General features: G+C 42.7%; 13 protein-coding genes, 8 non-coding genes and 1 pseudogene across 26 annotated transcripts; 12 read left to right on the top strand and 10 right to left on the bottom strand.

The window, feature by feature from the left end:
* Positions 1-1125: 1125 nt before the first annotated feature.
* On the top strand, positions 1126-22255 carry capn5a (calpain 5a). 2 transcript variants are annotated; one of them, XM_069712971.1, is made up of 13 exons: positions 1126-1340; positions 6107-6267; positions 9975-10106; positions 16927-17135; positions 17866-18058; positions 18155-18348; positions 19177-19254; positions 19397-19592; positions 19742-19864; positions 20494-20690; positions 21037-21158; positions 21582-21718; positions 21822-22255. In XM_069712971.1, exons 2-13 carry the CDS (start codon positions 6112-6114, stop codon positions 21996-21998), a joined length of 1914 nt encoding a protein of 637 aa, XP_069569072.1. In that variant the 5' UTR covers positions 1126-1340; positions 6107-6111; the 3' UTR covers positions 21999-22255. The 2 variants fall into 2 exon arrangements, with proteins under 2 accessions (XP_069569072.1, XP_069569073.1); XM_069712972.1 differs by lacking the exon at positions 1126-1340 and adding an exon at positions 2593-2798.
* ompa (olfactory marker protein a) lies at positions 13122-15523 on the bottom strand. The gene is made up of 2 exons (XM_069712974.1): positions 15418-15523; positions 13122-14288 (listed from the first exon to the last, which is right to left on the bottom strand). The coding sequence occupies exons 1-2, from the start codon at positions 15484-15486 to the stop codon at positions 13857-13859; spliced, it is 501 nt and encodes a 166-aa protein (XP_069569075.1). The 5' UTR covers positions 15487-15523; the 3' UTR covers positions 13122-13856.
* Positions 22256-23035: 780 nt separating the features above from the next.
* On the bottom strand, positions 23036-37927 carry rsf1a (remodeling and spacing factor 1a). Of its 2 annotated transcripts, none has more exons than XM_069712970.1 (18): positions 37702-37927; positions 34586-34677; positions 34378-34470; positions 34045-34250; positions 33763-33881; positions 33059-33166; positions 31169-32591; positions 30797-31010; positions 30484-30702; positions 29972-30076; positions 29701-29780; positions 29524-29572; positions 29026-29132; positions 28715-28779; positions 28381-28555; positions 28064-28293; positions 27763-27960; positions 23036-27303 (listed from the first exon to the last, which is right to left on the bottom strand). In XM_069712970.1, the coding sequence occupies exons 1-18, from the start codon at positions 37853-37855 to the stop codon at positions 26468-26470; spliced, it is 4473 nt and encodes a 1490-aa protein (XP_069569071.1). In that variant the 5' UTR covers positions 37856-37927; the 3' UTR covers positions 23036-26467. The 2 variants fall into 2 exon arrangements, with proteins under 2 accessions (XP_069569071.1, XP_069569070.1); XM_069712969.1 differs by having other exon boundaries at positions 30797-31034; positions 37702-37926.
* A 2881-nt stretch (positions 37928-40808) lies between these two features.
* On the top strand, positions 40809-52130 carry LOC138629331 (pannexin-1-like). Its single transcript, XM_069712952.1, has 8 exons — positions 40809-40960; positions 43566-43765; positions 44156-44271; positions 45395-45582; positions 46486-46764; positions 47016-47238; positions 48503-48722; positions 49742-52130. Exons 2-8 carry the CDS (start codon positions 43585-43587, stop codon positions 49825-49827), a joined length of 1293 nt encoding a protein of 430 aa, XP_069569053.1. The 5' UTR covers positions 40809-40960; positions 43566-43584; the 3' UTR covers positions 49828-52130.
* On the bottom strand, positions 52094-52284 carry LOC138629371 (U2 spliceosomal RNA). Its single transcript, XR_011311543.1, has one exon. It is a non-coding gene; the product is annotated as a U2 spliceosomal RNA (small nuclear RNA).
* A 2003-nt stretch (positions 52285-54287) lies between these two features.
* Positions 54288-54451, top strand: LOC138629373 (U1 spliceosomal RNA). Its single transcript, XR_011311545.1, has one exon. It is a non-coding gene; the product is annotated as a U1 spliceosomal RNA (small nuclear RNA).
* A 1679-nt stretch (positions 54452-56130) lies between these two features.
* Positions 56131-56321, top strand: LOC138629369 (U2 spliceosomal RNA). The gene has a single exon (XR_011311542.1). It is a non-coding gene; the product is annotated as a U2 spliceosomal RNA (small nuclear RNA).
* Positions 56322-57331: 1010 nt separating this feature from the next.
* On the top strand, positions 57332-57495 carry LOC138629368 (U1 spliceosomal RNA). The gene has a single exon (XR_011311541.1). It is a non-coding gene; the product is annotated as a U1 spliceosomal RNA (small nuclear RNA).
* Positions 57496-58647: 1152 nt separating this feature from the next.
* On the bottom strand, positions 58648-58838 carry LOC138629376 (U2 spliceosomal RNA). Its single transcript, XR_011311548.1, has one exon. It is a non-coding gene; the product is annotated as a U2 spliceosomal RNA (small nuclear RNA).
* A 15164-nt stretch (positions 58839-74002) lies between these two features.
* LOC138629374 (U1 spliceosomal RNA) lies at positions 74003-74166 on the bottom strand. The gene has a single exon (XR_011311546.1). It is a non-coding gene; the product is annotated as a U1 spliceosomal RNA (small nuclear RNA).
* Positions 74167-75173: 1007 nt separating this feature from the next.
* On the bottom strand, positions 75174-75364 carry LOC138629375 (U2 spliceosomal RNA). The gene has a single exon (XR_011311547.1). It is a non-coding gene; the product is annotated as a U2 spliceosomal RNA (small nuclear RNA).
* A 1196-nt stretch (positions 75365-76560) lies between these two features.
* Positions 76561-76739, bottom strand: LOC138629372 (U2 spliceosomal RNA). The gene has a single exon (XR_011311544.1). It is a non-coding gene; the product is annotated as a U2 spliceosomal RNA (small nuclear RNA).
* Positions 76740-77935: 1196 nt separating this feature from the next.
* LOC138629328 (V-set and transmembrane domain-containing protein 5) lies at positions 77936-81823 on the top strand. Its single transcript, XM_069712949.1, has 4 exons — positions 77936-78262; positions 79262-79588; positions 80455-80598; positions 81066-81823. Exons 1-4 carry the CDS (start codon positions 78187-78189, stop codon positions 81095-81097), a joined length of 579 nt encoding a protein of 192 aa, XP_069569050.1. The 5' UTR covers positions 77936-78186; the 3' UTR covers positions 81098-81823.
* Positions 81824-81843: 20 nt separating this feature from the next.
* On the bottom strand, positions 81844-87920 carry med17 (mediator complex subunit 17). Its single transcript, XM_069712948.1, has 13 exons — positions 87800-87920; positions 87235-87480; positions 86979-87142; positions 86614-86833; positions 86389-86525; positions 86067-86148; positions 85699-85851; positions 85285-85415; positions 84441-84625; positions 83936-84073; positions 83692-83809; positions 83314-83473; positions 81844-82443 (listed from the first exon to the last, which is right to left on the bottom strand). The coding sequence occupies exons 2-13, from the start codon at positions 87467-87469 to the stop codon at positions 82235-82237; spliced, it is 1932 nt and encodes a 643-aa protein (XP_069569049.1). The 5' UTR covers positions 87470-87480; positions 87800-87920; the 3' UTR covers positions 81844-82234.
* A 232-nt stretch (positions 87921-88152) lies between these two features.
* cep295 (centrosomal protein 295) lies at positions 88153-102882 on the top strand. The gene is made up of 29 exons (XM_069713005.1): positions 88153-88533; positions 88981-89181; positions 89515-89639; positions 89734-89827; positions 90047-90160; positions 90251-90391; positions 90723-90906; positions 91171-91314; positions 91543-91764; positions 92197-92294; positions 93231-93434; positions 93554-93630; positions 93909-94695; positions 94888-95062; positions 96036-96218; positions 96325-96561; positions 96663-96760; positions 97631-97727; positions 98132-98311; positions 98522-98667; positions 98885-99326; positions 99813-99992; positions 100236-100765; positions 100958-101128; positions 101229-101286; positions 101471-101803; positions 102210-102306; positions 102527-102626; positions 102771-102882. The coding sequence occupies exons 1-29, from the start codon at positions 88435-88437 to the stop codon at positions 102807-102809; spliced, it is 5556 nt and encodes a 1851-aa protein (XP_069569106.1). The 5' UTR covers positions 88153-88434; the 3' UTR covers positions 102810-102882.
* Positions 102883-102974: 92 nt separating this feature from the next.
* On the bottom strand, positions 102975-109026 carry ech1 (enoyl CoA hydratase 1, peroxisomal). 3 transcript variants are annotated; one of them, XM_069713006.1, is made up of 11 exons: positions 108840-109026; positions 108635-108721; positions 107206-107371; positions 106443-106531; positions 106233-106357; positions 106075-106123; positions 105757-105821; positions 104730-104800; positions 104365-104436; positions 103692-103842; positions 102975-103550 (listed from the first exon to the last, which is right to left on the bottom strand). In XM_069713006.1, exons 2-11 carry the CDS (start codon positions 108669-108671, stop codon positions 103446-103448), a joined length of 930 nt encoding a protein of 309 aa, XP_069569107.1. In that variant the 5' UTR covers positions 108672-108721; positions 108840-109026; the 3' UTR covers positions 102975-103445. The 3 variants fall into 3 exon arrangements, with proteins under 3 accessions (XP_069569107.1, XP_069569108.1, XP_069569109.1); XM_069713007.1 differs by lacking the exon at positions 108635-108721 and having other exon boundaries at positions 108751-109026; XM_069713008.1 differs by lacking the exon at positions 108635-108721 and having other exon boundaries at positions 108775-109026.
* Positions 109027-110786: 1760 nt separating this feature from the next.
* On the bottom strand, positions 110787-129480 carry LOC138629366 (mediator of RNA polymerase II transcription subunit 13-like). The gene is made up of 30 exons (XM_069713009.1): positions 129045-129480; positions 127998-128232; positions 126900-127068; positions 123997-124142; positions 123690-123887; positions 123024-123218; positions 122737-122893; positions 122520-122627; positions 121701-122417; positions 121384-121600; positions 120054-120084; positions 119816-119937; positions 119561-119651; positions 119268-119464; positions 118918-119117; positions 117778-118667; positions 117494-117661; positions 117176-117399; positions 116850-117045; positions 116368-116752; positions 115299-115515; positions 114133-114324; positions 113786-114009; positions 113563-113705; positions 113307-113465; positions 113026-113208; positions 112787-112932; positions 112262-112426; positions 111811-111911; positions 110787-111714 (listed from the first exon to the last, which is right to left on the bottom strand). Exons 1-30 carry the CDS (start codon positions 129108-129110, stop codon positions 111582-111584), a joined length of 6375 nt encoding a protein of 2124 aa, XP_069569110.1. The 5' UTR covers positions 129111-129480; the 3' UTR covers positions 110787-111581.
* Positions 129481-129483: 3 nt separating this feature from the next.
* c18h3orf33 (c18h3orf33 homolog (H. sapiens)) lies at positions 129484-135294 on the top strand. The gene is made up of 6 exons (XM_069713010.1): positions 129484-130047; positions 130840-131020; positions 131366-131425; positions 131653-131812; positions 133092-133252; positions 133363-135294. The coding sequence occupies exons 1-6, from the start codon at positions 130037-130039 to the stop codon at positions 133618-133620; spliced, it is 831 nt and encodes a 276-aa protein (XP_069569111.1). The 5' UTR covers positions 129484-130036; the 3' UTR covers positions 133621-135294.
* A 10368-nt stretch (positions 135295-145662) lies between these two features.
* plch1 (phospholipase C, eta 1) lies at positions 145663-195194 on the top strand. Of its 2 annotated transcripts, XM_069712925.1 has the most exons (23): positions 145663-146089; positions 159332-159478; positions 162542-162785; positions 163104-163233; positions 167153-167323; positions 167830-167923; positions 170328-170531; positions 172867-172987; positions 175295-175466; positions 177733-177840; positions 180247-180402; positions 181153-181215; positions 183599-183693; positions 185633-185730; positions 185836-186015; positions 186911-187018; positions 187325-187449; positions 187643-187727; positions 188591-188737; positions 189154-189233; positions 189394-189453; positions 189992-190379; positions 191282-195194. In XM_069712925.1, the coding sequence occupies exons 1-23, from the start codon at positions 146047-146049 to the stop codon at positions 194020-194022; spliced, it is 5760 nt and encodes a 1919-aa protein (XP_069569026.1). In that variant the 5' UTR covers positions 145663-146046; the 3' UTR covers positions 194023-195194. The 2 variants fall into 2 exon arrangements, with proteins under 2 accessions (XP_069569026.1, XP_069569027.1); XM_069712926.1 differs by lacking the exon at positions 189394-189453.
* A 1321-nt stretch (positions 195195-196515) lies between these two features.
* On the top strand, positions 196516-200872 carry LOC138629325 (extracellular calcium-sensing receptor-like). Its single transcript, XM_069712945.1, has 11 exons — positions 196516-196732; positions 196878-197116; positions 197225-197316; positions 197465-197644; positions 197753-197941; positions 198020-198562; positions 198706-198915; positions 199012-199135; positions 199214-199407; positions 199493-199774; positions 200084-200872. Exons 1-11 carry the CDS (start codon positions 196572-196574, stop codon positions 200504-200506), a joined length of 2637 nt encoding a protein of 878 aa, XP_069569046.1. The 5' UTR covers positions 196516-196571; the 3' UTR covers positions 200507-200872.
* A 3215-nt stretch (positions 200873-204087) lies between these two features.
* Positions 204088-208174, top strand: LOC138629342 (extracellular calcium-sensing receptor-like). Its single transcript, XM_069712963.1, has 12 exons — positions 204088-204095; positions 204443-204621; positions 204816-204907; positions 205141-205320; positions 205447-205635; positions 205728-205938; positions 206035-206231; positions 206435-206644; positions 206751-206874; positions 207046-207239; positions 207372-207653; positions 207752-208174. The coding sequence occupies exons 1-12, from the start codon at positions 204088-204090 to the stop codon at positions 208172-208174; spliced, it is 2289 nt and encodes a 762-aa protein (XP_069569064.1).
* Positions 208175-209070: 896 nt separating this feature from the next.
* LOC138629341 (vomeronasal type-2 receptor 26-like) lies at positions 209071-209722 on the top strand (annotated as a pseudogene).
* The last annotated feature ends 860 nt before the right edge of the window (positions 209723-210582 follow it).

Here is a 210582-nt window from a genome sequence, read left to right as displayed (position 1 = left end):
CGAAATAGTTTTTTCCTGTAATTTCTGCAGCACCCACCAGAGGGAAGTGTGTATCAAAAGCCCTGAGAGGCTCTGTGTGTGAGTGGGCATGTATTGCTATGTTGTGTGGACCAATTTCGTTTAAAAAAAAAAAATAAAAAACATTTATGAGGGTAAACACAGTTTGTGAGGACATTCAGGCCGGTCCTCACAACTTTAAAGTGCAATTTGAGGGTTAAAACCCGTTTTTTTTTAGAGTTAGGGTTGCGGATAGGGTTAGGTTAAGGTTAGGCACTTAGTTGTGATGGTTAGGGTAAGGTGCTACGGAAGGCATTATGTCAATGTGTCCTCACAAGTATAGACAAACGTGTGTGTTAGTTTTAAAAATCTGAATCTGATCCATCTTTGTTGATCAAGTATGTTGACACTATCTGGAATATGTAACTAAATAAAAATAGATGGCAGAAATCTACAAAAATAAATGATGCTGTTCTGAAAAAAGTGGATATGAGAACTATGGAGCTCTTAAAGTCCCAAAAGGTGATACTTTTATTTTTTATTTGTTTTACCTTATGCAAACAACTTGTTCCCACAAAATAATTCCTGCAAAAATAACTTGTTTCATAAGATAATTAATTCTTGCTCGTTACTCTTACCTAAGTACTCGTTTCTTAAAGATGAACTCATTTCCACAGGATTCATAACTTGTGTAATTTGTTCTAACAAATTAATAACTTGTTCTCTCAAGATTAAGATCATGTTCCCACAAGTTCATAATTTATTTCCCACAAAATGAATAACTTGTTCCCAAAATATTAATAACTCCCTCCCATAAGATATCTAGATTTAAAAAAATAAAATAAAAAAAAAATTTTGCACACAAGGCACTTTGTCTGTGTAGAAAACACACCAATGCACTTTTCTGATGCAGTAGGGAACAAAAATTGTTTACTGCAAGATAATTAAAAGGTATTTAAAAGGTAAACTGTGTATGAAGGGCATTGCCAGAATAATACACGTGAACGGCCCTGTGTAAATGATAGTGTTGAGTCATTTAGGGTTCAATGCGCTAATGTTGGTAATTTGTTTGTCCGTGCGGCACTTGAAGGCATCACCTCATCCGCCTCCAGCCCTCGGATGAGTGAAGGCGGGCCGGTGGGTTTGAGGCTGAGTTCCGAAGCAGCTCCGGAGCTCCTCCTGTCCGGCAGTGTGGTTTCATTTGCAGAGTCGTGAAGAAGAAACCACACTCCGGATTAAGGACGTCGTACATCACCGGGGGGCGGGAGGGGGGAAACACCGAAACCGTCCCGGGAGAAGACAACCGCTCCACGCAGCCGACGAAAAAAAAAACTAATTTCCAGGTAAAGAAAAAAAATTAATTAATTTTAAAATTTAAATTGAAACCCAGTGGCTCTCCATCTCGAAGGGGGAATCTCACTTCCGACCGTCATTAAAGGGTTTTCATGTTTTACCGCTGCAGAGTTCACTTTTATTCACGTTAAATTTAACACGTTGAAACGTTAAAATGATGGGCGTTAAGATAAATAAAATGACGTGTCTGTATAAAATTGGCCAGAACAGAGGACAAATGTTGTAATTTGGGGTGTCATTTGCTCACCGTTTCGCTTTTTTTCGCCTTCAAACCTGATTTTTTTTTTTTTTTTAAATTCGTAAAAACTTCCACAAACGGGAAACTTCATAATTCAAGCTGTTCTTATACAAACACACATCCGGTACCCACCTTCAACATAAAATGTATCATTAAAACTCAAGAAGGGAAAAGAGTTCTTGACTCATGCCATAAAGCGAAGTAGCCAAGTTAAAGGTAAAGCAAACATGCTCGTGTAAAACACAAGATTTAATTTTCTTTAGTAGGCCAAGTGGGTGACTGATGTAGAAACTTTTGTTTCATCTTTAATAATGAAAAAAATTAAAGTCACGTCTTGTAATACCCGTTTGCTTGTTAGGGGGCGATAGTGAGTCACTAACGTCCAGTTTGCCCTCAGCCTGGCTGGAGCAATAGTAAAGCACTATTCGACTTGTTTGCTCAAATATTGCACACTCTTACTCTGCTGTCAATCGTAGTTGGCTTTGTGTACGTACGCATACCGACAAGCTGTCAACAACATGACACAACTTCTAAATGTTTTAAACAAAAACAAAAATCTTTCAGTGTCCATCTCTAATGGTCAGGTAGACATTGGGTGATTTATACCCTGAGTGAGTGATTGATTGATTAGAAGCAGTTTTGAGTTTCATATATGCACATACGGAATTACGGGTTTTATTTTGAAGGCACATTTTCCTGATTTCCGGCTAGATTTTTCACTCTGGGTGGCTTCACGAAGCAGGCTGAAAAAAACGCATTAAGTCTTCAACAAAATGAGTTAATTTTGTCAGAAGGAGGCAGGTGGACTTTGTTTGACAGAGATGCGAGCAGACCTGTTCACGCTGTACCTACCACACAAATTAAAACGCCAACATGTGATATTTCAACATCTGCGCTGGACTGTTGTTCAGTTGTCAGTTGTCAGATTTGCTGTTTTCTTTGGTGACCACATGAAGCCACACCCATGTTTGACTGGTTTTCCTCTAATCTTTCTTGCACCACAGTCCTGTGTCTGTCGATAACACTGGTGCAGTTTAATTTAAAGTTATTTCACATCAAGAAACGGTGTATTCAAATGTGAAATGATAAAAAAAAAGGAGCTTTGTGGGATATTAAATACTTCTCAACAGTGGTGGTCAATGTGTTAATGCTGCAGACAGCGAGGAAGAGGAGCGAACGGCAGCTGTTGACAGCAGACTGATGTAAACAGGTGACAACATGTTTTAAAGTCTGTTTTATTTTTTTACTTATTGAACTGTCTATAATTTTCTATAATGTTCTAAGGTTCTTTTGTGAAGGCTTGATGATGTTAAGTGTCGGAGATGACTTTGTGGTTTGGCCCTATGTAAATGCAATTTAATTTAATTCTTCTTAATTAGGTGTCTGTGTATTATTAAATATGATTAAAATTGTACTATAGGCTTCTAATAGTGGCATAAATTGAACAGAAGTTATTTCAATATTAATCACAGAATTTATCATCATAAAAAATGTCCTGGGCGTGATTCAGCAGATTGATGACCGTGTGCTGCTGCAACTGCTGCTTTTTGACACTATTAGATGACTATAACATACATTTTAACATCAGGTATATAAAAAAAAAAACTTTCTCTGTTCACTAAATTAACATCACATGAAATCACAGTAAACTTGATTGTCTGCCTGAGTCATGTGAAAGACTTCAGGCTTCAGGCAAATCCTCTGAAACCAGAACTAATGTTGTGTTTTTGAATACATCACTTTAATTTTTAGGAACAATAGTACGAACAATTCGACCGCCAGGAGTACAAGCAGTACAGAAAATAGATTAGTGGTTGATTTTGTTTTTGTTTTTTCACTTTCTATATGCAATTGAACTGTTTTTGTATTATATATGGGAAAAGACACAAACTAAGTGAGCAGCAGTCTGGTGTTAATGGTGTCAGTAATTTACCGCGACACATGGGGAAATGCTTGTGAATGTGAGAATGAGTGTGCAGCTTTGTTTAACATGTGATTGCATGCACTTATAAACAAAAACAGGAGAAAAAAAAAAAAAACATGCTGCCCCTCCCCCCCCATCCGGTGATGACTCACGTCCCAGTCATGCTGGTTGTCTGCAGAGGGGAAGGTCGGCTCAGTTTCTTCTAACCACTTCGGGGTTGCCATGATTTCGTTCAGAAATGTCTCATGACTGTGCACTTTTACTCTGTCGTCAGTTTGGAGCGTTATTTCACCTGCATTACAAAGAGATATATGAACATTTTATATTTTTTAATTAGGCAATTTAATTAGTTTATAAATATTTTTGTTAGAAACTTTTCCAGTCATCTTTATTAAATCACCTGGATGAAACTAACAGAAATGTCAGATTTCCTCATCGTTTTCCCCATTTGAGGTTTGACGTCGTCTCTTTGAACCTGCTTCTTCTTCTTCTTCTTCTTCTTCGAGAATTAGCGCCACCAACTGTTCATCTTAAGGTGCTTAACATCTAAATATTCGGCAAATCATTATTGATTAGCATCCATAACATCCTGGATTTAATTGCAAACTTATATATATTTAATAGAATTTGCTGAGGAAAACACAGACACACACACTCACGGCTCTGCTCAGTATCATCTCTGTGTTTACTGCCTTTAAGTGACACTGATGTAATTAGTGACCAGCCTGATGAGTCCTATGGGCAGTCTCCATGGGAACCAAATCTGATGATTGTTTGATTCATTTTCACCCACATAAGATCTGTACAATCAGCAGAGTTTCGATGTGGACAGCCAAGATTAATGTCACACGTTCAGTATCGGATCTTTACGGCATAGCGTTCACGAGAACTAAAACAGACATGAAGTCACAGCGACCTCTGACCTCCAAGATCTTTTCAGTTCATCTTTTAGTCCAAGTGAACATTTGTGCCTAATTTAAAGAAATTCTCTCTCAAGGAGTTCCTGAGATATCGTGTTCACAAGAATTGGACATGAGGCCACTGGGACATTGACCTTTGACACCGCCCCCCCCCCCCACCACCCACACACACACACACCTCTAATTAGTTCATTCTAGAGACCAAGTGAACGTTTGTGCCAAATTTGAAGAAATTCCCTAAAGTTGTTCTTGAGATATTGCGTTGACGAGAGCAGGACGGACACCCTAAAAACATGATGCCTCCTGCTGCCGTCGTCATGGAAACATAAAACCGCTTCATACTGAATGTGTTGGTTTCAGTCGTGTGTTTTTATCTGTTGTTCAGGATGTACAGCAGCTTTTAATGAATGCTGAATATTTCATGAACATTTCAGCAGCAAATTAAGCTGCTACTTAAGTGCTTAAGTAGATTAAGTACTTTCAACTCAATCATACCTTTTGAATATCTTTCTCACACACACCCTCACACACACAAAGTCACTGCTTTCTCTTTTTGTAATTGTCTCATTATTTGGCCGACAGGAAGCTGCTGGTTGGACTCCACTCCCCAGATCAGACACTTAATGCTGAAAGAAAGACACACACACACACACACACTTTAACACGCACACAAATGCACATAACTTTCATGTGTTTACTTTGCTGGTGATTCCTGGTCAAACACGATTGTCCCAAGTTTCTGTTTGTAATCCTGTCACATGACGAGGGGGTCGTTTTTGTTACGTAAACTTAAAAATGTGACTTTCGGTTGTGTGTGTGTGTGTGTGTATTTTGAGAGCATTTTTAGTGTAATCCTTGTCCACACTATAATGTGTGCTAGAGGCGAAGCTGCAGTTCTTCTGCTCTTTAATCTGGAGTTTAAACAGTGTCAGGAGGAGCAGGTGTTCGCTCTGATCCAATTATCCACCAAAATCCGCTTCTTATTTTATATTTGTAACTCTTTACCAGAATAACAAACAGTGTTTCAGTCTCAACATCGCCTTTATTTCCCGTTTCACTGCAGTGCAATGTATGTAATATATCCGAACCGTCCTTTTGATATATTTTTTATTAAAACAATATTGTCATTGTGCTGTTACAGCAAGTGGAATTATATTAATTTAGGTTTTTATGGTAAATATAACAGATGATTCAGTTTTTTTTATCTTTTACAGGTGACACACTGTGTAGCTTTAAAACTTGGAAATTAACTTTTGTTCCACTGAATCTTATTTTGAGTTTAACTTATTTATTATTGTCAATAAAGTCTGTAAACCTGTGACAAATGTTGTCATTCTGCAGCTTCTTAAAATGTATTTTCTTTGTGTAATTAAATGCTAATCGTGCTTCCATTGGTTTTGACCTAAAACTATGCTTATTAGTTGTCTCCGATGCATCAACAACATTATTGAAAGGCTGCATTTTGCTTTTATTGAAAGATAAGTGTTGACCATTGCTTGCCAGCAGAAATTCTGTAGAACAGAAGCCTCTTCAAGCTCTTCTGTAGATTTCCCTCCAAATTCAGCCTGAAATTTTGATATATTGACATTAAAATGCCTCAGGAATAGTGATGAATATGCTAAAAAAAAAAAAAAAGGCCTGGTGTTGTTCTGAACCCTGAGTTCCTGTCTGCAGGGAGGATGGCGGTTCCATACGAGGGCCAGTCTTTCTCTGCACTGAGGAGGCAGTGCCAGCAGAATGGATGTCTGTTCGAAGACCCCGTGTTCCTGACGACCGACCAGTCTCTGTTCTACCAGAGCAACCACATCGGCCACGTCATCTGGAAAAGGCCCAAGGTGAGATAAAGGAAGCAAGACTTCCACTTGTTTTTCAGCCCGAGAGAAGTTTATAAACCTTCAGTGAAGCGATCAGCTGATTCACAGCGGAGTGGACAGTAGGAGGGGAACGAGGGTGGTGGTCATGAGACCATTGTGAATATAAAGAGAGGAGGTCTGAAGAGGAATTTATGGAATTTCACTTCACTGAAGTCCCATTTCAACAGTATTGTATTATTAATTTGTCTTCATGTGTGTGTAAATGTCGTGTTTACTCTATGAACAAGTATTTGAGCAAATATTGAACCGCACGTTGAGATGTCTCCAGGTAACCAGCGAAAGGAAATTCGTTTGTGGTTAAGTTGCGACTTCAGAGAATGTGGTGCCATTTCACCAAGCCAGGTGTTTACCTGTCATCCCTCCAACAGAGCTGCATCTGTTGATCATAATTTATAAAAACCAGTAGTTCTGACCCAGAGATCTGATTGGTCAACTGAACATTTGGAAGGTGCTGAAATCATCATGACATCACACCCCGCTCGTCACTAGAAATATCACTCCGCCTCCGAGTTTGGGAATATAGAATAAGAATAGAATTTCATATAATATGTAATATAATGTGTTTTTTACGTGTTATATTAATTGAGACCCATTTGGTGAAATCGAGTCTCTTTCGGTCCTTTTTGGTCGCTCCGAGCACCCGTACCGTAACACCACGGATAGTCACGCACTTACAATCCTAGCGGCGGCCAGCTGGACCGGTTTGGTTTTAACACATGACATGGTGCTAAAATCTGAAAAACACACGAGTCCATGGATATCTTTGTCCATCAGATATCTTTGTCCATCAGATATCTTTGTCCGTCAGATATCTTTGTCCGTCAGATATCTTTGTCCGTCAGATATCTTTGTCCATCAGATATCTTTGTCCATCAGATATCTTTGTTCCAACCAGACTGAGCTCGCTGAGCAGTTTAGTGTTTCTGTATTTATTCAGTTTGAGAAACCATCTCTAGAAAGCAATAAAACAGACAAGATCTCGTCTCTGTTGCTAGGTCGTTAGTAGAAGTAAACATTACATACATTACATTAGAGTCTACTGATGTGATTGATTGTTTTCCGGTTGTTAGTCATACCCCATCTATTGCCATGGAAACAGAGCTTACACTAGCAAAAAGTTTTATACTTTGAGAGCTAATTACCACAAGATATGAATACATTTGAATTACATATTTTATTTAGATGGTAACTTGTTGTATGATCGCAATATTCCACTCGAGGGTGTGTTTTAACGTCATTACTGGCACTTCAGTAATGCTAATGGACCGGATCACTGTCGTGCCAATAATGACGTCAAAACACTCTCGAGTGGAATATTGCTTACGTAAAATATGACTCACAGAAAGTGTTTTGATCCCATGATGTTTGGCTGAAACAGATTCCCTGTAAAAGTGAATTTATTTTTAAAGATAACAGCGCTGAATGCACCATCTTACCATACCAACATGGTGGAATTATTTTCTGCAAAGACCAGAAGTAACTGCATAAATTAAGCTTATCTACTGTTTAGTAGTTGTTATCTTCATGCAGTTGCTTCACAAGGATAAAAAAAAAAAAAAAAAAAAGGCAGGACAACCTAATGACACACTCCTTGAACTTGTGTGTGCAGCAGCAGCAAAAGGTTATCAGTCGTCACACAAACACACCTGAGCAGTATTATTATTAACGTTTTCTACTTGACTTTTTTCCAAGTACATCTAAATTTAAGACTTGGTTATAAAAACCAATGGCTAAATAAATAGAAATGTTGCTGAGGGACCTGAAACGAGCAGTTCATGTGAGGAAACCCACCAAAACCCCAAATTTGAAACTCTGGGATGAAGTTCCTCGAAGCTGATGCGCAATAGTTGCTGGAAAGTTTCACATACTTTTACCACTCACAGATATGTAATGTTGGATCATTATCCTCATAAATGGCCCAGTGATATATATTAATCTCTTTATTTACTCTTGGGACTTGGATGATATTCCCTGCATCACTGTAATACTCTTTCATTGTCAATCATTGATGGTCTGAGCTAAATAATTAAACAGGAATCCTAAAGCACTCCAGTTGATCAATGTTATTGCTTTGCACAGGGAGTGGTGAGAGGAAAATATTACAGACGTTACACCCTGAACTTAATCTCTGAGACCTCAGCATGAATCCACGTTTCACAACAGCGTAAAAGCACGAAGTTACAAGATGAGTGAGAGACGTCACGCTGTTTTACAATCAGTATATCACAACTTTTTACATCTTATATCACCTAAATCAGTTATAGAATAAAAGCTCTATGTTTTTGAGGACATAAAGAGGAGGATGAAGGTGAGCGTGGAGAGGAGACCCCGCCCTGAATATTCTTTGTGGTTGGACATATAAGTACATGTGTGGTACTACTGAGTGGGCATGTACAGTACGTGCACTTGAAATAGTGGCTTCTAACTTTTGAGACTCGGAGAAGGGGAGTATTTAAGATTCTCTCTGCTCTCTTTATTTACATCAGTCGGTTTGAAATACTCTTCAAACGTACTGAGAAAAGTGACTTTTAGCTTTCTGCTGGAGAGGCCAGCGTCTGTAGTTCCTTGACATTATATATTATGTCCTTAACATAATATGTCTTGTCTTTAACTCACTCCAAATGAGACGTAACATGGTCAGAAGTCAGTAAGCCGTGTATAGGTCTGTCTCCACACAGCTCCTGGTCCTGCTGGGTGTGTGTGCCACTGGTTTGTCCCGCCTCTTATCATTTGGCTGCCGTCCCGTCTCATAAGCTCGGTGGTCTGTTTGGCTTTGAACCCTTTAGAAGCGACTTCTACTTAATGGCAGTGTTTTAACCCTGTGTTCACCTTTATAGTGGTTGACTGAGTGCTCCGGCTAACGCCCTGCTTCACATTCATCCAGTACCGACCCATTAGCTACTGTCTACTGCAGATTGCTGAATACACTGATCCCAAGCACCCACCAACAGTTCAGATTCTGTCCGCCGCCATCTTGCTTGTTCGGAGCGGTTTGGAGCAGGAAGTGACCATATTTGGACCAGCTGGGGGAGGAGCCAGCGGTGGGTCTGACTGATCTGATTGGAAACCTGACAATACTACGTCCCGCCCACCGATAGCTGTAACCTGACTGCACCACAGGCCTGTCAATCAAACAGACACGCCCCCAAAAACTAATCTTTTTGATTTTCTAATTAATGAGGGATTATTTACCAGATGGACCTCCAGAAAACTTATAAGGAGTGACTTTAGCTAACAACACCGAGATAACTGCTGGAGACATTTTTATTAACTTAGAATTTTAGGAGACCAGTTGAATGGGAGTCTCTAGTGGCACTCGGTGGTATTGCAGCTTAAAACACTTCCACATCGGCCTCATTTTCAGACGTCCACTTTTATATGCAGTCCATGGCTGACCCAAGAGATGCCGAAAGATTAATATACAGTAGAAAAAGGCTCAAAGTGGACTGGATGATGATACATTTACAAAGCCTCTTACCTTGTTCATTTCATGTTTCTATCCTAAGAAAGTCTCCAGCTGTAAATGATCTGTTTCTTATCATTTGTTGAACTTGTTATTTCCAAAGGCGGCTGAAGTTTCTCTCTTGTCTCTCTGTTCTGATACTCCTGATACTTCAGGAGAGGAAGGCGAAGGTCAACACTGATTGCAGTTATCTTTATCCCTTTAGGAGTTGAGCAGCGACCCCCACCTGTTTGTGGATGGCATCAGCGCCCACGACCTGCACCAAGGCCAGCTGGGAAACTGCTGGTTCATAGCCGCTTGCTCCAGTCTGGCCTCCAGAGAAGCGCTGTGGCAGAAGGTGAGACACCAACGAAGTGTGGAACTTTTTTTTTTAGACAAAAGGAGAAAAAATCTTCATAGTAAAACCGTCACGGTCCTCTACAGTATTTTATTTATATTGCTGTGCAATGTTTCGATCAATTTTTCAAGGAAAAAGTCATTTCCTGATCTTACTCTTTGTGAGTGTGTGTGTGTGTGTGTGTGTGTGTGTGTGTGTGTGTGTGTGTGTGTGTGTGTGTGTGTGTGTGTGTGTGTGTGTGTGTGTGTGTGTATAATTAAATAATTAACTTCATTAAAATGATTAAATAAATTAATAATGAAATAAAAGAAATTGATAACTAAGTACATTGAATACAAAAAATAAAATAAATAAATTTTTAAAACGTTTTTTTTTATTGGTTTATTTATTGATCTTAACAATTATTTCATCTGTTCACCTTAAATTAGACTGTAGTAATTCCATTTTGTAATTTTTTTATTGACCTGAGCTGAACAGACAGAGAGAGTCATAATTGTCCTTACCGGGTTGTGACTGTGACTGTGTGTGTGTGTGTGTGTGTGTGTGTGTGTGTGTGTGTGTGTGTGTGTGTGTGTGTGTGTGTGTGTGTGTGTGTGTGTGTGTGTGTGTGTGTGTGTGTGTGTGTGTGTGTGTGTGTGTGTATGATAGATGGAGTGGAATTATGCGACGTCTTTATCACAACTGTTTTACAGTATTGATCTTGTACACGCACACTGACAGCTGTGTTACCCTGCAGAGTCTGAGCCTCAGCCAGTGCATGGTTGCAGGTAAGTGCTACTAAAGTTCTAGTGATCAAGGTAAAGTCGGAAGAGATGTGTTTTTAGTTTGCGGCGGAAGATGTACAGAGTACAGAGAGTAGTAGTACTTACCAGTACCTGACTACTACCTTTGACAACTCTGTGTTATCCCCGACCTAAATTCACTCCCACTCCTCCTCCTCCGCTCCCTTCACTGGTTACCAGTAGCTGCCCGCATCCGTTTCAAAACATTGGTACTTGCGTACCGTGCTGCGAACAGATCGGGTGCAGTCTACATCCAGGACATGGTCAAACCTTACACCCCAGCCCGCTCCCTCCGCTCTGCTTCTACCAATCGGCTTGTTGCTCCCTCACTGAGCTAACCACTCTACAAAATCACGACTGTTTGCTGTCCTGGCTCCTAAATGGTGGAATGAGCTCCCCACCGACATCAGGACAGCGGAAACTCTGTACATCTTCCGGCGCAAACTAAAAACACACCTCTTCAGACTTTACCTTGAACAGTTGAACTTTAGTAGCACTTAAAATGGCACTTACTGATAGCACTTTGTAGTTTGGCTTTCTGGAAGAAACTGTATTTTCTTGATTCCTGTTGTTCTGGGTTTTGTACCCTCATGGTTGAAATGCACTTATTGTAAGTCGCTTTGGATAAAAGCGTCAGCTAAATGAAATGTAATGTAATGTAATGGTTGATGATGATGGGTCTCAGCGCTTATAAATGATCATTTTACTCTCTGAAATGGGTTTTAACACAGCATTTGCCCCGACAAAGTGACGAGTGAACTACAGTGTTGGACTTATTTCACAGCTGCTTTCTAAGAAACTTAAAACAACACTCTGAATTAATATGATTTCATTACAAACCACAGCAAGCTCAATGCTGCAGCAACATGGAAGTAAGGCCTGTTGTCCACTAGGTGGCGCCAGATACCACCACAAACGCTGTTCGGACATGATTTCCTGTCGGATGGTTTACAATATTCAACAGTCAATTAACTGCACATTTAATGGCTTACAGCTGATCTAAAGGTATTTTTATGAGGCTACTTTGGCTCTTTTTGCATTAAACATTTATTATATACATGATAAAAAAAATATTGAAGTCATGTGTGTGTCTGTGCATTGTGTGTTTCCTCAGTGTTTTTTCCACTGTTGCCTCATTTCTCCTCTCGGGTCTCGAAGGTCCTCGCCAACCTTCAGTTTTTCCGTCAGCTGGAGGAAAACTAAAGTCTGTTTTGGGTGTTGTTGCCTCTGTGGAGCAGCTGGTTGTCTAGACAGCCTTCAACGGGCCAAAACAAACACTGGTTGTTAAACACGTAATATACCTCCGGTGTGATGAAAGCAAACTACACAGGAAGTGTCTGCTCAGACCACATTCGGAGGGGGTCCGGGACTCATTGTTGGGGAAAAAAATAAATGGAAGGATCCTCTAACTCACCACAACTTTTATTGCTCTCCTGTTGTTGTAAACGGTGCACAAAGATGAACACAGGAGTGAGAGTTGTTTCCAAGTCAATGATAATCAGGATTTATGGAGCGCTTCGATAAATCTGGTACAATTTAATGAAGATTGGACAATCTACCGTGCAAACTTAAACTGAATCACATACTTTTTCTTTTTACTTAAGTACGTACTGCAGCTACCCTCATAAAGTACTGTATGTACCGTCGCATGTTGTATGTGTACAATTGGGACAAAGTACTTCATCATAAAAATGCGCTGTAAACTTTGTCATATGCGTTGTGATCCGTAGAGCGACATTTGAAGTAAAAGGGGAAAAAGATGCGATTTGGAACGAGTATGCTTCCCTTTAATGCTTCTTCTTCGTCTTCGTCTTCGTCTTCTTCCTTTTGCAAGTTGCAACTGAACGGAGCATCAGCGCCACCAACTTTATTGGCAGCTCAGTCGATGTGACGCACTTTTCCGGAAGTCGGAGTGGCATGCTGACCTGCAGACTGCATAGCACGACCGGATGCTGTAGAACATCCTGGTACTTTTGACAAACTGCATTTCACGTATATTAGGACATACTAAACCTTTTTCTGGCATCGATTCAATTTTCCGTAAATGCATCCGGATAGAGTGACAGTCAAAATAATTGTCGATTGATTTCCCAAAGATCGACTGCAGATGCATCGCCTCCTCCCTCCAACCACAACCACAAACACCGATAATAATCAGCACGAGAACACAGTCATCTTTCAGTGGATATTTTAATTGATGTCACTCCATTGAGCTCTTGTGTTCTGTCAGGGTAACAGTCATGCAATGTGATTATGTGATACTCCATTCACTGCTACTGGGTTTGCATCTAACCGTCGAAAGAATTCAGAAACAACAACAGCAAAGATGCAAAAAAAACAAAAACAAAAAAAACAAAGTCTGTCATTACACATATTATCACTATGTACTGCTGATCAGTAAAGGTGTGTTTTATTTACAAGAGGAATCTTTCACAAAAGATTTTTTTATCAGTTTTAAGCCATAAAAATTCAAAGTTTCAACAACATCATCAAATAATATTGCGTAAATAATAATTATTATGAATGCTCACGTTTCTTGGTGAATTTGAAATACATTGATTTTTTTTGTTGATGATACATTGATCTTTTAAATAGCCCCAGGAAATGTGCAACCTTCTTTAAAGTGCATTCATATTTTGACTTGTCATATTATTCATTCCATGTTTTTTACGAAATATGTAGCTTTTGTTTTGTGAAAAATATCCTTTTAAAGCCTGTTTGCAGGACGTACTTATAAAAATTAGACTTTTGTGTTTGCGTTAAAACCGGAAGGAGTCGTGTGCGTTAAGAGGTGGAGGTGTGACTGTACAATAATAAGTCAATCAGTGCAAGAGTTTGAGGGACAATATATAAGATGATGGATTTCTTTGATGGCTTGAAAAGGAGCTGCTCTAATGTCTACGAGGACACGAAATATCGAAGTGCTATCTGTTGCTCTAACGGGACTCTACTGGCAGAAAGTGAAAGGTCATTCCTCCGGTGTGAACTCCACCGAGCAGCTCAGATTTGCCGCCTCGGCTCCTTCCTTTAAAGCAAGCAGGAAGTACATGACCTTCCTGACTTTGGCCAGCTCGGCGATCCTTTCACCGAACTCCTGCATGTCCGCCTCCAGCCACTTGAGCGGCGAGTCCATCGGGTCGTCGGCGTTACGCCAAAACGTTCCGATCGGTTCGAGCAGCTGCCGGGTCATCAGGTTGGTGAGGTCAGGCGTCCAGTGCTGGGAAATACCGGTGATGGTGACACGACCGTGGCCGGAGAGGGAGAAGTACCAGCGGGAGAAGTTCAGCTCCTGGTTGTCAAAGTCCAGCCGGTACACGGCCTCGTAGGGGAGAAGCAGACGCTCGCCGTCCTGACGCTTCTGCCCCGACCGCTGCAGGGACGACACACGACGGCGCATCATCTGCGCGGGAGACAAACACGGATACACATGAAATGGAAACGAGGAAGACTTGGAGACAAATCTTCTTTAATATTGTTCATTCACTTGAATGTTCCTGTTGATCAAACCCCAGCGTGCCACTAGAGGTTAGCTCCAAATAGACTCCGGCTCCAAAGACTCATACGGTGTCTCTATTTAGATATCAGGGCTCAAATCACTGCATTTTTGGGGTAGTGTGTGTTTGATTGACAGGCCTGTGGTGCAGTCAGGTTTCTACTGTAGGTGCTTTGTCTTTAGGTTCCCAATCAGTTCCACCTTTCGCTTCTCCCCAACTGGTCCAAATATGGCCACTTCCCTGGAACCAGGGAGTGTCTGAAAAATGACTGCCGTTTTTGTAACGGTTTAATTGACAATTACTTATTTTTTTCTATTATTTAGGGGGGTGGATGTTGTGAGGGAGCTTTGGTAGAGTGTCACGGACCTCTAGGGGTCCAGGGACCCTACTTTGAGAACCATTCCTCTAAACCACCGTTGCACATTCACATTCAACCTCAGTCACAAACGCCTCCGGAGCTGCCGACCTCCTCTGTGGTTGCCGGACGGTCGGTTTCATCACCCTCAGTGACCCCAGACAGACAGAAAGTTGTTGTGGAGGCAGAGTGCCAGCGCAGACCTATCGATCGCTACGCCGGGGACCCTGAAGGCATCGGACTCACTGCAGAAAACCTTTTCAACTAATGTCATGTGTGTCAGTTAAAACAGGGAGAAATGTTTGAATATACATGGGAGTCCTGTAGATATGGGAAGTTACTGAAAAGTACTGTAGAGAACAAAACAAAAAAGCTAATTTGATTTTTTTTTTATGATAGTCCGGATACATTAGATTACTATAAAAGGTTTTATACAAGTATTTCTTATCGGTATCAAAAGTCACAGTTCATTGAACATTTCATCAGCACTAAAACAATAACATTTTTGGGATGTCCAAAACCTTTCAACGTACAAAAAAACACAGAAAATACCATTCAGGTTTCATCTTTTTGACAAAAAAAAACAGTAATTTCATCTGCAGATATTTGGATGCCGGACTTTGTGGTCGCTGTCGGGTATCTGGAGGTGAGAAGTTTTGATTTAAGAGTGTGGACCTCACCTCTGTCAGAGCCCGGTCTTCCTTAAACTCCAGCACCAACATGTTGGAGGGAGATCTGTCGTTGTCCATGTCCGTCTTGGAGGTTGTAGTCCTGGTTTGAGGAGAGGACGGATGCTGCTATAGATGGAGCTCTGCTAGACTTTCTGATCTCTCCTCTCTCCCTCTCTTCTCTCAGTGCTCATACGTCGCCTCTCTCCTCCCCTCCCCTTCCCAACTGTTTCCATCAACACTGGACCAGTTTCTCGCTTTTATCCACAGCCCAATCCTCCCCTCTCCCTCCTGCCCACGGGGCGGTTTGATTGGGACACATTGATCGGCGCTGGGAGATGAGATCAATGCAAAAAGCTAATTATTCTGCGAGTTTCAACCACACGGATTCGTTGTTTTTCTGCGTTTTCAACCCTGCTGTGATCGTTTCACCCCTTTAAAGCTCGATGTGACATTTCTGCAGCAAATACAACAACAAAACTTTGCAGTAAAAATGTAATATGAGCCTTTAAACTGTCACGAGGGAGCTCTGAACATCCCTGAAAGCAGGAACAGTGTTAATCTGAACCATTCCATATGTTTAAAAGGTGTAAACTCTTATCCGCGCCCACATTGGCTTAATTAACTTGAAACACTCTGAGAAAGGATTAAAATGTCTGAATATGAAATGAAAATACTCTCAAAGGTTGTTTTTTTTTCAAACGTTAAGCAGGTGGGTGATGTGTGAGGGTGCTAGGCAACAGGAAGTAACGATGACGTACAAGAGGGAACGTTGGGAGTTTCCTGGGGGCTGCTGGGAGTTTGTCTCATCCTGGCTCACCGGATCACTTATTTATTTATATCACTCACATCACTGTGGAGTGTGTGTGTGTGTGTGTGTGTGTGTGTGTGTGTGTGTGTGTGTGTGTGTGTGTGTGTGTGTGTGTGTGTGTGTGATATGTCAGTGTTACTTAATGTGCCGTCAGTAGGGATTTCATCACAGGATATGGTTGGATGGCATTCCCTCGTTAAAAACTTCGTAGATCCTCAGATGCTCGCACTAATTATAGATGCTGAAGGTTAATGAGGGGAAACAAGTGGCAATAATGATGTTTTTTAAACTTTTTATGAGCTAACACACAGACTGCTGTATATTTATATTTATGAGTTTATCTGGAAGAGTATGTACATTTTCAGAGGTAAAAGTCTGTGAATTAACATCTGTTTTCTCTGTTTATTTATCATAACTGCATACTTTTTTAAAGCATGTGACGGTGGTATTAACCTGCATATGTTGCCTCTAGAAAAAGAAGAAAGGAAAAAATAAATTTAAAATGATTTATATTCATCATCTCACAGAGGATCATCTTTTAGTGGAATTTGAAACTTCTAAATCTCCTGATTCTGTTGAACTTCTGTTAACCTAGTATTTATTCTCATGGTAGACTTTGAACTCTAAAACAGTGAAGAGGGAGTGAATTATCTAACTTTATGTATTAAACTGAATCCTGAGCTTTGACCACCTGTTTGTTTTCGTCGCAGGTGATTCCCGACTGGAAGGACCAAGAGTGGGACAAAGAGAAACCGGAGTCCTACGCCGGGATCTTCCACTTCCGGTTCTGGCGGTTCGGTGAGTGGGTGGACGTGGTGATCGACGACCGGCTGCCCACGGTGAACGGAGAGCTGGTGTACTGCCACTCCAACGACAAGAACGAGTTCTGGAGCGCGCTGGTGGAGAAGGCCTACGCCAAGTAAGCAACGCCTCTGTAACGTGTGTGCTGAATACTGTAACAAGGTCAGTTTGAGTTGGTTAGTTTTAGAGAAATGGGTGTTTGGCCCATCATTTGCTGTAGCGGACACCTCTGGACTCGTTTCCAAGCCTCCGGTCGGACATTTTGGCCATCGGCATTTTGTAGGGGGAGCCAGAAGTGACCACCGTATTTGGAGGAGTTGGGGGCGGAGCAAAGGTTGGATCCATCTACTGTATATAAAAAGGGGTGTCGCTCCCGGGACTGAAAAATCAAGCTAATGCAGAAGTGCCTTAAACTGCAATACCACTGAGGGCCACTAGGGGTTGGTCCCAAAAGTACACTCATTTTTAAACTTCTTGCATGAAATACAAAGTCAATACAATTTTTCCACAAGTTCTTATGGTGTCATTTGCTTAAGTTCCTCCTTCTTACTAGTTCTCTGCTGGTCCGGAAAATAATCCGTCATTATTTGAGTTTAGGTTCATTCACTTTATACCCTGCAGTAATGTTAATTTAACGATGTAAATTATAAAGGATTAAAATGTAAATCAGATTTGGAATTAGCTTCAGATAACAAGCCAACTACATAAGAGGAAATAAAATCCCTGACACCTATGTGTTAATGTCGACGTATTGTCAATGTTTTCACCTCAACGGAATCGTTATCAATAAAAGGCATTAAACTGTTGCGACGTGACAAATACAGCGTCTGTATGTCGGTGCTCTCCAGGATGTGCTGCTGCTACGAAGCTCTGGACGGCGGCAACACGGCCGACGCGCTCGTGGATTTCACCGGAGGCGTGTCGGAGCCGATGGAGCTGACGGGGAACGGGTACAAAGAGGACGAGGAGAAACGGAGCGAGCTGTTCGAGAGAGTCCTGAAAGTGCACGACAGAGGAGGCCTCATCAGCTGCTCCATCCGGGTCAGGAGACGACCAGCAAACACGGACACGCGGAAGTAAGAAGGACTTGGAAAAACGAACGGATTTAAGACTTTCTGTTCCGCCGTGTCGTTCCAGGCGAACACCGCAGAGGACATGGAGGCCCGGCTGGCCTGCGGCCTGGTGAAGGGCCACGCCTACGCCGTGACGGACGTCCGCAGGGTGAGGCTGGGCCACGGCCTGCTGGCCTACTTCAAGTCCGACAAGCTCACCATGATCCGCATGAGGAACCCCTGGGGCCAGAGGGAGTGGAACGGGTCCTGGAGCGACAGGTGAGGAAGAGGAGGCGTGGAGCACGGGGAGGAAGACTATTGAGTGATAGCTTCTTGTTTGTTTGGTTTTTTTTGTTTGTTTTTTGGAGTCCACCTTAAAACAATAACATGATTTGTAGCTGTGTCTTCTAAAAGAAGAAACAGGAAAGGACGACAGACCCAGAAAGTTTTGGCCGCAACGAAACGTTTGGCTCGAGCTCGTGACCTCCATGTGCGATGTCTTCTTTGCATGTTGAAGACGAGCAAACAAAATATGAAAAAAAAAATACTAAGCGTCTGGAGACTGGCCAAAAAGAACAAAACGAGAGCAATGGGCTGAAGGACCCGGAGCTTCCTCCCGAAACGCACCGAAACGGATAAACTGAACTAATAGATACATTTTTTTTTTTTCTTTTAAACGCCGCTGCTAAGAAAAACATGAATGAAGGCAAATCACCGGTTGTTTTGTTTTGTTTTAATGGCTTATTTTATGTGAAGCACTTTGTAACTCAAGTTTAGAAAAGTGCTGTACAAACAAAGTTTATTATTATTATTATATTATTCCAGTGTTGGACAGGTACATGCAGAATAAAAGCAGCGTTCTCTTCACATCTCCAGCAGAAGTCCACTGATAATAATTTCCTTTGATATAATTGTTTTGTCCGATGACGCCTGTGTTTTGTTTTGAATTGATTAAACTTGTCGTGCGTTTCCTGTACATGGAAGTGATAATCGGACACGGTGGACATGTTCACCTTTTTACAGGCTAATGATGCGTTCGCTGACTCGGCGGCGGGTGTGATTTGACATGTACGTGAACATTACCTGCGTGTTTCTGGCTGTTTGCAGCTCTGACGAGTGGCAGAAGGTCAGTAGCAGCGAGAGGGAGCGCATGGGCGTCACCGTAGAGGACGACGGGGAGTTCTGGTGAGTTGTAGCGCGACGCTGACGCCCGTTTCCTGAAGCGAGGTGACCTGCAATCATCCTCAGTCATCGGTTGCGCTCCCGCTTGTTCGACCTGCATCTCTCTGAGATTTAAACGATGATCCGAGTACTTCTTCTTCTGCAGGATGACCTTCGACGACTTCATCGCGAACTTCACAGACCTCATCCTGTGTCGCCTCATCAACACGTCCTACCTGAGTTTCCACAAGACCTGGGAGGAGGCCGTGGTCCGGGGCTGCTGGCGTCGCCACGACGACCCGCTTCTCAACCGAGCCGGCGGCTGCACCAACAACAAGCACTCCTTCCTCCAGAACCCGCAGGTGCTCGTTCTCACGTCTGGTTTTTAGTCTGCGTTCTTCTGCGTCGGTGATGAAGAATGAACTCAAACAGTAAGTGTGTGTGTGTGTGTGTGTGTGTGTGTGTGTGTGTGTGTGTGCGCGTGTGTGCGTGTGGTTTCTCGGTGTTGCAGTGCGTGTTTGACGTGAAGAAGCTGGAGGACGAGGTGCTGATCTGTCTGCAGCAGAAAGACCGCAGAGCCGGGCTGAGAGAGGGACGAGGGGAAAACCTGGCCATCGGCTTCGATGTGCACAGAGTAAGTTCAAGACATTCATCGATCGTTACAGCATCTCCAGGTCAAAGGTCAAATCAAAGGTCAAAGGTTTAAAACCGAGATTTGAATTTCAACAGGGTGCATCTGATAACGTTTTTTCCAGACATGGACAGTCAGTGGATTCTGTCATATTTTGGGCCAAATCATGGAGTTTAGTTTGCAGCATGTTTAATGTTAATGTTGCCATTTATCAAAATGTAATCATTTCTATGATTTTTTTTTCTGTTTTTCTATAATGTTATTGAACTTGTTTCCTCAGCGGTTTTATCTCCTTCCTACTCGTCAACAATCACTTCAGCCAGCCTGCTTTTTCCTGTCGCGACGTTTCGCCATCAAAACCACGACTAAATGAAAAATAGATATAAAAGAAAAGTTAAAAGAAGCTTTTTTTGTTGTTGTTTGTTTTATACTGAAAATGCCTGTGAACTAATATTTAAAAAAAATAAAAATAAAAAAAAAACGCACACACTGCTGGGAATGAAATAATGTGGCTGCACTTTGTTTGTTTATTATCGGAGAAATTCAACATTTAATTCCATGAAAATGTGAGAATTTGACCCTCGACTTGAGGGAAGCCTGCTGATGGAAGCTGCTGCCGTCTGTGTGTCCAGGTGGAGTTGAACAGGACGTATCGTATGCACGTCAAACAGCAGAAGGTCGGCGGGAGCGTCTTCATCAACTCCAGGTCCGTGTTCCTGCGCATCGAGCTGCCACAGGGGCGCTACGTCATCCTCCCCACGACCTTCGACCCCGGCCTGGAGGGAGACTTCCTGCTGCGCATCTTCAGCGACGTGGCGGCCGACTGCAGGTAGAAACACGCTGGTTCAGTTTGACTTCATTTTCAGCGGCGCCGCCGCACCTTGAAATCTACTTTGAAAAGAGTTTGCAGAAGAAACTGCTGATTATTATTTCATGAATGAGAAATATAATATTCATCACTAGACAATGACGGTCACTTCAGAGAAGTAGGAAGTATTTACCTCCTAAGGTTTTGGGAACTTTAAAGCCCAGTTATCGTCATGACAACAGCTGATTCCCTTTGTGTGTGTGTGTGTGTGTGTGTGTGTGTGTGTGTGTGTGTGTGTGTGTGTGTGTGTGTGTGTGTGTGTGTGTGTGTGTGTGTGTGTGTGTGTGTGTGTGTGCGTGTGTTGCAGGGAGCTGACTCTAGACGAGCCTCCAGAGACCTGCTGGTCCGGCCTGTGTGGTCACCCGTCTCTGGTCACTCAGGTCCACGTCCTGCAGGCCGACGGACTCGCGGGACAAGACTCGGGCGGAGGTACGTGTTGATCTTTGTTTTATGAGCCATCATAAAAAATTACCAGCTCAAAGTTTCAACACTTTAATCACATCAAATTAAACCTTAAAACGACTAAAACGCTGTACTTATTTTTTTTTTTTTTATTCAAATTGTTTTTTGGAACAGAACTGAAACATTACCTTGTGAAACATGTTTACATGATGTTCCCACTTTAAAACGGGTGAAAAGGGAAAAGAATAAAGTAAAATGACTTAAAAGTACACTGTGTAAATAATACATATAAAAAAAAATTAGTATTCAGCTTTAAAGCCGTGAAAAGAACTCGTGTGTGTGTGTGTGTGTGTGTGTGTGTGTGTGTGTGTGTGTGTGTGTGTGTGTGTGTGTGTGTGTGTGTGTGTGTGTGTGTGTGTGTGTGTGTGTGTGTCTCTCTCTCTCTCTCAGTGTCCGACCCGTACGTCATCATTCATTGTGAAGGAGAGAAAGTTCGCTCTCCGGTCTATAAAAACACGCGGAGCCCCGCCTTCGACACCAAGGGGCTCTTCTACCGGAAGAAAGCCAACCGGCCAATCACCATTGAGGTTTGTGTGTCTGTTAGTATGTAGACAGAAAGTCTGTGTGTGTGTGTGTGTGTTGTTGTTGTTGCCTCGTGTAACGCCCCCCTCTCGCCAACGTGTGTCTCAGATCTACAACCACAACGTGTTGGTGGACTCCTTCCTGGGTCAGGTGACGCTGCTCGCCGAGCAGGGCGAACTGCAGAAGACGCTCCACCTGAAGGCCAAGGGCGATCGCCGCGACAACGACCTTCCCGGTACCCTCACTATTGCCGTAGTGACCAGCTCGGTGCTCACCAGCATCTGAGCTCGGGACTCGTCGTCTCTGTCAAGGTTTTACTGGATCACCGCGGCTTTGTTCGAAGGACTGACTTTACTCCGAAGAAGACTGAACAAGATCACGATGAACCATTTCTAACGAATTTATCTACATTGTTTACAGATCTTCAGGTGTTCTCTGATGCTTTTGTGTATCAGCAGCTACTCTGTATAAGTTTTATTCTGCCTTTTAATCACTTATTCTACTTGACCTTCTTTTTTTTTACTTTCAATTACACTTCTTAAATCCTATTTGAGTCTCTTTTTTATTTTTCCCTTCCACTTAGCGAGGCCCTTTTGTACGGAGACGCCACTCCAGATTTCTCCACACTGTTTAATACATGTAATAATCACAGACTGGATATAAAAGTGTTCGTAGCTTCCGGGTATGAAAAATGAGGACGATGCCTTGAGCTGCAATACCACCGAGTGCCACTAGAGGTTGGCTCCAAAAACCTCCGGCTCCGTTGGCAGGCCTGTGGTGCAAGTCAGGTTTCCACTGTAGGTGGGCGGGGCATAGTGTCTTCGGGTTCCCAATCAGATCCAGTCAGATCCACCGCTGGCTCCTCCCACAGCTGGTCCAAATATGGTCACTTCTGGCTCCAAAATATAAAGATGGCGACGGTTGAAAATGCTAAACAAAAACAGACGCTGTTGTGTTTTTGAGGAGATGCCTGGGATGTCGGTTTTTAATAACTTAGAAAACATTTATGTTACAGCAGTACTACAGTAACAGTACAACAGAGAAATGGAAGGAGCCGCATTCACATCCACTGGTGCCAGTCTGAACACTTGAAAGCCAACAGATTGTGCCACAGAGGCGAGAGAGAGAGAGCCCATCGATCTGCCCTCAAACAGACGGGGAGCTTCATCTTTCTTTAAAAAGGACACGGAGTCAGATTTCATTCTTGTTTTAAAAGTAAAACCTCAAATTGAATGATCCAAAAAAAAAAAATCACTGCAGGATTTTCCTGAACTCCCTTTTTAAACACATGGTCAGAAGTAGAAACGGGTGCTCAGAGGAGCTTTTTTTTTTTTAATTTTTTTAATTTTTTTTATCTGTAACTGGTGTTTATTTTCCCACAACACCTGAACGACCGCAGGAAAAGTACCTGGAACATTTCAAACTCCAGCCAGGCAGAGATCCCCCACTCTGCTTAACAGTTCAATCTTTTAACAATTTTAAAATATTTTATCTTCAAAAAACTTTATCTAGATCTCACTTTAATGCAAAAAAAAAAAAAAAAAAAATCAGCTGGTTTTGATCATTTTCCTGATTTATAGACTCATTTTTTTGAATCATTACAACACGTTCTTTAAGATGATTATACAGGATATAGTCAAAGAACATCGGTGCTTCCGTCAGGGTTCGGACTGCGATCTAATGAATCATTTTAATGGAGAACTCTCCCGGCTGCTGGGTTTTTTTTTTTTTTGAAAGTTTTTTTTTTTACGGATCATCGCCTCTTCAGACGCTCGGTACGTACAGGTGACTTAAATTCACCTCAATTTTAAAATGGAACAAAAGAAGAAGAAAAATAAACTCTTGCGTGTCACGTGACAGTTTGGCTTCTTGTGCGTCTTCACTTTTGCTTTTTATGGGAATATATGAGAGCAAAGGTTTGTTAAAAAGCAGAATTACTGGCTGTGTTAGTGTTGAGATCAGATAGACAACAATCCTCTCTGGCTGTTGCACCGCTGGACCGCGAAGTTTGTTAAAACAAAATGGATTTCTTGCAGCTTCAAACCAAATTCAGGAGGAACCTCACGCCAATAAGAAAACGGTAAACTTGGCTTTTACCTCGGACGGAGGCCAATTCAAATAAAGAAATCTTCCACTTTCATAGGACTTAAAGATAAAAATTATTCAGCGAATTTCTGAGGCAATTTTCAATTTCAAAGAAACGTTGGTTAATATCAGATTCTTGCGATCAGTCATGATGAACAAGATACATAATAAATGTTGTATTAACTTTGTTTGCACTTCGTACTTAATTCTTTTTCTGACGTAAAATCACCAGCTTTTCTTTATCTGCCTCATTTTGTTAGCGTTTCTATTTCAGCCAATTATTTCATCCCTGACTATATATTTATAATATAAATGATACATTATTGTTTTTTTTGCAGAACCAGATGTTACTGACTAAAATGAATGAAGAATATAGCAGACGTACATTAATGTACAAACAGGTGATCGCTTGAATGTTGCTCGTGTCTGTAGAAGAAAACTAGTTGATAAAACTTGTTCCATTTCTCATATTCAGTCAACTTTTTTTTTTTTTTTTTTACTCCTAATTTGGCTTATTAGAGCTCAGATGTAGTTGAGTTTGATAAATACAGGCCTGAAGTTGAATCACCATCTATTTCATCTTAAAATGCTGATTTTAAAAAGTTAAAATGAAGCTCTCGAGGCCAGCGGTTTAAACAAAATTCAAAGAGAAGTGGAGCCTGTGAACAGCAGGAGCGAACTCGTTTAAAGCCTCAACAGTGATCCGACTGTGTGGAGTTACGGGAATTACGAGCGCAAGTTCCCACCAGTGATCCAGAAGCTGAGAAACAACTGTTTGATTGGTTTTCTTCCCCCTGAGCCTCGATCATAAAATAAAGCTTTGTTCTCTCTGAAAACCTCCCGGCGCCCCGACTCGGGGACGCCGAATGTCAAAAACCTTCAAGCACACGTCAGCAGTGTTCGGCTCCGTGTGACATTTTCACTCGTGAACGGGCTCCACGCTGGTCTCATTTCACACAAATCGACGGCCGCGAGAATCTCAAAACAAAACAAACAAACCGCTGATGGACTCGCAGCTGAGAGCCGATCGATCGGTCGATCGATCGATCGATCGTTCGATGGACGCGTCGCTCGCAGCAGCAGCATCTCTCCTCCTCTCGATGCTTCATATAGAAAATATAACACTATATTTTACAAGAGGACTAAGAGAACAGGACATCTATTATCTTACAAGGGACAGCGTACAGGCAAAAATATGTACAGCAAACGTGAGCCCGCCGGCCCGAGGGAGGGAGAGGGGGGCGGGGGGGGGGGGGGACGAACCGAGCGAGCGGCGATAGCGAACACTTTGGCCGTCGGAGAGACATCGGTCCTCGAGGAGGACTTAAAGACCAAATACTTCTAAAACTGAACCGCTGAACTTCCATAAACCAGGAAGACTCCGTGACTTCATTCTGGTTTCAGCCGACAACTTTTCTACGTTGTTGTTTTTTTTTTTTTTTTGGCCCATTTTTGGGTTCAGTTGTTCCTCGAGAATAAAGTCACCGCACGGTGGAGATGAACGAGGCCGGAGAGCAGCGCGGGAATGCACACGGAGCAGGAGGAGCTGCAACTCTTCACAAGCACGTTTTCTAAGTTCGTCCCCCAGCGTCAGGCACCGAGTCCTACCGGGACCTCCTGAGGCGTCTGAGGGGGGAAAAAAAAACCCACCTGAACTGTGGCGCCATGGCAACAAGGTTCTCCAGCATCACAACACGCCGCTCGCAAACCACGGGACTTGACTCACTGCGACTTCTTTCTGTGCCCCAAAAATCGGGACCAGAAATCTGATGTTTCTCTGCTCCAGTTTCGGGCGAAATCCCAAACGTTCAGGCACCAGCGGTCCCGTGAACGTGTCGAATCCACAGATGTATCCTGAATACGTCCACGTGAAGGTCGCGGCCTCCCGCTGCTCCGTGTGCGTCGCTGCTGCGCTACGTTTGAGGGAAACGGGAAGTTTTGGAACGTTTTGATCGCACCTCATAATCATCGGAGCTTGGACTAATTATTTTCATCGTCAATCAATCTGCCGACTACTATGATGAATACTTTAGTCTATAAAACATCAGAAAATAGTGATCGGTCACAATTTCCTGAAGCCCATTTTCTTTTTTGTTCGGCCGGGTTTAAAAACTTCAAATACTGCGTTTGGTCTCTCCGAGCAGCAGAGTTCGGTCCGACGCCGACGCCCTCCTCGGCGGCGGGTTATTAGCTGCTAAGAGAATGATGAAGTGATTTTTAGAATGAGGTACACTACAAACAAACTCCTGTGTCCGACTCGGGATGAATCCACCGTTGTGGTGCGGCGCAGTCCCGTCGGAGAGGAGCCGGTGTGACTCGGGGACGTGAAGCGTTTGGTCCGGCCGGCTGCGAGTGTCAAGAGGGAACCACGAGTCTCTGCTGCGACACACAGCCTGCGAAGGTGGATAGCATCTACCACAATACAACAGCGACGAAGAGGAGCAAAGACGGGGGGAGTGAGAGGAGGTGGTGTGTGTGCGTGCGTGCGTGTGTGTGTGTGCACGTGTGTGTGTGTGTGTGTGTGTGTGTGTGTGTGTGTGTGTGTGTGTGTGTGTGTGTGTGTGTGTGTGTGTGTGTGTGTGTGTGTGTGTGTGTCCAGTTTGAATGGTGGTCTGTGGGTGACGGTTAAAAGAAAACAAAGAAGCGAGCGTTGTTCACCCAGACAGCCATCATGACTGTACGCTGTTCTGGACAGAGTTTAATGAGTCTGTCTGACCTTCGTCCTCCTCCTCCTCTTCATCCTCTTCATCCTCCTCTTCTTCTTCTTCTTCTTCTTCTTCTTCTTTCTCCTCCTCTGGATGTAAAGGGCCGTTGTGCCTCCCCTGCCTGCCTGACCCTGCACTGTCCCTGGGCACGGAGGGACTTCCGTCCCCCGGCTTGGGGCCTCTGGAGGTCCGGTGTCCGTTAGACGGAGACAGGCTGCGGCCCCGCCCCTTTTCCTTTTCCTGAGCGTCGCTGTCGTGTCTGCTGTCGGCACTCCTCTCCACCGCTGAAGACTTTTTGGTCATCAACTTCTGCCTCCCGCCCTCTTCCTCCTCGTCTTCCTCCTCGTCGTCGTCGGAGTCGATGCGGTTGAGTCTTTTGCGGATGGGACGATCTTCCTCCGAAGACGACTCGGAGTCGGAGGACTCGGAGTCGTCCGACTCGTCAGTCGACGGCCGCCGTTTCTTCAGCATCTGAGCGAGTCTCTTGCGCCTCTGCTGCAACAGGATCTCTCTCCTCCTCCCCCGGCCCATTTTCTCCGGGTTCTCCTCGTCTCGGTCTGTCCTCTTTAGTCTCCTCCGCTTGTCTCGGTCCTCACCCTCCTCCAGCCGTCTCCTCTTCAGCCGCCTCCCTCTCTGTCCGTCCTCGTCCTCGTCTCCGCACCTCCTCCGCTTTTCTCTCGTCCTCTTTCTCCGGAGTTCCTCCTCCTCTCTTCTCTTCCTGCTCGCTCTCCTTCTCTGGTCATCTTCCTCCTCGTCTTCGTAATCGTCCTCCTCCTCTGAGTCTCTGGAAGACGGCGACGCTGAAGGAAAAAGAAAAAGACAAATTCAGCTCCTGACTTGAAAACAAGAAGAGAACGTGAATGAAGAAAGAAGAAATCACGGCTGAATTATCGACTTCACACAAAAACTCAAAACAAAGAACAAATAACGTTCCTGAACTGAAACCAGACAATAATTTTGTTGGATGACAAAACGAGACAGAAGAAAGATTCCCTTCACTATTACCGAATGAAAATCATCATGAACTGCAAAACTAACGGAAAACAAATTCCCATGAATGCAGCGGTTTTAATAATCTAATAGAAAAATGTGCTTCAGCAGTTAGCGGGTTACAAATGACAACTTTTAAACCTACTGTTTCTAAATATTTGATGGATTTGATTTCTTCCATTTGAGCGTCGGCTGGTTTTTCTGCGTGACATCGTATTTACCGGCCGGCCGAACACGTGACCTGCGCGAGTTCCTCTGAGTTCACTGACCGTCGCTGTAGTCGCTCGACAGACGCTCCTTGCGAGGTCGTCCGCGGGGTCTCGGCTTCTTCCTGTCGGGGGAGGCCCGCGAGTTCTCCGACGACTCCGACGTCTCGCGGTAGTTCACCTGCTGCCGCTGGCCCCGCCTCAGGCCCCGCCTCTTTTTTTCCGCGTCGCTGTCGGTCATGTTGCTGAACTGGTCGGAGTCTGGGGGGAGCAGACGGAGAGACGGCGGGTGACAACGACGAGGTTTCAAAAGGAGCACCAACACGCTCGCGAGCGGTGAAATCCAATCGAGTCGCGCACTCACCCATCTCTTCCTCGCTCTCCTCCTCCTCTTCCTCCGAGGAGCGTCTCCGCCGCCGTCTCAGCCGTTTCCGGCCCCGGCGTTGGGTCCTGCTGGGTTTGTGTTTCGGCGTCCCTTTCTGCGCCCGTTTGGAGCGGCTGCCTCCGTCCCAGCAGGCCACGTCGCTGCCCGCCTCTTCCTCCTCCTCCTCGTCGTCGTCCGCCCCGGACGCGGCAAAATCCTCGTCCTCTGAGCTGTGGGAGGAGGAAAAGGAGGAGGAGGAATGAGCCAGAACACCAGACAGAAGAGAGGACGGAGACCTCTGAAGAAACGCTTGTTACCTGTTGCTGAGCATGAATTCGTCTTCGCTCTCGGCCGCCGTGCTGTCGCTCTCCAGGTCGTTCAGTCGCCGCCTCTTCCTGTTCCTGGCAGCACGAGTCTGGCTTCTGATTGGCCGCTGGCCCTCCTTCCCGTCCTCCGACAGGATGGCGGTGATCTCGTTGCCCCGTCCTGCTCCTGAGGGACAGCGGTTCAGTTTAGGTTCTGGGTCAAAGTCATGTCGTTTAAAATTGTATCGACAACCTGCAGAAACTCACGTTAACCAGCAGCTGGACGAAACAAACATTTTAAAAACACAAACAAAGCAGTTCACGGACCTTTGAACGGAGCACTCACCTCCACAGAGGTCCCGGATGTCCTCCTCGATAGCCTCGTCGATGGCGTCGTCAAAGTCATCAAACCTGCAACGCAACAGATGATCACAGCTTCTGATCTCAGTTATCATTCAGTTATTGATCGTAGTTTCTCTTTTGGTTGTCGGAGGGCAGATAGTCATTATTAAGAAGCTGTCCAACATGAATGTAAACGATGGTTTACTCACTCTACAGCTTTCTTACGCCTCGGAGGATTCGCACAGTGTGTTATTGTTGGTAACCCCCCCACCCCCACCCCTTGTCACCTTTGACCCCCTGCCAGGCCACACCCACCTGTAGCTGATGTGCTTCCTGGTCCTGGTCGATCTCCTCCCCAGATTTTTGCTCTTTTTGGGATCCTTCTTCTTTGTGGTCTTCTCCTCTTCCTCCTCGTCTCCCTCCTGAGACGGCAGAGACAAAAATATGAGCCAATGTTGGCTTCACAACAAACACACGCTCTAGAGGATTAGAATTATCTTGAAGATTAACAACTTTTAAAATACTCTCAATTCATTCTCACTGTTGATACTGAAACTGATAATTATTCCAAAGTGTTGTCTCAACACTGATGTGGCACAATGACAAAAAATTATGAATGATAATAATAAGAAGAAGAAACTGTAGTTGTTTAGCAGCTTTCATTAAATAATTGCAGCTCAAAGTGCTTTACAGGAAGAAAATTACACAAAAACAGATTTAAAGGAGCATAAAAACATGTTAAAATGTAATTTAAAAGAAAAGACAATGAAATAAAATGCATTTAAAACATAACAACTTAAAGACGTCACTCACAGGAATGATGTTCTCCACACTGATGCCGACGTACACCAGCCGCTCCCTCCTGACAGGAGAGACAATGAAGAGCTTGTCTTTTTTTTGCCTGATCGTAGTGTGTGTGTGTGTGTGTGTGTGTGTGTGTGTGTGTGTGTGTGTGTGTGTGTGTGTGTGTGTGCGCGCGCGCGCGTGTACCTCCTCTCTGCTCGCTCTCTTTTCTTCAGAGCGCTGTCCAGATTCTGCAGCTGCTCCTCCAGTTTCTCACACAGCAGCTTCTGAAGGAGAGAAAAACCAAAACAGTCTGTGAATGATGTCGCCGGTTTATTCTCGGACCTGACGGTTCTTCTCGTGCGGCAGCACGTTTGTGTTTAAGTAGCATTTTGGGACTTTAAGCATGTTTGGTGTCTGACAGCAGCGCTTAGCTCACTGAGTAACTGTCGGGTTTTAAATATGAATAGCGGCTCACGTGTTGGCAGGGCGGGCAGAACCACTCTCCGTCGGGGATCAGCATGAGCGGCGGGCGCAGACAGGCGGTGTGGTATCCGCTGTCACAGGAGTCGCACAGCAGGATCTGAGGACGCGCACGCACACACACAAACACACACACACACACACACACCGATGATGATGGTTACCTGCACACAGCCTTTAAATGGCTTCAGTATTTTCTGGTTGTTGTTGTTTGTTTTTTTTACTTTGATGACAGATTTGTTGTTTCAGTCAGAAAACATCGTCAGACTTTTGCTGGTTTTGGCTTCTAAATCTGACAATTTGCTTCATTTCCTGCCAATATAATTGTAATTTAAGTGCTGAGATGGCTTCTTATTGCGCAATGATCATTATTGTTGACACTTTATGAGGTGCGATCAAGACGTTCAGAGACCGCTTCTGTTGCCAACAAACACGGAGCGGTGCGCTGCTGCTCGGAAACGCTCTCTGAACTGTCTGATGGCGTCTCACGCACTCTCCCCCTCTCACCAGTTCGGGGTGGTTGGGCAGGCCGCAGTGAGTGCAGGCGTCCTCACTGGGAAGCTCCTCTGATTTACATGAACCTTCCTCCGAGTCGCTGCCTCCCTCGCTCTCCTCGTCCTCCTCGCCTCGCTTCCTCCCCCGCTCCTCCGCCTCCCCTCCCTCGTTCAGTTTGCGTCTCTTTGTGCGGATGTTGGACCAGCGGGGGCGTCGGTGCCTCCGTTTACCCTGAAGATGCACCAGGAGAGACGGTCACACGGATAGTAATGGATAAAGAAGATGACGTGTTCATTCTCACAGGACACAGACGGAAACTGGTTACCCTTCGTTTCCTAATTTGCCCAACGGCTTCGGTTTTTCTGTCTTTCTTTGTGGCTGAGCTCGGGTCCTCTTCATCATCTTCCTCCTCCTCTTCCTCCTCTTCTTCCTCATCCTCCTCTTCCTCCTCCTCCTCCCCTTCGTCCCTTGTTCTGGCAGGTTGTGCCTGTTTTTTTTGTGGTTTCTTTTTCTGGCTGTCGGCCGCCTTTGAGCTCGGCCTGCAGGTTGGCAAAGCAGATGATCTTCAAGAAAAAAGGTGTAGATGGGATGAATGTATGATCAGAATCGAATCGGCCCAAGATGATATTACAAACATGGAGACAAACATGATGTTTATTCTCTGATCTACCAATTACATGAATTTTATTACACACACCTGCAAATCCTGGCAGATCTCCTCAGCTGCCTCCCTTCCTCTTGCACCTCCTGCTCTCTCTCTTTCTCTTTCTCCTCCTCCTTCCCGCCTTTTCCCCTCAGCTTGTTCCTCCGGTGGGGAGGAATCTTGATCTTCAGCCTGATTCCTTCTTTCTGGAGCTCAGACGATGCTTCCTCCAGAGGAACCTGCCTCTGCTCTGCTCCAAGCCCGATGTCTTTGAGCCTGACCTGGGCCGCCAGCCTGCCGTTGATCCCTCCCCCCTGGTGGATCTTCTTGTCCCGCTGGTCTGCTCTGAGGAGTGAAGCAGCGCCGCCTGACTCGGCCTCCTCCTTCGCTACAGTGCTCGGGCTCTTTTCGTGGTCACTTTTCCTCAACACTACGGCCACGTGGCACTCCGACACCTCCCCTCTCCTCTCCTCCTTCTCGTCCGGGTTGTCATCCGTCTGTTGGCGACTGCTGCTCTCAGTTTTCTGCTCCTCTGTTGTTTTTCCACCCTTGTCTTCTGCCGTTTGTCTCCCGGGTTCCTCTGAGGACTGAGACGTCGAGCAAACGGCGACAGGATCCTCTTTTCTGTCCACGACTTCGGGGAGCTGATCGGGTTTTAAGGACGCCGCCGGTGGTTGTCTCTGTGTCTGAGCCTCGGTCGCTGCGTGAGGAGGAAGCGTGGTGGCTGCCGGGGCCGTCTCCCCTTCGGTCGGCCCCTTCCTCACCAGCACCGACTGCCGGCTCACTTCCCTCATCTCCTCCGCAGCTCTGGAGCCCCGGAGGTCTAAACTGGGCCCGTTTTGTTCCTGCTGCTCGGCACCGGGGGCCCTGTGACGCTCAGATGGGCTCCGGATGACCCCTACGTGACCTAAAACGCTGACTTGACCTATGACCCCTATGACGCCATTTTGTCCCTCTTTGTGTGATGGCAGGAGAGACGCCCTCCCGTTGGTCAGTTCTTGCCTCGATGCTGTGACCACGAGCTGCTGCTGCTGCTGTGGAGCAGCCGGACCACCAGGGGGTGCTAACGAGTTGGACATCTTCCCCTCCCGACTGTGACTGTCCTTGGTCTGGATCACTGAAGGGTTACAAACAATAATACTACTGCTGTTACTGTTGTTCAGGTGGTTGCTGTGGAAGCTCTCTGCGAGCTTCAGCTCCCTCTTCTTCAGTGGTATCTTGGCCTGCTGGTTGCTCCTGACGACTGCCCGCTCTGCCTCCTCTTCCTTGTTTATTTCCTGTTTGGTCACACCGGGTGCCATGACGACTGACACGGCGTTTCTGGGGGCGTCTGCGTCCCGGGATTCTGATTTGATGACGGTGGTGATGGTGCTGACGCGGTTATCGAACACTGACGGTCTGCAGTCCGTCTTCTCTTCTTTCACCTCAGCGTCAGAGTTTTCCTGCTTGATTGGCGCCGTCTGCTCCAGCTTCACCACTGCAAAACCAAAATAACAACCATTCAATCTGACCATCGGGTTATTCTGCTGTTTTTGTGCTCAGTTTGTTTCTCATATGAGTCCTTTTGCTCTATTTGTGGTCGTGTTATGCCTCATATTGATGGTTTTGAGTTCCTTTCTGGAGTATATTTTGCATAATATAATAATAATAATAATAATCAAGTCTGAACTAGTTGGACTTCAATCCATTCAAAAAAATCTGTCCAACAGGTAAACTGTTGTGTGTCCTGGTGCCCTGTGAGTTTAAGAAGCTGTGTGTTTGCACAACATCTGTAATTTGAGTCTGGATAAGGACAGTTTTTTTCCTATTTGTTGATCAGATTGTTTCATCAGATTTGAAGTTGATTTACAGATTTTATTAAAGCATCGTTAGTCTTTATTCCAGCGAGCCTTTCTCATGAAACACAATGTAAACGTAGGAGAACAGTTTCTTTCATCTCCATACCTTCTCCCGTGGGTTTCTCCTCCTGAACAGGGTCGACCATCTTGCTGTCCGTGTGTCCTTCTGCAGTTTTGGAGGCTTCTGTGTTGGTGCTTCCAACAGCCTCATCTCCTGCATCATTAAAACACACACACACACACACACACACACACACACACACACACACACACACACACACACACACACACACACACACACACACACACACGAAACTCAATAAATGATTGGCTACAAAAACTAAACTCAGTGCCTTTCAAACAAACAATCTTGGCCTATTGAAGTTTTCCCCCTCTGGTTCCTCCTGTCGGGTCACACTTACAACAAGTGAGAAAATATTGACATGTTGGACTTTTCGATACTTTTTGGTTGTTTAACTTTAGATTATTCGACGAGCACTTTTCTCTTTGATGATAGAAATCACATTGTTTTGTGCTGCATCTCTGTTCTAACCACAGTTTTGTGATTTAGTTAATTTTCAATTATATCAGTTTATTATGTATTAACTTTTCTTGGTAATTGTTTCGAGTTATTTTTGCCATTTTAGAAGTCGTTCTGTTTTAGCTCTTAGTTGCATCTCGTATGGACATTCAGTCAAAACCTTAAACTAATGTAAATGTGAAAAGATGACATGAACCTTTAAATGTTTTTTTTGTCTGTTAAAATGTTATTAAACCCTTCAATCCAGGCTCCTCATTAGCCGGACATACCTGCATCTTTAGCCACGGGGCTGGCGCTCCTGGATCCAGTCTGGTTCTGGTCCTGATTGAGGCTTGGCTCAACCTGGGCCTTCAGTAGCTCCAGAGCCTCTGCCAGGTCGTTACGAGTCCTGAGAAGACAGATTTTGAATTAGGCTGAAGAGCAGAAAGTGGTGAACCGATGAGACCCCGCAGCCTCTGATGCAACAAACGATTCAACCACCAGAAGAAAAACTGAGAGGAGAGTTTAATGGCATCATGTTAATTTGCAATTTACTTGGACAGCTGTACTACCTGACGATGCACTTCCAGGTGGACCCGTCCAGGTCGTCCTGCTCCTCCGTGTACAGCCGGATGTTCTGCTCCTGGTCCAGCTGCAGCCAGTACATCAAGCCCTGCCGGTCCCGGCCGATAGGCTGTAGACGCATCTTCTCTGGGTCCTCGTCGTTGACCACCATCTTGAACTTCAGGTTGTCATCAAACTGACACTCGCAGAGATACTGACGGGTCAGGATGTCAGGAAAGAATAGGAGCAGGGGGAGAGACATGACAGGTACATGTAGTAGTTGCACTCACTAAATATATGTTCAGCCTGTTATATAATGAAGAAAATGCACTGTGTCATACTTTCAGGATGCTTGACTTGCACTCCATGGACATCTCCTGGTAGCCCTTCTGCTCCAGCTCCCATGCCCAGGTACTGTTCAACTCCTGGCAGACCTGCAGGAGACAAGGATTAGATGAACTCAGAAAAGGTCAGAGTTTTCTGAATAAATACACATATCCATATCACCTAACGCCTCCGCAAAAACCAAAGCACTGAGCAGCAACTCACCTTGGCCAGGTATTTCTCCCAGCGGTCCGTCGTCACAGACCTCCCCAGTTTCCGGAGCAGCTTCACATGGAGCTCCACAAGAGGTTTAGGGACTAAAAAAAACAAAAAAAAAAACCACACACACACGGTGATGAGAAACGTTGACACTGTTCTTGTTAACTTTTCGTAAGTCACCTCAACTCCAACGTCAACAAACATTTGCCTGACTGAAGTGCCCTGGAGCACAACTTTAAAGCCATCTGCAGTGTTGTTGTTCTTACAGCAGGACCAGAACTTATTTCTCTTCCAGAATCTCGGGAATTTCACCCCAGTGTTTTGTGACATCATTGATCTAATCATGTCACAAAACACTGGGGTGAAATTTACATTTACATGTTACACTGTTCATGTTATTATTTATTCATAAGGGGCCGTGGGCAATAATAAACATGAATGTTTCTATTTTATATCTTATAAAAGAGTCGGCATAAAGCTAATTTTCAGCAGGTTGCAACTAAAAAGATGCACAGCGACACGGCAGCACTGAATGTGTGTTAGATCAATTAAAAGCAGGATATATATTTAGTTTTGTCCAGTTTTAGATTTTTCTTTTGGGGCATATTTAATGAAAACAACTGACTTCCTAACTGTAACAAATTTTAAATTACACATTTAACTGGCTGCAACATATGCAGAAATTATATATTCTTTTAAAAAACATCTCTAGAAGGATGATGATGGATGATATTTTTTTTTATCTGAAAAAAATGTAGTCAGATCTGTAAACTGTACAGAACTGTTCTGTTAGAGTTCTGTAATAACACCTTTCAACCTAAACAAAGCACTTGCTTTTATTTTTAAGTCACATTTCTACCCACAGCTGGTGGAAACTGCCGACCACTGCTGAATGCATAAATAAAATTACATTTATGATTTGACCTGTAAATGTAAACTGTGATCATACAGGCACAAACAGCTTACTGCCAATAACGCATTTGGTATGACGTGTAGCACCTTAAATTCTGGGGGCTCACGAGTGAGTTTATCGGTGCAGTTTAAAGACCAGCGATGAAAACAGACGGCTTAGTTTGAGGCTTAGAATATGCAAAATGTTTTCTGCAATAAAAAATCTCTGCACAGGAAGTATTATTAACATTGTTTATGATGTGCTAAGTTATCCATATTTTACATTGCTCACTCAGTGTTGGGTAAATAGACGTTTGCTCTGTCAGTGGTTCACAAAATTAGGGGCCAGCTATCTCAGTTAAATGTAAAATTTTCAGAAAACCTTTCAAGACTTTTTCCATTTTAATGTTAGTCCAGTTGATCAGAAGTTCTCTGTGATGCCCCGTGTTCACTGTAAGCAGCTGTGTAAATGTAAACACACTCGTACAGTCGCCGGACCTCTATTAAAATCTCCGATATTTATCTCAATATGGGTTTGTAGTCATTTGTATTAAGGTTATCAGAATACAATGTGCTATTATACTGTTATAAATCTATATTCTGCTTTAAAAAAAAATACATATTTAAATGTGTAACAACAATTTTGACAAAAATAAACAGCCTTAAAACATGTGAATAATAAAATAAAGTAAAACACATTTTACAAGTTCTCTCTGTGTGGTCCAACGTGATGCTGTTACGGAACCCTTGAATTTACAGGAAATTCCAGTTTTCTCTTGTGGTTAACATTAAACTAACATTTTTCTACGTTCTCACATTATCAGCTCAGACTAAATCCCAGCCGCGTAGACGCAGTGAACCATGTCCGAAAAACGCCAAAGAAATAACCCGAGCTGTCTGCAGCAGAGATGTTGATAATGTTGAACTTTATTCGGTGGGCTAATTGTGCGCCGTGGAAGCTAACGGTCACTGACGCTCAGCTAGCTAATCAAGCGAGACAGTCCGACGCGGTTTGCAAAGTACCTTTTACGACAGATAATGACTCTGAGACATTTGTTTACAGCGACCCATAAAGTGGTAAATTAACTGTTGGTCTCCGAGTTGTGCTTTGATTAAAAGCAGACGGAATCCTCGAAGCTAATTAGTTAGCCAACTGCTAAAGTCTCTACCGCGCCTGCGCAGATTTGACAGCCACTATCTCCACACAGAAAATAACATCCAGTGTTGTTGTTGTTGTTGTTGTTGTTTTTTTTTAATTATTCAACACCGCTCGCTCAGTTTTTGACAGCTGCATAAATTATAGATCGAAGCAAAAAACAACAACAACAACAACAAAAAACTACAGAAACCGTGGACCAAACATGATCGATCCATTTAAAGGAGAGGACGCTGTTGTCATCCCTCTGCCCGGCCGCCTGCGAGGCAAGGCCGGGGAAAAATTACACCTGACAGCCCTCCGGAGCCTCGCTGGTCGGCGGCGTGTGGTCACCTCGGCGGTGCCGCATCACGGCTCCCGCTTCAAGTTTTACCCGTGAACAGATCAATACCGGCCTCGGCAGCATGATCGACGGACCTGTCACTTGACGCTAAACTAAAAAAAATAAAAAAATAAAAAAAATTTTTTTTTTTAAAAAAACAACCACGCGGGATCCCGTACCGAAACGGTGTAGTCCCGTCTGTATCCGTCCCCCTTAAAGTTCAACACCAAAACACACACAAAGTGAGTTAAATGAGAAGGTGGGGGTGGTGGTGGTGGTGGGTGGAGGGGAGAGAGAGGGGGTTGGTGGTGGTGTTGGTGTTGGTGGTGGTGGTGGAGGGGGAGGGGGGCTGTAGCTTCGTGTTAGCGCGCCTGCTCTCTCCCCCCCTCCGCACGAGCGCTTCTCCACAAACTTGGGACTAAAACTGAGTCTCTCTTTTCTGTGGAAAACTGACCAACCCGGAACAAAAAAAACATCCACCCCCCCACCACCACCCGTTGTACGGTGAAGCCCATCGCCTCACCTCCGCTGCTTCACCGGACCACACACACACACACACACACACACACGCACGCACACACACAACACTTTTCGTCACCACCACCACCATCATCATCATCGATGATGATGATGGTGGTGGTGGTGGTGGTGGTGGTGTTTGGCCCCCTTCTCCTCCGGTTTCAAGTGTCGCAGCTTTCCACCACTTCTTCGCCCCCACCGCCAACGAACCCTTAACCCGCCGATCCCTCTCACCTGTCGTCGTGTCCCGCAGATACCGCTCCATCTGCGGGAAGGTCATCTCGGGCAGGTCCAGCGCCGGTCCGTAGCGCTCCAGGAACGAGCAGACCTCCGCGAAGCTCGGGCAGAGCGGCGGGCCGGAGCTTCTCACCACCACCGGAGCAGCCATCTTTCCAGGCGGAGAGAAACAGGAGGGGAGGAGGGCTCGCTGCTCGGATGCGACTGAAAATGAATGGAGAGAGCGAAGCATCTACCGGTGTCGAGTTTAACGCAGCGCGAGGGCGGGCGGCTTCCGGCAGAGATTTTCAAATTAAAACCGCTCGGAGTGCGCGTCCTGCGCTCCTCGCGTAAAGATCCCCCAGCAGAGGACGTGAATGACCACCTTCAGTACCGCGAGCTACCTCAAAACATCTTCAAATCCGTTAAACGGTGTGATTTTCACACGATCCTATTTATTCCCTCGCAATAAAGATTTTTACACCTTTATTTTTTTAATACGAAATCTTCACACTTCCGGCGTGTTTGTGATTATTTTAGTTGTAACTTTATGCAGCTGTGTGAAGTTTGGGAGGACCAAGGAGGGCAGAGCGAGAATGCCCAGAATTCATCGCGATAGACCCACATCAACAACAATCCAAAATGGTTTTGGTTTTTATTCCACCAGTGTTTCCAGAACTAACCCAGTAAGCGTCCTGATTAATCAACACTTCCACGAGTCTCGCACAAAAGCTCGACGGCTTACGTGCTGAGGTGTGGACGACGTATCCAAACTCACACCACATCTATTACTCACCATTATTTTATTTTTTTTCAGTTTAGTTTGAGGTGCAGCTTATTTTTTTTTTTTTCTTTAAGCACATGGATCCACCGCGCTGCTGCATGCTGCGCAGATAGTCACGCTACCCAGGAGGATGATGCCTTTACGGAGTGTTGGAAAAAAAACACATCATGTGAGAAAGAAGTCCCAATTTACCTTACAAATATTTTACAGGGCAGCTTGTTTACCCAGGCTACTCAAAGAGTTGAGGGGTTTGCCGTCGTCAGCACTTCCGCATCTTGATTTGGACTTTACAGAAAACCTAATTAGAAAAACAAAAAAAACATTTAGTAGAATTACATCACCTATTATTACACGAATCATATCGATAATATAAAAAAATATATATAAATGTCATCTTTCCATCTCAGATTTTTTTTTTCACATGTAACTAATAATTTTGGAGCCATAATTAATGTGTAATAAAGGAAAGTATCCTGTAAATGACTCAGGAAACCTTCACATTTTCGCACAGGTCCATATCCCAGGTGGGAACTGCTGCTTTTGAATATTGGTAACACACATCGCACTCAGTGGCTGTTCATTTAAACTCTGGTGATTATTTGAGGTGATCAACGACGGAGTGAGGGACCTGTAATAAGAGATTTATAAAAGTTTGATCACAACTCTTTGTGGTTAATTGACTGCAACCATAAGTAACGAATGTGATGTTCTTTCTGCTTTGCTCGACTTGTTTGCCACAAATATATAGATTATAAAAGGTTTTCATATAATAGATAGATAGATAGATAGATAGATAGATAGATAGATAGATAGATAGATAATAGGTAGGTAGGTAGGTAGGTAGGTAGGTAGGTAGATAGATAGATAGATAGATAGATAGATAGATAGATAGATAGATAGATAGATAGATAGATAGATAGATAGGATAGATAGGAAGAGGGAGAGATAAATAGATAAGACAAAAATAACAAGAGAAAAAAGTGTAATAAGAACAAATGTGCAAAAAAATAAGACATAAATCCAGTGTCAACAACAGATAATGGCATCAGTAATTGAAGATCTCCTGCAGGCATGTTTGAAAATGAATCAAAATACTCTAATTTGATGAAGATGAAGATTTTGTCACATGCAAAAATAAATAAAAAATTAAAAACATGTTCTGGCCTATTTTTGCACACTGAATCCAAATCTGAAAAAATTACAGAAAATTGGCACCAAAGAAAGTGGAACCACTCTACGTTGGCACACTTCTACATTTCAGGAGTAAGTTTATACATATTTTAAGTGTAATAACAGATTTATTTATGAATAAGTCAAACACACACTGTCACTTCAAAACCGTCAGATAAGATAAGATCGGATAAGATAAAATAAGATTGGATAAGATACAATAAGATTAGATTAGATTAATCCCAGTGGAGAAATGAAGTCGCCACGGCAGCCGAAGATACAGGTAGAAAAGATGAGTACAACAAATGCAATATATGCCCATACAATACAAAACGGTAAACAAAATAAAGACTTATGTATAAATACACACAAAAAACACACTGAATACACCATTTATCCAGCCTGTAAAATGTTTCTATGAATATTTCCACATGAATAAACAGAGTATTATTGCATGTAGCACAAAGTTTATTGTATATTGCACATGATATTTCACATTAGTGATATGGTTTTACTGTATTAGTATATAAAAGTAATGTTATATATATATAAAATGTATGAGATATATAATATTTTATAGATAGTATGCAGCATGCGTATAAGTAATGAGATATGCTTTTAAATAGGATATGAAATCAATAATGATATTAATATGTATATAATATTACTATAAGTAGGCTCCCACGGATCAGAAACAAAACATAGTGCACAGAAGTTGTTATGTTAGAACAGTTTGTGGAGCATAAAACAATAAAATAAAATCAAAGCTTTTTTTTTTTACCTTGTGTTATTTGTGTTTTAAAAAGTTAAATTATCTTTAAATGAAAACGACTCCTCCTACACAAAAAAACAAACAAACAAGAAGCTATGAGTATGGAACAGTTTAACTACTGGATGCAGGTTTCCACATTAAATGCGTAAGTTGTCCAACAAAACTCACTTATTAACTAAACTTCCTCCCCAGAGACGCAGCCGTGACGAAAACACAATTTTTAAGTGGCGTTTAATACCGTCTACTTCACTTATATATCTCGTCTCTACGAGGAAATGAAAAACTCCAGACTTGCATTTGAACGCAGCATCAGAGCTTGAAAGTCTGAGCTGTCCGTGAAGGCATCTGTTGTTTAAGACGGCGGAAGGAGTTTTGCGTCTTACAGGAAGAAGATTGATTTCGAAAGTTGTATTGTGCGGAGATACTCCATCTGCTGAATGTCTCCGCTGCTGGAAAACACCAACGACTCATTTCTACCTCGGCCAGAGCAGTTTCAACAAAGACATGACAGTTTAACAGATACATTACACTAAGCAGGAGCAGCTCGGTTGGTAAGTTCAAGTTAATCTTTCCGTTTTACAGCAAGCTATGACGAGATAACGTTATTAATAATGACGGAGCGGTGATTTCCTGCGAGTCCTCGGTCTGTTTCAATTCATTTAATGACTTTTAGGTGAAGTCAACGTTTCGTAAAGGTGATGTTGAAGTCGGTTTATGTCGCTTCTTCTTCATTAGTCACACAAAGCTATAACGCACGCAGAGTTAACTCATCCTGTCGTATCCATTCAATTATTATGTTCTTTTCTTAAAGAACATAATAAAGTAGTAGTAAACATAGTAGTACATAGTAGTAAATTCCTGTGAAAATAAAAGGAAACTGCGACTATCTATTGCAAAAACAGTTCCAGCTGAACAAAGGAGCCCGTTGATGTTGCAGGACGATCACGAGTTGTTTTCAGCCTCGGTTTAACACATCTGGACACATGTTTCACCACTTTAACCTCGAGAGATGATGAGAAAACAAACAACCCTGCCGGAGTTGTATCGAAGTGGTAAACACTCAAATGGTGACAACTGCTGATTCATGGTGTCAGATGTTTTCCCCTGAAGCCCTCCTCCCTTCTGGTACACTAAATAACATGTTGTTGGCCCAACTTAACTCCACCAACTACTGCAGCTTACAGCTTTAATTACTAGATGTTTTAAAGAGGAAACTAATAAAGGAAGCGAATAAAAGTTACTTTCACCCTGTAATTGGATCAGAAATATTTAAATCAGTTCAGGGAGGTCTGAAGAGGGGTTTTGACACTTATTGGTTTAGTATGAAGTCATTTACGGCCCAAACTTTCAGCGGCTCTTCGGGAACACAACAGCAGCTCCGGGTCGGGTCTCACGTCCATGAAGATGTTGGAAACCTTCCTCTGAGATTCTGCTCCAGGTCGACATGATTCCTCCAGTCGTTTCTGCAGATATGTCAACACATCTCTGCCCTGCTCACCCCATCCCAGAGGTGTTCCCCACCGATGTCCTCCGAACTCTCAAACCAGTTTGACTGAGTAGCTTTTGCTGCGAGGAGCCATAAGAAGATGGCAAACAGAGGCCGTGAAGGGACGCACATGGTCACTCACACCATGGTTGTTGGTATCAAGGGGCCCAAAATGTCCAAGAAAACACGTCTCGCAGCATCACACCAGCAGCTGCGGCCTGGACGGTCGATAGCTGGCAGGTTGGCTCCGTAGACTAATGCTGTTGATTCTGACCGACAATCTGCAGCCTCAGCAGATCATGCCACGTTGGTCCATCTTCTTCTGTCCAGCTGTGGTGAGCCAATAGAAGCCGACGTGTTCTTCTTCTGCTGCTGCAGATCATCCACCTCGAGGTCGCTGTGAGTCGGAGTTGAGTGGTCGAGTCGTTATAGCCTTTGATAGATAGATATAGATAGTTAGTTAGTTACTTACTTTATTAATCCCCAAGGGCAATTTTTTTTTCACTACAGCAGCATTTATAGATACAGGAAAGCAATAAAATAACAGTAAAAAATATTAAATATAAAAATAGTCTTCCTATTTTCCCTTAGTGCGCTAACAAATGCTTTGTATCTTGGCTACGGAGCAGAAAAGGAGGGACCACCAACCCGAGATATTTTTAGACAGCAGCGGTGGAAGAAGCTGCAGCTGTTGCAGAACACCTCATAAAAGAGTTTATTTTTCACTGCTGCTGCTGGACAGAAGAATCAGTGTGTTTATTAAGATTAGTAAACAGAAACCACAAGAACGTGTGAAATTCTGGTTAAAATAATTAAAGCTGCAGATATTTTGGAGGGTGATGTGTTCACATGATGAGGTCATTTCCTGTCAGTGCAGAACAGCAGTGTGCGGTTTGAAACAACACTACACAACAAGAGTCCTGACATGTAGGAGCACTAATTGTTAGTGTACTGAGGGAAGGATGTCATTTTGAACACCGCATCAGTTTTTGGACCGTTTTGAGTGCATCATCCAGTGTGCACACACTCATGCACTCAAACTAGTGTCAGCTGCAGCCACTCTGACCTCTGACCTCTGTCATCAACGTGACGCCTGTCTGCAGAACTGCTGCTCACTGGATGATTTTGGTTTGTCACCGTTCAGAGTGACTTGGCAGACTGAAGAATACAGGAGAATCACCAGCCTGTCTGACGCCCACAATCAAAGTTTGATGTGAACTTTAACTGAAGCTCCTGACCTGCACTGCTGCCACATGACTGGCTGATAGCAGGTGTGCAGGTGTGCAGGTGTTCCTAATAAAGTGGTCTCTGTGTGTACAGAGTGCCGTAAACTGTATATATATATATATAAAAAAAATAAAAAAAAGGAAATGTTGCTGTTAATGAGGAAAACCTCATCAGGGAACTTCTTACTGAAAGTCACAAAAGATGGAGGTTTGTTTACACGATGTGATTTTTACTTTACGGATATTATTTTTGTGGAAGTCATGTAGGATGGACTTTATGAAGCCGGCACACTTTCCCTGCTGTAACCGGACTCTGTTTACCGGACTAGTTGTTTTGCATGCTTCCAATTCAAATTTGCCTGACAAAGACATCGCGGGAACAAATGAAAGAAGCGATCTGAGTATCTGAGACGTGACGGCAGAGGTGTTCCTCCCTGTGTGCAGGTCGGACCAGAGCGCAGACATGGCCATCGCCAACGTGGCCACAGAGTACGTGTTCAGCGATTTCCTGCTGAAGGATCCGAACCAGGCTCAGTACCGCAGCGTCCGCACGGAGCTGGCTGTGGACAAGATGGTGACCTGCGTGGCTGTGGGGCTGCCCCTCCTCCTCATCTCTCTGGCCTTCGCTCAGGAGGTCTCCGTGGGTGAGTGTGAGCATGGAGCCCGGACCACCATGTGTGTGTTCAGGGACCGGATCTGGTTCTACAAATGATCCGGATAGACTTCCAGGAAGAAAGCTAGACTGTAGAGTCGGATTCAAACCATTTCAGCAGATATAATCCGGCTGAAGTATTTTAATGTCTTTCATTATGTCCCGTTGTTTATTTTGTCTTTAATCTTCATAGGTTTATGTCATCGTTTTAATTCCGACTGATGTTGTGCAGCACTGTCATCAACTTTTGTTTTATTTAAATGTGATATAATAAATAAAACAAACCTGACAACGAAAATAGAAACTAAATCCATCATAGCATGATATTTTAATGTTTTACACAAACTTCCGAGACCACCATGGGTTGTTTTCTGTCTCTAAGGTACTCAGATCAGCTGTTTTGCTCCCTCTAACTTCTCCTGGAGGCAGGCGGTTTACGTGGACTCGTACTGCTGGGCGGCCGTGCACACACACACTCTACCTCTGTGGCTGCACAAGGTACACACACACACACACACACACACACACACACACACACACACACACACACACACACACACACACACACACAGGGTTACAGATATGAAACTATTCAAACGTGTAATTAAACACACGCACGACATGGAAGCTGCTTTGTGATACGCGTATCACAACACCTGCTATTAGTAATAATCATACAGGTAGAAATTAAAGTGAAGCATGGAAACCATAATAATAATAATAATAATAATTTTTAAGAGTTTTTTTCTGCAGGATTTTTCACACAGCAGTGTGTTGATTAAATAAACTGTACGTTGTCCTCTGGATATTCTGCGCATTTAATTATAATTTCAGTTATTCACAGGCAGCTTTTGTTTTGGGGTTTTAAGTTGTGGTGGAAAGTATTTGCAGTAAGAATGCTGGAGGCTTGGGCGTCCCTTTACATTCCTTCATAGATTTGTCTGTAATGACACTTGCAACACTTGCACCAGAAATTTAACATTTGAAATATCTGATAGTCCAGGAAAGCGTTTATTTTTTTAAGTGACAAAAGATTATTCACAGCTACACCCTTTAGTTTTCTACTTTCAAATCATTATATCATCCTTTAAAGGTTGTTTTCTTTCCTCTATTTTAATCACACAGGTTGTTTTGCTGGATCCCTTCATGTTTGAAATTGAAGTGAGGTCATTGATATGAACGATACACTCACATCAGACTGTTTACTCTCTCCAGTGTTTTTATTATGTCACTCAGTTTGTAGTAGCTCTTATTTCTGTGCAAAGTCCAGCTGAGTGGTGATACTGCAACCTCAGCTTCTGTAAAATCCAGAGAGGAGCCGTGATGTTTTCTGAAGCAGAAACACATATAAGGACGACAAAGCTGCATGTAAATGCGTTTAGACCGCTGCAGCACCTCCTCATGACTTATAACTGTTAATGGAACTTGAATTGATGTGAGCAGCGAGACAAATACACACATTTTAATGCCTCATTGTTTTTTGGCACATTTGTAAAACTAGTTTAAAACAAATCAACAACAAACAGCCAGTGTGTCCGCTAACAAAGACTCTGACTCTTTTATCAAACACTGAATCGGTAGAAATGTTATTTCCTGCTATGATTTGTTGCCCCCTGTCCAGTTCTTTCCCTACATCCTGCTGTTGGTGTCCGTGATGATGTACGCCCCGGCGTTGTTCTGGAGGTTTTCGGCGGCGCCCCTCCTGCAGTCCGACCTCGGCTTCATCATGGAGGAGCTGGACCGCTGCTACAACCGCGCCGTCACGCTGGCCAAACGCATGGCGAGCTCGGGACTGTTCACCGCGGACAGGTACAGCAAGGCCAGGGCAAAACAATACACAAATATTTACAGAATACAAACGAAACAAGTGATGAAAACTATAAAAGCAAAGTATAATGAATAATAAACACGGGTATCAAATTAAGGCAGTGTGAAACCAGTGGAGAGGCCATTGCAGTACTCAAGCCTGCTTGAGATGAAAGCATGTGCCAGTCCCAGTTGAAGGGCCAACACTGGATTTTCCTGTTGAATCTTATATTAGAACGATTCATTTGACACCATTGAAACCAGTTAGGCCACACAAAAGTTGCGTTCACTGCAGAAGGCATTTAGGGAACGTCTGTGTGATTGTAGATACAGAAATTGTCCTTTTATTCTGCCGTATCGTACTTTGAATGGCTCGAATCTCATTTCATGAAGCTTTATGAAATGAGACAGTTTGAGGTGCCGGAAATCTCTGAATCCTCATTTGTGACTTCATATTGTGCCCGTTAAGATTTCATCCTGACCTTTGATCAAATGAGGAAATTATTAATCTGCCTGCAACACGTTAGTTAGTTAGTTAGTTAGTTAGTTAGTTAGTTAGTTAGTTAGTTAGTTAGTTAGTTAGTTAGTTAGTTAGTTAGTTAGTTACGCCCCGGATGGGAACTGCAGATCAGGTGATAAATGTGTGAATGACTTGCAGAGAAAGTGACTTCTGAGGAGGATGAAATATTGACTTTGCCTCAGTATAAAGACGCTGCGTGTAAAAGTCCTGCTTTATGCCTGGTGATGTCTTTCATCTTGTCTCAGCCATTCAGCCAATCAAGGAAATCACCGCTGATCTTTGCCTCAGTGTTTTCCAGGAGCAGTTTTGTCCACCTCCACACGAAGAACCGACACGCGATCACATTTCCGTCCGTGAATAACTCTTCTCTCTCCCTCTCGGACCAGCGACCCCACCGAGGGCTGTTTCAACTACCCGCTGGTGGAGAAGTTTCTGATGACCAAGCGTTGCTCGAGGGCGCTGCTGGTTTACTACCTGCTGTGCCGCGGCCTGACTCTGATCACCCTGGTGTGTGCCTGCATCTACCTGGGTTACTACCTCCGCCTGGCCTCCGTCACGGACGAGTTCGGCTGCAGTCTGCGCGTCGGCCTGCTCGCCTCCGACCCCTCCGTCCCCGACAAGGTGCAGTGCAAACTCATCGCCGTGGGAGTCTTCTCTCTGCTCAGGTACGTTTCTGTTCTGTTAGGTCATGACAGAAAACACACTGATCAAATATAATAAGGATCTTCATTGATAGAGGACTTTATAAAACTCCAGTTTACAATAAATTTTAATAAAAGTTAAAAGGGGCTAAAAACCTAAATACAAGTCAGATGAATTCTAATAAAATGAATAAAGATGTATAAAATAGACTGTCTGTTGTGTGGTGAAAATTTGAATGACTTCCTGACACCATCTGTGGTCTCACTCTTTGCAGCCTCGTCAATTTGGTCGTGTTCATCGCACTGATTCCTGTCGTGATCTACGCCAGCATCCGGCCCCTCTTCTGCCACGGATACGCCCGCTTCCTGGAAACCTACCAATCGCTGCCCACTGTGAGCGTCCTGCCCACTCCCGCCGGCCAAAGGGACGACCTCTCTCTGTATCTGCTCTTCCTGGAGGAGAACATCAGCGAGCTGAAGTCCTACAAGTATATCAAGGTGTGTGAGGGCGTATTGTGTGTCTGCATCCCAGATCGATCCCTTTCTGTTTTATAGTGCATTCAATATTTTGTCTGCAGTTTTATTTGAATGTGAAACTTGTGTTATTTATAGTGCCGTCAAAAAACCCACGTTGGAACAAAATGTGCTGGCAATCCCACAATAGCACGTCACATAATTAACAGTTGTGCGTCTCTCAGGTGTGTCTGAGTGTCTTTTTATACACACAAAGAATGGGTGTCGCCTCCGTGACGTCACCCACAGGTTTCCTGTAAAGCGGTTTTGGAGCTCAGTTCAGGGTGTCTCTGGCCGTCTGCAGCTTGGCAGGTCCTGACTTAACTCCACTCCTGATCCAAAAACAGGCAAAGATTTGGTGCGTGGGTGGAGCTGATGCGGGCCCAACGAAGTCTGGCTGACAGCTGGCCAACCGTGACGACACCCACCTGTCACTCAAAGCAGCCTTTTAAGCCTAAATCCAATAGAAACGTCTAATTTGTGCTGTAAAGTTGGCCCTTGTGACATGAGGCTCTGTGGGCATCGACTCGCTTTTGGAGCCTCAAGTGGCCATTTGAGGAACTGTAGTTTTTTTTGGCACTTGTGAGGTGGTCATATCTCTGATCACGTCATTGATCAGATACAAACTAATTCAAATACCGAGAACTATCAGAGCAATAAAAACCCACAATTATTTTTGTATGAGGCAATAATACACAACAGCAGTGTAACTATTGAAGCAGTGTCTTCATATGCGGGACAGTTTGTCACCACTTTAAAACTGTGACGTCTCGCTTTGGTGTCTTCCACCGAGTCTTTGGTACATTTGTGTTTTATGCTGCTACTCTGAACAAACTCCCATCAAACCTTTGTGAACTCATTTCACAGAATCTTCCGATCACGTCCTCCAATCTCACACACAGCATCCCGTCTGCGAAGGGGAGAGAAAGCCATCACGTTCTCCGCTGCAGACACTTTGAACAGTTTACTGAACGTCTTACTGTCCAAAACTCAATTTAAAGCCGTTTAAAACTCTTAAAAACAATTCTTTTAACGGTTGTCTTCGTTTTAAGCTGAATTTAGCTTTTGTTTTAATTGTAAGGGTTTTATAAACTCCCTTTAAACCTGCTTCCTTCCTTCTGGGTCTCCAGTGAAAAGGAGGCCGCTACCCTCAGTGGGCTGTGAAACTACAACGTATGGTGTCTGTACAGAACGAATCACAGCTCCTCTTGTTTTCTTTTGTCCGATCCCGCATGTTTTCTGGCCGCAGGTGTTGGAGATGCTGAGGCGGCGAGGTGAGTGCTGCGGAGAAAACTTTGACGCCCTGGGTCTGCTGCAGACTCTGTGCCTGGTGAAGATGGACGGCGTGGACGGGAACAAACCTGCCGCTGCCGCAGGAAAACAGGATCAGACGAAGCCCAACGCAGCGGAGAAGAAGAGCCCGAACTCAGCCGTAGAAAACAACAGCAGGATGGAAACCGAGATGACAGGTGAGTGCCGAGAGGCGCACGTCTACAGTTTTCATTCATAATGTTGAGTTTAAATGGGGTTTTACGGAGTTGAATGTCTCATTTCTATTGTTCAGTGCAGCTTTGACTTGATATCTATGATATTTTACTCCGGTATCACATTAGCAATTATTAAGTCACTAAGAGAATCAGACGAGACACAAATTTGTCAAAACATAGATTTGTTTGACTTTTTACTATCATGTAATTCAAACTATTGCTTGACTTTGATTTGACTGATATAAAACAAACTAAGATTTACTGTTTTAGTCATTCTGGTCAGTTCATCCGGCCTTAATGCCACTTTTCAAGAGCTTATATCCGTCTTTAGTTTGTTACCTGTTAAAAACCCAGAATGAGCCCTCGACATGAGTCTTGCACTCATTTTGTGTCCCTGGATAATGTTACCTTGTAATTCCAAGGAAGTGTGGAGGGAAGGATGAGAAGTGACAGGAATCAGAGAGTTAAAGGTGGAGTGAGAGTTTCCAGGGATATAAAGTGAAATGTGTGACAGAACATTATGAAATGAAATTGAGCTTCACTCCCAGTGTTTCACTTTTAGCTTTTTGTTCCAGTAAGGACTGAAGATAATTTGAAGAAACTGCCGTTATATTTACATTTGTTTGTTTACGTCCTGTATTTTTATTGTTACTCTTGTTGTGTTATGTAGCAGGTGGTATTGTTCCAGCTAATTTGGGAGACACGTGTACTTGTTTCCTGACCTAGATGAAAAGATCAATATCCATCTTGCATTATAAGTATAAAAAAGACTATACTGAATTTTAAACAGATTTAACGAACAAAATACAGCGTGTTGAATTACTGATTTTTAAACGGATGCTGTCACTACCGGATAGAGCCAGGCTAGCCGTCCTTATGCTAAGCTAACCAACAGTTAGCACTTAATAACTGCGATTTTAGGGTGCATAAATACACTTAAATAAGGCTCAACACAAAAGCCCAAATAATAATTGACTAGCATGGTTAATGTCCGTTTTCAGAGGTCATTTCGTTGCTGCCAGGAGGCAGCGATGTAACAGGCTGCAGAGACGGTGAGGGAGGGAACGTCCGGCAGCGAGTGATGTGACCGGCTGCCATGGAGCCAGAGGTCGTGACCTTTTCTGTCCTGACGGAGGGATAAAGATGAAGTGAGAGAGAGCAGCTCCGTCTCATCTTGTGGATTCATCAATGTGAAACTGGAAAACTCCGACTTCAAAGTGGAGGCAGGATTTTGTTGTTATTTTAATTTTTTTTGGACTGGCACCGCAAGCCAGATGTCAGAAGATTCAAACTCATGTTGGTGCAGATCATTTTTGAGATCGTCTTTAAAACGCTACAATGCCGAAAGATGCGGCAGGTTGGCTTTATGAATTATTGTATTAGATGTCATCAGACTGACTGCCTGCAGCAGGACTAAAGGAGAAAACTCTTGAAGCGTCAGGATGGGATGCATTCTGTAACTATCTGCAGCTTTATATACAGAGCTCAGCAGGCACAACCATCACTGCAGACACACACACACACAACCGCTGACCGCTCGTCAGAGAGAGCTAATGAATCAGCTCCTCAGCGGTGCCTGAGCAGACACAGCTGAGGGTGCACTAACCCACGCTCTGATCCCAACCAGCAGCGGTCCACTATAATACACAATACTGCCTCAAAATACAGTCAGAGGAAATGCAAAACTTGTTGTTAGGGGAGGGGGGAGGGGAGGGGGACACAAAATTAATCCAGCAAAAGTGCCCCTCCCTGACCACCAGAGGGCCTCGTACCATACAATTACAACACAAAGAGAGTTTATCCTTTTCATACTTCCTGTTACTTTACATCCATGATTATTTTGTGGTTTGTGTTTTAAAGTGAAAAGCAATATAACCGTTTGCTTGCTGCCTAAACCAGCAGGAAATTTTAGGGTGAGGAGCGTCGGTGTTTTCAGGTTGTAGTCAGAAGGAAAAGGTACGTAATCTGTGGAGGAAGAAAAGCATTGACTGAAAGTAAAATGACGCTTATTTACAATTTAGATTCAAGTTATTGTAAGAAATTGTAAAAGTTGCTGTTATGTGGTTTTCATTTGCATTTTCTCTGTGGGAGAATGTATTTTCTAATGAGATTGTCAGTCACATTTTTAAACCGTTTATTCTGGGGTTTAGGAAGTGAAACAACGAGGCAACTAAAAAATTAACCTGGTTTAACTGTTCAGCTCTCTGGTGCTAATAAATGAATAGTTTCTCCTGCTGAGAACTGGACGAGTCTCTGTTAACTGTTCTTTTACGTGCCAAACTACAATCACCAAATGTACAAATCCTTGCATTTTTTTTGTTTTGTTGTTGTTTCCTAAGGTAACCCTGAAGTTATGTTAAACAAAAAGTGTTAACGCTCTAAAATGTTAGCAGTTAATAAGCAAAAATAAATCGCAAATCACGTGTAAATACGCCAGTAAAATCCCATCTGGTGGCTTTAAGATCAATCGTTCTGCTACAGTTTATAAAAAGCTTTCTTGAATTCAACTCGTGCTTTCAGGGAAATCTCAGGGATAAAAACATCTCACTACATCGCAGGTAGTTGTCAGTGTTTCCACTGTTTTCATCAGATTTGATGTGCTTTGAGTCTCTTCTTCTGCCTGTGGAACATTTTAGCAAGCGGTCATGAATCTGCTGTGGTGCGATCTTTACTTCGTGTTTTACGATATTCTGTGTTTTTCTTCATACGGTAGCGAAGTTTTGTTGGGATCCCATTTCTGTGCAATGTGTTAAGAGAAACTGACGTCAACTTTTCTAGTGTTGCTGAATTTTATCTGAATGTTTTATGGCTTAAATATTACATGTGTAGAATTATCTTCAGTAGTAAAAATGAAAATGATGTTAAAAAATATATCGTATTATTGTATGTGGGGGATTTTTTTTTTTTTTTTTACAGATGGATGGCTTTTTATATATGTATGTCTTAAATTTCATAAAAATGTCTCGGCATAGCAAAATGATCATATGTTGTGTTATGTGTGAACAGAGGAGGATCCAAGAAACACAGGAGCGGGAATAATTAATAAAACCCCTTTTTTTAAATTTTTTTTTTATTGAATTTAATGAAGTAGTGGAGTTGTTGGGGTCTGGGGAGAATGAGTTGGTTGTGTGTGTGTGTGTGTAGGTAGAGTTCAGGTTGTGTAATCATTGAGGGGAGTATTGTCCAAACTGAAAAAAAAACTTAAATGAATGTCATCCAATATGTAAAAAAAAAGTCACGTAAAAACGTAATTATATATCATGTCTGGACAACTACTATATATACAATAAGATTTCTTCAGTGGTCACGTACCAAATTCATTTAGTTTGCTGTTTTATTATTAACATGTATTGGGGGGGTGCACCGTTCCTGGAGGTACTGCAATACCAGGTCGATGCGTGGAGTGGACGGAGCAAGCCCCTATTCCATCTCCCTGCTCCAAAAATCAATTTAATATATGGTCCCCGGGTAGGGGACGTATCAGATATTAAACTGATAAGAACAGATACTACACTTGATCTTAGCCAAAAGGCCGAGAAGCGATACTGTTAATACGGCAGAGACAACGAGGTCATTCTCCACACTGTCCATCTCACTTCAGGTTTGAGAGGTCAACAAACTTTTTTGGGGGTCATCGTACAATTATGTAACGATGTGAAGTTAATGTTGATGGTGCTGATAAGACGAGCAGGTTTGTATAAAAGACAGAAAAAGATTGTTTTTCTTGAAAAAAGGGAAGTTGTTCCGTTTTCCCATAATGCAATGCTCCGCCCACTCCACGCATCGACCTGGTATTGCAGTACCTCCAGGAACGGTGCACCCCCCTAATACATGTCAATAATAAAACAGTTAACTTACTGAACTATCACAGTATCTCTGACGTTTTCTCATGAGTGCCCGAGCACCAATCAACGGTGCGAGAGCTTTATTGTTTTTCGTAAAAAATGTTCTTAGTCGTTCTTGGACGTTTTTATTTTTACGTAAAGTGATTTGCCTTTTTGGAGTCTTTATCATATTATCTCTGCTTCGTCTTAAATATCCCCTCGGTTTGTTTTGTTCTCCACTAGATGGTTCTGGAGCTCTGCATGTTGTTGTGTAGTGTTAACAGACAGGTAAATAATATATTATAGTAATACGATATTCTCATTGTTTTTAGTGCAAGTACAAGTTGGGACGTTAAATAAAGTAGTTTTGTTTGGCCTTCGTCTCCTCAGTTTTTGTCGAGGCTTTTAAGCCGGTCGTGACATTGTAGTTTTTTTTTTTTTCACCTTTTGTTTTTTAAACCTTGTAAATATTTTTTAATTTTTTTTTATCAATATTACTTTTTAATCCTACTGAATGATGTTTTCTAGACTGTGGTGCTGTTCATCATCTCATACACTCTTAAATAAGGTGGTCAGTGCTCCAGTAACCAAGAGTTGTGGAATGTCAGTTAATAAATGCATCAACAGAAAAACTTTTTTTTAGATATTTTAGACGACATGCTATAGTTTGACTTCTTTTTCATAATTTAGACGACGAAAGACTTCATTTTTCCAATGAATATAAAAAAATTCTTTTTTAAAAAACATGACATTTTCAAACTGGAATTGAACCAATGACCATTGAGAGGAACCAGCACTAACCATTAGTGCCTGTGATACTACAGCTTTCCTGTATGAATTTGACGACATTCTTATAGTATGACTTTTGTTTCATAATTTGGACGTCATGCTGAATTATTTCATATTGCTTTTATTTATTTGTGTTTGAGAGCTTAGTTTGTGCTTTGGAGCAGAGCATGATGTGCCTCCAACGTTTCTATAAATGGGGACATAAATTACCTTTGATACGTTTATCAATGTAGCATCGGTTATGTACTGTGCTGTTTCTTGTTTTTTGTTTTACTATTGACTGCGTTTTAAGAAGCTGAAGTTGGTTTCCAGTTGGGCACTTAACAGGGACATTCAGCTCAGAGCGATCGATTCTCCATATTTTGCACATTTTAATGATTTAAAAGTTTGTTCATACGTTTCAGATGAAAGGACTTTCACTTTTCACGTTTCACAATTTATTCTACTTGTGAAAATGCCAAAGGTGCTGCTGTTCACACTCCAGACCAGCAGATGGCAGATGTGGATGTTTCCCGCCACAAGCAAACAAAGAAATGGGAAGTGATCATAGTGCAGAAAACATGATTTGTGTGTTTTTACTCTCTTTTTTTTTTAATGATGTGAATCTAACTCTTTTGCCTGCAGTATAATTTAGTTTTGGTTCAGTTGAACGTCTGTTTGGCTTTCTGTCATTTGTAGTAAGTTAAAATCGGTGATTTTTAAATTCGCTTTTGATATGTAAATACCGCATTGCATCACGGGATAGGGTAAGCAGTATTTTGTATTAAAATATAAGGTGAATAATGATTGTGGACTTCGGTACAAACCTTCTTCATCTACACTGGCATCGTGTAGAGTCGTAGCCTGCGGTTTTGGTTCATTTGTAGACGGTCAGCACCAGCAGTCTGCCCGGTTTGTGTGTGAAAGACTTCCCCGTCGGTGATGTGTACAACTCATACTTACCTGGCAGGGGAGATACCATGATCATGAAGGTGGTTCACCCAGGGCGAGGCTCAGCCATTGCACTCCGGTTGTGCTGACCCCTGCGAATTCCCCAAATGTGGGAATCTCGACTGCATAATTTCTGGTAGTGGGGGACTGCGTTCGCGCTCTCCCCTGATAACTTGGTGAAAATAAAACAACTCATTCAAACAACAGATGTAATAACCAGGTTTTCAGTCTTATGTTTTTATCATTTAAAAATATTGTAGAGCTGTGTTCCTAACTTTACTTCTGTTATTATTATTATTATTATTAAAAAAAGATTATTTTTTTTTACTCTGGTTAGTCAACAAAGTAAAAACAAAAGTTGGTTTACATGATTTTATTCTTTTTTCTGAATATCAGATGTGGATGCAGTTTCATTTTGCTTTTTTTCATCTGAACTTCCTGTTGAGTTGATCGTTATTTGTAGGAGGATGAATAAATACAATTGGTGATTTTAGGTTATCTTTTGATATGTATGACAGCAATGAATTATGGGAAAACGAGCTATATTTTTTTTGTATGTAAATCATCTTTTTCAACCTTTTATACAAACTTGCTTGTCTTATTGCAGTACCTCCAGGAACGGTGCACCCACATCTACGTGTTAATAATAAATTAAAGAAACCGTTAATAATAGTCTATGGTGCAGTATTTAGTAGGCATCATCTTTAAGATTCAACGTGTGTAATAACCATAGAATAATCACACTTTTAGTTTGAGTTGTATATATTTCTGACCTCTTATTACTCTGGTTATTTATAAGTGCCTTGAGTGTTTCTTTTTCGTTACAAATTCTTTTTTTTTTTTTGAATAATTACCATTTAAAAAAAAAAAATATTCAGAACAGTGTTAGATTTATGTTTTAAATATCACAAAATATTTTTTCTCTTGTTAGATTTCATTGCTTTCTGGCTCATTCCCCAAAAGTAAAAAGATCGACTGTGTAGTTCCTCTTATGTGGTTTTACAGTCTTAAAAACTCTTCGTATATGCGGTGAATTGATTTTATTAATAAAAAAAACAATGTCTTGCTGTTAACCATTTTCAGAGAAGCATATAATATTTGTAGATGTGCAATCTGTGCAGATGTGAAGTTATTTAGGTACATCTATCTAAAACTAATTCAGTCTAATATAAAAGTCCTGCAATAAACCATTCATTCACAGAGGTTATTATTGATCCAGTTTTGTTGAAACCGTTTTATAAAGGCTCTGTGATCGTGCTGCCTGCGGTTGGTGGTGTTGAACTGTATTGTTTTATCCTCCACTGCAGATTACGATCCTGCTCTAAAACAACCAGAGTTGTTCAAACTCCAGACCAGTAGGTGGCAGCAGAAGGACTGGATGTTAGATTTCTGCCCCCAGTTAACAAAGGAACAGGAAGTGACTGTAGTGTTAGCTGAAAGATGAGATTTGTGTTTGTATTCTTTTTTCTGAAAGTCAGATGTGGATCAAACTCTTTTTTTTTTTTTTTTTGCTGCAGTTTGATTTTGCTTTGGTTCAGCTGAAGTTTCTGTTGAGTTGATCGTTCTTATTGGGAGCATAAATAAATCAAATTGGCGAATTTCGGTTAGCTTTTGAAGTGACAGCACCGCATTGCATTGTGGGACAACGGAACAACTTCCTTTTTTCAACGAAAACAATCTTTTTCTGTCTTTTATACAAACCTGCTCGTCTTATCAACACCATCAACATTAACTTCACATCGATACATAATTGTACGATGACCCCCTAAAAGTTTGTTTACCTCTCAAACCTGAAGTGAGATGGACAGTGTGGAGAATGACCTCGTTGTCTCTGCCGTGTTAACAGTATCGCTTCTCGGCCTTTTGGCTAAGATCAAGTGTAGTATCTGTTCTTATCAGTTTAATATCTGATACGTCCCCTACCCGGGGACCATATATTAAATTGATTTTTGGAGCAGGGAGATGGAATAGGGGCTTGCTCCGTCCACTCCACGCATCGACCTGGTATTGCAGTACCTCCAGGAACGGTGCACCCCCCTAATACATGTCAAGAATAAAACAGGTCGTAGATTAACATTATATGTGTTCTACATGACAGATTAAAATCTTATGTTCCGTTGTAACGCGGAAGCCTGCAGTTGTTATCTCTGTGGTCCTGTAGGTGGCGATAGAGATTCGCAAATTGTGATTTATGTCACTGGACTGAACATTTACTATATTCTCCAGAGATTTTCATTGATTACTTTTAGCATTTTAACAATTTGACACGTTAGGGATGAAACTATGTTTTTTTTTATTATCGATATATCTGGCAAATATTATTTCCACATTCCTTTTTTAGTCTTTAAAATGTCAGAATTGTAAAAAGAAAAATAATGTTGACTATTGTTTCGCAGCCTAACATTTCTGTCTGTCTTAATCAACAGTCCACTGTGTGGAGGTTTTGTTGTTCCAGGATTGTTGAAACTGTTTCAGAAAGGCTGTGTGAGAGTTTAGGAGGCTGCAGTTTGTGGTGTTGAACTGTGTTTTAAACTGCATTAAGTCCTATTCTGAAACAACCAGTGTTGTTCACACTCCAGACCAGTAGGTGGCAGCAGTGGAAGATGATGTTAGTTTCCCGCCACCACTGAACAACGAAACAGGAAGTTGCTGGTGTGTGAGCAGAAATCATCTGATCTGTGTTTTTAGTTTTCTCTGAATGTGAGATTTGAATCAAATGTTTTTTACTTGCAGTCTGATTTATCTTTTATTCAGCTGAACACCCTGCTGAGCTGTTTGTCCTTTGTTGGAGGATGACTGGATAGAAATGAAGATTTTAGGTGATCTTTGATGTGTAAACACAGCATTGCATTATGGGATACGGGAGCAGTTTGAAATACAGTGTTAATAATGTCAGTCAGCCTTTGTACACATGTGCTTCCTCTGTATTGACATCGTGTGGAGTTGCAGCCCTCTGCAGCCTCTGGTTGTGAGTTTGTAAAGTGTCAGCACCGACATTCAACACAGTTTGTGTGTGAAAGACTTCCCCGTCGGTGATGTGTACAACTCATACTTACCTGGCAGGGGAGATACCATGATCATGAAGGTGGTTCACCCAGGGCGAGGCTCAGCCATTGCACTCCGGTTGTGCTGACCCCTGCGAATTCCCCAAATGTGGGAATCTCGACTGCATAATTTCTGGTAGTGGGGGACTGCGTTCGCGCTCTCCCCTGATAACTTGGTGAAAATAAAACAACTCATTCAAACAACAGATGTAATAACCTGTTTTTCAGTTTTATGTTTTTATCATTTAAAAACATTGTAGAGCTGTGTTTCTAACTTTACTTGTTATTGTTATTATTCTTAAAAAAATTTTTTTACTCTTGTCAGTCAACAAATCAACAAAGTAAAATCAAAAGTTGGTTTACATGATTTTATTATTTTTTCTGAATATCAGATGTGGATCAAACTGTTTGGTTGCAGTTTCATTTTGCTTTTGTTCATCTGAACTTCCTGTTGAGTTGATCGTTATTTGTAGGAGGATGAATAAACTAACGGTGCACCCCCCTAATACATGTCAATAATAAAAAAGTTAACTTATTGAGGTATCATTATATCTCTGACGTTTTCTCAGTAGTGCCTGAGCAAGTGATTTGCCTTTTTGGAGTCTTTATCATATGTCTGTGGTAATTTTGGAGGCATTCAAATGAATATTTGTGGATGGTGGAGTTATAGTTTGCAGTGAGCCAAAGATTTGTCACAATGCTGTCTTAACTCCTGGGAAGATTGGTGGTTAGCACTGCTGTCTCAGCCAGAAGGTTTGGGGTAAAAAAAAATAAAAAAAAAAAAAGAAGTAATTTTTGACTTTGAAAATGCCGTTTATTTTTTGAACATGCCACAGCATGACTTTTGGGTCACTTTTGGACGCCACGCCACGGGCACACCGATCGACGAAAACTAAATGTTTCGGATGACATATGAAGTTTGACCTTTCTTTCAATATTTAGGATGACTTTTCATGACTTTTTGGAGTATGACCTTTTTTCTGAACTGACATGCATGCCTCAAGTTACTTCTCAGTAAGGCAACTGCCCTAACTAGATGTAGATCATACTATGTCATGTCCGAACATTTCATCTCCCAGGTGTTAAGATAAGACAGAAAATTTCAGGTCGGTGCTTCAAAATCTGTCGGGAGTTCGTTAAAATAAACCTAAAATCTTCGGTGCTCTGGCCTTAATAAAATAATCAATGAAATTTTTTAAGATGTAACTAAGTAGGTAAAACAATTTCGCAACAATACTCGGTGCTCGGGCACTACTGAGAAAACGACAGAGATATAATGATACCTCAATAAGTTCACTGTTTTATTCTTGACATGTATTAGGGGGGTGCACCGTTCCTGGAGGTACTGCAATACCAGGTCGATGCGTGGAGTGGACGGAGCAAGCCCCTATTCCATCTCCCTGCTCCAAAAATCAATTTAATATATGGTCCCCGGGTAGGGGACGTATCAGATATTAAACTGATAAGAACAGATACTACACTTGATCTTAGCCAAAAGGCCGAGAAGCGATACTGTTAACACGGCAGAGACAACGAGGTCATTCTCCACACTGTCCATCTCACTTCAGGTTTGAGAGGTCAACAAACTTTTTTAGGGTCATCGTACAATTATGTATCGATGTGAAGTTAATGTTGATGGTGTTGATAAGACGAGCAGGTTTGTATAAAAGACAGAAAAAGATTGTTTTCGTTGAAAAAAGGAAGTTGTTCCGTTGTCCCACAATGCAATGCGGTTTAGTCACTTCAAAAGCTAACCGAAATTCGCCAATTTGATTTATTTATGCTCCCAATAAGAACGATCAACTCAACAGAAACTTCAGTTGAACCAAAGCAAAATCAAACTGCAGTAAAAAAAAAAGAGTTTGATCCACATCTGACTTTCAGAAAAAAGAATACAAACACAAATCTCATCTTTCAAGCTAAGATGGCGCCGCGCTAGCTGCAGCCTGTTGCAGCAGCTCCCCTCCTTGAGTGTGTTGTTATTGGTATTTTTTAAGCCTTTCTCCTCTTCGGAGTTGTTTTTTTCTTTCTCTCGTGTGTTAAGTGAACAGTCAGACAATGGACCGTAATTTTTCCACGTTTCTGGCTGGGGGCACTGTTATTGTTTACTCTTGTGATCAGCTGATCGCGCTGAGTAGACCTCTACTGCTGCTGCCCGGAGCGAGGCCTGAGATCCCCGATGAACTTCGGAGAAGACGGCGGGGTTGCAGAGCTGGAGCTCAGCTGAAGGCGGAAAGGAGGAAATACAAACCAGCGGTACCTGCGATCTTAATGGGGAACGTGAGGTCGTTGGCCAACAAGAGGGACGAGCTCGGCGCGCTGGTCAAGACCCAGAGAGAGTACCGGGAGGGCAGCATCAAGTGTTTCACCGAGACGTGGCTGCACTGTTGGACTTGGGCTCCTGCTAGTACAAAGCCAACATGTGTCAGCCCCCAGTCCTGGTGTTCTTTAATGAGGCAATAGGAGAAGATGTCAGGCTTCAAGATATTTATTTAACAGCAACAGAATAACCAGTTTACAGAGCTCTGGGTCCAGACTATGTTTCCCTGACCGCAACAGAGTATGTGTCAGTTCAGGAAGTCTGATCTCCTGACTTTCCCTCACCCAGTCTTATAGTACAGATACCAAAAAGTCACGTGTATTGATGTGTCCTTTGTTGGTTGGTGGAGGTGGTGGTTGTCTTCCTTCACCCCCTGGAGTCCTCCAGACAGCCATCTGTTCCTGTTAATGCCTCAAAGAACAACAGTATGTGACCCCACAGGTTGCAGACCTCCTCCTGTGACCTTTTGGTTTGGCCCAGCAGTATCACTCTCATTTACATACACAGCCTTTTGTCTACACCTTAGGATTAGTAGTTGTGTTACGAACTTCTTCACGGACAGAGATAACACGGTTACGACGCTCTTATTTTGAAACTTTATTTTGACGCCGCGAACTGTTTCCGCTTCCGGTTGCGCTAATCGTATATGCTACGCAGGACCGACAGTTTAGTCAGATCGAGTCATTGATGATGTAAGTCAGAGTCCTGTAACTTTGGATTTACGTAGTAAAACGGTTCTGTTTATAGCTGCACTTATGTTCTTAAGTGCATTTAGTGTTAGTAAGTGTTTTTATTGTACAATTAGCCGTTCGAATAATAGCCCAACGTTGAGCTAAGTGGCTAATCTGGCTAGCGAGCCGGTATTCCTGTGAATGTGTGTATTAATGCTTAGTTAAGGTTAACTGTTGGTGATAATTCAGTTCTGTAATTCACTTTCTGTATTTATTTCAGAAACTCCATCTGTCGATACATCTATCTGTCAATCTGTCTCCAAGTTAAAATACTGTACGCCAAACTCAATACAGTAACGTGTGGATCAATCAGATGTCTGTGTTCTCTGACCGGAGCCCTGCAGTGGTCAATACTCATCTTTACACCGGTCTCTCAGGGGTCGAATCCCCAACAAATGGTCCTTCGAGCCGGATTAATTGACTACTACAGAAGATGGCATCTGAAGATAGATTTACCCAACAGCCTCATTTCGAAGATCAACAGCGTCATGTGAGACATCATCGCGTCCCCAAACATCTTGAGGCCTACAATCCACAGCGACCTGCCCTTCCCTCCCACACTACAGAGGAGCAGAGAGGAGCAGCGGCCGCAGCAGGGGGTAGCCGAGCGGATGCAGCCTCTTATCTGGACAGACGTACAGCCTCACACAGCCCGAGCGCCGATGATCTGCTGAACACCACTTCACTTAAACGACTCATCGAATCCATCTCGAAGAATGAGAAGGAAGAGGACGCTGAAGTAGTTCAACTAACACACAAACTCTGGCAGTATGAAACCAGACGTCGCCGTCGTCGTCAGGAGCTGCTGGAGCACATCACTTCCTTCCTGATGGAAGAAGAGATGGACAAGGGTCATGACACCAGGAAGAGCACCACCCCAGTGCTTCCAGCCTCATCAGAGCGTTCGGGCTCCTCATGTTCTGTAATGTCATCAGACATGATGACACCTACTCTGGTCCAGCAGTACCCTACCAGGCCAGACCCATTGCAGCCTCATGCCTCAGGGCTGCCTCGCTCCTGTTGTGATACAGGACAAGTACGTGGACAGTTGATTGCTACTGCTCCGGTCCATGAGCCTATAGCAGTCTCTTACAGCTATCCAGCCGCACAGCATTACCACTCACCACAAGTGATGCCTCACACCTCTTCCAACTATGGCCCAACTCACTATGCTACAGTGCCTTCATCAACACCAGCACTCGAGCAGACTCTACCTGTCCCCAGAGGTAATTCATCTACAGTTCATCAGATGCAGCTGCCATCAGGTCAGACTGTGACCCCACACAGCCCTGGTCTGCCACACCGCTCTGCATACGGTGTGCCAATACCCAAAATCCCAGACTTCTCCACTGACAGCGAAAAGGAGTTTGCTAACCTGAAGCTGGCTGTAGATAACCTGCTTGAGCCTCATACAGAACTGTCTGAGAAGTACAAATATCACGTGCTACTCGAACATCTTAAGCTGCCCGAGGCGCAGATGATTGGTCAGTCTTGCCGTCGCCATCCAAACCCATACTCAGCAACTATGCAGGCCTTGCAGCTACAGTACGGTCAGCCACACCAGCTGGCACAAAGTGAGATAGCAGCCATTCTGACCACCTCAGACGTGAAGCCTGGTGATGCCCACACTTTCCAGAGTTTCGCCCTACGAGTCCACCTCCTAGTGAGTATAGTGCTCTCCTTAGAGGGACCCAAAGGTATGGAGCTAAACTGCTGCTCTCATGTCGACCGCTTACTCAGTCAACTACCCAAGTACCACAGAGATGGGTTTATTGAGTATCTACAGGTGCAGGGAAAGCTGAATAGCACTAGTCTCAACCCCTACAATCTACAAGATCTTAATGGATGGCTACAAGGTAAAGCTCAACAGCAGCGCCTGTCCAGCAGATTGGTGCAGTGCTACCAAACCGGACAACCCCAAGTTAATGGAAGGGAGAAGATCACGTTGAAAGGCAAAGGTCAAGGTGTCTCTGTGTATCACAGTACAGGGCCCCCTCCGCAGAGCCCCTCCAGCAACCACACACAAGCAAAGAAACCATTCAAAATACAATGCCTCTTCTGTGACAGCAAAGAACATTATATCAGTCGCTGTCGTAGTATCACAGAGCAGTCAGCAGTTGATCTGGACAACTGGATAACAGAGGGAAGGCGCTGTTGGAAATGTGCACGAACACATGCTCCGGAGTCGTGCAACCTCAAGAAACCGTGCAGCGACTGCAATGGTATTCACCTCCAAGTCCTCCACGGCGTAGCACAGCGTCGTTCCATCAACTCAGTCAGAGACCACAGAAAGCAGAGTCACCAGCATTACATCAAGCAAAGTACTGCTGAAAGTGGTCCCCGTCCTGCTACACAGCAAGACCAAGTCTATGGAGACCTTTGCTATCCTGGATGATGGGGCACAGAGGACTATCATCCTACCACAGGCCGTCCAACAGCTCCAGTTGATCGGTGAGTCCGAGACTCTTGCCCTGCGCACAGTGCGGACAGAGCTTACACAGCTACAAGGGTCAAAGGTCGACTTTGAAATCTCCCCCAAAGATAACCCACAGAAGCGCTACAAAGTACAGGGAGCATTTACAGCTGCAGGTCTAGACCTGGTAGAGCAGACCTATCCAGTACAAACACTCCAAAAACGACAGTCACCTGCGCGGGATCCCACTGAAGACATTCTTTAATGCCAGTCGAATGGTGTTGCTTGGATCAGATCACGTACAACTGATTACTGCCACTAAGCCGGTGCGTAGAGGAGCTAACAGTGGACCTGTTGCCATCCACACTGCCCTCGGATGGGCTTTGCAAGGTGCTGAAAGGTGTGTATCCCAGCCAACTGCAGTGCAGTCGCGATAGGTCCTGCTCCAGGGATCCCTTTAGCCACCTCTGCGAAAGAGCGACCCCGGTTCGGGCACGCCCTGTAAAGGTGCCCCAGCCCTCCACACCCATGGCATTTCTTCGGCCCATGGCAGTCCCTTGCCTCGTGGTCGGTGCTGCCGCAAAAACGGCACCCACCGCCCTTACAGTTCTCTTGCGCATGCCCGGACTTCCTGCACCGCTTGCAAAAATCGGGTTGCCTGGCGTAATGGAGGAAACCCCTGTCCGCCCCCAGCTGGAAGAGAGCAGGGGGGTGTGCACAGGAATCCTGACCCTCTGGATCCTGGTTTAGGAGAACCTGGAACTGCCGGCGGCCTGTCCAAAACCCCATTGGGTCTTTAACATACCTGGCTGCCGAGACCACCTCTGCATATTGTCCCAAAAACTCTGCCAGCGCATGGTCGGTGACATAGGGGTTGTAGGTTTGCACCGTAATGACCCTGAAGTTCGGTCTATCCAAACTCACAACGTTGAAGTCCTTCAGCGGGCCCTCCTCCGCTGGTTCCCGGCATGCAGTCACAACCTTGCGGCATTTTTCTTCCGTCACCATTGTGACATCATACGCCCGGGCCTGCGGGTTCCACTGCAAACAATACACATCCTCCACCTTCAGCTGGAGCTGACCACGAACGACTTTTACACAGAAGTCCTGCCTCACCATTGGGATCTCCTTCTCTTCCTTCCACTGGAACCTCACTGTGTTTCTCAGCCCGACCTTTGGAATCGGCTGGATAGTACCCACGGCAGCCATGGCTCCGTCCTAAGGCTTGAGCTCCTTACACCGCTCAGCTCCAAAACCATAAACCGATACTACACTTGATCTTAGCCAAAAGGTCGAGAAGCGATACTGTTAATACATCAGAGACAACGAGGTCATTCTCCACACTGTCAAATCTCACTTCAGGTTTGAGAGACAAACAAACTTTTCGGGGGTCATCGTACAATTATGTAACGATGTGAAGTTAATGATGATAGTGCTGTTAGAAAAAGCAGGAATGTATAAAAGATTGAAAAAGATTATTTGCATCCTAAAAAATATAGCTCATTTTTTCCATAATGCAATGCTGTCATACGTATCAAAAGATAACCTAAAATCACCAATTGTATTTATTCATCCTCCTACAAATAACGATCAACTCAACAGGAAGTTCAGATGAACCAAAGCAAAATCAAACTGCAACCAAAAAGAGTTTGCTATTTTTGTCTCGATTCCTGTCTCCAGCAGGAGGCGCTGGCGAGCCGTTTGGCCACGCCCACTCGCAAAACACATATCAGATGTATCGTCTCGCCATGCGGGATGTATGTCGCACGTTTCGTGAGGTTTCAAGCATCCCTTGACCTCAAACATCAACTTCCTGTGTCACGGCGAGACATCCAACTTTGCCACATCGTCACGGCGACACCCAATGACAAAGTCGAACGAATGTCTCCATATATCATCAACTACATGTTTAGGTTATTGTGACCCGACTTTACGTTCATGTGATCAACTAGCTCGACGTAGAATGTGAAAGTAGGAAAAGTGTCATTTCCAGTGGCCAACAGGGGGCGCTATGACTATGAGTGAATTTTACCACACAGGGGTCTTCAGGGCGGGCTGTTATCATACCTGTGATGTTTGGAGAAGGTTGGGTCCATGTACATAAGATTTAAAGCAACTCGTAGTTTCATGGCGAGACGCTCAAAATGGCTGCCTCTTACGGGCACACACATCAACGAAAATGAATTATTTCAAGATTTAATCCCAAACATGTTATCTATCCATAGAATGTAAATTCAAGTCAGTTGGACACAATCCCTCGGAGGAGTTCGACAAAGCACAACACGTCAGAATCACCCAAAATGGCGACTAAATTCAAAATGGTGGACTTCCTGTTGAGTTGATGTAATGGTGCAATGTAACTTTTGTGCTTCTAGGTGTGATAGACGTGTCAACCGGATTTCGTGAATTTATGTAAATGTGGCCGCTGGGGCATCTCTTTTTAGGGGGCGCTCTAGAGCCGTTTGGTCACGCCCACTCGCAAAATACATCAGATGTATCATCTCACGATGCAGGATGTACAGTGGTGTGAAAAAGTGTTTGTCCCACTTCCTGATTTCCAATTTTTTTGCACGTCTGTCACATTTAAATGTTTCAGATCATCAAACAAATTTAAAAATTGGTCAAACATAACACAAGTAAACACAAAATGCAGTTTTTAAAGTAAGGTTTTTATTATTAAGGGAGAAAAAAAAATCAAAACCCACATGGCCCTGTGTGAAAAAGTGTTTCCGTCCTGTTTAAACATAACTTAACTGTGGTTTATCACACCTGAGTTCAATGTCTCTAGCCACACCCAGGCCTGATTACTGTCACACCTGTTCTCAATCAAGAAATCACTTAAATAGGACCTGCCTGACAAAGTGAAGCAGACCAAAAGATCCTCGAAAGCTAGACATCATGCCGAGATCCAAAGAAATTCAGGAACAAATGAGAAAGAAAGTAATTGAGATCTATCAGTCTGGAAAAGGTTCTAAAGCCATTTCTAAAGCTTTGAGACTCCAGCGAACCACAGTGAGAGCCATTATCCACAAATGGAGAAAACATGGAACAGTGGTGAACCTTCCCAGGAGTGGACGGCCGACCAAAATTACCCCAAGAGCGCAGCGACGACTCATCCGAGAGATCACAAAAGACCCCACGACAATATCCAAAGAACTGCAGGCCTCACTTGCCTCAGTGTTCATGACTCCACCATAAGAAAGAGACTGGGCAAAAATGACCTGCATGGCAGAGTTCCAAGACGAAATCCACTGCTGAGCAAAAAGAACATCTAAGGCTCGTCTAAATTTTGCCAGAAAACATCTTGATGATCCCCAAGATTTTTTTTTGCATGTCTGTCACACTTAAATGTTTCAGATCATCAAACAAATTTAAATATTAGTCAAAAATAACACAAGTAAACACAAAATGCAGTTTTTAAATGAAGGTTTTTATTATTATTATTATTATTAAGGGAGAGAAAAAAAAAAATCCAAACCCACATGGCCCTGTGTGAAAGTGTTTCCCTCCTGTTAAAACATAACTTAACTGTGGTTTGCCACACCCAGGCCTGATTACTGTCACACCTGTTCTCAATCAAGAAATCACTTAAATAGGACCTGCCTGACAAAGTGAAGCAGACCAAAAGATCCTCGAAAGCTAGACATCATGCCGAGATCCAAAGAAATTCAGGAACAAATGAGAAAGAAAGTAATTGAGATCTATCAGTCTGGAAAAGGTTATAAAGCCATTTCTAAAGTTTTGGGACTCCAGCGAACCACAGTGAGAGCCATTATCCACAAATGGAGAAAACATGGAACAGTGGTGAACCTTCCCAGGAGTGGCCGGCCGACCAAAATTACCCCAAGAGCGCAGCGACGACTCATCCGAGAGATCACAAAAGACCCCACAACAATATCCAAAGAACTGCAGGCCTCACTTGCCTCAGTGTTCATGACTCGACCATAAGAAAGAGACTGGGCAGAAATGACCTGCATGGCAGAGTTCCAAGACGAAAACCACCGCTGAGCAAAAAGAACATTTTAAGGCTCGTCTAAGTTTTGCCAGAAAACATCTTGATGATCCCCAAGACTTTTGGGAAAATACTAGTGATGGTGAGATGAAGCCTCATGAGGCATCTAACCACTTCAGCCAATTGGTTCGAGAAAGGGTTCATTTCTCGAAGCTTCATGTGCACACGAAACTACCTACTGGCCAAGTGTATAATCACAGGCAGCTGTATCTGAACCACATAATGTGATGCATTGAATTTTTGTGTCTGTTATGGCTGTTGGGAATGACTATGAATTACAAAAATGTATGACCAAATAATTTCTGTACATAAATTATCACATATGTGCATAATAACATATTTTTTTAATGTATTCTGTGTGTAAATTTTCCCAAAATGGTAGTATCATATGATATTGCAGGTTGTGTAATAATGTTTTTCTGTCACTTTAGGAAAATGGCATGGGCTTAAGCAGGCAGAGGACAGTGGAAGTGCTTGTGGAACTAGGAAGAGGGGACTGAATATGCTTGTGGAACTTGGACAATGATGTACAGGACAGGGGACATTTTATTCAGAAATAACAGTTTCTCAACAGTTTTTGGTTTTAAACGATTCCTTTTTTTTGACACAACCTCTCCGGCCTTTGAAAACACCCTTTCACAGGGTACAGAAGATGCTGGCGTGCACAAAAACGCAAGAGCAAGTCTATATAAATTTGGATACAGTAATTTTTGCCTCTCCCAGTACTCCAGAGGGTTTTCCAGCCTGCTTATATTTGGCTCTGAAAGGTAGCGCTGGACCTCCACAGGGCATCTGCTGTTACATTTTGAGTCTTCCGTGCCTCCATGACGCTGGTGTCTAAATGATGCCACAGTTTGCTACCTAAGAGGAAACCACAGATCATGTTACCAAGTGTTCTCAGGAATAATTGATCTCAAAATGTAAAATAATAGATTACCTCCTGTGACATCATGAGAGGTGGAAGCCTGGGGGATTTCCTCTCTGCTTTGTTTTGACCGTATAATGGTGGCACACTCGGAGGTCAGTCGTTTGATGGCTTCGGTGGCTTTTGTTTGGCTGAAAAATCCTATTACTTTAAATCGGGGGTCCAGGAGGGTAGCAAGAGACATGATGCTCATCGACTGCAAAGTGTACAGCTTCTCCCGGAGTTGCCTGATGAGCTGGTCTCCCATTTCCAATGCTGCTGCAGGTGCCGGCTTTGTTATTTCCTCCTGAAGGGTGGGATCCAGCATCTTCACGAGGGGGACAACTTTGGAGACAGACACATTTTCCTCTGCCGACAGCTCTACAGTGGCATCATAGAAGGGAGACAGCAAAGAAAGGCACCCCCAGCAATGTTGAACTCTTCTGATGTTAGGAAGGGGATGTCATGTTGTAACCCAGCTAACGCTGCTCCTACTGGCTCCCTTTGCTCCACCAAACGTTGCAGCATCAAATATGTGCTGTTCCATCTGGTCTCCACTTCTTGCATTAGCTTCATGTTTGCCATCCCCAGATGAAGTTGCACTTGTGTAAGCTTCTCCTTTTAAAGATACAGATGAGTAGGCCATCAAATCACTGCAGTAGGAACACAGACAAACTATTAGCGTTATTAGAAATTGGAATAAAGGGAATGAGCATACCTTAGCAGTGGTGCTGCTTCTAAAGAAGCCAACCAGCTTCCGTGCTTTGGCCCGGATGCCAGAGAGCACAGGCTGCTGGTCAAGTGCCTTCTTCACTATCAGATTCAGTGTGTGTGCAATGCAAACATGGTGCCGAAGCTTCAGCTCTGTCACAGGCAACCATATTGGGAGCACCATCAGAGACCATACATGTCACCTTATTAGCGATTCCCCATTCCTCCATCAGGGAGGCTTTCACACGAGCTATATTTTCAGCAGTGTGTGATTGGGGGAATGCCTGCACTCCTAACAGCACTGAACTGAGTGTGGTTTTCTCACCCACAAAATGGCATGTTACAGCCAGGTAGGCATCCATATTGATGGATGTCCACATGTCAGAAGTAAGGCTAACAGCAGCCACCTTTTCCACTTTAGCCTTAGCCTTCTCCTTAGCTGATTGGCCTCCACCATGGCCTTCAGAGCCTAAAGGAAAAAATATATAGTGCCGAACTGAGACACAATAAAGTACTCATTTGTTTCATGCATGCGCCCATACATACCTGCCTTGTAGGGAGAACATAATTAGGATCCAATTTGGACACAAATGCCCTGAATCCAACATCATCCACAATACTGAAGGGCTGTGTGTCCTTCACTATCATGGAGACGAGGGCTTCATCCAGCTCTTGTTTTCTGGTGGCTGGTTAAAAGAGAATAAATACAGTGTCTGTTACCTGTCTTTATTTGCACAATAAACAAACGTGAACAGGGAAAAAGTGTGATGGTGCATTTGTAATATTGTAATGACTTGCCTTGGCTGGGTGAAGCTCCAGTTTCCTCCTTATTCTCATGCAAGGCACGGTAATGCCTTAGCATGGATGAGGTGTTGTTATTGTACCCCAACTCCTTGGAGCACAATAAACACCTCACCTTTGAATAAAATAAGAAACTGTGAAAAATACAGTTCTTGATAAGCAAACCTAATGTGTCTGAAATAGAGTTAGATTTAGCTTACCTTATTAGGAGTTATCAAATCAAAGTGTTCCCACACAGGGGAAATCCTCCTCTTCCTAGCTGGCTCCATCTTATCACCTATCCTTCTCTCCTAAATCTCCAAACTATCTCTCTCTCTCTCTCTCTCTAAACTCTCCAAACTCTCAACTGACCGCAACGCTCCACCAACAACCCACATTTTGAATAGAGCCTGAGGGGTTTATATTGCTGTCAAACCTCCCGGCAAAATCTGAACCACTTCCTGAAGCAGTCACGTGGTGCAGCGAGGCTTCAGAGGTCATCATTTTTGGCTCCTACCCTAAATGAAGCAAGCCTCTACACGCGCTTCGAGGAAACACCCCCTCCATTACTTGACACACGCTTCGAATCACGTCTCGTAACATCACTAGTGCATTGTAACTTTTTTGTGCGTCTAGGTGTGATACACGTGTCCACCGGAGTTTGTGAATTTAGGTAAATGTGGCCGCCTGGGTATATATCTTTTTTTGATAACAGATTTTTTTTTTTTTTGTAAAAATACTTTATTCTTTGCACAAAATGTACATCACATTATCAACACAACGTAATGCATTTTAACAAACATCATCCATATCTCCCAAGGCAACGTTTGAACGCTTCGTCAACCATGAAAAAAAGAGGGTGAAACAAGAAACTCCCTCCAACCCTGCCCACAGAAAACCCTCCCTTTTATATCAACCCCAGTTCCCCTTTCCACCTTTCCTTCAAGGCATGGTGCATTAGAGAATCAAAATCGGCATGTACATGGAACTTTTCAGAGAAGAGTCCCTACCTTAGCGTTACACAGAGTTTTAAAAGAGAATGTGTTTCTATCTGATTGGTCATAACAAGGTGGGGAGGCCATGGTTTAGACTTAGCTCTCCCTTCATTGGTGCGTAGGCTGGTCTCGTTTCCACTAGTCACAGGAAACAGTGCCCTAAAGGGGAGGAACCCCTACACTGTCTCGTGCTGCTCCTGTTTACTGCAAGGTTCCTTTTATCTGTTCAGTAGCCATAACTTTATCAGAGAGCGGTACCGAATGTTCATGTCATGGTGTTCTCCTTGAGCGTGCACCTGGTGTGACAGACAACAATATGTCTTGAGAAACAGTAGGACAATGCCTTAATTTGTGCAAGCAATAAACTGTGTGCATCAGTAGTTTCTTTGTAATAAGTAAACCCTTGGCTCATTGGTTTGTATAAAAGTAAAAATAAACAGATCTAACAGCCGTCATACGCATCTCCCCCAGAGGGGGAAGACAACCTCGAGACTAGGTGGTAGGTCGAAATCCAGCCCAAAGTCCACAGACTCCACCGTTCCCTGAGAGCGTTGTGGGAACGACACGAGGTTGTCCTGTCCCGCTCCCTGTATTTGTGCGATCCCTGCGACATCCGCTTCCGCAGCGGGTCCCATTGTGACCATTGTCCGCCCTCCGACGAGGTTCGGTATGGAGGCCACACCAAGATCTTGCTCCCCCTGCTCTCCTCCATCTCCCCTAGCCTTCTTTGATGTCACCGCTCCCCCCTCAAAAACTTGTGAGCCCTTCCAGACCCTCTCCTTCCCAGCTGCCGTGACCGTCCCACCAGATGGACCCAGATCCACCCCGACCTGAGTCTTGGGCCCTGCTGTTTGCTCCGCCGTCATCCCTCTGCTGCCCTGCTGCTCTCCGGGTCCTTGCCTCATCCTCGGTCGCCTCCACCTCCTGCAGCTTCCGCATTGCGTCCTCAATCGGCCCTAATGACCCAGCGCTGCGGCGCAGTTCAGACCGGCCCTCCGTCCTCACGATAGGTCCTGCTCCAGGGATCCCTTTAGCCACCTCTGCGAATGAGCGACCCCGTTTCGGGCACGCCCTGTAAAGGTGCCCCAGTCCTCCACACCCATGGCATTTCTTCGGCCCATGGCAGTCACTTGCCTCGTGTTCGGTGCTGCCGCAGAAACGGCACCCACCGCCCTCACAGTTCTCTTCCGCGTGCCCGGACTTCCTGCAACACTTACAAAAATCGGGTTGCCTGGCGTAATGGAGGAAACCCCTGTCCGCCCCCAGCTGAAAGAGAGCAGGGGGATGTGCACATAAATCCTGACCCTCCAGATCCTGGTGTAGGAGAACCTGGAACTGCCGGCGGCCTGACCAAAACCCTATTGGGTCTTTGACATACCTGGCGGCCGATACCACCTCTGCGTATTGTCCCAAAAACTCTGCCAGCGCATGGTCAGTGACATAGGGGTTGTAGGTTTGCACCGTAATGACCCTGAAGTTTGGCCTATCCAAACTCACAACGTTGAAATCCTTTAGCGGGCCCTCCTCCGCTGGTTCGCGGCATGCAGCCAAATCAAACTTTATTCAACTCAGTTGTAACAACAAATACCGGTACAGAAAAATACACTCACTTATTGATTCATTCCTCTTCCACAAATCCATCGAATTCTTCATCTTCAGTGTCTGAGTGAAACAGCTGTGCGATTTCGGCATCAAGAATGCCCGAATCCCTCTCGTCATTTTCCAAGTCAGTCTTGTTGCTGTTATCGGTACTTGGCTGTTCAGTGATGAGTCCAGTTTTCGTGAAAGCTCGGACGACGGTTGCGACCGACACCTCAGCCCACGCATCAGCAATCCATTAGCAGATAGTGGCGTAACTAGCCCGGCGTTGCCTCCCTGTCTTAGTAAAGGTGTGTTCCCCTTCTGTCATCCAATGCTCCCACGCGGTTCGCAATTTTGCTTTGAACGCCCTGTTGACACCAATATCTAGCGGTTGGAGTTCTTTGGTTAATCCTACCGGAATGACGGCAAGCTCCGAATTAGTTTGCGTCACTTGTTTTTTGACAGTGTCGGTGAGATGGGCGCGCATGGAGTCGTAAACCAACAGGGACGGTGATGTGTGAAAAAAGCCATCCGGTCTCTTGACGTAAACTTCTCTCAGCCACTCTCTCATTTTCTCCTCGTCCATCCAGCCCTTTGGGTTAGCCTTGATGATGACTCCGGCTGGAAATTTTTCTTTTGGCAAAGTTTTCCTCTTGAAAATGACCATGGGTGGTAGTTTCTGGCCACTAGCCTAGAAACCGAGAACCACAGTGAAGGATGCCTTCTTGTTCCCTGTGGTGCGTATAGATACTGTACTGGTCCCCGTTTTCTCGACAGTACGGTTCACGGGGATGTCAAAAGTGAGGGGGACTTCGTCCATGTTGGTGATGTGGTCTGGATTGATCTTCTTTTCAGTAATTTTGTTCTTGCAGTAAGTGCGGAAGATGGCCAACGTTTCTTTGTAATCCTTTGGCAGTTGCTGCGAGACGGTAGTTCTCGTGCGGATGGAGAGATGACGCCGTTTCATAAAACACCAAGTACAGCACCAAGAAGGATCTCCACGAAAGTCGTCGATCTTCATGTGCTATCGCTGTTGCCTTGAGTCGAATGGAGACTGTAGAGACGCTTCTTCCTGCTGTTCTCTGTTCAATAGTCCACTGTTTAATTTTGTCCTCTAACTGTGGCCATCTCGCTTCGTTCGGTCTTCTTTACTTGGTGCAATTGATTTTCTTGCTTCCTCCACTTCCGTACCATCGATTCATTGATGTTGAATTCTTTCGCGGCTGCTCTATTCCCATGTTCTGCTGCGTAGCTAATTGCTTGGAGTTTGAAACCCGCTTCGTAAGCATGCCTCTTAACAGGTGCCATTTTTGGAGTCCTTTTACGTACACACAAATGTACTGTAATATAATGTTGAATCACAGTAAGTATTACTTATAAAAAAGTGGAGGGGGTAAGCGTACTAAATACTGTTCTCTGATTGGTTTATTGTAGCTAACGCATACTCCGGGCGCAGGCTGCCTCGCATGAATGCACTTTTAGTTTAGACATTACATTCCTGCCATGGGCCGATCAGGTAGTAACACAGCCTACCGTAATGCTTCGAATATCCATTGAGCAGAGCGGCTTCGTTGCTTACCAAAGTCGTACTTACACATTTCGGCAGATTTTTGAGCGCATTGTACCACATAAAATCGATCAATAAGCACAACAAGTAACGATACATAAGGCCCGCTGTCAATTTTGAGAAAATTTAAGGATTTTAAGTGCGCCTTATAGTTCGAAAAATACGGTACACTTGATCTTAGCCAAAACACGAGAAACAATACTGTTAATATGTCAGACAAGGATGTGATTCTCCACACTGTCAATCTCACTTCAGGTTTGAGAGATAAACAAACTTTTTAGGGGTCATCCTACAATTATGTAACGATGTGAAGTTAATGTATAAAAAATTGAAAAAGATTATTTACATCCTAAAAAAAATATAGCTCATTTTTTTCCATAATGCAAATATCAAAAGATAACCTAAAATCACCAATTGTATTTATTCATCCTCCTACAAATAACAATCAACTCAACAGGAAGTTAAGATGAACCAAAGCAAAATGAAACCAAAAATAGTTTGATCCACATCTGATATTCAGAAAAAAAAGAATAAAAACAACTTTTTGTTTTTACTTTTGTTGACTGACTACAGCAAAAAATAATAATAAAAGTAAAGTTAGAAACACTGCTCCTACATTGTAAACAGTATTTAATCTGTTGTTTTATTTTCACCAAGTTATCAGGGGAGAGCGCGAACGCAGTCCCCCACTACCAGAAATTATGCAGTCGAGATTCCCACATTTGAGGAATTCGCAGGGGTCAGCACAACCGGAGTGCAATGGCTGAGCCTCGCCCTGGGTGAACCACCTTCATGATCATGGTATCTCCCCTGCCAGGTAAGTATGAGTTGTACACATCACCGACGGGGAAGTCTTTCACACACAAACTGTGTTGAATGTCGGTGCTGACACTTTACAAACTCACAACCAGAGGCTGCAGAGGGCTGCAACTCCACACGATGTCAATACAGAGGAAGCACATGTGTACAAAGACTGACTGACATTATTAACACTGTATTTCAAACTGCTCCCGTATCCCATAATGCAATGCTGTGTTTACACATCAAAGATCACCTAAAATCTTCATTTCTATCCAGTCATCCTCCAACAAAGGACAAACAGCTCAGCAGGGTGTTCAGCTGAATAAAACATAAATCAGACTGCAAGTAAAAAATATTTGATTCAAATCTCATTCTGAGAAAACTAAAAACACAGATCAGATGATTTCTGCTCACACACCAGCAACTTCCTGTTTCGTTGTTCAGTGGTGGCGGGAAACTAACATCATCTTCCACTGCTGCCACCTACTGGTCTGGAGTGTGAACAACACTGGTTGTTTCAGAATAGGACTTGATGCAGAGTTTAAAACACAGTTCAACACCACAAACTGCAGCCTCCTAAACTCTCACACAGCCTTTCTGAAACAGTTTCAACAATCCTGGAACAACAAAACCTCCACACAGTGGACTGTTGATTAAGACAGACAGAAATGTTAGGCTGCGAAACAATAGTCAACATTATTTTTCTTTTTACAATTTTCTGACATTTTAAAGACTAAAAAAAGGATGTGGAAATAATATTTGCCAGATATATCGATGATAAAAAAAAAACATAGTTTCATCCCTAATGTGGCAAACTGTTAAAAGTAATAAAGTAATCAATGAAAATCTCTACAGTAAATGTTCAGTCCAGTGACATAAATCACAATTTGCGAATCTCTATCGCCACCTACAGGACCACAGAGATAATAACTGCAGGCTTCCGCGTTACAACGGAACATAAGACTTTAATCTGTCATGTAGAACACATATAATGTTAATCTACGACCTGTTTTATTCTTGACATGTATTAGGGGGGGTGCACCGTTCCTGGAGGTACTGCAATACCAGGTCGATGCGTGGAGTGGACGGAGCAAGCCCCTATTCCATCTCCCTGCTCCAAAAATCAATTTAATATATGGTCCCCGGGTAGGGGACGTATCAGATATTAAACTGATAAGAACAGATACTACACTTGATCTTAGCCAAAAGGCCGAGAAGCGATACTGTTACTACGGCAGAGACAACGAGGTCATTCTCCACACTGTCCATCTCACTTCAGGTTTGAGAGGTAAACAAACTTTTTGGGGGTCATCGTACAATTATGTAACGATGTGAAGTTAATGTTGATGGTGTTGATAAGACGAGCAGGTTTGTATAAAAGACAGAAAAAGATTGTTTTCGTTGAAAAAAGGGAGTTGTTCCGTTGTCCCACAATGCAATGCGGTTTAGTCACAGCAAAAGCTAACCGAAATTCGCCAATTTGATTTATTTATGCTCCCAATAAGAACGATCAACTCAACAGAAACTTCAGCTGAACCAAAGCAAAATCAAACTGCAGTAAAAAAAAAAGAGTTTGATCCACATCTGACTTTCAGAAAAAAGAATACAAACACAAATCTCATCTTTCAGCTAACACTACAGCCACTTCCTGTTCCTTTGTTAACTGGGGGCAGAAATCTAACATCCAGTCCTTCTGCTGCCACCTACTGGTCTGGAGTTTGAACAACTCTGGTTGTTTTAGAGCAGGATCGTAATCTGCAGTGGAGGATAAAACAATACAGTTCAACACCACCAACCGCAGCCAGCACGATCACAGAGCCTTTATAAAACTGTTTCAACAAAACTGGATCAATAATAACCTCTGTGAATGAATGGTTTATTGCAGGACTTTTATATTAGACTGAATTAGTTTTAGATAGATGTACCTAAATAACTTCACATCTGCACAGGTTGCACGCTTCTCTGAAAATGGTTAACAGCAAGACATTGTTTTTTTTATTAATAAAATCAATTCACCGCATATACAAAGTATTTTTAAGACCGTAAAACCACATAAGAGGAACTACACAGTCGATCTTTTTACTTTTGGGGAATGCGCCAGAAAGCAATGAAATCTAACAAGAGAAAAAATATTTTGTGATATTTAAAACATAAATCTAACACTGTTCTGAATATTTATTTTTTTTAAATGGTAATTATTCAAAACAAAACAAAAAAAAGTATTTGTAATGAAAAAGAAACACTCAAGACACTTATAAATAACCAGAGTAATAAGAGGTCAGAAATATATACAACTCAAACTAAAAGTGTGATTATTCTATGGTTATTACACACATTGAATCTTAAAGATGATGCCTACTAAATACTGCACCATAGACTATTATTAACGGGTTCTTTAATTTATTATTAACACGTAGATGTGGGTGCACCGTTCCTGGAGGTACTGCAATACCAGGTCGATGCGTGGAGTGGACGGAGCAAGCCCCTATTCCATCTCCCTGCTCCAAAAATCAATTTAATATATGGTCCCCGGGTAGGGGACGTATCAGATATTAAACTGATAAGAACAGATTTTTTTTTTTTTTTTTAAATACTTTATTCTTTGCACAACAACATACATCATATCACATTATCAAACAAACGGAATGCATTTGTACACATATCACCCATATCTTCCCAAGACAACATTTGTGCGCTTCATCCACCCTGAAAAGTACAAAGGGGTAAAACAATAAACCCCCTGCAACCCCGCCACAGAAAACCCCTCCCTTTTATATCAACCCCAGCCCCCCTTTCCACCTTTCCTTCAAGGCATGATGCCCCCACTTCTCCACTTCCCACTTCATCCTCCCTCTCAGATCTCCTTCCACCCTTCGCACCAGACCCTCTACGCCAGCATCCCTCTGGTTTGAGATCAGGTCCTGCCTGGCCACCCACAAACCCCTCTTGATCAGCCTCACTATTAGCCAGAGCAGCTACCAGAGATTTTTACAGCCATCAAAAATACAGAACATAAATTAACAAATATATATATATAAAAAATGCGTTTAAAAAATGACTGAAACAACTTAAACTTTACTTGAGACATCACATTTGATAAGAACATTTTATGAAATATAATAATAAAATAATTAGAAAATATTCCTGTATACCGTTTGTTGAGTGTGTTGTGGTTGACGGTAATTAAGGTTTGTTTACATAGCATTTTTCAAGTGATAAAATGCTAATGTTAAAACAAAGTTAGCAATTATACAATATCTTTGAAGTAGAAATAACTATATAATAACAACAACATCAATGCCTACTAATAAATACAAATACATAAACGTTTAGGAGGGATTTAGTTGAAGGTCAGTTTGTATGGTTATGCTTATATTTGACTTTTGAATGTAGTTAAAACATTTATTTGCACAATTTAATATTAAAATCTCTTTGTCTCTTTGGTGCATACGTGTGAATACACACTTCTTGTTTGACACGTTTTACCAGGTGTGTCACAGCATGAATACTGGGTGATTCAACCCGTCATGTTTTCATTTTGTGATAGTGTGCCTGCATATGGAGCGGTGAGTATTTGCTGTGGGGTGTCACTAAGTACATTTAGCAGGATATACTCTGTTTTTGCTTTCTAGTTTTCTTCCCTCAGGTGTAGGTGTAGGTGTGTGTGGGAGGGGGGGTGTGTGTGTGTGAGATCACACAAACGCTCAGTACGTGTTTGCTTTGTAATCTCTGGCTGAACCTGTCTGATAGGTGTGGGCTGGCTGGCACCGACTTGCGCAGGTATGAAGAGAATAAACAGCACAGTCAGTCCTGAGAGAGGAAGGGAACTTCAGCACCTGAGTGACAAACACTCTCCGATCTCTCACACAAATCACAGAAGGACAAGTGACCCACACGCAGAAAGACCTGTAAACAGGAGGGAGGACGAGGACACTGCAAACCAGGAAACAGTGTTGTGGAAGGACAAAGACAGAATGCTGCAGAATGTGAAGTAACCTGGAGGGGATTCTTCAACGTGGGTCGACAAATGGGTCTTGGATTCTAATGTGGCATTTCAGGCTCTGGGATGTACAAGATGTTGCTGTGTTTCTCAGCATCACGTTATATATGTGTCACCTAGGTAAGCTTTGCAACACATTTCAAACTTTATCTGTCTTCATGTGTTTTACTGTGGTCTTTCACAAGACGCCCGATACGACGATCCTATATTTGTTCAGCGCTGGGTACGTCCATATGTATAAAAACTCAAACTGACTTATTGGCAGGATTGTAAAGTGGGAGGTAAAACTTTTCTGAGGTTATGTGTCCTTACTGGTTTACCAGGGTGAAGTAGGTCAACACAGTGTGTACGCAGGTCTGTGTGTATGTGACCATCAGATTGTAACAGCACTTAAGTTACAAGTACACCTGAGAAAAGTTGAATCCCAAAGAAACTAAAATGGAATTGGCAAAGAGCAGCAACGCAACAACTGGAAGTCAAGCTGCACTTCTTTGGTGATGTTTATGAACAAAAAGGAACATCATAGATTTGACTGGGTCATATATTCTGTCATACAAAAACATGATGAGAATTTATGGAGGTTTATTGCTTAATGATAATTTTAAGTGACTAAAGAGACAGGCTCTTTTGCTACGCAGTCTGGCTTTTTAGTCAGCACTGGTATTCTCATTTGGCATTTTTTACCTGTGCTTCATTAAGCAAACACACCACCAGCAGAACCAGATCTCCCACCGATACCCGTGTGAAAATATTTATTGAGGGGTGGCCAAAACAGACGTGAGACCAGAACTTGTGTCATTAACATTGATCCTTCTCAGCGAGTTTGACTAGTTACATTCCTCCAGGCAGAAGGTTATAATTTAAAGGAGAAACTATGGAAGAATAGCACATTCATGGCTTTTCTGGAATTTAAGACAAATGAGTTCATGTTTGTTAGCAACAGTGATCACCTGTCACGGTTAAATATTTTCCTTTTATGGCACTCTGTTGCGTCATAAACTGGAGGAGGGTTGAACAATACCTGTGGTGTCTATCTATGTGTCTGTCTGTCTGTCTGTCTATCTATGGATCTATCGTTCTATTGTTACTCACATCTCTTCATCCTTTTTACCTTGCAAGCCGGAGCCATCTCCATCCATTCTCCCCAGAGGAGCTTCACCAGATCAGTGCAGGAGGATGTGTTCTTCTCGGTGGATGTTAATTGCAGTAGGAACCCCACCATACAATGGACCTTCATGTCAGCAGCGGTGAGCCGCTCTATAGGGACTTGGCAGCCGGGGATGTACACCAACATAACAGTGGATTACAGCAGCAGAGTGCAGCCTTACGACAACGGGTCAATGAGCCTGTCGGACCTGCGGCTGCAGGATGGTGGGTTCTACGTGGTCACCGTCATGGAAACAGCCGGAAGCAGCAAGGATGTTGGGTTTGTCCTGAAAGTGAAAGGTGAGTGGGGCTGGCGCTCTGCTTACGTCAGTCCTAAAGTAAATAGAGTGCTTTGTTTTGGAAAACATTATTTAAATTCAAATGCCCTCATTTCTTTTTACATTTGACTCGCTGAAGAATACCTGTTGACTAATTCCAGCAGCAGCAAATCAGACGAGAAAAAGCACAGCAAGAACTTAACAAGGAATTCCTTAACATGATTTAACAAGTATGGATGGTCCTAATTGAAGGATGAAATAACAGCCCCATGTCTTAAGCCTCACTGAGTCTAACTGCCAATGTGTCCGTGGTAACCAGTGTGATTTTCGGGGTGTAAGCACGACGGGTGCCCTGCCCAAGTTTCCCAAACCTGTCTTAGGATAATAGAAGCAAGTTTATGACTGTTTGATCCACCAGTACTAAGTTATAAATGTGGCCAGCAAAGGTTAACTCAGAAAGCAGTAGTGCACAGAGCCATGGCTAAGAGGAAGTACCTGCCGGGGCTTATTGTTTGAGAAAATACAAAAGAACAGTTCAACATTTAGTTAAAACAGTGTCGCAAATTACAGCAGGAACCTTTATTAGTGTGTGTGCATGACTGAGTTTGGGACATTTCCATTTCACGAAAACATTTCTGACGGTCTGGTATCTGTAATGGAAGTGAAAGTTGTAACAGCCAGTATACTTCACTTGTGGCTTTCAGATCTTTGAGATTGTCAAAGTAATGCATCAGTAAACAACCTGAGAATATATCTAATAATATATAATATATTTATCTATCTTTGATACATATAACAGCCTGATGTGGGATTCTGGTGTTTAAAGGATGGCACGCAAATTAGCTTGGAAAGTCAATATGATTTGGCTGCTGTGTTTCTGTCCTCCAGAGGTGCTGTATGAGGATCTTCAGTACCTGTCTGTCTCTGCCTTAGTACTGGCCTGTTTCGCTGGCCTTCTCATGCTGGCCATGTGGCTACTAGACAAGGCCTACAGGAAGATAGTGGCATGGAGACGCAGGAAGCAGATGCCAGGTAAAGGAATGTGAACCATACGTTTCTGAAGTGCATGCATATTTATGAACAATGGTATCAATCTGAGTAATATCTTAATGATTAACCCGTCACTAATAATTCAACTCTCTCAAGATAAACTTAGTCTCACTATTTGATGGTAGAAATAAAAAGGTAGCAGAGAATGCGGCTGACCGTACTGCTACCTTTTTAAATAATGTTTTTAAAAAGACATATATGATATAAGCATGTTTATGAGTCGTTTGTTTGCTCTGAAATTCATAGGCTTCACAGGCTTTTTTTCTTATTCCTGCCTCATTGTGTGAAATGTATGAATATGACTTGATGGGTGTGAATATGGGTTGAAGTTATCTATTGTCCTCAAGTAAGGATGTGTTTCAGTACAAAAGTCAGACAAGTTCTATTGTGAGTTTGTTGTGTTAATGTTAGTTTCTGTACTGACGAAATTCACTCTTCCCTTTGTGCAGAAAATGATGCAACAGAGCTGCAGCCTCTTTGATGGACGCTTCGTAGTGGCTTCATGAAAACACATCTGGGACTGTTCATCAAACATGCCAGTGCTGCAACAGGAAGACCTATTTTCTGTTTATATTTTTTAGGATGATGATTTTTTTTTTTAAGATAGGAGGAGTAGAGACAGACAGGAAGTGTGTGGAGAGAGACCAGAGGAATGACGTGCAGTAAAAGTCTGGTCGGCTGGGAATCAAACCAGGGACTCCAAACAGGGACTCCTTGCATGGCATGTCATGTCGTTTGCACCCTAATCACGAAGCCATCGGGTCACCCCAGGATCTTTTAAGTTGAGATGTTGGGTACATAAACTAACTTTTTTTAAATTGAAATAACTTGCAGCCAGGAGGACAACGGCTGGTTTGTTCTTAAAACTGGTTCCGTGTTTACATTCTGTATTGGATACACCTCCAGTTACAGTTCACTGCAGATGACACTGGAATTATTGTAAACATATCACTGATGACACTGGAAATCAATACATACTGTATTTATTGTGTAAGCGAATGCATTATGTGATTTTCTTTCACCTGGAAAAACATTGATGCAGCAGGGGTCTGTATCAGACTTTAGCTGCAGTCATAATAGACCTGTGAGCTGGTAGAGGTCAAATCTGTCCAATTTTTAAAACTGATGGTTCAGAGTAAAAGTCATTTCTACCTAAATGCTGTTGCTCAAATTAGTGATAAAGATTAAACAAGAATCCAGAAAGGTCTTTCTTTCAAAAAAATGTTGTTTGTCAGTCTGAAAAAAAATTCCTTTATTTTTGTGACAAAAGGACAAATACATACAGACTTGTATGGTAGTTTGTATCAAACTGTTTGAGGTATACACACACTTTACATCTTAGATAATCATAAACAGAGCAGGCAGCAGACACTACTGTAGATGGAAGAGACTTTGGCGGTCCACGAGTTCGATTTAAAAAAAAAAAAAGTGACAAGCGAGCCTCTATCATGGCTGTAAAACCTATGAGCAGTTATCTATTTCAAATTTGATGCTGAAAATCTCTAGAAAAAGTAGATTCTATGTATTAGCTGCTCGTAGTCCTGTTTGCTGCACTTCATTTGTATATAAACCATGGCTTTGTGTGTGTGGGAGAGGAGTCAGCAGACAGAGGCTGTACCTAAGGACATGGAGTCAGCGCAGCCATGAGGAGCTCCATCTTGTAGACAAAGTTTCGTCCCTCCATCTTGCTCCAGTGGACCTCTTTGGACGGCCCTCTGAGGTGGCTCCACTTGCCGTCCTGGATGACGTCGCTCTTCGGCAGCTCTTTGGTCTGGCTGCGGGGGAACTGCACCAAAACTTTGCACCCGCTTTCCGGGCCGTTGCGCACTGAAGAGAAACAGACACACAGACACTATATCAGTGACTACAGTCTGCTTATGTTAATTCTCAATTCTACATAATTTAAGGTTACGAAGATCTTCAGTATTACTTTGTCAAAGGGCTTTAGGAAACCAGCTTATAACGTAGACATGATGCATTCAGGAAGTTATATTGTGGTGAAGTTTCTTAATGATCCCTCTGCTTGCGTAAACCTGGCTCTGTATTCCTGAATGATTTCCCTCTTCTCTCTATTTGAGTAGGAGACGGGGTGTGGCCAGCTGTACTTACCTCTACTAGTTGTTGGCTGCAAGTTGCTAGCTATACGTATCTCTAACAGGAAGAGTGACAGCAATGCAAAAGCTGCTACTTTTGTTTGAGGAAAAGGGGAAGCTGAGGCCATTAACATATAATGCAACAGGTCTTATTGCTGCTGCATTGCATTCTGATTCATTAAGTCTAAAGCTGATATAGAAAATGGTTTTAATCACAGTTTCCTGATGCATTTCTTTCCCCGGTTGAATGTTAGTCTGAAAGCGATCAACAGGGTTCAGTGAGTTTTCCTGTCGCACCACACCATACTGTTTATGGAGCAGAAAGTGTAGGCCAGGGCAATAACGCAATGAACCTGGAGAGGTGCTCTGAGTGGCATTCACGTTGGAAGAGGGGCCGAACGTTACTGTCTTGGACCGAAGAAGGAGTGTCAGGTCTAGAGGGCAAACAAGAGCAGGCTGCCTGTCTGGATCTTTAAAACACGTATTCTTCTTTTGTGAGTATACATTGGTACGATTGTGGCAGCACATAAGTGTAATAGTATTAAAAACAAACACAGGGGCTTAGTAAGCATTTTCACCTCAGAACCAATGTCAGCAGCCTCACCTGAGATGGCGTACTCGCCGTTGGGAGAGGCAACAGTGACAGCGGAGGCGTTTCCAATGCTCTCCACTGGGCCCAGGCCCACATGATTACTGAAGCTGAGGACATGCCAGCCCATCACTTTGGCCAGCTGCTGAACTGCGTGCACCTGATGCTGCGACATCTGTAAATAAGGAGGCTTTAAAAAAAAGTGGCACACGACGGCAAAAAGAAGTTGTGCTTATAACTGGTCTGGACAACAACTAACAAATCACTCGTGCCGCACATGTTGTGTTTTGAGCTCCAATCGAACTGATGTAAAGTCATACACACTGTTTCCAGTAATATTAAGCCTCCTCTAAAAACCCAAATGTTAACCATGTGGGAAGGCAACTGTGATACCTGCGAGAGGAGAAAGTCCTGCAGCTCCTGTTCCTGGTGGGACAGTGTGACGACACGTCCATCTCTGTGCACCACCCTGATCTGCTCAACACCGATGTTCAGCTGCAGCTGGATGGATCTAAACACACAAATCATGGTGAGCATTGTCTGAGAGATGACGTGTCAGTGAAGCGTGACGAGAACAACCGTGTGCCAGGAAGGAATTACATGGTGATTACCTTCCGCCATTAATTCCACCACTTACTTGCAGATCTGCTCGTAGCCTTGCGAGGTGATGAGCACCTTCACACTGGACTCGTACACATCGTTGATGTTGGACCAGTGAGCCTGGATCTGGGGGTCTTCAATTCTGCTGGCCAGGCTGTCGATGGTCCGCGCCGTCCTGGTGACCCACAAACACAGTGATATTCACGCAGGGCTCTAATAAGTATTAAACAGTCAACTCTGCCCTTACAAAGCACTTGATGGCTTTTCTGTTTATAGATGAATTTCCCCGAGATCAAACTGGGATGAACAAAGACAAAGCCAAGACGCCTGCTGGTCGAATGCGGCACTGCAAACAGCGCATAATGACCTGGCTCTTCCACCTGGATTTTCAGTATTTCTGGTGGTAATACATAGATGTATCGTTGAATGTCTTTTGGGCTGCTAACATTACTGTAAATTAAAATGTTGTGATACAATGCAAAGACTACCGCTGGCAACTGTTTTTGTACTCAAGACAATCAAACCTAGTAAATTAAAATCACCTGCTGCGTAGGAAGATGTGTTTGGCCTGTTTTATGATCTTCTCCAGCAGCCCTTCATTGTGCTGCAGGCTGGAGATCTCAGCCTTGTCGTAGGCCATTGGCCCCGCGAGGCGCAGTCGTTTGTGGCCAAAGGGGGCGCTGGCAGGATGAGGCATCACCACAGAACTCAGCTGCTGCTTGTGGAACTACAAAAGAAACAAAGTGGTTTAATGAACGGAGGATTGATGAAAATGAGATTGTCATGAATGAAGTGAAATACTTGTACCGCTGGAAGTTTAGTAGTTTTCAGGTTGAAACGTGGCGATGTGTCAGCAGTAACTGATGGATAATTCTTCAGATCAATCAGCTCTGCTTTGTCTCTTTTTGTCATGTCCCAAGCAGGACAACAAAGACTGAAACACTTTTCCTTTAATCAGCCTCTTATATCACTTATGTAGTCAAATACTAACTAAAGTCACAGTGATCGTTTTGATATTTCATGTGTTCTGACCTTAATTATTGTTTCTCTCTTAAATTATCTTGAGAACAAGCTGAGCTCAGAAAACTTATCAAAAACAAAAAGCCTTTCCAGACAATGTTGCCGAACCGAGACAACAGATTTTGATATGAAAGGCTGATGTGAATTTTTGTGACACAACCCATAAAAAAATGATTTTTATTTTTTTTGGATACGGCTCGCTCCATAACTGCAAATCATAACTCCTGTGCTTCATTTTTTGTGATTTATGTCAGATAAGCTGATAACAATACACTGTATATGTGATGAGCTGATATATTGACCGTTCATATGTTGGGGTCTTCCAGACAGAAGCTTTGGATGACATGCAGTGACTTCACGTCTCACCTCTCTCATCATTTGATGCAGATTGTGTTCCAGTACATAAAGGTGGTCGTCTGGTTTGGGTTTCTCCGGAGACGCCCGAGTGTTCTTCTTCTCTCCCGTGGAGTGGCACAGTGAGATGGACAGCTGCAGACCTACAAAATGGAACCACGGGAACAAACTGAGTGTGTTTGCTTTCGGCCTCCACACAGAAAAAGACGACCGCTGGGCCGCGATGATGAAATAAAAGCAAAGGAATGTTTCATTCACAATATTTAATCAGTTAACAAAGTTAAGCCTTTTTCCAAACAATTCAAGTGCAAACATGATTACAAACATCTATACGTGAGGACCAACTGAACTTTAAAAAAGAAAAATTTAACAAGCATAAAAAACAATCTCTCTTTCCCACATTGATATTGCCATGAGATTTCGGACCTGGAAATGGCTGCGAGATGATCTGATTCTTCACAACGATGTGAGGGATCTGGGATTTAATCTGGACAGCTTCCCTGGACAACTGGGCGAAGATCTCCTTACAGAGCAACACATTCTGAGCCGCCTCGAGCTTCACATGCCACAGCTGAGTACCTGAGCAGAGAGGAAAGACGAGACAACAAAGTAGAGCAGAGAAGATGACAGGATGAAGAGAGTTTGGATGAGGAGAATAGGAAGAGATAGAGGATGATTAAAAATATGGGATATGGAGGAAAAGAGAGTAAGAACATTTAATCTGCTGATACAGGCAGTTAATGAACCAGTTTTAAAAGTTTTCCAATTTCCAGTGTTTGAGTGTTGAACTTTACCAGCTTTGGTTTTTTGTGGTCTCCTGAACAGGTTGACGGTTCCCAGATCACCGATGTCTGGAGCTTGTTTCTGAATGGACACCTAAGGATATAAACAGTACTGGAATATTACAACTACATATTTCTAAAATTGTGTCAAATCAATGGGTGAATGCAGTATGGATATTGTTAAAAAAAATATAATGAAAAGAGCAATATTCACCAGTGCCGTAAGACGATTAGTCATTTCTTTTTTTTGCCCACACTTACGTAAAAGACTGTATTTCAATAGAAGATGCCACTGCAGAAATACATTTTTATCCACATGGTATTTTCCTCTAACCTTGATATAGGCTGATCCCTCCAAGTCACTGGGGATCTGGACATCAAGGGGACAGTAGTCCTCCGGGAGCTTTTTGTCCAGATCAATGTCTGTGTTTTTGATCACCTCAAATGTGCCATGATGAGGAAAAAGGGAACCTGTGAGGGGCAATGTGAGAGCTTAGAGTTAGACAACAATGTCCACGAACCATGACAACACATTTGACAGAGTGAGAGGCCTTATCACCTGCGCTCCGGTAGCTGAGGTCTCCCAGGATCTTGTCTCCGACTTTGCGTAGTTTCCACTGTGAACGGAGTCGCAGCAGCTCAGAGTTAAAGTCCCTCTGCCTCCTGTTCTCCTGGTTCTCTGCGACAGACTTATTCAGCTTCTCTGCTCCCTTCAAGAGGAGCTGCGCCGCTGTGCCCAATGATTTCTTTTTACTGATCAGCTGGAACACCTGGGGCGTCTGCAGTGCAGGAAGGCCGGGAAGTTTTTTTTTTTTTTTTTTTTTAATGAATAGCAGATAAACCAGACTAAGAAATTTAATTCAACGTTTCCTCTCCTGTAGACATTTTTGAGGGAAATAATAGTGATATTCTTTAACAATTTACCTTGCCGGCTGTTGGATCCTGAGACACCGGGTCTAAGGCCATGTACTTCTTCTCCTTCACCACGCTGAGCACATCATTCAGAACACACATCTCTGTCAGGGCACTGCGGAGGTTGTTACGGACGGAGTCCCAGGGCCAAAGAGACGGCTGAAACTTTACTGTGCCTGTGTAAGAAAAGCGTAGGTCAAGATTTTAATGCAACGGAAAAAATAGAATCCATATGACTTGGTCGCATAATTAAAGTTCACTCATTTACCTTCTTCTTCCTCTGGCTCCTGTTTGCCCCACTCTCGGTCCCTGGGTTCACCCTCCACCCCGTCCTCTTCTGAGTCGGATCCCTGACTGAAGTCAATCCTTTGTGCCAACTTAGCCAAGTTCTGGGACATGGACAGAGGGGGGACGTATGTCTCCGTCCCATCCAGGGCCACTTCCTGCACCTGCTTCTCACATGTGGATTCAATGCTGACCCTCACTGCTGGACCGCCAGACATGATGGCAGGGGCTGAGATGAGGAGGACAGCAGAGTCATCAAAACCGTCGGAGCCACATCAGAGCATTTAAACTAAACTAAGCGCAAACTAAACATTCTATCTTTTAAAGTTTAAATAATAGTGTGCTCAATGCATGAATAAATAAACTATTACTTGTTATTACTAACGATGGCTGCACAGGCAGCATTGTGATTGTGTTGCTACGTATCGCTAGAAATACTAGCTTTCGTTAGCCCTTTGCTAATCTCACTGGATAAATGAATATACTGTACTGGAGCCCGAAAGAACAGTTCAAATGACAACGTAATCTTGTATTCGTGTAGGTCTTACCTCCGATAGTCACAAGAGTCACGGGTATAAAGAGTTATTCACTGAAGTTGTGGTAAATGTCCCAGTAAGGCTGTAAGTGGCTCATTCTTTGCTCCCAGAACAAGTGCTCTCTACCGCCTCCTAGCCGGATGTTCACGCACCTGAAGCTGGTTGCAGTTTTCAGTGTTTTCAGGTTATTTCATGTTATTTATTTTTGTAGATGAGAAACTATTTTTTTTATTTTTTTTTTTTAAGTTTCATGTAATTTAGATAGTGAACGTCATCGGACGCAAATAATATGAGGGGGAACCTTTAAACCCGTGGTAGGAACCAAAATACGGACGGATACGGCGGGCAGTTTAAACCACCGGATATGACGTTTTGGACTAATTAACGTTTTCTTTTTTCAAGGTTGGCATGGTTTTTTTGGGTGATAAACAAAGCTTTGGGTGTCGATTAAGTCTCCTTTCGGTACTCTATATGGTCGCAGCATAATTAATATACATCTGTTTTAGGTTTTAAATGTCTCACTGGCTAAATAGATCGTGATGATCCTGAAAAAAAGTGGCTCTAGACAACATTAGCCGTCACGGCTAACGGTGGTGCTACCTTGCCTTTCGTTTTTGCGAAATGTCTACCAGCATATTTGGGGGAAAATGAAGAGAAAAGTTTCCAGATTAAGACTGAGCCCCAACGAAGAGGCTCGGATAATACGAGAGGAGCATGAAAGGAGGAGAAAACTGCGAATACAGCAGGTAATGCCAGGAGGTGATGACACAAGTTCCTTTGAAGCGTGTCACAGATTTTCTGCGCTGTTTTCTTCTGTTTGTCTGAGATCATCTTTCATCTACAACAAAAGCCTGTTAAGTTTACTTCTGTTGTGTTGATGACAGTGGATTAACTCATTGTTTTGCTGTTTTATTTTACTCGCCAAATCACGTGTTCAGTGAGTCCTGCTTATTTTCTCTACGATCAACTGATTCATGATTTGTGCTCGAGCTCTCAGATATTTGTTTTAAAGTAATGAATGAACAGTTGTTAAACCTGTCTGGACTGCTTCTTGATAAGCATTGATTTGGCGTTATGAATTAAACATTGATCTGGGCTTTTTTTTTTTTTTGAGTCACCTCCATGAAAAACATCCATTCTGGATAGTTTTACAAGCTTGGCTGATATTTTAAGTATTTTTCATGGACATCCAGGTGCGGGAACAGCAGCGGCACATTGCACAGCAGATCCGCCGAGCCGTTGAGGAGAGACGGCGGCATGAGCTGCAACAGCTGGAGGAAGAGCTGAGGACGGACTGGGAGAGACAACAGAGGCAGAAACTCCACACGCTGCAGAGGTTTTACCAAGAGAGCCTCCAGCTGCTCGGTCAGAGCCACAGGAGCGCAAAAGAAAATGTAAGTTAAGACTGGTGTAAAACAAGAAAGACAGAATCTTCATCATTATTGTTTTCTGTGGTCACAGCTTCTCCTCCAGAATGAAGGTGCTGCACTTGTAAAGGAAGCTGTCACATCTTTTAGAGTCGTTTAGTCCCTGTTGAGGGTAGTTTCTCAGTGCAGACAAGATGCAAGAGGAATTTGGACACTAACACTGAAATAAATAAAGACAATACCAAAGAGAATATGTTAAACCAAAATGTCAACAAAACCACTTGATAGTACTCTTTCTGAAATAGAACACATTGTCCAAATTAATGGTTTGTCGTTAATTTTGATTTCTTTTTCCACAAGGAACCCGACCTGGCAGCCATAGCTCAGAGGGAGGAGGAAAATCACGTCAAAGCAGAGGAGCGTTATCGAGAAGCCCTGAAGGAGCTCAAATCTCAGAGGCTCAAAAACCACGAGAGGCAAAACCAGTGAGCAGCATCCCAAACGTTTCACTTGAATTTCACACATGTAAACATCTTTCATCAGAACGAACAGAACAGTGAATTTACTCCTTTTCTGCAGATCCATCAATGCCAGGAAGAAGGCGCTACAGACAGAAAAAGAAAGATCATCAAAAATTGCCAGCCTCCCTCCGCCTCCTCCAGACCCCATTCAGGTGATTTGGCTAAAAAGTAATAGTTATGTATGTTGTATAATAGTATTTTAAGTTGATCTTTGAAGCCTTTTGGGTGTGCTGGCTCACATTTGAGTGTTCTCACAAAGATTTCAGAGAGTTTTGTCTCAGTAGTGTTTGTTATGCATTTGTGATCTGACTTTCCAAGTTGCCCAGTTTTAATAATTGGTAGAGTCACTTGTTTTTTCTTGTTTTATGCAGAACATTGATCTCAAGAAGTCACATGTAGTAAAGAAGTCTGATGTGAGCGCCTTTGCTGCCACACATTACCACATGCCTGAGAGCATAGTGGACAGACGGGTCGACACAGAACAGGTAAGCCCTCTGGTTCTTGGAGTCACCCCACTCTGTGCTTTGTATTTCCATCTTCTGTCAGAGTTGTCTAAAGTGTAGAAGTGTCTACAGCCTTGTGCCCGAGAGGAAGCCGAGCTGGAGGCGAGGAGACTGCAGGACATTGAGAGAGAAGAAAAGAGGAGGAGAGAGGAGCAGCTGGAGAAGGCTCGTATCAGGGGGAGGCAGGCTCTGAGGAAGGAACAGCTTGTGCAGGTACAACTTACCTGTTACCCAGCAGACCCCAAAGCGGTTGACGTTTAGTTGATCTGCTCCCGTTGCGTACTATCACTGTTGCAAACACCGTTGAAGTAAGAAGACTGACACTTTATGCAATAAGAAGACGGGAGTATCGCTGGATGTTTTTTTGTGTCTAATAGATTCAGAATTTGAGTTGGCAGGCCTTCAAAAGAAAAGGAGTAAATACTCTTAACATGTTCACTAGTTTTGTATCACAATGCCAATCTGCTATGTAACCTGTAAAAAGAGAAAAGAAATGTTTAGTGAAGCTTTTTGTACCTGATGACTTTTCGATGGGCTCCTTCAGGACCGTGAGCGTTTGCTGGTAGAACTGGAGCACATGCAGCAGACAGACCTGCTGAGGAGGAGACAGCAGGTGTCACAGATGCCCGCTCAGATCTTCCAGCCTCTCTACAAGAGACAAGAGACGAGGGAGGACTGCCAGAGGGAGATGGAGTTTGCCTTTGAGGACATGTACACCGGAGAAAGGAGTAAGGATTGTTCATTAGTGTGTGGGATTTTTTTTAAATTTTTTACTGTGAATGTGTTTTGTAACTAATACTCAAAATAAATGTCACTGCTTTTCACTACTTATCTTAGCTTTTAAAGCAGGCAAATCATTTTGAAGTAGCCAGAAGATGTGACTGTTAATGCAGTTTCTCAGATCGTCTTTGTATTGAGCCTTTTTGTGTTTTTGAAAAGCAAAATCACTGTTTTAATGAAGACTCTTGAAACTTCACTGTGTCTGGTCGCAGGGGTTAAAGGTGACCTGGTGGTCCGATTGGTACCGGAGCCTCTTCCGGCTCTGTCCACAGGCAGCCAGGACCAAGAGCTGGATGTCACACAGGATGAAACCCAAAACATACACCATGACACGGAGCCAGAAACATCTACTGAAGGTGAAGAGAAGCACCAGATTTGAAACCTGAAATTATTAGTTTGTTATAAAAAAATAAATAAAAAAAAATCAATATGCAGATATTAGGTGACCTTCGTACAGTATATTGTATGAATTATTTAAATTCTTCAGTTTAGGAAAACATGCTGTCGTGATCATTCCTCACTACGGTCTGCAGACTGTCATGTGCTGTAATCACTAAGCCACATGCGTTTGTCCTGACCTGCAGTGGGACCGTCCAAACCTAGACGAGCCTTAAAGAGACTCCTGGATCGTATCAGGAACCAGCGGACTAACCACAGCAGTCGAGTCCCTGCAGCTGACTCACAAACCATCTTCACGGATCAGATCCCAGAGCGGGACACAAGCATTGAAACAGGCTCTCTGACCAGCGAGGAGAGAGACAAACGGACGTCCGCAGAGCTCCGTGAACCCGCCATCTCTCCACCAGGTGAAGTCAACCACCTGCGCACACATTTGTTTGAATGTTGTTTGTCTTTTATGTAATGTGCATATTGCTTGTATATAGTGTACTGTCTGGAAATGTACATTGCCTATATTGCTTGAGAGTCATCAACTGCTGCAACCAGAGTCCTTGTGTTTGTCAACATATTTATCCAATAACCCATAATTTAATTTTTTTTTTTCCATAAATGTATAAATCTTCTTTGTATTTTCATCTATTTAAAAAAACCCATCTCTTATGTTCAACTTGATGATAGCAGGCGTTACAAACCTTCAGCTGTGGGAGTTCAATTTAAGTTTTCCAAATGTTTCTGTTTTGTTTTCCACATTTACATCCCTTAGTAAAAAAGTTTTTACGTTTAGTTTTTTTTTTAAACGATAGTAATTTGGGATTTTTCTTGTGTTTGACTTCAACAAGGACTGGAGACAACACAGTCGTCTGCTGCAGCAGATACTCGACTTCCTGATGTACTCGCCAGCAGAATCCGAGGATTTGAAGAAGAACGAAAGAGAAGGGTACATACGGATTCCTGCTTATAGGACACAGAGCAAGAACAGTGTTTTTACAGTGTTCACATAAATGTAGGAAAGAGCAGTGAAAACTGTGATGACTGTTAGATTACGTTGTAAGAAAATACTGTGGAGACACATAAGAGTAGGTTTGACATGTTTCCTCGAAACGCTGTGTAAAATTGTTCAGCGGGCTTTGAGGTGTATTATCTTGCTCGTGGTAGGCGTGTCAGAGGTGTTGCCCTATCAGCAACGACATGCATACGAACCCTGCGCTATTAAAAAGGCTTTGCATTTGCGTAACAGGGAGTTCAAGATACCACCGTCTCTGTTTAAATACAGGTTTTACTACGTTTAGTCGAGGCTCGATGAGCTCCTGGTTTCATTGTTACCTAATACCATCACGCATTTAATGTGATTGGTCAGAATTTACTGAACCAGGTGCTCCTCATTACTTAATTAGTTCAGCCTTTACCTGAAGCAGGAGCGCTTCGGGCAGTGTGGTCATGTCTTTTCAGAGGAGGCTTCACATCTCTATCTTCATTTCTTTTCTGCTTTGAAAATGCTTGCACAACAGAGTAATGTCACACTTTTGGCTTTATGAATTGTTTTGGAGCCAAAAAGGATTTTCTCTGAAGTTGATCATGATAGGGGCAGAAATGTTGCATCTACGTCTGGCAGAGAAACACAGGAGCCTCATTCCGGCCTCACTAATTCTTCCTGCTAGAAGGGTGATCCTTCGAAGACCGCATTTCACAGGAGGAGGTGCACGTTGAACCGGCTCCTCCAGGAATTCATCTCAAACTGCATTATAATTAAGACAGCTAAAGTAGCTAACAAATGAAAACTGGTTTCATGATCAGTCTGATCGGTAATGAGTGAAAGTTGGCGGCGCTCACTGTTCAACCCTTCTTCTTTTTTTCTTTTTTTTTGTTGTCCCAGGATGAAGAGCTTGAAAGGGAGAAGCAGCAGCAGATGTTTTTGCTGCAGGAGCTGGAAGAACAGAAGGTCAAATTGGAGCAGATGCTGCTGGAGGCTCAGCAGGAGAAAGAATATCTGAAGGCTGCTTTCACCCAGGAGATACCCACTAACCAAGCAGAAGTACCTGTCTATGACCAGGAAGTCACCTCTGTCACCTCCACTGAGGTTGGCCCCTGGCTGACTTTCACACTTAATCCTAGTTTTCTTTTAAAATTCCATGATACCACGTGTAAAGTATTCAGCGTAGTATCACTAATTGCTACCTCTGTCTGTGCACTCTACAGCTGTTACCTCCTGCGAGTGAAGAGAACCACACCAGAAGGGTTCGAGAACACCAGCAGCGGCTGCTGGATCAAAACAGGTGTGTTTTAAGCCTGAAGACAAACGGATCTTTTTTTTTTTATGATCAACCAGCATATCTCACCATTTTTCCTGCAGATCTCAACAGAGTAGTTAACCCCTCATAAATATCTGTTACTTTTACTGGATATATTCCTAAAAAAAAAAATAAAGTAGTTGTACAGGGGAGAGGATGGAGCTCGTAAAGCTCCTTGAGACATTTGTGACACTGGTCTGTATAAATACAAATAAAATGAGGACTTTTTTTTTTTTTTCCTTGGACCACCTTTTTGACGTTAGAACTCATCAGAGATCAGTGGAAGTGGCTCGCCAGCGCCTGGAGGAGTACCAGCGAGCTCTTCGAATTCGTTACAACATGACCGCCACGTCGCCGCCTGCTGTCGTGCCCCCAGGCCTCGTCCTCCCACCTCGGCACAGCACTCGCTCTGTACATCTCCCAGCTCCTCCACAACTCCCTACGGCTGCTGCTGCAGTGCCCGCACACATTCATGAGGAACCACAAACCTACCAGGAAATCACAACAAGAGCTTCTGACATAATGGGCTCGTGGAGTGTTGGCTCCGATCTGCTACCAGATGACATTGAATGTGCTTTGTACAGTCCCAGCAACCAGAGAGCCGAGGCCACCACCTGGCTGACTGACAACATCATGGAGAGAGTAACAGAGCACCTCCCAGAGAGACTGAGAGTCTCCCCAGTCACCAAAGAGCCAGTACCTTACAAACCGTTCACAACACATCTCTCAACCGGCATCGCACCACAGTCATCCTCGGACGCCATCAGCCCGAGCACGGCAGACCGCGCACCTCCAGGTGAGCGTGGCACCTTGTTGCAGGGCTCCCTGCGGACCGCGTCCCTGAGCTCCAGAGATGATGACATCACCTCGCCATTGGAGAGGCAGAGACGAGAGCTGCTGGAAGTCCAGAGACGGATGCTCGAGCAGAGGGAGGCAGTGATGCTGCAGCGAAGGCAACAAGAAGAGGAGAGGTGGAGACAAGAGGTGGAGATGGAGCAAATGAGGAGACAAAAGCAGATGTTGCAGGCTCTGATTAATACTGACGCACGAGTAAGTGAGAGTACCGCTACTCACCGTTGTATTTCTGTCACTGTACAGTAGACAAATCGTAGTTTTCTTTAGATTTAGATTTGTGTTCAAACAGAAAATGATGAACAAGCAGTACAAACAGGTCAGAAAGATCAACTCCTAACCAAGCAGGACTTGGAATAACAACCCTCCGGTGTATTATCTCGCCCACAGCCTGTTTCAAAGACCGCTGGTGAAGAGTTGGTTTCAGGGAAAGTTGATCAAAACCGCCTCCAGTTACTTGCATCCCTGCTGAGAGCTATCGAGGAGTCGAACAGAGGAACTTTATCACGCCTACAGGACGCTCCGCAGGAAGATGGCTCCCCTCAACATGTGCCGTCTACCACTGGTGAGACAGGTTTGACTCTTTCCACTTATTTTTAGAGTGGCTATTTAATCCAGCACTGACTATTGGTATTAATATCATGAGTTTACACATTTCCTATTGAACTCAAACCCAGGTATTGTAATGCTATTATCTTGGTTTTATGCTTCATTGGCAGTAAAAAACAATATGGTGCTGAAATTCTGAAACAAATGATTTTTTTTTTTTTATTTTTTTTACATTAACTGTAGAATATGTGTGTGCGTGTGTGTGTAAAAAGAGCGATGATGTGAAATTACTGAAACTGAAGTGTATTTAATGAAAATACATGTTATGATGGTTTCTACACTTGAACTGAGCTCAGTGAGTCTGTGTGCACATACATGTTAGAACCAAACACAAAGTAAAGTCAGACTACAGACAGATGAAGTAACTTACCAAATGTTAACAGAAAAAAACAATTAAAATTGGTCTCTAAAATTTCTTCAACACATTTTAATGTCTGCAGTTAAGGCTGCTTAGATAAACAATACAGGTATCATTCTGCATGGCTGTTTAATCCAGCACTGGCTATCAGTATTTATTACATGAGTTTATACATTTTCTATTTAACTCCAACCCAGGTATTGTAAAGGTTTTTAGCTTAGTTTCATGCTCTATAAACTTTCAAATGTGCTGAAATTCTGTAACACATTTTTTTTTTACATTTAACTTTAGAGCGTGTGTGTGTGTGTGTGTGTGTGTGTGTGTGTAAACGGAGCGATGATGTGAAATAACTGAAACGGAAGTGTATTTAATGAAAATACACATTATGATGGTTTCTACACTTGAACTGAGCTCAGTGAGTCTGTGTGCACTCGGGTATTTGCTGGATTTAATGCTCTTTAAACATTGAAATGCGATATGGTGCGGAAATTCATATTTACACTTTATCACCACAAAACACTTCAGTTTTATAAACATTGTAGAGTATATTTTTCATTTGAATCTTTTCCAGCTGCTGTATCTCAGAGTAATGTTCCTGTCACACCCGCCCCAGTGTCGGTCCTCCTCCATCCTCCCCGAGCAGCGAAGCCTCCGGTAACGCGTGTCAGGTTGGGCTTCATGGGGATGACTGAACAACATGAGCTCAGTGCTATTCAGGAGGCAGAGATTCCAGTCGACAGCAGCCAAGTCACAGGTCCGCTCAGCCTCTACAGCGCATCAACGCCACTGTTTTCATCACATGGCCAAACCACACACGGGAATATGAGTTGATTGGTTTTGTCATTGTTTCTTGTCTGTAGGCCCGGAGCACAGTGTGACGGTTCCTTCACGCACCGCAGCCTGGCATGCGGAGGAGGAATCCGAATCAACTGTGGCCTCTGACGGGACTCTTCAGACATCCTCTGTGTCCAGCAGTGGACCGCAGACCGCTAAAAGACCAGCCAGCTCGGGGAGGAGCTCGGGGAGATCCAGTCATCTCATCTGGAGAGAGAGGCTACTGGCGGGGGCAGGAACATCTCCAGAATCTTCCGACTCTGGTATGTAGAGGGCAGGTGAAGAGCGAGGAGATAAAAGAATATTGAAAACATAGAGAGCGAGAATAAAGCTATTTCACATTGCTTGTAATGTTATTTTCCAGATTCAGTCCTGAGAATAATCTCACCGTTTTCTTCTGACTCTGGGAGAGGAGCTGACTTCTCTGGTCCTGCGATAACCAGCTACGGATCCCCCACTGAGGTAACTAGGACCGTGACCATGTACACAACTTGGCACTACTCTGTCCTTCCCTGGGAACATGTCATCAACCCCTGTGGCTGATTACTAAGTGGCAAGAGACGGAACAGTTTTGGTTCACATGCAGTGATAAAGCATCTGTCTTTCTGCTTTTCTTGTCTTGTTGCAAGTTGGTGTTTTCTCCGGTGCAGTTGCATTTATGCCCACATTGTAACGGCACAACAGCGATGATGGATGACATGAATTTCACTGCATATCGGCACAGCGTTTTCTGTATTTCTAACATTCTCTGAGGTTCACATCTTGTGGATCAATGATGAAAATTAGCCAAATCTGAGAGCTCGGGCAACATCTACCTCAGCCGATGATTACGCTTGAGAAGCTTTTGTGTGTGTGTGTGTGTGTGTGTGTGTGTGCGTGCGTGTGTGTGCGTGCGCGTACTGAGCAATGATGTGAAAGTACTGAACCTGAAGTGTACTTATTGAAAATACATTTCATGATGGTTTCTACACTTGAACTGAGCTCAGCGAGTCTCTTTGCATGTACATGTTATAAAACAAATGCAAATTTAAGTCCTCACACTATAGAAGGCTAAAGTGCTTTATACCAAATGTTAACAGTTTGAGTATCCACCTGTTGAGAATTTAAAATGGTAAAAATTTCAGATTAGAATTGTAGTCTAAAATTTCTTCAACCCCTTTGAATGACTCCAGTTAGGTTTGCGTATATAAACAACGTGACCCTTACACGATGAGCACGCTGCTTTGATTTCTGTAAATAGTTGAAATACTGTGTTCAACAGCAGCTAGAAGACATACATGTATGTTTCATGATTCGGGTCTTTATCTCTATGACACTTGTACTTCGTGGCAGTGTCCACGTCGGCCTCCTGAGTCGGACTACCGCTCCTCCACCACCATCTCCACCGGCAGCTACAACACCACAGACCACGAGCAAAACAACAACACCGGTGAGTGACAGCAGTCTCAGAGGACACGGTGCTTTTGTTCAGCTTCTCACCACGTGGCTGACTGTGCTCGAGTCTTCATTAGGGATAAAAACATTTAAAAAAAAAAATGAATAGCCTGTGTATCTTCAAGTCAGACCATCTACTAGAAACTGAAACAAAAGCTGTTTCTTCATTATTAAACGGGGAATGTCATGATGTGGTCCAACATGGTAAGAATTACGGACGCTGGCGGCTGCACATAAGTGTTCCTTGTTATGTCTGTGAATCTTTAAGGTGATAACATGAGACTGTACACAGGACCCATACTGTGTACACACAAGACAACAGGAGCATTGTGTTTCTAACTTTGCGCTATCGTAAATGTGCCGACCTCTTTCTTTCTTCGCCCCTGAACCGACGTGAAGAACAAGGAAGTGGCGTCTCCTCTCCATCCGGTCGAAGCCGCAGTGTTGAAGAAAGCCCAGCTGCTGGTCCTCCCGGTCTGGCTGTAGACTCGCTGTTTAATGACAGCAGCATCCAGCACATCATAGACAGATACACGCGAGAGCTCAACATCTCCCTCAGCACTGCTGGGAAAACCACAGGTACACACCGCACACAGTGAAGTTAGTTGGATGGTAGAAGAGGAATCTTCAGATCAGTCTGGGATGTGTTTGGCAGGTGGTTTCAGACTTATTCTCTTTGATTGAGGCGTAATTATCATTTAAACGTTGCGGACATCAAGAGATATCCAGATGTTTAGAATCCCGTCTCGTGCCAGTACAGCGTCTGACTTCCTCTCTGTGGGTCTGCAGACAGTGAAGGCTCTCACACGGAGGAGCTCAGCTCTTCAGAGTCTCCGCAGTCTTTGGTTCGGGTCTCGCAGAGGAGAGGAGACGACGATCGCTCTGCAAGCCGCGAGTCTCTTCACTCCGACGCAGCAGCACAGAGCAGTGGCCCGGTCAGTGACTCGCCTTTTCACATGTTCTTTGAACCACACGGGGGAAATATTTTCACTTGTTAAGAAGAAACGACAACGCACCTAAAGTCTGAATCGAAGGCATAAACCTGTAGTTTGTCTCAGGTTTGTATGCAACTTTAACAAGTGTGTAAATTGAACTAAACCTGTAATTGTCTTGTAAATGTTTTTTTTTCAATTGATGTTGTTTTTGCTGCAGGAATGGGACACTGCAGCCAATCCCATCCCGAGGCATTTCCCAGGCGAGGGGCCGTCACTGGCCGAAGACCAGGAGCACGACTCTTTCCGACCTCTGATCGGTCAGCTGGCAGACCAGTCATCCTGTCTCGCTGCCGAACAGAGGGACTCGGCCCTGGAGCATCTAGTCGGTCAACCGTCGGCTCACTCGTCAATGATCGCTCACCCGCCGGATCAAGACGGATGGGATTCCACTCTGAATCGGATGATCGGTCACCTCTCCCATCAGTCCAGCTCTCATTGGCTGAGTGGCAGGCAGGACATTTATGCAGGTCAGCTGATGGGTCAGATGGCGTCGGAGCCGTCGACCACGTGGTTGAATGAAGCTCCAGAGGAGGAGTACCAGATGAGGCCGCTGGTCGGCGAGCTGGATGAGTCTGCTGGGCAGCAAAGTGGAAGCTCAGGTAAATGGATCGTACAGGGAAAGTGAGACATGCAGTGAGGTTTGAGATTACTGGTAGACAAAAGAGCAACTCCAACCTCCCGCTGGTTACCTACAATAATCTGATTATGGCCGTCTGTCACTTTTTTGGGGCAAAAAAAAAAAAAAAGGTGAATCAAAATGCAATCCTAATCTAGGGTAATATATAATACAAATAATGGACTTTCAATACAACTATGAAACACTGATCGTTAATGAGATGATGAGGTTAGAAAGTCGATTTTTACCTTGCAGTGCTTCTCTTTGTTCTGGTGGTTCGGAGGGAAAAGGGCTTTGCAGGCCAGACGGATGGGTTACTTAACATCCTGAGCGTGACTAGCAGGATGACACACTCAGAACAAACTAAGCAGGACAGAGTCAGGTGTGGTGATTCCAGGTATTCAGAACAGGTAATTGAACAATGTCCTCTACATTCAGGTTTTGTCATCACCCCGTCTGCCGTTTGCAGGTGAAAGGAGCGATGTGGCTCTCGGAGTCTCAACTGAAGCCAGCGTACTGTCGTCCCAGAGGTTGTCTACTGAAGCCTGGTCAAACAGTCCCTCTGTCTCGAGTGTGACTCCACATTCACAGGACCAGACACAGCAGAGCCGAACCAGTCCAATGGACCTGGACTCCGAAAGGGCTGAAGGTGCGCTATAAAATATTCGAGGAGTTCCAAAATGACCCAAAATTATGGAGGAGTTTGTCCTCATGTATGTACAGTTGATCTGATGTGTGTTTGTAACTAAAGCAAAATAAAAGTTGGGTTTGGTGAACTTGAAGGTGAAAAGAAGTCAGATTTGATCATTCTTTTACAATGTATTTTTTAACCTAGTTAGAAACCTAACTTTGTCACCAATTTGTTTTTGTTCTTTTTGTTTTTTATTTCCAGGCTCAGATTCATTCCAGCCACTCATGGTGGAAGTCACCCACAATATAACCGCAGACCCCTCCATGACCTTTCACCTGCCTGAACACAGCGAGCCTCCCTCTCCTGAAGGTCATCCAGCCAGCGAGGAGCGCAGCGTCTCCACACCTTCTTTCGAGTTTGAAACTCACACTGATGCTTCTGTTGGTTCTGAACCGTCACCGGAGCGCCTTCGAGCAGAGGAGTCGAACCGACGCACGACGGCTTCCCCCGCCTTCCACGAGTCCTTCTCCCAGCTCATTACCACCGAGTGCCGTCCCCATGAGTCTGTCCTCCTGCTGTCTCCCACCACGGGGACAGATGTGGAGCAGACGGTTCGGATTCTGTCAAATTTAACCGTGTCTGAACTTGCTGTGGAGGTGTGGCAGCCAGAGGCCAGCATTTCTAAAAGGAATGGAGACTCTGTCCCATTCACTGATCTGTGCGCCAAAGACCAGAAGTGTGAGCAGGGTTCAGACCAGAGGAATGATGGTCCTCTCGCGGATAAGATATTGGTACGAATACGTTCCCGTTCACCTTTTGTAACATTTGAAAAAGCAAGATTTTTTTTCAAACATGAACTCACCATTTTGGTGCCGAAATAGCCCCTACAATGTTCTGTTGTGCTACAAAGGCTGATTCCTGTTGTCCAATATTACTTACGGTTACGTCATTGGCTGAGTTTTGTACTTGTCATTGTCTATCAGGAAGCTGCCAAAGAGACGGGGATCCTGGAGCAGTCGGAGATCTCACTCGTTAGTCTGACGGACACCACACTGCAGGACCAGGAGACGGCCGTCATGGAGGAAGAGGGAGTTCAGGAAATACAACATCCAGGCGGCATGAGTGTTGACGGACAAGACGGCCAAGAGACAGAGGTAACGACACGATTTCTGTGACCGACATCGATACATTTTCACTTTTTGACTTCTGCTGCCGGCCTCTTTCTGATCTCTGAACACACACCTTGTCTTCTAGTCAGAATCTACGTTGTTAGCAGAGGAGACTCCAGAGGACGGCAGCCAAACACATCCAGGTACAATCCCAACATCACAGACTTGTGTACCTGAAATAACAGTTGGGAGTGAAGTGGTTCCATTTTGGGGGGGGGGGATAAAGTTTTAAATGTCCGAGAGCAATAAAAGGGTCAATTAATTGCGTCTCAAAATCCTTTCTTTGTCATTGCACTGAGCCTGTCCCCTCTCTCTTCTTATGTCCAGTGACAGTCCTGGAGTTTCAGTGGGGCCCCAGCAGAGACCTGCAGCAAGTCTACCAGAAGAAGCGCAGAGCTTTGCTCCAGAGATCCAACCGCAGGGTGGAGGAAGTCAAGGCCAAAGGGGCTCTAGCCAAGATTCAACTTGAGACCCGAACTCCATCTGAAGCCAGAGAGCAGTGTAAAGCTAAAGAAGCTCCACCAGACACCTGTAGGACAAACACCAAGTCAGAGCCGCCACACAAGACTGATACCAAGCCAAAGGGAGGACAGGCTGCACACCAAACCACCAAGAAGTCCACATTCATCAAGCAGAAGAAGCCTCAGCTTCAGCCTCCAGGTAGCTACGCTTCGGTTGAAGTACCACGAGCTCGACATTTGTATTGCGGCTGGAAAATAATGAAGAAACTCAAAGAAGCTGTCATGTTTGAGCCTTTTTGTTGGCGTCATCAGAAGAAACGATTTTCTTTGTTGTTGTTTTTTTGGACATTGGGGAGTTAGAGCTGTGTATTACATAATAATATAGTTAATGAGCTTTAACTTGTTTATAGCTACTAAATACTGCATCAAGTAATTTTGTGAAAGAATTACAAATTTTTTTTTAAACGCCAGATGCATAATTTAGAAACTTTACAAGATTTCCCCTGAAACATTTCCAGCTTTACGACCCTTTGTTCTGCACTACATGTACTTTCTTGTGTCAAGCCTCGTTAAATCTGTGCAACCATTTTCCTTTTCTCCCTCAGTGAGTGATCCCCGGCTGAAAAAGGTGGAGGAGGTGAAGATCTGCACACCCGAGCAGAGGAAACATGATGTTGCCGAGATGCACCAGAGAACTCGAAGGTGCTGCGAGAATACTATTAATAATACTCCTAATAACTTCTACACTGTCTACTGAGAGTAAATATTGTTCCTACACTTATATTTGAACCCTTTTCCGAAGTGCAAAAGTCCTTTTTTTTTTTTAGACATATTAGGCTGAAAATGAAAGTGATGTTGACTAAATCTAAATGATACGGCATTCACAGCGGAAGTGTATTTGTGACGTCGTGTGTCTGTGCAGACTGTATGAGCAGCTGGAGGAGGTGAAGCATCAGAAAGCTGCCAGGAGCAGACAGGACGATTACGCAAAAAACAGACTGAAGGCCAAGGAGTTCCACAAGGTCATTATTAAATGAATTATGAGCGTTTTTAAAGACTGTGTGCTTGTTGGAGAGCTGCAGGCACCAAACTGTTTTTTTTTTTTTTTTTTTAATTATTTTGAGTCACTTCATTAAAAAATATCTTTCTGCCTCATCTCTTCACAGAAAACCTTACAGAAGCTCCGTACCAAGAAGACTCCGTGACTTTGAACGCGTTATAGTTTTACTATGGAATATTTAAAAATTTTTTATCAATAAAGATTTTAATTTATTTGAATGTTTTTGAATCACAGCACTTTTGTGGTCACAAGATGATACAAAAATATTTAGCAAATAGCTACCTATCGTTTCAATCAGTCACATTAAACATTCAGATGACTTTCTTTACTAAGAAAACACTCGTGAAGTTTATTACAGATGTTACAAACCTCTCTGTTAATATTTTTAAAGCAATGAGCTGAGAATAAAGCACGAGTGCAGACGAGCAGCTCCACAGAACAAGAAGTTAGCGCAGTCAGATGTCACATTCACATGAGGTCCGACTAATCTGCTATTTCTGATATTACAGTATAAAGAGCTCCAACGTTACCCGGAGGATGTTAACATGGAGGACATGTTAACCTGCACACACGATTCCACACAGGCTGTTTCAGAAGGGTTTCCACCCAATAAAGACCATCTACTCTTTTTATTTTCAACTCCCAAAGTCCCACAATGCAAAAAAATAATAATTTGTTTTTGTTTGGCGTTACAAGCGCAGCGTAGACACAAACAATCTCAGGTGGTTCCTTCCCATGTAAAAGGCCACAGTAGCGGAGGGGTGGGTTTTTATCTGAACTTTTAGAGTTTGGAGAAGGCAATCATTTTGGCACTCTTCTTCTCCATGGAGGCCTGAGCTGATTTCATCACATCTTCAGTCTGAAGCATGCTCATGTTCCACGTGGCCTGAAGGAAGAGCCACAAGGCGTTGTTTAATAATCGCATTCAAAAAGCAGCTTTAGTGTTTACATGCATTCAAGTAACCAGGTTACATTCAAGCTGTCTGTCGTCAGCTCATTTCTCAACATGTCCATCTCGTGTCCTCACCATGTAGTCCAGTCCCTCTGCTACGCTGTGGTCTCTGGAGTAGACCAGGTTTATCTTGGTGCCCTGCACAGCCACAGGGCTGCGAACAGCGATCTCCCCGGCCATCTCCAGAGCTCCAGCCATCAAGGCCTCCTTATCTGCAAACACTCGGCTGGAGAGGATTTCAAACAGTCAGTACACCTGACGTTTTGCAGGCTAAAAAAAAACAACCCAATACAAACACTTGACTGCATGTAATTACTGAGACATGCAGCTGTCGAGAACGTGAGGCTGCAGGGATTTGGTTGGCGAGGTTGACGACACAATCTGCACGCCAGAATCAACTAAAAATGAAGCATCACCAGGAAGATACACACCGTCTGCTCGTGTTTGTGGCTCGAAGACTTCAGGCAGTAACTGACCAGAAAGGACTTTACTCTAAAAATTCCATATCGGGATTTAGTTTGTGTATCTGTCCAATTATTTATGAACCTCTAAACTTAGTGTTAAGAGGGTTTTTACCTCTCTCGGTTCTGTTGATGTAAACGTGCAGAGCACAGGAATGTGCACGGAGCAGCACCTTTGTGAGACTCACTGGATTTGGCTCCCCGCAACTTGTTTTTGCTCCCCTAAAATTTGATGTGCGCTCTGCTTCAGTTTCAGGGCGAACTCATCGATAAGAGGACGTGTTTACCTGACAAGTCCGCTGCTCTTGGCTTCATCGGCGTACATCTTCCTGGCGGTCAGAGCCAGCTCGTTCACTAAGCTGGTGTAAATAAGAGTTAATATAACATAATGGACTCACGACATACAAAAAAAAATTACCATACTAACATATGAATATAAAAGCACTTAATAATGTCACTATTTTATGTAAATGATGTTGTTTACCGTATCGTCCTAATTATTCCTCCTAAAAATCACCGTTGAGTTTCAGTTGTTAAGCGGCTTTAATTGTTTACACAGGACAACACGTGTATCCTACACGTAGTCTACGACTTCCACAATAAGCAGAAGGTGTAGATTAAAAAAATGTTTAAATTAAAATAGCCAGTTTACCTGCGGCTGCCGATGACTGTGGGAAGTCTCTGGAGAGTTCCAACATCTGCTGCGAGTCCAATATCAACTTCCTGTCGAGCCAAACAGAAACACAGGAAACAACAGCGCTGCACGTCACATCTGACACTCAATATCACAGCCATGGAAACCTTCAGATATTCATACAGGAAACTGTCCTCTTGTTCTAATCTGTCTTTTCTATAAATTATTATATTTAAATGTATGATTCATTTTTACATTCCTAAAATATAATTTTTTTTTTTAATTTATTGGGGTAATTTGTCTTGGGCTCAGAGACGCTGATTCTACACAGCACCATTACATCAATTCGCCGTACTAAAGAGCCAAAGTTAATAACTAAGTGCGGCAAGTTCAGTTAAAAAAAACAAAAACAACTTTAAAACCTAACACTTGAAAAAGGGATTAGAATTAAATTAAAAGTACAATAACACTAATAAACATTGAAAAGCAAGATCAGAATACTGTACGCGCTGCTGTGGGCTATTATCACTGTTAGTGTCCTCGTGATTAAACACATTGTGACTGATGACCACAACCGACGCAGGTTTCTTTAAATATTAGTTTTATATAGAGCCTTAAACACAAAAGGCAGTAAAAACATCATTGCTTACATCAGTTAGTTAAAGCTGTGATTCCCAAACTGTGGTGGTACCATTGACTGTATGTGGCTGCTACGCGAGGCTCCACCTGCTGGTACGTCCTAACAGGGACACTGGAACTGGCTCAAGTCCATGAAAACTGCTATTTAGTTTCATTTTTTTTTACTACAGAAAGTTTTTTTTTTTTAATATAAACATATTGTTTTAAAATCATGTAAAAAAAAAATATAAATAAAAATAATTTTAATATTTTAGAGATATCATTTTCCTGCCTTCAGCCAGGTAAGGCAAAGTGCTTCTTGTTTCATTCATGCTAAACTTCTCAGTTAAATTGTTGTGGCGCAGATTAAATCAGATATCTCGTCCATGTTTTCACATCTCAGAAGGATAACAAAGTTTGGACGGACCTTAACCTGGAACCAGGCGTCCTGGCTGCACAGGCGGATGTCACAGGCTGTAATCAGGTCAACACCTGCACACAGGAGCGCAACATCCACGGTGAACTCCACTTTCTCTAGTTTCGACTACACAACCACCAACATAAATACTTCTGAAAGTCCTCAGCGGTATTTTCCTCATCCAGATGCCTGGATCACAACGCGAGTTGGACTCGGTTCAGTTCACGCAGAGTTTCCCAGCATGTTCGTGTGGAGGATACTCATCTCACTTTGTGATTCGGACTGCTGGTCTGGTTACAATACAACAGTGAGGTACAGACGTCCTACCTCCTCCAATACAGGCTCCATGGACGGCCACCACAACCGGCTTGGGACACTACAAGAAAAACACAACGATTTCCCTCTTCGTTGTCACAGGACACGTCATGAATGTGTGCCGGTAGTCCGATCTCATCGTTAACTTGGCGAGATAAAACAGCTCCGACCTTCTCGATGACGGAGAACGTCTCTTGGTACTTGGCGATGGTTTTTTTGAGGTTCCAGGAGATTCTGGCCGTGTCGTCGCCTCGCGGCTGGAGTATGTCGCCGGCCATGTCCATCAGGTCGATACCTGCTCACGACACAGCAACACCATAGAAACTCAGCTCCGCGATGGCAACCATGTCCGTGAAAAATGGAAACAGTCGGGTACCCACCAGCTGTGAACATCTTCCCTGCTCCGGAGATCACCACCACTCTGCAGTCCGGGTCTCCAGCGATCTCATTAAAGCACTGCACCATCTCACTGAGACACAAACAGGTTCCCATCACTGTTGTGGAAACTGAAACACATCTGCATCAGTGCTCCGGTTACAAATTCCAGGGGTGTTCACTTTTGAACATAAATATTAATTATATTTGTAATGTTTCTTGTGATTCGAGGAGAAAATATCTATTCTATTAATCACATTTGTTCAGGTGTACTTGTCCACTTTCTGCCTCTGTAGTGACAAAACTACGATAGAAATATATCAGGCGTACCAATAATCTCCTGGGATCCACATTTGCACATCAAACCTGATGCAGCACTCGGTACTGAGCACTCAGAGACACTTTCACACTGTTGACCTCAGTGCACTTCTAGCTAATCGTGTTTCTATGATGACCAAGTAAAGAGTCGAGCAGGTTTGTCAAACCAGGCAGAATTGGGCCTAAAACATCTCCTGCGTGAAACGACAGTAAAAACACATTTAAGCTCCCAAACTAATTTGTGGAATATGATTTTTTCTTTTTAAAATCTGATGTAACGGATTCTTCATAAATCAAAACTCTGAAATGGAAATGAAACCCAGAGATCAGAGGCCCGACATCCAACGAGAGCATCCAGCAGCCACAGAGATTCATTAAAGATAAATCAAGACGTTAAATATGCCATCAGCCACGATGTATGTAATGTACTGCATGTGTCGTCACTTCCACCTCCAGAAAGCTTTGTTCATGGCGTTGCGTTTCTCGGGCCGGTGAAGCTCGACGTGCGTGACGGACTCCGCGGGGCGACTGACGGCCAGGAAGGTGTAGGGAGAGGTGGCGCCGCCCGAGGACGACATGGCTCTGACCGCAGCCTGACCGGACCGCACGCCTCCGTCTGAGAGGACAGAACGGGACCAACAACCTCACAAGTTCATCCGCATCATCAACAACAACAACAACAACAACAACGAGGACCGGCTCGATGAACACAGCTTCACATGGCTGTTGTTCACTAAGACAGACACGTGATTATTTATTCCACTGAATAATCAGTTCCATCTGTTTTCCAACAAAAATCCCCAAATATCTCGATTTCAATGATGATTGAATTCGACCAACTGATTTTAAGGGGTTTGAGCTGGTAGTTGAAAAATAAACCTGAAAGTTGGGATGTTTTAAGAAAACAAACTAGTCTGATAAATAATTGATCTCTCGAAAAGGCTTTTTTTTATACTCAATCATGTTACTGATTTTTTTTTTTGCAAATTAACTTAATTAGTTGCCAGATGTTCTTCCAGGTGTTAAAAAAAAAAATCTTTACACAACTTTTGTTGACCCTGTCCCAATTGTGTTGCTGGCATCAAAATAAGGACATTTTTTTTTTTTTTTTATAAACCAATAAAGTTTCTCAGTTTCAACATTTGAATGCAATAAAATGTTGGTTTATGTAATTTGTAAATCATTTGCATTCTGTTTTTCTTTCCATTTTACACCGCGTCCCAACGTTTTGGGATTATATTTTAATGATTGATTTATCGCTTTAAGTCATATTTAATGAAATAAATGCAAAGAAATGTTAAATATCAGCTTCTTAAATGTTCGTTTTTTTTTTTTTTTTAGTCCTACATGATAATAAACTGCAGATCTTCCGGTTGTGGACTGTTTGTTGGGACAAAGTAAACATACTTTAGACTTTAAGGAAGCATCGGTCGGTATTTGTATTGTTTTAGAGACCAAACGGTTAATCCATAATGAATATAATCGTTATTAGCAGCCTCGACCTTCATTTATAAACACTAATAATCATAAAATCGAGTAAAAACTGGTCGTTATCTCTAGTCATGACCGGTTGCAGCACGAGTGCAGTTATAATATAATTATAATAACATATTTAAACCCAGAAGATGAAATGTGCCTCTTTTATATCTTCCGCCGGTCTGGAGCAAAAACACCGGAGCTGACCTTTCACCTACATCCGCTGCAAACACTTTCAGTTCAGCGACTTGAACTACAAACCGGTCCGAGGTGACAAACATCCAAACATCAGGCACGTTATTTATTTCACATGATTTAAGATGATTTTTTTTAACACGTTTCTCAATGACCACGTCAGAGCGACTGGAGCCTAAACAAACAGGCGCAACGTCTCGACACTCACGTCTGGTGATCGCCGACCTGAGCGCCGCTGACAGCATCGCTCTTTGACCGTTCAGAGTCCGGACTCTTCACAGATTAAATGAAACTCCTGCGAAACACACAGTTCATTAACTTCACCTGCGGACAGAGACGCTCGGTCACCTTCAGCCGCAGCTCGGCGGCCCGAAGACGGATAATGCTGGAACGAGCATCGACGGCGGTCCGACCTGAAGTCCGCGGGTGGCGGATCGCCGGTGCTCCTCCGGCAAACCTACAGAAAGCGGCAATACTGTGCGACGGTCTTTACTTCAAGTTAAACTGCAGCCCACCGGGCGTGTAAACAGAAAATAACAATTGAACGTCCAGTAACCCTTCACACACTAACTTAGCTCAACAGCTACGAACAACCTCGTACGGTGGCCAACGAGGCTCAAACTCGAAAGCTGTCAATGCGGGGAAATGTACTCTCTCTCTCTATATATATATATATATATATATATATATGTGTATGTATGTATATATATATATATGTATATATATATATATAAAGTGTTTCCTGTCAGCATTGACAGCTTTCAAGTATATATCGAGATATATATATATGTAGTATATATATATATATATATATATATATAAACTGTTTCCTGTCATATATATATATATATATACATATATATATATCGATACGATATATATATATATATTTGTATATATATATATATATATATATATATATATATATATATATATATATATATATATATATATATATATATATATATATATTAAACTATTATCTGCTGCATTAACCTGGTGATAATTTAGCAGTTCATTACTGTTAAATGTTAAAACTCTTGTACACCAAGGTGCAACACTTGTTTTCATCATGGGTTAACATCCTGATTGTATTCTCATTTAGTCAAATTTCCCAAAAAGGGAAGCTACTAGTTATTGTAACCTTCTATTCACTACAAACAATGACTTTGGGTGAGGTTAGTACGATCCATCTTAATAACAGTCAGACACAATCTACATAAAGGCCAAAAATAATAAATCATTGTCTAAGAAGAAAATCTAGAACAAATTCCAAGTGATTATTTTTGATGGAATTTTTCAATTATCAAAAAATATTTGTGGTTGCACATTGAAAGTGTGTATGATCTTGTATCGCAGAATAAGTGACTTAAGTAAAAAATAATGTGCAATGATGTCCAATAATGCATTGCTCGAAGGTAATAGCAGCAAAATGTTAATAAAAATACTTTATCCAAATGAATTCATCAGATGTATTGTGGCCAGTGCTTTGTACTTCGCTGTGGTCTGCTGGGGGAGCAGCATTGGAGCCGGAGACACCAACGGACTTAACAAACTGGTTAAGAAGGCCGGCTCCATCATCGGCTGCAATCTGGGCAGTCTGGAAAAGGTGGTGGAGAGGAGGACGCTGAGGAAACTATTATCCATGTTGGATAATCCTGACCACCCTCTCCACCACCTGCTGCAGGGACAGCGGAGCACTTTCTCCAAGAGTCCTCCAGCTCCGCTGTCACGAGGACCGATACAGGAGATCATTCCTGCCCACCGCAATAAGACTGTACAATAACTCACCTCTGGCAAAATCCATCACACAACAATAACACCGTTGGTTGTGTTTTCTTGTTTGTTTAAATCCTTGCGCTATTGTTTAGTTCGTTTTAATTTAATTATTCTATTTTATTTTATTGTATATACTGTGCATTTTTATAGTTCATATTTTTTTTACTGTTGTTTCATTGCTTCCTGTGCCTATAATGCTGCTGTAGCGGAAAAAAAAAAAAGTCCCTTTGTGGGATTAATAAAGTATCTATTTTATTTGTGAAGTGTGATTGGCAGTGGAGCTCTGACAGTGCATGTACTGTCCTTTTACTATAAAAGTAAAGTATGTTGATTTCTTATTGTGAAATAGATATGACCAAAGATAAAGATCAGTTCATACTGTATACAGTTCCTCTGTTGTGAGTGAAGTGCAGGATGACATGCTCTTGGACAGCTCATCCTGTCCTGTGATGACTTGGACCAGTTTCTTAAAATCCATTTCTTCATGGCAGTGAAACACTAAACCTCCAGAGCTCATACCTGGACACAAAAAAAAAAGAAGAAGAAAAAAAAAAAAAAAAGGTCAACGAGAACAAAAGGCGATAAGGTAGACGCACTTTATTCCTAAAACAGAAGCTGCACCATCAGTAGCGGCACACAATTATATGTACACATATACACACACGATTACCTAAATCTGTTATATAAAATATATAATCTGACAATGTACCTTTTATTTCCTCTTCAGAGCTCATTGAGTTACTGTGCGAGAGACTCTGGAGCCAAAGCAGACAGAGAGGTAAGTCTCATCCACTCGTTGGGTGGGACACAAATGCCCAGGCCAGCTTTTACTTCATTTTTTTACAGCGTGGCAATAGAAAGGTTTGTACCCTTTGAAAAAAATAATATTCTAAAAGCAATCTACAGCAAATTCACTTGAACAGGTTTTTCCGTGTTGTAATTGAGAAAATTACACTTTTAAACCAATTCCTTTACAGTGAGATGTACACACCCTCTAGGATTTTTAATATATAAAAGATATTAAGCATTAAAAATTCCACATTTAAAAACTTACAATAAATAATATATGCAGGCATTTCATTAAGATAAAATTTCATAGATTGCAATCTACAGTCATTAAAAAGACAATTTATTCTCCTTTATGAAATGTCCCTTGATCATCCAAAATGCTAAAATGGATTCTTGGCATCTGATTGATTGATTGGAAACTTCCAGTCAGAGTTCTGTGATACACCAGGGAGGAAGAGGAGGAGGAGGAGGAGGAGGAAGAGCAGGGAGGAGGGTGCTTTCCTCAACATTTGCCCTGATGGAGTGTGAGGTCCTTTTGAGTGTCAGGTATCCACAATTCATCTCAGCAGTTTGATCCCGTTAACAGTTCAGAGCATGTTCTTGATAAAGTTGTACATCTGTGTGAGCACCACGAAGTGAACAGGCAGACAGGAGCGGCGGTCCTGAGTCGCAGGGTCGCAGGTCAGCCAGGAGAGGGCGTTGTATTGCTCGAGAACAAATCTGTCACCAACAAGGCAGATAGAGAAATGTTATTAAGACGCGCGAAATCAAAACGTCCCCCCTCATGTTAACAGACGGTTCGGTTATGGGTCATACCTGAGCACATCAGAGGTGTGGTTGGAGTCGAGGGGGTGGGAGTGTTTACTGTGCAGAAGCTCGTCTGATTGGACAGAAGACACGTGCAGGTGCAGAGAGGCCTGGGAGAAGAAAGACGGACATCCGGGTCAAATCGGTCGGCCTGATAAACAACAGCTCAGTCGATCGACGGACAATTAAGCTGCAAATATTTGGGTCGTCGATTCATCATCCAGCTAAAAAGGTGTGAACTGTGCAGGGTTTAGCTGCCTCCCCCGGGTGCAAAGATTCAAGCCCTTTTCACCTCCGATGACACAAAACATCAAGTGATGTTCAGCAATATCATGAAGATGGAGTTACGCAAAAACAAGCTGCAGAAAAGTAAATCTGGGATTATTCACCACATTTTGTGACCTTAAAAATACCCAGATGGATAAAAAGGATCGCTTGTCGTGCAGACAGTAATCGTTACCTTGAGGAAGAGGGGGCACTGGTTCTGGGCTTGAGGGCAGGCAGACCAGAACCAGTCGGGCAGCGGACCGGCCTTTGCAGTAGAGACAAAGTAACCCAAAGCCATCGGCTGCTGCAGGATGTTCAGCGCCTCCTCGTGGGACTCCATCCGATCGGCACTCTGGCCCTGCAGAACAACAACAGCATCACCGCACGTCTCTCCTTCCACACACACAAGGTCCATTTCTTCTTTCATAACCTGTTTTGGTGTCATATTAGACTGAACTGACTTGAATTCTTCTAATTCTTGTACCAGCGCGTTATTCCGACTGGAGCCAAAAAAGTCATTTCCAGCCTCTCGCTTCATATTTTGAGGTTAAAAACAAACACAAATCGAATATTTAAATGACTTGTTGATGTGTTGATTTGATGAACTGTGTCAATAGTTAAACTGTCGTAGCAGGTAAATAATGACACAGACTTTTGTTTTATTATGAAGTTATTCAAAAAAAAAAAAAAAAAAAAGAAAAAAGAAAAGGGGGCTGACCTTGCTTCCATCTCCCCCCTGGTGGTAGTGGGAGCCGGGCGAGTGAACGGGGGAGGTTGTGGGAGAGTTGGGCAGGATGTTGATGAGGTCTGGGTCCACCATGTCGTTGTCAAACAAGTCAAAGAGGCCCATTCCATCGGATCCGTCTGCGGACGGAAGAAAACCAAGTGAGACGGGGATCCACAGGCGAGCATTTAGCAGAAAGATATTTCAGATAATTCAGCAGCTCCCAAACGTACCGGGATTTATGGGGTTGAAGTTGATGTCGATGGGCTCCGAAGTGTTGATGTTGACCTGCACCATGGCTGAGGTAGGGAACACCAGGATGTGCGTGCAGGATGTGTCCTGAGGGGTGCTCAGCTGCGATGTTTGCATGTTGAGTGTGGTGCTGCGACCGAACACTGAACCTGTCGACACCGAGTCTGCAGACACGGACCACCGTTACATTTACAGCATTTGAAGTAAAACTATCACTTTTTTTCGGTTTTGTAACTTTTTGAAGTAACTAATTTTCTTTTACCTGGCATGATGACAAAGGAACCCTGGGGCTCCATGGCAACCAGACAGGCGCTAAGGATGCTGGGAGTGTCCGCAGCAGAGATGCCACACATCCTACATGTCTCCTTCAGGCGCTTACTGAGGGACTGCAAGTTCCTTCTGCTCAGCAGAATACTCCAGTCTGGAACAAGGACAACACAAGAGCACATTAGTGTGTGTTTTGGTGCATTTTGGTGCATGTAGTTCTCTGCAAACTCTGTGTGTGTGTGTGTGTGTACCTCTCAGCTCGCCGTGGCCCATCCTGCCGAGCCGACCAATGACGACCCTCCATGGCAGTGAGGTCACCTGCACCAGGCCGAGACACCACTCCCACAGCTTCTGCAAACCCACTCGTCTGGCCGAGCCCTTTTTCCTGCGCGCCCTGTGATGACAACATATACTTTGGTCAATAACTAAACTAGTGACTCTGTGGTACTGATGCAGATTTGCTCGGGCACGGACCTGTTGGGTACGTCAACACTAATGATGCAGGTCTCCAGCAGCTCTCCGTGTTGGTCGGTGCAGGAGGCCAGCAGCCAGCGCTGGTCATGGGACAAGCAGTAGCCGACAAACAGCACGTTGTACTTCTGCGACGCCTCACCGAACGTCTCCCCGAGCTCCGTTTGCTTGTCTTTGACCGGCGCCAAAATGAAAGGTGGCGTATAAAGACGCAGACACTCGGGCCTCTGCACGTAGGAGAGCAATCGTTAGTTCAAAAGGGCAACAACGCAATGTCGGACTGTTCTGGCCGGCTGCGTTTACCAGAGGAAAAAAAGCGCTTTCAAATACGCAACAGGAAAGGCGGTTACCTCCGGGTTCTTGAGAGCCATGTCGATGGCCAGACCGGGGCCGAAGCCCGTCAGAGCCTTGAAGTTGGTGGAGTTGGGCAGCGGCCGACGACACTGCGTGAACACGGAGAAAGCCAGCGACTTGAGGTGCTGGCTGTAGACGTGGCGCTCCCCGCTGTGCACCGGCTGCAGCAGATACTGGCAGGGAACAATCTGACAGGGAAAAACAACACCAACACAGTGAGGGTGAATTAAAAGTCACTGCGCACGGTTGGTTCTTTGTGTTCGTCATCGGTTTGAGTTTGGGAAGTCGATGACTTCAGAATTTCTTTAATATGTTAATGAAGTTCGTGTCATGATAATGGGATTATCACAACTTATTTTGCATGACGAATGCACACGCAGCAACAACAAGCATGAGTGAAAGTGGCGCCGCTGTGAAGGAGTTTGGTTCCAAACAGGGCCGCGACCTCTGTGGTGTGGTTACAAAGATCAGGTGCACAAACCACAGTAATACGAGGCAAACTGTTACAGTTATGCTGACTTACAAAACTATAACATTTATTTTGTTGCAATTCTACATTTCTAGAATTGGCACCAAAATATTCTTCAGTATTTGCGCAACGCATCCCGGTACACGGAGGTACCGCTGGCACGGCTCCGTGAGCGGGAAAACTCAGGAAGTGCTCAGCTGTCTCAGTCAAGACAGCACACACTGACATTTACCATCAATACCGAGGGGACAGCGACATAAAAAGTGGCGAATTTGTCCTTTCATGACAGCATATCTGAGAAAGAAGCATGTGTTTCAGCGATATTCTGCCACTGCTGCAATTAAGAATAAGGCTGACATCATTAGCACACTCAAGCCTCTTTGTGTTTGAAACTTCCCTCTAGCATGTTGATGCAATCTTGTGTCACAGGCGTGGCAATTACCACCTCTATTAGTGTGTGCTAATGATTCCCCTGCTTCTTCTCACCTCCCTTTATGCCCCCTGGTGACGTGCTCTAAACTAACACTCAGATTCAGAGACGGAAAACGTCCGTGTAGGAGTTTCCCTTCCACAATAAACATCAAGTCATCCCCTTGTATTGCAGTGTGTATTTTTCTCTATACCTGATCCCAAATTTGCATTCTCAACCTTTGCAGATGATTATAAAATAACGACGAGGAAACCTTTAAGTACCTGTACTGAGACGGCGTTTCTGATGTGAGCAGGCAGCAGGTGGAGCATCTCGATGTAGCAGCGCAGCAGGCCCAACGTGTAGGTGCTGGAGTGGACCTCTCTGTCTGCATCTTCGTAGCTGAACGGGTCCACGATGTACACCACTATGGCGGGCGGGTAAGAAATAGCGTGGGACTCTCCGTCCGTTGGCTTACCCACTTTGTCTCTCTCCATTGTGCTGTTCAGAAAAGTGAGATCATTACTCAGCATCTTCATAAAACACTTTTTTGTGTGTGTGTGTGTGTGTTTCGCATGCAAACTAACAATCCGGAGGAACGTCCAAATAATATGACAGAGATTAAAGAATCAACAGGTAGCGCTGGTGAATGTGTAATTAAAAAGGTATGTTTTGTTTTGAACACACGACTTCGCCACATTTTTAAGCAACTGAAGGTAAATGTTCCCAGTTGCTTGTGCAGCATTCACAATGATGCCATGAATACATATAGAATTTTTTTTTTTTTTTTTAAATCTATTTTTAAGAGGCACTTTGGGTCACTGAATAACTATCAAACCAACATAAACCTTCATGCGAGGCTGGCAAAGAAAATTCTCCAGTGTTCAATCTGTTTGAGTTCCAACAGTCGTCAATTGTTCTGAACAGAAATGAAACTACGGTTCAACAGACACATTCCAACTTGATAAAATAAATCTTTCCTCAGTTTTAGAAAAGTGTTTCATTGTCATCATCTGTTGCTTTTCTCTCCTGTGTGTCTGCTGAGTCTCACAGCACCGCTACAATATAAAGAAATCTGAACATGCAGCTCTCTCTGCCCAGCAGCTGTCCCCACAGTGTCTCTCAGTTTTCAATAATCCAAAACAGTGTTTTGGATGTCACCGGTGGTTTGGCAGTACATACATGCCAACTGTGGATGGGCCCGGTTTGATTATATAATTACTACTAAAATGATTTGTCGTCCTGGCGGTGTCTGTCAGTGGGAACAACTGAGGCACAAGAACTAACCGTGTTTGTCAGGAGTGCTGAAACGTATTGGTGGGGGGGGGGGGAAAGATCTTGCTGGTAACCTACCTCTCTGGTGCCTCAGTGGGCACTTGAGGCTGGTTGGCAGAGGGTCCGTTCTCTGCCAGCCCCCCCGCACCCTGTGGGTTTGACTGGGGCCCGTTCTGAGACGTGCTGCCTTGCAAGCCTGTCGTTCCAAATGGCGAGTAGGAGCTTGGCTTGCCTGAGGCCAATCCCCCGATACTCTGGGGGCCTGAGGAGGAGGAGGAGGAGGAGGGAGGGGTGCTGTTGACCTGGGGGGGCTGGGCAGAGCTGGTGCTGGAGCTGGTAGTGTTGGTGCCCTGGAGTCCTGAGGAGGTGCTGGAAGTGCTGGAGGTCTGGGAGGAGGCGGGCGGGGTAGGGCTGCGCTGGGATAACAGAGAGCTATCCAAAGACTGCTCTGACAGGTACGGAGCTGAAAAGAGTCACCAGGTAAAGACGCAATTATTAATCATCATTTCTATAAACCACACGATCCTACTAGCTTTTGGCAATACAAGCAAACGTGTTACCGAGATCATAGCGGCACACTTGAGCAAAGAGTTTGAGCTTGTTAAAGGCTTCATTGTTTCCCTCTCTGGCAGCCATCTTTAGGAACCAGTCACTGAGGGGCTGCTCTGTCGTGCTCCTGCCTTCTGTGGTGCCGACCTTCAATACACCCTCTGGGTGACTCTTGCAGATGGGCCTGTGTTGCCCCAGCTGGCATGCCTGTTGAAAAAAAAACAAGGGAGCGAAAGTGATAATGAAACAGTGTGAATCATTTCTTTAGAGCATGAAACGGCTTCAGTGAGCCTGTCAGTAGATGAAGGATGAGCTGTATTAAGTGCCAGGTTCATACCTCATACATAGCGCTCAGATCTTTGAAGAAGGTTCTCGTCCCACGCAGCAGAGCCTCATTTTCTGGGCAGATGACGACATATCCCACATCTCTCTGGGAACCAAAAGGATCCAAGAGAAGCTTCTCCCAGTAGGGCAACCCAAAAGGAGACAGTACCACGAAATCATACTCGTACCCGACCAAAAAGGTCGGGATGGGCAGAGGCTCGGGAGACTCATCTGTACCTGTGGTGAAGAGAGGACAGAAGAGTCATTGTCTTTTGCAATAAGAAAGTGATCAACCACCAAAACCAATCTCTCGAAAACCCTCTCCGCCTACCGTATGATCCCCTCCCAGCCATTTTGTGGAACTGTTGCCAAGTGAGTGGTCCCTGAATGCCCCAGGAGCGCACACTCCTCTTCTTCTGGATGGTGTCCTGCAGCACAGGCTGGAGGGACAACAGCACCCGCAGGACGTCCTGAGAGAACAGCTTGCTCATGTCTGCTGCTACAAGAGGACAAACCAAGAGAAAGAAGTCTTAAGTTTACGGTGTTGGATGTTTGCAATGAAGACAGAAACATAATCTCGTAGTATGAAGAAGTAATATTACGATAAATACGTACATTTGCATTTTGGCCACTGATGAAGACAGGTGCTTTTTACTAGTGTTTCATCTACTTTGCCTCCTGACATATTGTCCATGAACTGCCTGCCATGCTCCAGAGCCATGTAGCAGTCATTATAACAGTCTCTCTCTTCGATCCTCAGGAAGGAACAGGGGGCCGAGCTCGGCTTGGCGTACTCCACACCTGCCATCGGGGCAAACGGGTTGGTGCACTGGTCCTGCAGCAGCAGTATGAGCTCATCTGGAGGTTTCTCCTTCAGGCTGCCGGCCTTGTGTGTCGTGGAAGCTCGCAGCTCTTCAAAACATCGCTCTGTGTCTCGACTGGCGTCCGAGCCCCGTACCACCACATCCAGTTCATCCTCCAGAAAGAGCCCGGCCGACTGGCCGAAGCGCCGATTGGCGACGGCGCTGAAGCCGCAGGTACAGGGGTACTGGGCCTCGCCGTTGTCCTTGAGGTACACGCCGACATCCGCCCCTCGGATGTTCATGTTGCAGACGCACACGCAGCAGCTGTCGAAGTTGCAGTCCTTGAAGAGGTTCATGACCGACTCAGACAATATGAGGGTGACGTAGAGGCTGTGTGCCTCGGGGATGGAGGGTACGGTGGCCGGCTCTACGGAGCTGAGCGGCCGGCAGGTGGAGGGCGTGGAGGCAGGAGAGTAAAGGTCAGAATTGTCGTACTTGAGGGAGCCCTGGACGCTGGATGGGCCGCGGGGGGTCCGGGGAGTGCGCGGCGTGCGAGGCGTGGGCACGGAGAAGCGTGGCGTAGCTGGCGAAGGCAGGATGCCAGTGCCGCTGTTGCTGGGAGGAGCACTGCTGGACATGAAGGGGGTGTGGGTCTGAGGGGTGTAGCTCTGGCTGTAGTCTGGCTCCACACTGGGGACGTTACTGGGACAGAAAGGTAAACAACAAAAGAACAAATCAGTGTGGGGTATCATGGTGTGGCTGGACCGTATTCTTCACAGAAACGATGATTGGACAATGAATGAAACAATAACGAGCACCGTGACTTCTGCAGTCGTTCTTCTAAACGTTGTAACGAGAATCTAAATCTTTACAAACAATGTTAATGGACTCACTGGAGCTCAACTGAAATAAACTGTGACGAACACAGACACCGAGCTCTGAATATATTCACCTGTCTTTGGTGAGGAGATTGACGCTCGACACCGGAGGTATCAGTTCCATTTTGCCCAGAGTCCAGCTCGGCGTGTACACACAGTCTTCTGGCAGTTTGATAGGCAGCAGACACTGGCTGGGCAGCATCTTCAGGGGGGCGTACATAGAGCAGCCGAGGACCGACTGACACGCCTCCGGCTTGTACACGAAGGAGAAATCCTGCAAGCGCGGGCACGCACACGCACACACACACACACACACACACACACACACACACACGTCACTTAGTGATAAAGACAACTCCACCCTGTGACAAACACAGATGGAGCTGAAGTGTCCTCTCCCTGCCTACTCGTGTGGCGGTTGTACCTTTATTTCAGATGGTTTGGGGCTGCAGAAACCCTCCTCCACCTCCATCTTGAAGTGGCTGTTAAGCTGACTGCCGTCTAACAGGGTGAGGCCCGCCCCCGTTTCCAGGCTGTCCTTGCTCCCCGAGTTCATGGGAGAGTAACCCTGCTGCTCCAGGGACGGCGGGGTGGGAAACATCTGGTGCAGGTCTGCAGAGCCTAGAGCGATGTCAAATCATTACCTCTCGAACCAATATGCGTGTTAAACTGAAAACGTATGATGCTCAATAAGTAACTGATGCTTAGTCTCCTTACTTATGCAAGACAGGGGATCCAACGTGGCTGGTTTGTTGTCTTTACAGCCAAACTTGTCTTCTGTACCAGCTCCAGCTCTTTTAGATCCAGGCTGGGTGACGGGACAAAAAAAAACAACAACAGTATACTCAGGACATCTTCCATTTCAATGTGTTAACAGGTGTTGCAGGTCATCTGCAGCAGCACTTCCTGAATAAGAACATAGAAGTGAAACTTGTGGATTAATAATGTCGTTCATCGCACTTAAGCACTTACAGCGAGTTCATCCTCATCCGAGTTGAAGATTTTATCCAGGTCACTGTAGGACACAGCCAAGTCGTTTTCATGGATGAGGCTGGTGGAGGCTGAAGGTTTACTGCCTGATGGACCCTGACCATCTGCACCGCAGAACAAAGTGGAGGAACGACCAAGAATTACACACGCAAACCCAAATATATTACGTCATTAAATGTCACAACAAGGGGCCAAATGGACAAAAGGGAGGCGTTCTTACCGTCTGCAGAAGCTCCACTTCCATCATCCCCCTGGGTCAAAATAAGAAAATGAGCACAGGAAATAATGAACTCACCATGTATTAATTTTACACCCAGTAGCTATACAAGGGAAACTGCTACCGTTTGTACTTGATTATGGGCTCTGATTAGCAAACGTATTCCTGAAACAAACACGTTAAAGATAAACTGTCGAGTTATTTTTAAACCGCGGATGGACGACCGTTTTCATGAGTTGGCTACAAAATGCACAAAGATACGCCAGAGTCCTGTTACAAGATTTCGGTTCAACATATGCAGGATATATTTGCATTATCTAGTTTAACTAAGCCAAACAAATTTAATCAAGCCAAGCGGTCACATGAGGTGGTCAACAACTCGATAAATCAACCCAACGTTTCCAAATGCAGCTGCGAGCAAACTATGATACGAGACAGATACGATGAAGTTAAACACATAATCCAGGTTAAAAGCAGAACAGCTGCCGCAGCAAAATGCAGGAAGTGCAGCTGGCCAAAGGAGCCTCTCACTGTCGCAGCATCAAGCTCCACGGGATCTTTTACAATTAGCGATGCCATTTTTCCAAGCAAAAAAACGGGTTGGTCAGGAGGCTATACATTTTGATCTGTTATGTTGAACAGGACCTGATCCAGAGATGGTTAGGTCTGCAGCATAAGTTCCCATGTCGATGTATCCCAGTAAAGGTGAACCGCCTTCATAGTCTAGTCTAACGTTCCTCACTAACCCCAGATTCTGCTTACTAGGCGAGGCCTCTGCATTCAATGAAATCACATTGTTGGTTTACAAGAACACTCCGCAGGTGCCTTTAATTGATTGACTGTGATTTCCCAAAACAAAAGTGAATTTGCTGATATCACTGACTTGAATGTAATGATCTGTGCAACATTGTGACGTTATCTCTCCAAGCAACATATAAAAAAATAAGCAAGGCTGCAAATTGTTTGGAAGTCTTTCAAAACAGGTGTGATAGAACAGTTAACAGTTCTACCCAAAATCATACAACTTTTTCCAGGAACTGAATAGTTCGGGAAATACAAAGATATTTTCCTTCCATCTTCCTTCAACTAAAGACGCCTAACTTTTCAAATGTTACATGTTGTCTAAAAAAACAAAACATACTTTGATTGGTGTGCACACTTCATAATGCAGCTACTACTATGCAGCAAAAGGAAATAAAGGAAAAAAACAAAAACAAAGGAGAAGGATTGAAGGGTTATCTGAGATTTAAAAATGACTACTCCTTAGAAATATATCTAAATCTTTTCACACAAGCACACAAATGCTCCCACATGTACTTATTATATAACCCACCTTGTGTTTCTTGTTGCCGTCCTTCTCAGCTCCAGGCTTGTCCTTCTTCTCAGTAAAGCTGAACTCCTCGTCTCCCTCTACAAAGGCGTAAGGGTCCGGCTCCTCACCGTGTTCTCCGTCTCCTGTGGTGGAGGTCAGATGGCTGTTTCTCCGTTGGGCGTAAGTCCTGACCAGCTCTTGGGACACCTTCAGAGGCTGCGAGGAGCCCGACATCAACCTGAGAGGAGGTAAAGTTTTAAGAGCTATACGGGCCTTCTTTTTGAAGAACCGCCAACATTTGTTTTAATGGAGCAGAAGATGAGAAATGAAATACTTACTCTGTGACAGAGACTACATTTTCTGTTCCTCCTCCTCCCCCAGAATCATCTCGTATTTTATCCACAGGTAGCTGGGGTGTCAGGAAGTTGGAGGCCTTCTTCCTGGGCAGGTTGAAATACTTCCAGGGGTTGTGGGTGGAGTGTTCACTCGGGCTGACGGCTGAACCCACAAAGACGTTGGGCTCCAAGGTTTCATTGTAGGTTGGGGGGAAGGGCAAAGGCATAGCCATGTTCTCCAGCTGAGGCTCCTCCGACGAGCCCTTTTGTGGCATCAGACAGGGCTCCACTGACGGCGGGTAGAAGGGTTGGTGGATGGGCGTGGACGAGCTCTTCATGCCACCCGGAGTCATGTCGCTTTCGACGTGATCGCACGGATGCGGGCTGAGAGGAGGGGGAGGCGGGGAGCCGACGAGGTCGGCGGGAGGGCCGTGCGCGTGCAGCGTGGGCGCTTTGGATGGCACCGTGTCCACATGGTGCAGGCTGGGATACGAGCCCTCATCCTGCGATCGTAGGCAAAGCCTCTGGGTTTGCGGCTCCAGGGACTGGTCCTCGCTCACAGAGTTGCGGTGGTGAAAAGGCATCTGCGGCCTCTTCTGCTGCTTCTCCCCCTTCTCCAGCTTCTCGCCCAGCTTGTGCTTGGGGGCCGGCTGGGCAGGCTGGCACGATGAAGGCGGGTGTCCTGAGGTGCTGCTGGATCGCTGCTTCTGATTCTTATGCCTGAGGACAAAACAATCATTGATTTCAAAATACTTTCTTTTAGCTAAAAAAAAAAATAACAAAAAAACAACAACGATGCTAAATGAGTTCCACTTAACATACCTTGAGCAATTGCAATGAGGCCTGTGAGTTGGCTCCATAAAATCCCAGAGTCCAGTTTTGTCAGACTCCTCCTCACAGGTCCCATTTGTCAAGGTAGTAAACTTCCTCCTTGTAAAAAAAATAAAATAAAAGACAGACAGGAATTTAATCTGTCAGTATGGAGGTATGACTTTAACAGGAAATGCAAATTTTGAGGAAGAGAAGACGGCAAGCTTACTTGTTCCCTGTACGGTTTATGTTGTACTCCTGCCACACAGACTCCACCATCTGGCTGGCCAGCCTGCGAGGGATTTTACCCCCATGAAGAGTGTTGTTCGAGCTGTAGCCATCGGATGCAGAGGACAACTTGAGCCACCTCTGGGCAGGTTGATAATCTGAGGGAAGGTAGGATTAGAATGAAAAAAACAAAACAAAAAAAACAACAATTATTTATGCACAATTTCAGAGAAATTAAGACTCATAAGTGTGTTGACTTCTGTGTGTGTGCGCTGCTCAGAGTCTCACCAGTCTGAGCCTCCTCTGGTGACGTCGGAGGAGTCAGCGTGACAGACGACATGGCGGGGTCTCTGTGAGCAGCCTGGCCCTGCTGAGCACCACACAGGCTTCCTGAGGTGTTGGCTGAGCCCTGAGGGACCACAGCAGGGAGGTCCGACAGGGGGAGAAGCACCAGGCAGGAAGGGTAGACCATCCTCACTCCCGCTGGAAACAAACGCATTTATTTAGTTCAAAAACTGCCCGTGCATGAACAAACCTATTAATTACTAAAGGAAGGGGTTTTGATATGATCGATCGATCTCTGGAAGTCATCCTTTAAGGCCAAATGAATGTTGCACACATGGTTTTCTCTGAGTTGTTTGATGTTTCTAGATAATATATTTTGTTCTCTGGGCATAAAACATAGTTTTGTGATTATCACTATTGTAAAATATTTAGTGTTTTATTCTATAATTTTCACAAACCCACAATTAAGATTTTTTTTTTTAACCTCTTGGTTGCCGTTGTAGCCACGCACTGAACTCCCATTCACAATTTGATATTAAAGGACAAAGCTCTAGCAGCAGTTTTCCAAGAAAAATATAAATATCACCGAACACTTCAAGTTTAATGACAACTACATTGCTTGCATTCAGTCACTCGTCAACACATTTTTCACATATTTTGTAACCTTACCGACAAGGACCTCCACAGCTGCCAGGGAATCGTCCTCCCAGTCTGTATCTTCCATCTTATCTTCCTGGACCTCCTTGGGATTGGGGCTGATGGGATAAAACTGCCGCCACTCTTCTATGAGCTTCTGAGTCGGGTGGTCTGACATCTTAAACGCCTGTCCGGTGAGGGTGCCATTCAAGCCATATGGGCTCAGGATGACTGTAGGGCAGAAGGGTTAGTCCTTAGAAAGGATAACTCCACAAATAAATCCATTCAAAACAATGTTCAAAGAGCTGGACCAGTTCCATTTAAGTCATTGCAATCCTACCTTGCAAGGGGCTGGAGCTCTGCTGCGCGAGGCTGAGGTGCTCCTCGCTCAGTCGCTGAAGAGGCTGATGCTGTGCGATCTCCACACTTGTGCACACGTTGCTGTCGCCGTGCACGAAGAAAGTGAACGCGCAAGAGAGGTGCTCGCTGCAAGGTGAGTCAAAGACAAAGAGAGGTAGAGGAATGTTTAGAGAGATACGTCTGCGAGCAAAAGCGCTTCAGTAACTTAAAGAAACCCAAAAGATAACGTAAACCCGTGAGCGCATCCGTGTGCTCTCCATCACTCATTGTTAAGGAAAAGACGGGACCAGTTAGGGTGAAGATAATGTGAACCGGGCAATTCCTTGCATATTTATCGAGGCTCTTTAATCCATGTCATGCTTTCAGCTGACAACGTTTGCTTCCACAGAGGCAGCAGGGCCTGCTAATACCTCCAATCACATGGTGCATGTAATAAACACTCTGTTTCACCATAGCTTGAATTTTTATTCAAACCTTCTGACAAAACACAGGCAAAAACACGGGAAACCATTGCAGCCCTGAAATGTTGAAACAATATCATCTTTATTTTCTAACTGTGTCTGCAAGGCCAAGCGGCTAAACGCACTAAAATAGTACTTGTTGACATGGTTGCTGTAAAACCACACTGCACACTCAGCATTTTCCAAAGACTGCTGTGTTTACCAGCCGGAGCGGGCAGGCGACAGCAAGACTGCCAGACTCTTCTGTTAGAGGTGCTGCTCTGCTGCCTCAACACACACTTGTAGACCTATTTATTGAAAAAAACAGAAGCTAAACACCGGCGAGCAATAAATCATCTCCCCTTGTAAGCAACAGCTTTTATATAGCTGCTAAAATTCTCTGAAACCATTGACAAAGTTGCCAGAGGGAAGGGAGCCAAAAGGGCCGTGCATCAAACGCAAGCCATCATGGATGAACACAGACAGAAAGCTCAGGCTCAAATTAGCTTGTCAGGGAACTCTCGGGTTCCCCGGGCCCCTCATTCAAGAGCAGACACTAAATCTGTGTCACCATCATACAGGAAGCACGGAAATACAGCAGCGCTGAGCCCCAATCTGAAGCATAGATATTTCTATCCTCCCGCTGGTTCACCTCAAGTTTCTACAACAAACGCCAACGAGCAGTTTTGCCTTGCAGCTAAAATAAAAAGTGTAGGTTTGTATATCACTGCGTCTCGGTTACCTTCTAAAGTTATAAAGGAATTATGCAACAAGGTGAATGACTACTCGCAGGTCACGGGGTCGAACCAGGTGAAAACGCGTCACGGCAATGATATATTTAGAGAACTGTAATAACCGTGTCATACTTAATCACATCGAATTCCAGGGATCAGCACTTGCTGATAACTCGGAGATGTTGGTGATTCAAAGGAACAGGGATCACGTGGTAAACGCTACATCAGTACGAGTTAGCCAACAACGGACCACAGCGTAGACGAGCACAAAAGCTTAATAGGGGTTAAATCAGAGCAGCAGATGCGGTATTGCACCCAACAGTCTAGTGTCATGGTTACAATGCTCAAAGAAAGCCTTGAGTGTATTTGTTCAAGCTATTTTCATTAAAGGAGAACGTAGTTTCATCCCTAGAAACAGACACACGCTCATAACAAGATAGTTGGAACGATACAGCAGCAAGCAGCATTTTTTTTTACAGAGCTGGATGTGAAACATGACGGGTTTGATGGCAGCAGTTTTTGAAGCATGCGTGCAACATTTTAAATACAAGAGAGCTGGTTCTAAAACAGATGACCGTGTTATGCATGTGTGCGCTGCAGTGGGGAAAGAAGTCCTCATTATTATGAAAGTTGTGCTTGGAGTGGAGTGGAGTCCCAAATGGGAATTTTAATCATTAAAGGATGTGAAAGGCCAAAAAACAATTATGCCGACTCCCACATGCTAGAAATCTCGACCAAAGCTCCAACAGTCAATACGGCACCAGTACGACTCATCACGTGTTGTGTACGTGCGAGCTGGAGTGTGACGATGAGCGTCTAAAGGACCGTCGCTGCTTCCTTGATTGACAGCGATCTCTCCATCATTAATTCAGCTGACCTGTAGTCTGATTTCTGGACCAGATTTTCTAACTTCTGAGCCAATTTCACTTTTCCTTCTTACCGGAATGATTCCATTGGTGTTGAGGTGTCGAGTTTCATTAACAGCAGCTCAACACTCACAAACGTGGAATCAGTTAAAGTCCGTCAGTGATTGAGAAGATTATGTCTGTTAAAAGGAGCAACGCGTTAATATGTTGTTGTACCGACACAACATTCGGAGATACAAGGAAATCATGCCGATCCAAACTGAATGCACCCCCGGCTCCTCGTAGTGGAGCGCCTGCTTTAATTTAAGAATTTATAGCACGTCACATAACTTCGCTTACTGCTCTTCAGTAGGTGAAGACAAGCGATACGTCAGCACCGAGTCTATGCCAAAATTCTGAAAACGTGATGGCACTTGTTTCTCCTAAACCTTAAGTACTCAAGTGTCACTTGTTTGAACTTTTTATTAACACGTCACATTGTTTATATCCCAAAATGTTACTACGGTTTGTGACCTGCAACAGCGGCATCTGTTGCAGCAACGCTCCACAAACAACCATTACAAAGGCTAACGTTAGCTTGTTTAGACTAACAATTTGAGCTGGTTGCTGCTCGTAACATTAGTAGGCGAACTTCGTTACGGTTTAGTCTGTCAAAAATATATTGTGTGTGCGTGTGTATTGCTGTTGTTTGAGGTACGCATTATAGAAAAGAGTTCATTTTGAAAAGCTATCATTCGATGTGTTATTTTGGTACCGAGAACCTTCATCAATCCAGCGGTACTGGTTAAGACTACCAGACTTCTGGTATGGGGTCATCCCCAGCTATCAGGGGGCGGGACATACCTTTTGTTGATGGTCTTCTCCTCCTTTTGGTATGGCTTAACAAACCACTTGCCGATGCGAACGAAGCCGCGGTTCATGAGACAGCGCTCCAGCAGGTTGTGAATGGCTTTGAACAGGAGCGTCCGACACTCGTAGGACAGGCCGCTCTCCCACTCACCGTCCTCCTCACCTGGAACAAGGCAGACACATTCAACCTCTGACTGCCTCTTGTTGAATCTAAGCTCTGCTGTGCTAGATCAGTGTGACACACAAATGGAGATTTAGTTTGGTTTGCAAAGCACCACACTAATACCTGAAGTGACCCATTTAACATTTAGCTTATAGCGCAATGACATCGAACACAAATACTACATGTATTCTGCAGGTGAAGTTTACTCACAACGTATTTCTTTTGGGCTTCAATGTTTTTTTTGAGGAGATATACTGTCTTCCAACTACAAATGAACGATTTCAACTCTGAAACTTGTAAAGATGTTGCCAACTCTGTCTTGCTAAGCACCACTCTTGAGTTTTCTGCATGTAACACTGGACCGTCCTTGAAACAGTAGACAGAATACCCAGTGAGAGAAGCAGCCCCCGAAAGGGGACAACTTTTTTTTTGAAAGACACGAATATGAACGAAGCAGGATCAAACCTTCAAAAAAATCAGGACTTTGTCTGGTGACTCTGATGCACAACGGCTTGCTATAATGCAACCATAAGAGTCTGCGCATCTGTGGCTGAGAGCCACTGGATTCCAAAATGCTTTAATTACTTTTTAAAAAGGTACATAAGTTTCAAAACATTATCAGAAGTTGCAAATGACTGGTTTCACTGTCAAACACCAGACATGTTTAAACGTGAAGCCACTTTCTATAAATGGAACTATTCAGCCTGCTCTCCTCTGTTGATCATTACATTCTTGAATTTTGTTGTTGTGTTAATGTCACAGAAATTAACAACCTGCTTAGATTGTATGAGAATATACATGTATACATGTGATTTTGGGTTAAATGTCCAAATATTTACATCTGTGACTGAAATGTACCATGTCTTACATTCTGACATTGTGAGGATCGGAAATCCTGCAGACAGCATGAAGATGTTGTATGCACTTACTCGACAGCTCATTGTGGATGAGTTCTGCGAAACTGGGGTCATCCCCCCACCAGAAAAGCCAGAGCTCCCTTCGACCCGGGGTGGGGTGCCTTCTCCACACACTCAGCACATCTGCCGCCAGGCAGCGGCTGAAACTACACAAGATGGGGTCCTCCTCGGTCACTGGGAAAAGGATGGGCGAAGAGGTGGGTCCTTGCCACACAAAACGTCGCCATTTTATTCCAGTCAAATCAGCCTTAAGAGAAGAAGAAAAGCAATATGTCAAGAGTTTTGTTGACTGCAAAGTGTTTGTTTGCCCCCACCCCGACCCCACCCTAACCCCACCCCTACCACACCCACAACAGTGACCAGGTGAAAACTGCCTTTCCTGTCACTCATAAATTAAAAAAAAAAAAAAATCACTTTCAACAGCAAAGCTGAAAATTGAGGCTTTGCTGTTTAAAAGCGTAGCTTTAAAATGTTCACGTGCCACAACAATCGCACCTGAAAACACAAAGTGAGAGTTCAGAAGTTGTGACACGGACCTGCAGGTCGGCGTGAAACCAGGTGAGCTGGTCTAATGTGTAAAAGAAGCTTGTTTGACTAAACATCCACTGTGTGCATCATTTAACATTACAGTGCGATTTAAATTGGGGGGGGGGGGGATTATTGAAAAGGTGAGCTAAACAGGGTACTTAAAAAAAAATAATAATAATAATAATAATTAAAAGCATTGCCTGTTGACCTGACACCATCATGCAAGTAAAGCGTCAACGCTACTTCGACTACGTCTTGTAAAGCCGCAGCGGTGTAAACACACAATCCCACTCTTTTAAAATACACCACGATGCGGCCGTCCTCTGTTGGAAAAGTTGGGGCTGGATTACGATTTGCAAAGTTGCAGGCCCCGACGCCTTTTCACCGCCAGGTCCTCGCAAACTGACGTTACACACACACACAAAAAAAAAAAAAAAAAAAAAAAAAAAAAAAAGCTTGTTGCCTTTATTAGCCAAAATGGCTTTCTTTGGCCTCTTTGAGCGTCGGGGAGCTAAAACGCAGCCGTCTTACCAGGCAGAAGAGGTTGGAGTGGCAGTCCTCCAGGCTGGCCCCGTTTGGTACAAAGCTCGCACTCATCCTGCGGGGTTTTTTGTGTGTGTTTTCTTTCTTTCTTCACAGCGGGGTTGTAACGTTAAAGTCCATCGTCTCAATCAACCGTCCAGTTAGCCGATAACCAAACAACTTCTCCACCGGCGCTAAGTAGCCGCCGCTAGCCTCGGGAAGCTAACGTTAGACCGAAAAGCTTCTTCTTCTTCTTCTTCTCCTCCTTCTTCTCTCCCGATTCATCAATCTTGTTTGGGGAAGATGTTTTTTTTTTTGTTGTCTGGTGGTGAAGCCCGCACACACACACACACGCTTTTTGTTGTTGTTGTTGTTGTTGTTTTTTGGCCGCTGCTACATTTTTACCTTCGTATAAAACAAGTCAACGTGAACACAAAAAAAAAAAAAAAAAAAAAAAAAAAAAGAGTCCGGGCGACACGGGAAAAGTTAAACGCGCGTTGAAAATACGAGCTGGAAAACTAAAAAAAAAGAAAAGAAAACTTCCATCACACCCCCGCAAAAAAAAAAAAAAAAAAAAAAACAACAAAAAAAAAAAAGCAGCTTAAATGCCTGCTGTGCTAATTGCTAACAGCGGCTAGCTGCAGCTAGCTCTCCCCTCCCCCTTGGTCTCGCCTAGCCTGCTAGCGCACAAGCTAACATAGCGCACAAGCTCCAGCGGGGGCTAGCTCCGCTCTCCGCTATAAATAAAACAATCAAGCGCCACACCGTCCTCCCTTTCTTTTTCTTTTTCTTTTTTTTTTCCCCACTTTAAACCCCGCCCCGGTGCTCCGTCATGGTGAAAACTCCGCTCTTCAAAACGGACGAAGATATATATATATATATATATAAAAAAAAAAAAAAAATGCCGGACGGGGCGAAGACCGCTCATCGGCTACTCTCCTGAGCCGGATCCATGGCTCCTGCAGATTTCCATTATTTCAGTTCATGGATTGGATTCTTTAATGGCGGCCGGGTGAGGACGAGTCTGCCTCTTCCGCTCCTTATTGGCCGGTTCGTTGTGATTGGGGAGGGTGGGAGGAGGAGGAGGAGGAGAGGAGAGGAGGAGGAGGAGGAGGAGGAGGAGGAGGAGGAGGAGGAGGAGGAGGAGGAGGAGGAGGAGGAGGAGGAGGAGGAGGAGGAGGAGAGGGGCGTCATCCGGCTTCGAGTAGCTCCATGACTTCACAGTTTACAAGATGAAAGCTCCGGCGCATCTGTCACGCCGCGGTCACTTGTCTTCGCTTTGATGTCTGCACCTGGACAGGTTTCACCGCGCGAGCTCACAGATATCTGACTGACGTGTACCTCGTGCACGGACTGTATATTTTCATACATATAAATATATATATAATGTTTTTCCTTTGTCCGACTTACATTGAATCACACTGCAGATATATATATATATTTATATATATATATATAGGTCAAACTGTGCAGACAAAGATGGGTACGTCACCGATTAATAATGTCAACTGCAACGTGCATGGGCAACTTCTGTCCTCCACTATTTCACAGTGCTTAAATTAGCTTTTTGGGCATTTAATTGCTTTAATAATTGCATTGCATTGCATTGCAAAAATAAAAAAATAAAAAAAATGTAAATTGCACTCCGCTATTTGTTTATTTATTTGGCCTTTTTTGTTGTTTTTTTTTTTTTTTTACAACGCACATATATCAACTTTGATGTCTTCCCTGTCATATCCGAACCGGACCAGAGGGCGGAGACTCCGCACAAACCTTTAACTCTTGTTCGTCCCTCCCAAAACAGGCGGAGCATCGGAGGCGGCGGAGGAAATGTCAACAACATGCCGGAGTCTTGCGGGGAAACAGAAACAGAAACCGAGCAGGGAGAGAGGCTCAGACAACAAAGAGATCAAGGAAACCGGTCGGCTGATAACATCGTGTCCGTAATATCTCAGCTCGCGGATGATAATTTAACACTCGTGCGGGTAGGGGTTCTCCTTCGTCTGACGCGCAAGGCGTGAATGCAGGCTACGATATGGTCACTTCATTGCTTGTGAGCAACCTGCATCTAACCTCTAGTCTTTCAGTTAGTGCCGGTTTATTCTGGAGTAAACGAGGACATCTGGTGTCTTATCCTCGCGTCCGTGACCACATTCCCTTACACACCTTTTATAAATGACCGCACTGGCCAGATATCAGTTTTTGATGTCCCCCTCCCGCATTCAATGTCTGTCGGTCTTCCCCGCCTCCGGCACATGTTCAGCGGGGTTGATGGTGTCACTGTCATCTTGTCAGCTGTAAACCCTCCACTGCTCTCTCCTCTCTCACAGAACATCAGCACCGGACTGGCTGTTGCTGGAGTAATTATAATCGCAAGGAGTATCAAACTGGTAAAACACACACACACACACACGAAATTACAGATTACAAATTCACATAACTGCTACCTAATCAGAGAATACAATTTTAAAGTCTTTACTTTGTTTCAGGTGTAGAAAATGTATGAATCTCATTTTAGACATATGCATTTGTAATGAATTGCTTCAAAAAAAAAAAAAAATTTTTTTTTACCCAAATTATTCCTTAAACTTTACCCCTCAGTTGTCTCCTTTTACAGATCACAAAATTTCAAGCTGCGTGTGACATCCCTGCTCGTTTTATCGAGAGGAACGTCAGCCTTCGTGGGAAAGTTCATTCCATCACAGAGAAAGGACTCGAAGTGGAGCATGTCCCAATTCATCTGCCACTTCTCTCCCCATTACTTTCAAAGCACAAGGGTGTGTGAAGTATCCTTTGATGGAAATCATGAAAGCACGTGCACCAGCACACACGGGACGTACACAGTTTGGAAGCAGTGATTGGTGGCCAGTTTCTCTCTGTGCACTTCAAAATTGTTAAATTTGATCATCTTGTGATGAGTGAGAGTGATAGGTAAGCCTGTTAGCTGCTATATATCACCATGGCATTCCCTGAGCAATTAAGTCAGGAGGCTTATGTTTCATATGAAGTGCCTCTTCAGCAGCTTTAGTGCGAAGGACTTGCATGAAGACACCAGCGTGTGTTCCAGATATAACCTTTGCTCCATTTTACTCCCATGTTTAAAAGCTGATTAGATCAATTATTTGGGATAGTGACAATTAACTGATGTTTCATAAATGTTCTTGGTCGCAATTTGCTATTTACCATTTTATTCCCGACCAGCCATCATCAAAGTGGGATAGCAAACACTGAAACCTCAGTGACTGAGCATAAGACAGCTGTCATTAAGTGGAAGCTGTCGTGGTGGAAAGTATAAAATGGCATTTACTCAAGCACTGTACTACTTGAGTGCAATTTTGATATACTTTTACTTTACTTGAGTATTTCATTTTGATACTACTTACTTTCACTCCACTACATTTCAATGCTAAATATTGTACTTTCAATTCACCACATGTATTTGACAGTTTTACTTTTAAGCCACAATAGATAATATAACAAGCTTTTTAAATACAACACATTGTTAAAGTCTAAACCAGTGCTTTCCAACCTTTTTAATCTTCTGATGTCTTACAAAAATCAGTGTGTAGTCGAGGTCAGATTTCAGATGTCAGAGTTGTTATCAGCTCCACGTATACTTTCATTTAAAAAAGATGTTCAAATGATCCAACATCTCAGAAAAAAACCAAAGAGTAGAGAAAACGGCCCAAAACCTGAAAACTGATTTGTGGATGAGAACTTTGTTTTTTCTTCTTTTCTCTCCCACTAAACAACTGACGACTCCTCAGATTTATCTGTAGTTTCCACCTGCAGCAACTACAACTTCTTCTTGCACAGTTGTAATTTAACATCTGACAACTGTGGTTTATATGTTAAATAAAAAAAGAAGCATTCTGGTTTTGTTAGCAAAAACTATGATACCATATTGACACTGCTATTAAAAAAAAAACAACAAAAAAACTATAATACCATATCAATAATTAGTATTCTAAAGAGGGTGCATAAGTACATTTTCACCATACAAAAGCTGATTTACTGTAACATTTATAATACATGCTCTTTCTTTGTCCTCTTCAGGTGTGTCCCCATCTCCATTGCTGGTTCATCTGGCAGGAGTGGAGCTGACACCAGAGGGAAGGGTGTGGCTGCAGAAGAACCTGGCTCCTGCCCAAACAGTGGGGCTAAAACTCATCAGCCGAGAGGACGACATACTGCAATGTTTGGTGTCTCGAAGCAGGGTGAGGCATCTGATAACTCTGACGAAAGGTACTAATGTAATCCTTAATGAATCCCTGATGAGAGTTTGTCCCCTACAAAGTTATTTCCCTGTCTTCCCTCACGTCTCCAGCAGGGGTCATGGAGGAGCTACTGCATGAACGAAGAGGTCCTTAGGCTCGGCCTGGCTCGCACGGCGCCCATCGCTGGAGTCCTGCCCGACTCTCGCCTCTACTGGCGTCTTCACAAACAGCTGCACAGGGCAGAGGTGAAGGCTGAGAGGAAGGGTCGGGGTCTGTGGAAGGAGGACAGCCTGTGGGACAGGACCTCCAAGGCCTTCAGGGACAGTGCGTTATTCAGACTGATGAGGAGGATCTTTAAGAGGACTTGATGCACTAAGAGACTGATTAATCCAACACAGAATCCTAAAAACTGTTTGTTGGTTTTTAGGTATGAAATTCTTCATTAATGAAGGAGTTTGTGTTCTCATGATATCCTCACGCAACAACGCACACCAGGGTTTACACATCCTGCAAAAGGCATAAAACATCCCTATCTGAACTTTAGTGTGTCAGATTTGCTCCTCAGGTCATGAAAACATTTGAATTTCCCTGATTTTGAAAAAAGCAAGACCTATATTGTTTTTACACCATTACACCTGTTGCAAAGGTTTACGGTTTATTTATTTTTTACTTTGTTTCCATCTTTAAAAGTTTCAAATAATTAAAATGATTGTTAAAAGCTCAGTCTCAAATCCTGATCCTAATCCCTCAGCTTTCATTACCCATTAAACCCCAGCTAAGCACAGTCTCATCTGTTGGACACCCCACTAAACACAAGACAGGGGCAGGGTATGTTAATGGTGATCAAAATGGAGAGGGGGGTCCACTTGTCCACAGTTGCTATAGAAACACCAAATGTGAAATACAAAGCTAACCAAAGGCTAAACCCTATACTGGTGGCCCTCAAACCCCATGGGAGCCTTATATGTAGTGTGTTTGTGTGTGTGTGTGTGTGTGTGTGTGTGAGAGAGAGAGAGAGAGAGAGAGAGAGAGAGAGAGAGGGTCTTTAAGTACCAATAAAGAGGGCCCTTTTAGCTGTAATGTGACCAGGACATTAGAGTATTCAAGCACTAAACAGGAGGGAATGGAGACCGAGCCTGAACTGCCTTTGATTCCAGCACACTGTTGTAGAAAGGAAAGAGAAAAAAAAACCCAACACAACAGAAGAATAAATGATAATTTTATCTGCCAATTTCATTCCAATCTTGACACATCAACACCTGCTCCAGAGCCCATTTCCTGTGTCCAGGATTCTCCTCATGGTATTGTTTGCTTTGGCTTCTGCCAAAATTAAACCATGTGCCCCTGTTTGATATATTCTCCATGCTTCATCCATGCATGGCAGAGGAGGAGGAGGAGGTGCTGCAAATAAGGCCAAACTGTGATGTGTCCTGTGGGGTGCAGGGTGAAGGGAGGGGATCTCAGTGTAGTGAGAGGTAGGACTGAAGCAGTCAATCCAATGGGCACAAGGAGATTAGTGCAGAGGGGAGGAGGGTCACAGGGGTGGAAGGGGATTTTGGGTCTTGAGCACAAAGGCTGGAGAGGAGGAGTTACAGTGCAAGGGAAAGGGGAGAGGAGGTGGGGGGTTGATGAATCAGCTAGTCTCTCTTTTGTTGTGCAAATGTTACGAGCCACTGTTACTGCCACGGAGGCCTGTGATTGGTGGGCTGGTTTAAATTGTAAGGTGCATTTCTGGCTGATGGCTGTTGCTGCCAGACTTTGAACTGTCACCAAGGGAGGAGTGGGAGGGAAACCACGGCTGAGATAGATAATAAGGAGAAGGCAGGCGATGTCACTAAAGCCATTGATTGTGCCTCAATGTGGACTTTGAATGTTTCTGTTGTCTCTTTACTTTCTTGATTAAATCTTTTTTTTTGTTATGCCTGTTTAAGTGATTTTGGTGCAGGAAGGAGTGCAACCAATCACCATCTAACTGGAGGTATGCCGGCATCAATAACTGCAGAGTCACTTGCTGTTTTGTACAATGTTAATCACAAACCCAAAAAATGTCCAAACATAATCTTGAAGTAGCTTTTCATTAATGCAAACGGGTGAGAAAATCCTTCTAAAAATAAGAGATTTGCTGGAACATCAGGAGAAGATTTAAGTCCACTAGCTTCTTATCTTGTAAACATGATTGGGTGCAAAGATGACTGTTAAAATGAAAATAATTACAGTGCAATATAGTATAATTAACAGTTCGTCCAGTTAAAAGAAAAGAAGCTACAGACCTGCCATAATTTTTTTAAAAAAGTAATAAAAATATCAGCTTATGAAGGTTTATACCACAGTTTTAAAATTTAGGATGTAGATGTATTTAATAAGTCTGTTTTCCTTCTTTTTTTTCTTTTTCTTTAATAGATTTAAATGGAAAGACTGAATGAACGAGTAAAAAAACCTTACTCTGGTCTCTCTTATTAAAAGTAGTCCACTCCGAGATCCATGCCAGGCTTTCCCAAACTCTCTTGTCCCACACCAGTAGCAGTCGTTTGAAAAGGCACCATGCTTCATGTAGTGGTGGGCACTTATCCATAAAGTGAAGTTGTTGGGACCTTCTCCTCCAGAAACCAAACCTCTGGGACTAATACTGATTTACTTTAGAGCCTGATGCCATGGAAGTCCAGAGCCTGAAGGACCACTACTGGTAAAAGTGACAAGATTTAGTGAGGAAGCTGACAACATAGTTTAACAAATTTGAAACGGGAGTGAAAGACGTAAGTAAGCTGATGCTTGAATTGATGTATGACTTTTGTCTCTCTGCCTTTACAAAAAAACAGCCTGACATCTTTTCTTATGGTGCATTTTAGTAACTTAACCTTAACTTTGCTGTGCACTCTTCTGACTGGCAATCTGCACACAGTTAGCTGTCACTTTAAATATACTGTTGTTAGGATACTGTTTACAGTATCCTGGCACCTGTTAAAGCTGTGTGCCTGGATACAAGCACACAAGCGTGAAGCAGGAACTCAGTGTTTCAGTCCTTATCTTTATTGCACTGCTCCAGGTGTTGGATCATTTTGACCATCACAGATTGCCTGAGCTGATGTGATCATTTATACTTTTTTTTTCTCATGTAATTTGGCTTGTTTGCTGCTGCAATCAATAATTAATCAGTGTGGTTGATGAAACAATGTCTTCCACGTCTAAATCCAGCCACTTTTGGTGCTCTTTGCCAGAACAACAGAGATTTGCAGAAGGGCAGCATAACAAAGGCCTTTCTTACACTCAGCCGGTAGCCATCCCAGAGAAAAGGGGATGGGGCACTCCCCCATTAGAGAACACAGTCCTTGGGGATTTTTTTTATTTGATTTGAGTGGGTGGTGTGTGGTTGACCGGGTGTGAAAGACAAAGAGATTTAAAGAGACAGAGCCGGTGTGACAGTCACTGAAATGCATCCCAAAAACTCTCATCTCAGGTGCTGCTGCATCATAAACCTTACAGAGGATGTCCAACATCTAGTAGGAGGACTTTATTTGGTGTATAAACTGACATTAATGGATCAACCTGGAGTCCACATTCAGCCACTTTAAAATGTGCAGTTTACTCTTGTTATTGATTTTTCTGAGAAAGAGTAGGGTGTTTGTTTTGCATACTGTCACAATAAACACATACTGGTGACACTGGGAAGCTATTCTATCCCACACCCACATGCACTGGGAAGGCTGTGTGTGTGTGTGTGTGTGTGTGTGTGTGTGTGTGTGTGTGTGTGTGTGTGTGTGTGTGTGTGTGTGTGTGTGTGTGTGTGTGTGTGTGTGTGTGAAGGAATGCGTGAGCCGTAAAGTGACTCCCTTGTTATTATGTGACTTGAAGTATTGTGAACGGCATATCAGCTTGCTGGTGTTGGGTTGTAGGAGTGGAAACACGACTCTTTGTGGGTGCTCTGATCCCTCATGAATAATTTGAATAATTTAAGTTTCTTGGTGGAAAGACATGGAGGAGGCGAGAGAGTGAACGGTTTGGGATTGGGAATGCATGTACTGTGTGTGTGTGTGTGTGTGTGTGTGTGTGTGTGTGTGTGTGTGTGCGCGTGTGTGCGCAGGTAAATGTGTTGGTAAAAGACGTTCTCAGGACATTCAGTAAATTAGAATAGAAAATGAACAAGCTGTCACTGTGCTGCTGTGTGTCCGAAGCCAAATACACCCCTTTCTCATATTCACTTAGAAACACTGAAATGGAAACTGTAATTGAACTGGCACCTTTTACACGCTGACGTGGTATCATAGCTCCTCTCGTTCCAGCAGAAAATGAACAGTTCTCTCTTGTCACTGAGGACACAATGCAGAACATGCAGTTTGACAGTTTGAGTTGAAAAAGCTGAGAGTAAAAGTAAAGGATAGGAAGAGGAGGGAGAGTCTCTGCTTGAAATAGATCTGAGGGTTTGACTTATGACCTTATCCAACCCCTTAATTCCACGGTAAAGCAAAACGACCCCACCAGACACACACACATACACACATGTTGCTGCACACCCACGTGCACACATGGAGGTTAAAATAAAATGGAGCTCCTAAAGTTTTCAAACATACCTGATACTTGATATTCTGGTCCAGGAGACAGAATTTTTACCTAAAATGGACAAATGACACCATTGTTTATCACTATGTTACAGTGAGGTGTATAATACAGTCTTTTAGAATGAAATAATAATCTCAGGACGCGATAGAAAATGCTTTGAACTCTGATTCTGCTCACAAAACTTTGTATTTCAGGATTCTCATTTAAAATTTGTTTTCTATTTCAGGACTAAATCTAGACAGGATCCATCACAGTTCATCTGTCTACACTGTGTTTGTTTTTACAAGCCTGTAATGTTACTACTGTATCCGTTAACAGGCTCAGATCATCTGGAGCATAACGCTGGCCCCTCACTGACCTCCAGGTTCGTCATGTCTCCTTATCAGGTCAAAAGATCACTGACACAAAACTGACCGGGCCACTTGGATTTACAACGTCCTCCTCTTTTGTCTTGGCCCTTGTCCTTAGCAATCAGTCAATTATCTGAAAATAAATAATAATAATTGCTTAATTATGCAATTTTTTTTTTTTACCATGAACAGACAGGAGGTAGAAAATCTCCAGTTTAAGCCTCTAAAATTGGAGGATTTCCAGCTGGTCTCAGTTTAATGAAATAAACTGAATATCATTGGGTTTTGACCTGTTATTTAGATAAAACAAACAATCTGAGCATTTCACATTGTGCTGAGAAACTCAGATCTGCATTTTTTTTTTTACATGAAGCATAAAAAAGGTTCCGAGCTGTAGCTACGCATTACAAAAAGTTGACATTTGCGTGTGAGTTTCTCGTTAGAGGCCGTTTCAGACCAGCAACACACCCAAATCACAAATACACAAAACATAAAGCTGGTTTTATAGAGATTTGTAACCATGTGTTTAAATTCATAACATCCAGGAGTTAAAATACCAGTTCTTTCACATCTGTTTCCCATGCGGCTGATACAGCCTCCACTTTAAGTCACTCAGTTGTACCGTGAACAGATCTGTCTGGCCATCAGCATGAGAGTACTGCTCTGATAACTGCTTAACAAGCAATTACAAGGTACTCATTGACTCCAGAACATGGCTTCCAATCTGTGTGCCATTAGAGCACATGAGCTGGGAAGACAGGATTTATGTGTATTGTCAGGTTTAAAGAAGGTATGAGGTATGTCACCCAGGGCACTTGTATGAATGTGCACACAGAGATACACACACGCCAACAGAAACATTAAGTATTGGCTCAATGTGAGGCTAGATTTTTTAAAACTCTATCCATCGACCAGTATTTCTGACAGCTGGCCACATAACATGAAATAGAGCAACTGTTGTACATCTCATTATTCATGTCCTGTCCTGTTTGACATGTGTCAGTATGAAGTGACAGATGCTGCTCCCTTTGTGTCATGAGAGACAATGTTTGATGCACTAATACTTAAGGTCATACAACATGTCCCATGTGCACTGCATGTGCATGTACATTTGGAACCACATCTTCATAAAGTTTGCCATCCAGCCAAATGAATTAACCGTGCAAGAAGGGTCTTAGTCAGGGAGGTGACCAAGAACCCAACAGAAGTCCTCTGCCGAGATGGAATACTCTGCCAGAAAGATGACCATCTCTGCAGCCCTTCAGTAGCCGGGCCTTTATGGTGGAGTGGGCAGAAGGAGGCCACTCTGAGTGAAAGGCACATGACAGCTGGCTTAGAGTTTGCCAAAAATCATTTAAAAGACTCTAAGAGCACAAGGAAAGAGATCTAGTTGACTGATGAGACAAAAGCTGACCTCTTTGGGCAGAACTCTAAGCATTATGCCTGTCGAACCCCAGACACTGCTCATAACCTGGCTAATGCTATCCCTGTGGTCAAGCATGGTGGTGGTAGCATCACAGTATGGGTTTGCCTCTCAGCTGCAGGGACAGGTCGACTGGTCATAACTGAGGGATGAATGAATGCACCATAACACTGAGAGCCTGAAGCTTTGGGGTAAGTTGCGGGTTGAGTGGCCCAGCCAAGTGGAGACACTAGACACTTCCCCTCCAATTTAACAGACCCTCAGAGGTTCTACCCGGAAGAAGAGTTTTAACTGCCCAAATCCAAGTGTGTAAACCTTGTTGAGATTCACCCAAGAAGACTCAAAAGCTTTACTGGCTGCCAAATGGGCTTCTACACAGTACTAGATTAAACATCTGAAATCTTTCCAACTGAAATCACACTGTAAATGACAAATTTCAGTTTTTGATTTGCTAAATAGATTTGATTTTATTCATTTAAAATATAACCAACAACACATTATAGTGTGCAAAATGTGAAGTGGTCTGAATACTTCCTGAAGCAACAGATATAAAACTCCTCTTAAATAATGTGTCGGTGGACTTGGATTTGTTAAGTTGTAATTCAAAATTGAACTGTCTTGCACATCTCAAGTCCTAACTTTTTACTTTATTAATATCTGATCGAAGTACCAATTCCCTGCACTCTCTCTATAGTAGTTTTCTTTCTTCGAAAGACGCAATAATACCTCCGAAGACAGAGGAAACAATGTACCAGTGGTAATCAGGTTACTGCAACTAACCTTCTGTGTAGTGCGTGAATGTCAATATGGAGACATATGTGTCAGATAAAATATGTGCTTTACACACAAAACAGACAGGAAAAGTGGAAATATTGAAATGCTACAGATTGTTTTACTTCAGTTTGATTTGAATATCAACTACAACAGAACTTGGGGACATCCTCGACCTACTTCCTGCCAGGGCCGAAAACAGAGTAGCTGGGGCAGTCTGGCAGTGAAATATGTATTTTTAAGCCCCTCTCTCTCCCAGTATATGGTCCAATACACAGGAAAGAACAGCCTGTATTCCCTGGAGGTTATAACACTATACAGTAGATGAGAAGGCTACTAGAATTACATGCAATCAGAAGAGTATTTTTACAAACTCTCATGACAGGAGCATGACACTGTACACGGCAATAGACACACAGTTTGTGCTACCTAAACCATGTGTTTCTGTTTTGTATTAACTTATTATTAAAGGAATAGTTCAACATTTTGGGTAATATGATCTGCTGTCTTGCTGAGAGTTTGAAGTTGAAATCAATGGAGCTCATGTTTGCGCATTAAATATGAAGCTACAGACAGAGACTCACTAATTAAAAGGTCATAACCCATTTTTTTTTTGTACAAAAACAATCTCGCTGGCTGTTTGGAAAACTCACAGTGACAACAAGACTCAGTAATTTCTCTGAGACAATAAATAGTCTGCCACATAAGCCCCTGCAAAATCACTTTTTACATCTCAGGTATTTTTTTTAATTTTTTTTTACTAATTAAACAAAATATAATTTACATTGTAATTACTGGATTTTGTTATCATATGATATAGCCAGGCTACACTCTTTCTCCTGGTTCCCAGTATGGTAAGCTAAGATAACCAGCTGCTGGCTGTCTAGCTTCATATTTAGGACAGCCATGATATTGCTGTATTCATCTAACTCTTGGCAAGAAAGTCTATAAGTTTTTTCCCAACTTGTGTTGAAACATTCTCACAATTTTCTGAAATATTTTGTTGTACTTGGTTGGAATGGTAAACACAAGCTTCGTATGCAAACATGTCGTCATTTCAATCAACACACAGCTGCAATACATTGACAATTGTACTTGTCAATATAAATCGGCAAGTGTCTGTTTCTTGCCACTTTTCAGTAATTATATTTGTGTTGATATAAAAAAAAAGAGACTTATTAATGTAAGAAATGTGATTTCATAGGGTCAAGGCATTTTGTTTACTTTATATATAATTTCATATTTTTCTGTGTATCTTTGTACAGCATTGAAACGTTGGCATATTGCGGAGGCTTCTTCTTGCCATGTGACTGCAGTGTTTCTTGTGCTTCCATGTAATCTCTGTATCACAACCTGACATGAAATCAAAGCTGCTCAAACAATGTCCCCAGTCATCGACTCTCGTCTCTAATTTGGACTCTGTTATGAAAACAAACAGTGATTTAGCAACATTATTCTATAATTAAGCAGTGAGCCACGAGAGGCTGTGGTGTACAGAGGGTTCAGAGCAGCTACGAGACGCTGCAGACGTTAGGTGGAGCACAGTTTAATGAAGGAACGCCTCAGAAGGCTTTTTGTGCTTTTAACATGAAGGCAGCAGAAAAGTTGTCACATCTCCTGTAATTAAAGTGCTTTTTTTGTGACGCAGGAATGATGACATGTAGTCAAAGCTTAAATCCCCCCAAATGTTTTATGTCCTACTTTTTCTGTTGTTCTTATTCTTTAAGCACTCTATGCCTTGTTGTTAAACTACAATTTTAGGCTTCTCTAGTAGGTTTTTTTTGCAATGTTTCTTTTTGTTTTTTAATTTATTGCAAAGTTAACTCCCTGCACCTGTAATGCACCACTAAATCAGTAACTAACTGTATACATGAATTCTTATATTATTAACAGGGTCTAATCTGCAAAACTGGCCCTACATTTGGATTACTGGATTATTCATTCTCAAATGACATGGGTCTCATATTAACAGAACAAATGAGTCTCCGTCCATGTGACCTATCGTAAACACCGCGAGAGGGTGGCAGGGTCACAGGAAAGTACTCTCACCTCAGAGATACTTGACCTTTGACCTCTGCATATTCCACCAGACAGTTACAGGCGGCACCAGACACCAATAACTGCCCCAGAGGCTCCGAGCATGACCGGATGTGTACATCCCATGTATGTGTGTGTGTGACAAAGAGAGAGAGAGAAAGAGTATGTGTTTGTAGTGGGAAGCAGTAAATCCCAGACAGATGGATGAGCAACAGGTGGGGAATCACTCAGAAGTGGCAGTAGGAAGGGCAGTGAAAGGTAATCAGGAGGAAGAGGTGGAAAATTTGGAATCCTGGGATAGAAGTGAGGAGAAAAGGAGAGATGATAAATGAGAACACATGTTGAGAGATAGAGAGAAAAAAAAATCATAAAGGACAAGACGGTGGACAAAGAGACCCAGATAGAGTTCAAAGGACCCGGTCAGAGAAGGTTTTCATGGTAGAGACAGCAAGGAGGTCAAAATAGATAAGTTGTCTCTGCGATTCATTTCATTCAGTTACATGTTGATTTTGGTCATTGTATAATATTTTGTTATGGATTTTCAAATAGAATATATTATTACAATATTTAGAAGAGGCAGCTGGCACTACTTTCTGTTACCTGATACAATGGTCGGTAGAACCAAAAGTACCTCCCATAACCCATTTTGAAATTTTAAATTGCATTTTGTGATGTTTGACTGCAGATTTGTGATGCATTTGTTTTCCATTGTATGCTTAATTAAATTACTTTTATTATTAATTAAATTCCTGCAAAATGTTCAGACAACACACTTAACTTCTGTTTTCCATCACAGATCATCCAGTTCTTTGCCCTCCTCCCCCTCTTCCTCTCACCATGAGCTCCTGGTTGGTGAACAGGAAAGGAGAGCCTCAGTACCGCCGTCACTTCCTGACCGACAACAGTCTCTTTCATGGTAAATATCAGACACACACACACACACACACACACACACACACACACACACACACACACACACACACACACACACACACACACACACACACACACACACACACACACACACACACACACACACACACACACAAGGAGAATAATACAACGCACACATTATAGTTTACAATATATTCTCTCTGATAACTGTATGTCATGGAGAATGAACACTAGAGGGAGACTCATCTCCACTAATGTGCATGGAGTACTGGCTTTTAAAATGAGGCAACACAGCCAAGACAATACAGTCTTGTAAAATTAACAAAACCTTCTCACTTTGTCTGGCAGACAAAAAACTCTGCAGGCCAATGATTTATTGTATGACATGGATTAAAAATTATCCATAGAAGTTTGTGAAGGATGAAAATAGTGTTGTGTTTTACCCCTGAGTACCTGCCATACATGTCTCTCCATAACACTATAAGACTGACGTAAGAAGAAAAAAAATCCACTTTGATTTTGATATTTTAACCATTAAGCATGTGCAAAGGAACGAGTTTTTCTTTTGGTTAATGTATGAACGCATCATCTTTAACACCCTGACACTTTTCCTGTTATACACGATATAATTGAACAAAAATAGTCTTCTTTCCTTTTCATTCTTCTCAAAGCTGACCTTAATCTAGACTTGTAATTGCAATCGTTTCATCTGTCTTTATGAGTTTCGAGGTGGTGAGGCTGCACACTGACAGATGAGAGAGACACATCCTTGACAAATCTATAATGGGTCTGTTGGTCTGCCTCTGTGGCCGTCACACCTACAGCTGACAGCTTATTTAAAGCCTCACCTTCGCGAACCTGCAGCCAGCATCCTCATGGCACTCCTGCAGACTGTGTGTGTGTGTGTGTGTGTGTGTGTGTGTGTGTGTGTGTGTGTGTGTGTGTGTGTGTGTGTGTGTGTGTGTGTGCGTGCGTGCGTGCGCGCGCGACTTTCTTGTCAGTGACCTGCAGTGGTAAACAGGCTTGACTGCTCCAGTACTATTCTGTGGATGATGGATTGATCTGATTGATGCAGAGTGTAAAGTGTCTGTCTCTCCTGGCATGCTTGGAAATCAGGATGACATCACATTCATGGGAATTTCACAGATTTCTGCCTTTCTGAATGTATTTCTTGAGGTTGAAGTTTACTTTTCTTTTGGGAATCTGAGAGCTATTAATGTTGTGAATATGAAAACAAAAATCTTTGTTGTATCTTTGCCACTCTTCAGACCCTGTTGATCTCTGCCTGTACTCATTCCCTCATGTCTCTGACAGTTGGACCTTTCTTGTCAGTCAGAACCATTGTGAAAGCATATGCTCTTCTCTTTACACCCCATTTATTTTCCACATGACTTTGCTTCACTCCGCCTCGTTCCCTTTCTTCCAGTTGTTTCCACTTTTGGGTGAATGACAGAGCAGCTGATGGTTTTTGTTTGGCCACGGTCCATAAATCAGTCAGTGGGAGAAGAGGATTTGGGGGTTGTGTGATCAGGCCGTTGTGGATAAGAAGAGGTTTGCACTTAAATCAATGTGAGCAATCAGCGGGAAACCTCAGGTAACGGCTATTACATAGGGTGCTAATGGAAAACACACACAGGATCTGAGGGTGACGCTGATGTTCACGCATGTCTTTTTGTTCCTCCAGACAGCACTAATCGATTTGGTAACCTCTTCCTCTGGCTGAACACAACTGTGTGTGTGTGTGTGTGTGTGTGTGCTCGGTCACTCCAAAAATGGCCTCCTGCAATCCTAAATGAAATGGTTCTAATGTGGACCGATGAACAAGACTAATCTGGCAGCTCCAGGTTGAGTAAATTTTCATTAGGGAAATGACTCACCCAGAATGATACACTACTGATTGGACACACACACACACACACACACACACACACACACACACACACACACACACACACACACACACACACACACACACACACACACACACACACAAAATTAAAAAAAAAAAAAAAAAAAGACCAATAAATGCATGTTTCTATGAAACTTGCTCTGTCTCTGTCTCTCTCCCATGAAGACTGTCCCCTGCTGTGTCTCAGCATTTACACCTAAACTGAGGAAGACACCGAGGCACACGGTGTAAAGTGGGTCATAGCTTTGGCATCCCTGCGCAAAATGCCTTTTTCAATACACCGGGGAATAGCTGACCAAAAACAAGCAAACGGATGTGGCACGAGTTCATTTTGGTGGGGAATTCAAACTGTCGCCAAACAGCTCAAACAGACAGTCTGGTGAAGCTGATGAAATGCCCAAATGACCAACTGTGCTGGTTAAACCACTGCCCTACCCCGCTATCAGTGACTCTCGCTCATTCCACGCCCGTACTAAGCTCTTGCTTATTAACATCCACTCTCCGTCATGCCCATCGAGCGTATGAGAAATCGGCTTATCGTTGTGCCTGGTGTGAGGAGAGGCTGTGCGCGCAGAGGCTGTGGATGTGAGAGGTTCGGTGGTTTGTGAAGGCACTCCGCAGACCGCACTGGGAAGGCAGGTGCGGAGGAGCACTTTGATGCTACAGGCTGATTTTGTACTCCAAAAAAGTGACACTTCATCTCAATGGTGTGCGTCCTGTGAACGGCCAATCATCCCGGAGAAATGGACTAATTGGGCTAATTTGTGATGGCATTTTAAACCGCTTCAACAAGGAAATACAAATTATGGCCAAAGCGCATGGGGGCACCTTGTGAGACCAACAAGTCCAGTTCTAAATGGCAGAGCTTGAAGTTTGCAGAAATCTCAGTTTGGAGAAGGGTAAGTGATTATCCTCAATCTGTTGATTGTTTGGTTATTTCATATTGGTGTCTCATATGGAGAGGAGTACTCTGTGTGGTGCACACATTCATCTGGGTGCCCACCAGCCTTGCGATCAGGTTGGAGCCCAATTTTTGTTATTGCGCTTGTTGTTGTGGAGAATTCCATCACCCACGGTGCAAGAAACACTCGAAGAAATCCTGATTGGGGATTTTCAATTTGAGATTTATATGGGCTGATATATTTTAGATACAAAAATAATCAAAAATTATCACATAAAATCATTAAGGTGATTGATTTTTATGAGAATGCGTAAAGTGTTGGGAGATTATGTTAGTTTGGTCCATGATGAAAATCAGCGGGAAACTGTCCCTGGTGCTGAAAAAGCCCCTTTGTGCTTGTCACTAGGGGGCAGAAAAGGCTTTTGATTTGTTGATTTGAAATGACTTGCGCTGCCCTCAGACTATATAGGCTAGATGTACCACATCTTTAAAATCCTGCATCCTCTGCACTGTTCACAGAAATGTAACCACCTGATGTTTATATAGGCTCTGTCACTACAACGCCTCTGTGAGAAGATGTCTGAAAAACTGACAAACCACCACATGCCATAGCTCAGTGACAGAGGTGGACTGGATTGTCGTTGGCATCAGCAGAAATAGGATTGTACTGAAACCCAGGCAGGGCATGTTGAGCACGATGTGACAGAGCTGTGCATCCAGCTTTAGGGGCAAAATCGGTGTCCCAACAGTCCCTGGGCTATTAGAGCAACCCTTCTGCTCCTTTTCCCTACAATGTCTAAAATATGGAGCACCCTTGGCACTTAAATAGCAGAATCTGTCAAGCTGTCAGTCTTCACCCTGCAGTGCCTGGGTTTGTGTGTCTTCCTCTGTGTTGGGCTCTGAGGATGATGGTCTCTGTTAGCCTCAGTGGACAGGAACGCAACCTCTTTATTTGTGTTGGCAACACTTCTGCTTGATGGGTTGCATGCAAAGGGAAGCTCGTATTGAGAGAGAAAAAAAGACAAAAGGGAGAAAAATTATGGCGACAGAAAGGTTTGGAGGAGCATGCATGGCTACTAATCTCCTCCACATGGAGGAAATGGCTTTTCCATGTAAAATGTGTTTTTCCTCTTGTGTCTCTCCTGCACTGATGATGATGAATCTCAGCACGTTCCCTCTGTCTTCTCTCTAACCCCCCTTTGTCTCTGCCTCTTTCTTCTTGTAGCTCCAGGGCAGAAACAGCAAGCAGACACCATGAGGGAACACATTTTCATCCTTTTAGATCTTCTCTGTTTTTTTCAAAACAATTTTCTTGTTAGTTTCAATCTCCTTTCCTTTCCTTTCCTTTCCTTTCCTTTCCTTTCCTTTCCTTTCCTTTCCTTTCCTTTCCTTTCCTTTCCAATCCAATGAGTATGGTGCAGACTGAAATGTGACTGAAGAGTTTTTTCATAAAAATTATAGTCACTTGTAAATCTTACACAATTTTATGTTTGTAAATTTCTTACGGCAATAAGCTAGCATTGTTTTGGATTTGGTACTGAAAGTTAGGTTGTATTGGAAAAGGTCCCCTCTTCAACTCTTCTATCCAGTTTTGCAATAATCTGTGTCATATTAATATTTGTTCTTTCCTCTTCTACTTGCGTTTGAGGGACCATAATTTGCATGACAAAAGATTTCACTGATGTTGAATTACTGTATCTGCCTGTGTGCTGATCTAACCACTGGCACATCACATTTCTTCTTGCCTAGGGCAGGATGTAAGTGTAAAAATTCAGTTTCTATTACAGGGACTCTTTTGGCTGTTATTATAATAAATCTGAGAGTTTGCAGGTGCATTTAGTGCTAAATCTGTGGTAAAATAAAAAGTATTTATCTCTAAATACTGGCTTTTATTTAACTTTCTTCAATCTTCTTTGCAGTTAATGAGCTGCCCAGAAGCTCGGTTCACGTGTATCCGACACTTTTAGGCCTCTCTTGTAGCTGAGCTGAAGCACCAGGCAGGCAGTTATAACCGCTCTCTCTACATTTCTTGTGAAGCAGTCGAGATCAGACAGTTTTCATGGCAGTCTGGCGCTGCTGCCAAAGATACTGTATCTCAATCTACTCACAGGCGTCCAGAAGCTTGAACATTGCAGGAACATCAATATATAAGCCAATGTGCACATTAAACACACACATCCTCTCACACACATGCAAGCATCAGTTGGCTCCTTTGAAGTCAGTGCTGAACTCCTCCACTCGGGGAGCCCCCTGTAGCATCACTGGCGAATGCATTATCATGCTGCAGTTGTCATGTGTTTATTTTTATTCTGGTGTTGCTCCACACTCTGCCCCCCGGGGGGGACCTGAGAACCCATTTGTAACATTGCCGACTTGAGCGCCCTTAATTAGGCGAAGTGAGAGACTGTGAGATAAGACTGCATTTTCCCTCTTTTTTGCTCATCATTTCCCTGTGTTTTCAAACCTTTTATGTTGCTAATAAGACAGCCTACCAAAAATATTTTGGACTTCTTCCGTACAGGTTTTGTGTAATTAGTTTGCTTTAAAAGGTATTTATGCTTGAAAGTATCCCCCGAGGTGCCCATAGTTAGATGTGCTGGTATTGTGCTGCTTCAGAAAATGAGGTGTTGCGGCTGTAAGAGTGAGGCTCTTCTGCCAAAGTCTAACTCACTCAGGATTTTATGTATTTTCTTATGATTTTCTTGCTATACGCAGCGTTGATAGCAGTTAGGCAGGAATTAGAGGGCAGCTTAAAAAGTGAAAGAAAAAAATGAACTTGTGTACTGTGATCACCTAAAACAGTGACAGCATTGATGTATGGATCAAACACGTAAAATCTAAAGCGGGAAATCAGAAATCACTTTTAACTGAGTTCAGTTGAGTTCAAAGTTGTCACTAAAAGTTTAACTTTTTTTTCTCGACCAGAGCAGTTGTGTAACTGTTCAAATGCACTTAAGCACAAACGTCAGTAAGTTAACAGATTTATTCTGCTTCAATGTTCAGACAGTAGTGACGTTCACTTTTCTGCTGGTCCAAGCTTTCACATTTATAACTATCCTATACAGGCACCGCACATAATTAAAACAGCTCAGTATCAGACCATGATAAAATCCATGTCCTTTAAGTGTCTTCTAATATTTTTCTAAGAAGAAAATAATGTGGATCCCAGCTGAGCTGCCTGTGGCTCTCTCTGATGGTTCCTGTGACGTTGGGGATTCAGTTAGTTTACTCTGAAAATTCCTATCAATAAAGATAAATATTTGTTTACATGTACTTGTCACCTATTTCTAAAAAAGCGATATCCATTTGTAATGACGTTTGTAACGTTGCAACAGTCTTTCTGTCTCGAAACTTAACCAGAAGTCAACCATAAAGGTAGCAAATGATTTTGTTTTGTTTTGGAACTATGAAACATAATATATAGTGCAATTTTGACAACGGCGGCGCCAGATCAGGAAACACTCAAATAGTTTCTTGGAAGGTAAAAACAAGGTTTTTAAGTTTCACTCTGGAAACAAATGGGTTTTATTTGAAGTCCTTATCATCTACTACAGGTCGAATACTGTATGGTGATTAGAGCGAAGGGCTTCCTGTGTGTATCAGGCACATTTGAACAATTTATAATCATAGTTGTTGAGTAGTTGCTGACAAAAACCTCTTGATCAAACAGCTCTTACATTTTTTCTTAAATAACAATGATTTTTTTTCTAACTACAGTTATGATAATTGTGAATTCAGTCATGAATACTGAATATTCTAAAAAAAATAAATGTTTAAACTCCATGGTGTACCTGGTGCCGAACACAGCATGGCCAGGTGCAGTGATGTCCCTGGTTGCTTGGCAACGTAAAATTGACCACAACACCTACAGTGGGTACGGAAAGTATTCAGACCCCTTTAAATTTTTCACTCTTTGTTTCATTGCAGCCATTTGCTAAAATCAAAAAAGTTCATTTTATTTCTCATTAATGTACACTCAGCACCCCATCTTGACAGAAAAAAACAGAAATGTAGAAATTTGTGCAAATTTCTTAAAAAAGAAAAACTGAAATATCACATGGTCATAAGTATTCAGACCCTTTGCTCAGTATTGAGTAGAAGCACCCTTTTGAGCTCGTACAGCCATGAGTCTTCTTGGGAATGATGCAACAAGCTTTTCACACCTGAATTTGGGGATCATCTGCCATTCTTCCTTGCAGATCCTCTCCAGTTCCGTCAGGTTGGATGGTGAACGTTGGTGGACAGCCATTTTCAGGTCTCTCCAGAGATGCTCAATTGGGTTTAGGTCAGGGCTCTGGCTGGGCCAGTCAAGAATGGTCACAGAGTTGTTCCGAAGCCACTCCTTTGTTATTTTAGCTGTGTGCTTAGGGTCATTGTCTTGTTGGAAGGTGAACCTTCGGCCCAGTCTGAGGTCCAGAGCACTCTGGAAGAGGTTTTCTTCCAGGATATCTCTGTACTTGGCCACATTCATCTTTCCTTCAATTGCAACCAGTCATCCTGTCCCTGCAGCTGAAAAACACCCCCATAGCATGATGCTGCCACCACCATGTTTCACTGTTGGGATTGTATTGGGCAGGTGATGAGCAGTGCCTGGTTTTCTCCACACATACCGCTTAGAATTAACGCCAAAAAGTTCAATCTTGGTCTCATCAGACCAGAGAATCTTATTTCTCATAGTCTGGGAGTCCTTCATGTGTTTTTTGGCAAACTCTATGCAGGCTTTCATATGTCTTGCACTGAGGAGAGGCTTCTGTCGGGCCACTCTGCCATAAAGCCCCGACTGGTGGAGGGCTGCAGTGATAGTTGACTTTGTGGAACTTTCTCCCATCTCCCTACTGCATCTCTGGAGCTCAGCCACAGTGATCTTTGGGTTCTTCTTTACCTCTCTCACCAAGGCTCTTCTCCCACGATTGCTCAGTTTGGCTGGACGGCCAGGTCTAGGAAGAGTTCTGGTCGTCCCAAACTTCTTCCATTTAAGGATTATGGAGGCCACTGTGCTCTTAGGAACCTTGAGTGCTGCAGAAATTATTTTGTAACCTTGGCCAGATCTGTGCCTTGCCACAATTCTGTCTCTGAGCTCCTTGGACAGTTCCTTCGACCTCATGATTCTCATTTGCTCTGACATGCACTGTGAGCTGTAAGGTCTTATATAGACAGATGTGTGCCTTTCCTAATCAAGTCCAATCAGTTTAATTAAACACAGCTGGACTCCAATGAAGGAGTAGAACCATCTCAAGGAGGATCAGAAGAAATGGACAGCATGTGAGTTAAATATGAGTGTCACAGCAAAGGGTCTGAATACTTATGACCATGTGATATTTCAGTTTTTCTTTTTTAAGAAATTTGCACAAATTTCTACATTTCTGTTTTTTTCTGTCAGGATGGGGTGCTGAGTGTACATTAATGAGAAATAAAATGAACTTTTTTGATTTTAGCAAATGGCTGCAATGAAACAAAGAGTGAAAAATTTAAAGGGGTCTGAATACTTTCCGTACCCACTGTACTACAACTTGTTTACAAGGTCTCACACAGGTCTACAACATGGCGGATATAAAATGTTGATTGTAGCTGTTTCCTGTTTCCATTCTTTTTGCTAAGCTAAGCTAACCAGCTGCTGACTGTACAGTAGCTTCATATTAAACATACACACATGAGAAGGGGGATCTATCTCCTCATCTAAATCTCAGCAAGGAGGAAAATTAGTGTAACTGTTCCTTCCAAAAAAAAAAGTTCCTGGTCAGGTCACACTGACAGAACAACAATGAGCATGACGAAGGCTTTCAGCAATGATTTGTTCGCATGTATTCACGCTATGTTCGAACATTATCAAGCATTATGTTGCAGGTCGGTTGTGTGCTTGTGTGTGTGAAAGCTGCAGGTTATCTCTGTGTTTCGAAAACACATCAATTGGATTATAGACTCTAGTTGTCCCAGAGGTTTGAGCATGTGTGTCTGTCTATCTGTGTTGGTCCTGACTGACAACAGATTCGGGCTGTTTACCTGCTCTCCACCTAATGCATGCTGGGAAAAGCTCCGAGCCCCCATCAACCCTAACAGAAACGAGCAAGAGGACAAAATGAATCAGTGAAATATCATTTCATTATCTATGATTATTATGCTTGAACATATGACTACCCAGTGTATTGGCCATCCTCCTGGTGGAGCAGGTAATACAATATTTATCTTTCCAAGGAATCAGCTCAATACTGTCACACATGTGCTAGTGGCCTCCATCTCTCTGTGGTACAGCTGGATTTCCTACCACATTCATCCAGAAGTCATCATGTCTCCCAGAGCTGTGCACTTGACTAATTCAATTTCATAATCTGTTGATTTGCATCTCTTGAGATCTATTTCCATGAAAGTAAAATCTCTCTCCTTTTCAAAGTTACATCACTGTGTAATACAGGTTTCAGCAGCGGCTTCAGGTAGTGAGAAAATTCCTCGTGTAGGATTGGAGAAGGGAAGAAGTGGGGACATCCTTACTTCATGAGTTGTGCAATGATTTTCAGCTGTTGATCCTGGATAATGGCAGTTTCACAGTCTCCTTAATCACAGCAAAATGACTGGAATCAAGTGGCTGCCATGAGGCCTTGGTGGCATAATATCTGTATTGGCAGACATGGCAACAGGCCTACTCAGTGGAGCTTTATCAGATAAAACAAGTGTCCAGTGTTGACCTTGTGTGAGTGCACTTCAAGTTGTCTTGTTGGACAGTCAAACATGTTCCTCACATGTTGGATTTGGGGATCTCACCCTCTACGATGAGCCAACAATCTGTCCAGAAGGCCACCTTTACACAGCGACTGTCCCTGTATGCAGAGGTGTGACAGTAAGCAGGGTTTAAGTTTCTCTCTCAAGCTTTTTCATCCTTCCTTCAGGGAGATACAGACCAAAATTGTGTACCATTATCTCTGTATATGAACAATTATTGCGTCTGGCTCCTCTGTCTTTATTTGGTCTTTTGAGTGTGGCTGTTTTGAACAGCTCTAAGTGCTTTTGCCTTGAGAAGTGTTCAGGGTGCAGAGCTATAGACATATTAAGATGCCACTCCAAGACTCCTCTGCAAAAGGACAGGAAGAGAGAAAACAGTGCTCCAACAATGTCTGAAGGGTTTTACGAGGGAAAAAAAACAACCCACATTATTAATAGATATACCAAAACCACAGTAGATCATCCATCCATTCATATTCTAGAGCTTCTTATCCTTCACCTTAATAATTAAGTTGCGAACATCTAGCCTGGCCTCAGATTCATTGAGTGAGTATATGGATGTAGCCATGCTCCACCGGAGACTGTTTCCACATGTTGCATCCTAACGGCCATAGACCTGGGTTAGAAACTATTGGAGCAGCTTTTAACCAATTGGCATTGACCACCATATATCTACCACCATTGTTGGAACTACTTCAGCCTCAGGGCATTTAGCCACCTGACTGGTCGCTGATGGATCCACCCTTCATAGTGATAGAGCAAACCTTAATCTGAACAGGGTTTCCAGACCATAGGTACAGAAAAGACTAAAGCTGTGAGAGTTAGTTTTTTAGAGTAGTGAACATCAACTTAGGAGAGAAAAATCAACACACAAGAAAATCATGGGTTTTCCATCAGTGACATTGTGGTGTCCTATATGATGACATGAAGTCACTCTGAAAGAACAGCGTCTTCTTGATTCCTTGGTTAAGTAAATACAAATTTCAGTTGTGGAACATAGACGAAGTGGACTTTAACTTCAGGAAGGAAAAGCTTGTGTCAGATATATGAGCATTTAGTGCAAGATGGTCAGATGTGCTGTTTATGACTTTTCCTGTAGCACGCACACATCCCCCATGTCATCCCATTAAGTCATACTTTTGGTAATGCATTATCATGAATGTTACGTCACCAGTCTTATCCCTGTGGTCCACTGGTTGACCTAAATGAACCCAGCTGAAGTGCACAGTCACACATCTGCTGCTCTATCCTCCTCCCCCGCTCTTCATAATCACTCCATAAAGGACACAACAATACCTGAGCTGCTACATGCGAACTCTAGATCTATGTGTTAGGGTAGCATGTTGGCAGCCATGCTGACACATATTCTGGGAGAAATGTGAACCTCAGCGAGAGGTGGATGAGACAGCTGGAGGTGGGAGTGGAGACCAGATGACCAGGAGAAAGGTGGAGATCTGTGTGTGTGTTTTCAGTGAGACAAGACTGTCAGATGAAAGTGCTGCTTCAGATGAGAGCCCGCTTCAGAGGAAGATGAAGAGCTGAGTTTTGGGTTTCTTGCCTGTTGTCTGGAGAATGAAGCGAAGTCAGTCTGGAGAGACCGCTTACTGTGATGTGAGGAAAACAAGTGCTTTTCTCAGTTGTTTTGACTACAGGTGTTGCTGAGTGTGTTGCATTGTCGGACTGAGCTGACGTGGACTTCTACTGGCTTCTATTTTGTTCTGCTGATGAGATGGCGGAAATTTGTTCTTCACTTTTTGGTGCCACTGCTTTATCTGCTCATAAAGTACGAACCACCTTTATCAATGGACCTGCTAAAAAGTCTGTTGCGTTAACTGCAGCGACCCTCCTGGCGCACAACATCTACCATTTTGGTTGCACTGTGGTTGTACCACAGAAATGCAGGCTTGCACAGTTTGGTAAGTTGATGTCTGTGTATGTGGATTATGTGTGTGAATCGAGTCCTTGTAACACAAAGTGCCTCATAAAAAAACCATGAATTGTCATGTGTTGCGTAAAAACCTCTTCGTGTGCAGACCGTCTTCTTCTGTTTGAATGCTTTGATGTGGACAAACATATTACATAGTGAACATATTGCGTGCTGATGCTATTCATAGCATGGAAACAGAGCTAGAGCTCATGTTTATGTATCAGAATATCCTCAAGGATGATCGAATTGCTCACTTTCTGCTACTGAAACTTTGAACCTGCAGAAGGCTTGTCTTAATGAGCTGTTGTTCATTAAATGCAGGGGAAGGTTTCTCTGTTTTGTTTGTATTTTATCGCTTGACGTAGCAATAATTATGTGTAAATGTCATTCATTTCGTCCTGTGGACAGCCAGTCAACCAAAACTGAATCACATCTTGATTAAACTTCAGCGCACAAAACAAGCCTTCAGGTCATTAGAGTTACCAGGCATCACAGAGCAGGAAATATGTAAAATATAACAACACCAACCCTCCAATTATGGGGTCATGGAGCCTTATGTCACATGAATAGTGCATGAAGGATCAGGCAGATGCTGGTGAATATGAATTTTTGTAGTTATGAATAAATCATGATAAATCTTTGGACTTTTGTCCATTCCAGTCATCACCCTCAGACCAAATCTTAACATAGACTTCGTGCGGAGCTATTCAAGAATTGAAAAATTGACCCAAACACTTGTAGAAATGAGGCTGCAGGGACGGCTGAGAGGAACCTCACATCATTCTAAGATTAAAAGTGACAGATAAGATTGAAAATAATAAATGAAAACTGTTGCTGTTGATAATGTGATGCCAGGTGTTCTGCTTTATTGTATGAGTCTAAGTGAGGATGGGCTTTGTTCGTCTTCATCACCTACATCATTAAAATATGTTTGAATTGCCTCAGCTTCTGTGGCAAGACAAAGCTTTGATCTGTTCTTTGCTCTGTGCCGACAGAGATGATGAGGTGTTACACGTGTACGCGTATTACATGCACACATATAAACACAAATACGCAGAGGCCAAAAGGCAATGGTTGGATTTAGAAACAAAAATGCTTTATATATTGTTTTATTCTCTTATCTAACTAAAAATGACATTTCTAAAATGTGGTTGGAGCTGCGATGTATGTTTTTCTTTTTAAATCCTTTTCTGTACGGTTACAAGGAGAAAACTCCCAAAGAATAGCAGCTTAAAAAGACACTTATTATTTTTTTTTCTGAGATGTCTGCAAGATAGATACGGAAATTGCAAATTTAAAAATACATTGTAAATTTATATTCTCATGCTCAGATGGTTAGGGCATTAATGCTTGAAGGGAAATGGGACAAGAGATGAGTGCCAAGGTGTGGAGGGCACTAACCATTTGATTGAACCATCACTGGTCTTTTGAGAGCTCCTTACATTATTCCATATCGATGAGAATCTACGAGCTGACTCCCCTCTCCTAGGAACATATTAACCCTCTCGCTACCCTCCTTTCTGCTTTTCAGTCTTCAGCCTGCAACTAAGTTTGAGGTTAGACTCGAAGTGGAGCTTATCATGCGGATGGAGAGTAAAATGAATGGATAATGCCTGCAGAAAGATCAGGGAATAGCAGGGATGGCTAGAGAACCACTGGAAATAGGGCAAACATTGAGGGAGAAGCAACACGGGAGGAAGCAGACTCATTTTGAGTTTTAACACCCAACAGAAGATAAATTGATACCTGTACATGTCAGTATTTCCGGAGATCTGCCTGTTGTTGGCTGTTGAACTGGATGAAAAAAAAAATGGACTTCTGTGTTCCCTTTTAGGTTTTTCTTGTGAAATATATCTGACTGCCTCTCGGAAAAACACGTTTACATATTTATAGTCCGAGGGAATAGAGGGAGATGCCTGTACTTTCTAGTAATAGTGAATAGCGTTTAATCACTTTGGGGCTTAATTTATGATATTTAAGGGCTGGAGGAGTGTTGCTGTAAACTTGTCTAATCTGAGTCATGGATTTTACATCCTGAACCAGCGTGAGAAAAGAGCAGAGACTGAGTATGATCAATACCACAGGACCCCCCCATATGACATTACCTCCATTGAATTCAAATGATAATGAAGCTGTGGAGTTTCAGAAGTGGAAATTTGAGATAAACAATGCAACATGGCCTATTTTTTTTAATTTTTTTTAATGAATTCTTCTTGAGTATTGCTGTCTTCAGCGTCCTATTATTTTCTACAGCTCTGAGGCATTCTTACATTATGAAGTACTGGCTCATACATTATGCGTAGACAGGAGTTTGTGTTAATCCCTGCAATGTGATAAATGACCAAATACATTTTATGATAAATAGCTTAAGAGTAAAAGGTAACTTAAAGCTTGATAAAGTACAGTAGACAGTATGCATGATATTAACTATACTTAACTGTTGTGTACTTGATATGCAACACCGTTTTCAAAAAAGTTGGGACACTGTGTATGTGAGGATTTGCAAATCATGTAAACCCATATTTAATAGAAAGTAGACCAAAGACAACATGTCAAATGTTGAAACTGAGAAATTTGATTGTTTTATGTAACATCTTTTATCTGATTTTTTTGGGTTTTAGCTTTACTGGTTTGGTTTACTCTCACCAACCTAAAGTCCAGATTTTTCAGCGAAAATTCTCTGATGCGACCACTCCATACTATATATACTGCATATCTCCTGCACATTGTAGATAGATACAGTTGAGCTGCTGGAAGTTAATGAGCCACAAATGTTCCTTTAGGAGTTGGTGAAGACCAAAAATAGAACTAAAACAGGAGTAAACCATGAACTGACATAAATCAAGGGGACAGGCACGACTCAAAATTAATGTCTAAGAAAGCAAGTGTTAGATAACAGAATTGTTATTTTCAAAATGTAATAACAATATGTTTATAACTGTCATACCAAGTTAGACATGTTCACTTCAATTTTGTAGTTACAACTGCTTGTTTTATTTGTCATATCAGATATTCACATCAGCAACTTTATCTAAATAAGAAAATATCCAGGTTGAAGCATTGTAAGTTAAGTCTACATGAGATGGTTGCTGGTACCTTTTTTAATTTTTTTATTTTCTTTGAAGAGATTATTATTATTTTTAGCAACAGTAAATCATTTGTATCTCTCAGAGATACAGTAGCTTTGTATGAGGAGATCCTGTCTAAAGAAAGCTGAGCGCAAGCTGTAAAGCTTTGTTGTTACTAAGGGCCACAGTAGGCTGCATAGCTTTGTCTTTTACAGTAAAGACAAAGTATGGGCTCCATGTGTGCACTAATGCATGCTAACATAGAAATCTTGCAGAGTTACATAAAATCATGTGCTTCACACACGCTCACACATGCACACACAGATGTGTATACCCACTAATGAGGATGGAATCTCCTCATCTCTCCTGTCATCCTGTCTGTATCTCTGCCACCAGCTGCCACACAAAGTAAAAAGTTTGAAGTTTGGTCTTTTATCCTTCCTCGATGGTGGACAGTGCTCGGCAGTAAAGCAATCAAACACAAAACTACCTCTCACCATCATTTCAGTCCCTCTGTTTTCTTCTTCACAGTCCTCCACCGTTACACCCCCCTCATCCCCCATACTTCATCCCACCGTTCATTTTTAATGTCTTTAATTGAACCTTTGTGTTTAGATTAAAAAATTTCCCCTCGAGGATTAATAAAGTAAATACCTACCTACCTACCTACCTACCTACCTACCTACCTACCTAACTGCCAGTAATGGAGTTTACTTTTCCCTAGTATGAGACGCGCATACACACTGTAGCACAACAATGCATTGAAGATGCAGACAGTGTCTCGCTATCAGCCTGCACTTAATTTGGAAAATTTTAAGTGCAGGTTTGCAATCAGCATGTTGCGTTAAAGCTGATGAGCTGAGACATTTCTAAATGTCACAGTACTTAAAACAGTCTTAATACTGGCGCAACTGTTAACAACACCTTGCAGCCCAACATTGAATTCACTCAGATCCTCTCTGTACACCCCCCCACAGAAAAAAAAGATAGAGAAACTAGTTTCTATGAAATAAACAGTTCCAATAGTTTATACTGCTACAGTGAGCTCTGTGGATAATCCAGAAGAACAGGAACCCTGACGCTAAAATATATATATAGAGATAGATACTTCAAAACCATGGCACATTAAACCAAAAATTATCGAGAGGTAAGTAACATATGCAGCAGCCTTAAATGCAGCCCACCTGCTCTGGCATGATATGGAAAGTTTCTTTGTCAAACAGCGTGCAGGCCCTTTGTGAAACTTAGATCAGAGAAATACACATCAGATGAGTCTCTCTCTGTTTCTTCCTTCTCTGAGTTGCTCTCTGGAGCAGGTCAGCGGGTACCAGAAAAGCAGCCCTGTGTGCTCACACAGTGGCATCTCTGTTGCAGTTTGGACTCAGACCCACATCAGCTGCTGGTTGTGCGACTATCTGTGTGACTCTGTGACACTTCGCCTCAGGAAAATACAAATAAAGCCAGGCACCTGTTCCTTCTCCGTCTTAATACAATACTCCGCTGACCCCGGTGCGTGTGGTTTTATTTGCAGTGGAGCGATGCATGAGTGTGATGCAGTCCGGGACACAGATGGTAAAGCTGAAGGCAGGATCTAAAGGGCTGGTCAGACTCTTCTACCTGGATGAGCATCGCTCCTGCATCCGCTGGAGGCCCTCACGCAAGAGTGAGAAGGCCAAGAGTGAGTATGCACGCAAAAACACACACACACACACACACACACACACACACACACACACACACACACACACACACACACACACACACACACACACACACACACACACACACACACACACACACACACACACAGAGTTTGCAGAGAACTACATGCACCAAAATGCACCAAAACACACAACTCCACTGGTAAGGTGCGCAGTCAGGACGATTAACACACACGCGATTAATACACACACACACACACACACACACACACACACACACACACACACACACACACACACACACACACACACACACACACACACACACACACACACACACACACACACACACACACACACACACACACACACACACACACACACTCCATTGTTGTGCTTGTCATCCCACATTTTACAGACCAAGCTAAAGAACCTCTGAATATGCCACTGGTACTGGTGGCAGTAAATATAGCACAAGTTTTTGCCACTTAGGTTAGGTTTAGTGAATGATCAAGGTTTGGATTTCAATATGTCATTATCATGGTTATAAAAGTAAACATGCAAATAAGATGATGGAACGATCATGATTAAAAGTAACTTTCACTTCTGGTTTGAAACTAGGAACGCACACTGGTTGCCTGTGTTAAAACCAATGTTTAGTCAGCCCATCCATCCACCCCAACCTCTCCTCTGAAGGTACATCTGTGCTCTACTACGACAGCTAGTGGGCGCTGTCTTTATGAGATAAAACTATAGGTTGTCACAAATAGCTCCTAGCTTAAATGATTCACGGGGTCATTTTTTGTAGGAGGACAATTATGTAAAAACCCTGAGCTCAGTTTGTGTGATCAGCCAGTTGTTACTCTTTTTCCAAAACTGAACAATTACCTTTGGCAAATGCAACGCTGTCATAACGATATGATGGCCAAAGCCAAAAAAACGACACCCAATTTACAATAAACCAGAATGATTCTTTAAACTTGCACAACAATGATAATAATAACAATACTTGTATTTCTGCAGCACGTATCATGTTTTAAAGTGCTTTACAGATTGCCACTATCTTCCTTCTCTGAGCAGTAACCCTCGTATTTATCCTGAAATGTTTGCTGATGTTTTTTAATCTGACTTTGCCACACTCCTGTGGCTCTGAGAGGATTATCATTATATATTTCAATGCCCCCTCAAAGCATCGTTGTCACTTTTTTATTTGACAGGTTTTATGTATCAACCCACAACCTCTATACATCTGTCTAAGGACCTGTCCCTACATGTTTTTAAGTGGCCGTGTGTGTGTGTGTGTGTGTGTGTGTGTGTGTGTGTGTGTGTGTGTGTGTGTGTGTGTGTGTGTGTGTGTGTGTGTGTGTGTGTGTGTGTGTTGTCAGCACTAGTTAAGCCTCTCAGATCCTCTCCATTGACACGATTAGGAGAGACACACAACCGCTGCCCAGTTCTTTCTTTGAATGTGTGTGTACGTGCGTGTGTGCGTGTGTGTGTGTGTGTTTGTGTGTGTGTGTTTGTCTGTGCCGACTGTCTGATCAGGATAAAAAAAAAAGCAGCCGTATTGTTACTTTCAGCAGTATTTCAGAGATGAGATTATGTAACGGGATATGAGAACTGAGTGTAATGGGAAAAAGGACATGGGTCATTTTGGAAAGGATTACGGTAAAAATATTTTGTGCTAAGTAAGAAGGCAATTAACTGAATAAAATCATCATATCATTAATTCATTAATCAATCAACTAAAAACAAAAGTGCTTCTCCAGACAAAGAGGTTTATCGTTCTGACGAAAAGACATTATGCAGTGATGAGGGTCATTAATGAAATGTTTTAATTGAATGAGACCTGTAGCAGCATGTTAAAGGATACCACTGATGGATGAGGCAAAAAAGAACCGTGTTGTAGAGACACAAAGATCCTTCGCGTAAATTAAGAACAGGAATTAGTTAACTGCAGGCTGTCTCCTTTTTCTAACAAAGACACAGAATCAGAGACAGCTGAGTTTATACTCCAATCCCATTACACCGTGATACTCTCTGAAGCCTACAGGGAATGCTTAGTCTGTATTTTTACACACAACAGACTACAGGAATAAAACTGATAACACAAAATTTGGGTCATTGTTATATTTCAAAGGACAAAAATGCAATCTTTTGCTGTTATGCGTTTTGTGTTTGTATTTAACAATTATTCTGCCTGCTTCATTTATCTGTGGGAACTCTTAATTAGAATATTAAAGGAAAGCCCAGTGTTATTCGATTAATGTCAGCAAATTAAAAACTCTCTTACTTCCATCCCCTGTCTCTCAGCCCCAAGCCCATTCTTCTTTACTGAAGAATAGATATTTAAAACCTGGCCTCAAATATATACTGTTTTCATTTGTAAAGGCTCATATATTTTCCGAAGCAGCTGGGTACTGTAGTTTTTAGCGTTCGTTATCAAATCACTACTACATTTTCAGCAAGTAAATAATATTTAATATTTTGCACAAAACCGCTTGCCTGTGAGGCTTCTTTTCACGCCTCAGGTCTCACGCTCACAAATACTTCTACTCAGCGAGCAAGCATTTGAGATTTATAAAAAAATTTACGCACTAAAGTTACAGACACAATTGTTGGCAAAGAATGTTAAAGAACAGACAAACAAAATCATAAATAAAATATATACAGATGTTTCATACAGGATTATGGTTGCCAGCGCTGGTTTTCAGCCATGGATTAATACATATTTGTTGTTCATTCACAACAGACGGACAATGAATGGGCCACTGGTTCAAAAAAACAACAACACGTTTGTTATAGTCATGGAACATGCCACCCAGTGCAACAGTCCATGGATGTGTTTTTAACAGTTTAAACCACACTGCAGGTAAATGGCAGTGTATTTACAACTGCTACTACTCCTAGAATACATTTATAGTTGGTTTTAGTCTTTTCAAAAGCCACAGAAAAATCAGCAGCTTCACCATTCAAGTTGAAATTCGGTGTTAAGTAGAGACTAAAATCATGAATGTTTCTGACAAGAGTATTTTATTTTCAGTCCTTTGTATTAATTATCGTTGTTTTCTTCACTCCTTCAGTCACCATCGATTCGCTGTACAAGGTGACAGAAGGTAGTCAATCAGACATCTTCCATCGGCATGCGGACGGTGGCTTCGACCCGGCCTGCTGTTTCACAGTATACCATGGAAACCACATGGAGTCCCTTGACTTGGTGACATCAAACACAGATGAGGCCAGAACCTGGATAACTGGCCTCCGCTACCTGATGGCCGGGATCAGTGATGAAGACACCCTGGCCAAGCGGCAGCGTACACACGACCAATATCCTTTAAACAAAGAACTACCCACAAGTCACCGCTGTTTTTTCCGTTAATTTTGTTGCGGGAATGTTTTACATGTTGTAGAAGAGAGTACTATTATCTATATTGAGAAAATCCTTTAACACGCTGTGTTGAATTTATTTTCTTGCATCTGTGTCTGAGTTTTTATTCGTTCAGAGTGTAGGTGCTTGCTCACACTCAGTGGCTAAAAGACAAGCACCTCTGCAAAAAATAATCTTAAGTTAACACACTTGAAACTATGCAGACAAATTTGACATGAAAATCACCTTATTTTCCTTAATGTGTGTTTGTCTGTAACGTGGATGAAGCAGACGTTTGAGGAGGCTGATAAGAACGGCGACGGTCTCCTGAACATGGATGAGATCTGCCAACTTCTTCACAAGCTGAATGTCAACCTGCCACGCAGGAAGGTCAAGCAAATGTTCCAGGTCAGGATACGAAGCCAATCCAATTACATGCAAACAGAAGATCAAGAGATAGTGTGGGGCACTAATTGAAAAGATACATCTAAACAGAAAAAAAGCCATACAGACTAAAATGTTCCCAACTTCACACCAGTATAGGTCCATCTGCCTATTTCTCACAGCTTCAGTCTTTACTGTGATTATAGTCAGGAAACCCTGTTTGCATGAAGGGTCACTCAGTCGCTCTAAGGGTTGACCAATCAGGGACCAGTGGGAGTGGCTAAGTGTGATGATGTTGAAGTCAAGCATTTGTTTTGAAATGTAGTTTCAACAATGGCAGCGGTTGAAGAGCTAGATGAAGTTATAGTTATTGCAACACTAGCAAATGTTGAGCAATTGAAACCAGAGCAAGAACAAGGCCTAAAATAATAAAAATAAAGGTTATATGGCGTCATACGGTGGTCAACGCTGATTGGTTTAAGGCTGCTCCAGTTGTTTCAAACTAACCCAAGGTGAAGATGCAGTGATCCTGAATGGGGCGTGGGCAGAACCCCATCAATTCACAAAGTGAATTTGGGTGAGGTAATACCAGGTCAATAGAAAATAACCAGAACTTTTACATACACATTGCAAACCCACTTATAACATAAAAAAGTTTTCTACCATCAAACACATTAGAGACCTCTGATGTCACGCTACTGTTGCATTTTTCATTTTCATGCACATTTGTGTAATTAAAATAAATGCGCAAGATAGAAATATTTCATATGTTCACAAGCGAGAGAGACACTTTTAGAGGAAAAGGATAAAGTAGTGCAAGAAAAAGGACTGCTTAAATTTTTTAAAACAGTAGTCACATTGAGTAATGTCACAAATCCACAGACCGTATCTACTTGTGTCTACTCGCTTCTAATGTGAGTTAGTGTGTGCATCAACATGGTGGAGTGTTTAAAACACCACAAATGCAACTTTGATGGTGCTCTGTCAAAGATGACTGACTTTCATCAACCATTTTAATTAGAAAGCTGATATATTGTGTTGACACTTTTGCTTCCATTTTAATGGAACCCTTAACTGAAATGGAGTGTGATGGACAGTTGTGAGTTGTATTGAGAAAAACCTAAATGTTATCCGTTAAAACCTACCGTTTTTAGAAGGAAGCATTTGTGGGTTCAATCGGACAAAGTGGTGCTGGTGGATGCAGAGTACATACACTGGTGGTGCTGAAGACTAATGGGGAGCAGCTGTGTGGACGGTTGACTACTCAGATGATAGGTGGGAAACAGTGAGGGCAACCTCCAAAAATACCAGCAGGGAAACTTCATATAATCAGGTGGTGATGAATCAGGTGTTACAGAACACATTTCTAAATATATTTTGTGGATGTGGGATCAAAAGGGAGAGACATGTTTGTCCTACAGATCTGTAACATGTTTACACATCAATGAGGACAGTAGAAAACATTTGAATTACTCAATTAGAAATTGACCAGTTACCTTAAAGCTTCAAAATGTAAAGCATTTCTTTTTAACATTAAATATTAAACAATTAAAACCGCCGTTCTGCTTCATGAGGACAAAGTAGGTGTCCTGGCAAAATAAACAAACAAAGTAACAAGTGTTGTAACATTTTGATACAAATGTTTCTGTTCTGGCTATACTGTGCATATAGTTCATATATAGAGAGAGTATACTGTGTATATAGTTTATATATATATATAACTATATTTGGATGAGCTGTGTGGGAACGAGCGATGGATCTGACTGGATATGATTGAAAACCCGAGGACATTATGCCCAGCCCATCGTTAAGCAGAAACCTGACAGCACCACAGGCCTTTAAATCAAACAGACACACCCACAAAATGGACCGCCAGAAAAACGAAGAAGGAGCGACTCTAGCCAACGACACCAAATTGAATCATGGAAAAAAATCTATTGACTTTGAACTTCATGGAAGAAGTTGAATGGGAGTCTATGGAGCCAGAACCTTTTTGGAGCTGACCCCTTGTGGCCCTTAGTGTTATTGCAGTATTTCAGATACTTCCACATTGGCCTAGTTTTTCAGACCCAGAAGCCACGTCCACTTTTATCCTTATTTCAGTTCAGAGTGCTCTCAAAAGTTTTATTCGTCTTTTAATTTAAATTTGCTAATGTGATAAAAATACTTCAAAACATTACCCTCCTAACCTCCTCTTCTTCACCCTCATTAGTTCAAGAACTCACAATAAATTTCATAGTGTTTTTATCTCTATGTAATGGGTAAGTCTACAACATAAAAAAAATGCACTCTTTGGGTTTATATTAGATTTTTCCATTTAAGTACTGGCAGAGTGCTGCGTTGCCACCTGAACAGATTGTGCAGTTGCTTGAAATACCCTGAATCCGTTTGTTTTATGTCCATGCATTTCAGGACCATAAGAGCGATTTATCCTGCTGGGTTGTGTGTAGATTCTGTCTGTGATCGAGTCCCCAATGCTCACAGCAAACTCATTATGGGATTGTGATAGAGGCATCAGTCGGTATTATTAGATTTGGTGCGGAGCCGTCTGGGCCCACGTGCGATCCAGGTAATATGAGATGCTGGATCCCAACGAGCAGACGGAGCAAGCTGTCAGGATAGGAAGAGAGACAGTTGAACTATGCTGTGCATATCCTCTGGCAACATCTGGAGCAATATAAAGTTAGGGAAGGAAAAATGGTTTGTGGAGGTAATGCGGTTGTGTCATACAGAGCGGTACACTGTGTGCTCACTGGTACGAACTGTGTGAATGTGAAAGAGGGAGATACGTGACAAAAGATGGAGAGAAAAGCAGGGACAGTTTCCTGCTACACATCTGCACAGCTGTTCCTCTGTGCACACTGGTACATCTGACAGGTCCATACATCCTCTATTTCGACCATGTGCATTGACTGATGTATTGACAAAGTTGATGATGCGTTATCACTTACAGTAAATGTCAATTTTGTACAAATATTACGGAGCTCATGTTAGCTGATTTCTTGTTTGGCGGGGAAATCATTTTGTTTTATTTTGCCATAACCAATGTGCAACATCTCAATCTGTCTTTTGTGACCATAGACTGTCTAAATATGTACGTAGTCTCCAGGTCTGAAAAGTCAAGCCAGTGCAGAAGTAATACGTCTGTGGGCGAGGAGGGGCTCGCTCCAATAAACCTCCATTTCAATGGATAAAAACCTTATTGAACACAAAGTCAATACATTATGGTGTCATTAGCCAAATTCTCTCCTTCTGATCAGTGTTCTGGTGGTCTTTCTGAAAATGATCGCATAACTAATTATAGACTAGTCCTCAAAGTGAGTTATGCTTGGGGGCATGTTTGATTGACATGCCCTGAGGTGGGGGGTTGCAGTCCAGTTGGCAGAATAAGTGAGCAAGTGGTGTCCTCGGGTTCTCAGTCACATCGAGTCCATTTCACCCCTCATCTCGAACCAGTTCGTTCTAATATGGTCTCCTCCGGCTTAAAAACACCAAGATGGGGTCAGAGAGAATGCTCGACTCTCAGCTTCAAAATGGCAGATTACAAACCAGTAGGTGGGTTGAAACGTCTATGCAGAAGACAGGCTGTGGTATAGAAGCACGGACTACTTGCTTTTTGATCAAATATCAGGAAATAGAATAGATTCACGCATCATTGCATTTAGATCAGGGAGAATGGCACCACAGGACATACAGCATCACTTACAGTTTAACCGCATGCACTGGGTTGTGTAACAATGAGTGTTTGAAGCAACCCCACATGTTTCTGTTTGTCTGAGACAAGGACTGTGTGAATGACACACACAAAATCACAATGCAAGACATGAGTTTGTATAAAGTGAGTGAGTTACACTGAGCCTGTTTTTGCAGTTTAGGTCTAACTGTGAACATATAAAAGCTTTAGCTGTGCCACCCATGACACATCCCTGCCTCACCCTCACAGGAAGCAGACACAGACAATCAGCAGGGGACGCTGACATATGAGGAATTCTCCGTGTTCTACAAGATGATGTCTCTGAGACGGGACCTGTTCCTGCTGATGATGGCGTACAGTGACAGGAAGGACCACTTGACAGTCGAGGAGCTGACCAACTTCCTGCGCAACGAGCAGAAGGTGAGTGCTCACACTGAACTCCGATTAAAGCCAATCAGATTCTGGTGTTAAACTGTGTCACATTTTTTTGAGGTGTCCAAACTCTCGAATCAGCTTCTTTAGTTTTAGATGTAGCCATACAAGAGATTATAGCCCTGTTCACCCTCTTCTTACATCAGTAACTCCCTCTGTTTCAGCTGTCTGCCCAGGAACCTGCTCCACTAAGTCAGTCTACCACACCTAAAACTAGTTTATATCGAGGGAACGCTTGTTTTATATATTTCTTTTTTTCCCTTCAGATGTTTTTGTGTTTCTGACACACTATTTTTTTTCTCTCTCTTACACTGCAATAGAGACGTTTTCATCATTCTGTATTTACTGTCTCAAGCCTGTGATAGTTGGCATTAATACTGTTCTCTGAATGAGCTGCTTGTTTGACGTGGCTGACAATTTTGCAGGAACATCATTTTTTCACAAAAATGGAAAATTGTGTTATGATATATTCTGTTCATCTTCTTTCTCTATAGATGGCCAATGTGACTTTCGAGTACGTTGCTGAAATCATTGACAAGTTTGAGTTGTCTGACGAGAATAAAGAAAGCGGCGTCATGGGGATTGAAGGTAATTTTCACATATCTATTTTCCCTTCCCAAAGTTGCCTTTCCTTTTTTAAAATCTTATGCTCAGTCCTTCTGTATCCCTTGGTGTGTTTTTCATGGCTTACATTTATTGTCATTTTTTTTTAATCCTCGTGAATTAAAGATCTGCTATTAATACAGTTTATCCCAGTTTGTTTTTCCGGAAGCCAGGCTGAACATTATGTGGCTTACAATAAATAAACAATAAATGCCCATTCTGTTGTAAACACACAGGAATAAATTATGTGATGTTATAATAAATAAATAAAGTCTGAAACATACCCTCCATGCATCGCTAGTTACTCCCTATAATCAAAATCCTAACTGCTGACAATGAATAGCTGAAAAGAGCCAAGAATAACCATGGATATTTTGAGCTTTTGTCTTTATCTGTGAGTTTCATTTTAAGTAAGTGGAGGGTGACCTCAAAGATGGAGAAGGAGTGAGGATGGAGGAGGGAGAAGGGAGAAGGGAAAAGGAGTAAGGATTGAGGATGGAGACGGGAGAAGGGTGGATGGAGGAGGGATGGAGGATGGCGGAGGAAGGAGGGAAGATGGAGGAGGGAGAAGGAGTAAGGATGGAGGATGGAGAAGGGAGAAGGAGTAAGGATTGAGGATGGAGACGGGAGAAGGGTAGATGGAGGATGGAGGAGGGAGGAGGGAAGATGGAGGAGGGAGAAGGAGTAAGGATGGAGGATGGAGGATGGAGAAGGGAGAAGGGAGAAGGGAGAAGGGAGGAGGGTAGCCGAAGTGTGAAAATTAGGAAATGAGAATGAGGGCAGTGTGGGAAAGAAAGAATGAGAGTGTGACAGAAATGAGAAGAGTGAGTATGGGGGAGAGCAGATGAAGGAGGGTGAGACTAATCTTGTCATCGGCGGCATGAAGGCGAACATTGTGTGTCTGGCTGGCCAGAGCAGTGTGATGATGCCCTCCCTGCAGGCATGAAACGTGCATTTTTGAACACCGACTGTGCACAGATGTGACAGTAATGTACAAACAGATTTATATGCCCATCTTTTTACAGCGTGAAGAGGACCTACAGTGTCCGGTCTCTTTATATCTAAATGTTTTTAGTATCCAGTATATTCATGTTAGTATTCATGTCTCACAGTGTACTGCTGGTACAATATAAACTATGGCTGAGATTGCATGTTCAATCTGATCACTGACTTACCAAAGCAAAAAAAATCTTCCTGATATTTACGTCACATCTTTTTTTTTCCTTTTCCGATTTCTCCTGCTCTTGGTATTCCTGTCTCATTTCTGTCCCTCCTCACTGGATGAAAGGATGCTTTTCCCCCTCTCACTCCTCTTCATGCTGTACCAGCCAAAGAAAGTTAGCGGTGTGAAGTATATCCATCAGCAGTGTGGTTTCAAACCTCATAACTGTGAAACCACACTACTTTTCTTTTTCTCTGTTACCCATTTGTATTTTCCTGCAGATCATCCTGCTGATAAAGAATACTGTAGATGTCACTGTTCGAAGCGGTGCATAATGAAATCTGGTGGCTGGCAGTGAAAATGGAAAAGTTTTAGTGACTAGTGTCCTACTCAGACTTTAGCACATTTATACTGCATCACATAACCTCCATCTCATGATCTTTGTCACATGACCTTCTCGTTCTACCCTGGTCAAAGGTGCACTTCTCCCACCGAGGCTCGTCAAAGCGGTATACTGTATCCTGTGGTGGACTGACGAATCTATTATACGCTCTGTTACATGCTATTGAACTTCACACTGGATTAGACCTCACTCCTGGCAGGGTCGGGACATCTCGGGCTAACAGCTAAACTCTACTGACAGTCTAAACTCTATGATTATCTATTTAATATTCTAAAAGATGTAAGCATACAGTCGAGGACACTTTTACTATCCTCATTTTTACTATTGTATACACTTTGTATGTTCTTGCTTATACAACGTATATCCTTATTTCTAAATGACCTTCTTTTATGATTGCTATTTTCTGTAATCTGTTCTTTTTTATTATCTTTATTCTATCTTTTGTATGTCCCTTCATTTGCTTTTGTAAAGCACACTGAGTTGCCCCTGTCTATGTGCTATATAGATAAACTTGCTTGCTTTGGCATGATACTGGCCTGGGTGGTGCTACATGAAATGTCAGGGGATCGACAAAGTCATTAGGATTCATCATACGGGAACAATGCCTGTCTGAGCAAAATTTCATAGTAATCCATCTTTCGATTTTATCATCCAATGAACACACAGACAGACAGATATTGCCATTCACAGGACCATGCCAAACATGGCTAAAAATGCCCTTTCTACAATAAATGCAAGACATTTAAACACTCAGCTCAATTCTATGCTACGCAGATGTTTTGCATCTCATTAATTTCTGTCTTTCGATTTGTATTTCTCTATAGGTTTTACAAGTTTAATGCGCAGTCCAACGTGCGATATTTTCAACCCTTTGCACCATGAGGTGAATCAAGACATGGATCAACCTCTGTGTAACTACTTCATTGCCTCCTCTCATAACACCTATCTGACTGGAGACCAGCTCCTCTCCCACTCCAAGACTGACATGTACGCCTGGGTGCTGCAGTCCGGCTGCCGCTGTGTGGAAGGTAAACAATTCAATACTTCATAAATACTGTCATGACTTACCGAGACACTTGAGTAGCACCATTCAAGCTATTAGTAACACCTGCGCTTTTCTTACTATGCCTTATCGACATGAACTATTGTAATTGGACAAGATAACTTTGTTGCTTTCTTATCACAATAAACTCATAATCAAATGGTTTCACACTACACATGTAATTAAACAAGCACTGTTAGGGATCTTTTTGGATGTTAACCGCAACCTAAAACCCAAAGCCAATAGTGCTGTGTTTAAGTTTGATAAATAAATGTAAAGAAACATTACATAACTTCTGCTGAGCAGCAGCAACAGCGGCCTCTGTTGCCACAAGTGGTAATCATCGCATAAAATCATGATTTCAATGCAACCAGCAATCGCGCAGTACACTATGTCAAGTGAGAATATATTGCATGCTAATCGTAAAATATCAGCCAGTCACCTAAATTAATCTTGCACAATTTGGATTCCCCTGACACAAAGTGATGCAAACATAGCAAGCTTGCCAACATCAAAGTCAAAGTCAACTTTATTGTCTATCCACCATATGTACAAGACACACATAGATCGAAAAAAAAAAAAAAAAAAAAGATTCACAGTCCCACGGTGTGCAAAATAATAAGATACAACAAGAAAAGTATAAATATGTAACAATAAAACAGACAACAACCACAGTGAAGCGCAAATACGGGTCCATAGTGCAAAAGTTCAGACTTTATGGGTGAAGGGGGAGAGAGAAGAGAGAGTTGCGCATCCTGACAGCCTCATGGGCGAAGCTGCTACTCAGTCTGGAGGAAGTGACGGAGGTTGCGGTACCTCCTCCAGAAGGCAGGAGGCTGAAGAGGCTGTGTGAGGGATGGTTGAGTCTCCCACCATGCTGACTACTCTGCGGGTAAGGCGGGTGTTGTAGATGTCCAGGAAGGAGGGGGAGTGGGGAACCAAATATCTTACCAGCTGCTTTCACTGCATGCTGCAGGGTTGCGGTTGGAGGCGGTGCAGCTCCCGTAGCACGCAGTGATGCAGCTGGTCAGGATGATCTCCATGGAGCCTCGGTAGAAGGAGCACATGATGGGTGCTGGGGCTCCTGCTCTCTTTAATCTGGAGGATGCAGAGGTGCTGCTGGGCTTTCTTAGCCAGTGATGCAGTGTGGTTTGTCCAGGAGAGATCCTCGGTGATGTTCACACCCAGAAATGTGGTGCTGCTCACCCGATGGTCAGAGGAGGGTGCTGGGGGTGTGGGTTCTTCTGAAATCTACAACAATCTCCTTTGTTTTCGTACCGTTGAGAGAGAGATTGTTATCCCTGCACCACACGGCCAGTCGGTTCACCTCATTCCTGTAGTTTGCCTCATTGTTGTTGCATATGAGACCCACCACAGTCGTGTCATCCGCAGACTTTCCAATGTGATTGGTGGTGTAGAGTTTGTGCACAGTCATGAGTTAGCAGGGTGAAGAGCAGGGGGCGGAGCACGCATCCTTGGGGAGCCCCCATGCTCAGTGTGATGGTTCCTGATGTTTTGTTTACAACCGGTACTGCTTGTGGTCTCTCAGTGAGAAAGTCCAGCAACCAATTACAGAGAGAAGAGCTCAGGCCCAGCCGGTCCAGTTTCCATATTAACTGCTGAGGGATAATGGTGTTGGATGTTGAACTAAAGTTTATGAACAACATTCTCACATAGCAGTCACTCGTGTTCAGGTGTGTGAGGGCCGAGCAGAGTACAGAGGAGACGGCATTATGGTGGACCGGTTGGCTCGATATGCAAATTGTTATGGGTCCAGAGAGGGAGGGAGGGTGGGTGGATTTTAATTACGAGATGTGTGGACAGCAACCAGACTAGGCCTCATTACCAGTTGCAATGTCTGAGGGTTCTCTAGCAAGGTTGCCAACATCACCTCGAGATCTCTGGGTAGCGGATAGCCGTCTGTCAAAATGGGATAACTTGGCTAATGATCTAAAACTAGCGAGTCGAAAACTTTACCAACACAGCCGAGCACCAAAAAAGGTCAACAATACAAGACATACATGCATCTGGGTCACAAAATGGGAAATTCAATATCAGAGTACCATCAAAATGATTCATGGTCAAATACTTGCATAAAGATGCGTGAGAAACAGACCCAGAGATGCAGCAGCACGGAAAAAACTCACAATGTGCTACAATATTACAGTGAGGCTAAATTCAAATCAAACAGTGGACAGTAAGAAGGGACAGAGGACTGACAACAACAACAACAACAACAACAGGATGCTGTGTTTCCAGAGGACAGAAAGACATAAATATTTTCCATATTCATGAATCATTTCTTGTGTTTTCTGCTGCAGTGGACTGCTGGGACGGTCCCGATGGAGAGCCGATGGTCCAACACGGCTACACTCTGACCTCCAAGATACCTTTCAAGTCTGTCATCGAGACCATTAATAAACATGCCTTCATAAATAACCAGTGAGTCAAAGCTTCGAGAGAGTATGTGTGTGTGTGTGTCTGTGATGGCATGTGTGTCATTGTGAGTGTTTGGAAACTATATGGATCCCATAATTATTATGGTGAGAAAAAACAGACTTGAACATCAAATAGAAATTCCATTTTACTTACTCCTCCGTCAGTTTACTCAGCAATAGAAATCAGACTGAATCATAAATTGAAATACAATTTCTTGCGTCAGGACAAACAGCATTACAGAGATTACCTTATTGATTGTAGATTGGCCTCTACTGCTTAATTGTGTTAAGCTGCTGTATGTAACGAGATACAGGAACAACCCACTTATATAAGGCTTTAACTGAACTGAAAAAAAACCCTGAAGAACTACTATTCAAAAATAAAAATAAAACAGTCATCTCAAACGGCCAATTCTCACACGGTTAAAATGAGATATCGATGAATTTGATGGATGTTTAGCCCAGGAGGTTTAAGAACAAAAACCAAAGTTGCAAAAACTAGATAAACAGGTTTATGTTTTTGGGAGAACACTGTGATGCCTGGCAGTAATTAACACCTATTACTGAGCCATCTGCTTATCAGCGTTTCTTCTGGATCCCTGAGCAGTCACTGTTTGTCTCTGCTGGGTCCAACAGTACCCAAACAAAGTGCTGAATGATGCAGCGTCCTGCTGCCACATTGGCTCAATTTGACATTGCAGTTTTTTATGATGGCAGTGGCTGCGTTATAAAACCATTTGTTCTATTCAAATTTGGAGTAGAATCAATTTTTTTTTTAATTAAACAAGAAGTGTGGCTGCATATGGCAGCTTGTTGGAATATTTTACTGAAATCAGATTGACTTTTTAATTTTTTTTTATTCTTAGTCGTTCTCTAATTGCTGGTTAGTAACTTAAGGTAAGATAAGTGTTTCCAGGCTGTAACCCTAACCCTATTTTAGAATTTTGGCTGTTGCTCAGCCTGAATAAGCAATTCGATGCCACTGCAGGATTTAGAAAATTGGGAGAGGCATTTTAGGCAATTAGGCAATTAACCAATTTATTAAAATATAATTTTATTTCTGTTCTCTAAATAAACAAAGATATTCGGTGTTTTTCTCAGGGGTTAGCTTTTCTAAAGATTTTTTTTATTCCACTCAGTATTTAACTAAAAGTGTATGTTCAATGTCGCCTCCTAAAAGAAACACACTCTTGCGCACTTGCTAATTAGGAAATACCTTGATATTCTGATCAGCTTATACCTTATTAATTCATCATTGATAAATTGACAGATTAATAATACTAACAGCGAGAACAGAATAATAAACTGAACATCCTCCAGTTTTGCTCCGTCTCTCTCTCGTTCTCTTTCTCTCTCTCTCTCTCTCTTTCTCTCTCTCTCTCTCTCTCTCTCTCTCTCTCTCTCTCTCTCTCTCTCTCTCTCTCTCTCTCTCTCTCTCTCTCTCTCTCTCTCTCTCTCTCTCTCTCTCTCTCTCTCTCTCTCTCTCTCTCTCTCTCTCTCTCTCTCTCGTTTCTCCTGTTGCTCTACTCACTTCTTACATGCAGCTAATATTTTATCATCACCACCACCTGTTAATATAATTAATGGTCCCTGGGGTATATATTGAAATAAAGGGAGCCTCTGCTCTCCCACACACACACACACACACACACACACACACACACACACACACACACACACACACACACACACACACACACACACACACACACACACACACACACACACACACACACATAGTTCATCGAGCAGCCCCACCGCTTCACCGGAGAGGAGCTGCTCGATGTTTGTGTGTGTGGAAATAAAATGACTGGATGTTGCTCTCTATTTTTGTCTTTGTGTTCGTTCAGTCAGTGTGTGTTTGCAGGATCAGATGTAGAAGTGAGAGCGGGGCTGTTTCCCCTGAGGGAGAGCTGTCACTGTGACAGACCTGACATTTGAGCTTTATTGTTGCCGCAAGTCACCTCACCTTTTTTTATACGAGAAAAAACACACACACACACACACACACACACACACACACACACACACACACACACACACACACACACACACACACACACACACACACACACACACACACACACACACACACACACACACACACACACACACACACACACACCATGCCACTGAGGTAAAGAGATGCATGCGGCTGTACTTTTAGCATTTACCTCCTCTCTGTTTTGTTGGTTGGAGGGGAGAAATGGAAGTACAGTTTGACATGGGATGCAGGTCAGACTCCCTTCAGTCCATTGGCTGCATTCAAGACACATTTCTGAGCTTCTTGTTCTTTTTTTCTTTTTTTTAGGTACCCAGTGATTCTCTCTGTAGAGAACCACTGTAGCATCCAGCAGCAGAAGAAGATTGCACAGTACCTGCGAGAAATCTTTGGAGACAAACTGGATGTAAGCGATGTGCTGAGCAGAAACTCCAAAACATTACCGAGCCCTCACAGCCTGCAAGGGAAAATACTCATCAAAGTAAGTGGGTGAAAGTGGACATAAAGTTCATGTTTTAAATGAATAACTTACTAAATTAAAATATAACTGGTCTTTTTGTGTACTTGCGAATGACAACATCTGCATCACCAACCCCCATTTCCTTCCTCTCGCTACAGCGACAAAAGAAGCGTGCTCGCTGGCTTATATTTTATTTCATCTGCATTGCCACCAAGGATGTGGAGTAAGAGAGGCAACGCGAGGGTGCTAATTATTTCTCATAAACGGATGAAGACAAGGAAGAGAAGTGAGGGAGGACAAACCGGTCACTGTATTAATCATAGATGGAAAAGAGAAAGAGGAACAAAATTCTGGCATACGATAACTAAGCGACAGATTCTTGGTTTTAATGTTGTGGAACGCAAACATTATATACACAAATGGAGGCAAAGATATACACAACCTGCGGGACGACTTTGTTGCCGTGTCAAGTTTTTAATTAAAAAAAAAAAAAAAAAATCTCAATATAGTGCTGTACTGTCCATCAGACATAATAGGATGAATTCCAGTGGGCCGCTGCTTCGGTGGGCCTGTGGACTGTCAGAAAATGGCATAAAGTTTTTACCGACACTCGTTGTCTGCTTGTCATTCGGAGTGCGCCTCAGAATGTGCCGTGGGTGGTCTTGTCCCAGCGGATAAATCCAGGCCTGAATTTCTTTCCTTTCCTGTGCTTTCTGAAGACAGCCTGCAGTATTAGATGAGCAAAATACAGAGTCCCCGTATTTCTGGAAGATTCGTTTTTGTGCAAACATTTAATGCTTTATTCTTCGGCCTATATTACACCTTTCCACCAAGTTTCATGGAAATTGAGCTGGTAGCTTATCCATAACAAACTAAGAAAGAGACAAATCAAGATAAAAAAAAAAAACAGGTTAATTTTGCAGTGCTTCTTCTTTAACAATTTACATAGACTAGTGGAAGGTATACTTAAATATTCTAAACCTTAACTTATGGTTTTGTTGCCTAAGCTTTTTGAAAAGCACTGACGAACCAGTGTTCATTTTCATTATGAGGACTTTAAGTACATCGATGTCATACATTGTGTTTAATTATATCAGCATATCAGAGATAACATATGGCATTAATTTTGTTCTTTCAGCTATTTGATCATTTTACAAGTCGAAAGCAATGATTAAAAGTTATCTATCCATGTAAGTGGCATACTTATAAGTTTATCTGAGAGCATTAACATGTCTAGCTTCACAAGCGTATCACTATGTAGCAACTACTGGCCCACAACGATGATCTGTAAATCATGGTTGAAATAATCCTTTTCAAAAAGATAGAAATTCAAACGTGTTTAAAAAAAAAAAAAAAAACAGTTCTCACGTTGACAGCCTCAAACCTAAGATCCTTATCCAACAGCACAGTAGGACCCATTCCTACAAAGGAAGTGAGACAGAAAGAGCATCTGGATGAGCAAAAGCTTTCAGCGTTTATTGGATTTTTTTTTACAAGAACCAGATAAAGTTGACTTTATCTACAATGTGAAGAAAGTCTGCATTGTTCCCTGGGAAAAGAGACCTGGCTTTGTGCCTTCTTAGTGAGATGTCTGAAAAGTGAAAGCCCATTATTGATTATCTATAAAGGCCCTTAACCCCACCCTGCTCCCACCCTTTCATTACTTCCCCTCTCTGCCCTCGTTTGAGAGCGTTTCACCTCTTTCCATCCCCCAGTGGAACAAGCGGCCAGAGATTCCCAAGATAATAAAGGGAATTGGCATACATATTTTTTTAACAATCACAGATAGCAGGACGGATGGACAGACGGGGGGTAGACTACTTCTGGCAGTGGGGGAAGTGAGGGCGGCGATGTCAACCAGAGAGACTCAATGTACTGCAGGAAGCTTGTAGTCTGCCACTGATATTTGAAGAAAGTGCTTAGAAAAGCTCGACTCCCCCTCACACCTTCAGAACAGCTCACTAATGGGCCTCCACTGTGCTGAGAGAGCTGCTCAGGGAGCTTCTCAGAAAACCTGCAGCTGATTGTTCATTGTGTATGTGTTTGCGTGTGCACCAGTGTGTGTTTTGTGCCCTCTTGTGTGCTTATACGTTTTTATGCGCAGAGATTTGAGTCAAACATTTAGAAAATCTACTGGGTTATTCTTGCACTATCTTTGAGGTGCAACCCGTGTGGGCGTTCATGTGTATTAAAGGATATGAGTGAAGGATAGTGCTGCATTTAAAACATGGGCCAAATGAATGTGTCACTCTCCTCCCATCTCTTTGTCTGTGTTCTCTCCATCCAGGGGAAGCGCCTGCCTGCCTATCTGTCTGCAGATGCTGAGGAAGGAGAGGTTTCTGATGATGACAGCGCTGATGAAATTGAGGACGACTTCAAGCTTAAGAGCAGCAATGTGAGTTAGAAGAATGTAGCTATAAATCCGACGTACTCACAAACATGTGTGAACCCTACAGTTACAACCTTCAAACAGACATGTTTCTTCACTTACTTACATGTGTTTCATTAGTTTTCATCATTCGTAGGCAGGTTGTGCCCATCTATGGAGTGTTTTTATGTCTCCGTGGCAGCAACAGCCGAAGCCAGAGGCATTATGTTTTTGGGTTGTTAGGCTGTCTAATTTTCAAAGACTCGATTTTTCAGGAATGCCTTTCAGACTTGGCACAAACGACTCAAAGATACATTTTGGTGGTCAAAGGTGAAGTTGAGTTTGACCTCATATCCGTTCATGTAAACAAAAACTATTTTAGGAAATCCTTGAGAGAATTTCTTTAAATGTGACACAAACATTCGCTTGGTCCAAACCAATTGGACCAAGATGAACTGATTAGATGCTGGGGATCAAAGGTCAAAGATCAAGGTCACTGTGACCCCAAGTTTGTCCAATCTGTCTTTTACATTCTTGTGAATATAATATCTCAGAAACGCCTTGAGGGAATTTCCACACATTTGGCACAAACATTCACTTGGACTCAAGGCTTAAGTGAATAGATATCAGGAGCCAAAGGTCAAGGTTACTGCGACCTAACAAGATCCATTTGTGGCACTAACTCAAGAATTCATGCACTAATTCTGGATTTTTTTCCCCCCACAAACTTAAAAAAACCACAAAAAATTAATGACATCTATGAAAATGCTAAAATGTTTTCATTCAAAAGTGCATCTATCACATACAAGATGTCTGCTACGTCACTAAAGTCCGTTCAAACTGTTAATGTAACACTAAGAATGGACACCAATGTTCCTGGTCAAACATCCAGAAGAAGAAACACTGACCAAACCACATTTCTGAGTGAAGGGGCAGCAACTTTTAATTCTGTTTATTTTACTTTTAAAACATAGTTTCCTCTTTAAATAAAAGATGCAATAACTAATTAAATTAAATTTACTCTTTTTGTCAAACTACTGAATCTTTCTTTTGTCTTTCTTTAATTCTTTCTTTCTTCTTTGATTCTTTGTCAGCTCTTTAAGTGTTGCCTCATCAGTTCATTCAAAAATAAGACGGCAGCAACATCCTATCTAAAAAAATAAATATATAAATAAAAAAACCAACAGTTACAGATATCATAAACAAAAGTTAGATAATGGCATCTTAATGATATTGTTGTGCTCGATGTAATGACCACAGAAATCAGGTAGTAATGTCTGTGCTTGTCCAATTTTAATGATTATGATTGCAGTAATGTTTTGGAATAACCAGTGGTTAATGATTCAGGTATGAATTTTAAATCAATGCTAGCACAGAGAAAAGTTTGAACTTGTTGTTTATCTAAAAAGATAAGGACAGCAGCAACATCTATCACTATCGAGTTTTCCATGTGCCATTTTCATCATCATTCTTAATCATCAAAATTTGTTTGTGATACAGTAGTGCCAGGGTTCTCCTTACCACATTTAAAGCAGGAAAACACTAAATTTTTGTTCCAGATGGCTCAGTTTTGTAGCGGAATATGGCATCATTCTTCCACATTTAGCTGGAGGCGTGGGGCTGCAGATGCCACTTTGGATGATCATTTCCATTTTAATAGGGGCAGTGGCAGGTTTCCACTAATGGGTTTTTTGAATTGAGCTCATTTAAACTAGTGTTCTTTCACAGCACTCACCACTAACAATGCATCAATAGTGCGATGCAAAGTAACTTTTATACAGTGGTAAGGCTGTGGAAGAAAATGTGAAATATTTCCCTTATTTTTCCTTTTTTAATCAACCACATTCAGCATGCAGCAGATTTCCTCAAGAGAGAGATGTTAATGGTTTATCAGATCAGTTATCCAAAACGGTGCCTCCTGTAGTGAAGAAAATATATGGCAATAGCTTTTAAGACTTACAGATAAATAAATGATGATATGCAACTACACAAAAATGTCAAGTATAACTTGTATGTTTGGGAGGGTGCCTTATTTAAATTGGCATATTGAACTGCAGTCAGATTGTCGGTATAGGTGGCCGTGCATAGAGTTGGGCTCTTACTCAAATCGCTCATCCAGCTCCACCCTCACACTAAATATAGTCACTTCTGGTGCAAAGAAAAAAATAAGATGGAGACGGCCAAAATGTGAGACTCGAGGCTTTAAAATCGCCGTTCACAAACCAATGGGTGACATCACAGTGGGTTGCCACCTGGTTGCACTGGAATTGCAGGTTTGATTCCTGGCATGTTGGCGCTGCATTTAGTCAATATAGCTTGGACCTGATTATATGTGCTTTGAAACAGTGATAATGTGTGTTCTTGCTCCAAAATAGCATTACTCTCCACCGTCTTGAAATAAATGTCCTGTCTTTCTCCTCTTCCTTCTCCTAGGACAATGGCAATCACCAGGTGGAGTCTCACATCAGAAAGAAACTGGACTCTCTTTTGAAGGAGTCTCGGATCGGAGACAAGGAAGATACTGACAGCTTCAGCATCCGAGCTCTGCTCCGAGCCACGCACCAGGGCCTTCAGAAGAATCTGCGGCAGGTAGAGCCCAAGGCAATGTGTGAGCTAGCATATGGAGCAGAGAAGTACTCCTCAGCAGATAAGGAGAATAAAGCAAAAGGTGGGGGATAAAACTAGGCCATGGTATTAGTCATAGAGGGGGATGGAGAAAATAGAGGAGCAGACTAGTTACTGCACCAGTCACAGGTCAAACACACTCACCGAACAGATGAAAACCGAGACAAAGTGCTTCCCCTCAGGCTGCTCTTGAGGGGCTGCTGGGCGTTCACCTGCATAAATTGTGTTTCATCCAGAGCACGTCTGAACAGACGGAAAGTGATGACAAACTAAATGTCTGCAGTGTTACTTAATATTTAATGTTCCTGCTTGCTATTTTTAGAAACATCAGTTTCCTGACAGTCATTTTAACGTAGTGGGTGTTGTGCATCAGGGTTTCCTATTCTCTTTCTTCTACTCCTGCTATGTTGGTGATTCCCTTCACCCCAATCTGTCTTCAACGCTTTTTTTCCTCTATGTGTTCCTTACTCCAATTTAGCTTTTTCCGTTTTTTTTTCCCTCCTTATTTCTCACCCACTATCTTCTTCAGCTGTGCTACGTTTGGCTGATGTCTGTTGCAGCCGCTCCAGCTCCTGAGCTTTAGGGTTTAAGTGACTCACTGGGTGCTAATGTGGTTGTTATTAGGTTCACACCAAATGTTCCACACATGAATGAAAACAAGCACGCACAACCACAAACATGACAAGTCTCTGAATGTGTTCTCCTTCTTTCTAGAGCTCCAAGGGGGTTTTGAAGAAATCCCAAAGCAGATCCTTCATCACAACACTCAAACAGAAGGTAAGAAACACGGAAAAGGAGCTTGCTCGTTGTGGTTTGGTTCTTGATCTGTTTGTGTATCCAACGACAATTTCAGCTTAGTTCAGCTTCAGGTCAGGGAGTAATGAAATATTTTGCCACTGAATACCACAATATTAGAGAACTTAAAGGAGTTCTCTTTTTCAGGGCTCCTTTATTATACAGTATCTAACAGCCTTTTCAGGCTCTTGACACACCAAACCTTCCTCAAGCAACCAATGCATCCACTAATGCACCCACAGTGGCGCAGCTGCTGATTTCACATGCTCAATCAGACTAACAGCTGAAATTATAGAAGCAAATTGTATTTAAACTCAGAATAAACAAATGACATAAAATGTGTTAATTTGTGACCTTTACAGGGACAATAGAGGATTTATTTTTAACTTTGTAATGCACCTTTATAGCTTGTTCCCCATGCTTCCACTCTTTATACTAAGCAAAGCTAACAATGTTCTAGTTAGTGCGACTTCATAAAGAATCTCTTTGACTAACTTTCAGAAAGAAAGAGAAAAAAGTAAAATCATCTACAACCCACTTTCCAAAAAAGTTGGGACACTGTAAAATGTGAATAAGATCATAATGTGATGATTTGCAAAACATATAAACCCACATAAAACCAACATATCAAATGTTGAAACTGAAAAATTATATTGTTTTGTGTAAATTATATTATTTGGAATTTGATGGCAGCAACACATTTCAAAAAAGTTGGGACAGGATCATGTTTACCACTGTGCTGCATCTGGATGGCAGCATATGTTGCTCCAAAACCTGAATATATCACACAGCATTAATAGTGCCTTCCCAGATGTGCAAGCTACCGGACACATGTATGTCTTATAATTATGGATGCTAGATTTTGAACTGTGTGCTGAAAACAACCTGGGTGGTCCCGCTCCTATTCAGCTTGGACCTCAGTCCATCTTAAATGAACTTGGGCCCAGGGAAAGCATCGGTACTTCTGAATCATGGGTATCTATGGTTTCTTCTTTGTATGGTAGAGTTTTAACCAGCGTTAGTGGAAGCAGCAACAAACTGCGAAAAACAGACAATGGTTTTGGACCAGTCTTTTTGGAGATGTGTTGCTGGCATCAAATTCAAAATGAGCATATATTTTTAATAAACAATGAAATTTCTTAGTTTCAACATTTCTCAGTTTCAACATTTGATATGTTGTCTTTGGTCTACTTTCAATTAAATATGGGCTTACATGATTTGCGAATCATCGGATTCTGTTTTTATTTACATTTTACACAGTGTCCCTATTTTTTTGGAAATGGGGTTGTACGTAAATACAATCGCTGTTGTCAATGAAATGTTTCTTCAAGTTACGCATGGAAAATACTTAAGTAAAGCACATTTTGTAGAGTTCTCTTGAGCATTTGGTAGGTAGCTGGATCATAAGTAAGTGCCACACATACCTTCTAGTTACACACAGCAGATCAGTGCAATAAATCCATGCATTTGCATATATGTTAATTACACATGCAGAGCTAAAGCTTGTATAGTCTTAATTTAGATCCACTCAAAGATGTGTTAGTCTGTCAGAAAGGTTCTAATGGTCTATAGACCCAAAGACAAATACTAGTAGTTTAATGGATTGAGATGTTTCCTAGTCCTTGTCTCTTTTTATATACAGTCGCATTAATTCAGTTTATATAGATTTAGACATCAATGTTGTGTGAGTGGTTGTTTATACAGACATCCTTTCAACATTCCTCTTTTTCTCAGTTTGGTTATTTCCCTCTCTGAACTTCTTCCTCCATCCATTTGCTTATTTTTACCTTCCTCTTCCCCTCCCTTGTTTACCCACTCATATCTCCTCTTCATTCTTTTATGCCTCCCACTCTGCATATTATGCACCCTCCCACACGTGTGTGTATATATTCGTGCATGCATGGGTGCAAGTAATCTGCTGGCAAGCAGCCTGAACCCTGTAATTACTGCAACCCTTATCCTCTTCTCGAATCCACTTTAGCTATAATAAAGATGTTGCTTCAGTTTCTCTAAAAAAAGCACACACATCAAATACAGTCATGCTACAATTACATATGCTATACCTAAAAACACCCACTGACATGTACAAACACTGCTACTACAATAACAACACTCTCTATGAATCGCACAGCAGCCTCTATGAGATGCACTGAATTTACTAAAGACAAACTAGCAACAACCCCTGACTGTTAAACAACTCATGAGCGAGTGTGTAGGTGGTATCATGCCCGATGTGTGTTTAACACATTTATCAGGATTTGAACTGAAGGCAAGGATATAGGTAATACTCTTCAGTCAGTTTGAAGAACCGTCACTGTGGTGTAATGCATTTGTTTATATATTCTGGTGTGTGTCCATTGTCCAGAGGCATTCCAAATCCAGGCTGTCATGCCAAAGCGTGGACAAGGAGGAGGATGTTCAGGAGAGATCTGGGAGGGAAGCCGGAGGACAGTTCAACAGGTGACCTTTGACCTGCTTCACTGCAACATTGACAATTCCTGACAAATGAGAGGTTTGACACTTGCTGACTGCAGCGAACACCAGAAAAGTTTAGGGCATCAGTCGTGCCAGAGCTTCCCAGACAAACCTTCACTGTACGTTTATGTGAGAGAATGATGCACTACGAGCTCGACTGGGTCAGAATAGGAAAGGAGAGAATGATGAGTGGTTTTAATTCCTTGTCCTTTTCTGTGAAATCTCTGATAAAATGTACAATCATTGTTTTCCACCTTTCTGAGATTGTGACGCTATGTTCACTCTGCATGCCTTGCTGTGCAAGTATACCTTTCTCCTCTGATCCTATGTTTTATTTTTTGGTCATTTTTCAAAAATATTTTTAGCATAAGAAGTAATTTTACTGACTTTTTACATTGACAATATACAGTACATAACATTTATAACAAGATATGATACTATACAACGCTGTTATCATTTTACACCAAGTGTGCAAAATATGGACGACACGAGGAGAGATGAGTCGAAGCAACAGAAATGTTTTAAAATTTACAAATGTCTGAACACTCGAGTTTGTAATTGACAAACTGAACCGTCAGGCACAACCCCGATCACATCAGTTCTGGCTCAGATTACTTTACTATTCCAGCAGGTTGAACAGGGTCGGCTCAGCGCTGCGTTGGAACAAATTTACTGTGCAAGGGGGATCTTCCACAGCTGTGGATCAGATGTGTCTTTGAAATTAGAGGCAAGGCAAACTTAAAAAAAGACAACAAAAAACAAAACCCAGAGGAGCCTTTGGTAAAACAAGTGTCAGGTAGACAGGCAGTGTTTTTATTTAGTCAACAGCTGCTTCAGAGCCACCAGTTCTGATTACAGTAAATCTCTCAGGCTTTCTGTACAGTTCAGCTGCACTCAGCAGTATTACGCAGGATTCAACATTGTCATATGCCAGTTTGCCAGACATGGCCCAACTAGAGTGGGCGATATGGCCCTGAAATATGATCATATTTCAGGGTATTTTTAGTAAACTGATTAGCTTGATGTTGACGACATAATTCCTTTGGAATGTATTTGATTATATTAAAATAGATATTCCGCTTCACTATTACTCTACTGAACAAGTCCACTTCAGCAGTTTTGCATCTTTTCTCATGCATCAATATAAGTAATGAAAAATGTTGCATTGGATTGACATAACCACATGATTAGATATTATTGTTGCATCAGAGGTTTCCACAAATGTGATCTGTATTAAATTTAGAAATCATTTGTGAAAGTGGCTCAAAGCAAAATATTGTAAGTCAGAATAAATGTTTTTCTTTCTGGTTACACTATTATTGAAAAAGAAGAAGAAAATAATCAAACCGAGTCTATTTTTATCTACAGTTTGAACGTAGCACACTACTCCCTCACACATGTTCTTTGTCCACCGTGGTCTCGCGTTTTCCTCTCTCTGTGTGAGTGAACATTGGGCAAGACGTATGGAAATTCAGCTTTGTTTTCCTGTCTGATTATAAGACCTCGTCCCTTTTTTCTTCCAGTCTCTGCTCCTGGTTGCATAATCATTTATGCATGTCCCAGGGAACTGTCACAATACAGATTCCGGCAAGCATGCGTCTTGAGTTGATATGTAACGTACTATCTTTGTGCAACAAGGCGTGTGCATGAATGCGTGGGTCTTGCTGCACTGCATGTGCTCTGGTCCCTATGAAAGCTTTTTGCCTTTGATGTTCTTTCCTGCAGTTTGCAAGCTGCCTCTGATGGTCAATCCTCTCTACCCTGCTGCTTTTCCACAATAAATGCTTACATGGGTAGATGAGTGTGTGCATGTCTTATCTCCTATACTTTTTACTTTACCTACCTTATATATCTTTACATGATCTCACTTTGTCTCCTGTGTCCATTCTTGCAATTGTTTTTGGCCATCTGGCGATTGTTGTAGGGGTGGAAGGAAGAGGAAGACGATGAAACTGAGTAGAGACCTGTCCAACCTGGTGGTGTTCACCAACTCTGTTGCCTCTCAGGAGTGTCTGAATGAAGGTGAAACGCCAAAGCTCTGACACCTGCACACACACAAGCAGAAAGGCACTTTATAATCTTTACCTTGAAAACATTTGCTCATGTCTAACCCGTGTTTCTCTTCAGGTACTCCAGGTGACGTCCTGTCGTTCAGCGAGACCAGAGCACAATCTCTGGTCAATCACAGAACCGAACAGTTTCTGGCTTTTAACCAGAGGCAGCTGTCACGGATTTATCCTTCAGCCTATCGTATTGACTCCTCCAACTTCAACCCCCAGCTTTACTGGAACGTGGGTTGTCATCTGGGTAAGACTGCAGTCTATTACTCCAAGGTTTTCACCTGTATGGAGGCTGTTCATGAAAAAAACACCAGGTGCCTTCTGTTCTGCCACATACCTGCCAAATTAACTGACACTGCAAATCACATACCGGCAATCTTACAAAAACACTCATGTGGGGCCTTCACATGATTCACTTCATACATGTAATGTTGTGTAGTTTGATAGTGGTCATGTGTATGGAGGCTGTGAGCAGCTTCTGTATGTTTGCATATTGTGTGAGCTTGTTGCAGGATTACGGTCAGAACAGGATTTACTGATATTAAGGGAAGAATATAAAAGTAAATAAATGATAAGATGTGGAAAAAATAAAAAGAGTTGGAATTGAATATTTGTATCTGTTCAGAAGTAAATCAAAATGCAAGGAATCTAATATGTACCCAAGCCAATTGAATTTTCCGTCCATTATCTATACCTACTTTATCCTGAACAGGGTCACAGGGGGGCTGGAGCCAGAAACAAAGACCATTCACCCCTAGGGGCAATTTAAAATTAAATTGCACCAATTAAATTGAGGTGCATGTTTTTGGATGTTGGGAGGAAGCTGGAGTACCCAGAGAGAACCTATGCAGGCACAGGGAGAACATGCAAACTCCACACAGAAAGGCCCAGGCCCGGATTTGAATCCAGAACCTTTTTGCTGTGAGGCAACAATGCTAATCACTGCACCACTGTGCCACCTCAATTGAATTTTATTTCTGGTAAATTCTGAAGGCCATATTGGTGTCTTATTTTCTAAGAAATCAAAACACAGAGGGGCTTACAAAAGACTTTGGTGATAACTGGATGAATTCATGTCAAATCTGGATGGAACTTCAGTGACATTTTGTTGTAAATTAAAAGTTGTTTCTTATTTTCTTTAGTGGCCCTCAACTACCAGACAGACGGGAGGATGATGCAGCTCAACAGAGCCAAATTCATGGTGAATGGAGGTAGTGGCTACGTCCTCAAGCCTCCTCCAATGTGTAAAGGTATGGCAACTTACAAACCGCATGAACACAGACAAGTACGACTACACACCTACAAATCATTGTTTGGTCAAACAAACAAAAAACAATGTGCAAATTATTCTATTTTGTTGTAATTGTAGCTATCAAATAATAATAAGATATGGCCTCAGGAATAACATTATAGTAAGTAATTCTGCTTACTTCTGCTTACTGAGAACGTACAGAACATGTGTTGTGTGGAAACAACAGTGAGAGAGGCTGTGGATATCAGGATTCACTGACGATATCAATCAAAGTTGTTGTTCTGCTGTCTTTTATTCCCGCCAGGCTCCTTCAATCCATTCAGTGATGACCCACTTCCAGCTTACCCCAAGAAGCAGCTCATTCTCAAGATCATTAGTGGACAGCAGCTACCAAAACCACCAGACTCCATGTTGGGGGACCGTGGAGAGGTGAAAACACAGCAGAGCACATCCACTGGGAACTCACAGTCTCCATTTGTTCTCTCTCACACACTGTCATTCACACACACCAATGCACCGTTATACTGCATTATTTACAGATGCTCAACTTGCTCTGAGCATCAGTGGCTATCACTGTCATGAAATGAAATAAAATGTATTGTATTTCCCTCTGTTCTATCAGATTATTGATCCGTTTGTGGAAGTGGAGATCATCGGTTTGCCAATTGATTGCTGCAAGGAGCAGACACGAGTTGTTGATGACAATGGTTAGACACACACACACATACACACCAATTTTAAAAATACCACAATATCACGTCACTTTACATTAATGCTGTGACGTGCCAACCCTTCCTGCACAAAACGCACTGAGGCTTTGTTTTGTTTTTCAGAAAACCCATATTTAATGAAGTCACTGTCGTTTGCATTTCGCCATGTTTACAAATGCTTGAATGTGAGCTAACTACTGTTGACATGCATGTCCTTGAGAAAAAAACAAAAAAACCACACAACTGAAGTTTTGTATACTTCTAAATAAAAATGTGAGGGTTTCTTCTAAACCTTTTTTCTCCACAAACATCCACAGCCTACCCAGCGTGACCCTGTGACTCATGTTTTGGGTCGGAAACCCACCAGCAGAGAACCACTATACTACACTACATGTGGCACACAAACAAAAGTAAATACAATCAGAGGTATTTTCACCTCTGTGACCTTCTGACATTATTTAAAAAAACAACAAAAAAACAGAGCAGAGATGAAACAATGCCGTAGCCACAGATGCTGTGGAGCACTGCCGGGATCAAAAGTCAGATTAATAAATTTGAGGCACAAAGGAAGCAAAACGGAGTGATCTGCATGTTTCACACCTAACGTGTCTTAATGGAGGAGGATACGCAGCAGAGGGGTGGGGGTGTGAGGTGGGTGGAAGAAAACCTCCTCTAGCAAAGGTTATGAAACCCTGGTAGCGCAACAGTTTTATAAGATTAGTGTGCAGATCATTTATCCCTGAAATACATCATTTGACACACCACTATGACCAACTCCATCTTTCTCTTTAAAAACAGAATAAGATACTGATGATATAGAGACTAATCATCATGATCATATATGTGTGTATTTTCCTCAGGTTTTAACCCAGTATGGGAGGAGACTCTGTCCTTTACACTTCACATGGCTGAGGTGGCACTGGTGCGTTTCCTTGTCTGGGACCATGACCCCATTGGCCGGGACTTTATTGGTCAACGGACTGTTGCCTTCAGCAGCCTGATGCCTGGTCTGTGCAGAATTTCTGTGTTTTCAGCTTCAACTCTTTTGTGTATGAATGACATGAACTTACAAGGGGGCACAGTTTGTCATTGCAAGTTATAATCACTACAGTACTGCTACTTAACACAAATAGACACACACACTCACACTTGAAAATAATTTACCCTATGGCTTTGTCAGTGTTATGGTTATGTGGCACATTATCATGTGTGTGGTGAACCATTATTTGATTGATTTGTATGGTGAAAGTCCTTGGCTTCCACTATATAATTGGCTTGGCAGGTTAATTTTGTTATCGACATCCATGAGAGTTAAATCTGAACCTGATGCCCTCTCCTGAGGAATCATCTACAGAATAACCATTGTGATGACTGGACCAATTCTTTAGCTCATACGTTTTCTTTCTTTCATCTCTGACAACAGGTTACAGACATGTTTACTTAGAAGGACTGACTGAGGCTTCCATCTTTGTGCATGTGTCAGTGCATGATGTCTATGGGAAGGTGAGTGCTTTATAGTCCTGCTGTTTCCTGTTGCATCCCCTGTTAGCTTCTTTTGTCAACTGAGATTAGATTTTGGAGGTAAACAGAAAAATAATGTTTTTAATGTTCCCAATACATCCATCAATTGAGGCTCTCTTCCTTCAATTATTTGTCTTTCTAGTGGAGCCCTCTAGTCCTGAACCCCAGCTTTACCATAATGCACTTTCTAGGATCAAACAAGGTATACTTATGCCTGAGGCTCGTTGTGGTGCTGCACGAAAAAGTAATGCATGATGCAAATGTTAAATTTGTGTTCAGCCATATCGTCAATGACTTGTTTGTGTGTGATATTAAACCACTGGGTCATACAGTTTGCTTACAAGGTTAGTTTTCATTCTGAATTCTTTTTTTTTCAATGGGTGTTTTTTCACTGTCAACAAAGATGGAATAATAAGCAATGCAAGCATGCCTGCACAACCAAACAACAGCTTCTTGCATTTTGTTTGCTGTGGTAGTTTAAGGAGTAAGGGTGCCATCTACAGGCCATGTTTATACAAACATTCTGTTGTATTTGCTGCAAATCAAGTTTAGTACATGGCATATCTTTTCATTGTTTCCATGAAAATTAATACCTTGACTACAAACTGTAATGTGTGAAAAGTTGTATTCAGTGTGTGAGAAGTGCAACCCAGCTTGTGTTTATGTAAAGGGAATTTCCTATTTACTGATATATTTTCCTAATCTTCTTTCCTTCCTGTTTGATTCCTCCCTTTCCTCAGGGTCATCATCTGCGAGGTATACGGGGTTTGTTTAATCGTTCTTCCAAGTCCTGTGTGGACACAAACTCCGGCGGTCTTCGAAAACGCTCCATCAGTGACCACCTCCTGCGACGAACAGCCAGTGCCCCCGCGAAGGGACGCAAGAAGAACAAGATGGCTTTATCAGAGTCAGTGGCTTCGATATCAGACCAAAAGAATGGCACAGGTGCATGGGCCGGAGGAGAGGGCGTGTCAGGGAAGGAAGGAAGGGTGGAGAAGCGTCTCCAGCCCCGAGCCCCACTGATCCACAGACCTATCTCCATGCCTTTAGACAGGCTTCTGCAAGGGCAGCTGTCCCTCTGCTCCCCAGACAAGGAACAGCATGATATGGGAGCAGACACCATCATTGGTGGGTATTTTCTTCTCATCCCATTCAAAGAAAAAAAGAAATACTTTGGAATTATGCAAATTAAACTTAAATTACATCCATTCTAGTTGAATTTCCCATTAGATATTTGTAAGATTTGTGATACATTATCTAACACCAACACTATCAAAGTCACATAAATCTATGTAGTAATAATAGAGTCACTATTAGTAATAGCTATGTTGTATTATTCAAGTCATTTCATAACAAAATATGAGTAAAGTACTACATTGTTTGTGATAAAATGCTTGGAATTGACTTAAATTTGAGTTTTGCATTTACCTGAATTGCTTTGCACGTTGATTTAATGCAAAATGTTTTCTAATTTCTCTCACTTGCTTTACTTCCTGCTACAACTATCTAAAACTCATGTACAGTAACCATGTGCACTGACAGACTACAGCCTACTCTCCATGATACCTTAACGTGCCTTTTCTGTCCCATCTTCATTTGTTGTGTTTCTTTATAGTAGAGAACTGACTAGGATATTCCTGCAGGTAATCTAAAATACCTATTGTCTGAAGGTTGCATCGTTCAAAAACATATCAGTATTGCGTCCACCCAGTGTATTTTGTTCAAAAGTGGTCTGAGAGATATATTGCTGTGTCATTTGATCCCAATCCCATTTGACCATCTCTGTCCTAATCTGATATTTGCAAACATGGACTCTTTCCTTTTTTTTTTAAACTTCCACAGCCCCATTTTCCAGCTTCCCCTTTCACAGTTGTCCTTGGTGATCCATTTGTCTGTGTATTGCTATTGCCTTGTATTGGCTGGACTGTTACTTGTTGTCATTTATTTGTTGGTTGGCTTGGTGTTCTACAACGTACATCAACTATAGTATATTGGTATTACATTTGTTCTTTAACTGTCTGTGTCCACAGGAGGTTGTCCCTTCAACAGGCCCAGGTCTTCCTCTGTGGACATTATCATCGAATCATCATTCTCCATTGAATCAAGCCTCTCTCCGCCCTCCAAGACGTACAGAAGTAAAGAATTTTACCAATCAGAGGAGGCTTCTTATCTGGTTATTGGAGGTGGAGAAGTAAGAAAGGAAGAAGAATATGTCAATTACCAGTCAGAAGTCACCAAATCAAACACCATCTCCACAGGAAGAGAGAAAAACTGCTTTGGCTCACCATTAACAAATAGCCAGATGAGATCAAATAAACCAGAGACATCTTCAAATAGCACAACATTCACAGTTGCACCTTCAGTCTCCTCTTCCTCCTCCTCTGCTCCCTCCTCTGTGGCCCCTCTCTCCCCTGTCAGTATGGACTGTGATCTGAAGAGTCCCAGCTCTGTGCATGACAGCGCCATCTCCAGGCTCATTGATGCTGTGTCCTTAGGCAATGAGCAAGACACATGTGGCTCTATTTCTGCCCTGATTGGTCAGTTTGAAAGCACAGTTGACCAAAGTGATTTTACAACACTATCTCCAGATGTAACCCCTTCTGGTCACTCAAACCTCAGGCCTACCACCCCTAAAATCCTGGAAGAGTTAAGCTCTCCTCTAAAGACCAAGACAGCATCTCCTAATAAGAAACACATGATAAGTCCCCAAAGGGTGGCTCAAAAAACAAATAATTTAAATCGTGATATCTGTTCACCCCGCAAGATTTTCCAAGCAAATAAACCTGCTCCAGCCCTCATCTCCAGCCCAGAGACTGCAGACCTGGAGGAGGTGTACACCATTCTGGACGAGGAGGTGCTGTTGCCTGTATCAGTTTACAACCTGAGGAAACAGACGGTCCATGTTCAGGCAGACCCTACAGAGAGCGCACGCTCAAGCTGTTTGGGGTCCTCTCCAGAAAAGGTGGTTCAGGGTTTAGGGAAAGGACACAATGTGGGCTGGGATGATGTGCACAGAAAGAGAGGCAAAAGGGAAGAAATTGAGGAGACAGAGGAGAGGGTATATGAAGAGGTGAGCGATCTCCCTGCACCAGTGTGTGACACAGCGCGGGGTACCTCTGAAAAGTACATGAGCTCCCCTGTAAACGACTGTTTCCAGTTTCTCCATGATTCAGCTGGAAAGGTTTTTGCAGGAGTGGAGCTAAACGTTGATGAGGATCCATTGGAGAGGATGCTGACTTCACAGAGATATAGCAGCAAATGGGACGGGCTTATAAGTCCAACCAAACGCCATGCTATTTACCAAAACCACGAGTCCACCCCCAGCCACCCCCAACAAAAACAACCCATGTCTTATCGTGACCCTCAACAACAGTACCCGTCACATTCATCTCCTGGAGCCTTTTCACAGTGTCATTCCCCGATGAATAAACCTTCTTATCAGCTGTCTAATCACCATCCACACCAGGACAACACCCAGGCTCCACTCCACCATAGACATGTCAACTCTCGACCCTCCAACCCCAGTCCGCTGCGTCAGAACAGCTACCCTATACCTCAGAGCAATTGTAAGGCCCTTAACAACAGCAGAGACTTGAGCAGTTCCTACACACAACAAAGAGGCTATTGTGGCAGCCACATCCTAAACAGATCGCATCATGACAGGCAAGGGTATAAACAGATGGCAAGGGAGCAAGTGGGGTGCTTCCGCAATGGTTTCTCCTCTTACGAAAGCCTCCCTGGTCAATCTGCTGCATCTGTAAACATCTGTCGAGACAGAGACCTGCATTCCCCCTCTTCAGACTGTGAAGCAATGTACAGCCAGTTAAACTCTGGCTGTATCATGGCCTCATCAGAGTTTTCAACTTCTGGGAACACCCAGCCACATAGCCAAAGTCCAACACAATCACATGCCCTGAAACAGTCATGGAACCAAAAGGTTTCCCTCATTAATACTCAACACCAGCCACAGGCTGAAACCACAGTTTCTCTTCACTCAGATTCAGGGCCTTTATCAACTCATCCCCAATCTCCGACCATAGACTCCACCAACTCTAGCCCATGTAAGTCCAAGTCCCTGGGAGACCTAACCTCTGAAGACATATCATGTAACTTTCAGAGCAAATACCACATTATCAGTCGAAGTTTCATCACTCCTAATATGAGGAAGCAAAAGAAGATGGGCACCATGGGGGGAGTAACTTTCCAATCACAGTCTTGTGATCCACTTACAGAACAGCTGCGCAAGCTGGTCAGCCTGGAGGGGGATGACAGTGACAAAGTTAGGCCCCAGTCTCCTCAGTTGCATCAGAAAGCCAAATCCCCACTGTCACAGCCACAGGAAACTAGTACAGCCCCTGTTGTTCCCAGGGATATAGATGATTCCCCTCCACTTCTTACCCGTCGCCTATCCTCTCGGAGCCAAAGCCGAGTGCGTCATATCAATAGCCGTGCCCGTGAAAGACAGCAAGAAGCTCTAAAAACACGGGCAGGAGTGGTGATCAATAACACTGCCAGCATTGGTGGGGTGGTATTGAGGAATAAACCAGCCTCACAGAATCCACAAACTAACAGACACTCTACTGGTTCATACATAGCAGGCTACCTTGGTCAGCTGGAGGACAGGGGACTTCCTGAAGGAGCTTGCACATCATTACTTTATGGAAACGGAGATCATTATGGAGATCGATACTATACTGACGACTCTCTCCCACCTGCAAACACTTCCCACTCAGCATCCGAGCCCGAGGTCTACTTTCTACTGAGATTGTAGCTCTAACCCTAACATAGCATGACATTAAGACTCAGGCAGTGATTCTTGATCAAATTGGATTATACCAAAAACCAGAGGATCAAGGGAGTAAAGACTTGCCATTGTTTGTTCCTATGTTCATTAACCAAGATGTTTCCCTCATAACAGTTAAATAATGTTATTCTGGGCTATTTCTGGAAAGAGTTATAGTCTGTACAATATAAATGAAACATTACATATAATCCATGCCTGGATCTGACAGCATGAATTTCCTGTATGACATGTCCACTATTCAATAGTGAATGGTCTTTCTAGTCGGCTGTGTATTGTCTATATTCTGCTTGATGTGTAAATGTACTTGGGAACTTTGAGTCCCACCCAATGGCTTCCTTAACGGATTGTACAGATACTTGTTAACGTTGTCTCTGTGATGTTCTGTCCAAACAACGTACATTGACTATGAAGCCAAAAAAAAAACCCCCAAAAAACCGAATTGGCTTTTAAGCAGAGGGAATGTCTTTCTTTGAATCATTTAATTGTGTAGTATAATCCAACAACTACTTTCAATAGATGGATTCATCTTTTCAAATATCAACTGTAAGTCTTCCTTCTCTTTTCAGTGGTATTTTGTTATTTGTATTGTGTGCAAATACTCCTGACATGATTTTTCAGTTTAGTTGAGAATGTATGTTTGTGCATGTTACATGTGAACATGTCAAGCATGACTATGCACCAGTTTATATAATAGATGTTGCATTGCCCAACCACATTTGCACAGAACATACAATTGTATTGGATACAACAGAAGGACGTATGCTTGTTTGTATTGGGTGCAGTACAGTACATAAACGTCTGTGCTTGGACTTGTTGCTCTCTATGACCTGTAGAATAAAAAAAAATGTGATTGCAGATTTTTAAAATTATTATTATTTTTATAATTGCTTTGATACAGATTGCAAAAATAATCTCTTGTTGGTTCGGGTTATTTCATTTTGTATACCTTAATGAACTGAACAAACAGAGTGACAACTACACAGGGCCAGGCTGACGAGGGCAGGGCGGCAGAGCTGCAGTTTTTTTTTGAAAATTATTGTTTCAGTATTACACCATCCTTTTTTCTTTGTATTGTTGCTCACTAGAGAATTGTGAGCATTTTCCTACCAATGCAATAAAATACTGTAATATTTGATTTCGACAAATGGCATGTCTATTTCCTTTTTTATTCGAAAGATAAAATTAATCAAGCTCAATCTCAAAATCAATTCATTTTAAGCCTCTTCTTTCCCCTATATGCGACCTTACACATAATGGGATGTAATTGCTCATAAAAAAAACTGCAATAGAGATGGCAAACAGCACACCTGTTGCTCTGGGCATACAATTCCCCAACCTGGGTCCAACCTAGACGGCCACGCTTTAGTAAGTTTAACAGATCAATTATAGTAAAAGTCTTTGGAAATCAAAGAAAAAACCCAGATTGCTTTTATCTTTGATTGTCACTTTTCAGATAATGAGGATAAGCCGTAAGCAGTCAAACCTCTTCACTTCCTTATCCTGAGGTGCAGTATCTCAGTTACCATAGTTAATTTAAATGAGATAATACAGTATCGCGTCTGTGGTGTTGGATCTCAACCTTTTTACAAGAATAATTGTATTTTGAAGAAGGGCAACAAACTGAAAGGTTTAAAGAATTGGAAGACGTTTTTCTCTAAAATTATAACAAAAAATGTCCAGCTCGGTGTCATGCCAAAATGTGTTCCGCACGCGTCAGTCCACTGGAGAATACCATGTTAATGTTTAGTGTCGCTAAAGTGTAAAACGTAGATGCATGCATGATGAGGGTCTAAGAAACAGGTCATGTCTGAAGTACAAAGAGAAAGTTGTTGTAAGAAGTAGGTTAGGGGTTGTTGGTTGAAAGTAACACAGGATTTTCATTAGTGTGACTGGTGTTAAGTGTTTAAGAAGTCAACGTGGATTTCTTTTATATGATGTGTCGTCTGCTGCTTCGGTCATCACTTTCACCTCCTTGCAAAACACACACACACACACACACACACACACACACACACACACACACACACACACACACACACACACACACACACACACACACACACACACACACACACACACACACACACACACAAGGCGTTACACCTGTTATAAAACCTCACATCAACACCTCACATACAGAGAGGGAGGGAGGGAGGTATGTGTTAGTCAGGATACCATTTTCAGACTTAAACTTATCATTGGAGATTTTTAACCAAGTGAAAGATATTTGTTTTTATTAGTTTTTCTTTTTGAAGGTAACTAAGATGAGGCTATAATGTTATATTTAGAAATGTAGAATGCATTTAATGTACTCTGCAGTCAGGCTTGATGAAGTATTTTTGTGTTGAATTGTATTTGAAACTGACAGAATTTATTGCAATTAATGCATATTTTGATGTTCCTGTATGTGTTATCTGTCCAGCAGAGCTGCATCCATGTCTTGGTTTCCCCGGCTCCTCTCTCAGTGGCTCTCCCTGCTGCTTCTCAGTGGAGTCGGCAGACGGATAGGACTGGAGATGGTTCAGGCAACAGTGTGCACCCAGTGGGCTGCACCGGGAAACAAGAGCCTCTTCCAGGATGGAGATGTGATTATCGGCGGATTTTTTAATCTTTATTATATACCTTCAGTTGGAGAACAAGACTTCACCAAGATGCCACATTATGAACCTTGTACCGGGTAAAACCTAATCACACTGTGCATTTTTGTTAAAATGCTTTTTTTTTATGATATTATATGATATCTTATCATATTATGACTTTTACTCACATAACCTTTCACAGGTTATTCAATACACCATGTGTTTCTCCTCCTGTGGTCTCAGTTTAGATCTAGAGTCTTTAAAGTTCATGTATGCTATGGTGTTTGCGGTGGAGGAAATCAATCGTAACAGCACCCTGCTGCCGGGAGTGAAGCTAGGTTACCGTATACTTGATAGCTGTGCTCAATACCCCTGGGCTCTGCAAGGACCTCTATCCCTGGTCGGAGGAGACGCACACAGCTGCAACCTACAAGCCTCTACGCTTCATTCTGCAACTTACCGACAACCTGGAGACACAGCAGGTTTGACTTGATATCAGATATGAGCAATTAACATTTGTTACATCAGAGAGAAAACAACTGATTTTCACTGCAGCATGAATTTTTTTTTCTTGTTTGTCTAATCATCAGGTGGTCAGCCTGTTCCTTTGCTCATTGGTGGTGCTGCATCTACAACGAGCATAATGCTGTCCAGAATCCTGGGGCCTCTTTCTGTACCCCTTGTGAGTTTCTTTACCTGAAGAAATATAAATCTCTGATGAGACTTTCTCATAGTATATTAAGAGGCTTGTTTAACCTTTTAAAGAAAAGAAAAAATGGTATTATTGCTGCAAAAACTTTGTCAAAATAGCATTTGTGTTTTGCCCTCAGATCAGCTACTTGGCAAGCTGCCCCTGTCTTAGTGATAGGTCCAAGTTTCCCAACTTCTTCAGAACAGTCCCCAGTGATGTTTATCAAGCTCGAGCCATCGCACAACTGGCCATACGTCTCCACTGGACTTGGATTGGAGCTATGGTTGTAAACAATGATTATGGTCAATTTGCGATGCAGGTATATATCTTGTTACTGTACGGTTAAATGTCTGTTAAAGTCTGTCATGTCTCTCTTTTACGAAGAAATAACATGAACATATTTGTTGTTTTGGCCTCCATATTTCAGGTATTTCAGGAAGAGATTCAGGGTAAAGGAGTATGTTTGGAATTCATAGAGACTGTCCGCAGACAAACTATTGTGAGTGATGCCAAACGTGCAGCACTCACAATTCAGGCTTCGACTGCAAGAGTGATTGTCATCTTTTGCTGGTATACAGATGTGAAAAGACTATTTCAGGAACTGGCCGAGAGAAATGTGAGCAAACGGTGTAGAAACATGATGGCAGGTGTTTTTCTTGTAAGTCTTCTTTATTTCAGTGTCCTCTCACTGTAGGTGACTGACAGACAGTTTCTGGCCAGTGAGGCTTGGAGCACCAGTGATGATCTTCTCCACGATCTCACCATCTCCAATGTGACAGCTGGTGTTGTTGGTGTGGCCATTCGAAGTTCAACAATACCTGGATTTGGAAACTATCTCAGAAGTTTGAACCCCATTTCTCATTCTTATGATGAATTCTTGAGAGAATTCTGGGAGAAAGAGTTTGGATGCAGTTATGGGGACAGTTCGCTCTTTGCATATCGCTCTTCACCCCTCAGGACACTGTCTGACGATCCGTCAAATGTTTCTACCTCAGTGCCTGTAAAGGGGTTCCTTCACAAAGTTTCACTCCCTCCCTGTAGTGGCACAGAGTCCATGGAGGGAGCGCAGCGACCCTTTACGGACACCTCCCAGCTTAGGGTATCGTATAACGTGTACCTTGCAGTTTATGCAGCAGCCCACGCCCTTCACAGCCTTCTCTCCTGCCCCAACACAGAAGGCCCTCCAGGAAACAACAGCTCCACCTGCTCCTCTCCAAAACACATCCAACCCACAGAGGTGCAACACAACTGTCACGGTGTCACCAACAAGAGCGATTGTTGTTCAAGTTTTCACTAATTCAATGTGTTTTTTAAAAACATTTATACTTTGGATACTGATTTTTTTTTGTGAACAGTTTCTTCAACATTTGCCTCTTTCAGCTCTCACAGCACCTGAACAAAGTGAACATCACCACACCAAAAGGGGAGATGTTTTATTTTGATGGAGCCGACATTCCTGCAAAGTACGACCTTGTGAACTGGCAGAAAACCCCCGAGGGGACACTGAAACTTGTCTGGATTGGTCACGTTGATGGTTTTGACCTCCACCTTAACGAATCAGCTATTCAGTGGAGCACAGGGTCAAATCAGGTAGTCAGATCAAACAACTATTTCAAAGCTTTTAAGAACATTGTGACAGAAAATAATGTCAATTCACATGTTGAAGTCATACGGCTTTTTGTTTAGGTGCCTGTTTCAGTGTGCAGTGAGATCTGCCCCCCAGGTACCCGAAAGGCCAACAGGAAAGGAGAACCTGTCTGCTGTTTTGACTGCATCCTGTGTGCTGAAGGGGAGATCAACAATAAAACTGGTGAGGAAATATGAACGTTGCCCATCTGAGTTCTGGTCCTGTTCTCAGCCCTGTTTCCTCTCTATCCACTCTGTCTAGGTTCCCTTCACTGTGAGCCGTGTCCATCTGAGTTCTGGTCCAATGTTGAAAGAACTGCCTGCATCCCTCGACAGCTGGACTTTCTATCCTTCAATGAGACCTTGGGCATCACTCTGACAACAGCAGCTGTGTCTGGTGCTGTTGTCACAACAGCTGTGTTTGTGGTTTTTCTTCACTACCGTCAAACACCAATGGTGAGAACCCGGCATAATATCACAGAGTTGATGGTATGCTGTCTTTCTGTCATATTCCTTTCTTTCGTTGTTTTGCCACCTCAAGGTACGAGCCAACAACTCTGAACTGAGCTTCCTGCTTCTCGTGTCACTGAAGCTCTGCTTCTTGTGCTCCTTGGTGTTCATCGGTCGTCCATCAGTCTGGTCTTGCCGGTTCCAGCAGGCTGCTTTTGGGATCAGCTTTGTACTTTGTATTTCCTGCCTCCTGGTAAAAACCATAGTGGTTCTGGCTATTTTCCGCTCAGCTCGGCCCGGTGCTGAAGCCTTGATGAAGTGGTTTGGTCCGGGCCAACAGAGAGGAAGTGTCTGTTTCTTCACCTGTATACAGGTATGTATATTTTTTATTGGTTAAATAATGGAAACATTTATTAATATTATATGTTACAGTAATTTCATTGCATGCATCAGGTATAATAATCACTTACTGGTTGCTGCTTGTATTTGTAGGTATATTGGAGGAAAACAAAATTGTGAGGAACAAATACTTGACAACATTTAACTATTTCATTTTAAATGTATTTTAGTACCTGGTTCATACAAGAAAATGATACTGGACATTGTAAGCTGTATTATAAAGTATTTCTTCATATTTTATTAGCAGCTTTATAACTTTGAAATGTGTTTTCTTTTCATCCAGGTTATCATCTGTGCAGTATGGCTGTCCCTCAGCCCCCCCATGCCTCGACGTGACCTGGGTTTCCAAGGGTCAAAGGTCACAGTGGAGTGTGCCATGGAATCTGTGGTGGGCTTCTGTCTGCTTTTGGGTTACATTGGCCTGCTGGCCTGCACCTGCCTCCTCTTGGCCTTTCTTGCACGGAAACTCCCTGATAACTTCAACGAGGCCAAACTGATCACCTTCAGCATGCTTATTTTCTGTGCTGTTTGGGTGGCCTTTGTGCCTGCTTATGTTAGCTCTCCTGGGAAGTATGTGGTCGTTGTAGAAATTTTTGCAATTCTGGCCTCCAGCTATGGTTTACTGTTCTGTATTTTTGCCCCAAAATGTTTCATTATTCTTTTGAGGCCTGACAGAAACACTAAGAAACACATGATGGCTAGATAGTTTTCCTGGCATGAATTTGATCGTATGACTCTTTATCATGTCCCACCAATTCCTCTTGTGGAGCCCTTTGGTGAACAATATAAGACCTACATTGACCTGCATCATGCACATATTTATGTTTATGTGTAATGCCAATTCCTTTCATTTAGATAATGCTAACCCTTAATGTACCACAAATTTCCAGCTTTTATTGCTAATTGAATAACTAATATTTCTGCTGTTGTGCTGACAATCAATGCTCCTGTAATACTGAAGCAAAATGTAGATTTAAACACACGTAAATGGGATTTTGTATCAATGTGGGTAGGTTGGTTTCTTTTCCTGTTTTTATTAAATATTGTATCTCAGCTGGATAAAACTCTGCACCAGTTTTAGACATGCTGTTTCTGGGTCTAATGTTCTTTATCCTTGTTGACATAAGCTATTTCTGACTAGGGCATGTTGCTGCTGCTCTACCTGCATCTCCATCGTCCAACGGTTATGTCACTTGTAATTTTGTATCACTGACAGGAGCCACTTCCAAGGAACAATTTAAAACACAGTGACATGTTTCTATGTAACAGACAATAAGGGTATGAGGAAGGTATAACTGTTTATTATTGCAGAGTTGTCAAATTTCCTGCAGAAAAAAAAAATCCTTCTATATAATCATAAGAATGGATACGATTGTACCCATGTTAGTAAATTAAAAACCCATCACACACCTACAGTAGTCCCAGTTGATTGCCTACCTCTATTTCGTTGTATTCTTGAGTAAGGCCTTTTTCTAAATCGTCTGGTTAATCATTTATTTTGTGAGTGCAGTTTTTCCTCTACCATTGCAACTGCAGGTGGAGCCGGAGAGGGACGCCTGTTTGCTCATGAACAGGTTTCTGCCCATTCTTGTGTCAGTTTTAGAATAAAAAATGAAAACTGTATGTCAATTTTATTTTAATTTCTTGCCATAATTCCTCATGCTGTCTATAAACCCTACTATCATAATCCATAATAGTCATGTTTCCAGATTACAAAGAAGAGCAGAAATTATGTTCAGTGATAACCCTATGTTAGCAAAGACAGACAAGTAATGTCACCTAAGGCTACTATGCCTCGCATTCACCTAGACTGATTCCTCCTTCAACTGACCAATCAGAGAATATGACAAACAACAAACTCTCCTTTTTGTTATTTTAACCTTCGTTGGCGCATATGTTCTGATGTCTATTATGCAGATATTGGAGAAGTCAGTTTGAAAATGTAATATAATTTTTTTTAAATAAATTCCACATCTGTTTAAGTGGCCACAACACCCAGTCTAATTTATTTGCTGCTACAATATTATAATATAGCTACTTTAAAAAAAATAAATGGATGGTACAATGTCACTTATGATCTGTAAAACCATGAAAAACAGCAAACAAATATGCACACAGCCTCCTGGTCCCTCTGTGCCGCCTCACTGTTAGTGTATAATAGGATGTAATTGCTTGTGAAATAATCAATGATGGGGCTGAGGAACTGCACACCTGTACCTCATCCTTTCTTCATTAAGTTTGATGTAACTTAATCCTCGGCTTTATGATTGGCATTAGGAGTGTAAAACATGGTTTGCGTGTCCTATCAACTACTTTGCGTTTATGTAAAGTTTGGTGTGAGCTCAGTGTTAAAAACATGCAGCTTCAACAACAGATCAAATCCAAACAATCAAATTAAGCACTGTTTTTCATTTTAGTCTCTTGTCAATAAGGTAAACGCTTATATAAAGTATCTGTGAGTACTTTCAGATGACCGGGACAATGTCAAAGCTCCTTGATGACATGATATACTGTACCTGCCTGCTGATGTTTGGAAACGTACACACGAACAAGTAAATGGCATCCATAATGTCCTTCTCGCGTTCTCTCCTTGACTTCTGACAATGACTCCACGGCGTGTTAATGTCCAGCACTCACAGCATGTGTCCGAGAAAAAAAAGTGGTTTCTTTACGGAACCGGCGGCCCTCGTGAGCAAAATGTCTGCCGGGCAAAACAAAAGGTGCTGAACGGTTCGTGGTGATCGAGCCAAGGATATTTTTCATTCAATAGGCGACTGAATAACTGCAATTGCAGTCTGCACTTCTTAACAGAGTATTTTCTCAGCACAGCTGATATCAGGTAGGGGCAGCAGAGCGGAGGCTGGCTGGTCCTGCTGCTGCAGGCCCCGTAGCTCGGCCACCGCTTCCTCATCTTACCGATTCTCATCATTGCGTTCATAGGAGCGACAATGCACGAGGTCCTCGCTGTTGCGTTATCGTCAGTGTTGTCCACTACAACGCTGGGAGGAGCAGAGTTTGTCCCTGTCCGGTGGAGTTTATGGCATTTCCACTTGAGCAGATGAAGCCAGCTACATTAGCCAATGTCACTACCGGTCACTACCGTACGTGCCGAACCCCTGAACCCCGACCTTACATGCTCTCGCAAGACTTGCCATAGATTTTACGTACTTGCTGAAAGCCCAGGAAAAATATTTTCTCCAACCACCATTAAACACAGGAAACTGGAAAGTCTTCAGTCGGAGTACTTTCTTCTAAAAATAAATATCCAAATGATAAGAGTTGTTGGTGAGTCCTCTGAGACTGGGACACTTTCTGTGAAGAGATGTTGCTGATTTAAACAGCACCACTAAAGGTTAGTGATTTAGATATAGTTTATTTTTCTTAGTTTATTCCAGCTCCATTATTTATAATACACAGTATATGACAGATTTTCTTTTCCTGGCAAATCTTCATTATATGATTAATATAGTGAAACAAGCTAAATTCTTTTTAGAATTTTCTAAAATGTTTTCATAATGAAATTTAATGAACACAAATAACAGCCTGGCTTTGCAGCTAAGGGTGTGTGAAAGGTGTAGTTGTGTTTTAAGTATTTCTAATCAAATCTCCTTTTCCTAATCAACTAAAAGGTAACGTTGAAAATCTTTTGGGATATCTGTGACCACAACCCTCCGGGCAAATACTCCAGTTTCTGTATCACACACACCAATCCCCATCATTATTGTTCTGCCCTGTTTTTTGTGCCATGTCATCTTGTTTACTACAACTCCACTTTGGGCTTTAGAGCTATTATTTATACCGAGAACAACATGTAAGTTGTGCAGAGCAGGAGGGGGGTAAGTCATGGTTCAGATCCCATGTCATTTGTCAGTGCAAGCTATAACTGTTTTAATATGCATGTTGTCAATAATTATTTTTCTTTATAGGTGGATGCCTAAAATATTTCACAGTACTTTTTCCTGTTTCACAGTGAGAAATTTAATACAATTTGACCTTTTAGTTTCAGAAACCGCTGAAGTTTACAGATATTTAATTTATTACTTCTCTTATTGATGGATGTTATGTCAATGAAAGTTATCTAATACGGTGCACATATTCAAAGTTTCAGAACAGCTCCATCCATGTCTTGGTTCTCCTGGCTCTTCACACTATGGTCCTGCTCCACACCATTGCTGCTCCTTGTGGGGCTTTCCGGCAGACAGCTGGGGCTCGGGTCTGGACCGCAGGTGGTTCAGTCAGTGACTTGTTCTCTTTGGGGGACACCGAGTGATGAGGGTTTGTTCGAAGATGGCGATGTAGTTATTGGTGGGCTTTTTAGTCTCCGTTATGAACCTCCAGATACAGACCATGACTTCACTCAGCTGCCACACTACAAACCTTGCACTGGGTAAAACTCTGAAATGTGGTGTTTACTGTCAATGCTGTTTGATACATATGCACATGTTTGACATACACAAGTGCATTTTTAGTTGTATCTTTTCTATTCGAAAGGCAGCATTCACCTGTTAATTTTCTTGTTAAAAAAAGTGATGCTATAATTGCTTTTCCAGTGACGCAAAATGATCACAGAGTTGTTCACAGATTAACAGTTTCACAATCACTTCACAATTATGATGATGTTTCTTCTCTCCTGTGTTTTCAGCTTGCAAAATCTTCCATTGCAGTACATTTACGCTATGGTGTTTGCATTTGAGGAAATCAATCATAGTACAACCTTGCTGCCAGGTGTGAAGCTGGGTTACCACATTCGTGATAGCTGTGCCCTTCCCCCTTGGGCTATACAGGCAGCACTGTCACTGGTTGGAGGAGACAGCACCAGCTGTAATACAGCAGCTTTGCCTGCTGGAAATAAAGAAGAAATTGAAAAGAGGAGAGGTACTACATCTAGCTTTTAATTGATATAATGTATGTCCTTTCCTGTTAATATCAAGCATATAATATTGCGTCGCAGTTTTGTGTTGAGTGCAAAGTTAATTACTATTTCAAATTAATGAATTTAATTATTTTGTCATCAGGTGATCAGCCTGTTCCTTTGATCATTGGTGGTGCCTCATCTATAACGGCTCAGATACTCTCCAGAATCCTGGGGCCACTCTCTGTACCTTTAGTGAGTTCCAATAAAATCAAAACTATTTTATACTTCATGTGTTTTTAAAAAGCTTTAAATTGAAATCACTTGTTTAGCGTTTTCTTTTTTACACACTCTGACTCTGACCATGGTGCATTAATAGTGCCATTATCTCTTCATCTAGTGTATTTACAGTGAGCTGTTGCAATACAGATGCCATGTTTATGAGTTTTCATATTATAGACTGTATGTATGTGTTTTTTTTCTTTTAGATGAGCTACACGGCTAGCTGCCCCTGTCTCAGTGACCGGCTCCAATATCCGAATTTCTTCAGGACCATGGCCAGTGATATTTACCAAGCCCGGGCCATCGCCCAGCTCGCTATACGCTTCAACTGGACCTGGATTGGAGCTGTGATAGCAAACAACAATTATGGCCACATGGCAGTAAAGGTGGCCTCATTTGTTGTTGTATTTGTTGTAGGAGAAATGTCACAGCATCTATACAAGACATCTCTTTATTTTAACACTTTGAGCACATCTAATCTTTTTGTTCTTGTTCTTCACTTGTAATATCAGGTGTTTCAGGAGGAGATTCAGGGAGCAGAGGTGTGTCTGGCATTTGTAGAGACGCTCCAGAGGGAAAATATTGTGAGTGATGCCAGACGAGCTGCTCTCTCAATTCAGGCCTCAACTGCGAGAGTGATTTTGATCTTTTCCTGGTATACAGATGTGAGGGAACTGTTTCTGCAGCTGGCCAACATAAATGTAAGAAAGTGAAGTAAAATGAAATAGAATGTACTAAATGTAATCCAACTGGAGTCATTTTTGACTTGATTGTGTCCTCTTGCTATCACCAGGTTACTGACAGACAGTTTCTGGCCAGTGAGGCTTGGAGCACAAGCGGTGATCTTCTCCAAAATCCTGTCACAAGTAAAGTGGCAAGAGGTGTTCTTGGAGTTGCAATTAGAAGTTCAGCTTTACCTGGATTTGAGAATTATCTAAAAAAATTGAACCCGTCTTATCGTCCTGATGATGAGTTCCTGAAAGAATTTTGGGAAAAGGAGTTTGGATGTAGTCCTGGGGCCAGACCTCCTCCTTCATATGCCTCTTCATCACATTTTTATATAAACAGGTTTCTTCAGAAGGATTCTCTACCACCCTGTAGTGGCACAGAATCTCTGGAGTGGGTGCAGAATCTCTTTATTGACACCTCCCAGCTCAGGGTATCGTACAACGTGTACCTTGCAGTTTATGCAGCAGCCCACGCCCTTCACAGCCTTCTCTCCTGCCCCAACACAGAAGGCCCTCCAGGAAACAACAGCTCCACCTGCTCCTCTCCAAAACAAATCCAACCCACAGAGGTGCAACACAGATATGTCCTTTTAATAATTTCCATCAGATGAATTTTAGACTTTTATAACCTATGTTTTCAAATTTCAATTTTTTTTAATTTTTTTTTAAAGGGAGCATAAAACAGGTGCATTTATCAGATAGAATTTAACTAGTACTGTTTACATGAATAATAGAAACATTATTTTCTATGTCAACATTTTGATGCTTTCAGCTTTTGCAGCACCTGAACAAAGTGAACTTCACCACACCACAGGGTGAACTGTTTCATTTCCAAGGAGCCGACATTCCTGCAAAGTACGATCTTGTGAACTGGCAGAAAACCCCCGAGGGGACACAGAAACTTGTTTTGATTGGTCGCGTTGATGGCTTTGACCTCCACCTTAACGAATCAGCTATTCAGTGGAGCACAGGATCAAATCAGGTGCCTTAAACGCCAGTAATTTGAATCATGCCAATACTAAACCTTCTGTTGAATCAATTTCACAACACATTATATACTCAGGAAAATGGTTTTACTTGTTGTTTAGGTGCCTGTTTCAGTGTGCAGTGAGATCTGCCCCCCAGGTACCCGAAAGGCCAACAGGAAAGGAGAACCTGTCTGCTGTTTTGACTGCATCCCGTGTGCTGAAGGGGAGATCAGCAATAAAACTGGTAGGGAAATGTACACTGTGACCGTAAACATTTTATCTAGTCAGCACTGCAATGTCTGCGCAATATTTAAATATGCAGTAAGCCGAACTTTGTCTAATGCTTTTAGCTCATCTACATTTTCCCCCCTAAATTTTTGCCTACCTCCCTGTTGTGTGTGTTTTCTTCTCCCAGGTTCCCTTCACTGTGAGCGGTGTCCCTCCGATTTCTGGTCCAATGCTAAACGAACTGCCTGCATCCCTCGCCATCTGGACTTCCTGTCCTTTAATGAAACATTGGGAATTACCCTCACTGCAGTAGCTGTTTGTGGTGTCGCAGTGACAACAGCTGTGTTTTTGGTATTCCTCCACTACCGTAAAACACCAATGGTGAGAACCCAAATTAAAACAGACAATGCCCTATTATTTTGAGAAATAAATCTTTCGTTTTTTTTTTGTTCTTGCATGTTATGTTTTTAATGTATTTGTCCATTTAATGCAAATTCCAATTCTCATGTTAAGGTACGAGCCAACAACTCCGAACTGAGCTTCCTGCTTCTCGTGTCACTGAAGCTCTGCTTCTTGTGCTCCTTGGTGTTCATTGGTCGTCCATCAGTCTGGTCTTGCCGGTTCCAGCAGGCTGCTTTTGGGATCAGCTTTGTACTTTGTGTTTCCTGCCTCCAAGTCAAGACCATTGTGGTTCTGGCAGCGTTCCGTTCAGCTCGGCCTGGTGCCGAAGCCTTGATGAAGTGGTTTGGTCCGGGCCAACAGAGAGGAAGTGTTTGCTTCTTCACCTGTATACAGGTCGTACTTACAGAGGCGCTCATTTGATTAAAAAAATATTACTCATTAAGGCATTTACTTATATTAAAATGACATGTGCAATGCTTTTTTTCATCAAGGTTGTCGTCTGTATTATATGGCTATTGCTCAGCCCCCCGGTGCCTCAACCTGACCTGGACATCCCGGGGTTAAAGGTCACCCTGAAGTGTGCCATGGCCTCTGTGGTGGGCTTCTCACTGGTCCTGGGTTACATTGGCCTGCTGGCCTGCACCAGTCTCCTCTTGGCCTTTCTTGCCAGAAAACTTCCAGACAACTTCAACGAGGCCAAACTGATCACCTTCAGCATGCTGATTTTCTGTGCTGTTTGGGTGGCCTTTGTGCCTGCTTATGTTAGCTCTCCTGGTAAATATGCAGTTGCTGTTGAAATTTTTGCAATTCTGGCCTCCAGCTATGGTTTACTGTTCTGTATCTTTGCTCCAAAATGTTTCATTATTCTGTTGAGGCCTGACAAAAACACTAAGAAACACCTGCTGGCTCGATAGCAAAGAAAATCCCAATGCATGCTATGACTTGCCATTTTAAGTCATCTAAGTTATTATTTGCTTATTAGCCTGAAAGGATTCATTCTATGTAAATAGTATTTTAGAACAGGGATAATTATTTTAGGATTTTCCTAAATGTGACATATCCTTATATTCTGTCTGTGATAAATTTCTGCCACTATCTGCTCACAACAATCTGTTTTTAATTAATAGCTTTGTGTGTTTGCTGTTGGGATAATTAAAAAAGTAAAAATTTAAAAAACAAGTAAAAAAAATAAAATTGTCTTTACTTTTCTAACTAATCAAAACTGTGTATGTTTTACTTCAATACTTACAACAGCTACTAATGTAACAAATGTTACACAGAATATAAACAATCACAGCCTTAATAAAAAAATAATGAAAAATAGTTCCCTGGTTTGTGTTAAAAAAAAATCTTTGTAGTGATTGCATCACAGGTTGTTCTACAAATGTTAATTTGGAGAAGATCAGAGTTCTGGCAGGGAGTTACATTGGATTACACTTGACAACTTCAAGAACTGACTCAGAAAGGAACCTATGTGAATTTATTGCAGGGACAATTAGTAAGAAGATGGTCAGAACAAAGTGAACATCACCACACCACAGGGTGAACAGTTTTATTTTGATGGAGCCGACATTCCTGCAAAGTACGACCTTGTAAAACTGTCCCCCCCGAGGGGACACTGAAACTTGTTTTGATTGGTATTCAGTTATTCAGTGGAGCACAGGATCAAATCAGGTCTTAAATAAAAATTTTGTATTTACATAATTTTTGCTGTTGGTCCAAATAAATCTATTTTGTCTTTGAGAATATGGATTGGCTTTTTGTTTAGGTGCCTCGCTTACAGATATTCTAACGATTTATTTGATTCCCTATGGCAATATTTTCTTTACAGGTACGAGCCAACAACTCCGAACTGAGCTTCCTGCTTCTCGTGTCACTGAAGCTCTGCTTCTTGTGCTCCTTGGTGTTCATCGGTCGTCCATCAGTCTGGTCTTGCCGGTTCCAGCAGGCTGCTTTTGGGATCAGCTTTGTACTTTGTATTTCCTGCCTTCTGGTAAAAAACATAGTTGCTCTGGCTGTTTTCCACTCAGCTCGGCGTGGGGCTGAAGCCTTGATGGTCCGGGCCCTCAGCCCCCCCACGTTTTTAACGTGACCTGAGTTTCCAAGGGTCAAAGGTCACGTAGGAGTGTGCCATGGAATCTGTGGTGGGCTTCTGTCTGCTTTTGGGTTACGTTGGCCTGCTGGCCTGCACCTGCCTCCTCTTGGCCTTTCTTGCATGGAAACTCCCTGATAACTTCAATGAGGCCAAACTGATCACCTTCAGCATGCTGATTTTCTGTGCTGTTTGGGTGGCCTTTGTGCCTGCTTATGTTAGCTCTCCTGGGAAGTATGTGGTTGTTGTAGAAATCTTTGCAATTCTGGCCTCCAGCTATGGTTTACTGTTCTGTATTTTTGCTCCAAAATGTTTCATTATTCTTTTGAGGCCTGACAAAAACATTAAGAAACACATGAAGGTTAGATAGCACAGCTAAATTACCAATAAACATAGTTTATCAAACATGACTGATATTCACGATATTTCTATTTTTAGGGCCTATTTATATCATTGTATAGTTCCTCCTGTTTTCCTTAATTTGCATGAATTTAATTTCATTCAATTGTATAAAAGAAATATAAAGTAGCATAACTCTATAATTTTTGATTTTACATCAAGTCACTCATTTAATGTATTTTTACAAATGTATGTTCTTTACCTGATGGCTTTGTTTATCATTATTTTAAAATATTAAATCTTTAAGAAAAAAAATACAGTTTAAATTGTCTGTTTTTTACTCTATTAAATGATCAGTCAGTCATGTAGAAATCACACAATGAAAGCAGGCTCCTGTCTCATATTAAATACTTTTTGCACTGGTTTCTGTTGAAGTCCAGATCACAGATGTTACCATAGATGTCACTGAAAAGTATCTGTACTTGATATCTTCATACATTGTTGGGAAGTGACTGTTGTCAATATCACATAGACAAATATTATTAAGAGTAGGTGTGAGGGCTGGATCTAACAGACAGTGTGCTTTATGTGGCATGCTGAAATGCTGAAATGACACCATGTTTTGTTGTAGCATTAAGCTGGAGTTGGAACTTGTACAATTACATTGATTGATTTACAATCTGATTCATTGATAATTCATTTGAGTTGTATGTACGTTTAAACGAAGATAGATTGTTTCCACCTGTGTCAAAGTGGCACTGATTTAGCGACCCTCCATGATTGGTCAAAGGTATCAGATGATAAGGCAGCTCAATGGTTGGTTGGTTTTCTCTTTACTCTTCAAGAAAATGGTACAGGCTGTGATTTAAGTGTGCTGTGTGTGCGTGGTTT

The sequence above is a fragment of the Brachyistius frenatus genome, unplaced genomic scaffold (genome assembly GCF_029030835.1).
Source record: "Brachyistius frenatus isolate BFR_SWC_R1_liver_20210118 unplaced genomic scaffold, ASM2903083v1 Contig_114, whole genome shotgun sequence".
Lineage (NCBI taxonomy): Eukaryota > Metazoa > Chordata > Actinopteri > Embiotocidae > Brachyistius > Brachyistius frenatus.
This window is presented reverse-complemented; position numbering and strand designations above follow the sequence as displayed.

Bases quoted from the DNA above. Each gene is read 5' to 3' on its own strand.
- LOC138629331 (XM_069712952.1), top strand. From the start codon at position 43,585: ATGGCCATCGCCAACGTGGCCACAGAGTACGTGTTCAGCGATTTCCTG. The intron at 47,239-48,502 runs GTGTGTGAGGGC...TTCTGGCCGCAG, and splicing joins AGTCCTACAAGTATATCAAG to GTGTTGGAGATGCTGAGGCG. The intron at 48,723-49,741 runs GTGAGTGCCGAG...GTCCGTTTTCAG, and splicing joins GATGGAAACCGAGATGACAG to AGGTCATTTCGTTGCTGCCA.
- LOC138629366 (XM_069713009.1), bottom strand. From the start codon at position 129,110: ATGAGTGCGAGCTTTGTACCAAACGGGGCCAGCCTGGAGGACTGCCAC. The intron at 127,069-127,997 runs GTAAGTGCATAC...GCCTTGTTCCAG, and splicing joins CATCCACAATGAGCTGTCGA to GTGAGGAGGACGGTGAGTGG. The intron at 113,466-113,562 runs GTACACACACAC...TCCTTGTTCCAG, and splicing joins GGGCCACGGCGAGCTGAGAG to ACTGGAGTATTCTGCTGAGC.
- rsf1a (XM_069712969.1), bottom strand. From the start codon at position 37,855: ATGGCTGCTCCGGTGGTGGTGAGAAGCTCCGGCCCGCCGCTCTGCCCG. The intron at 34,251-34,377 runs GTATGACACAGT...CTGACCCGTCAG, and splicing joins GCAAGTCAAGCATCCTGAAA to TATCTCTGCGAGTGTCAGTT. The intron at 27,304-27,762 runs GTCAGTGAACTC...TTTTTCCTTCAG, and splicing joins GTCGAGCGACTACAGCGACG to CGTCGCCGTCTTCCAGAGAC.
- LOC138629342 (XM_069712963.1), top strand. The intron at 205,939-206,034 runs GATGTAGTCCTG...TACCACCCTGTA, and splicing joins ATTTTGGGAAAAGGAGTTTG to GTGGCACAGAATCTCTGGAG. The intron at 207,240-207,371 runs GTGAGAACCCAA...TCTCATGTTAAG, and splicing joins ACTACCGTAAAACACCAATG to GTACGAGCCAACAACTCCGA.
- LOC138629325 (XM_069712945.1), top strand. From the start codon at position 196,572: ATGGTTCAGGCAACAGTGTGCACCCAGTGGGCTGCACCGGGAAACAAG. The intron at 198,916-199,011 runs GTAGTCAGATCA...CTTTTTGTTTAG, and splicing joins GGAGCACAGGGTCAAATCAG to GTGCCTGTTTCAGTGTGCAG. The intron at 199,408-199,492 runs GTGAGAACCCGG...TGCCACCTCAAG, and splicing joins ACTACCGTCAAACACCAATG to GTACGAGCCAACAACTCTGA.
- capn5a (XM_069712971.1), top strand. From the start codon at position 6,112: ATGGCGGTTCCATACGAGGGCCAGTCTTTCTCTGCACTGAGGAGGCAG. The intron at 6,268-9,974 runs GTGAGATAAAGG...TTATCCCTTTAG, and splicing joins TCATCTGGAAAAGGCCCAAG to GAGTTGAGCAGCGACCCCCA. The intron at 21,719-21,821 runs GTTTGTGTGTCT...CGTGTGTCTCAG, and splicing joins ACCGGCCAATCACCATTGAG to ATCTACAACCACAACGTGTT.
- cep295 (XM_069713005.1), top strand. From the start codon at position 88,435: ATGAAGAGAAAAGTTTCCAGATTAAGACTGAGCCCCAACGAAGAGGCT. The intron at 90,392-90,722 runs GTACAACTTACC...GGGCTCCTTCAG, and splicing joins GGAAGGAACAGCTTGTGCAG to GACCGTGAGCGTTTGCTGGT. The intron at 101,287-101,470 runs GTACAATCCCAA...TCTTATGTCCAG, and splicing joins CGGCAGCCAAACACATCCAG to TGACAGTCCTGGAGTTTCAG.
- med17 (XM_069712948.1), bottom strand. From the start codon at position 87,469: ATGTCTGGCGGTCCAGCAGTGAGGGTCAGCATTGAATCCACATGTGAG. The intron at 86,149-86,388 runs GTTAGAGGAAAA...TTATATCCTTAG, and splicing joins AGGGATCAGCCTATATCAAG to GTGTCCATTCAGAAACAAGC. The intron at 84,074-84,440 runs GTGATTTTAATT...GTGGGTCACCAG, and splicing joins CACATCTTCCTACGCAGCAG to GACGGCGCGGACCATCGACA.
- c18h3orf33 (XM_069713010.1), top strand. The intron at 131,021-131,365 runs GTAGGGGTTCTC...CCTCTCTCACAG, and splicing joins ATAATTTAACACTCGTGCGG to AACATCAGCACCGGACTGGC. The intron at 131,813-133,091 runs GTGTGTGAAGTA...TGTCCTCTTCAG, and splicing joins ATTACTTTCAAAGCACAAGG to GTGTGTCCCCATCTCCATTG.
- plch1 (XM_069712925.1), top strand. From the start codon at position 146,047: ATGGCAGAGCTTGAAGTTTGCAGAAATCTCAGTTTGGAGAAGG. The intron at 146,090-159,331 runs GTAAGTGATTAT...TTTTATTTGCAG, and splicing joins AAATCTCAGTTTGGAGAAGG to TGGAGCGATGCATGAGTGTG. The intron at 190,380-191,281 runs GTGGGTATTTTC...CTGTGTCCACAG, and splicing joins GGGAGCAGACACCATCATTG to GAGGTTGTCCCTTCAACAGG.
- LOC138629328 (XM_069712949.1), top strand. From the start codon at position 78,187: ATGTGGCATTTCAGGCTCTGGGATGTACAAGATGTTGCTGTGTTTCTC. The intron at 78,263-79,261 runs GTAAGCTTTGCA...TTACCTTGCAAG, and splicing joins GTTATATATGTGTCACCTAG to CCGGAGCCATCTCCATCCAT. The intron at 80,599-81,065 runs GTAAAGGAATGT...CCCTTTGTGCAG, and splicing joins ACGCAGGAAGCAGATGCCAG to AAAATGATGCAACAGAGCTG.
- ompa (XM_069712974.1), bottom strand. From the start codon at position 15,486: ATGGACAACGACAGATCTCCCTCCAACATGTTGGTGCTGGAGTTTAAG. The intron at 14,289-15,417 runs GTGAGGTCCACA...TCTCCCGCGCAG, and splicing joins AAGACCGGGCTCTGACAGAG to ATGATGCGCCGTCGTGTGTC.
- ech1 (XM_069713006.1), bottom strand. From the start codon at position 108,671: ATGCTGTCAGCGGCGCTCAGGTCGGCGATCACCAGAC. The intron at 105,822-106,074 runs GTAGGACGTCTG...TCCTGTGTGCAG, and splicing joins TGGAGCCTGTATTGGAGGAG to GTGTTGACCTGATTACAGCC. The intron at 104,801-105,756 runs GTCCGTCCAAAC...TTGGCTCGACAG, and splicing joins ACGCCTGGTTCCAGGTTAAG to GAAGTTGATATTGGACTCGC.